The sequence below is a fragment of the Bubalus bubalis genome, chromosome 23 (genome assembly GCF_019923935.1).
Source record: "Bubalus bubalis isolate 160015118507 breed Murrah chromosome 23, NDDB_SH_1, whole genome shotgun sequence".
Lineage (NCBI taxonomy): Eukaryota > Metazoa > Chordata > Mammalia > Artiodactyla > Bovidae > Bubalus > Bubalus bubalis.
Genome location: NC_059179.1, coordinates 24,853,366 through 25,106,248, shown reverse-complemented (window position 1 = coordinate 25,106,248; position 252,883 = coordinate 24,853,366). Strand labels below are relative to the sequence as shown.

The 252,883-nt window shown below is 41.6% G+C and overlaps 6 protein-coding genes and 1 long non-coding RNA gene across 16 annotated transcripts; 3 read left to right on the top strand and 4 right to left on the bottom strand.

The window, feature by feature from the left end:
- Positions 1-11,273: 11,273 nt before the first annotated feature.
- On the top strand, positions 11,274-36,193 carry LOC102413961 (inositol 1,4,5-trisphosphate receptor interacting protein). 3 transcript variants are annotated; one of them, XM_006050098.4, is made up of 2 exons: positions 11,274-11,877; positions 32,373-36,193. In XM_006050098.4, exon 2 carries the CDS (start codon positions 32,386-32,388, stop codon positions 34,054-34,056), a length of 1,671 nt encoding a protein of 556 aa, XP_006050160.1. In that variant the 5' UTR covers positions 11,274-11,877; positions 32,373-32,385; the 3' UTR covers positions 34,057-36,193. The 3 variants fall into 3 exon arrangements, with proteins under 3 accessions (XP_006050160.1, XP_025130214.1, XP_006050161.1); XM_025274429.3 differs by lacking the exon at positions 11,274-11,877 and adding an exon at positions 11,912-13,481; XM_006050099.4 differs by lacking the exon at positions 11,274-11,877 and adding an exon at positions 27,346-27,947.
- A 10,898-nt stretch (positions 36,194-47,091) lies between these two features.
- On the bottom strand, positions 47,092-65,930 carry GSTO2 (glutathione S-transferase omega 2). Of its 2 annotated transcripts, none has more exons than XM_006050096.4 (7): positions 65,842-65,930; positions 61,472-61,693; positions 61,086-61,194; positions 59,031-59,253; positions 57,987-58,088; positions 48,794-48,900; positions 47,092-47,391 (listed from the first exon to the last, which is right to left on the bottom strand). In XM_006050096.4, exons 2-7 carry the CDS (start codon positions 61,503-61,505, stop codon positions 47,232-47,234), a joined length of 735 nt encoding a protein of 244 aa, XP_006050158.1. In that variant the 5' UTR covers positions 61,506-61,693; positions 65,842-65,930; the 3' UTR covers positions 47,092-47,231. The 2 variants fall into 2 exon arrangements, with proteins under 2 accessions (XP_006050158.1, XP_044791249.1); XM_044935314.2 differs by lacking the exon at positions 65,842-65,930 and adding an exon at positions 61,785-61,923.
- A 1,400-nt stretch (positions 65,931-67,330) lies between these two features.
- On the bottom strand, positions 67,331-75,963 carry LOC102412874 (glutathione S-transferase omega-1). 2 transcript variants are annotated; one of them, XM_044935315.2, is made up of 6 exons: positions 75,671-75,963; positions 75,155-75,263; positions 71,721-71,943; positions 71,017-71,115; positions 68,343-68,449; positions 67,331-67,559 (listed from the first exon to the last, which is right to left on the bottom strand). In XM_044935315.2, the coding sequence occupies exons 2-6, from the start codon at positions 75,211-75,213 to the stop codon at positions 67,406-67,408; spliced, it is 642 nt and encodes a 213-aa protein (XP_044791250.1). In that variant the 5' UTR covers positions 75,214-75,263; positions 75,671-75,963; the 3' UTR covers positions 67,331-67,405. The 2 variants fall into 2 exon arrangements, with proteins under 2 accessions (XP_044791250.1, XP_006050156.1); XM_006050094.4 differs by having other exon boundaries at positions 75,425-75,962.
- A 4,093-nt stretch (positions 75,964-80,056) lies between these two features.
- On the top strand, positions 80,057-94,243 carry LOC123331436. The gene is made up of 3 exons (XR_006548079.2): positions 80,057-80,315; positions 87,181-87,272; positions 93,901-94,243. It is a non-coding gene; the product is annotated as an uncharacterized LOC123331436 (long non-coding RNA).
- Positions 90,163-103,812, bottom strand: LOC102412117 (glutathione S-transferase omega-1). Of its 2 annotated transcripts, none has more exons than XM_006050093.3 (6): positions 103,630-103,812; positions 103,289-103,397; positions 99,268-99,490; positions 96,479-96,577; positions 91,165-91,271; positions 90,163-90,393 (listed from the first exon to the last, which is right to left on the bottom strand). In XM_006050093.3, the coding sequence occupies exons 2-6, from the start codon at positions 103,345-103,347 to the stop codon at positions 90,240-90,242; spliced, it is 642 nt and encodes a 213-aa protein (XP_006050155.1). In that variant the 5' UTR covers positions 103,348-103,397; positions 103,630-103,812; the 3' UTR covers positions 90,163-90,239. The 2 variants fall into 2 exon arrangements, with proteins under 2 accessions (XP_006050155.1, XP_006050153.2); XM_006050091.3 differs by having other exon boundaries at positions 103,611-103,811.
- A 4,227-nt stretch (positions 103,813-108,039) lies between these two features.
- Positions 108,040-222,597, top strand: CFAP43 (cilia and flagella associated protein 43). Of its 4 annotated transcripts, XM_025273785.2 has the most exons (39): positions 108,040-108,279; positions 109,796-110,049; positions 119,493-119,589; positions 125,882-126,049; positions 135,806-135,956; positions 145,068-145,227; positions 149,682-149,749; positions 151,342-151,473; positions 154,617-154,706; positions 155,843-155,959; positions 159,061-159,141; positions 163,601-163,749; positions 167,200-167,303; positions 172,107-172,247; positions 175,254-175,426; positions 176,579-176,728; positions 178,558-178,688; positions 180,326-180,473; positions 182,534-182,635; positions 183,372-183,449; positions 192,366-192,491; positions 194,781-194,885; positions 195,941-196,057; positions 196,957-197,184; positions 200,315-200,521; positions 201,447-201,536; positions 201,830-201,910; positions 202,750-202,875; positions 205,003-205,122; positions 208,398-208,505; positions 209,932-210,018; positions 210,938-211,026; positions 212,575-212,788; positions 213,919-214,031; positions 215,295-215,454; positions 218,368-218,532; positions 220,293-220,373; positions 222,040-222,193; positions 222,378-222,597. In XM_025273785.2, exons 1-39 carry the CDS (start codon positions 108,215-108,217, stop codon positions 222,542-222,544), a joined length of 5,097 nt encoding a protein of 1,698 aa, XP_025129570.2. In that variant the 5' UTR covers positions 108,040-108,214; the 3' UTR covers positions 222,545-222,597. The 4 variants fall into 4 exon arrangements, with proteins under 4 accessions (XP_025129570.2, XP_025129571.2, XP_025129576.2 ...); XM_025273786.2 differs by lacking the exon at positions 154,617-154,706 and having other exon boundaries at positions 222,378-222,596; XM_025273791.2 differs by lacking the exons at positions 154,617-154,706; positions 155,843-155,959.
- A 3,930-nt stretch (positions 222,598-226,527) lies between these two features.
- Positions 226,528-230,543, bottom strand: SFR1 (SWI5 dependent homologous recombination repair protein 1). 2 transcript variants are annotated; one of them, XM_006050088.4, is made up of 4 exons: positions 230,386-230,543; positions 229,154-229,269; positions 228,160-228,567; positions 226,528-227,216 (listed from the first exon to the last, which is right to left on the bottom strand). In XM_006050088.4, exons 1-4 carry the CDS (start codon positions 230,396-230,398, stop codon positions 227,025-227,027), a joined length of 729 nt encoding a protein of 242 aa, XP_006050150.1. In that variant the 5' UTR covers positions 230,399-230,543; the 3' UTR covers positions 226,528-227,024. The 2 variants fall into 2 exon arrangements, with proteins under 2 accessions (XP_006050150.1, XP_006050151.1); XM_006050089.3 differs by having other exon boundaries at positions 230,390-230,540.
- Between the last annotated feature and the right edge of the window lie 22,340 nt (positions 230,544-252,883).

Here is a 252,883-nt window from a genome sequence, read left to right as displayed (position 1 = left end):
AACTCTTTTGTAACCCCATGGACTGCAGCCCTCCAGGCTCTTCTGTCCTCCATCGTCTCCTGGAGTTTGCTCAAATTCATGTCCATTGAGTTGGTAATACTATCTAACCATCTCATCTCTCTGCCACCCCCTTCTCCTTTTGCCTTCAATCTTTCCCAGCATCAGGGTCTTCTCCAGTGAGTCAGCTCTTCTCATCAAGTGGCCAAAGTATTGGAGCTTCAGCATCAGACCTTCCAATGTGTATTTAGGGTTGATTTCCTTTAGGATTGACAGGTTTGATCTCCTTACAGCCCAAGGGATTCTCAAGAGTCTTCTTTAGCACTATAATTTGAAAGCATCAGTTCTTTGCACTCAGCCTTCTTTATGGTCCAACTCTCACATCTGTACATGACTATGGGAAACCATAGCTTTGAGATCTGAATATAGCGCCCCTTGTTTAGCTTCCTTGGGACTTGCTGTGTGCTGTGACTCAGTAATAAAAGCAGCATTTTCCGTACACAGTGCTCACCTTTTCAACAGCATTCCATAAGGCTATGAAGTGAAACTCCAGAAAAGCAGAAAGAAACATGGATATGCGCCTCCACATGGAAATTCCAGCTTGCAATACAAAATGACTGTGTCCTAAAAGAAACCTACTCCTCCAATGGATCAGAGAGCTCCTAGAAGCAATTTGGGGGGAGTCTGTGGAGCCTAGAATCCCCATCCAGAAATATATTCCTCCCACCTCCCTGCTCCACCTCTGGCCATAGCTGAAAGGGTCAGGAGTGGAGACTTAACCCACGTGACCCATTATCTTTCCTGGGAATTTATAATTAGGACCAAAAGTTGCAAGTCGCTCATTCTGGAGCCTGGAACTGAGTACGTGCCACCCAAAAGAGGCAGAGAAGGCAGGCTGCATAAAGGGAAGAATAAATGAACAAGAAGGGGATTCCACAGGCTCAAGAGAGGAAGGAAGAATTGGGGGAGGGGCTCCCTTGGTTGTTGATGCCATTTCAGATGCTGGGTGCAGTCCCTGAGGGGGCCCAGCACACCTGCTCTCTTGGCTTCTGCCAGATATTTTGCATCCTCCTAACAAATTCACCTTATTTGTTTAAGCAGCAAGTTTCCACTATTTATCTGCCCACCCAACCCCACCAAAAGAAAAAGACAAAATAGGACCAACACAGGTCCTGTTTGCACAGGCATTGTGATGTCGCTGGATTTAATGTCCATGAGATCTAAACACTGCATTTGGGGCTGCAAACAACATGGGAAAAACTGCTCCAGTCATCAGAGCTAACACTTTTCCTCCAGGCTTTTGGGACGATTAAAAGCCCACGTGTTACAGAAAATTGTTATCATTTATCAGATGACCCCATGCTCACCTTAAATGACAAAACAGAGTCCCAGCTGGCTAGTACTCTCCGAAACTGTTTGGGCCATATTTTATTCCTTTAATCTGCTTCTTTTCCACACTGCTGCAGACCTAACTTAACAGAACATTTGCTGAGCAATTTTGACATCGATTCCCAAAGGGTCTTCATACAAATGCCTCTCTTGATACCCTAGGAGGCAGCAAAGCTCAGGCAGATTTATTAGGAAGATTGAAAGGTCGGGCACAAGGTGGAAGCAGCGTGCAATCTCCACTGCCTGGGCTCATTTTTACAAGGAGACTGTCACAACCCAGTCATCTTAACTGCCCCTCTCCCACTGGGTCAAGTTCCTTCTGGATGTGACTGGATAGGTAAGCTAGCTCACTCAGGGGGTGCTTCTTGCCCAAGAGGCCAGTCCAAGGTTGCAGTTTGATGTCCTACCTAAAACTAGTGAAGATTTACATAGACCAACCAGCTAACCTAACCGACTTGCTGAAAAAGACCGAATCGATCCACACAACCTGTTCCCACTACAAATAACCAAATACACTAAATGAATGAAGAAGTAAATAAGTAAATAAACAGAATTTTTTAAATCACCTTAAGAGAGAAAACTGTAAGCAAAAAAAAAAAAAAAAAATCAAGGCACAAATCCCTTTGATGATGGGCCACTGCTCTTGTTTTCTACTATCCCCTGAAAACATCGTATTTTCAACATACATCTAGTCTTAACGTGTGCTGGTGCCTTGTCTAGAATATCCTATGTCTCCTTTGTCCAGTGAGTTTTTTCAAGAGTCAGCTCTGTGCCACCTCCCCAAGGAAGTCTTCCCCTGTTTGGCACACCTTCTCTGTATTACTAGAAAATCTGAGCATCCCTCCATCAATGTACTGTATTGTAATCATGTGTTTATATCTATGTCTGGAAAGACCAGTCTTTTCTAATACATCTATGGTGCTGACCCATAAGAGACATTCAAAACAGAAAGTTTGTTAAAGGAAGGAAAAATGGAAAGAAGGATGGAATGGAGAGAGGGAGAGAGAGGAAGGAAGAAAAGAAAAATAGAATCAGCTTCTGCACTCAGGCACACAGCAATCACTCTTGGGAGTGATTAGTGACTAGCTAAAAGCTATTGGAACATAAACATTTAAGATTCTAAGGTAATTAAATAAAATCATCTCCAAGTATACACTAGGCCCTCAAATAGAAATATTAAGGATCTCATTTCTCTTCCCATCTCTGATGCAAGTGTCAAAGAACCAAGGCTTTTCTTTTTATCCACAGGGTTCCATGCACAGTAGGCACTCAACAAAAGTTACAATTTGCTTCTCTGAGCGAAGATAAGCATCTGTAAAGTGAAACTCTTTGCTATCTTAGAGGAATAAATTCTTTCCACCCTGTAGATAGGTTGCTTTATTTCCAATATCTGCTGCCAAATCTATCTAACAGTTTCACTAATGAAAAATGCCTGCTGAGCATCTACTGTGAGCAGGTGTTCTCTGAGGCAGTGCAAGGGAGGCAAAAAACCTCCACACTCCCCCTCCAATGCTACCAAAGGAACTTGAAACACAGCATAAGCTAAACAGGACAATGCAAACATGCAGGATGGTAGAGACCAGCCTAGAATACCATTGTGTTCTAGAATCTAGCACATAATCTGCAAACTAGGTCTATAAAGAACCAGATTAAGAAATCTTCACCAGGCCACACATTTTCTGTAGCAGCTATTTTCATTCTGCCATAAGCACAGAAGCAGCCCAATATATAAATGAATGGGCTTGGTTGTGATCCAAGAAAACCTTATTTACAGAAACAGGTGGCACTCTGGAGTTGGCCTGCCAGCCAGAGTTTGCCAACTCCTGATTTAGCACAATGCCTGGCATATAGTAGGTGCCCACATGTTGAATGAACGAATGGATGAGGGAATGAAGATTTTTCTACGGTAATGGCACGGTGATTTGTCTTAAAGCATTCATGTCCCATCATCAGACATTAACTACAAGGAGAGCAATGAATACCTCCTGACCAGAAATACACTCGATAGAAATTATCTGACAGTCTTTCCCACTCCAAGTGGTGTGTATGGATGGAAACTTAACAAGTAAAACCACTAACAGCTTTAGAGATATGAACCAGAAGATCAGTTTAAAGAGGTATTTTTTCCAAACCATGGATCATGACTCTTGAGTGAGTTGTAGCCTGTGTTTTTTTTTTTTTTTTTTTTTTTCTCTTTTCAAAAAACGATAAGAGATGCAAGGAGAAACAGAAGAGGGAATACACCAGAGTCTATTACATGTAGTAAGCATAAGGATTGTTTCTAAGGTGACTGTTTTTCACTTGTAAAGTACTTGTATGTGAGAGTATTCACATTTTGGGGTAGAATGTATTTTCAAAAAAGGTTGGGAAAATGTTCTATTATAATCTCATTCTACTATAATCCCATTCTTGAGGAAATTCAGTGTATTTGTACATTTGAAGGGGATTTACTTCTTCATAGCAAAGTAGTTGAAGGCAAGATTCTGGAGCAAATTTCCTGACTCTCACTTGTTAGCTGTGTGATCTTGGATAAGTTAATTAACTTCTCTGGGCCTCTGTTTCTTTACCTGTGAAATGGGAATGCAAAGGATACCTATTATTGTTGTTTAGATGCTAAGTCATATCTGACTCTTTTGTGACACCTAGAGCCCACCAGGCTTCTCTGTCCTTGGGATTTCCCAGGCAAGGATACTGGAGTAGATTGCCATTTCCCTCTCCACGGGATCTTCTCAACCCAGGGATCAAACCTGAGTCTCCTGTGTTGCAGGTGGATTCTTTATCGCTGAACCACCAAGGCTTTCCAACAATACCTATTACGGTTATTAGGAGAATTAAACAAGTTATCATATGTGAAGTGTTTAGAGCAACATCTAACACAGAGTATAAATTTTAGCTATTATTATGCAGCCTTCCCAGGTGGCCCTAGTGGTAAAGAACCTTCCTTCCAATGCAGGAGACATAAGAGACGCGGGTTCGATCCCTGGGTTGGGAAGATCCCCTGGAGGAGGAAAATGGCAACCTACTCCAGTATTCTTGCCTGGAGAATCCCATGGACTGAAGAGCCTGGAGGGCTACAGTGCACAGCATCGCCAAGAGTCGGACACAGCTGAGGCGACTTAATACGTACACGGGCATGCCGTCACCAGCCAATAGTGAGACCTTGAGTACGTGACCTAAATTCTCTTGGTTTCACTTTTGTTGGTAAAAAGATCTCCAAAGGCCTTGCTGGCAGCAACTTTCCAAGAAGGGATGGGAAGTGGTTTCCCAACACAAACCTTGAGGAAAGCAAGTGCAAATCATCTCTCCTGTTCAACGACACTTTTGAGGTCTCAGCAAAGCAGCCTGTTTCAGAGAAAAAACCAATGTAAGCCAATTTGTTATTATCTCTCAAAACTGCATGCACAGATGAATCAGGATGGTGAGAGACTGACCAAATCAAGGGAAAAGCTCTTCTTTCCGTCCATGCGACCCTGCAGGACCAGCATTGGCCTCCTGTCTCTTCCACTGTCATGTATTATTCCATACACTGGGATAACCACAGCTGGGGGTGAACGGGAAACCTGTCCCCGTTTGTTTGGCTTTTTTGTTTCCAACATTTCTGACTGTGAAGTATAGTGTGAGGCTGCCCTGCAGTTGTTCTGGGGTTGATCACAAGTCACCTTTCACTGTGGAATTTGAAGCCCCATTTAGCACCAAAGATCATTAAAAAAAAAAAAAAATCCATTTACTTTCACACACACAAAAGAAGTCAACAGAAAAACAGGTAAAGTTATTACTGATTGCTCACAAACAAAATGGTCAGTAATAATGTTCTGTTTAGCCCCATTTGTAATTAAAGAAATGCACAGCAAGACACGGATCTTTTTTACCTATAAAAGAGGCAAACTAATTAAAATCAAAAAATAGTCAATGCAGAAAAAGATGCAGGGACACAAACATTCTCACGCTTTTATGAGAGTCTAAATTGGTGAAACTTCTTTGGAGGACAATTTTGCAATAAATAGCAAAACAGTAAATATGCATAACCTTCGACCAGCCCCAAAACTGGGAAGGTATTGAACAAAAGCAGCCTATATACAGACTTCTCCTTTGAGAAAAATAAAGCCCTATTTGTTTAATTTCTTGTCTTAGACACACATAAAATTATAGTCAGGTAATCTATCAGAGATCAAATTGCCAACATGCTCTGGATCATGGAAAAAGCAAGAGAGTTCCAGAAAAACATCTATTTCTGCTTTATTGACTACGCCAAAGCCTTTGACTGTGTGGATCACAATAAACTGTGGGAAATTCTGAAAGAGATGGGAATACCAGACCACCTGACCTGCCTCTTGAGAAATCTGTATGCAGGTCAGGAAGCAACAGTTAGAACTGGACATGGAACAACAGACTGGTTCCAAATAGGAAAAGGAGTACGTCAAGGCTGTATATTGTCACCCTGCTTATTTAACTTCTATGCAGACTACATCATGAGAAACGCTGGACTGGAAGAAACACAAGCTGGAATCAAGATTGCCGGGAGAAATATCAATAACCTCAGATATGCAGAGGACACCACCCTTATGGCAGAAAGTGAAGAGGAACTAAAAAGCCTCTTGATGAAAGTGAAAGAGGAGAGTGAAAAAGTTGGCTTCAAGCTCAACATTCAGAAAACAAAGATCATGGCATCCGGTCCCATCACTTCATGGGAAATAGATGGGGAAACAGTGGAAACAGTGTCAGACTTTATTTTTCTGGGCTCCAAAATCACTGCAGATGGTAACTGCAGCCGTGAAATTAAAAGACGCTTAGTCCTTGGAAGGAAAGTTATGTCCAACCTAGATAGCATATTCAAAAGCAGAGACATTACTTTGCCAACAAAGGTCCATCTAGTCAAGGCTATGGTTTTTCCTGTGGTCATGTATGGATGTGAGAGTTGGAGTATAAAGAAAGCTGAGCGCCGAAGAGTGGATGCTTTTGAACTGTGGTGTTGGAGAAGACTCTCAAGAGTCCCTTGGACTGCAAGGAGATCCAACCAGTCCATTCTGAAGGAGATCAGCCCTGGGATTTCTTTGGAAGGAATGATGCTAAAGCTGAAACTCTAGTACTTTGGCCACCTCATGGGAAGAGTTGACTCATTGGAAAAGACTCTGATGCTGGGAGGGATTGGGGGCAGGAGGAGAAGGGGACGGCAGAGGATGAGATGGCTGGATGGCATCACTGACTCAATGGACATGTCTGAGTGAACTCCGGGAGTTGGTGATGGACAGGGAGGCCTGGTGTGCTGCGATTCATGGGGTTGCAAAGAGTCGGACACAACTGAGCGATTGAACTGAACTGAACTGAATCTAGTCCTTGTAACTTAACACATCCCTAATTGACAAATCTAAAAAAGTGGAGGGGGGTGCTGAGAGGACATTCTCATCTTGCACTAATTTTAACATTTCCCATTAAGCATAATATTGGCTTTGGAGAAGAATTTCACTCTCTACTTTTATCATACTACAGAAATGTTTATCTGTGTTTGGATGATGAATTTTTTCAAATGGCTTTTCAGATCTTAGTGATGGTCTTTCAGTTTTTCATTTTTGATCTATTTGTGATGTAATATTCTTTTGATGTGCTACGGAATTCTGTGTTAATATTTTATTAAGAATTTATAAAACAGTATTCACAAGTGAAATTTGTGTGTTACTTTTATTTTCCCCTTTTTAATGAGTTATTTTCATTGGATTTTTGCTGGATATATTACCATTGACTTAAGAAAAAAAAAAGAATTCTGCCCTTGAGGGCTTTTAAAATGTAAATGACTAAAATTTTTCTAAATATTATATTTATACTTTTCCAAATCTGCCCTATTTTTTCATAGTGGTATGTTCTATCCTTCTGTCTCTGTAATTATGTTGAACATAACTATTTTAGTCTTTTTCAAGTTGTTCTACTGCCTCAAGTTCTTAAGGAGCTAACTCTCCTGCTTATCACGGATCCAGGCCCTCATGTGGTTCATTTCCTAGTTGAGTTTATAATTTCTTATTATAAACTCATCTCGAATGGGAGTTTTTTATCTGTCAGAGATCAAGAAAAAAAAAATTGTGTTTTGCATTCGCTTCTGACAGGACTGGGGGGATTCATCACTTTGGAATCAGCTTCTATATTCTTTCTGGACTCCAGGGTTCTCTCAACACATGGGTAATATTGAGACCTCACAACTAATCATGGCAAAGGCAGGCTAGTGGTTTCAGTCTCTATAGCACATATTTTAAAATTCATCCAGAGGCCCCACACAAACGACAAACTTCTTTGGTGTGGCCCTGGATGAGTGGGAGACTTTTTTCTCCTAAGATCCTTCCCAGGGTGTCAGCTTTAGGCAGGAGTCTCAAGTCCAGATCTCTGCTTTTCTAGAACCCAAGGTTTGTGTGGGTACCAACCCCAGTCCTTAGCCATTTGTGCTTATATTCATGTCAAATAACCCTATTTGCCTTTGAGTTCCTTCTTCCTGTCTCACACCTAGTGATCCCCCTTTCTTTTTTTCAATTGTTGATTTTTGACCCAGCATTTCTGTATTCAGCAGAGGTTCGCTGAATTCTTGGCCCTTAAATTCCCAGAAGATGAATCTTTGCACAGTCCTGTCTTTTTAAAATATGTCTTTTTAAAACTTTACTTACTTGGCTGTGCCAGGTCTTAGTTGCAGTGCCGGGGTCCAGCCCCAGCTGATCCAGGGTATTCGAAGGAGAGACGGCATAGGCGAGGGTCAGGGAACAACTGCTTAATTACACGTTAATTAAGGATATAAAGAGTAATAGAATAAGGATAGCTCAGTAGGAAAATTCAGTGGAGAAAAGAGGCTGAGTAGCTTGGTTTACGCGGGGGACCAATAAAACTTCAAGACAAGAAGCTTGCACCACTTGCGTAGGCCGCAGGCGTCCTTCCGTTCTCCCGAAGGAGAGGAGACACTGAGGCCTCCCCGGTCAGATCTTAGAAGCCCAGGCATAATTAGTAAGCATGGTGGGTTCCGCGCTCCAGATGGAGACTCAACCAGAGTGAGAGAGAGACATGGGGAGACCAGTCTTTCGAGGAACTGATCCCAATTCTTTATTTTCCATGGTCTACTTTTATACACTGAGATGTTATGCAAAAGTCACGCGGGGTCAGCAGTCCTGACTTTTATCAAAGTCAGGTGCTTCATACAAATGTATACAGAGGTCTTAGGGGTGTTACATCATCTTCTGGCCAGGGGGCCTGCTGACAATTTACGACCCTCTCCTTGTGACAGCAGTCAGTCAACCAGGACACTTATTTCTCCAGGGGTGATTATTCTTAAAACAGACGCCACCCAAATAAAGTTACATTCCTATAGGGTGAGGGTGTAGTGGGTTTTAGTTAAGGAAAGAATTTACTTAGCCTAAGGTCTAACGTGATTTATATCAAAGGTTAATACTTATTTCTTTTATATATTCATTAATGTGTGTAAGGGCAGGGGATATGGAGACTTAGCAACAAACATTGGCTCAACAAATGAAAAAACCCTTCACCAATACAATTTCTAATCAGCCCATTATACTTATACTAATGGTTTTCTAACTTCTCTAAGGAACCTGTTTTTAGAAGGTTTAAAGCATCTCGTGCCTCTCACGGTTGGGAGGCTGTGAGCAATCACATGTGGCCCGACAAGCCTGTCAGGCAGGCTAGAGAACCTTCAGAGGAGTTTGTAGGTTAAAACACTCCTATCACGCCCAGGAATTATTATTAACTGGAGCTCTAAGTTAACTCCTTCTCCGAAAGAGGTGGTGGGGGACAGCCCCCCGTAAAGTCAGAGGTGTAGGTGAGAGCACAAAGTAGTAAAGTAGGCAGGCTCTGGTTATGGGGGTAGATGCTCGAGGATTTCCAGGGGGACTCCTGAGGCTCGATCCCGCCTTTGCGTATGTCAAGCCTCCTTCCTCATGACCTTTGCCATGGGCGGAGTGCCTCACGCCGGCCCCCAACATTGCAGCACGCAGGAATCTTCATTGCGACGTGCAGGATCTTTTTCTTTTTTAACCTGTAGGATCTTTTTTTTTTTTTTTAATTTGGGCTTTCCTGGTGGCTCAGTGGTAAAGAATCTGCCAGGCAATGCAGGAGACACGGGTTTGATCCCTGGGGTTGGGAAGATCCCCTGGAGAAGGAAATGGCCACCCACCCCATTCTTGCCTGGGAAATCCCATGGACTGAGGGGCCTAGCAGCAGTCCATGGGAGGAGTAGCAAAAGAGTTGGACCAATTTAGCAACTAAACAACAACTCAGGATCTTTAGTTGTGGCATGCAAACTATTAGCTGTGGCATGTGGGATCTAGTTCCCTGAGGAGGGATCCAACCAGGGCCCCCTGCACCGGGAGCTTGGAGTCTTAGCCACTGGACCACCAGGGAAATCCCTGTACCTTCCTGTCTTTTAAAAAACCTTTCTAGAATAAGCACAATGTGCTGTGGAAACTACATGGGGGAGGGGAGTGTCTAACCCAGGTGTCAGGGTTCAAGGAAGACTTCCTAGAGAAGAAATCACCTATTCGGAGACCTTAAGACTAAGCACACATTAGCCATGCAAAAAAAAAAAAGTGTGTGTACATCAGGGATGATAGGTTGGAGGAAAAGGTGGCGTGAAGGTTGCAGACAGAAGATAGAGCCCATGTGAACATCCAAGGGGGGAAAACAAACCTCAGATCACATTCGGAGAAGCACAAGTTCCAAGAACTACAAGAATTTTGGTGTGGAAAATGGAACGAGATATGTGCTTGGTGAGGTAAGTATTAAGAGAGGCCAGTTCATGAACGACTCATGTGCCTAGATTGGAAAGTGGACTTAACGCTGAGAACAGAGGGGTGCTGAAGGTGACCATGAGGTCGCGGAGAGTGAAATCAACAGGTCTGAAAGGAAAACAAATGTAACAGATTTGTTGCCCCATCAGGAAATAGAAACCACCATTAGAAAACGCTGAAACAACTTTGCTTATAGGACGATCCCAGAGGGCATTCAAGCACTGTTCTCGGCATTCTACCGTACATGATATAACCCTGATTTCTACCCCAAGGATTACAAGGCAAGGTAGTGGTGCTCAGTCCAGGGTCCCCACCTCCCAGTAATTTCCCCCCCCTACTCGGGGGATGGGTGGTGGGTGAATACCTCACCCATCCAACTGGCAGACATTTTCAAAATCACCACCCTTTCAGGAAGGTTTCCACAGATCACCCCATTCCTCACCTCTCCCCAACAGCCCTCCAAAACTCTACTATAACTGTCTCTGATATAAGGAAAGAACTGTGAGCAGCAGCAGAAGCTTGAAAACAAGAGTAACCTGGGCCAAGGGCCAGGGGATCTATTTTTAGAACTTGTTCTCATTGCCTGTTTATCTTTCAGACTCAGCCTAATGTCTTCCAGGCGACTGTGAAAGCTATTTGGCTGGCTTGCGGAGGAGAGGAAGAAGGTGATCTAAAACCAAACAGCAGTGGCAATGGTGATAATCATTCAGCCAGTGTGTTCTCATAATTTCCCCCAATGTACCCTCAGTGGCCTTTAATTCCTGCAAAGCCACTTACCTAGGATTTATTCAAGCCCTTCCCAGCCACTTCTAATAGCTGTGGAATTTAGGGAAGTCACAAAGTGAAGACAATAGGCTGTGGATTTCATAACCCATCAAGTCTGACCAGGGTACTACAGTCCGTCCTGGCCTCAGTTCCTCCTTCTAAAATAGTGATCTAACATCCCTACTGTAAACATGCTTTGGACACTAAAGCGCCCTCTACAGATGAAAGTATTTAGTAATGATGTTCCTTTGTGCCTACTCAGGAAAAGGCAAAGATGCATTCAATTATCATAGAATTTGGTGAGCAATTTTAATCCACTTAGAAGTCGAAAAAAAGGACCGGCGTTGTGTCTCGACTTATATTTCCCTCCAAAGGACAAAATAAGTGGCCCCTGGAATTCCACCGCTTGTAAAACGCGCTGCTGAAAACCCAGTGTAGGCGTGCGGGGACTTAACTCCTTCCTTTCCGCCCGCCCAAACAGACTTTTAAGGGCGTCCTCTCCTGACTCCCTGTCCATTCGCTCCAGTTTAAATCCAGCAGCCAGATTCCGTCTTGCCCGATCACCCTCCAGTTCTGCTGGCCCCTATGGAGTTTCTGGGGTGGTCGATGCGCAGATTTCCGCGGCGGACCCTGGATCAGCCGCCCCCTAACCCTCACGGTCCACCTTAAGGAGCCTCCGAGGCAGGGAGGAGAGGCGGGTGTTTTGTTCTTATTTGGCGGAAAAGTTTCTTTGACATCTAGGAAATGAGTAACTCTGAAGTTCTCTAGAGCCCGGCGAATGGGGGCCAGAAGGCGGGAGCCGGCCGAGGTATCGCCGCCCCCGTCCCTCTAATTGTCTGGCGGGAAGCTCAGCCGCAGCGGCGGCCAGACAGCGGATTCCGGGGCCCCCGGGACCCGCGAGCGCAGCCGGGACTCCTGCAATACCTCCCGCCTCGGGGAGCGGAAACCGAAGCCGAAGGTAAGTACCGGGCCCGCGGTCGCGAGGCTTTGCGTCCTCCCGGAGCATTTCGTGGGTTGGAAGGAAGAAGAGGGACCAGGCGGAGCTGCGCCGGAGATGGAGGCGGATTGGAGCGGCGCGCCCACTCGGCCCCCCGGGTTGGGACTGACTTGGGGGACTGGGGTACGGCGCCCGAGCACAGGCGCGGGTGGGGGAGAGGCTGCCCTCTCCCTCTTCGCGCCGTGCGGGGTCCTGCATCCCAGCCTCTCCTCTCTGGCTTCTTCCCGGCCGCGGAGACCTCAGTGAGCGCTGCCCGTTGCAGCCCCGCGCAGCGGCAGCCCCTCCTCCCGGCTCCCCGCACCGCGATGCCGGAAGCGGGACCAGGTTGTTGTTTCTACCGCCCCAAAGATCCGTTACTTTGGACCGTGTGAGCGGAGCTCTGGAGCTGAAAGAGTAGTTGAGTCGCCCTGCTTCTTAACTAGCTCCCTTCCATACTTCCTTTCCCCTCCTGGAAAGAGAGAGTAGGTATGAAGTCTTTGTTTTCTAGGTTTAACGTAGTGAAGCCATGAGGTTGCTGGAGGCGGGATAAAGCCCCCGCCGCTTCCTCTTTCTGGGCTATTAGTGAAGGAGACCCCACGCCGAGCAGAACTTTCTCTTGGGGCTGCTGCTAGTCTCCACCTGACCTCTAGTAGCATCCCAGACCCTTTCCCAGAGTTTCCAACTTCCTGGCTGCGATTTGGAGGAACTCGGATGCCCCAGGACTGGGCTTCACATCCAGAACGCTCCTTTTCTTTAAAAACAAAAGTGCTGTGTCCCAGGAAGGGCAAGTATTTTACTGAACCCCTCAGGGACCACATTTTGCCTTTTGCTCCTCTGAAAGCTGTGAGAACCATCCCTCCTTATACTCCCCCCACCCCCAGCTCCCCAAAACTAGAAGAGTACCAAGTACTGGTGGATCCTGGACCCTGTCCTTTTGAATGTAAATCAGTTCAGAGTCCTATTTTGGTGGGGAGGAGGGAGTGGGGAGGTTCTTCTTTTGGATTTGACCCAGGGTTCTTCCCTTTCATAAACTAGTTCTACTGCTGAGTGGCTGCCAGGTAAAGCAAACCTGAGCAGGGTGCAGTCCCAGGTCCAAGCCAGCCTTGCAAAAAGGCCTGGTGCACAGGTAGAATTGCTGCCATTCACCTCTCCTTTATAGCATAATGGGCTGTGCTTTTGAGTCCTCCCTCCAGCCTACGTGCCTGAAGTGGCTCTCACTGTTTGCTAATTCCCTGTGTGCTGCTGCTGCCGCTCCAGGCCGTCCTGCCCTCACATTTTCCACTTGTGGGTAACCGTAAAGTGGTTAGGCTGACTCTCCAATGTAAAGCATTTTGTGCAAGTGCCATCCTCCAGCTCGGTAATTTTCAAAGATGCAGCAGTTTCAAGCTCCAACTTTCGGGTGGCAAGGATCTGAACTTTTAACCTCATGCCATCAGCCCAGAAGTTGTCACCAAGAAAGCCTCCCAGCTCCTGCAGCACGCATGACAGGAACAAAGATGAGGGTTTGTGGGTGAACTTTTTATCTGAGGACAAAAAGTGGAGGAACTTCTGGTAGAGGCTTCTAGCAAAATTGCCCACCTGAGAAGGTATTGTCTGGGAGGAACCTGGTCTTGTGTTTTTTTCTTCTTGGACCCCCTTGGGATCAATAAAGGGAAAAAGATGGAGGATTCTGTCTGGAGGAGACATATCTCTGGGTGGAGGGCTGGAGTGCACAGCCCTGTTCTCACTTGTCCACAGGGGAGAGGTGGAATGCCATGGGAGTTGGGAAAGTGTTTCTTGTCAGGGAGAAGGGAATGACTGGCAGTATTTCCTCCAGAGACGAGAAACCTAGGGGAAGGTGGCTCTGGCCTTCAGGAATTTCCAACTTTGTCACTCGAGAGAAGGAGGAGACTTGCTCTGTCTGGCCTTAGAGATTCACAGGGTGGGAGAAGCAGGAGATGGATTTTACTTACTCAGAAATAAGGAGGAACTTGCTGACAGTAACTGGAGCACCTCAGTAGTTAAGGCGTTGCCATCACTGGCAGGAGACAGGTGGCCATCAACAGTTACGAGGGAGAGGGTCCCTCCAGAGTCCAAGACTCTGTGGCTCCATGTTTGGGGTGCAGAGTCCCCTCAATTGGAGGGCAGCCCTGGGGGGCCCTTGGGGAAAGCTTTATCCCACGAGCCTGCTAAGGGAGGGGTAAGTGCTCCAGATGTGCTGGACACCTGAGGAGCAGGACCTTACTTGTGGCTGGGACTAATCTTGTCTTGCTGGGGAAAGGGATGTACCCAAGAGAGTGCCAAGAGCTGACAATAATAACCTCCAAGACTGCTCCTAGCCTGTTCCATCATCTGCATGAATTAGAATAAGGTACTTCCTTTTAACAAGAAGATGGCACCTTGGTATCATTTAGAAAACAGGGGCCTCCTCTGGGTGGACAGAGCCAAGGCACATAACTGTGCAAGCTGGCATGTGAGCTTGATTAATCCTTTCCACTCTCCCAGCCAGGTGTTCTTGAGCAGTATACCACCCATACAACTGTACACAGCAGCCTGATAACCAATTTTCGAGGGCTTAACATTTGCCGGGCTTTTTTTTCCCCAAAATCACTTTGCCTGTATTAACTCATTTAATCTTCTCAGTAGCCCGGTGACATAGGTATTGGTATCCCCATTCTATAGTTGAGGAAACTCAGTCACAGAGAGGTATGGTGTTCAGAAGCCTGAAAGTCACTGAGCATTCACAGAGCAAGAAGCAGGTGAAGTTTCAAAAGCTAGTTTAGTTGGGGCCCCTCATGAGAAAAAGATAAGAGCGATTGCTCTTTTCTTTGTCAGAGGAAGGAAACTCACTGTCAGCTCAGATGGAGGAAGATGGCAAACTTACCTGGCAGCTGAAGGAAAGGAAAGAGAGGCAGGGCTGGCCCAAGCCTCAGATGTCCTTCCTTTTTAATCACTGGGCAGTGTGACATCGCACATCCAGTCTGGGGCCTGTCCTGAGGCTGATGAGTAAGTGCTGCCTGGGTGTGGTGCAGAGGAAAGGGGCCATGCAGGGTCCCTGACCTGGGCAGAGAATGCCTGAGGGAATGGAGGATGGAAAAAGCATCTGAACACGCTGTCCTGACACTTGCAAGCTCTACAGCCCCTATCCCTGTCCAGTGCTGCTCTTCTGCAAACGCCCTTCCCAACTCATCCAGAAAGACTTTCCAAAACTGCATTTCACAGCTCCGTATATATGGTCACTTATTTTTCACCCTATACATTACAGCACTTAATTAGCTGGAACAGAGCATTTTACTATCTACTATCTGTAGACAGTACTTTAAACAAAATAGACTTCTCAGCTAATGGGAAATTCATCATGGCCTTGGAAAGGGACGACTGGTGCCTAGCCGATTTCCCATGTCGTGTGACCTGCCCCAGAATCTGGCTCTTAGTTGCACATGTTCAGAAACCCTGTCTCCACGATTTTCAGGGCAGTTTGGACTTGAGCTACTGAGTCATCTACAGAGAGCTCTTGTACACTACAAAGTGTACAGATAAAATTGCTAGCATATTAATTTGCAAGAAGACTTTGTAACCATTGTAGAGCCAGTGATACTGGCTTCTTGAGTCCTGGGCAAGCCACATGGGAAACTAAAAATCAGAAGGCAACTTGTGCTTGGCAAAACTGGATTCAGGTCAGGGGAGGCAGAGGGCAGGGGCAGCAGTGGTCCAATAGCATGGACTCTGTTTGCTTCTGTGGCCCCATCACCCATGGAGAGATGCCTGCCGGGTAGATCAGCAGTCCTATATGTTATGTATATCTCCTTAGCCAGTCCCTCAAGGGCAGTGTTTGCCAGTAGGATGTCTCCCTGTCCTCTTTCATAATTTAGCATTTTTTATTTTATTTACTTATCTCATTTAGTGCTTTCTAAATAGTAGCTCCCAGCTACATTAAGTTGTATTTGCATAAGTTAAATAACTACTATAAAATTTCAGGGTTGTAGGTTCAGGCCACAGGGGTAAATGCAAACCAAGGAGATGGTCAGGTGGCCTGGATGGGTCAACAAGAAGTCAAGTACAGAGCAAAGAAACATGGTCCTTAGTCAACACAGATACTCAACGAACTGGAAGAGCCAGGACTGACCACTTACTGCAGCCCCAGTGTGAACATGAGGGTGATACAGTCCTAAGTCCTTGCTTTGGCTGTCTGAACCACCTGGCCTGCCCAGCTGGCCTCTTTGGATTTAAAGGGTTCTCCCTGGTCTCTGTCCAGGCCCCCTCATGGCTCTTCTTTAAAGCCATAAGCCTCCAGGTGCCCCAGAGCCAAGGAGGTATGACTCACATTGACCTTGACTTAGGGCAGGCTTGGGTTGAGTCCTGGCTCCAGAGCTCAGGAGTTGGGCAAGTGCTTTGACTGTTCCAAGCCTCGGCTCTGTCATTAGTAAAATGTGGACAACCCCGCACAGGGTCTGCTTATAAGCCAATGTGATGGTGCCTGGTGCACACCAGTCTCTGGCTGGTATGAGCACTTAAAGACAGGGGAGGTCAATGGAAGATCATCATTCTCTGCCAGAGTGGGACCTCGCTTCCCCACTGCTTCCTCCTCTTAGCTCTGGGCAAAGGGCAAGGCCACAGGGACCCAGACTCTCCCAGATGGTGAAAAGGAGATTGGTGCCCTGGTGTGGGGTTCATTCAGAGTTGAGGGTAAAGCTACCCATCCAGACCTTTCCACCAACACTAGGAGAGGGAAATGAGGCATGGCCTGAACAGGCACCCAGAGGGGAGAGAGGGAGAGGTTTTTCTGGGACAGGAAGAGGATCATTTGGATGTGCCCAGGAGGTATACAGGGTCCACCTGGGCAGTTTGAAACCTGGGATGTCTTCCTGTAGGAAGCTTAAGCCCCTTCATCCTCATGGCCCACCCCGTGACATCAGCAGAATGGAAGCACCTCACCAGTGACATCACTGTTGCCCAAGGCAACAGACACCTCCACCTTAAGTTATACTGGGAGGAACGAGAACCACCCAACTGTAAGACACATGTTGAAGGGAAGGAGTGCCGCAAGTGCTACATCCGCAGGTGTGTTCCTCAGGATGGGCTAGGGGAAGAGGGCAAGGCTGCAAGTCCGAGGTCTGGGCTATGAGCCTTTTGGTGGAGGGTCTTTGGGCCTTGGGTTTGCTCCAGGCCCGAAGTACTGACAGCTGCCTTCTTGTTTGGGTCTCTGAGCTGCAACTCAGAACAAGAAGGATGCCTCCTGAGGGGCTTCTTGTGGCTTCCATGGCTCTGAGCCTCCCTTCTACAACCTGAATCAGTCCACAAAGGGAGTAGGGCGAGAGCAGACAGGAGTAGTGATGGGGAGGTCAGAAGAGGGGCTTTCCCTTCTTCTTCACCTCCTACCCCTAAAGGAAAGTAAGAAACATGGCCTCCTTCCTGGGGAGGCTGACCTAAGAGAGAACCTTCATTCATTGATGGAACAAGTTATGTTCTTACTGTGCACCTACAAAGTGCCCGACACTGTGCTGGGGCTTCAGTAGCCTCATGGGGCCTTGTGATCAGATGCACAGAGAGGAAGATTGTGCAGAATCCACTGCCCCACGGGTGGCTACCAACTGGAAATAGAAACAAGGTCTCTGAGTCTGCCTCTCACCCAGCTCTGGCATGCCCCGTGGAATTCTAAGTGGGTTACATGAGACCTGTGGAATGCTTTCCTCCCCAGCAGTTTATGTAGGAATCTGAGGGTGTCTGAGATATACTGGAGATTTGGTGAGTGGTGTTAGCGAGGACAGCCATGGGTGTCCATGGTGTCCTGCCTAAGGACAGAATCTGACAAAGTCTGAGTGTCAGTGGTGAGAGGACAACAGGCAGACCGCCAACCCCAGGTCCTCTCTTGCTCTGTGATATTGACACACAGGACTCAGTTTCTCTGTCTGTTTAATGGGGACAGTAACAATCAGAAGCAGATAATACTCAGTACACTTGAGATCCTCTGATGGAACTCCTAAGGAGAAAATTGAAAACCCACAGTGTTTAACAGACTCACTTCCAGGTGAAAAGCACAGCAGGACCATTGCTATGCCCAGGAGGAGGGGCTCCCCTTTGTAGCTCTCCTGGGCTTCCTCCCTCCAGGTCACTTCCCTGCAGCACGGATGCAGGAGGGTCTCCTACCCCTGCCTCAAACCACAGGGAAGGCGTTGTCCTCATAATTGCCCAGCCGGTTGATGCAAAACCACGTGCTCATAACAAACAGTTCTCCTGGGAGCTTGTTTCAATAGCCTTCTTAGTAGCAGTCTGGGAACCCGCCTGGAGTTCCTGAAAAGGTCCTTTGTTTGCTGACTTTGTTTCAGAGTCACTGAGGAGGTAGGCATGCCTGGGCCGGAGGGGAAGAGAGCGGGGATGCCTGGGCTCCACCCTTGTGTGCCTCCTCTGAATGCCCCCATGCATCCATGCCTTTTCCTCCTACTGCCTCACCCCTAAATGCACTGCCCAGGGTCTCAAGAGACCTCAGTCCTCTTTCCCCATGCACTGTGGAGGAGGCTTCCCCATCCTTTGAACTGAAAAGCCATCTCAGATATCCGGGGTCACACACCCAGAATCTCTGGATGGAAGGAGCATCATAGCTTCATTAAGTCTGTCTCCTTGCATCATGCCCACATTTCACCTAAATTGTCACCTGTTTTTCCAACGGACAGAAGAGCCTGGTGGGCTACAGTCCATGGGGTCGCAAAGAGTCAGACACGACTGAGCACATTGAGCAAGAGAGTTTCCCTAAATGGTACAGGGAAGGAAAGCCCATAGATGCATGTCTGATGTTTCACAGGTCACTGAGCAGCACGGTATCACAGAAGGACCAGGGGCTTGAAAGATGGACAGTCCTGGGTTCAAATCCCAGCTCCGTGATGTTGGTGTGGGTGGCCGCCCCTCTCTGTGCCTCCTTTTGAGGTTTATTGTGAGGATGATATAGCAAAGTAAAGTGTTTTGCATCATGCTTGAATCTCAATAAATGGAGCGTATCAGTTGCTGTTTACTAAGCCCTCCCCTGGGTGTCAGGGCCCTGCAGCTTGTCTGGTGTCCTCCAGAGAGACCAAGCTGCTTGTCACTCTACCGAGGATTGCTCTTCTGCTTCTTCCCTTGCCTGATTTGCATCTCACCCTGTCATCCTTCATTTGTCTTCCTTTTCTCCAAGGCCCTCAAGCGAGGAGGTGGGTGTCAAGGGGAGAGGTAGCTGAGGGTCAGATAACTTGTGTCGGAGTTCATTCTTGGGACGTCATTGTGGTCGGTGGTGGTGGTTAGCCAGCCTGCAGTTAGCAGAAGGCTGTACAGACCTAAAGTGGCTGTGGTCTGTCCTAAGGGGTGTGCTCACATTTCCCAAGGCACTGACCACTGTTAGGGCTTTACTTTGCTTTTCAGATGGCAGGGTGCCTCCCAGGGGGAAAAAAACTTAGAATTTACTTTATCCAGGATGCCCCACTCCACTCCCATTTCAAATTCCTCCTCCAGGGAATGCAGTGAGGTTCTTTTCCTAGTCCTGACTTCATTCATTCATTCAGCAAGCAATCCATGCAGCACCTTTAATGCCAGATATCAGAGACCAGCACTGGTTTCTCCTTCTAGGTGCTCAGAAATGGTGGAGGAGCTCTCATTGTTGCTGCCAGATGGGCAGGGCAGGGAGCTGTGAACTTCCCAGGTGCCAAACTTCCTGCTGTCCCTTGGTGGCAGCCCCTGGGGCCTTTAGAAGAAAACAGGAGGTAGAGGTGACAACTTTCCCCTGTCCCCAGGCTTCTGGGGTTGCTGCAGGAATGTAGGCCATCTTACCTCTGCCCAGAGGAGTCTCTAAGATGCACCCAGCAGGATTTAACAGATCAAAATGGAGACCTGGCCTCCTCACCAATACCAATGCCAGTAACAATGTCCTTTACGGAGCACGACCATGTGACTGCCATGCCATGAAGTAGGTGCTATTGGTATAGCAAGTGGGAGAGCCAGGATTCAAATCCAGGCCTCTGATTCCAGAGTCTGGCCCTTCTCTAGGAAGCCTCTACAAAGTGTTAAGCCCTCCTGAGCTGAACATCTTTGGGCTGTTTCTTTCTGGGTGGCCTTGGGGCTGCAGGATGTCCGGTGAGCTTGGCAGTATCAGTGACAGTTTGCAGCGTATCCCAGCCAGACCCGTGTGCACCTGAATTGGTTCTGGGACACCTACTGTGTGCCAGGTGTAGCCTGGGGTAGAAGCTAGGACAGAGAGCGTGGGCATCCTCACAACAATGTCATCGCTCCAACCCTGTGGCTGGAAAACCGTGTGGTTGTAGATGGTGGTTTTGTGTAATTCACAGGGAGGGTGACTGTGTTCCTGGGTGATTCTGGGGGCTGTTTTTCTCACAGTTCTTAGGTCCCCCTGGAGGAGGAGGACTGGTTTGCTCTGACTGGTTTGGCCCTAGTGAGGGAGGTCCCTGCAGCGGAGAGCCCAGCCAAGAGGGCCAACCGCAGCTCTTATGTTTTTTACAGCTGGGTTGGCCTCCTTCTTGCCTTTGAGTCTCTTACTGTTCCCCTTTATTAAGATGAAAGGGGTCTTTAGATCTTTGCAGTCACGGAGCAGCGTGACTGTGTGTGTGTGTGTGTGTGTGTGTGTAGGAGGCCCAGAGCGCTTCCTTTCCTCCCCACCTCTCTCCCCCTCTCCCAGCCCAGCTGGGGCCCGGACCTTGTGTCAGGTACGCCCAAGCCTCAGGGGACCAGGGTGGGAACACCGCCTGAGATTTCACTGTGGTGGGGGCCAGTACCCCTCTAAGCCTGAAGTCAGAGGCAGTGGGGAGGGTGGGGAGAGGGAAGAGGCGGGGAGTAGGGGAACTGGCTGTTCTGTGGCCACAGAAAAGCCCCTGGGGCCCATCTCTTGTGGGTCCTGAGCTGGGCTCTTTGTTCCAACCCAGAGAAGGTGGGCCACTGACAATCTGCTTAATCCTCCATCCCCTACGCAGCTGTGAGAGGGGCCAGTGGGTGGGTGGGAGGGCCTTCCCTTCCCTTCCCTTTGTTGTCCTTTGTATTTACTCTCAGCTTCCTGCTCCACCCCCTTGAGTCCCTCCCCTAAGCCTGTGTGTTTGCTGTGGTCTGGAGCCTGCTTCCCACCCCCTGCTGCTGACTGCCCTCCGTGTCCCAAAAGCGGGGTCTGCCCTGAGCATTTGCTGCTGTGCTTGGAGGCCTGGGGTGTAGAAAACACAGGATGCAGGGAGAGACAGCAGACAGTCTGGGGAGCCCTGGTGTGGCCACCCTAAAGTGAGTGTTCATGTTCCCTCCGGGCAGCTGCTCTTGGGAGTGAGATGGGGCCCAGGGGCAGAGGAGACTTCCCAGAAACTGCAGTTTAAGCCAAGCCAGTGTCTGACAGTCAGAAGGACTGCTTCGCTGTGGGACACGGTTAGTACTGCACTTCTGTTGTTAAAACAAACCCTGTAACTTCAAGTCTAGAAACCTGGTGTGGGAACTGGGTTTCAAGGGAAGCCCTTGGGTACACACCTGCTGTAGGAAATGCATGGAGGGTGTTTATAGACACCTTTAGAAAGCAGTGTCTCCATATGCAGGGTGTAAGTCAGTGGGTCCCCAGGGTCGCCATGTCCTTGGCACAGTGAGCAGACGGCCCTGCATATGGTCTCTGCCAGGTGCTCTGCAGAGTGTCAAGGCACACAGGCTCGCCTTGACCCCAGAGGAGCCCAACCACGGAAGGCAGTGAGATACGACCAGAGCTCAGGCCAACAGCTCCTTGTGATGAAGCAGCAGCCTGGGTCCACTGGGAAGACAGCAGGGTCCAGAACCGCAGGCCTGGCACAGGCCTCTGGCTCCTCTGCTCTCTTCCTACTTGTGTGACCTTGAGCAATTGCTCAACCTCTCGTTGCCTTGGGCTCCTGCCTGGGAAATGGAGCTGCTGCACAGGCAGATGAGCCAAGAACAAAGCCTTGAGGAGCAGGTCTCTGTTGGGTCCCCACTTGGGTCACATTTCTGGAGACACCATCTACACTGGTGCCAGATGCCCGCCTACACTTGAGAGGATTAGTAAATAGGCTGTCTCTTCCCCTTGTTCATCTGTCCCCTTCAAGAAAAGGATTTGTCTCAAGTTGGGGGTAGAGATGATCCCTAAGACTTTGGCAAGTGGTTTCTGAAATGAGCTGACTGTGAGCACTGTACGATGGGGCTGGGTGTGGACGTTGTAGGGAATGGTGGGGAAGTAAGTCTAGGAGGTGTTGAGAGGACAGTAGATAATTTGAAGTGGCCCTCGCAGGAGGGAGGGGAACAAAGGGGGTCCCCTGACTGAACTAGAGCTCAGACCTGTGTCTCATGGACACAGGATCTCCCTGAAGTGGGGCAGGGAGACCTCCAGGGCCTGGGCTACCTGAGGTGGCTGGGAATTAGGGGAGAGCTCAGAGGAGCTGATTCCAAAGGACGATACCTGGCCAGGAGGGAGAGTGTGGCATGCCCAATAGTGTGGCATCCTACACTTGGAATCCCAGGTGATAGCTGGTTTGCTGCTGGTGACCAGCAGAAATGGGAAGCTGGGTGGCCAAGCTGGGATGCGCTGTGAGATTGCATTGGCTGCCTAAGGGCTGTTGTAACTAAAGATCACAAACGTGGTGGCTTGAAACAACAGGATTCTGCTCTCTCATAGCTGTGGAGGCCAAAAGTCAAATCAAGGTACTCCAAAGACCACGCTCCCTCCAAATGCCCTAAGGCAGAATCCTCTCTTGCCTCTTCCAGCTTCTCATGGCTCCAGACGTTTGTGGGCTATGGAGCATCACTCCAACCTCTGTCTCCATCTTCCACCTTCTCCTCTTGGTCTGTTTTCTCCTTTTCTGTCTCTTTAGAAGGACAGTTGTCTTTGCATTCAGGGTGATCGAGAAGTGTCTCATCTCAAGATGCTTAATTAAATTACACGTGTAAAGACCTTTTGTGCAAATACAGCCCATTCACAGGGTCTGGGTATGAGCACATGGACTTGTCCTGTTGAGGTGTACCATTCAACAGCAGTAACTTGTATTCCAGGAGCCTTGGGAAGGATGAATGAGAGAGGAGGGTGTGGGCCCCAACTCAGGGCTGCCAGGGGAGCCCTTCCTTGTCTCTGTGACTGCAGCCTCCTTGTTATCCCTTAGCCTCTGAGACCCCAGGCCTTTGTCTGTCTGTCTCTCCATCCCAAGAATTTTGCTGTGATTTTCCATGATGCCCTGTGGTTCAGGGCCTCGGTGGTGGGGAAGTCAGGCAGCATGGCTGGACAGAAGGAGGCCCTGTCCTTCTTGGGAGACTGATGGCTTCCCTGCCTTGTCCATCCCTTGCTGGCCGAGGGACGTGCATAGGATGTGGTGGAGGAGCAGGAACAGGAGGGATGTGGGCTGTCCCATCCATCTGGGCAGAGTCCAGGCCACTGCACCTGGACTTGCTGCACCCAGGCTGGCCGGCTGCTTGACCCCAGTCCAGAGGATGCGGTTGGCATCCTGGTGGCATTGTGGAAGCGCCTCCCTTTTATGAGAGTGGGCCTGGTGGAAACTCCACATTCTGGCGGATGTGAGTGGCCTCCCTCAAGGAGTCTGGCCAGTGTAGCCACGTGCGGCCACAGCAGAGCTCCCATCAGTGGAAAGGCTGCTCCCCGCCAGTGTCCAGTTCCCACGGGCCCGTCCGTAGGTAGTCCACCTCCCCAGGCATTGGGGTGGAGGCTCTGCTCTCTCCCTTGTTCTGCCCTGCTCCCCCATCCCCACCAGGGCCAGGGCCAGTCTTGACCCCTGGCGTTTCCCTGGGTTAGGAAGGGATGGTGAGGGTGCAGCTCTCGGTCCTGGGAACCACAGGCCTTGGACTGAAATCTGAGTGCTGCTCAGTGCCCGCCCATTAGACCACACGGTCACTCTCTTTCCTTTTCGTCCCTGGAGAGGCCGTGGGGAAGGCGCATGCAAGCCCCAGGCACCGGCTGGTTAGGATTAACTGAGGGTGGCTGCTGGGGCGGATGGGAAGACACTGGAATGGGGTCAGCACTGGACTAGGAGTGAAAAGTTGAGCGGGGGTGAGCGGTGGGGGGAGGTATTTCAGGGAGTCCCAGATGCAAAGGCTCTAGCTAGCAGGTGGCGGTGTGGCTGAGGGGGAAAAGTGAGGAGAGTCCTGGGATCACAGGCAGCCTTGAGTGGAATGCTGGGTGGGGAGTTGGGGGTGGCAGTGGGCAGGGAGAGGAGGCATGTGAGGGGCAGCAGACTGGGTGGCCCGCTGATACAGTTTACTTGGCTCACATGGATTTCAAAGAATTTTTGAAAGAGTGGACAGCAGAGTAAAATTGAGATGTTGGTCAAATGCAGATTCTGGCTTCTCTTGGAGGAAACAGAAAAGATCATGCCATTTTGGGTGCATAGAACATGCAGTGTGGTGGCTTCCCCAGAGAAGGCCTGAGTGGCCCAACTGTCCAGCACCTGCACTGAGCCATTTACAGTGGGGAAGTGTCCCCTCCCCACTCCAGCCCCACATCACCACCACTCCTGCCCCCAAGAAGGCGAAAAAGAGATAAAGGAAGGAGCCCAGTGGCCACAAAAGTGGCAGGTCTGAGGAAGTGGCAGGCTGGGGCCAAGAAGGAGATCCTGCCCACCATTGGGAGGAGTTAAAGGTGATGCAGTGGAAGGTAGGGGTGTTGCAAAGACACTGAAAAGAGGAAGCCCTGGGGACCCAAAACTGTACCCTTTCTACCCACTTTCTCAACTAATTTTGGTCTCTTCCTTCCTCTTTCCTTGCCCGCCCCCTCCCTCTCTGCCAGCACCCAGTTCCCACCCCTAGAACTGTTCACCCTCTCCCTGAAGTTCCCCTCCCCCATCCGGTTGCGGGGTGCAGGTGAAGAGACCCCAGCCTGAAATGCAGTGATGGAGGCTGTCTGTCTTGCCTGGGTGGGACCTCTCCTCTCCAGCAGGGGTCCCGTCCTGAAAGGCAGCAGCCAGCGCCTGCAGCGCTGCCCTTATGGCACCGTCTGTGCTGAGTCTGTCTGTCCCCTGGCCCAGAGTCAGGCGGCGAGGAAGGAATGTGTGGAGACCCATCACTCACACGACGGGCCATTCCTCCCAAGTAGGTGATAAGCCAACTCCCCCTGACACGTTGGGTGCCTGCAGGTGCCCAGCCCCGTGTGTGGTGCCTGGAGGAGGTAGGGGTGGGGATGCAGATGATGTTCAGCTTCGAGCCTTTGCTGGCACTGCAGGTAGGGACACAGCGTAAACCCACACAGTAAAGAGCAGGGATGTGGCCTGACCCACAGGGTTTGGAAAAGGGCAGGCTCCCCGGAGAGGGGACCCCTGAGCCGGCCCTGAATGGTGGGTGCTATTGAACAGCAGGGAAGCTGGTCAGACACCAGCATGGGACGTGGCCTCTGCCAAGAGAGAAGAGTGGAATCGGGCATGAGACAGACAGACCATACGTCTGCTGGAGACAGCCTGCTCCAGGGGCCCAAACTGCAAACCAAGACTCGGGGTCAAACTCGCACTCTGCATTCCACCTCTCTTTGCTTATAGTCCAGTTTCTCCAAGGCCTAGGAAGCTTGGGGTCAGCCAACCTGATGATTTTGGTGATCACCACTGGCAGGGAAGCCAGGGAGGGTCACCAGGCGGGGGAGGTTTCCTATCATCCCCTGGGGGGATGGAAGGAGTAAAGCAGAGAGAAGAAGGCAGGCTTCACCACAGACTGCAGTCCAGGAAATACTGAAGGCCACCCAGTGAAACTCCCTGACCACCAGTCTCTTCACAAGATAGGGATGCCACAACCACCTATCTGGTGTTCTGAAAATATAATGACAAAACACACGCAGAGTAATTAGCTTCCTGTTAGCTGTTAATGAAAACATCACCTTTCACTAATCCTCTTCTGCCTGCGAGGGTCCACAGTCCACCTGGACCACTTCCACCTTCACCCACTCTCCCAGTCAAGTGTGTCGCCTCATGATGCCTCAGTTTCCCCATCTGTAAAATGGGGCTTAGATGAGTACTGCTCTAAATTCTGACTTTCTTAAATTTGTGGGTTTATTTCCCCCTAACGACATGTATCTCATTGGCCAGGACTGTGAAACTCCAGCACAAGGCCAGGGACACAGGAGGGGTTCAGCCCAAACTTTGGACACTTTGGGTCTCCTTTAGCCACTTCTTTCTTGGGAGGCCCAGAACCTAAGCAACAGGAAAGGGACTCCAGTAACCCTACAGGACCTGGGCTGTCAGGGCGTTCCCCTGCCATCAGCCCACCTCCCTATTCCATTTTGTCAGGACACATAGGTTCTTTCAGCTCTGAAGATGACGCCGGGGCCTGAGCTACATCTGCCGTGGTAATTAGCAGAGCTAATTGCATCTGAGAGGCTAGGTGTGAGGCAAACCGTTGGCGAGTGCCAGGATCTGGGCTGCAGGGACGCTGTGGAGTCCCACCCTCCTCCTCCCTAGAAGCCTACCTGGCTTGGGAAGGGGTGGGTCTCAGACTGGAGTGGGCATTAGAACCGCCTAGAGGTGCTGGTCCCACCCCTGGAATTTCTGATCAGTAGGTCTGGAGCTGCACCTGAAATCTGCTTTTCTAACACATCTCCAAGTGATGTTAGGGATGCTGAGCCACAACCACATTGGAGCCACTGTCCCGGGGAGGCAAAGGGCCTGGCTGCTGGGCTGCTAAGAAAGACACCCCCACTGCTGAGGCCACAGTCAGCCAGCCCCAGGTGAGGGCAGGTGGGTGACAGAGCCAGGCCGGTGTTGATGAACACGTTTATAGGGCTGGACACAGGCTCCTGCTGTTCTCGATTTGTTGTTGGAATTCTGCCTGGAAGGAAAGGGGCGTGGTGGATATGGAACCAGGTCGATGGGCGCAGAGAAGATTTACAGATAAAGAAGTTCCCACAAAGAACAGCAATGAAACTCCCTCTGCAATGCTGTAGCGTACTGTTCATTCTGTCTGCCTCTTGCATGGATTGTAGTGTTTTCACTACTGAGGATCATGCCATCCTCATCTTTGTGGGCCCTGTAGCAACCCAACATGTTCCTTGCACACTATTAAGTGTGGGAAGATCCCCTGGAGGAGGGCATGGCACCATACTCCAGTATTCCTGCCGGGAGAATTCCAGCACTTTTACTTCACTTGGATGTGCTGGGCACTGCTCACAGCAACCCCTGTAACCTTCTAAGTGGTGGGTGTTACCCCTGTTTCACGGGTGGGTTAACCAAAGCCCAAGATGAGAAGTAATTTTCTAGCCACACAACTAGAAAAGGCACAGCTAGGCTGAGAAAGCTGCTCTGACTGCCTCCACCAAAGCCCAAGCTGCTTCCACTGTGTTAGGTTTGCACGTGAGGGCTAAGTTGCTTCAGTCATGTCCGAATCTTTACAACCCTATGGACTGCAGCCCTCCAGGCTCCTCTGTCCATTGAATTCTCCAGGCAAGAATACTGGAGAGAGTTACCATGCCCTCCTCCAGGGGATCCTTCCGACCCAGGGATCGAACCCAGGTCTCCTGCATTTCAGGCAGATTCTTTACCATCTGAGCCACCAGGGAAGCCCCACATCCTAGTGAGGACTGGATAAAATGAAGTGTATCACTATTTTTGGGGGGCCATGTGGCATGCAGAATCTTAGTTCCCTGACTAGGGATGGAACCTATGCCCCTGCATTGAGAGGGCAGAGTCTGAACCACTAGATCGCTAGGGAAGTCCCACTATTAACCAACTCGTAGTGGCATTTATTGGATTAAGCTGTGGTGGGCGTGCCTCGGGGGCCTGGGGGATGTGGAAGTGAGGGACCCACAGAAGGAAGGGGAGGTCTTAGATTTATCCCCCAGGGTCTGGAGCTTCCAGCCAGGCTCAGAGTAAGGGTTTGAGTAGACCATTGGTCCGGGCTGACCACACACAGCGCTCCGCCCCAGCCCCAGTGACCCTGGACATTTGCCAGGCTAAGTTTAGCCGTGACCTGCATGGGCTGCCACGCTCTGTGGGCAGGGGCGGGGGTGGAGAGGAACTCAGCAGGTTTCCTCCCTGCTTCCTGGCAAGCAGACCCACAAAAGCCCTCCAAGTGACCCAGGTTTATATTCAAAACTGAACCCAGCTGGATGTCTCAGACTACTTGTATGGGGCAGCCTTGCAGAGGTAAGAGATTTGGGCCAAGGCAGAGGTGGAATACTTAAATCTGGGGGAAAGGGACCCTTTGGTGAGGAGTGTGTGTGTGCGCGCGCGTGTGTGCATGCATATATCCACGGTTTTGTGAGAGGTTCTAGCTGCTGCCCTGCCCCTGTGGTGTCCAAAAGTCCCAATATCCAGATTCTCTCCCTCATTCTTCTGACCCCTGAGGACCCTGGGGCAGAGTTCTTGTGACTTGGCTTGGGGAGGGGAAGTAATGGAGGCTTCTAACCCAGCCCCACCTAGTGCGCACTCAGCAGCTCCGTCCTGTTCCCCATCACTTAGGCGCCACAGGCAAAGCCAGCCTGCACAAAGGGTATCAGGAGCAAGACAACAGCTGGGAGCCCATCCCATCCCCAGGAGGGCGGAGGTGGTTTAAACTAGAAGTGAGTCAGAGGGAACTCCACCTCCAGGAGGATCCAAGGCACGGAAGGCTTCGCCGCCCCACTGCCCCCACCCCCACCCGCCGTTACTGGGGGGCAGGGTGGATGGAGTGGTTTACCGAGGAACAGCAGGCTTAGGGAAGCATTTTGTGCTTTCAGAGCACTTTTGAGCGTGTGTTCCTCCACACCCCTGGGACTTGCGTAGGGTTGGTGTGCACGACAGGTAAGATAATAAGCCCCTAGAGGCCAAGGGGGAAGGAGCTGGTGTTGTAATGTGCTTACCCCATGCTGGGCACTGCTCAGCACCTGAATTGGATGGTCTTGCTTAACCTGAAGGAGGGCCTGCTGTTAGCTCCATTTCACAGGTAAAGCAGTGGAGCCCTAGAGAAGCCAAGTGACGCACCCACGACCCCTCGGCAAAGCACAGAGTCACGGTTCAAACCTGGGCCTCTCTCTACAGCCCAGGGTCCTTTGTGATTCCTGCTCCTTTTGAGTCTTGTTAACCTTACTATTGCTAGTGTTCTGTGGCTGCCTGCATCCCCTGCAGGGGCGTTTGTTCGTCCCACTGCATCTGCAGACCCCTGCAGGCAGGTTCATCTATTAGTCCCATCCCATCACAGCTAACCTTTCATAGGAAAATTTGCTCAGGGGCAAGCATTTTGGACTTTCCTAGTAGCTCAGATGTTAAACATCCACCTGCAATGCAGGAGACCTGGATTCGATCCCTGGGTTGGGAAGATCCCCTGGAGAAGGAAATGGCAACCCACTCCTATATCCTTGCCTGGAAAATTCCATGGACAGAGGAGCCTGGCGGGGCTGTAGTCCATGAGGTTACAAAGAGTTGGACACAACTGAGTGACTAACACACAAGCATTTTGCTGAGTGCTTTCTGTGCATTATTTCCTTTACAACAGCAGGTATTATTATTCCCATTTTACAGATGAAAAGACTGAGATTCTGAAAAGTTGAATGGTTTGTCAAGGTCACATATCTAGTAGTGCACATGCTGGTGCTAACCCAGTCCAGAGTCCATCCTCTTAGCCTCTCATCACAGTGTTGATTGCTCTAGCTGATTTGGAGTTTTGAAACTTGCCTGCCCTAGTTTAGCACATCATCTTGTAGCAGGCATGAGGACATACACAGGGAGCCCCTGTGGAAGCTGTTGGATAGAGAAGAGGAGGACTTCCCAGTTATGGGACTTAGTGATGGCACCCCACTCCCCAGCTGGTGGCATCCTACCCTGGAAACTGACCTCAAGAATCAGGTGTTGCCAAAGACTTTGGCTGTGACTTGTCAGGGCCTGCCTGTGCCCAAATGTGGCCGTCTGTAGTACAGGCCCTTTAGGGCCTCAAAATGCCCAAATTATCTCCTGACTGACTGCTGCCTGTATGTCTGTTGTATATGTTAGTCACCTGGTCGTGTCTCACTCTTTGCAACCCCATGGACTGTAGCCGGCCAAGCTCCTCTGTCCGTGGGATTTCTCAGGCAAGAATACTGGAGTGGGTTGTTATTTCTATTACTAGTACTCCACACCTTTATCCTAAAGTTCTGATCCATGTTTATCAGCCAGCCTTACAATTTTATCCTGGACCACCCTGGTCAAATTTTCCACTGATGTTTCTCTAATGTAGAAACCAGGGCTGGCCTGTTCATGCAATTATCCTGCACACTGCTCCTTGTCTTGGGGCAGAGAAACTGGCTGGCTGCCCCCTGCACTTTTTCCTCACCCTACCTCTCTCCCAGCCCAACTTCCTCCACTGTCTCCTGTCCTCCATTGACTTCTCAAGTGGAAATGCGTAAGTGTCTCAGAGTTCACCTCTTAGGCCTGAACGTAACTACGCTGAATTCTGCTGCTGCTGGACCTCCCCAACCCCAACACTTTTGGTTCCTGCTAATGAGGAGGGGTCACCTCTGAGCAGTAGGTTTTGCCCAAGTGTGAAAACTCAGGCTACCTACATCCTGGCACTGCCAGGTAGAACCTGCAGAGGTGTTGTTGTTCAGTCACCCAGTCGTGTCCAGCTCTTTGCAACCCCATGGACTATAGTATGCCAGGCCTCCCTGTCCCTCACCATCTCCTGGAGTTTGCCCAAGTTCAAATTCATTGCACCGGTGATGCCATCCAGAGGTGTTCTTAACCTACTGATAGATACTTGCTTCTTGGTACCATTAGGGTAAGAACCAGCACATGTGACTTTCAGGGTGCAAATTCAAGGTCAGGGAATGGGGCTCCTATCAGGTCTGTTGGCATGCACTGGGGCAGAGATGGGGGCTCTTGGTTCTCCAGCAATGACCTCCTTTTTCCATTTGCTTTCCTAGCTGAGGTCCCCAATGGGAAGTGGGTGGGGAAAATGCCAAAAAGGCCAATTGATACTTCCCAAGATTCCAGCCAGGGGAAAGAGAGGGTATAATATAAGGGTTATGATGTGAGATAGTCCTTCGAAGACTTTAATGTAGATGGTATTAAAATGCAGATTCTGGTTCAGTGGATCTGGGGTGGGGCCAAGATTCTACACTTCTAACAGACTCCCAGGGGATGTTGCAGCTGCACAGTCTGAATAGCAAGTATTATAAGGGGTTAGTCCTTACCCCAAAGTCACTTGAGACCTAAAAATCCTGGAGGAGTGTCACATCTCCTTTCACAATTAAGAAGTCAGGTTAGAAGTTCAGATGACTAGTGAGAGGAAAGTCAATGACTCAGTCACTCTGGTTGTTCCCTAGATTGTCCGGGGAAAGATCAGGATCAGCCAGGAGAACAGTGTCTGAATTTGGGGTGGAGTCTTCCGATCAGAGTGAGAGGTTTTCATTGGGGGTATATAAGGGCTCAAGACTGTTTCAGCTGCTGCTGAGTAAACATGCTGTTCACCGTGCTGTGTAGGCTTTGGAACCCAGCCCTTCTGTTCTTAACCACTAGGATATACTATACCGAGGAATCAGCCATTCACTGAGGGGGAAGAAAGGATGTCTTATACAGTATTATTTTGGTTTCAAGTGTTAGAAAAGAAACTTGACTTAAACAAAAGGAGAATATATTGAGAATTCCCTGGTTGCCTAGTGGTTAGGATTCTGGGCTTTCACTGCCAGGCCCAGTTTCAATTCCTATTGATCTCAGGGAACTGAGATCCTGCAAGCCATGCGGTGCAGCCAAAATAAAAAAGGAATGTATTGATTTATATGACTACAAAGTCCAGAGGTACTGGCTTCAGGCACTGCTGGGTCCATGTTGGCACCTCTCTCTGGCAGATCTCCCTTTGAGGTAGCTAGACAGCCAATCGGAGAAGGCAATGGCACCCCACTCCAGTACTTTTGCCTGGAAAATGCCATGGACGGAGGAGCCTGGTGGGCTGCAGTCCATGGAGTCCCTCGAGCCGGACACGACTGAGTTACTTCACTTTCACTTTTCACTTTCATGCATTGGAGAAGGAAATGGCAACCCACTCCAGTGTTCTTGCCTGGAGAATCCCAGGGACAGGGGAGTCTGGTGGGCTGCCGTCTATGGGGTCGCACAGAGTCGGACACAACTCAAGCGACTTAGCAGCAGCAGCAGAGAGCCAATAGCAGGTGTAACCCCTCAGGGTTCCCTGAGCTACCCTAGGCAACAGGGTGAGCCTTTCTCCCCATTGGTGGCCAGAGCAGGTCATAAACTCATCCAGAAACAACCACTGCCAGGGTGAGGAGGAGTATGAAGTAGTCAGGCCTGGGTTATATCCTCACCCCTTGACTGGGGGGTAGGTTCATCCCCTCCCAAATCATGAGTACTAGGAGTAGAAAAGATTCGGTTCCCAGAGGAAGTGGGTGCTGCTCCCAGAAAGAGGACTGTTTGGGCAGACAGAAACAGGTCCACCACTGTGGTAGTTTAGCCAGGATGCTGGGGTGGGACTTCAGGGTTCTTGTTCCCAACAAGGCTGGGCTGTGGGTTGGGTGGGGCGGAGCTCCGTGGGAGGGAACGACAAGGGAGTGAGCAGTGTTGAGGAAAGCTAGGTGTGACCATCCGTGTCTCTCTCTCTGTTCCCAGGAAAGCTGCCGCCATGGCTCTAGGGCTTTTCCGGGTGTGCCTCGTGGTGGTGACGGCCATCATCAACCACCCACTGCTATTCCCGCGAGAGAACACCACGGTCCCCGAAAACGAGGAGGAGATCATCCGTCAGATGCAAGCGCACCAGGAGAAGCTGCAGCTGGAACAGCTGCGCCTGGAGGAGGAGATGGCGCGGCTGGCAGCCGACAAGGAGGCCGAGAAAGAGGCATTGGAGCGGGTGGCGGAGGAGGGCCAGCAGCAGAATGAGAGCCGCACCGCCTGGGACCTGTGGAGCACTCTCTGCATGATCCTCTTCCTGGTGATCGAGGTGTGGCGGCAAGACCACCAGGACGCGCCCTCGCCCGAATGCCTGGGCTCGGATGAGGACGAGCTGCCCGACCTGGAGGGCGCCCCGCTCCGGGGCCTCACCCTGCCCAACAGGGCCACGCTCGACCACTTCTACGAGCGGTGCATCCGGGGGGCCACAGCTGATGCCGCCCGCACCCGGGAGTTTGTGGAAGGCTTCGTGGATGACTTACTGGAAGCCCTAAGGAGCCTGTGCAGCCGGGACTCGGACATGGAGGTGGAGGACTTCATCGGCGTGGACAGCATGTACGAGAACTGGCAGGTGAACAAGCCTCTGCTGTGCGACCTCTTCGTACCCTTCATGCCCCCGGAGCCCTACCACTTCCACCCAGAGCTCTGGTGCTCCAGCCGCTCCGTGCCTTTGGATCGCCAGGGCTATGGCCAGATCAAGGTGGTCCGGGCCGACGAGGACACGCTGGGCTGTATCTGCGGCAAGACCAAGCTTGGAGAAGACATGCTGTGTCTCCTCCACGGCAGGAACAACGTGGTGCACCACGGCAGCAAGGCAGCAGACCCGCTGTGCGCCCCCAACTCCCCGTACCTGGACACCATGCGCGTCATGAAGTGGTTCCAGACCGCCCTCACCAGAGCCTGGCACCGCATCGAGCACAAGTACGAGTTCGACCTGGCCTTTGGCCAGCTGGACACCCCAGGGTCCCTCAAGATCAGGTTCCGCTCGGGGAAGTTCATGCCCTTCAACCTGATTCCCGTGATCCAGTGTGACGACTCCGACCTGTACTTCGTCTCCCACCTTGCCCGGGAACCCGGTGGGGGAACCCGGGCATCCAGCACCGATTGGCTTCTGTCCTTCGCTGTCTATGAACGCCACTTCCTCAGGGTAACCTCGAAGGCGCTGCCCGAGGGCGCCTGCCACCTCAGCTGCTTGCAGATCGCCTCCTTCCTGCTCTCCAAGCAGAGCCGCCTGACTGGCCCCAGCGGGTTGGGCAACTACCACCTGAAGACCGCCCTTCTGCACCTCTTGCTCGCCAGGCGGCCTGCCGACTGGAAAGCCGAGCAGCTCGACGCTCGTCTCCATGAGCTGCTCTGCTTCCTGGAGAAGAGCCTGCTGGAGAAGAAGCTCCAGCACTTTTTCATCGGCAACCGGAAGGTGCCACAGGCCATGGGGCTCCCTGAGGCCGTGCGCAGGGCGGAGCCTCTCAACCTCTTCCGGCCCTTCGTCCTACAGCGAAGTCTCTACCGGAAGACAGTGGACTCCTTCTATGAGATGCTCAAGAATGCCCCAGCGCTCATTAGCGAGTACTCCCTCCATATCCCCTCAGACCATGCCAGCCTGCCCCCGAAAACTGTCATCTTGTAGAGCATCCACGACCCAGAGGGCCAGGACACAGGGCATCCTGTGCGTTCACACCCCTGGGGGCATCTGCAGGCCCTGTCCTGGGAAGATGGCAGGCTTTATAGGGTGCCATGGCTTAGCCTGCCGGGGAAGCCAGACCCTATAGCACAGAGGAAATGGAATTCCAAGCCAAAGCTGGTTTGCGTTCATGCCGTTGGGATTTGCCGGTTGACGCTATTGTCTGGGTTTAGGGACTGATCCTTTGCAGCTGACTTGTGGATCACTACCAATGACAAAGATGATGATAGAACTCAATGGATTCTGAGTTACGGGACAATGCAAACAGCGATTTGGGTGTGATTCTTTTTATATCCCAGGTCCAGTCTTTACTTGAATATCAACAAAGGATCTACAGGAATGCTAACAGGAACCCAAGTTAAGACCCTGCACCCTGATTTTCCGGTAACCCTTGGCCGCAGGCATCTGCAGCCAAACAGTGGGCATCAATATGGGTATTTGCAGCGTTCAATCCATAGCCTGCACTATAGGGATCCCCACTGTGGCTGCCATTTTTATACTGTTTGGAGAAAAGACAGATTCGCAGCCCAAGTGGCTAACGTCTCTGTTGTACAGAAGTGGGTACCTGGCAGAGAGAAGTTGAAGTTGGCCGTTGTTTCAGCTCCACATCTCGCTCAGGGTGCACCCATTTCTCTCTGCCCCTTCCCCTTGGATGCTGCGTTTTAGACCCAGTAGGGGCCACATACCATGTGGGTACAAGCTCAGTGGCTCCTCACTCTCATTTGTCTCCACAGCTGGTCTCTCCAGCCACCAGTATGTTGGGAGGTAGAGGCACTGAAGGCGAAAGATGAGAGAGAAAGAAGGCACTCACAGGGTGACTGGGGTGAAGGACAGAGCCTGGTACCTGGGGTGCTGGAGTCTGGCCTGAAGTCTGGCCTTCAGAGAAGATGCCCAGTTCAGAGAAGATCATAGAGATGAGGGATGCCATTGCCCTGGGTTTCCCTCAGGGTTCCATTCTTAGGGCAAGGGTGCCTGCAAGCAAGATCTGTTGTGGAATCCCAGCTCCACATGCAGACCCCCACATTCCCTTGGTTGTTCATTCCAGTGGGGTTCCCTCACTGCACAGAACCCCCCTTTCTGGATGGGCTTTGCTGGCCACACAGATGACCAACACCCGAAGAGCATGACAGAGCCTTGGCTGACTGGGACACATGAAGACAGACTATAGGCACAGCCCACAAGCCTCAGGGAGGGCGCCTTGGCACTACTGGGCCACGGCCCCAGGGCAAGCACAGAGCCTGTGGTCAGCGTTGGCCTCCGCCTCCAGGCCTGGCTTGGGGGGCTTGAAGCTGCTCCCTCCTCCGTTTGTGGCTTCACTGGCCCTTTGGGAGCTCCTCTCTTGGCATCGCTTCAGTCACCCTGCAGAGGGCCAAGCAGAAAGCAAGGATGAGTGCTCCTTCCCCAGAACTCTCCCTCCAGGGCTGAAGCTGCCCATACCTCCCAGACTCATGCCTGATTCCTTGGGGGTGTCGGGCTTACCATGAACGAAGAAAAGATCCTGTCTCTGCCCCAGGAGTGCTCTCACCTAGCCTTGGAAATTTCCAGAAGATGGACAGTTTGCCTGACAGGGTTAATTCGCAATGGTTGGCTCAGCTGTGATGAGGCATTACAGACTGTAGGAAGCTGCAGGAAGCTTTCCATGTGAGCTGGGGTTAGACTGAGCAGCACCTGGGCTTGCCCCTCCCCAGGCCCACATGGTCTCCAGCAATAACCCTAAGCATCCATTCTGTGGGGATTCATTACCAGAGTTGGGGTGAATTTCCTTATTTATTGTCACCCATGCCTTTACTTTCTGATCTTCATCCTCATCTGATGTACTTTGAAGAGACCCCAGTGACCAAAAACCAGTCTCCTTAAGCCAAGATCAAGCCTCAGTCTCCCCCAGCTTCCCCTTTGCTTCCAGAAGAAAATTCACCGAAAAATTACCTTCTGGCCTCTTGTTTATACAGAGACAACAACTCAGCGGGGAAATGGGGATCTTTTATGCACCAAAGCTGCTTCTGAAGCAGGAAGCAGCAGGACTCTTGGTGTTTCATGCTGCCTTATTTATATTAAAGGAAGAATTAAATTCTTGCAAGGAGTAGAAACTGGTCACAGTATTTGTTTTTAACTTCAGGAAATCTGTGAGCTTCCCAGGGCAGAGCTGGGGAGAGGGTGGATTTCCTATTGACAAGAGGAAGCTTTCACTCCCTTTTTTATTCTTATGCTTTTGGAAAACTTTTAAAAATTGCAAAATAGAGTATTTCTGGCCCATCTCTGAGGCAGCCTGTAGAGTTTCAGAAAGGGCCTTTGAAAGCCAGCTATAGGGTGGATTTCAACACAAAACCATGTTTCATACAGCTGATTGTGTGCAGACAGTGTGGGGGCCTGGGAGTAACATGAAGCTTTTGGCTTGAAGAAAACAGATTGCCTTCTAAACAGAAGAGTTCTAGGCCTGTAGGGCACTTAGGCCTTTTCACTAAGGACAACTTTCTCCAAGGAATCTCTTTTCTTCCCAAGGATGCTAGACTGTACCCAGTGTCTGCTCACTCGCTATGCCAAATGCCCGGGAATTTTTCTGTGCATCTTGGCAAGTGAAATGAGTAGGGCTGGCCTGAAGCCACAAGGTTGGTTAGGTTGAAGGAGAACCCCTCCTCCCTCCTCAAAACCCCAGCCCCTCTCTCTACCTTGTCAAATCACAGCTTAAGTTGAGAACCTGTTTTGTAATCAAACCAGCACTGGTTTGTAATCAAGGCTGTCATCAGAATAACATGAAGAGCTAGGTCAAATGCCCAGACACCAACTTGAACCTACAGGGCACCCAGGTAAGGCTCCTAAAGCGCCCTCGAGTGACCGATGATACCCCCTAGTTGACTGAGCATGGCTTTTCACTTCCTTTCCAAAACGGTTAGAACACAGACCTGGTAGAAGCCAAGGAGCCTGCTTGGGATCTGTGGTCCAAGGGGAATCTGGCACGCCACAGGCTTCTGAGAATACACTAGTATGAGAAGCAGAGAGGATGCGGAAGGCAAAGCTGGTGAGCACTCCTTTCTGGCAGGTCAGGTCTGGTTATCACTGGCGGGCGATTTCCTGGGCCACACAGCAGACTTCAGTGGAGTCTCTAAGAGTTCAGTGCAGGAATCTGCCTTCTGCCAAGTTCCCCAGGTGATGCTGGAAGTCCAAGAACCCCTGATAACTGGAGGATTAGGGAAGGCCTCACGGTCAGGCACTGCCGGAGACTGTTTCTCAAAGCTGGGCAGGACTGACCAGGAAAAGCATTTCAGCCAGAACCATGGAGTGAGAGCAGGAAAGCACCATGTGTGTGAGTGTGTGTGTGAGAGAGAGAGAGAGAGTTGCTCAGTCATATCCAACTCTGCCTGCCAGGCTTGCCTGTCCATGGAATTCACCAAGCAAGAATACTGGAGTAGGTTGTCATTTCCTCCTCTCGGGGATCTTGCTGACCCAGGGATTGAACCTGGGTCTCCTGCATTGCAGGCAGTTTCTTTACTTTGTGAGCCCCCAGGAAAGCCCTCAGGAAAGCACCATGGACACAGGCAACATTTAAGCTGCCCCTCCTGTGCACCAAGCACCCTTCCAGAGTGGGTTTGGTGGCAGCAGTCAGCAAATGTCCCGGAAGTTCTAACTGAAGTCATTCTGCAGACTGTGATTCAGAGCGTTCTCATGCCCTGTCTGGTCTCTGCCCATGGGATAGAGCCGGAAGATTGTTTGGTTTGGCCAGTGGATGACAAGCAGAGAGAGCCAAGAACTAGTGACAGAGTATGGGCCTTCAGTTCACCTCCCCTGTCCCCTCCCCTGCCTCACTGCCTCACCCTCTCCCACTACCCTGGAGGGACATCTTTCAGAGTTAACATTTTTCCTTGCCATCCAAAGATAGCTTGTTTTTCTAACTCATGGTTTGTTTTTTTAAACAAAAACAATGTAGTCATTATTAAAAAATCCAGCCACTGACCAAAAAATTAAATAACAGATAAAAGCCCCCACTCTTGACTTCTCAACCCATTTCTCCCAGTGTTAATGAATAGGAAGTGACTTGTGTATCCTTCCAACATCTTTCCGTGTGGGTGCGTGCATGCGTGTTAAGTCACTTCAGTTGTGTCTGACTCTGTGCAACCCTTTGGACTATAGCCGTCCCCAGACTCCTCTGTCCATGGGATTCTCCAGGCAAGAATACTGGAGTGGGTTGCCATGCCCTCCTCCAGGGGAGCTTCCCCACCCAGAGATCGAACTTCTCTTACGTCTCCTGCATTGGCAGGCAGATTCTTTACCACTAGCGCCACTTGGGAAGCACATTTTTCTGTGTATGTGTCACATGTATCGATACATCCCTTTTGTTCTTTTTTTTTCTTGGCCACATTCTTCTGCATGCAGCGCCCAGCTCCCCCCAACCAGGGATCACATCCATGCCCCCTGCATTCAGAGTGTGAAATCTTAACCACTGGACCACAGGGGAAGTCTGCCTTTTGTTCTTTTTCACGTAAATTGTACCACAGCATCTTAACTTTTCTTGGACATCTTTTTTGACTGTTTGATCTACCTTCGTCTTTAAAATAGCTGTTGGCTATCACCCTGTGTGATAGATGTACCCTAATTTACCCACCCTCCCCTGAGAAACACTTAAATATCCTCACTTTTTTTTTTTTTCCTGCTGTTTAAACAACACTGCAGTGAACATCTCTGTATTAAACCTGCTTTGAGGTGAACCTCTGCTAATAATTGCTATAATCTGTACTCACCAACTTGTTGCATATGGATTTACCACCAAGCATCTTAAGAATAACCCCTTTATTCTGGGATTGATTTAATCATCATGACTCTGGAGTGAGGAAAGAGCATATTTTTTAACCAAGGACTGAGTAACAGCTTGTGTTCCACCCTGGGTCAGATGATCTGTAGGGAACAGAAATATAAAACAAGGGGAGGGCTCTTTCCCCAAGGAACTGGGTCTTTTAGGAAGGTAAGAACAACGTCCACAAAGTAAGCCAGAGAAAAATGAAGGCTGGTAAGTAATTGAAAGTGAAACAATATGGCTCTGAGGCCTGTGCAGGGAGACAGGAATATGAGCAGCTGGATCAGCTTAGGGTTTGAGCTGTTAAGACAAACACATCTCTTCATCATTCATCCAGTCACGTGTTCATGTATTTGGCTCTTCATAAAACACCAAGTGGCTATCACTGGTATACGCCAGGCCCTGTGCCAGCTGCCAGGAAAACAAAGTGCAAGTGAGACCCTTTGTCCTTTTACACAGGAAAATGTGAAGAGCCTCCCCAAAGAAAATCAAATCCATGCGATTGTCGGTCCAGCACCAAATGCCTGTGCTAAATTCATCTAAGCCCCGGGGCGGGTTTATTTCCTCCTGCACAATGAGGAACCCTGCTTTAGAGATGACAGTGGTGTTTTCTATCCCTTTGGTGTTTCTCTACAGCCCCACAAAGAGAGCAGAAGATAACTGTCAACAACAAATTCTCTCCCACCAAGATGGAACCACATAAATCTCAGTGATGTTCAAAGATACTTCTTTTTTCCTAGATCAGAACAGGTAGGTCTTAGAAGTTACAAGGTGAGATTTTTCAGGCCGGGGGTGGGGTGGGGATAGGGAGTCAGGAAGAATTCAGTCACATCTGTCTCTTTAAAACCCACCAATCAGTAATATTTAAGATTTCTCTTAGGGTCAGTTTATTTGAAATAGAAATAGAAAGCAGAGACCCACTTCCTGCCACTTCTTAAAAGTTTCCCTTGGGCCTGTCTTCCCGGAGATGACTCACACAGCCCCCAAGCCTCATTTCTCACCTATTGCTGGAGACGACTGAGCTATGTTAGACCAAAGGTCTCTTGGGACATTGGTTGGACCTCCAAAGGCTAAAAATGGCCTTGGATCTCTCCCAAAAGGCATGGCTGGTGCTGAATCATCCCCCAGGAGTTGAACCACAGGTCCAAGAGCCCCTTGTCAGAGACCAGGAGTTAACCCATACATGCCCCCAATTCCTGATACCCCCAGAATCAGGGCCAGCAGAGGCAACAGCAAAAACTTTAGTGGAGCCAGATTCAAGGCCAGAGAGGTGGGTGGCGTCCAGCCCTCTTGACGACACAGCTCCCACCAGAAGAATTCCTGAGATGCTCTCTCCACACATCTGTCTCCTCACAGTATTTTGTAATCCTTCAGACAGGGAAGCTACTGAAGCCACACCCCTCCAGGACAGAACAAGACCTCAAGCAGTAAGATTGCTTAGCTGAGTGTTCAAGGAACCAGAGAGACAGGAAGGGAGGTCCCCCTGGCCCCTTTCCATGTGTCTGCTCAAACTGGAGGACCACTGTGAGGTTCTGCCCCTGGGAGACCCAGATTTCTGTGACAAAGCCGTGCAAGAACCAATAGGACTGAGCTTCCAGACAGTGCAGATGGCACAGGGGCTAAGAGCTTGGGCTCTGTGGTCAAGTCCCAGCAGTGCCACGTCCTGCTCAGCAAGTCAACTAATTTCTATGAAGCATGGTTTTGCCTCCATCTCTTCTGCAAATTGGGAATAATGCTGCCCATCTCGTGGAGTCATTGAGAAGGCTGAGTGAACAGGCCACATGGGAAGCACTTAGCCTAGGGCTTGATGAGTAATAAACAACAAAAACAGCAGCGGTTATTACCCTTGCCCTTAGGAGGGCTCCTTACAGCCAAATTCCTACTTCGTGTTTCCCCCACTGATGATGAGGCTGTCCCTAAGTACCCACTCTCCCCACATGAGTCTGTCTTCCCTGGGTTCCCTCAGCACACAACGCGGGACCTGCAGGACCTGTTTCCTTCACACCTACCTGAGGGCCAGGCGCATGCTCAGAAATTGCACTTGCCCGTAGTGTCGGGGCACTGTGCTTGGCTTCTCTGCCTCCTCTGCTTTCTTGGTCCCTTTGCAGAACAACCAGAGCTTAGACCAGCAGTTGCATAGAAACAGTAGAGCCAGAGAGAGGGTCCCAGGCAGAGCATCCCTGTTTCTCGGGAGATCAGGTGCTCTTCTGGACAGCAAAGAGGGGAATCAGCTATGACAGCTTCCTGGAAGCAGCCCCTGGAAGCGGGTGCAGGCTTCTATGTCGTCCATACACCCCTTCATTCTGTCATCCATCCAATCACATCTGCCCTTTTACAAAACACTGAGTGGCTATCACTACTACATGCCGGGCACTGTACTAGCTGCTAGGAAGTAAAAATTTAAGTGAGGCACTATTCCTACCTTCAGAGAGCTCCCAGTGTAGAGAGGTAAGCAGAAGGAGAAGTTAGAGGAGGGCAGGAGGCAAGTGGGTATGGGTGAAGGGGGAGCAGAGAAGTGCAGAGGTTAAGAGCATGGCATCTGGAGTCCACTTCTTGCATTCAAACCTGGACTTCGCCTGTTATTGGCCATGTGACATCTGGACATGTTACTTCATCTCAGGCCTCAGTTTACCCATCTGTAAAATGGGGGTAATTAGCAGTTACCTCAAAGACTGTGAGGTATCACTAGGATATGTAAAGTGCCTGACATATGGCAGGCAAGCACTCAGTAAATGGAAGATTTTCTGTTGTCTAACTCTACCCTGAGCTCCCTCCTCCATACACCCAAAGCCAGTCTTAGATGAGAGCTTCCTCCCCAGAGCCTCAGCTAACTCTTCCCCTGGCTTCAGGCTCAGCAGTGCCCCTATCGCTGCACCTGGGAAGACTGTGTGTACCCCACCCCCTGCTGCCAGCAGATTACCAGGACAGTGTCCCAGATAAAGACCCAAGGGGGCCTTTCTATTTAGCACATGAATGGCCAATACTTATTTCAGGATAGAATTTCTTAACTATCTCCTGCTCTGATCATTTATAAGTTTCCTCAGTATTCATCCTGGTACTTTGCTCCTTTGACAGAAATACCCAGAAACACACACACATACTTTGAGAGATTTTCCTAAACCCGTGAAGTATAAATGAAATATTCCACAGCTTTGGAAGTATAAACCCAGATTTAGCAAAGTCTGGGGGCTTCCTGGTGGCACTAGTGGTAAAGAATGCCCCTGCCAATGCAAGAGATTCAGGAGACATGGGTTCAATCCGCAGGTTGAGAAGATCCCCTTGGGGAGGACATAGCAATGCACTCCAAGGGGAGCCTTGCAGATGGGGGTCGCAGAAGAGTTGTACCCAACCAAGTGACTTAGTACACACACCCCTGCTAGCAGACATCTACCCTCCTTGCTTCCCAGCCCTCAGTCCTGCGCTGCTGGCAGAGGGGTGCCGCACTCAGCCTCCCCAGGGCAGGCAGCACAGAGCCTGCCTCAGTTGCTTGTCCTGAGTGGCCGACAGATGGGCCTGTGAATGGCTCCTTCCCACTGGCTCCAAGCCAGTGAGCTGACTGCTGCTCTCCAACCACGCCCTTTGGGAGGCTGTCTGCTACTAACAAAATAGGCTGGGGGTCGCTTGCTGTCTGTGAAGGCATTCTTGGTTGTGATGGATCCTTGGGAGGAAATGACACGGCAGAGTAGCCCACAGTTGTTGCCTGGAGCACGTAGTAATCATCCTTTCCATTAACAGCACGGTCCCAGCTGCTTTTGTGTTCCATGCAACATCCAAGCTGTCTGGTAGCTGGGCAGGCCATGCAAACCCCTAACCCTCTCACCCGTGTAAGGTGGTAACATGTTCCAAGAGGGTAGAGAAGCAGGATTCTGAGTACTCCTCCATAACATGGGAGAGAGTATTTATTTTACCATCATCAGCAACATGGAAAGATTCCAAGAGGCACGATATTAAAACCAGGCTTTGGATGCACTGAATGGGAATGGGGGAAGGGAGCATTTGAGATTAAACCTACACACCCAAGTGAAAGTCGCTCAGTTGTGTCCGACTCTTTTCAACCACATGTACTGTATAGTCCATGGAATTCTCCAGGCCAGAATACTGGAGTGGGTAGTCTTTCCCTTCTCCAGGGATCTTCTCAACCCAGGGATTGAACCTAGGTCTCCCACACTGCAGGTGGATTCTTTACCAGCTGAGCCACATGGGAAGCCCAAGGATACTTAAGTGGGTAGCCTATCCCTTCTCCAGGGGATCTTCTCAACCCAGGAATCGAACCGCGGTCTCCTGCATTGCTGGCGGATTCTTTACCAACTGAGCTATGAGGTAAGCCTCAAAGCCACCCGAAAACAACTCTAAACCATGGATCAAGCTGTGTGCAATCCTGTTCGGCGAAGTGTTGGGAGAATGAACTCAGAGTTCATGACTGACCATCCGCAGAAGCCTCGCTCGCCATGGTGTTAGGGTTGTTGTCCATTCACTGAGCATTTCCCTGGCAGATGCTAAGTCCTGACATGGATGATCCCATCATTCTTCAACAGCCCTATGGAACAGGTCCTTAGTGGTCCCATGTTACAGACAAGAAACTAAAGCTCAGAAAGCTGGAGCAACTTGCCCATGGAATTTAGTGAATGGCAGAGTGAGAATCTGAACACATTCATCTGACCACACAGGCCTTTTCTTATCCTCTATGGTATACCACCTCTTTGCCCAAAGAATTCTTATCTGAACTTTGCAAGAGAAAATCTAGTTGCTGAAGGCTAATCAGTGAGAAGCCCCTCGGGCTGGATGGTTGACTGTTTGTATAACTTTTGATAACAAACAGAACCAAGCTGACATAAACCACAGAGGAGCCTAAGGCAGAGCGGTGATGTCCCCTTCCATGAAGACCATTGACTCTGACAGAGGAGATGTGGACCAGGTGGTACAACGAGGTGAGAACTTAAGGGAGAGAAACACCCCACCCCAACCCCGACCACCAAAGCTCTAACGTGGAGAAATGTGGAGGTACCTGAGGGGAGTCCCTGTGACAGTGAAGATGCTCCACCTTGGACTTGACCGTTTAGATTTAATCCACTCTAACCCAGCCACTCTGCTTGCTGTCCTCCATCAGAAAGGTTTAGAGCTAGAAGGAATCTCAAGCAACCCTTACTCACCATCCCCACCGCCCACCCACCACCATAACCATGGCCAGCTATCCTGACCACTCCCCCTACACTGTGTCAGGATGTAACTGGACTCAGCCCAGATGGGCTTCTGTCCAGAACCACGAAGAAAAGAAGTCCACATGACTCCTCTGATCATAAGCTCTGATATTAACATCATCTATGACAATGAGTCTCTTTCAGTGTGGTGGTTTAAACTACTTTTTTCTAATTTGCTGGACATAGAGAACAAATTTCACCTTAAATCCACAGTTCAACATGCTTTTATAAGATATTCTTCAATTGTCAAAAGTGGTTCTCTCTGGGACATGGGATGATGCACAACCTCGTTTCTCTTTCACTGAAGTTTAACCCTGATGTATTATTTCTACCTCCCCTACCCCACCAATAAAATAAGTGGTTATTTTGAAAGCTCCTCATGGAGCCTTATTTTAATTGTCTATTTTCTCCAGGCTAAATGTGCCTAGTTTCATCCAGAGGTCGATAATTCAGATCCCTCTGTGGTCAGACAGATGACATAAAGGATTGAGAAGGAAGTCGTGGAAGGCCCAACCTGCACACTTCCCCATGGGCACTCTCCTCCATCCTTTATTTCCTGGTTCTCTAAGCTTTCTAAATTAGCACGTGGAGCCTCAGAAGAGAATATCTTTGGTTTTAGCCATCCAGCAACAGGCCTTTATTTGTTGTCTCAACAGCAGTCTCAGTCCCGTGCCAAATGCTGGCCAGCACACAGGATTTACACCTGCAAAGATGATCAGTCCCTGAGTCCCAGGAGAGCCACGGAAGCCGAGCAAGCATCCCAAGGAAATGTGACTCGCAGACCTCACTCTGCGTTGGCTCGGGTGCCATGGCAACAGAGCACCCCATCCTGAGCAGATGGCACAGCAGACTGCCCGGTCACGTGGTGCCTGCTCTGGCAGACTGGCTACCTCCCCGAGCTGGCTCACTCTGTCCAGCTGGCACGGAGTCACACTGGTAACTATTTACATGAGTCAAAATCCACCCAGCGGCAGCAGATGGCCAGGTCAGGATGAGACATGGAGAGTAATGGGTGGGTTTGGGCTGAGTCAGAGGCAGAAGTAGCAGACAGCTCCTCCGTGGGCACTAACAAGTCTGAACATTGCTCCACATCACTCCTGCCACTGCCTGGTCTCAGCGTGGCTAGAGGCTGGGAAAAGATCCCATGTGAACAAAGCAAATGATCACAGGCTGATCTTGAGACCCTGAGATAAAATGGTGTTGGCCAGGCCTGTTCCACTCCTAAGGCACCTGTCGTCACACCTGGCCATCCTCTGGGGCTCCTTATCATCTTTGGAGGAGGGCACATCTGGACAGAGCCCGCCGAGGTGCCATGCCTGCCCAATGGAAGCATTCCAATACATTGGTGTGGCTTCCCTGGAGAACAAATGAAAATTCCTTTAAAAACTAAAAATAGAGTTACCATATGATCCTGCAATCCCACTCCTGGGCATATATCTGGGAAAAATGAAAACTCTTAATTTGAAAAGACACATGCACCCCAATATTCATAGCAGCACTATTTACAATAGCCAAGACATAGAAGAAACTTAAGTGTGGACACTTAGAATAAAGAAGATGTGATATATATATATATATCACATGTTGTTTAGTTGCTAAGTGCTGTCTGACTCTTTGCAATGCCATGACTGTAGCCTGTCATGTTATTTTGTTATGTTAGATCTGTCCATGGGATTTCCAAGGTAAGAATACAGGAATGGGTTGCCATTTCCTTCTCCACGGGATCTTCCTGACCCAGGGATCGAACTCACGTCTCCAGCATTGGTAGATGGATTTTTTTACCACTGAGCCACCAAGGGAGAGTAATGAGTAATATTACTCAGCCATAAAAAGAATAAAATACTGCCATTTGCAGCACCATGAATGGACCTAGAGATTATCATACTAAGTGAAGTAAGTCAGACAGAGAAAGACAAATACTATATATCATTTATGTATAGAATTAAAAACGCAATACAAATGAACTTAGTTGCAAAAGAGAAACAGACTCAGAGACATAGAAAACAAGCATGGTTACCAAAGGGGAAATGCGGGAGGGATAAATGAGGAGTATGGCCTTAGCAGATACACACTGCTAAACATAAAATAGATAAACCATAAGGACCTACTATATAATACAGGGAACTGTGTTCAATATCTTGTAATAATCTATAATGGAAAAGAATCTGAAAAAGAATCTGTATATATAACTGAATCACGTTGTTGCATACCTAAAATGAACACAACATTGTAAATCAACTGTACTTCAGTTTAAACAACCTTTTTTAAAAAGAGAAGCCTTCCCACTACAAGGCAAGCAGCTCCAAAGCTCTACGTTTAAATCTCAACCAGGATAAGTGAAGAGATCAGGAGCTCTGGTGTCTTTGTCATCTTGGTCACTCACGTGGCCCAGGCTTGGTACACAACAGGCAGTCAGGGGCATGTGTTGGGGTGAATTGAAAGCATCTGTGACGCAAATCCAACAGAATGACCTTGGCCTGGGACCGGGTTTAGGGTATGTGTAATTTTTTAAGGCAGGATGTCGACTCTAGAACATTTTGTGAGCCATTCTGAGCACCGAGAGCACCGGTGATATTCTGACGTCGTTAGTCCAGGGTGATCTGGGTGTTTCGTTTCCTGCTTTGGAATTCTTTCCATCACAAGACCTCGGTGTCTCCCAGGCCCACAGCCAAAAAGTCGGAGCCAGAGAGAGACTCATACACGCCCACAAGGACTGCAGCTCTCATCTGCCAAATGGAGAGTATGTGGACTTGAAGTGCTTTCTTCCTTCTCCTCTCTCTCACCAGGAGGATATGCAGGGTACCAATCTGTAGTGACAGCATCAGCGATGGGGTGGCCTTGAACCTCAGCATCAGCATCAGCACCAATAACCTGGAGGTCAAACTGGGGCAAAGGTCATCAAGCTGGGAGGCACACGGTCTCCCTAAACATCTCTGGACATTAACACTGAGATTTCTAGAGAATGACTGGATGCTATGGGCTAGAGGAGTCATAAAATGATTATCAGAAATGATTCTGTCTCCACGTTTATTTGGAACCTTAAAGAAAATGAAGAGAGACTGACTGCCCCACCAAAAGAAGTGCAGAATCACGACAGGCTTGGGAATTCTGGGTGGTGAAGGGGTGGACTGCAAGGCTCAGCAACTTAGCCCATAGTCAAAGGCACCGGGGTTGTTCTGAAAATAGAGATTCAAGAAGCCCAGGAAGGTGTTCTTATCTGTGAGCAGAGAACAGACTGTGGGATCCTGCTTCATGGCTGCAATCCAGAGCCGGAGCGTGGGGGTGTGGTTCACACAGCTGCAGGACAGGAGAGAAGCGTTAGCCGGTCTGAAGGTGAAGGGGGACGCAAGTCACTTTTTAGACTACAAGCTACAAGGGATGAGTTTATTGGGGCAACAGAGCTATCTTAGTTACCTTCCTATCAACTGAGCACAGTCACTTACTGGAGGAAAATCTGACTTGAAATGGCTGTGTATCTTTAGAATCACCAAAGTTGTTGTTTTTAACCCTGCAGTTAAAATACTTGTGGACTGAGTGCTCTGGGGAAATAAGGTATCTGTTTCTCACTGTTTACCAACAAAAAGACACATTCTTCAGTCATTCTCAGATCTTACTTTTGGGGGATTGAAAAAAAAAAGTTTTCAAAAACACATTTTTAAAGAAATGAGTAAAACAATCATGAAACCTTGAAATAATGGAGTCCCTTTCAGGGACTGATCAGGACGTGTAGGTCTCGGATCTGTAGTGACTTGCCCAGACGGTAAACTTGTTAATGGAAAATCAAGGAGGAGAGGGTTCCTAATGTGTGGTTCAAGCTCTGTCCCCAGAGGAGACAGGTTTTGGCGAGGTTTATGTTCTGACATGGTTTAAAATATCCAAGTCTGTGACATCTGACCTGCCCTAAGTGAGGAGCTCATAAGATGAATCCTGGGTAAACTCAAGCATGTGCATTATAAATGTCCAGATGCAGTTCCACCTCGGCAGGACTGCATTCCCCAACACCAGAATAGTCCGGTACCCGCCATGTGACCGGCGGGTATGAGAGCAGAGCCAGCGCAAGTTCAAGTTCTCCTGTGAGTGTCGTGGGAACAAAGCACATGTCTGTCCGGGGCCCCTGTGTGGTCTCCCTGAGTCTACAGGGCAATTTCTTCTACTTTAAGCATCCCTACACTCTTGTGGTGTATATGGCTGGCCATTTTGTTTCTCTGATATCAAGCATATATTACTTTAAAATCATTTGTTTTGTAAGGGTATGCCTATCTGGGGAAAGATTCCTCCGGTAACTAAGGTGCCCTGTAAGGGATGTGAGGTCCACAGGGTGACACGGCAGGACCAGACAGAGGGCCACCAACGGAGCTGCAGACAAGCCACCAAAACCCTATGACTGAGACTGTCCACCTGCTTCTGCACTCACCCCCGGCTATGCTGGATGCATGGTGAGGACAGCCAGCGGCTCTGAAACACTAGGGAGGCTCTGGGATGCAGTCTTAGCAGCAGCAACATGGATAAAGTGTGTGTCCGCAGTTAGTGGCACAAGAGCACAGGTGCATTTTGAACAAGGAAGCACACAGTTTAAAACTCTACATTCCACATTCACGTGAAACATGTCCAGAGGAGGACAGATGGCACAAAGATCATTTGAAGCACTGCTACCCAGTGTGACCCTCGGAATCTATGACCATACAGCTTAATGTCTTACTCGGCTATTCCATATACTTCCAGCCGCTCAAACCAGGGCCAAAAGAGGTAATCAATCATGGATATACAATCTCCGCCAAAGAAGACGGTGTTCTGATAGCCAAGAATCTGGAAGTTTAAACAGAGCAAAAGCAAGTTAATTAATCCATCTGCTAATGTATTTATAGGCACTAAATACAAATATCAAATTAAGTCCCAAAGAAGGAGACCCAAGGCTTGGAGTCGTCTTCCATTTGGTTAGGTGAATGCTTCTACCCTTTTTCTGAGGTTTCTTTCATCTCCTTTAGGGTCTGTGCTCCAGGCTACACATAGCCCCGCCCTCCTTGCAACCCTGGAGTACCCCAGCGGCTCATCTGATTGGAGGATTTGGAAGAACAGCCCCGCCTCTCTCAGCCTAGAACAGGCTACTCCCTGTTCTAAGCTTTCTAGGGCTCAGCCCCTGGAGAGGGGGCCCTGCCTCTGACCAGCACTGCCCCATTACTGGGAGGGAGGGGCCACATAAGGAACCTCACTTGTTTTGGTCGTGCCCCCCCCCCATTCTCCAGGATCCAGTTTATCTGTAATAAAGGGGATACCATAGTCTCCACATGTCTTCCTCTTTAGCCTTATTTTTCAGCCAATTCAAAACTAAGGCAAGGAAGAGCAGAGCTCTCTGATGGGCTCTCTCAAATCCCAATACTGTCTTTCTATCATATTTTCCTTTTTTATTTGAGCTTTTTGAACTTCATGTGTTGGCCACTCAACATTATCAAATTTTTACATTAAAACAAAAGTTCTCATTCCCAAATAGGACAAATCAACACAGATATTGGATTCATCTAGCATAACTCCCCTTCCATTTTTCCATTTATTTATACCATGCTCACTAGACAAAGGATTGGAGGTGCAGTGTATAAAAATGTGTACACTAAAATATTAAATATGAAAAATCATAACATGCTAGGAAAGAGAAAAATAAAAGAACATAAGGTTAAAATAAGGAAGGAAAATGGTCTCGAGATATCAAGCCAAGGCTCCTGCAGAGTTCCTTAATAAATAAAGCTTTGAATTTGACTTGAGTTTCCTGGCAATTCAAGCAGAGAGGAAAGCATGCTAGTGAACTGATTCTTGTCTCCTGTGTGGAAGACACTCTTGCTTAGAGAGAAGGAAACTCCGTCCCAGGGAAGTAAGAGGGCTCTCTGGTTCGTGCCAGAGCCAAGACAAAGACACCATTCTCCTAAGTCCCAGACTACTGTCAACCCTGTGTCAACTTCAAATATGTATGTATGAGGACTGTAATCACAGAGGCTTTCCCAAGTCTCTTGTGAATTGTTTGTCTGTTCCTTAAATTTAAGTATCAGCAACAAGCTCAGAATCAGCAAACCCCGAAACCCTCTTTCCTTTTGCCAAGGACCGGCCCAGCTTTGAGAGTCCCTGTGAGGACTCCCCCCACCCCCGCCTCGCAATCTTCCTCTTTCTCATTCTCTTTCAGTCAGGCAACTAACTGATGGAGAGGTGAGATACAATCATGGCAAAAGAGCTTTTCAAAATTCTCTCCTTCCTGTCTCATTCCATGGATAAGACGGTCTTCAGGAAACTTGACTTAAAATAGTTCTTCCGTATTCTCAGTTTAAACTAAGTCCCTTTTGTTGTTGTTCTTCAGTCCCTCAGTCGTGTCCAGCTGTTTGCGACCCCGTGGACTACAGCACGCCAGGCTTCCCTGTACTTCACTATCTCCTGGAGTTTGTTCAAACTAATGTCCACTGAGTTGATGATGCCACCTTACCATCTCATCCTCTCGCCACCTTCTCCTCTTGCCCTCAATCTTTCCCAGCATCAGAGTCTTTTCCAATGAGTCGGCTCTTTGCATCAGGTAGCCGAAGTATTGGAGCTTCAGCATCAGTCCTTCCAATGGATATTCAGGGCTGATTTCCTTTAGGATTAACTGGTTTTATGTCTTGGGACTCTCAAGAGTCTTCAGCACCACAGTTCTAAAGCATCAATTCTTTGGCACTCAGTCTTCTTTATGGTCCAACTCCCACATCTTGACAAATTTAGGACAATCAGAAGTAAAATAATATGACAGTGTTAATTTCCTATGTCTTATCTTTCCTAAATGTTCTGTCATCAGAACACGAAGCTGCAGCTTTGCCTCCACCCACTGAGCAGTGGCTATGCTAATAGCCAATGTGTTAAAAAAAAAAAAAAAAACTGTTTTGCGGTATTTCTGTCACCTGCCTGTCACATATAGTGATATTAGTCATTCTTAATGTTGAATAACTTTTCTCACAATGGACTTTCTCATTCTCAGAAATACTGCCCTTCAAGATGGCCTTCTTAGAGAAGATACTTTCCACCAAGGCCCTAGGCATTCCCAGTAGGCCACACATGGCCTGGGGAAGAAACTGAGCCTCTAGCTTCAAGCCCTAGGATTTCCTTAATGTATTAACACATCTTCCATTCAGATTAAGACGTGAGCTATTTCAGGAAAAAGCCATTTGACGTTCTGGAATAGTAGAAAACGTTATTTTTACAATTTCTCTCTTCTCCAGTTCACTGAAAAATGACTACAGATCCTTCTCTTGCTTCTGGATGTGACTCGGAAAAAGGAATGAGCATGCAAATGAAGAGGGAGAGACTGGTTGGTGACACCTGAGTACGCTGTTTCCACCCTTGAACTTGAACCCTGGAAGGGCCGCTTATCTGCCTCGAAGGCCTCTCGGGCTCCCCCAGGCGGACAAAAAGAGGTTCCTGCTAGAGTGCACGTGGAAGGAAGAAGCGCTCTGGGCTCCCCCGCGTGGCCATCGTGGTGAGGCGCACTGGCCAAGGCTCTCCAGCTAGGATGTTCACCAAGGAGGAAAAGGAAATCTGCAAAATTTTTTGTGAGGGACAAGATTATTAAGAGAAGCCCAGACTTCCTCAAACCAGACATCCTAAGAATCATCAGTCTACAGTCTTGGGCGCTCAAGTGCAGCGTCAATAACTGCACTTGTGGCCTTAATGCACCACCTGCCCTGCACACAGAGACGTCTCCTGGCTCTAACCAGGACAGCATGCTGGCTCTGGCCTGGCTGGAGGAGGAAGGAAGCGGTTTTTCTTGATGGAAACAGTTCTTATGAAGCAGAACCAGTCCCCTCCTATAAAATACACAAAGCCACCTGCTGTTACATCAGCAATGCAGACCCTAACCAGAAGCAGAAATACCCAATCCACTCCAGGGCAGATATCTTTTGAGTCGGTACAAGATAAGGGAAGATTCTCAAGATTTCAAATTTCAGGTGTCTGCTCCACTGACATACTATAGCTGAGGCTGAGCTAATGAAGATTAACGGATTCCCTTTAAAACAAACCAAGGACACAGAACAAACTTAGAGTATACATAAACCCCACTTCTCTGGAAAGAAGCCTGAGAAGCAGGGTCTGTGCCAAACACGCCCCTCCTGCTGGTCACCACTTACAACCAGGAGTTTCCTGTGAAGATTCAGAATGCAACCTGTCAACATTTGGCAGGTGATCAAAGGATCACCCTGAAAATTCTATCCTGGAATCCCTTTCATAGGTTTAATTCTTTTTGTTGCAATATATTTGTAAGATAATAGTGGGGGAAAGCTAGTGGGGCAAGGCTTGACACGTCAAATATCTTTAAAGTGATGGGTGGTAGATGAAAATATAAAAGCATTTTATCAAATTTCTGAAGGGGGAAAGGATTTCCTATGTACAAAAGCAGTGGAAGAAATCACAACAGGAAAGATCACACAATATTTTTAATGTTAAATTTCTATATGTACAAAGATGACAAAAAGTTAAAACAATGTATCTTAAAAACAGGCCAATATCCTTTACATATAAAGAACTCTTAAAAAAATTAACAAGGAAAATCAGGAAGATCTTGACAAACAGATGGGTAGCAGACCATCTGCACAAATAAAACACAAAGAAATGGAATACTTTGGGGAAAACATACCATCTCACTATCAAAGAAATAACACATTAAAGCAACTATGAGAAACTACTGTTTCTCAAGACAGGCAAGTATCTTTTTAAATGAAATCTCCCAACAGTGAAAAGAGATTGGTTCAAAGGGCATTTTTGACACTCAGAGGGTGGGGGGTGTACAGCACAAGTCTTGGGGGAAGCAATTTAGCAACATCCAGCTCTAGCTTCTAAAATGGTCATACCCTTTGATCTGGTAATTCTGTTCCTGGAAGTCTGGCCTAAGGACATATTTTAAAACAGAGAAAGGGCTTTTTATGCAAAGGAGCTGCTGTTTCTGGGAGGCATCATTAATAATGATAAGCAACTGAAACAATCTAAATAACCCTAATGAGTGTGCTGGATACATAATTCTGGCTTATGCATATGGCAAATTATGCAGAATGAAAAGTTATTTTTTTCCATCTTAGTAATTACACATATAATAGAGAAAAATATTCTCATTATTAAAAAAAAAAAATTCAAACACAGAAAGCAGTATAGAAGGCAAAGGCTCTCCCTTCCTATCCTTGCTCTGAACCACTTTTCTTTCCCACCCCCAGGCTAATCCCCTTCCAGTAGGAGGCACCAGCAGAAGTCTGATTTGAGTCTCTGCAGACATTTTTCTAGGAGTTTATTTACATTTGTGCATATAACCTCAGATATGCAGATGATAACACCATCCTAATGGCAGAAAGTGAAGAGGAACTAAAGAGCCTCTTGATGAAAGTAAAAAAAGAGAGTGGAAAAGCTGGTTTAAAATTCAACATTAAAAAACTAAGATCATGGCATCCAGGCCCATAACTTCATGGCAAATAGATGGGGGGAAAATGGAAATGGTGACAGACTTTATTTTCTTGGGCCCCGAAATCACTGTGGATGGTGACTGAAGCCATGAACTTAAAAGATGTTTGCTACTTGGAGGAAACGTTATCACAAACCTAGATAGCATATTAAAAAGCAGAGACATCACTTTGGTGACAAAGGTCCATCTAGTCAAAGCTATGGCTTTTCCAGTATTCATGTACAGATGTGAGTTGGAACATAAAGAAGGCTGAGCACTGAAGAATTGATGCTTTAGAATTGTGGTGCTGGAGAAGACTCTGGAGAGTCCCTTGGACAGCAAGGAAATAAAACCAGTCAATCTTAAAAGAAATCAACCCTGAATATTCACTGGAAGGATGGTGCCAAAGCTCCAATACTTTGGTCACCTGATGCGAAGAGCCGACTCATTGGAAAAGACCCTGATGCTGGGAAAGATTGAAGGCAGGAGGAGAAGAGGGTGACAGAGAATGAGATGATTGGATGGCATCACTGATTTAATGGACATGAGTTTGAGCAAACTCAGGGAGATAGTGAAGGACAGCCTCTGCAGTCCATGGGGTCGCAAAGAGTCGGACACAACTAAGCAACTGAACAACAGAAAAATGTATCTCAAAGACCTATAAAAATAACATGGAAAAATGAGTTTATATAACAAGCACAAATAAACCTTCAATTTTGATGATACTTGTTTGAAAGAAAAATGTAAAAGTCAACCGGCATTTATTTAAAAAGAAGAAAACGTTAGAGTATAAGGTTGCCAACTTAAACTGACCTGTTTGCTTGTGGATAACATGGACCATTATACACTGGTCTCTTGAGTTGCTTATCACTCAAGATGATCCATAAGATATTTTCAACTCACAGAAAATCCTGATTGTACAAAACCATGGAGAAAAAATTGTACACATCATCTCTATTAATAGAGAGAAAACATCTCTATTAGAATTATTCTGACAAGTTTCAATTTCACTAGAATCTCCTAGAGTCAATATACTGGTATTGAGAGGAATGTATCAAATAATTCAAGCCTCAGTGGGCATCTTTCAGATTCTGATATTACCTATGTTGTACTTACAATTCCTACTAACATTCTCTGGGACAAAACCCAATTCAAATCTGGAACAATATTGCATACTCAGTGGTCCTTAATTAGCCCTGGCTAGCACCCCACTCCAATACTCTTGCCTGGAAAATCCCATGGACGGAGGAGCTTGGTAGGCTGCAGTCCATGGGGTCGCTAAGAGTCGGACACGACTGAGCGACTTCACTTTCACTTTTCACTTCCATGCACTGGAGAAGGAAATGGCAACCCACTCCAGTGTTCTTGCCTGGAGAATCCCAGGGACGGGGGAGCCTGGTGGGCTGCCGTCTATGGGGTCGCACAGGGTCAGACACGACTGAAGCAGCTTAGCAGCAGCAGCAGCCCTTAACTAGCCAGAATTTCACTGATGCTACTTATTACATCTGAGAGGGTCATTGGCAAGATTAAATAAGAGGAGTATGCAAAGCAACTTTAGCATCATGCCCAGCACAAAAATACAGGCTCACTTCCCTGGAAGAACCCAAACTAAGGAGCTGTGCCTCCATTGTAATATTATACATTTACTTAGCAATCTGTAATTTTCAAAGTTCATCCATCATTCAAATGCAGAGTAGGAAGGAGATAGGTCAACGTATGTTTTCAATTATCTTCGAATTTAAAAGATTTTGTTTCAAGGCTCCTTTCCCTGGCCGAGCATTTAACTTGTAAGAAGGTAACCAGACATGATAAAATCAGTTCAGCTAATCTTTGAAAATAAAGACCATAAAAATTCTCCATGGGCAAGAGCTATCAAACTTCTTTTTCAAAGCAAGGTCCCCCTCCCTCTTCAAATTCAAGCTTATTAGATGTCTTGTTAAACAGTGTCGAAAGCAGGGTTGGTCTGGCTGAAGCAGGCTCTAAAACCACTAGCAGACCTCCTCTCACTGGGCCGTCCCTCTGCAAAACTTGTGAACACACCTTTTATTTTTTTATTTATTTTTTTTTTTGAAGGGGAAAATTTTATTTTTCTGTGACATACAAAATTTTAAGATAATAACCAGAATTATGACTGACAACATACAGGACATATCTGAATTTTAGGAATTTCATTTAGCTTGTAGAATGTTTATATGAGTAAAATTTGTCCATACAGTATAACCTAGGAAAGTTTATCATTACGTATTTGACGATGTGTTCCACATTATTTAAAATATCAAATAAGCCTCATTAATATCTTTCTTTGAGATGTTTCAGGGGCCCTCTGAAACACCCCAAAGTTAGCTAGAGATCAAAAGGACTTCATTTAGAATTTGGGGAGGTTTGTCAAAGAGAACAAAAGGTTTTAAAACACTTGATCAACACCTTTTAAAAGACTCTTTCGTTCTATGAATGTGGAAACAAAGGCACAGAGAGGTCCAGAACCTTGATGAAGGTTCTGGAATCCCATAAAGCCAAGCCCAGGAGCCAAGACTCTTTCTACCTCACCCTACTTGCCTCCTCAGAGTTAAGACCGCAGTCTGAGTTCTCAGGACCAAAGGCTGACACTTCTTATACGTGATGCTGAATCCATAAATGGGGAAACTATATAAATTTAAGACAGGCAGCTGTAACTGTAAATAAATTTAACAGCTTCCACTTCACAAAGTCAGATGGAAGAATATAGTAATCAGCCTTCTTTTAAGGGGATAAAAATAGCATTCCCTGGCTGCCAAAGAATTACAACCCACCCATAGGGGAATTTATCAGTTTCTAGAACAAAGATAACGGAGAAGGCAATGGCACCCCACTCCAGTACTCTTGCCTGGAAAAAATCCCATGGACAGAGGAGCCTGGTAGACTGCAGTCCATGGGGTCGCTAAGAGTCGGACACAACTGAGCGACTTCACTTTCACTGTTCACTTTCATGCATTGGAGAAAGAAATGGCACCCCCACTCCAGTGTTCTTGCCTGGAGAACCCCAGGGACAGGGGAGCCTGGTGGGCTGCCGTCCATGGGGTTGCACAGAGTCAGACACGACTGAAGTGACTTAGCAGCAGCAGTAGAACAAAGATAAAGGAAGTCAAAGGACCACCTTCCAGACTATAAGAGAGGTACAGGGTAAGTAGCCCTATTACTGCTAGATACATGGAGGATCTGGTAACAAAGATTACCCATAGACACTTCCCCCTTCTTCCTCTTCTTCTTCTTTTTTTTTTTTTAACATTTATTTATTTGGCTGCTCAGGTCTTGGTTGTGGCATGTGAGCTATTTTTAGCTGTGGCATGTGGGATCTAGTTATCTGACCAGGGATAGAACCTGATCCCTCTGTATCAGGAGCATGGAGTTTTAGCCCCTGGACCACCAGGGCAGTTTCTCCCCCTTCTTTCTTAATTACAGAACTCTGATTTTATGCAAGGTGGTCCCAGCTAAGAGATTAAATTTCCCAACTTCCCCTGCAGATACTTGTAACTCAATGACTACGTTCTGGTCAATGAAACTTAAGTAATCATTGGACAGAACTTCTAGGAAAGCCTTTAAAGGTGTATGCCCCTTTGCCAGTTTTTTCCTTTCTGTTGTCCTTTCTATAACCTGGAACTTGGATGTGATAGCTGAAGTTCCAGCAGCTATTTTGTTATTTTGAGGATGTAAGCCTCACACTGAAAATGGCACAACAGGAAGAGAAAAATAAAACTTCAGTCCCTGCTAACTTCATAAAGAAGCCATCAAAACGGCCCTATACTACTGTACCTCTAGGTGTGTGCGTATGTGTGTGACAGAATAAATCCTTATAAGTTTTTAAATCAATGCTATGCTACGCTAAGTCACTTCAGTCGTGTCCGACTCTGTGCGACCCCATAGACGGCAGCCCACCAGGCTCCCCCGTCCCTGGGATTCTCCAGGCAAGAACACTGGAGTGGGTTGCCATTTCCTTCTCCAATGCATGAAAGTGAAAAGTGAAAATGAAGTTGCTAAGTCGTGTCCAACCCTCAGCGACCCCATGTACTGCAGCGCACCAGGCTCCTCCGTCCATGGGATTTCCCAGGCAAGAGTACTGGAGTGGGGTGCCATTGCCTTCAATATTAGAAGCCAAACACAATCCCTAACCAACATTGACCCTGGACTCCTAAGCAGAAGCTACAGAACCCATGCAGAGATAGGTCAGGAATGTGGTGATTCTGGGAAAGGAAGAAGTTCATCACATGCCCTCCCCTACCCCTAGGCAGATTTTCAAGAAAAATTCCAGAGGAGGTCAGTGGAGCGCAAGTACCTACAAGTCAGATGACCAGTAGTTGAACTTATCAAAGTCTGACAGGAGAAGTATATAAGTCTGTGAAAGCGGAGGGTGTCAGGGTGACCAGGGTATGGACCTGCGTCACTTTATCCACCACACCTGGCCAGGAGAGGGCCCCGTTTTTACCTCTTCCAGGTTGCAGAACTCCTGACGCAGGGCCAGCTTCAGATCAGCGCAGTCTCTCCCGCATCTCAATGCTACCAGACACTCCTTGGTCAAATGTGGGACCTGATCGGAGGACACAGGTTCTGAGCAGAGAAGTCCGAGGGCACTCTGTGCTCCTGCTCTGCCTGACAACGCAGCCAGAGCTCGGTCACTCTGTCAACAGTGCCACCTGATGGCCATCTCTGCGGTTTCAGGAATCCACTTGTCACAGCACTCTGGTAAACAAGGTGCTTTAAAGGGGGCTCTCTGGTACGCCTTACTTGTTCAGCTATTTCCATACTTTACAATCTTAGGTGGGGCATTTTCCTTCTTTAAGCCTCAGTGTTCTCATCTGAAGAATGGACACAAGAATAGTACCCACCTTAAAGGGTGGGACCTGATGAGGGCAGTGATGGGGATTAAATAGATTAACCTTTATAAAATAGTTAGAACAATGCTTGGCACATCGCTAGTGCTCAGTAGACATCAGTCACTAATATCATTGAGTCATTTTTGTTTCTTTAAAAAAAAAGCTATCATAAAATTTCTCCATCACATTCTCTCCCAATATCAACAGCTGTCCCCTTTTCTCTCTTCTTCACATTTCCTGGGCAGTTGACACTCTTGTTCCCCATAAAGGGCAATCTCCTTCTGTGCATTGCCTTTTTCACACCCCAATATTTTTTCACCTGAGACCTTGGAAATAGCGCCTTCAAAGTATCACTAGTTTTCCACTCTTTCAATATTCCTTGTCTCAAGTTACACAGTCATAACTATGCCATAATCATAACTCTTGAGACTGCTCATTCTGGAAAAGTAGTTATTGGCAAAGACTTTAACCTTTAATATCAGAGGTCACAGCTTTACTATAATTCCACACGAGTTATCCTCCTAAGGCACACACAGGTATTAAAACAAATCAATTTCACCAATGATTTGACTTTTAAAATGGACTGGAGTTTGAGAAAGACATACAAAGTAAAATAGAGTGTTAAGTGTTTTTGTTTTTTTTTAAAATGGATATACCTTATAGAACAGCTCCAATAACATCTTTTGGCGAGCTCGCTCGTAAGGGTCATATGGGTACAGCTTCCTTCCAGGATAAGCGTCATCCAGGTACTCACAAGCGATGACAGATTCATAGATCAGTTGACATTTGCTGTTCTCCAGGACAGGAATTTGGCCAAAAGGATGCTTTGTAAAATACCATTCAGGCTTGTTTCTCAGGTTAATGTTGATAACTTCATGTCTTATAAAGCAAAGGGAAAACAGGACAGAACAAAAATGAGAGGATTAGGCAGACACCTATCTTTTTTTTTTCCCCCCAAAGTGCGCAAAGACCCCCTGTGAGATCTTAGTGTCTAGACCAGGGATCAAACCTGTGCCCCATGCAGCGCAAGTACAGAGTCTTAACCATTGGATTGCCAGGGAAATCCCCAGACACTCACCTTGAAAGCAGAAACAATCAATCTATAAAATTAAAATTTGCAACAAGTTTTTTAAATTGAGGTTTGTACAAAGAAAAGTACATAACAACATCATTCTTCAACAGTAGGATGTGTTCAGTGTTTTCTATGCCTTATCCCATTCGCTCTCCATGATTCCCATGAGATAAACTAGGGAATCATGATGAGGTGCAAACAAAGGAAGGCAAAGAAATCATTTAACACATCCCTTCTGAGAGATAAGGCTCCTTGTGGTTCAATCTCTTGCCTAATATTACCCACCAGGAAGTAGCAGAGCCAAGATGGAAGGCCAGGCACTCTGACTCAGAGCTCACAAGCTTAACCACGGCACCACAGATTTTACTACATTTTCAAGTTTGAAAGTACAAATCTGATATCTGGAGACATTTTTTGTTCGCCACAACTGGAGGGAGGGGGATTTTACTGGCACCTAATTGGCAGAGGCCAGGGACGCTGCAAGATATCCAACAACACACAGAACAGCTCCTCCCCCCTCACCAAACACACAAAGCCAGGAATCATCTGCCCCAAATGTGAGCAGTGCCGAGGGTGAGAAACTCTGCCCTAAAGAAGGACTTCCATCAATTCTCAAGCTGCCACTTCATCACTGTGGGTAAAACATCAATCTATTGTTATTTTTCTTTTTTATTTAAAAAAGTAAACTTTGGGCCAACTAGAATTGAGCAAGAGGGAATAACCTGGAAAAAAGCCATAGACACTCCACAGAGCAGAATTATATAATTTTTTTTTAAAGTCTCTGTAATAGTCTCTGCATCTCTATAACACAAAACTCCAAAGTCATCCCCTAATGATACACACTGGAGGCTGAAGTAACACTTTAGCTTTGAGCTGGCTCCCTGCAGCCTCCCCCATTCCAGTAAAGTTGCTCTGCCTTCAAAATCCAGACCTCCTTTGCAGGAGCTCGTCTTGCAAAATTACTTCTATGACCAGTGTGCACCCATTTTTCAGGTGTGTGGGAAACCTCTTGATAGCAGTCCTTCCTATTTCTTTGTTTGGAACTATTTGTTCATTCATTCAAAACGTAGTTTTAAGTGCCTATTATTGGCCAGGTTCTCTTCTAGCCCATGAATAAGAAAAAGTCCCTGCCTTCAAGAACATACATTTGTGTGTGTGTGAGAGAGAGAGAGAGAGAGAGACAGTGTGTGTGAGAGTGTGTGTGTGTGAGTGTGGGTGTGTGGGTGTTGGGGGAGGGGCAATGGAAGTGAGGCTGGGGAGTGTGGAGGAAAAACAGATAAGTAAGGAAACGTTGTTAGTGCAATAAAGGGAACAGAACTGACCTGAATATAGCTGGGGTGGGGTCTGGGCTGCATTTCACAGAGCTGTCAGAGAAGGCCTCGGTAGCCTCCGCGGTCCGCTCTTTCACAAACTTTAGGGAAAAAACCCAGCTCACCAGAGCATCATTCAGTTTACTCCTAGTGGTCCTAACAGTTTCCTGCAGAGACCTGATTCTGCATTTCAGGATGGCCCACTCAAGAACCCACCTGCCCTCTGCTAACCGTTTATTGACTTCGTCTCAGAAGAAAGTGACAGACAGCCTGTGACACCTAAGCGGGGACCCCCAGATGGTGAACCTATGGGGCCTCCCTCCGCTCACCTGATGCCTTTGGCCCGGAGGACCAGGCGCGTCCTGTGCGCGTACGGACAGAACCTCATGCTGTAGAGGCGGATTACGCCTTCAGGGACCGGCCCTGGGGGGATGCTCCCTGCGGGTGGAGGGGGGACGGGGAGGCGGATTAGCTCTGTGTGGAGAGGGGCTCACTCGCCTTCCCAGGACCCCCACGAGGGCCGCGGTCCTCCGCCTCCCGGGCCCCAGAGAGGACACCTTTTTTTTTTTTGCACGTGTCTTTTTTGCGGAGGAACCGCGATCCTCCTCGCCGCTGCGCTGATCTGCGAGCCAAGGACCGGCAACCGCCCCTCCAGAGCCAACATCCAGCCAGCCGGCACCCCCAGCCCGCGGACAACTGTCAAGAGGACTCTCACCTTTCCCCAAGGTCCTGGTCGCGTCGTCAGTCATGCTATCCCGGCGTCTGCGCAACGACCAACGCTCACAGCCTTTGCCGTGAGGCTTGCTGCCTCCGGCGCAGGGTCCAAGGACAGCAAGGTTCCGGCGAGCCCCGCTGGCTCCAAATGCAACTTTGGAGCAACAGGGCCGTGTCGGGGTCGTAGGGAAGTGATCCAGGACGGCAGCTAAGATAATTCAACCTGAGGAGACAGAGCCCCAGATTCAGAAGCCAGTGTAGCAGGAGTGGGAAAAACAAACAAACCTGAAAAGTACCCCTTGCTTTGAACTCACAACATCCTGCGAGGTCTTTTCTCTGCATCAAGAATCGGTGAAGAACAGGCATGTGAATTTCACTTATTCCAAGGGAGTTTAATACAAACTGACCAGGGTGACACTAACGTTTTCTTTCTCATTCTAAGCCCTCCCTCCTGTCCATACTCTGTACATGAGTGTACTTTATCTTAAAATAAGGCCAAGGATTTCCCTGCTGGCTCAGTGGGACAGGACTTGGATCTCTGACCAGGGAAGATCCCGTATGCCCAGAAGCAACTGAGCTCATGTGCCACAACTATTAAGCCTGTGCCATAGAGCCTGGGAACCACAACTACTGAGTCCATGTGTCCTAGAGCCTGTGCTTGGCAAGGAGAGCCCGCATCGATGAGAAGCCCAGGTACAGCAAATAAAGAGTAACCCCCTGATTGCCATCTATGCAGCAATGAAGACCCAGCCTAAATAAATTATAAAATAAGGCCAAACTTTTTCATCATCTAGCAGATAAGAAGAAAAACTTAGTGTTAAGATCTTGCATGACCCTAAAGTGTCTCCTTTAATTTTATGTCCTCACTACTCTAGTTCCAGCCTTATTTATGAGATTTTACTCAAGTTGTGAAAAACTGGTAATGAATAGGAAACCAGACATCTAGAGGCAGAGACAAATCTGTGCACTCTCTTCAACTCCCAGTATACATTTCAGAGCAGACCCTTTTTAATTACTGAGGACATACTGCCAACAGCCCAGCAATACAGAGGTCACTTGGATAGCTCTTCCATCTACATGAGATAAAGGGGTTAACTAGCCTTTGCTCTGACCCTGAATCACTGCAGATGGTGATTGGAGCCATGAAATTAAAAGACGCTTACTCCTTGGAAGGAAAGTTATGACCAACCTAGACAGCATATTAAAAAGCAGGGACATTACTTTGTCAACAAAGGTCCGTCTAATCAAGGCTATGGATTTTCCGGTAGTCATGTATGCATGTGAAAGTTGGACTATAAAGAGAGCTGAGCACCGAAGAATTGATGCTTTTGAATTGTGGTGTTGGAGAAGACTCTTGAGAGCACCTTGGATTGCAAGGAGATCAAAATAGTCAATCCTAAAGGAAGTCAGTCCTGAATATTCATTGGAAGGACTGATGCTAAACTGCAACTCCAACACTTTGGCCACCTGATGGGAAGAGCTGACTCATTTGAAAAGACCCTGATGCTGGGAAAGATTGAGGGCAGGAGGAGAAGGAGACGACAGAGGATGAGATGGTTGGATGGCATCACCGACTTAATGGACATAAGTCTGAGTAAACTCTGGGAGTTGGTGATGGACAGGGAGGCCTGGCATGCTGCAGTTCATGGAGTCGTAAAGAGTTGAGCGACTGAACTAAAATGAACTGACCGGTACATAAAAAAGAAACAGTCAACATACCCATGTCATGTGAGAGCTTCTGGTAGACAAGGAAATTACTCCTGATCAGGTAAATGTGACACTCACATAAAGGAAGTATAGTATTTCAAATAGTTGACTTCATATAAACAGATTCTAAAGGGAAAGGCCATATGAGGAATGTGAAACTCTCTAAACTCAAAGTAGATTATACTAACATGTATTTAATGCTTTACGTGTATTAACTCACTAAATCCTTAAAATAATCTTACAAGGATTCTCTTCTTACCTCATTTTAAAAGATAAGTAAACTGAGACTAGCAAGGTTAAGTCACTTGATCAAAGCCTGATAACTAGTAAGAGGTGGGAGGAGGTTTATGAAGCCTGAAAGTTTGATTTCCAGGGCAAGTCACTCCATCTAGAATCTTAATCTATATCAGAGATGGGCAAACTTTTTCTGTTACGGTCAAGACAGTAAACATTTTAAGGCTTCTCAAGCCATCTTGTCTCAGCTACTCAACTGTACCCTCGTAAGGTGAAAATAGCCATAGATAATATGTAAATAAATGGGCATGGCTGTGTTCCAGTAAACCACTATTTATGAATAGTAAGTTTGAATTTCATATACAGGTATATTTTAACAGACTACTTTTTAGAGCAGGTTCACAGAAAAATTTAGCAGAATATAGAGAAGTTTCCTACCAACCTATCGCCACACATGCATAGCCTCCCCATCAACATCCTGGATCAAGGTGGTACACTTCTTACAATCAATGGATCTATATTGAAACATCATTATCACCCAAAGTCTAGTTTGCATTAGGACTCACTCTTGGTGAATTTCACGTAGTTTTCACATGTTATAAATTATACTTCTTCACTGAAATGTTTTCCCCTAACTATTCTTAGCTCTTGAACTGCAAAGAAATGAGCAGTGGGCTTGGCTTGACCCACTGGCTTTAGTTTGCCCATCCCTGGTATACACTGATGATGACTGGATTAGCAACCAAACTGAGGATTCCATTTGAAAAGTAAAAGGTTCCTGGGTCCATCTTTCTACTACACTAGAAGAGAATGTATTTTCATGTTGTGTCTCCTTATTCCCACCTTTTCAATAAAACCAACTCTAAGAGCTGGTAAATATTGTTTATTAAAAATACAGCTGACCCTTGAACAACTAGAGATTTCAGGGCACTGGTCCACCACTGTCAGCCCTTCACATCTGTGCTTCTACACCTGCAGATTCAACCAACTGCAAACCATGTAGTACTGTAGCATATATTCAGTGAAAAAAACCCAGGTATCCATGGACCCTTGCAAATCAAACCCATGTTGTTCAAGGGTCAACCGTATACTTGTATTAATATATGGGAAGTCATGGGGTGAAGGTCTATTTGATGTGGTCAGGGGAGAATGGACAAAGGAGTGGAATGTTTTTCCTCTGAAGGGAAGGAATATTATGTCAAGGTTCTCACTTGGCACTATATTCAAACCCTGACCGTGGCACTTAGGCAAGCTATCTAACCTCTATGATCTTCATCTTCCTCACCTGTTAAATGAGAACACTAAGTACCTACTCGATGGGCCTTGAGTATCAAATGCAATTGTTCAGGTGGCTATCCTCAGTATAGTAAGAGTTTAGTCTACTTCAAAATTAATGATTAATCCTAGTGAATAAGGACACATTTTTGATAGTATAGTACATTCTGATTTTATATCCAAAAAGATAAAATGCACTGCGATTGAGCTTTGCCTTGCACATCAGAATTAAAGTTCAACTCAGAACGCTTATTTCACCAGTTACCTATTTAACAACAATTAAATGGGCTGAATGCTGCAGGTTACATTTCAGTTTTTAATCTTACCACTGAACAATATGGTTACCCTAGAAAGGTTTTAATTGTGACATTTAAGTTTAATCCTATTTTCTCATTGAGACTCAGTAAGTACCGCTTGGAAATCCTTTTGTAAATTTCCCTTGTTTGTTATTATATCATGTTTACACCTCTATTATACTGAGTCACTCAAGCAAGGAATAAATGGTAATTAGGCTACATTAAACCTACTCCAAATTGGTTTCCAGAGACCTGAAATATGATGGAATCTGTTTTGAAAATGTGGAGATCTTCAGTCCTGGGTGAAGATGTCTTAAGCTTTCTAGGAAAAAAAGTGCCACCACAGAAATAATCTTTTCACTCTATTTACATGAGTCTCTGTTTTGAGGAGAGGAAATGGGCTTTGCATTTTGCAATTTTTCAAAGTTGTTTTGTCATACTAATCTCGGATAGTGGAAGAACTTGGAAGACATTCCTCTTAATATTTCAGAAGCTTGATTTACATGACAGATTATGTTACTGAGAGTTCCACTATTGTTCACCAAGTTCAAAGAGTTAGACAAGTGAGGAAAAAGGCTCTTTTTCAAATGGGCCTAGATTTAGGACTTTTCCCCCCTTTAAGTTAAAGGTATTCGCTTTAAAGACCTGTTTCTTATTCTCAGAGTAGCTTTTTTTTTTTTATGTTAAAATCTTTGATGAAACTTTCGTGAAGACAGTTGGGCTTTCGTCTAAAAGTGTTACGCAAAATTAAAAATCGGCAATCCCATTCTGGGTCCCCAAATTCATGAAAAATCTCAAGTTTCAGAATTGACCTCAAACCCCTCTCCCCTTCAATGCCACGCAGGCCCAAGCAACCCACCCGGTGCAGGCAAAATGACAGACGCCCCCGAGGCACCTCCCGGCGCGCGGCAAACGGAACCTAATATGGAGCTGGGGGCGGGGGGGGGGGGGGGGGGGGGCGTCGGGGGGAGGGGTCGGGGTGGGGGGTGGTCGGAGAGAGAGGCGGGGCACCGGCGGAACCCGCCCCTTAGAACGCGACTCTATCCGCCAATTGGCCGCGGCGCCCGGAGCTTCACCAATCCGCCAAGCCTTTGGAAGCGCTCCGGTGGAAAGCTGAGCTAATGGGCGGCCGCGTTACAGGCTCCTGGGTACCGGAATCTTGGATCCCAACGGGTATGTGGCTGGCCAAAGTGGAAGCCGAATAGCGGCTGGTCGTGGCACCTCAGCGCCCGGGTCTACATCCGACTGAAGTCCGCCCGCAGCGGACCCGGGCTTGTTGGGTGGGGCAGGCGGACGGCAGCAGAGATGGGTCAGCTCGGAGCGTGGGCATTGGTGGCGGCGGAGGTGGACGGCTGGAGACCTTTTGTGAAGTCAATCAGTTCGCTGCTGCCTCCTAGGGTGCGGCCCCCAGGTCGCCTGCATCACCATAGGACGAAAGACCCATTTCATATGTGTACTTCTGGGCCCACCCGGACCTACCGAATCGAAATCCAGGGGTGAGCCTTAGGGGATTGCTAGGCGCTCTTTTAAAAGAGTATGAGGGCAGGTCGAAAGCCCGCTCCCTAGTTCTGATCTAAGAGCCCTGTACTGGGTATGTGCTCCAGCGCTTTGCTCCAGCATCTTAAGACTTCAGTTAACCTCAGGACCTTAATTGAATCATCTGTAGAATGAAATGATGCTCTCCGGACCTACTTTCTCATGGAGGTGATGTGATGATAGAAAGTGAATGGTGAGAAGCCCAATGAGCTATGGAAGTGTATAAAGACATTAGTATTTCTGAATTACTCATCCAGCTTTAGAATGGATGTGGCCTTCTCAGCATTTAGTTATATACAATGGAACACCTTTTGTGCTGGGCAGCATAGGATTTGGTAGGAAGGATTTTGAAAGGGTTAGTGACTGAAGCCTGAGAGAGTCAATAGGAGACCACCTAGTCACTTGGCTTTGAAGTTAATGTGGGTCTGGACTTCAGTGGCAACAGCAGTTATTACTGTTGTATAAAAGGCATGAAACTGAGTCAGACATGGAAATGAAAGAATGAGGAATTGAGAAGTTCTTAACTCAGAACCTAGAATACAAACTTTGAAGGGCATCTCTTGAAATGACAACACAGTATCCATGTGGAAATGTCCTATGGGCAGTTAAAAATCCAGATTGACTTCCAGCTCTCACTAGAGGTGACTTAGAAATTTTCAGCATGGAGTGTGATAGAATCCTTAGAGTCATATGAACACCCTGAGACAGGAAATGTGTTTATATTGCTGCAGGAGGGCCTTGAGGAAAGCCCACAGTATGGCCAAATTTGGTGTCAAATCAGAGGTGATTCAATAAGACATGAGAGCATGTGGTAAAATAAAACCATGGTATTATTTGTATTAGTGAAGGAAAGTATCAGCTATGTCTTCATTGCTGACTCGTCCCCATCAGAGTCCATAGTCACAAGCCTCAGGGCTGTTCTGCAAGTAGAGGTTGAAGAAACCTTGAAAGGTCTTCACATCAGTGAGGAGAGATGATACTGTGGGATCCTTCTTCATGGCTGCCATCCACAGCTTAAGAGTTGGAGCGTGGTCTACACACCTGTGGGAGATGGAAATAATGAAGGGATGAACTAGGCTAAGTAGGAAGGCATTGCAAAGGCCCCTATAACTCTGCAGTTTCATATCATTTCCCTCTAATCTTTTCAAAGCATTCTTTAGAAATACTTCTTTAAGATGTGCATAATCATAAAATATGAGATTTGGAAGACATTGTAGAGGTCCTTGTTTTGTGGAAGAGGAATCTAAGACTAGAGTGAAGTGACTTGCTCAGTTAACCTGAGAACTTGTCCAAACTAAGAGACTGATAGCTTTTTAAAATGAGAATGTGAAAGACAATCAAGAACATGACATATTTATTACTCTGTGGTCAGTCCGTGACTAATAGGAACTGAGCAGTTCTCAGCTCTAGGAAATGGGAGTAAGCCAAGGTGGCTGCTAAACTTCAAAACATGGAGTTCGGGAAACAGTGTGGCACTCTTGCTGGTAAATGGAAGGTGGCATTGGTCACACAATCCTGCCTGACGTCCTTACGAAAATGTGCATCCTTATGGGTTTTTAACCAGGAGGGGAGAAGTAAATCACTTTTCAAACATTTTACTACCTGTTACAGAATTCCCCACCCCTGCCCAGCCCAGAGATGGGAGAAAATGGAGAGTGTAGGTATAGGACATGCTCTGCAAAGTCCAACTCTCCTCCTGTCTCCTTGTTCCCATTCATGTCAATTGAATGAGATACATTAATTTTTGTCTATATGAAAGGTTAGTATATATTATTCTGGTTATCATTGTCCTAAATTATGCAAAAAAATATTCAAATGTCTTACTCATTCAACTCCAGAGCTTCCAGCCGTTCAAACCAGGGCCAGATGAGGTAATCAATCATAGAAAGAGAACTGCCACCAAAGAAGGTTGTCTTCTTATCAGTCAGAACCTGAATATTAAACAGCATAAGAATACTGTCCATCAGGACTAAAATGGATAAACTGTGCAGTAGTCATATGCTGGAACACTATACAAAGAATGGGAATGAACTATACACAACACACACAACCTCAGAAACTTGACCCTGTATGAAAGAAGTCAGGCCCCAAAATGTATATTATATGATTCCATTTGTACAAAGTACAGAAATCATCCAAAACTAATATTCTGTTTCTTGATATGGATGCCAATTTCATGGCTGTGTTCACTTTGCAAATTCAAGCTGGACTCTTATGGTTTGGGTAAGTCTCTGCATATGATACATCAATAAAAACTTTACTGAAAATAAACTGGACATAACTAGATTAACTATTAAACAATGCCACGTAAAATTCTTTGAAAACCAAGTACAAAAGTATATGTCTGAAATTTAAGGAGGTGAATTAAAATTATGGTTTTGCAAACAGAAGATTGAGAATATTATCTGGCTAATAAACACCAAAGCATTTTATAAAACATCCATGATTTTTCTCAGGGCCCTTATAACATCCTGCATTGTAGATAGATTATTTATATCTACCTGAGTATTTATTTTTGGTCTACTATCAAGCCAATCATCTGAACGGTATGGACTGCCTCTCACTTTCTACCTCCCATACTGTTCAGCAGAGTGCCTTGCAGTTACTAGGCACTCAGAATTGTACAATGAACCAATATTGTCTAGGTCTGTCCTTAAATTGTAGGGCCTGGTAATTCTATTATGCATAAGTAAAATTAAGTATGATAGTTTCAGTCAGAAGGAAATACTCTCTCAGCAGCCTGAAACATGGAAATAGTGCCACTCACTTTAACGTATGAGTCCTTAACCTGGAGTCTGAAATTAGATGGGAAGAAAATTATATGTCCCCCAACTAACCCCAAATTTAGTAGGTAGTATGTGGATTTTCTACTGCTTGGGGACTTGGCACCTTAAACCTGTACCTTGTTCAAGAGTCAGCTGTAGTTGTACATAGAAATTTTTTTAAATCAGGAAACATGATTCTCTTTCTGTCTGTATATATGAGAATATGAAATATGTAACTTTAAAGAAAAATATAAATTACAAAACTGATTAATTACAAATGAATTACAATTCATTACAGTCCAATTACAAAACTGGAATACAAAAATCCTGAAAATCAATTAACATTAAGGAAACTGAACTACTGATAAAAACTCTACCCCTATAAAATACACCGGACTCAAATGTTTTACACAAATTGCCAAACCCTATCAAATGGTTTCAGAACTTAGAAAACCAGAGAAAGTAACGGGACTCATTTTATGCGTTGAGAAAATCCCTGATATAAAAACCAACTAGTGAATTCCCTGGGGGTCCAGTGGTTAGGACTCTGTGCTTTCATTGCCCGGGGCCTCCTGGCATGGCCAAAATAACAAACAACCACAACAACAACAAAAAAAACACACAAAGATATGATAAGAACAAAGTAGTCTCTTTTATGAACAAATATGCAATAATCAAATATCAACTAGTTTTAAAATATATATGAAAATCCATTGAAAGCAAGTGGATTTTACACAGTAATACTGGTACGGTTCAACACCAGAAAAATCTGTCAGTGCTACCATACCTATTCACCAGATTAAAGGGAAAATATTCAGTGAACATTTCAGCAGATGTAATAGATGAAGACAAAACACTCCAACACTCTCATGACTTTTTAAAAAATATTCGCAAACTAGTAATAGAACTTTCTAAATGGGAAAAAAAGCTTTGAAAAAATCTACAGTAAATGGCAACCCACTCCAGTATTCTTGCCTGGAAAATCCCATGGACAGAGGAGTCTGGTGGTTTATAGTCCATGGGGTCACAAAGAGTTGGACACGACTGAGTGATAAACGTCACACTTACTGATAAAAGGTTAGGATGCATTTCCATATGAGACGAGAACTGTGTCCTCCCTCAGTAAAAACCTAAGGCTGAGTGTGAATGGAAGAGAATCCCATATAAAGGTCCAAATAGCATCTCTCCCACAAAGGAGGAAAAAACACACCTGGGTTTCCCCAAGCGTGTCTAATGGCAGACTCTTGTGGGAAATGTTCATTATATAATAAACATTTTTATATAATTTTAAGTTTTAATGTATAAAATAACTTTATTTCCATAAAGTTTATTGTATAATATTAAGTGGAAAAAACCACAATGACTTATGTTCAGACTATAGTTATGTTAACGTTTTAAATATATGTTCAAGGACTGAAAACAAGCATGGAAAAACATAAACAGGTGTAAAGCTATGGAAATTTGGTTGAAATTTTTCCTTAATATTTTGTGTCAGTGCAATAAAAAGTTTTAAAAGCAGGCCCATGACAAAACATTTTTAGGTATTTTGGTTTGTATCTTAAATACAGCAGCTTAGAGCTGCTATCTGTTGTAAACTAAAATTTCCTATTTGATGTTATTTCTAATTACCTTAAAGTCATTTTGGAGATGGGAGATGAAGAAAAGAGGAGAAATGAGTGTGGGTATAATATAGCACTTAATCCAATAAGAATCAAGGAGAAGGGATTGATTACCTCCTCTAGCTTGGTGATTTCTTTATGCAATTCTTCTTTTAGGCCAGAGCAGTCTTCCTTATTTTGTGTTCTAAGAATCCTCGATATCAAAAGTGGTACCTAGACAGAGAATAATGTCTTAGTTTATCAGGGTGAGACTAACCATACTGACCCTGTCACATAAAGGCAGGATAGAACCCTCACAGTCCGTGTCAGAGTATTCTATACACTTGATATGTGCACGAGTTCCTCTTCACAGAGGTTATATACTGATCCTACAAACAGTTTTGTCACCAAAGTTGCTATACTGTTCAGGATTTTATAAGCTGCAAATAAGCCATTTTGGTGAGTCTGAATCAAATATATCTTAAAAGGACACTGAATGGCATGTACTGTACATGAAAGAGACTTGAAGACAATTTGGAAAAGTGAGAAGGAGAAAGAGTCTTTTCGCAAGAATAGAGAAGAAGGTGGCAAGTTTGGGAAAAATAAAAATATTCAGCATGACGTGAATATAAAGTATTAGGAGAAGAGTGAAGAGATGTAACTTTGAAAAGTAAACAGGGTCCAGATTATTAAAGAGCTCATAGGACATGTCAGAGCCGGCAAGAGCATAATCCTGTTTGTCTTTCCCTCCCAAATCACTGAACCTAGAGTGACAGCGCTGATTCAGCTTTAAAAACAAAGATATTTTCAATAGGAGCTGAAATTGCTTAAACACGCACCTTAGAAAAGGACTCCAAGACCATCTTTTGGCAAGCTTTCTCATAGGGGTCACCTGGCAACAGCTTCTTCTCTGGATATGCTTCATCCAGGTACTCACAAGTGATGGCAGATTCACAGATCAATTGACCCTGACTGGTTTCCAGAACCGGCACCAGGCCTGAGGGATTCTTCTTGAAGAACCACTCAGGCTTATTTTTCAGGTTGATGTTGATGACTTCATGCCTGAAAAACATAGAAGACAGGGAAGACAGTAACATTTTTCTTGTATTCCTAAATAAAATGTCATTGGCCCCATCACCCCCTTAGCTGATCAGACCCCAAATTTTGGAGTCAGCGTGGCCTTTATTCCTTCCCCCTGCCCCCTCTTCCTCAAATCACCTGGATCAGCAAGACCTGTCAGCTAGACCTTCACATCAGTCTGACTTCATCTGCTTCTCAGCTTTAACACTTGCCACCTCGTCCAAGACATCATCTGCCACCTGAATCTCTACAGCAGTCCCACTGGCCCCTGTGCTTCCCCTGTGACCTCCCTATAGTTCCTTCTCCACATCCATTTACAAAAATAAATTGGAAGAGGCCACCCTCCTGCTTGCTTACAGCCCTCAAGTGCTCCTCACTGCAGTGAGGATAAACTCTAAATCCCTTCCCATGGCATGTGATCTGGCCCCTGCTTACCTGTCACATGTTTCCTATGACTTCTGGTTTGGTCATTATGATCTGGCCACAATTACCTTTTTCAATATTTCTTGAATGACTTTCTCCATTGTACTGATGATATGTAACAAATAACTTTGCTCACTTAATTACATGTTTGTTATGTCACCTCCCTAGAATATAAGCTCCAGGAAAGCAGTGATCTTGTGTGTCTTGGTCATATTCATAAACAAACATGTAAGTCAGCAAAGTTTTAAATAGATGTATATGCTATGAAAAAATATATAAACATTTTCAGATTGGTACTCAGTACATACTGGTTGAATAAATAAGTAGAAATGCTTCAAGACTGTCAATTAGATATTCCATTTGGGGCTAAGATGTATCTTAATCGCAAAAATAAATCAGCCAACTAATTGAGTTTGTCCACACCCACTATATAAAATCAATATGATAAAATTAAATTCCTTTTGCTAATTTGAATAGAAAGCTAGTCATTTTTTATAAGAATATTAGAGAATCCAAAAAATTCAACCACAAAATAAGCTCTCAGATTAAATCTCCATGCATTGATATTTTTTAAAACTGCCACATGGGTAAATCACACTAAGTAAACCCATAAAGAAGAAACAGGTGAAGTCCAGACTATACTAAGATTGTTTTTAGATCTAACTTCTCTCTTGTCTGAGAGATTTTGGGGGAAATAAGCGGAAGGGAAGTTTCATATAATTGCTACAGCCAGATCAATATCATTTCAAAGCTGGATGAGTGTTCAATAGAACAGATTAGTTACTCAGAAATAATACACCCTAACATCTTTTGTTTCCTTTCTCCCCATCCACCTCAGAAGCTACAATAGCATTTAGCTTGAGGTACTATTAAATACACAACCCCACCCTCTCCCCCATGGAAACAAAGGAATAGCCAGATTGAATACTGGCATCTGTGTGTATGCATTACAGGGTTCGTCTGCTGACAGATTACTGTACACTCAGATACAAGCCACTGCAAGAACAATGAGGCTCCCTGCCAATCAAGATTTCTGCAATTTCATACTGTGAAAAGAAAGGGTAAATCCTGGGCTTTTGTAATAAAGAAGGCTCTCAGAATACATATGCATTTTGGTATCTTGGTAATGATGAGCCAACAGGGCGACATACCTGCTGCAACAAGTTGGAAGATGAGAGAAAACCGTGCTTTAGTAGATTCTATCATGTGGTAAAGTCTACCACCTCTCTAATCAAAGTCTCCTGGGACTTAAAACTAACCCATGAACATAGTATGTTAGTTGCTCAGTCATGTCCGACTCTGCAAGCCCATGGACTGTGGTCCACCAGGCTCCTCTGTTGTTTGCACTGTTCGGCAACAGTTACCACCCTTCACTCTCCGTACATGCACTTTTATGATAAGATCACTTTAATTTTCCTTTGGAAAACTGTCCCAGAAAGATAAACTTCTCAATCTAGAGTTCCAGAGGGGCACTAACCCAGAACTCTGTGCCTCCAAATTCAGCTGTCTTGATCCTGAACTTTTCAGTTGTATGAGCACAAGATATGTCATTTTTCAATCCAATTGAATTGGATATCTGCTATATATTGATAAATGTTACTAAATGTGAAATATTTTGCTATGTATTTAGAATCAGTTTCATCTAAAGACACAAGAGTTACTGAAGTGATTAATCCAAAAATAATTTGTTTTTTTTCTTTAGAATATATAGCTTACTTTTTTAGGGAAAAGTATTGCCTGCTTAATTCTCCCTCTAGCAGGCTAAAGTTAATTTTAAAACTCTAAGCATATAGATGGAAAGCTTCTTTGGAATGGGGGCTATGTTTTAAACTCCCACATCACAGGTATTTGATGTCTGTTCAACAGATCCCAAAGGTCACTGGAAGAGAGGCAGTTCCAATGGCTGTTCAAGTCAGAGAAAAGTCAATGACTTGGATATTTCCTGTAGATAACTAGTTTCTGTGGGGCTTCCCCAAAATCTGAATCTTAAGACAGAGACACTTTATTTTATTCAAAAACTCAAGCTATAAGAAAATGCACCATATAGTTAATTCAGCACTCTACCAGTAGGATAGTCAAGGTCTGGACTCTGTAGTAGGGTAAATTACCCACTGTTCAGGAAAGGGCTATATCCTCAGAATAAATGCAAACAATAATATAGATAAATAGGACGTGAATGAAATGGGATGAAGGAGAAGGCAGTACAGAAGGATTTAGGGATGTGCCAGTGCTAAAAGAGCCGCTGCCTGTGATTCCCATTCCAGTGATCTCTGCATACCACCAACTTTACTGGAGCCCCAGCTTTGCTGACCCATAAAACCGTTAGGTTAATCTAAATGAGATGTCCTCAACTGGTGCAGTCTGTGACATTCCTTCCACTCCCCACCAGGGGAACAGAGTTCATAGCTTTCTATGCATGTCGCTTCAGTCCTGTATGACTCTTTGCAACCCCATGGACTGTAGCCCGCCAGGCTCCTCTGTCCATGGGATTCTCCAGGCAAGAATACTGGAGTGGGTTGTCATGCCCGCCTCCAGGGGATCCTCCCAACCCAGGGATCCAACTCGAGTCTCATGTCTCCTGCACTGGCAGGCGAGTTCTTTACCACTAGGCCTTTATCACCCCGCAGAAGGCTGAGAATAGTGTATTTGGCAGTAAAGAAAGCTGTGGGGACCCTATCAGAGATTCTCATACCCCGCCCCTGGGCTACCCAAGCCTCCCCAAGCAGCTGGTTCCGGGCAGGCTGGGAGCGGCCCCTGCCTTGGTCCTCACCGGATACCCTTGGCCGTCAGGACCAGGCGAGTCCTCTGGGCATACGGGCAGAACCTCATGCTGTAGACACGGATCAGGCCCTCGGGGACGGGCCCCGGGGGGTCGCTTCCTGCGGAGAGAAGCGGACGCGGTTACAGCAAGGACCGCAGTGCGGACATCCAGCATCCGGCCGGTTTCCCGCGAATGTGAAGTCTCCTAGGCCGCTCGGCTCCGGAGCAGAACCACTCCCCACCCCCCAGCACGCGTCGGATCACGGTCGGCAGGTCTCACCCTTGCCCAGGCTCCTAGCTGATCCTCCGGACATCTCGCCGCCGCACAGATAAAGCTGGCACCGGGGTTCGCAGGGGTTTGCAGGCCAATTAAAAAGTCGATCGCCCCGCCTTCCCTCTTTCCCTCCCTCCCTTCCTACCAGAAGTAAACCAAACCCGCGCGCAGAAGCCCTCCGGGGCGGCCCTGCCCCGCACTCTGCTGCATTCCCCACCCTCTGCAAGAAGGAACACGCCGCAGCCCGCTCGCCTGGTGGGCGATCACGGCCGGACGCCACCCCGTAAGCCCTGAGGCAGCGCCGGCCTTCCGGGTTTGGTGGGGGTTAAGTCTTAATTAAAACATCTCAGGTGGCGATTGTGCCAGAGTTCGTCGTGCTGGCCAAGAGGTGCTGACATATCGAGATGCACAAATGACGCTCAAAATCCTCAGAGCCCTTTCCTGACCCCGAAGGATGGTGGCCTTCACTCTGTAAGGGAGTGGATCCACGCTCCACCCAGACCCTGACCTCCCACGCCCGGCGCCCCGGCGGCGGAAGGCGAGCTCTGGCCGCAGTCACGTGGCTCTGACTTAGTTGCAGCCCTTCCCACCCCAAGGCTTCCAATACTTCAGAGCCTGTGGCCTGGACTCCAGTGCTTGCTCAAGATTCCAGAACATGCTCTCCCAAGGTTCCTTTCCATAGCCCAGGGCCAGTCGTGAAGCCACCTGGAGAGCCTTTTCCCTTTTTCTGTCTGGACTAACTTAATATGACTACTGGGAGGGTTGCTGTCCCTACTGTCACTCTTAGGACACATCCTTTTAATTTTAACCCAAAGGAAACAGTACAAATTTGGATATTACTAATATCTGAAGGATGATGCTGCTTTCAAAAATCTATTAACTATGGGGATTTTGAAGCCCTAGAAGGGGTACATGCTCAGAGTCAAGTAGGTTAGTGGATTTAGTCTATAGGTCTATGAAAATTGTCTGGCCAGGTCATCCACTCATTCAGCCCCCTCTTAATTAGGAAAGAGGGGCTTCCAGAGCACATAATAAATATACTGGAAAAGAGTGCATGCTCAATCGCTCAGTCGTGTCTGACTCTTTGTGACCCCATGGACTGTAGCCTGCCAAGCTCCTCTGTTCATGGAATTTTTCAAGCAAGAATGCTGGAGTGGATTGCTATTTCCTACTCTCTTTGGAAAAGAGTAGTCAATGTTTTATTTGACTACTGTGCCATTTATTTATTATTATATAAAAAGCTGAGCGCCGAAGAATTGATGCTTTTGAACTGTGGTATTAGAGAAGACTCTTGAGAGTCCCTTGGACGCAAGGAGATCCAACCAGTCAATCCTAAAAGAAATCAGTCCTGAATATTCATTGGAAGGACTGATGCTGAAGTTGAAACTCCGATACTTTGGCCACCTGATACGAAAAACAGACTCATTGGAAAAGACCCTGATGCTGGGAAAGATTGAAGGCAGGAGGAGAAGGGGACGACAGAGGATGAGATGGTTGGATGGCATCACCAACTTGATGGACCGAGTTTGAGCAAACTTAGGGATTTGGGGATGGACAGGGAGGCCTGGCGTGCTGCAGTCCATGGGGTTGCAAAGAGTCGGACCCAACTAAGCGACTGAAATGAACTGAACTGTTCCATTTATTTGGGAAGGGAGAGGCAGGGTGCGTTTTTATTTTTTATTAGCTCTATTACTGGAGCAGCAGACTGTGGTAATTAATAAACACATCCATCTTGGAGCCTTCCTGCCTGAGTTTGATTATGATTCCATGCCTGTCTTAGTTTGCTAGGGCTGCCATTATCAAAATACCCCAAACTGAGTGACTTAAACACCAGAAATTTATTCTAATTCTGGAGGCTAGATGTCCCATATCAAGGTGTGAGCAGGGTTGGTTGTCTGATGGAACACAATTCAAGTGCTTACTGAATCTGTCTCCCAGCCTTTCATCCTCTGTGGCTTTTAAAAAACCTCTTCTATTCCTAGAATAGATTGGTTTATTGAGTACTTCCCTCTACAGTTCCAACTGACTAGCAGAATGCACAGGAGAAACTCAATAAACATTTCTCAACGGAATGAAGGTAAGAATTTGGCAAGACAGGAAGATGAGCCCTAAAGAAGGGAAGAGGGGAGGATTGGAGGAGAGGGAAGAAAGAAGGGAAGAAAGGGCAAGTAACGGTCTGAGAGGGAAGGTTAGAAGTAAGGCAAGTTGCGAACCTGTCTTATCAGTTACTTCCAGAAGCTGTCTGTCCTTGAAATAGCTGAGCGTACACCACAAAGTGTACATTAATTGAAGGTTTTGCATATCAGACTTGGCTTTAAAGTCTTTTAAATTAGCTTTGTAATTTGTAAATTACTCAGCTTTGTAATCTTGGGGAAATTGTCTTATCCTCCCTTTCTTTTCCTGTAAAACGGGGCTAATTGGGGATTTGAATAGTGAATGAAATTATGCCTGCACCGGCGCTTGGACGGTCAGCACTCAACGTTAAAGTCGACTGTCGTTATTTACTAATATTGTAACTATTTGCCCTAGGCTGGGCCACTGCCGTACCCACTGGAGGCCCGCCCCCCTGCTTCACTCGCCGCTCTCCCGTTGGTTGAGACAGCTTAGCGCTGCCACCAATCGGCTTGGTTCGAGGGGGAGCCGCCGAGAGGGCGGAACCAATGGGCGCAGGGGTCATGGGAACCTAAACAGAGAAGGCTTCCCGTCTGCAAGCTGGGGGCAATCCCGGGCCTCCGAGTATCAGTTAGACTCACGGCCCCTGGCCGGGGTGAGAGACACAGGGCCCTTGGGGCAAGGCCTGGAGAGAGGCGAGGCCTACAGCGTCACGTCTTTGAAGGGCGGCGTCCCCGGCCTCGCTGCTCAGTTTGGTCTTGAGAAAATTCTTCTCTCAGACTACATCCTCTCCCTTCCCTCCTCTTCTTAGACCTGCTCACTTTCAAATTCCACCTCTTCCCGGTCAACCCCCAATGCCTTCCTGCACACTTCCTTTCTCTGTAACTTTTCTCCCGCCCCTCCCCACTCCCATCCCCAGCGCGTCCAGTTATTCAGTGTTATTCACTTTAATAACAGCTGTTTCCCGCCTTTGGTGATTTTCCCCGTACTTAGGGCCATCAGTCCCTTCTGTCTCCTATCCACTGACTCTGGATTTGTTTGCACTTACAGTGCATGTGAAAAACATAAAACGCTGCACAGGTGTAAGTTGGCATTGCTTTCCTTCCACATTCTAGAGTGTTACTTGCACTGTGTTCCAAACAGCATCCACCACGGGTCCTGATTGTACTATTCCCTTGAAGTTTATCTCCAAACCAGTGTCCTTCTCTTGTCCTCTCCACCATCTTTAAGCTTATCTTTAACATTTAAATAGAGGTAGACTCTCCCCTCCTCTCAGACTCTACTTTCTCTAGCTTACACTCATCACGCACTCCTTACTTTAAAATATATTCCCTTTGTGTTCTCACCTTTTTCATCCATGTCCTATGATTATTCCTTTTACTTTCTGCATTTATTTCTGAGTTTTAAATCTAAAATATGGCCACACGCGCTCCTTTTTTGTAAAGAATCAAAATTTCCTACTGGGCTTACAACCATAAAGCAGGCTGTCCTATTCGAAGTTGCTTTTTAAAGTTTATTTTTAAAATTAAAACTAATTTTAAAGGTAAGGCCCAGAATGCACCCTGTTTTCTTTGAGAATTAAGCTCTTTTCTCTGTTGTTTTCACATTTTCTTTTCCATGTATACAGGACTTAAGAAATCCTTCCAAAATTTTCTTAGGTCTGAACAGAGGTTGTGCTTCACTGGAAAAGCTCTCTGAAGAAGGCTTTTGAGACCTAGAGAATTTTCAGTCTGCATTTAAGTTTCTATAGTGCCTGGACTGTAACTGTCCAGTTCAGAACACACAGCAATCTCTTGTGTTCTTTTATCTGAGAGATTGTTTTGGGCAGAAATGGGGTGAAAAGGGACTAGATGAGTTTCAAAGATGTTAATGATCTATTGCTTGTGTTAGGCAGTTAGAATAGGGAAAAGGAGTCCAAAATGGCGGTGGCTAAAAGACGAGGAAGGGAAAAACCTGTGAAAATAGAACAAAGGAAGGTACGAGGACCGGAGTGAAGACCTTAGGTAGAACAAACGGCACTCCTGGCTAAGCCCAATTTGCATAGGGCAGGCCCAGGGGGAGGAAAAATATATAAAAGGAGGAGCCAAAGCGCTTTCTCTCCCTCTCCCTCTCTCTCTCTCCCTCTCTCCCTCTCTCCCTCTCTCCCCTCAGCGTGGGTATGCTCTTCATCTTTCTCTCTCTCTCTTTCTCCACCCGCCCTCCCCCACCCCCCACCACCACCACCGCAGCACTGGCACACTCCTGCACTCTCTTGTCTTTGGGTTGGCATGCCCTCACGCTTTGAGGATGGATTCTCCTGCTAACTTCTAAATAAAATAGAGCTGTAACACTGATTTGTCTAAGAGCTATAACACTGTCTGTCCAAGACCCGAGAGCTGTGACCCGCTGAGGGCTTTAATGTCCGTCACTGCAAATCTTTGTTGTGACTAACCGAGGAGCATACACTCGCCTGACACTTGCATTATTAAAAAAAAAAAATGAAAAAGTATTTAAAATGTATTTTATTCATGGCGATTGTATCTTTTCCTAGGTAGGTGCAAGTACTCCCCGAGAAGAATGTTCATTTTGTCAAGAACAGCACCATTTGCCACCCTTGTGGGAATTTCATAGTACTTACTAATATTGGAATCAAGAAAAAGACTGTACTCCAGTGTATGAATGGAATTGTGGGCATCCTGGCAACTAGTGTTCCTTATGAAGTTGTGGCTTTTTCTGACCAGCAGCTCTGTTCCCTCATCTACATATACAACTTCCTCTGAAATGACCAGAAAGATCAAATTAAAAGGTATCTTGCAAAACTCTTCCTTTACCATGACCAAAGGATTGTATTAAAGATGTGACCAAATCTAGTTCTTATAAATGTAGGGTTTTGGGGGGTTTTTGACTGGTTGGGTTTTTGTTTTTGTTTTTGTTTTGTAATAAGCATTTTTAAGGACCAAATCAGGCTGATCACATAGGATTTAATTAAGTAGGCTAGAGCCTTGCTACTCAAAGTGTGGTCTGCTTACAGTCAACATTGCATCACCTAGGATGGCCGAAACTCTGCTCCCATCACAGACCTATGCATCAGAATCTGCATTTTAACAATATTTCCCCAGTTGATTCATATGCACTTTAAACTTGAGAAGCACTGGACTAGAACACTACTAGAGCACTAACTGCTGTTTAAAACTCTTTTTTAGAACAGTTTTTTTTTTCTTTCCTGATGATTTATTGAAATCTGGCTGAAGAGATGTGTATAACTTCTAAAGATAAGTCTCTGAGCCTCAATTTCCTTTTCTCTGATAAAGATAATGGTATCTACTGTCAAGACTGTGCTGAGAAAATTGAAATTATATATATAACATATAACCTTATGTATTATGTATAATTAACATATATGTTAACACATATAAATGACATGTATGATATGTCACTTATACAATATGTTAATCAGTGTTGTTGTGCAGTCACTTAGTTGTGCTGCGGGGAGGAAGAGACTTTAATCAGAAAGCCAGCTGACAGAGAATATGGCAGGCTGCTGCTGCTGCTGTTGCTAAGTCGCTTCAGTCGTGTCCGACTCTGTGCGACCCCATAGACGGCAGCCCACCAGGCTCCCTGTCCCTGGAATTCTCCAGGCAAGAACACTGGAGTGGGTTGCCATTTCCTTCTCCAATGCATGAAAGTGAAAAGTGAAAGTGAAGTTGCTCAGTCGTGTCCAACTCTTCGAGACCCCATGGACTGCAGCCTACCAGGCTCCTCCATCCATGGGATTTTCCAGGCAAGAGTACTGGAGTGGGGTGCCATATAGCAGGCTAGAGCCTCACAATAACCATCTTATTGGGGTCTGGATGCCAGGTTCTTTTATAGATCAGAGAGAAAGAAGCAATGAGGAACTAAAGTCAAAAGGCAGAATACAGAGGGTGATGCAGTGGGGAAGTAAAGTTGAAAGGGAGTTCAGTCTTGCAAAACATCTCCAAGGGAATGGCCTGCCTTTGGAAGGGGTGTGTTAATCTCTCCTTTCACAGGTAGAAAAGGACAAACTTTCTCTCCATGAGCTGAACCAAGGCACTTTAGTTTACAGTCAAGCAGAGGAGCAGGGTCGTCCAGGCACGCCATTAAGTATGATTATAATAATAAAAGCAATGAAAAAGCAAGTCAAAGAGACACTTTCCAACATGGAGTCAGAATTGGCTTCCTCCCTGCAGCAATACAAGGTATGTCTACAGGCAGACCTTGTTTTATTGTTTGCAAATATTGCATTTTTAATTTTTTTGTGGCAACCCTGCACTGAACAAATCTATTGGCACCATTTGCTCAATTCGTGACTCTGTCCCATTTGGTAATTCTTATAATATTTCAAACTTTTTATTATTATATTTGTTATGGTGATGACTGATATTCGATGTTACCATTGTATTCATTTTGGGAGGCAATGAACTATACTCATATAAGAGGGCAAACTTAATTTCTAAATTTTTTTGTATGTTCTGACTGTTCCATCAAACAGCCATTATCCTGTCTCTCTTTCTTCATGTCTCCCTATTCCTTGGGACCCAACATTATTGAAATTAGGCCCATTAATAACCTGACAGTGGCCTCTAAGTGTTCAGGTGAAAGGAAGTGTTGCATGTGTCTCACTTTAAATCAAAAGCTAGAAGTAATTAAGCTTAGTGAGGAAGGCATGTCAAAAGCTGAGACAGACTGGAAGCTAGGCCTCTTATACCAAATAGTTAGGCAGGAATGAATGCAAAAGAAAAATTCTTGAAAGAAATTCAAAGTGTTACTCCAGTGGACACACAAATGATACAAAAGTGAAAAGGTGTCATTACTGATATAAGTAAGTAAGTGAAGTCGCTCAGTCGTGTCCAACTCTTTGCGACCCCAGGAGTCTTCCAGGCTCCTCCATCCATGCGATTCTCCAGGAAAGAATACTTGAGTGGGTTGCCATTTCCTTCTCCAGCAGAACTTCCTGACCCAAGGATCAAACCAGGGTCTCCCACTTTGCAGGCAGACTCTTTACCATCTGAGCCACCAGAGAAGCCTACATTGCTAATATAAAGAAACTTTATATTTCTTCTGGATAGAAGATCAGACCAGCCTTAACATTCTCTTAAGCCAAAACCCGATACAGAGCAAGTCCCTAACTGTCTTTAATTCTGTGAAGGCTGAGAGAGGTGAGGAAGTTGCAAAAGAGAAGTTTGAAGTTACCAGAGGTTGGCTCAAGAGGTTCAAAGAAAGATGCTATCTCCATAACATAAAAGTACAAGGTGAAACAAGAAGTGCTGATATAGAAGCTGCAGCAAGTTATCGATAAGATCTAACTAAGTGGCTACACTAAAAAGATTTTAGGTGTAAACAAAACAGCCTTATATTGGAAGAAGACGTCATCTAGGACTTTCCTAGCTAGATAGGAAAAGTCAATTCCTGGCTTCAAAGCTTCAAAGGACAGACTGACTCTCTTGTTAGAGGCTAATGCAGCTCATGACTTGAAGTTGAAGTCAGTGCTCATTTAACATTCTGAAAGTTCAGGGGCCTTTATAATTATAATACATCTCCACCTGTGCTCTATACATGGAACGACATAGCCTGGATGACAACACATCTGTTGACAGCATAGTTTACTGAGTATTTAAAGCTCACTATTGAAACCTACTGCTCAGAAAAGAAGATTCCTTGCAAAATACTACTCATTGACAATGCACCTGGTCACTCAAGAGCTCTGATGGAGATGTACAATGGGATTGATGCTGTTTTCATGTCCTAACACAACATCCTTTCTGCAGCCCATAGATCAAAGAGTAATTTCAATTTTAAAGTCTTATAATTTAGGACGTGTGTGTTGTGAGACAATAGCTGCCATAAGTAGTGACTCTTCTACTAGATCTGGGTAAAGTAGATTGGAAATCTCTGGAAAGGGTTCACTGCTCTAGATGTCATTGAGAACATTCATTACTCACTGGAAGAGGTCAAAATATCAGTATTAACAGGGGTTTGGAAGAAGTTGATTCTAACCTTGATGGATGACTTTGAGGGGTTCCAGATTTAGTGGAGAAAGTTACAGTACACGTAGTGGAAATAGCAAGAGAACTAAAACTAGAAGTTTAGCCTGAAGATGTGACTGAATTGCTGCAATCTCATGATAAAACTTGAATGGATGCAGAGTTGTTTTTTAATTGCTGAGCATAGGAAGTGCTTTCTTGAGAAGGAAACTACTCCTGGAAAGAACGCTATAACAATTGTTGAAATGGTAACACAAGGTTTAGAACATTATATAAGCTTAGTTGACAAAGCAGTGACAGGGTTTAAAAGGATTGACTCCAGTTTTGAAAGAGGTTTTATTGTTGCTAAATGCTGACAAACAGAATTGCATGCTACAGAGAAATCATTCATGAATGGGTGAGTAAATCAAGCAAACTTCATTGTGGTCCTGTTTTAATAAATTGCCACAGCCACCCCAAGCGTTAGCAGTCACCAACCCCAGTCAACAGCCATGAACAAGAAGGCAAGACCCTCCATCAGCCAAAAGCTTATGACTCTAAAGGCTCAGCTGATGGTTATTATTTTTAGAGATAAAGTATTTTTTTAATTAGGTTGTATAAATGATTTCTTTAAACATAATATTATTAACACATTTAAACTATATTATAGTGTAGACATAACTTTTATATGTATTGGGAAACCAAAAAATTTGTGTGATTTACTTTATAGCAATATTTACTTTATTCCTGTGGTCTGGAGCCAAACCTCTAATATCTCTGAGATATGCTTCTATATGGACTGTATCTACTCTTCATCTTTAAAATACTCCCAGTTTGGTTACTTGGTATAGTCTTATCAAAGGAATTGATAGTTAATTCAAACTAGTAGCCAACATTCATGTTGAATCATTAAATGCTAAAGGAATCCATGATAAAATTAGGATTAAATCATCAAGGATACACAATGTTACTACTGTTATTTAATATCAACTTGGAAGTTCTAGTCAATGCAACAAAATATGAACATATAAAACTTATAGCTAGGAGAAAAGAGATAATGGATAATACAATAATCTTCTAGGACTGATAAAAGAATGCTCAGTAAGATGCTGGTTTCAAAATAAATATCCTTGCAATTAGAAGATTTGAATACTTAGGAGTGACTCTAATGAAGAAAATTACAAGAATCACTGACATAATATTTAAACATATAGAGACATACTCCTGCATGGAAAGTCTGGTTATCATACATGTAGTTCTGATATTCTTTACAGAAAGAAATTCATAATTTTATCAAATGTTTTAGAGACCAGGAATACTTAAATGAATGATTTCAAGGTTCATCTAGAAGAACAGAAAGTAGAGAATGGGGATAATTTGAAAGAGAATATGACAAGGTAGAGGGCCCTCCTTAGCATTATGGTGCCGTCATCATATAGGGTGTGGGATTGGTTCAGGAGTCACTTAATCAGTGAAAGAATTGAAGAGTGAGGACAGGCTCTGGAATACATGAAGCTAAGTATATGAAGAAGACACTCCCAGAATGATACCCATACACAGTAGATGATATGAATTATTAAACAATGGTGTTAAGAAAAATATTAGAACAAAAGTATCAAGTTAAATCCTTATGTTATACTGTGTATCAAAACATAAATCAAACAAAAGCAAGAGAGAATATAAACAACAAACCTATTGAAAAATGGATGAAACTGTGGTAGAAAATTGAAATAATTTAAGGTTGAAGAAGGACTTTTTGCACAAAGGAAAAAAGTGGAAATAGAAAGATTGACATATTTCATTATATACAAATTTTACACCTATGAATATTGAAAATACCATGAAAAGTTAAAAGGCAAATAATAAACTGAAGAAAGTATTTGGGACAAATAAGGCAAAATATTTTCAGACCATTTATGAAATAATAAAAAAGATACCTCATTAGAACAATGGATAAGGAACTCACCCAAACCACAAAACTACTAATGACCAAAAACATAAAAAATGTTTCATTTGAATATTCATTTTATAAAGTGTCATTTAAACAAAGGTGAGGTTTTTCTACTTATCAAAGTCACAATTCTTTTAAGTTCATATTTGCTAGCACAGGGTGCAGTGAAACTGGGAGCGCTCCTTTCCTAATGGTGGGCGTATGAATTCATACAGGCTTCCCGAGAAATAAATATCTACTCTATATCCACTTCAAGAACTATTCAGTTTAAAGGAAATAATCAGAAATAGGGCCACACATTTGTGTGCAAACGAATTAAAAGCACTGTCATAATAGCAGAAGATTGGAAGCAACCTAAATTTCCAGTAATCTGTGTGTGGTTAAATAAGTTTAAGATCCCATAAAGAGGTACTATGCGAATGTTAAAATTCACATTTTTGAATAATTATTAATGATAAAATGCTCAAGGTAAACAAGCAAAAAAAAAAAACTCAATAGAAGTCATGGAATATATGATCCAAGTTCCATTTCTAAAATGAATTATTATGTAGGTTATTTATTTAGTCCATGATTATTATAGCTATAAAAAGCAAAGTTATATTTAACAAAAAAAATGTATTTTTGTAAGTAAAAACACAAGAAAACAAAAACAAATTTATCAGATTTTGTAGTATAAATAAGGAGCATTTGTTTTTCTTCTCTGGATGGCTAGTGTGTGTGTGTGTGTGTGTGTGTGTGTGTGTTTTCTTCAAAAGTCTTGTGTTTTGTAAAATAAATGTAAAGAAAATATAAAATTAATAATCTTCAATTACGGGAGGAAGTGTCTGTCTAGTAAGGATAGAAAATTATTCCATTAAAGCCTCTGTCCAACAAGAAATTATATTTATTTTTGCATTGGATGCTCAGAAAATACAAGCTGTTTTTATTGATCAGACTATGCTACATAAACCCAATAAATGATAAAGTTTAGTGGAATAGTACGTTCAGTTAAAGTGAAAAGTGTAAAAATGCAGAGAACAGGGCCGTTAAAATGCAGAATGAGCAATAGAGAATTGAATGTAAAGACAGACATAGGAGAAGGCAAAAGTTGTGTCTATGGAACCACAGTGAAGAACAGCAGCTAAAGGAGGGGAAACCAAAGCCTCACACACAAGGAAGCAGAAGCAGACACCTCCCTGCATTAGCATCCTCACTGTGTAGATTTTAAACACATTGTTGCTAAGACTTTAAAGTCAAGTTTCATTTGTTCAACTGTAGGTACAAACGAGAAAATAACTTTTTATAGTTGTTCTAAGGACTGGAAGATATTAAGCTAAGGGCCAGATATGGCCTAAGGGACAGAGACATCCAATTAAGCTAGAATTATTGCAACTGCCCAGTGTATTTCAAGTTGTTGAATAACTTCTCTAATTACCGTGTTTCATATATTTATGGAATATTTTATGGTTCTTGGGCCATTTCAAGGCATACAAGGACGTACATAGTGCAGTGTGCTTAATTCTGCACTGAAGTCATGAGACAGTGACCTCATGGCCTTAGTTGACTCAAAAATCTTTTAAACACAGATCTTAACTTTGCTCATAGCTTTCTGTTAATAGTGTAAGAAACCAGCCTAGACATTGCACAAGGCAAATATGTTTGAATCATGTGAAAATTATTAAATAAAAGAAATTAAACTATAAGGCTATAGTTAACCTGAACATAATGATTAAATCCTTGCATTGTATTTTATATTATAGGCAATGTTCTCCTGGACTATACTTTTCTTCAGTTACTGTGGCACCTACCTGCCTAGTTACTCCTCCCTCCCAGAATTTGAACTGGCCCTCTGGTAAGTTGCAGCCTCCTGCAGAATTCCTTTCATTGGGTCAAATTTTAATTTATCCTTCTGGATTTTAATCAAAGCACGTCTACATGAGAAATTGGAACAAGGAAAAATGGAAGGAATAAAAGTCCTAATCATAAGGCTTCATATAATCAGTACTTTCAGGCAGCAAATTGGCAGGGCAAAAGCTAACAGATTAATTACTGTCTTTCTCTTCTTATCAGTGTGTTATAATATTTCCTTTGTCAAGTAAAGAATACATGAATAAGTACATAAAGTTTCATCTTTTCCTAAAAGGGTATCTATGAATTATTTTCATTATTTCCACTAATGCTGAAATTAAGATAGTCTTCATATTAGAGCTCAGTTTGAAGTAACTGTTTTTAGGGACATTAGAACAATTAAATGTTCAGAGAGTGGAACATTATACCGCATTTCCCAGCTGTATAGGAAATAACTTGTGAATAAGACACACGTCTGGTCTTTGCTGGATCACTTCATGTGGTCACCTTTGAAGATGCATTCACTGTTCTATCCATAATATAAACTCCTTTGGGGGGAATTTGTCTTATTGAGGGGAAATATTTAATATTCTCAATCCAAGAATGATTGTGAATACTTACATACCAGCATTTTTCATGGAAATATGTAACAATCTTGATTTATAGAATAACATTTAGTTTATGCAGAATTTCTTTACTGTTTGTGCAGAAAAATTTTACTGTTTACTGGTGGTCTAGTTGTTAAGACTCCATGTTCCCACTGTAGTGGATACAGGTTTGATCCCTGTTGCGCAACTATGATCCCTCAATCGGTCAAAAAAAAAAAACACAACAACTTTCAGTTCAGTACAGTTCAGTTCAGTCGCTCACTCGTGTCCGACTCTTTGCGATCTGGTGAATGGCAGCACGCCAGGCCTCCCTGTCCATCACCAACTCATGGAGTTTACTCAAACTCATGTCCATCGAGTTGGTGATGCCATGTAGCCATCTCATCCTCTGTCATCCCCTTCTCCTCCTGCCCCCAATCCCTCCCAGCATCAGAGTCTTTTCCCATGAGTGTATGAGGTGCACTTTGCATGAGGTGGCCAAAGTACTGGAGTTTCAGCTTTAGCATCAGTCCTTCCAATGAACACCCAGGACTGATCTCCTTTAGAATGGACTGGTGGATCTCCTTGCAGCCCAAGGGACTCTCAAGAGTCTTCTCCAACACCACAGTTCAAAAGCATCAATTCTTCGGCGCTCAGCTTTCTTCACAGTCCAGCTCTCACATCCATACATGACCACAGGAAAAACCATAGCCTTGACTAGACGGACCTTTGTTGGCAAAGTAACGTCTCTGCTTTTGAATATGCTATCTAGGTTGGTCATAACTTTCCTTCCAAGGAGTAAGCGTCTTTTAATTTCATGGCTCCAATCACCATCTGCAGTGATTTTGGAGCCCAGAAAAATAAAGTCTGACACTGTTTCCACTGTTTCCCCATCTATTTCCCATGAAGTGATGGAACCAGATGCCATGATCTTCGTTTTCTGAATGTTGAGCTTTAAGCCAACTTTTTCACTCTTCTCTTTCACTTTCATCAACAGGCTCTTTAGTTCCTCTCCCCTTTCTGCCATAAGAGTGGTGTCATCTGCATATCTAAGGTTATTTATATTTCTCCCGGCAATCTTGATTCCAGCTTGTGCTTCTTCCAGCCCTTTACTGAGATATAATTGATGCATAATTCACTGCATGAATATATATATATACAAACAACTTTATATGTATATAAACAACTTGATAACTTTTGACTTACCCATAAAAGCATCACTATAATCGAGATAATGAATATATCCATCATCTCCAGAAGTTTTTCCGTGCTCCATCAGGTTCTTCCTTATTGGCTCTCACCACACATACCCGTACACCACTAAGCCCTGCCCCTCACTCCCAGGGAATCACTGATGTGCTTATTCACATTCTGGGTTAGTTTGCATTTTTAAGAATTAAACATACATTATATACTCTATTTTGGGGTCTTCCATGCAGCACAGTTATTTTCTAATTCTCCCATGCTGCTGTGTTTTACTTGTTGATTCCTTTCTATTCCATGGTATGGATAAATATCACAGTTTATTTACCTACTCACCTTTTGATGGCTGTATTAGTTTGCTAGGGTTGCCTTAACAAAGTACCACAAACTGAGTGGCTTAAACACAGAAATTTATTGTCTCAGTTCTGGAGGCCAGAAGTATGAGATCAAGTGTCAGCAGGGTTGATTCCTGCTGAGCTATGACGGAGAATCTGTTCCTGATTGTGAATAACTGTCCTCGTGTGCACATGGTGTTCTCCTTCTGTGTGTATCTGTCTCTTAATTTCCCTTTTTATAAGGATACTAATCATACTGGAGTAGGTCCACATTAAATTACTTCATTTCATTTCATAAAGACCCTACTTCCAAATACAGTCACATTCTGAGATACTGAGAGTGAGGACATCAATCTACAAATTTTGAGGGACAAAATTCAATTCATAGCAATACTTAAAGGATGAACTTTGTGATGAGGAAAAGGAAGAGGATTCCAAGTAGAGGAAAGGCATATGCAGAAGCCATGAGGTCAGAAAAATTTGAAGATCTAATTAAGCAATCATAATGATGTGAACAAGAGATCAGCTATGAGAGGCAAGCACAGGAACAGTCTGAGGCCAGCTCATGATCAGCCCTAAGAATAAGTGCACTGCAGTTTATCATCCAGTCTATCAGCATGGACTGTGATAGCCCTTAGAGTCATTTGAGCATTCTGAGACAGGAAATATGTTTATATTTCTGCAGGAGGGTCTTAAGGAAAGCCCACAGTATAGCCAGATTTGATGTCAAATCAGAGAAGGTGATCCAATAAGACATGAGAACACTTGGTAAAATAAAAGCATGGTATTATTCATATTAGTGAAGCAAAGTATCAGCTATGTCTTCATTGCTGACTCTTGTCTCCATCAGAGACCATAGTCACAGGCCTCGGGGCTGTTCTGCAAGTAGAGGTTGAAGAAACCTTGAAGGGTCTTCACATCGGTGGGGAGGGATGATACTATGGGATCATTCTTCATGGATGCCATCCAGAGCTTTAGATTTGGAGTGTGCTCTACATACCTGCAGGAGATGGAAAGAATGGAGGGATGAACAAGGCTAAGTAGGAAGGCATTGCAAATGCTCCTGTAACTTGCCAGTTTCATATTGTTTTCCTCTAATCTTTTCAAGTAGTCCTTTAGAAATATTTCTTTAAGATATGCATAACCATAAAATATGAGATTTGGAAGATATTGCAGAGGTCCTTGTTTTGTGGAAGAGGAATCTAAAACTAGAGTGAAGTGAATTGCTCAGTTAACCTAAGAACTTGTCCAAACTGAGAGACTGATATTTTTTTTAAATGAGAAAGTGAAAGACGACCAAGAACATTACATATTCATTACTCTCTGGTCAGATTGTGACTAATGGTAACTGTAAGCTCTAGGAAGTAGGAGTACGCTAAGGTGGCTGCTAAACTTCAAAACATGGAGTTTGGATAACAGTGTGGGACTCTTGCTGGTAAATGGGAGGTGGCATTAGTCACACAATCCTGCCTGACATAGTTATGAAAATGTATATCCTTATGGATTTTTAACCAAGAGGGAAGGAGTAAATCATTTTTCAAATATTTTACTACCTGTCACAGAACTCCCCACCCTTGCCCACCCCCAGAGATGGGAGAAAATCGTGAGTATAGGTATAGGACATGCCCTGGAAAGTCAAAGTATCCTTCTTTTGGCTGCTCCCATTAATCTACTTGATGAGATACATTAATTTTGTCCATAAAAAGGTTAGTATATACAATTCCAGTTATCATTATCTTAAATTATGCAAAAAAATATTCAAATGTCTTACTCATTTAACTCCAAGGCTTCTAGCCATTCAAACCAGGGCCAGATGAGGTAATCAATCATAGAAAGAGAATTGCCACCAAAGAAGGTTGTCTTCTTATTAGTCAGAACCTGAACATTAAACAGCATAAGAATACTTCTTATTTCTGCATCTGGTAAGGCAAGTCAAGTAAGTGACAGTAGCAACTTTTGCCCTGACATCATCAAGTTGGGGTTTGTCTGATTAGTTTAAGCTTTAGAATCTCTTGGTTTGGGATAATGCAAAACAGTCTATTTTACTGGAAAGGGGAAAAAAGTAAAACAAGCCACAGAATACAAGAACTTTGCAATACACGTACCCAACAAAGGACTGGTATTCAGAATATAGAAAGAACTCCTGGGAATCAATAAGAAAGAGGCAAACAATTCATCGGAAATTTGGGCAAGACTTGAATTTCACAAATGAGAAGTTCCAAATGGCCAATAATCATTTGAAAAAGTGCTCAGCTACATGAGTCATTCAGGAAATGCAAATTAAAATGAAAATGTCATACCACTTCACATCCATCAGAATGGCTAAAAGGAACAAGATGAAATTAGTAACTCTGTGGACCTACTGCTGACAGGAGTATAAATTGGTTTAGCCATTTTTTTAACATTGTCTACTAAAGCTTAGTGCATGCATACTCTATAACCCAGTTATTCTACTTTTTGAAAATGTGAACATATAGTCACTAAAACATAGGTATAAGAATGTTCATCACAGCACTATTTTATAACCCCAAAGTGGAAATGTTTACTGTCCATTAGGACTAAAATGAATAAATTGTGCAGTAGTCATACATTGCCTGGAGAATCCCAGGGACAGAGGAGGCTGTCTATGGGGTTGCACAGAGTTGGACATGACTGAAGCGACTTAGCAGCAGCAGCAGCAGCAGCATACATTGGAACACTATACAAAGTATAGGAATGAACTAACTACATACAATATAGATGAACTTCAGAAACTTGATATTATATGAAAGACGTCAGACCCCAAAGAGTGAATATTATGATTCCATTTGTATGAAGTACAAAAATCATTCAAAACTAATATTCTCTTTCTTGATACGGGTGCCAGTTTCATGGTTGTGTTTACTTTGTAAATTCATCAAGCTATACTCTTACGCTTTGGGTAAATCTCTGCATATAATACTTCAGTAGAAAAGTTTACTTAAAATATATTGGAAATAACTAGATTAATTATTAAACAGATGCCAAGTAAAATTCTTTGAAAACAAAGCACAAAAGTGTATGCCTGAAATTTAAGAAGGTGAATTGTTATTATGGTTTTACAAAGATAAGAACTGAGATTATTATCTAGCTATTTAACACCAAACCATTTTGCCATTTATAAGATATAGTTTTTTTCAGGGCCCTTATAATATTCTGCATTGTAAATAGGTTGTTTATACCTACCTGAGTATGTTTTTGGTCTACCACAAAATTAACCATCTGCATAGTATGAACTGCCTCTCACTTTCTACCTCCCATACTGTTCAGCAGAGTACCTTGAATTATTACTCAGAATGGTACAATGAATCAATATTGTTTGGAGCTGTCCTTAAAACTGTAGTGACTGGTAATTATATTGTGCATAATAAAGTAAGTATTATAGCTTCAGTCAGAAGGAAATAACCTCTCAGCAGCCTGAAACATGGAAATGTATTCGTCCTTAACTGGGAGTCTATAAGCACAGATGGGAAGAAACTTATATGCCTCCCAACTAACCCCAAATTTAGCAGGAAGTGTATGGATTTTCTACTGCTCAAAGGGTCAGCACCCTCAGCCTCCATATTGTTCAGGGCCAACTATAGTTGTACACAGAGATTTTTTGAAATCAGGAAACATGATCATCTTCATGTCCATATATACGAAAACTTAGATGAAATGGACAATTTTCAGTAAAAATAGAAATTACCAAAATTGATTTAAGAAAAAATACAACACCCCCCCAAATTAATTACCATTAAAAATTGAACTCTACCCACATAAAAGACACCAGACTCAAATATTTTACAGAAATAGCCAAAACATATCAAATGGTTTCAGAGCTTAGACATCCAGAGAAAGTAACAACTCATTTTATGAGGTGAGAATATCCTTGATATATAAAACCAAATAAAGATACTATTAGAACAAAGTAATCTACTATATAAACAAATACGCAAATATTCTTTAAATATTAACTAATTTTAGAATATATATGAAAACCATTTAAAACAATTAGGTTTTATCCCAGTAATGCTAGCATAGTTCAACACCAGAAAAATCTGTTAGTTATACTATACTCTTCAGTTTAAAGGGAAAAATTTTTTATGAACATTTGAAAAGATGTAATAGAAACAGACAAAGCATTCAATAAAATTGAGCACTCATTCATGGCTTGAAAAAAAAAAAAACAAACAGCAAACTTCAAGACTCAGTTGGTAAAGAATCTGCCTGCAGTGCAGGAGACCCAGGTTTGATCCCTGGGTTGGGAAGATCCCCTGGAGAAGGAAATGGCAACCCACTCGAGTAGTCTTGCCTGGAGAATCCCATGGACAGAGGAGCCTGGCAGGCTACAGTCCATGGGGTCGCAAGAGTTGGACACAACTTAGTGACTAAAGAGAGAGAGAGAGTAATAGAACTTTCTTAATGGGAAAAAAAAAAGGGGTTTCTGAAATAATCTACAGCAAAATTCATACTTACTGATAAAAGCCTGCATTTCCATATGAAACAGGAACTGTGTCTTCCCTCAGTAAAAACCTAACGCTCAGTGTGAATGGAAGAGGAATTCTCGTGTAAAGGTCCAAATGGCAGTTCTTCTGCAAAGCAGGTAAACCATATCTGGGCTTCCCCAAGTGTCTGTCTAATTCATGGCATCTCTTTGTGGCGGGGAATGTTTATTATATAATATTAAGTAGAAAAAAGAACACGAATGATTTATGCTCTGATTATGGTTAGGATCTGATAGAGTGCCTGATGAACTATGGAATGAGGTTCGTGACATTGTACAGGAGACAGGGATCAAGACCATCTCCATGGAAAAGAAATGCAAAAAAGCAAAATGGCTGTATGGGGAGGCCTTACAAATAGCTGTGAAAAGAAGAGAGGTGAAAAGCAAAGGAGAAAAGGAAAGATATAAGCATCTGAATGCAGAGTTCCAAAGAATAGCAAGAAGAGATAAGAAAGCCTTCTTCAGCGATCAATGCAAAGAAATAGAGGAAAACAACAGAATGGGAAAGACTAGAGATCTCTTCAAGAAAACTAGAGATCTCTTCAAGAAAACTAGAGATACCAAGGGAACATTTCATGCAAAGATGGGCTTGATAAAGGACAGAAATGGTATGGACCTAACAGAAGCAGAAGATATTAAGAAGAGATGGCAAGAATACACAGAAGAACTGTACAAAAAAGATCTTCATGACCCAGATAATCACAATGCTATGATCACTGACCTAGAGCCAAACATCCTGGAATGTGAAGTCAAGTGGGCCTTAGAAAGCATCACTATGAACAAAGCTAGTGGAGGTGATAGAATTCCAGTTGAGCTATTCCAAATCCTGAAAGATGATGCTGTGAAAGTGCTGCACTCAACATGCCAGCAAATTTGGAAAACTCAGCAGTGGCCACAGGACTGGAAAAGGTCAGCTTTCATTCCAATCCCAAAGAAAGGCAATGCCAAAGAATGCTCAAACTACCGCACAATTGCACTCATCTCACATGCTAGTAAAGTAATGCTCAAAATTCTCCAAGCCAGGCTTCAGCAATATGTGAACCGTGAACTTCCTGATGTTCAAGCTGGTTTTAGAAAAGGCAGAGGAACCAGAGATCAAATTGCCAACATCCGCTGGATCATGGAAAAAGCAAGAGAGTTCCAGAAAAACATCTATTTCTGCTTTATTGACTATGCCAAAGCCTTTGACTGTGTGGATCACAATAAACAGTGGAAAATTCTGAAAGAGATGGGAATACCAGACCACCTGATCTGCCTCTTGAGAAATTTGTATGCAGGTCAGGAAGCAACAGTTAGAACTGGACATGGAACAACAGACTGATTCCAAATAGGAAAAGGAGTACATCAAGGCTGTATACTGTCACCCTGCTTATTTAACTTCTATGTAGAGTACATCATGAGAAACGCTGGACTGGAAGAAACACAAGCTGGAATCAAGGTTGCTGGGAAAAATATCAATAACCTCAGATATGCAGATGACACCACCTTACGGCAGAAAGTGAAGAGGAACTAAAAAGCTTCTTGATGAAAGTGAAAGAGGAGAGTGAAAAAGTTGGCTTAAAGCTCAACATTCAGAAAACGAAGATCATGGCATCTGGTCCCATCACTTCATGGCAAATAGATGGGGAAACAGTGGAAACAGTGTCAGACTTTATTTTTCTGGGCTCCAAAATCACTGCAGATGGTGACTGCAGCCATGAAATTAAGAGACACTTACTCCTTGGAAGGAAAGTTATGACCAACCTAGATAGCATATTCAAAAGCAGAGACATTACTTTGCCAACAAAGGTCCGTCTAGTCAAGGCTATGGTTTTTCCTGTGGTCATGTATGGATATGAGAGTTGGACTGTGAAAAAGGCTGAGCGCCGAAGAATTGATGCTTTTGAACTGTGGTGTTGGAGAAGACTCTTGAGAGTCCCTTGGGCTGCAAGGAGATCCAACCCATCCATTCTGAAGGAGATCAGCCCTGGGATTTCTTTGGAAGGAATGATGCTAAATCTGAAACTCCAGTACTTTGGCCACCTCATACGAAGAGTTGACTCATTGGAAAAGATTCTAATTCTGGGAGGGATTGGGGGCAGGAGGAGAAGGGGACGACAGAGGATGAGATGGCTGGATGGCATCACTGACTCAATGGACGTGAGTCTGAGTGAACTCCAGGAGTTGGTGATGGACAGGGAGGCCTGGCGTGCTGCAATTCATGGGGTCGCAAAGAGTCGGACACAACTGAGTGACTGATCTGATCTGATCTGAATGTTTAAAAATATACATAGAACAAGCATAGAAAAATTAAAACAGGTGACAAACTGTGGAAATGTGGGTGACATTTTTCCTTGATATTTTAATGTCAATGCAATAAAATGTTCTAAAAGCAAGTCCATAACAAAACATTTTTAGGTGTTTTCATTTATATCCTAAACACAACGGCTTATAGCTATCTGTTGTAAACTAAAATTTCCTTTTTGGTGTTATTGCTAATTACCTTAAAGTGATTTTGGAGATGGGAATATTAAAAAAAAGAATAGAAGAAAAAGATGGATACCATGTATTACTCCCATAAAATCAAGAAGGGGTTGATTACCTCCTCCAGCTTGCTGAATTCTTTATGCAGTTCTTCTTCTAGGCCAGAGCAATCTTCCTTATTTTGCTTTCTAAGAAAGCTTACCATCAAAGATGGTACCTAGACAGAGAAAAATTTCTTAGTTTATCAGTGTGAAGCTAACGATATCAGCCCCTTCATATAAAAGCACCACAGAACCCTTATAGTCCCCGAGTCAGGGTGTTCTGGAAACTTTAGTTTCTGTACTCACAGAGGTCGGGTACTGATCTTAAAAACACTTTTGTGGCCTAAGATGCTGTAAGAGTCAAGATTTTATAAGGAGTTATTAGGAGAAGCCATCTTGTTGAGTTTGAGTCAAACATACCTTGAAAGGACACTGATAGAATTGTTGCTCATTGAATTGTTGAGAGGCGGAACAAACAGGTCTGGAACTGAACTGGACCATTCCAAAATCATGCTGGAAATGGACCTGATGGGAAGCATTCTTTGCCACCAGTGAACTGAGTACTCAGTGCTACAGTTTGTGCCCCTGCCAGATGCTGGACTATAAAGTTAGTGATGCCAGGCTGGAATTGAATCTTGCAATCACTCCAGCTCCTGAAAGCCAGGAGCTCTGCCACCAGTCACTCTCATCAGCAGAACTGGTGCCCCACCCCATGCCTACTTCTCCACATGTCTCATTTCTGAACTGAACCCTAGCATGTGTGCATGTGAGAGGAAGAGCCTAGGTCCCAGGCCTTGGCACCAGCTGCAAAGAGAGCTGGGAAGGAGATTTTCCTGATCTCTACCTTGGGACAAGCATGAGAAGACAGCTCAAAGTGGTTGACAACCTGAAGACTTGACAGGTGTAGCTGCAGATGCTTTAATGCTTATGGTGGAGGTGTTTGTGTTTTAATGCTCAGTCTTTGGTATTGTCTCACTGCAAGAGACAGAAATCCACTTGTCCCAGTGTAAGTAAACAAGCCCTTGTAAAAGTACAGGAGAATGTCCAGAAAGCCTATCCATGTTGGTACAGCTTGCCTTCATTGGAACTGAAGGTTTGCAGGCAGCCGTTCCTTCTACATTTCCATCTGGGTCTGGATGGTCTTTCATCTCTGCTTCTCCTTGAATGTCTGTTTCATATTATTTGCCAAATGTCAATTCCCTTTGCAATGTTCTTAACCTCTGCTTCCCTAAAAATTCTTTTTGTGTGTGTCTTTGGTTTGTTAGGTCTCCAGTGATATAAACATACAGATCCAAAATCTCAACACCTTTATTGTCTTAGTTTGTGTCTCATTCCCAAGTTCTCAGGAAAATAATTATTGGTCTGGGGTATAGCTGGGGGCATTTCTGGCTTGCTGAGCTGTGGTCAGGGGGATGGGGTCATGTGGTACTTAAGCCCACCTCTTCTCTGGGTGTGAGCAGGGAAGAAACGGTGGGCGTCTCCAGCTGTTAGCGCCTTTTCTTTCTAGACAGTACAAGGAATCTCAGTATTATGATTCTTTAATTCTCCAATATCTTTCTTGTAAACACCATATTCCCTATCATCTTCAACAGTGGAAATCTCTAGCATTCTTTCACTTTCATTCTGCTAAGCCAGCCAATTCCCTCTTCCTTCTCCACTGGTTTTTCCATTTTCAGTGTTTTCTTAAACAATATGTTCTCCCTACAAGTCTCACTTTCTAGATATTTTTTTTTTTACCATTTCTTTCCCTAGAGACAAGATGTTTCCTATTATGCTGACATATATCCTAATGAACTAACAGAATTATACAGACATTATATAGATATAACCTGATGTGGTTATTCACATTGTCTGCTGTTGGTCATTTCTTTTTTAATACTAATTGTTTGACCTAATCTAATTGAATTAATACTAATGCTAATTCAAACACAGAAAGTTCTTCTACGGGAATGCCATTACTCAGCCCATAAGGAGCTGTTGCCAACACACAGGAGATGCTCATAGATAAACACTGTGCTAGAAGAACAAGAGCTAACACTGAGTATTTACCATGTATCGGACTTCAGGTGTTTCATATTAACTGATTTTTTTTCAGTGACACAGGAACCCTTATTATACTCATTTTATACATGAGCTGAGGTACAGAGGTAAATAATAAGTAACTTGCTTAGAGTCACACAGCTAAGAAGTGGCAGGGCTGGTGACAAGCCTAGGCAGTGAGCCAGCAGTAATGGAAACACGGCCCTCCTCCTCAGAAGCTCACAGCCCTGATACAACACACAGGCATACAACTTACATATAAGAAGGCAGCAGTCCCCACAGAGGAAAGTTAGCACATGTGGGAACACAGAGCTGGGCACTAACAAGCTTCTGGAAGACAGCAGTCTCCGGACAGGTACAGTGGTTCCTTAGTGTTTGCTGGGGGTGGCAGGGTAGGGGTGGAGGTGGGGTTGGGTTCCAGGACACCCTGCCCCCAGATAGGAAAATCTGAATGCTCAACCCCCTTATATAAATTGGCACAGTATAGTCAGCCCTCAGCCTCTATGGTTCCACTCATACAGGAGTGCAGACTGCACAAAAGAGAACCTGAGACAACCAGGCAAAGTGAGAAGGGGGAAGAGTCTTCTAGAAAGACTAGAGCAGAAGGTAGCAAGTCTGGGAAAAATTTCAGCATGACAAGAATATAAAGTGTTAGGAAAGTAAAAAGGATTCAGATCATGAAAGGGTGCACGGGACATGTCAGAGCTGGCAAGAGCATAATCCTGTTTCTTTCCCTTCCAAATCACTGAACCTAGAGTGACAGCGCTGATTCAGCTTTAAAAACAAAGACATTTTCAATAGGAGCTGAAATTGCTTAAACATGCACCTTAGAAAAGGACTCAAAGACCATCTTTTGGCAAGCTTTCTCATAGGGGTCGCCTGGCAACAGCTTCTTCCCTGGATATGCTTCATCCAGGTACTCACAAGTGATGGCAGATTCATAGATCAACTGACCCAGACTGGTTTCCAGAACCGGCACTAGGCCTAAGGGATTCTTCTTGAAAAACCACTCAGGCTTATTTTTCAGGTTGATGTTGATGACTTCATGCCTGAAAAACACATAAAAGACAGTGAAGACAGTAACATTTTTCTTGTATTCCTGAATAAAATGTCAACAGTCTCATCACCCACTTAGCTGATCAGACCCCAAAATTTGGAGTCAGCGTGGCCTTGATTCCTTCCCCCTGCCCCCTCTTCCCCAAATCGCACGGATCACCAAGAGCTGTCAGCTAGACCTTCAGATCACAGTCTGGCTTCATCTGCTTCTCAGCTTTAACACTGCCACCTCGTCCAAGACATCATCTGCCACCTGGACCTCTACGGTAGTCCCACTGGCCCGTCTGCTTCCACTATGGCCTCCCTACAGTCAGTCACTCTACTCGTGCCTGTGTACTCAGCTGCTAAGTCGTGTCAGAATCTTTGCAACCCCATGGCCATGGACCTGTCCATGGGATTTCCCAGGTAAGAATACTGGAGTGGGTTACCTTTTCCTTTTCCAGGGGATCTTCCAGACACAGGGATTGAGCCAGTATCTCCTACATTGGCAGGTGAATTCTTTACCACTGAGCCACCTGAGCAGTCCCCACTCTCCATATACAAAGGTAAGTTGAATGAGGCCACCCTCCTGCTTATTTACAATTGCTCCTCACTGCAATGCGGATAAACTCTGAACCCCTTTTTATGCCATGTGATCTGGCCCTAGGTTACCTGTCACATCTGTTTCCTATGACTTTTGCGTTGGTCATTATGATCTGACCACACTGGCCTTTTTTATATCTCTTGAATTACTTTCTTCATTGAACATAAGATATGCATCTGAAATTACTTTGCTAACTTAATTACATATTTGTTATGTCACCTCCTTAGAATGTAAGCTCCATGAAAGCAGTGATGTGCTTGTGTGTCTTGGTCATATTCATAAACAAACATGTAAATGAGCAAAGTTTTAAATAGATTCAAATGGTATGAGGATATATAAACATTTTTGGATAGGTACTCAACACACATTGGTTGAATAAATAAGTGGAAATTCTTCAAGATTGTCAATTAGATATTCCATTTGGGACTAAAAATATCTGAGCCAACTAATTGAGTTTGTTCAGGTCTCACTACATAAGAATCAACATGGTATTAATAAAATTCAGTTTCTTTTGCTAATCTGAATAGAAAGTTCATCAATTTTTACAAGAATATTAAGGAATCCAAAAAATTCATCCACAAAATAAGCTTTCAGATTAAATTTCCATGCATTGATTTTTTTTAAATGGCATATGAGTAAATTACACTAAATAAACCCATAAAGAAGAAACAGGTGAAGTCTGAGCTATATTGATCATTTTTAGATCTGATTTCTGTCCTGCCTGAAAGATTTAGGGGAAACAAGAGGAAGGGAAAGTTCATATAATTGTTAAAGTCAGGTCTCAGGTCCATATCATTGTCAAAGCTGGAAAAGTGTTCAATAGAACCGATTAGTTACTCAGAAATAATACACCCCAACGTCTTTTGTTCCTTTATCCCCATCCACCTGAGTAGCTACAAAATCATTTAGCTTGAGGATTAAATACACAATCCTACCCTCTCTCCCATAGAAAGAAAGGAATAGCCAGAATGAACAGTGGCATTTGTGTGTATGTATTAAAGGGTTTGTCTGCTGACAGATTACTGTACACTCATATACAAGCCACTGCAAGAATAATGAGGCTCTCTGCCAAGGAATTATCAAGATTTCTGAAATTTCATACTATGAAAAGAAAAGGTAAATTCTGGGTTTTTGTAATAAACAAGGTTCTCAGAACACATATGCATTTTGGTAATCTGGCATGATGAGCCAACAGGGTAACATACCTGCTGCAACAAGTTGGAAGATGTGCCTTTCAGAGAAAACCAGGCTTTAGTAGATTCTATAATGATCCAACCAGTCAATCCTAAAGGAAATCAGTCCTAAATATTCATTGGAAGGACTGATGGTGAAGCTGAAACTCCAGTACTTTGGCCACCTGATGCGAAGAACTGACTCATTGGGAAAGACCCTGATACTGGGAAAAATTCAAGGCAGGAGAAGGGGACGACAGTGGATGAGATGGTTGGATGGTATCACTGATGCAACGGACATGAGTTTGAGTAGGGTCTGGGAGTTGGTAATGGATAGGGAAGCCTAGCATGCTGCAGTCCATGGGGTCGCAAAGTTGGACACAACTGAGTGACTGAACTGAACTGATAATGCTGTACAGTCAGCGTGCATGCATGCTAAGTCGCTTCAGTCATGTCTGACTCTTTGCAAGCCTAAGGACTGTAGCCCTCCAGGCTTCTCTGTCCATAGGGATTCTCCAGGCAAGAATATGGAGTGGGTTGCCATGCCCTCCTCCAGAGGATCTTCCTGACTAAGGGATCGAATCCGCATCTCTAAGTTTCCTACACTGGCAGGCAGTTTCTTTACCACTAGTGCCACCTGAGAAGCCCCATAGTAAAGTCAGCTACCTCTCTAATCAAAGTCCCCTGGGACTAAAAACTAATCCATGAACATAGTAGACCTCTGTTGTCTGCACTGCCCAGCAGCTGTTACCACCCTTCACCCACTATACACACATTTTTATAGTAAATCAATCCCGTTTCCCTTTGGAAAACTGTGCCAGTAAGATAGGGTTGTTTTCAACCTAGAAGTCCAGAGGGGCACTCACCCAGGACTTGGTGCCCTCAAATCCAGCTGTGTCTTAATGCTGAATTTTTCTTTTTAAAAAAATTAATTTAATTTTTGGTTGCACTGAGCCTTTGTTGCTGTGAAAAGGCTTTCTCTAGTTGTAGAGAGTGGGAGTTACACTCTAGTTTTGGAGTTACACTCTAGATTCTTCAATTGTATAAGCACAAGATATGTCTTTTTTCAATCCAACTGAATTGGATATCTGTTAATTGCAACAAGAGATTCTGACTAATACAGTAAATATTATGATATTTAGATAAGACAATGTTTTGATAAGTGTTACTAAATGTTGAATATTTTGCTATGTGTTCAGAATCAGTTTCACCCAGAATATGATGGAAATCTTACTGAAGTGATGACTAATTGATAAATAATGTTTTTTTTTTACCCTTTGGAATATATCTTACCTTTTTTAGGGAAAAGGAATTGCCTGCTTAATTCTCCCCCTAGAAGACTAAAAGTAGTTTATACATTCTAAGCATATAGATAGAAAATTTCTTTGGAATGGAAACTATCTCTTAAAACTTCCACACCACATATATCTAATGTTTGTTCAACAGATTCCAAAGGTCACTCTAAGGGAGAAGGTTCCAGTGGCTCTTCAGTGTCAGAGAAAAGCCAATGACTTGCAGATTTCTTGTGGAAAATGCCTATGTCAATAACCTTGCTGTGTGGCTTCCCCAAAGCATGAATTTTTAGGCATAGACACTTTATTTGCTTCAACCAATAACCCAAACTATAGAAATATGCTCAGTACAATTAACTCAGCACTCTACCCAGAGTCAAGGGCGGGACTCTGGACTGGGATATAGGGCAATATAGCACGACTCAGGGATCTGCCAGACCTCAAAGAGCTACTGCTTGTGAGTACAATTGCTGTGATCTCTGCGCACCACGAGCTTTACTGGAGGTCTAGCTTTTCTGATCCATAAAATGGATAATCTAAAGGCAATGTCCCAGACTGGTGGAGTCTGTGGCATTGGCCCCCCGCCCCCACCTCGGGGATAGGATCCCTAAGTTGCTCTATCTCGGAAAGGCTGAAAATAGTTTATTTTGCAGTAAAGGGGTCCTGCCAGAGTTTCCCACTGAGGCCTTCCTCAGCAGCTGGTTCATGGCCAAATCGGGGAGCAGCCCCCTCCTTGGTCCTCACCGGATTCCCTTGGCCCTCAGGACCAGGAGCGTCCTCTTGGCGTAAGGACAGAACCTCATGCTGTAGACACGGATCAGGCCCTCGGGGACGGGCCCCGGGGGCGCGCTTCCTGCGGGGAGAAGCGGACGCAGTTACAACCCAGAGAGGGGCAGGGACCCCCAGCCTCCAGCTGTTCCCCGGACCCAGCGGTGGAGAGGTCCCGTGCGCTGCGGCCCCGGCCTCTTTCCCCGGACGGGTGCCTTCCCAGGAGGTTCAGCCGCACCCCGACCCGCGGCCGAGGGTCGCCCAGATCCCCGCTGCAGATCGCGGAGGGCAGCCTCACCCTTCCCCAGGCTTCTGACCGTTCCGCCGGACATTGCAGCGCAGCACAGGCCGAGCTCCCAATGGAGTTCAAAGTTCAACCAGGAAGTCGGTCGCTCCTCCCCTATTTTTCTCAGAAATGCCAGGCTGGGGCAGCCGTCAGCCCGCCCTGGGCTGTGTGCACAGGGACCCGCGCTGCCCGGGCGCTGAAAGGAAACCTGAGCGCAGAAGCCCTTGGGCGACCCGACCCAGCGCGCAGGCGGATTCCCCACCCTCTCCAAGAAGGAAGACCCAACTACCGCAGCCTGGGCGCCTGGAGGGAGATCACAGCCAATATTCCCACTGCAGGCGCCTTTGCAGTACATGTGAAAACTGTAGTCTTAAACTCACCCTCTCTGAGCCTGTTTCTTCTGCAGTATGGTTGTTGGAAGGATTCAATTTTTACTAAGTTCTTAATACATAGTAGGAACTCAATAAATTGAGGTTTATTATGACTACTATAAGACGGATCAATTACAGGAAAATAAGTAGATACTCTCTGTTGCAACTGCTTACCTTTACTGTAAAAACTTTCATTATTTACATCTTTCTATCCAGAGAAATGATGCTCATATGTTGCTTTCTCAATTTTCTTGTACACATTGCCTTTCACAAAAAGCAAATACTTGTCTAATATACAGGTCATTGATACGTTTACTTAATAAATGGAGTAATTTCCAATATGCTGTATAATCTTTTTCCATGTTTAAAGATCCTAGAAAACCTACTTCATGGGTGAACATTTTAGCGAGATGAGAAAAGTCATCTTTCAGATATCACAGAGCTTGGCTACAACCCAAGAAAAGCTGAGAAGCTGGGAGTGAGATGAACTCTTTTTGGAAAATAAATGTCCTTTGTTGTTTTGTTTTCCTGTGGATGGTTCTGGACAGGTTTTGGGTTTTAGAGCTCCATAAACTCGAATAGACCTTTGCTCTTTTGACCTTTAAGACAAGCTGAGATCTACAAAGGGATAAAACCTCAAGGTGAGGATTAGGCTTAATCTGTCCAGGACTGGTCTAGTGATGATGGGATGGAGATTTGCAAGGAAAGAAAGTTGAAAGAGCTAAAGTGGGTTTAGGAGGATTGCACGCTTCCTAAAAATGGTGAAACACACTTCTTATCATCTTTGGAAGCTCAGGGCTGCTCCTTGCATCACTGATTAGATTAAAAATTATGGGTCTTAGATTTTATTTCTAATATAAAAAATCATTCACAGTGAGAACTCACCCATTTTCCTCAATTGTCCCTCCAAGTCCATTTTCTGGGATAGTCTGTCTTTCACCTTCCAGACTAAGAAAGAAAGAGCACTCCTCTTCCTGTGATCTGCATGGTGTAGAGGTCACGGCATCTCCACCTGAATACCAGCCACAGATATTCCCCAGAAACCCAGTTAGAGACCTCCATTTTCATCTAAAACCCAGTCAGATTGCAGCGATAAGACATGCTTTTCCACTGCTTTTTCAATTTGATTTTGTTCAGTTTCTCCTTTGCTCTAGCAAAGGGCAGGTTCGACTTCCCAGGTCATGGCTGATTCCAGCCCAGATCAGTATCTCTTTCCTAGAGTTCACACTTCTTCTCACCTTCTGCCTCACCTACCTGCCATTTACTCTGGGAGCAGTAGCAAGATTTGCCTCTTCACCTTCTTTTCTAGTGATGACTTTAAAATGTTCAAGTTGTAGTTAAATGAATATTGTGTTTTCTGTGGGTGGGGTGGGGGTGTAGGGAGGGCTTGATGGAACACAAATGAGTCAACTAGTGAGGGAGTGGCAACAGAAACTATCCCGAGCCTAAGAAGTACTTAAGAAGAAAGTTTGACTGTTGTCCAAGCCACTTCTCTCAGTGGCTCAGCAATGTGGGATTTTGTCAGCCAATCAGTGCAGACCCTTAACACCAAGAACCACCTGTGTTTGGCACTCACATTTCAGCAAAGAAATTCTTCAGAGCAGAAACACATAGCTCCACTCCTTCCTCATCCCATGTCAGCAAAGTGCATCACCATCTCTGATTGTGATAATCAGACTCCCAGGAGCATCCTGGATTCTTCCTTCTCTCTTACCCGTCTTTATCAATCCATCACCAAAGCCCATAGCTGTTGTTGTTATTGTTTTTCATATTTATGTATTTGGCTGTGCCAGGTCTCAGTTGCAACATGCGGGATCTTTGATCTTCACTGTGGCATGTGGGGTCTTCAGTTGTGGCTTACAAACTCTGAGATGCAGCATGTGGGGTTAGTTCCCTGACTAGGGACCAAACCCAGGCCCCCTGCACTAGGAACAGAGTCTTCTTCACTGGACCACCAGGGAAGTCCTGACATAGGTTTTTACCTTTAAAATATTTTTAACACATTGCCTCCTCAATGTGTTAAAAATATTTTAAACACGCAGGCTTTCAACTGGGGGTGATTTTGCCCCGCCCCCCTCCACAATGGAACATTTGACAATATCCAAAGACATTTTAAAAAATTATCTTACTTACTTATTTTTGGCTGTGCTGGATCTTTGTTGCTGCGCAGGCTTTTCTCTAGTTGCAACAAGTGGGGGATGCTCTCTAGTTTCAGTACACAGGTTTCTCATTGCGGTGGCTTCTGTTGCAGAGCTTGTACTCCAAGGTGTCGAGGCTTCAGTAGTTGTCACACATGGGCTCAGTAGTTGCTGCTCCCTGGCTTAGTTGCTCTGAAGCATGTGCAATCTTCCCTGATAAGGGATCAAGCCCATTTCTCTTGCATTGGCAAGCGGATTCTTTACCATTGAGTCACCAGGGAAGTCCCCATAGACATTTTTGATTGTCACAACAGTAGAGGTGCTACTAACAGGGATGCTGCTAAACATCCTGCAATGAGACTTACCCCCATATCCAGTCCCAGATGCCAGTAGTGCTCAGCTTGACAACCCTGCTTTGCTTCCCTTGTTAGAATCATGAAATCAACTCCTAACAGACCTTCCTATTTCTATTCTCCTCACTCTCCTACCCAATTGATAATCCTCCAGCCAGAATGATCTTTTATAAACATAAATCTTATCTTGTCATTCCTCTAAACCGTTTAATGTCTTCCCCGGAGAAGGCAATGGCACTCCACTCCAGTACTCTTGCCTGGAAAATCCCATGGACGGAGGAGCCTGGTAGGCTGCAGTCCATGAGGTCACGAAGAGTCGGATACAACTGAGCGACTTCCCTTTCACTTTTCACTTTCATGCATTGGAGAAGGAAATGGCAACCCACTCTAGTGTTCTTGCCTGGAGAATCCCAGGGACAGGGGAGCCTGGTGGGCTGCCATCTATGGGGTCACACAGAGTCGGACACGACTGAAGTGATTTAGCAGCAGCAGCAATGTCTTCCCCTGGCTCTTAGGATAAAGACCAGCATTCACAACTTGGCCTTTACCTGTCCCTTGCTCCTTCTCCAGCCTTCAGTGTTTTCTACTGACCTTCCTCTATTTCAATAACACTGCCCTTCCCAGTTCTTACCATCTGTTGTCCTGCCTTGATACTTTTTAAAAAACTGTCCTCTATTCCTTCCCCATCCCCTGCCCCTCAGCCATCACTCTTTATCCTTTAAATCTCAATGAAAACAGCACATGCACACAGCAATCAGCTCTGACACTGCCCATGCAACCAGGAGAGAATTATACCATAAGCCCTCATAATATCGTTTTTCTTTTCTTCTTAATTCAATCTACCATTCTACCTTTATGTAATGAAATGGATGTCTATTCCTAACTCGCTGGGCCCCACTAAGAAGGAAGTTCTTCTAAGTTCCACAAAGAAAGGAACTGTATCTGGTTTGCTCACTATTTTGTTCCAAGCGACTAGCACAATGCACAGTAATACTCAGTAAATATTAATGTTTGCGAATGAAATGAAGACAAGAAGGTGGCAAGATGAGAAGGAGAGACGTAAAGGGAAGAAAGAGGACCAGAAGGGAGGGAAGGAGTGCAGAAGTAAAGGGGAGGAGGGCAAAAGAGGGAAGGGAGGAAGCAAGAACAAACTGCGAATCTTTTGATCCGTTACTTCCAGAAGCTGTATGCCTCCTTGAAATAGTGGAGGGTATATTAGAGTATGTAATTAGTAATCAAAGGTTTGAAACTCTAGACTTAGACTCGATCTGGCTTTAGGTCCCTCTCAGTTTTGTAGACTTGGGCAATTACTTCTCTTACTCTGCTTTCCTTTTCTACAAAATAAGTCTGATAGAGGATTTGAATATTAAATGAAATAATATTTGAACCTCCCTTGGAATAACATCTGGCACGGTCAGCACTCAGTATTAAAGCCTGCTATTGCTATTTATTATTTGTGTAATTACTTGTCCGACGCTGGATCACTCCAGCACCCACCCTGGGGCCAGCCCCTTGTTTCGCCCTCCTCTCTCCCATTGGTTGAGACAGCTCAGCGCTTTCACCAATCCACTTGGCCCAAGAGAGAGAAGCTGAAAGGGCAGAACCAATGGGCGCAGGAGTTACGGTATCCCGGATACGGTGTAAACAGTGGCGGCTCTGCCAGCCCGGCAGCCAGGGACCTTAGGGTAACCGTTGCAGACCCTGGCCTGGGCCAGGTGTTGGCTGCCCCCGGCCGGCTGAGAAATATCTGGGCCATGGCGCAAGGCCGGGAGCGAGATGACGTCCACAACGTCGCCCTTGGCGCGTCTCTGTCCGTGAGGTGCGGCGTCCCTGCGACTGACTCCTCTCGCGGAAATTCTTCCCTCAGAACTACAACCTCTCCTTACCCTTTGCTTCCTCTTGTCCTGTAGACCTGCCGTCCCACAAATTCGACCTCTTCTTCAGCCACCAACGCCTTCCTTCAGACTTCCTTTCTCTGTGACTTCGCTCCCCTCATTTCCTTATTCAATGACAACAGTTTCATCTCTTTCTACTCCTCCCTGCCCCTCCCCCAGACTCACCCCCCACCCCCGACCCCGCCGCTGTCTTACCCAGTACTGCTCTCCTACACTCTTCGTTTCTGCCTCCTCTTTCTGGCTATTACCTTCAATAATCTTTTCCTTTCATGTATGTTCCCCACCGCCCACACCCATCCCGGTGACAGCCCTCTTTCCATCCTAATGGTCTTTGGTGATTTTCTCCGTACTTAGGGCCATCGGTCCCTTCCTTCTCTCTCCTATCCACCGACTCTGGATTTGTTTGCACTTGTAGTGGCCTTTGAAAAACATAAAACGCTGCGCAGGTGTAAATTGGTATTGCTTTCCTTCCACATTCTAGAGTGTTACTTGCACTGTGTTCCACACAGCATCCTTCCCCGGTCCTGTCTGTACTCCCTATTCCCTTGAAGTTTCTGTCCGAACCAGTGTCCTCCTCTGGTCCTCTCCATCATCTTTAAGCTTATCTTTAACATTTAAATAGAGGTAGACTCTCCCCTCATGTCAGACTCTCATCTTTGTCTTCTTCCTCTAGCTTAACACTTCACCACACACTCCTTATTTAAAAGTATATTACTTTTGTGTTCTAACCTTTTCATTCATGTCTACTTACTTCTTTTACTTTATGCATTTATCTCTAGTTTTAGATCTAAAATATAGCTGCACATACTCCATCTTAGTAAAGAAGCAATTTTCCTATTTGGCTCAGAACCACTAAGCAGGCTCTCTCTCTCTCTTTTTTAACTTTTCATTTTATATTGAAATATAGCTGATCAACAACCTTGTGATAGTTTCAGGTGGATCCAGGCTATCTTATTTAAAGCTTTTTTAAACATTTATTTTTAAAATCAAAACTAGTTTTAAAGGTAAGGCCGAGGATGCACCTGTTTTCTATTAGGATCAAGCTCTTTTTGCTCTCTCTTGTTTTTACTTTTTCTTTTCCATGCATACAAGACCTCAGAAATCCTTCTGAGATTTTCTCAGAAGGAAGATTTTCTTTGAGGTTTGAACAGAGGTTGTGCTTCACTAGAAAACTCTCTGAAGAAGATTCTCAAGACCTGTGGAACTTTAGGTCTTCACTTAAGTTTCTTTATTGCCTGAACTGGAACTGGTCTCACAGCAATCTTGTGTGTTCTTTTATCTGAGAGATGGTTTGGGGCAGAAAGGGGGTGAAAAGAGAATAGATGAGTTTCAAAAATGTTCATGATCTATTGTTTGCTTTGTTTAAAAGAGAAAGAAAGAAAAAGTATTTGAAATGTATTCTATTCTACTGATGTGACCTATTTTTTTTTTTCCCCAAAGATGGGTGCAAGGATTCCCCAAGCAGAATGTTCATTTTGTCAACGACAGCACCATTTGCTACCCTTCTGGGAATTTTGTAATATTTATCAATATTGAAACCAGGAAAAGAACTGTACTCCAGTGTATGAATGGAATTGTGGGTGTCGTGGCAACTAACATTCCTTATGAAGTTGTGGCTTTTTCTGATCGACGGCTAAGACCACTCATATACATATACAACTTTCCTGGATTAACCAGAAGGACCAAATTAAAAGGTATCTTACAAGACCCTTCCTCTGACATGATGGAAAGATTTTGTTTTAAGAGTGACCAGATCTAGCTCTTATACATGAAGGTTTTCTTTTTTTTTTGAAAGGTTTTTTCAGTTTTGGTGGTTTTTGTTTTGGTTTTTTTTGAATACACATTTATAAGGAAGGAAACAGGGTGATCACTGAGAATTTAATTAAGTAGGCTAGAGCCTTGCTACTCAATATGTGTTCTTACAATCAACATTGCATCACCTCGGATGCTTGTTGTAAATGCAGAAACTCTGCTCTCATCCCATACCTACTGAATTGTAATCTACATTTTAACCAGATTCCCTAGGTGATTCATATGTACATTAAACTTGAAAGGTGCTGGATTAGAATACTCTATTAGAACAGTAAATGCTGTTTGTAAACCTTTTTCAGAACAATATTTTCTTTCCTTATGATTTATTGAAAATATAACTGAATGGATATCATATAACTTCTAAAGGATAAGTCTCTGAGCCTCAATTTCCTTATGCACAAAATGAAGATAATAGTATCTACTGTTAACAAATTAAATTATATATAACATATATAATTGTATAATATATAATGTATATGAAAATATGTGTATATATAATGTTGTTTAGTCATGTCTGACTCCTGCAACCCCATGGACAGTACACTGGGCTCCTCTGTCCATGCAGTTTCCCAGGCAAGAATACTGGAGTGGGTTGCCTCTTCTTTCTCCGTATGCCATATATACAATGTCAATCAATGTTTCGTACCATTTAAGTTATTATTAACTCATTCATAGACACAACTGTCCCAGACTGGCCTACTGCACATCTACTGAAGCCCCAGTGTAACCATTCCCTCATGTAACATATCTTGGGCAGAAAGCTCAGGAAGGCTTGAGGCTGTAGCATCTTAATTCAGTAACTTTTGGTGAAAGAAGTGTTTGGATAATGCCAAGAAATTCATCATTTAATATTTTATTTGTGGGAAATCTGTGTTTTCAACAAAGTAAAACAACATTTAAAACATAACCCTGACTCATGCACTGGGAACTATCTACAGTCATATCTTGTTCTATTATGCTTTGCTTTATTGTGCTTTATAGATACTGTATTTTTTAAAGATTGAAGGTTCATTGCAGCCCTGCATTGAGCCAGTCTACTGGCACCATTTTAACAATTAGTATTTGCTCACTTCGTGTCTCTGTGTCACATTTTAGTAGTTATTACAATTTTTCAAGCTTTCTCATTATTATATTTGTTATAGTGATCAGTGCCCTATTCAATAGAATACAGTTACTGTTGTATTTGTTTTGGGGTGCCACAAACTACACCCATATAAGATGGCAGACTTAATCTCTAAATCTTTTGTTCTGTGCTGACTGTTCCACTAAACAACCATTCCCCTGTCTCTCTCTCCCTCTTCAAGCCTCTCTATTTCTTGAGACACAGCAATATTGAAATTAAGCCCATTAATAACCCTACAATATTGAAGTTAGGCCATTAATAACTTCCCTGGTAGCTTGGTGGTAAAGAATCTGTTTGCAATGCAGGAGGCACTGGAGATGCGGGTCGATCCCTGGGTAGCAAAGATCCCCTGGGAGAGGAAACGGCAACCCACTCCAGTATTCTTGCCTGGAGAATCCCATGGACAGAGGAGTCTGGCAGGCTACAGTTCATAGTGTCTCAAAGAGTCAAACGCGACTGAAATGACTGAGCATGTAGCACAATAACCCTACAAAGGCCTCTAAGTGTTCAAGTGAAAGGAAGAGTCACACACCTCTCCCTTTAAATCAAAAGCTAGAAATAATTAAGCTCAGTGAAGAAGACATGTCAAAAGCCAAGAGGGGTCAAAAGCTAGGCCTCTGGCACCAAATAGTTAACTAAGTCATGAATGCAAAGGAAAAGTTCTTAAAGGAAATTCAAAGTGCTGCTCCAGTGAACACAGATATAAGAAAGCAAAATAGCATCATTGCTGATATGGAGAAAGTTTTAATGATCTGTATAATCAAATAGCCTTAAATTCCCTTAAGCCAAAACCTATTCAAAAGCCAGGCCCTAACGCTTCAGTTCTATGAAGACTGAGAGAGCTGAGGAAGCTGCAAAAGAAAAATTCAAAGCTATCAGTCTTTGGTTCATGAGGTTTAAAGAAAGAAGCCATCTCCATAATATAGAAGTGTAAGGTGAAGCAACAAGTGCTGATATTGAAGCTGTAGGAAGTCATCCGAAAGATCTTGCTAATAAAGGTGGCTAGACTATGGAACAGATCTTCAGTGTATTTAGATGAATCAGCTTTGTACTGCAAGAAGATGCTTTCTAGGACTTTAATACAGAGAGAAGAGGTCAGTTCAGTTCAGTTCAGTTGCTGTCATGTCCGACTCTTTGCAACCCCATGAACTGCAGCATGCCAGGCCTCCCTGTCCATCACCAACTCCTGGAGTCACCCAAACCCATGTCCATTGAATCGGTGGTGCCATCCTACCATCTCACCCTCTGTCGTCCCCTTCTCCTCCTGCCCTCAATCTTTCCCAGCATCAGGGTCTTTTCCAATGAGTCAGCTCTTCACATCAGGTGACCAAAGTATTGGAGTTTCAGCTTCAGCATCAGTCCTACCAATGAACACCCAGGACTGACCTCCTTTAGGATGGACTGTTTGGATTTCCTTGCAGTCCAAGGGACTCTCAAGACTCTTCTCCAACACCACAGTTCAAAAGCATCAATTCTTCAGTGCTCATCTTTCTTTATAGTCCAACTCTCACATCCATATATGACTACTGGAAAAACCATAGCCTTGACTAGATGGACCTTTGTGGACAAAGTAATGTCTCTGCTTTTTAATATGTTGTCTAGGTTGGTCATAACTTTCCTTCCAAGAAGTAAGTGTCTTTTAATTTCATGGCTGCAATAACCATCTGCAGTGATTTTGGAGCCCAGAAAAATAAAGTCTGACACTGTTTCCACTCTTTCCCCATCTATTTGCCATGAAGTGATGGGACCAGATGCTATGATCTTTGTTTTCTGAATATTGAGCTTTAAGCCAACTTTTTCACTCTCCTCTTTCACTTTCATCAAGAGGCTTTTTAGTTCCTCTTCACTTTCTGCCATAAGGGTGGTGTCATCTGCATATCTGAGGTTATTGATATTTCTCCCAGCAATCTTGATTCCAGCTGTGCTTCCTCCAACCCAGCGTTTCTCATGATGTACTCTGCATATAAGTTAAATAAGCAAGGTGACAATATACAGCCTTGACATACTCCTTTTCCTATTTGGAACCAGTCTGTTGTTCCATGTCCAGTTCTAACTGTTGCTTCCTGACCAGCAAACAGGTTTCTCAAGAGGCAGGTCAGGTGGTCTGATATTACCTTCTCCTTCAGAATTTTCCAGTTTATTGTGGTTCACACAGTCAAAGGCTTTGGCATAGTCAATAAAGCAGAAATAGATGTTTTTCTGGAACTCTCTTGCTTTTTCAATGATCCAGCAGATGTTGGCAATTTGATCTCTGGTTCCTCTGCCTTTTCTAAAACCAGCTTGAACATCTGGAAGTTCACGGTTCATGTGTTGCTGAAGCCTGGCTTGGAGAATTTTAAGCATTACTTTATTAGCATGTGCTGCTGCTGCTAAGTTGCTTCAGTCGTGTCTGACTCTGTGCGACCCCATAGATGGCAGCCCACCAGTTGATGAGTGCAATTGTGCGGTAGTTTGAGCATTCCTTGGCATTGCTTTTCTTTGGGATTGGAATGAAAACTGACCTTTTCCAGTCCTGTGGCCACTGCTGAGTTTTCCAAATTTGCTGGCATATTGAGTGCAGCACTTTAACAGCATCATCTTTCAGGATTTGAAATAGCTCAACTGGAATTCCTTCACCTCCACTAGCTTTGTTTGTAGTGATGCCTCTTAAGGCCTACTTGACTTCACATTCCAGGATGTCTGGCTCTAGGTGAGTGATCACAACATCATGATTATCTGGGTCATGAAGATCTTTTTTGTACAGTTCTCCTGTGTATCCTTGCCACCTCTTCTTAGTATCTTCTGCTTCAATTAGGTCCCTACCATTTCTGTCCTGACACAATGTGGTCCACTGGAGAAGGGAATGGCAAACCAGTTCAGTATTCTTGCCTTGAGAACCCCATGAATAGTATGAAAAGGCAAAAAGATAGGACACTGAAAGATGAACTCCCCAGGTCGGTAGGTACCCAATATGCTATTGGAGATCAGTGGAGAAATAACTCCAGAGAGAATGAAGGGATGGAGCCAAAGCAAAAACAACACCCAGTTGTGGATGGGACTGGTGATAGAAGCAAGGTTTGATGCTATAAACAGCAATATTGCATAGAAACCTGGAATGTTAAGTCCATGAATCAAGGCAAATTGGAAGTAGTCAAACAGGAGATGGCAAGAGAGAACATCAACATTCTAGAAATCAGCGAGCTAAAATGGACTGGAATGGGTGAATTTAACTCAGATGACCATTATATCTACTACTGTGGGCAGGAATCCCTTAGAAGAAATGGAGTAACCATCATAGTCAACAAAAGAGTCTGAAATGCAGTACTTGGATGCAATCTCAAAAATGACAGAATGATCTCCGTTGGTTTCCAAGGCAAACCATTCAATATCACAGTAATCCAAGTCTATGCCCCAACCAGTAATGCTGAAGAAGCTGAAGTTGAATGGTTCTATGAAGACCTACAAGACATTTTAGAACTAACACCCAAAAAAGATGTCCTTTTCATTATAGGGGACTGGAATGCAAAAGTAGGAAGTCAAACACCTGGAGTAACAGGCAAATTTGGCCTTGGAATACAGAATGAAGCAGGGCAAAGGCTAATCGATTTCTGCCAAGAGAACGCACTGGTCATAACAAACACCCTCTTTCAACAACACAAGAGAAGACTCTACACATGGACATCACCAGATGGTCGACACCAAAATCAGATTGATTATATTCTTTACAGCCAAAGATGGAGAAGCTCTATACAGTCAGCAAAAACAAGATCGGGAGCTGACTGTGTCTCAGATCATGAACTCGTTATTGCCAATTCAGACTGAAATTGAAGAAAGTGGAGAAAACCACTGGACCATTCAGGTATGACTTAAATCAAATCCCTTATGACTATACAGTGGAAGTGAGAAATAGATTTAAGGGCCTAGATCTGATAGACAGAGTGCCTGATGAACTATGGATGGAAGTTCATGACATTGTACAGGAGACAGGAATCAAGACCATCCCCAAGAAAAAGAAATGCAAAAAAGCAAAATGGCTGTCTGAGGAGGCCTTACAAATAGCTGTGAAGAGACGGGAAGTGAAAAGCAAAGGAGAAAAGGGAAGATATACCCATTTGAATGCAGAGTTCCAAAGAATAGCAAGGAGAGATAAGAAAGCCTTCCTCAGTGATCAATGCAAAGAAATAGAGGAAAAAGTCAGTACCTGGTTTCAAAACTTGAAAGGCAGGCTGACTCTTATTAGGGTTAAATGCAGCTTGTGACTTGAAGTTGAAGCCAATTCTCATTTACCATTTTGAAAATCTAGAGCTCTTAAAAGTTATGGTAAATCTACTCTGTGTAGTACTGTTTGTACTCTACAAATCCTGTTATCTCTACTCTACACATCCTGGATGAGAGCATATCTATTTACAGCATGTTTTACTAAATATTTTAATATTCAGTAAAATATTTAATGTTTAATAATTTAATATTTCATTATTGAGACCTACTGCTCAGAAAAGAAATTCCTTTCAAAATATTACTGCTTGTTGACAGTGCAGCTGGTCACCCAAGGGTTCTGATGAAGATGTACAATGAGATTAGTGTTGTTTCATGCCTGATAACACAACATCCCTTCTGCAGCCTGTGGATCAAGGAGTAACTTCTCCTGTCAAGTCCTATTGTTCAAGAAATATATTTTTTAAGACTGTAGGTGCCATAGGGAGTGACTCCTTTAGTAGGTCTGGGCAAAGTATTAATAGATTGAAAACCTCTAAAAAATATTCACCATTCTAGATGCAGTTAAGAACATTTGTAATTCATTGAAAGAGGTCAAAATATCAATACTAATAGGAGTTTGAAAGGAGTGGATTCCCACCCTGATGGATGACTGAGCGGTGCAAGACTTTAGTGTAGGAAGTCATTGCAGATGTGGTGGAAATAGCAGGAGAACTAGAATGAGAAGTGGAGCCTGAAGACGTGACTGAATTGCTGCACTCTCATTGTAAAACTTAAACAGATGAGGAGTTTCTTTTCATGGATGAGCTAAGAAAGTAGTTTATTGAGTTGGAATCTATTTCTGGTGACAATGCTATGAGGTTGTTGAAATGACAAGAAAGGGCTTAGAATATTACATAAACTTGGTTGATAAAGTGATGGTAGAGTTTGAGAAGACTGACTTCAGTTTTGAAAGGAGTTCTACACTGGGTCAAATGCTATCAAACAGCATTGTATGCTACAGAGATCTCGTTCATGAAAGGAAGAGACTTTGACGTGGCAGACTTCATTGTTGTCTTACTCTAATTGCCACGGCCACCCAGCCTTCAGCAATCACTTCCCCAGTCAGTCAGCAGCCACCAACATCGAGGCAAGTGCCTCCACCAGCAAAGAGATTGTTATTTACTAAAGGCTCAAATGATGCTTAGCATCTTTTGGTAATCTCTTTTCCAGGGGATCTTCCCAACCCAGGGATTTAACCCAGGTCTCCCGCATTGCAGGCAGATTCTTTACAGTCTGAGTCACCAGAAAAGTCCAATAATACTGGAGTGGGTAACCTATACCTTCTCCAGCAGATCTTCCTGACCTAGGAATCAAACCAGAGTCTCCTGAATTGCAGGTAGACTCTTTACCAGCTGAGCTATCAGGGAAGCCCTATCTTTTGGTAATAAAATATTTTAAAATTAAGAAACGTACATTTTAAAAACATAATTCTATTGCACACTTACTAGACTACAATATAGTTTAAATATAACTTTTATATGTACTAGGAAACCAAAAAAATCTTGTGACTTTCTTTATGCAATATTTGCTTTATTGCACTGGTCTGAAGCCAAACCCAGAATCTCCAAAGTATGCCAGTACATGAATGTAACTACTCTTCTTCTTTAAAATTTCCCCAAGCTTTATTATTTGTCTGTTGCCCTGTTCAAGCAATGAAAGTTAATTCAAACCAATAGCCAGCATTCATGTTAAATAATGAAACGCTAAAAGCATTTACAGTTAAGTTAGGACTAAGTCACTGAGGATACCTGTTGTTACCACTAATATTAAAACCAACTTGGAGTTTCCAGCCAATGCAACAAAATATGAAACTGAAAAATTATGGAAAAGGAGTTAATAGATAATAGTATACTAAGACTAATAAAATAATGCCAGTAAGATGCTGATATCAAAATAAATATCCATGCAATTGGAAGATTTAGACACTTAGGAATGCTTCAAGGAAGAAATGTGACTGACCTCAATGAAGAAAAACATAAAAGTCACTGATATAAAATATTTAAACATCAGATTAGATCAGATCAGATCAGTCGCTCAGTCGTGTCCAACTCTTTGCGACTCCATGAATCGCAGCACGCCAGGCCTCCCTGTCCATCACCAACTCCCGGAGTTCACTGAGACTCACGTCCATCGAGTCAGTGATGCCATCCAGCCATCTCATCCTCTGTCTTCCCCTTCTCCTCCTGCCCCCAATCCCTCCCAGCATCAGAGTCTTTTCCAATGAGTCAACTCTTCGCATGAGGTGGCCAAAGTACTGGAGTTTCAGCTTTAGCATCATTCCTTCCAAAGAAATCCCAGGGCTGATCTCCTTCAGAATAGACTGGTTGGTTATGTTTATTTAAACATAAAGAGGCATATTTCTGCATGAAATTATAGTTATTATAACTATATTTCTCATATTCTTCATAGAATGTAAATCATAGGTTTATCATGTTTTGGAGAGCCAGGAGTACTTAAATAAATGTTCTTCCAGAACAAAAAGTAGAGAATGAGAATAATTTGAAAGACCCTGATGCCAAGGCCAAGGGCCCTCTTAGCATAATGGTGCTGTAGACAGGTAGATTGTGGCATTGGTGTAGGAATCACTCCATCAGTGGAAGAGTTGAAGGCTGGGGCCAGGCTCTAGGATCTATAAAGCTAAGTATATGATGAAGATGCTCCCAGACATGTACACACACACACACACAATAGATGATCTGGATTATTCAATGATGGTGTTAAAAAAACTTATTAGAACAAAAGTATCAAGTTACGTACTCGTTGTTATATACTGTGCACCAGAACTTATATCAAACAAAAATAAGAGCTCATGATAAACAACAAACCCATCGAAAAGTAGAAAATATGTGGTGGAAAATTGAAATAATTTGAGGATGGAGAAGAACTTTTCACATAAAGAATGCAACTTAAACATATTTTTGATTACATACAAATTTAAAACTTGTGAACATCTAAAATACCATAAAAATTAAAAAGCAGATAACAAACTGAGGGAAATATTTGAACAAATATGACCAAGTATTTTCAGATATTCTGATAGAGCAGTGGAAAAAGAACTTGTCAAAACCACAAGACTAGCAATGTCCCAAAGCATTAAGTCTTCCGTCTCAATATTCATTTTATTTATTTTTCAACATTCATTTAAAAGAGTTTCTTAAACTGAGATGAAGTTTTTCTGAGTATCAAGGTCACAATTTTTTAAAAGCTTATAATTGCTAAGCAGAGTGTTAAATTGATAACATTTTTGTTATTGTTGTTGAAGGTAGAGTTAAAAAGTGATACAAAGACATGAATGTGAAGAAGACAAACATAGAAGGCAAAGCTTGCATCTGTGGGGCCACACTGAGGAGCAGCAGCTAAAGGAGGGGAGACCAGAGCCCCACATATAAGGAAGGCAGAAGCACATACTTCCCTGTATTAGCATCCTCACTGTGCACATTTTAAACATGTTGCTAAGACTTTTAAAGTCATGTTTCATTTCTTCAGCTGCAGGTACAAATGAGAAAAGAACTTTTTTAGTTGTTCTAACGACGGAAAGATATTAAGCTAAGGGCCAGATATGACCTACAGGGCAAAGACATGGAAGCAAACTAGAATTATTGCAGCTCTTCAAGGTTTTTCAAGTTCTTTGAATGAATAACTTTTCTAATTACCATGTTTCGTGTATTTATTCTTGGGCCATTTCCAGTCACATGGGGACGTGCATGGTGCAGTGTACTCAGTTTTGCGCTGAAGTCACAAGACAGTGACCTCATGGCTTAATTCACTCTAAAATCTTTTAAAAATGGATCTTAACTTTGCTCATAACTTTCTATTAATAGTGTTAGATGTCAGTCAAGACATCTCTTATTCTAAGGGCCAAAGCTTTTGAATTATGTAAAAATTATTAAATAAGGGAAATTAAAGTATAAGACTATAGTTAATCTGAATATGATTACATCCTTATAATGGGTTTTTATATTATAGGTAACGTTCTCCTAGACTACACTTTACTTTCCTTCAGTTACTGTGGCACCTACCTGGCTAGTTACTCCTCCCTTCCAGAATTTGAACTGGCCCTCTGGTAAGTTGCAGCCTCCTGCAGAATTCTTTTCATTGGGTCACATTTTAATCGTATCCTTCTAGATTGTATCAAAGGACATCTACATGAAAAATCTGGAACAAGGAAAAGTGAAAAAAATAAAAGTCCTAATCATTGGCTTAATCACCACTTTCAGGCAGCAAATTGGCAGGGCAAAAGCTAACAGATTAACTACTGTCTTTCTCTTCTTATTAATGTGTTATAATATTCCTTTGTCAGGTAAAGAATACATGGATAATTACATAAAGTTTTATCTTTTCTTAAATCATATGATACCTTTGAATTATTTTATATTTTCCACTAATGTTGAAATTAAGATGTCTCTATATTAGAGCTCAGTTTGAAGTAATTATTTTTAGGGACATTAGAACAATTATATGTACAGAGAGTAGAACATCATACCCCATTTTCCAGCTGTAAAGAAAATACTTGTTAATAAGACTCATGTCTGGTCTTTACTGGGTCACTTCATGTGGCCACCTTCAAAGATGCACTCACTGTTCTATCCATAACATAGACTCCTTCTGGGGGAAATTTGTCTTATTAAGGTGAAATATGAAATGTTCCAACGATGATTGAGAATACCCCTTACATACCAGCTTTTCTCGGGGCTTCTGTGGTGACTCAGCTGTTAAAGAAGCCACCTGCCAATGCAGGAGAAGCAAGAAACTTGGATTCAGTCCCTGGGTAGGGAAGATCCCCTGGAGAAGTAAATGGCAACCCACTCCAGTATTCTTGCCTGGAAAGTTCCATGGAAAGGTTCCAAGGAGCCTGGTGGGTGTCAGTCCATGGGGTTGCAAAGAGTTAGACATCACTGAGTGCTCTCTCACACACACACACAGACACACACACATCAGCATTTCTCATGGGAGAATGTAATATTCTAGATTCAGAGAACATTTAATTTATATAGAGTAACTTAAAAAAAATAAAACAACTTTACTGAGATATAATTGATGTATAATAAACTATATATATTGGAGAAGGCAATGGCACCCCACTCCAGTACTCTTGCCTGGAAAATCCCATGGACGAAGGAGCCTGGTAGGCTGCAGTCCATGGGGTCACTAGAGTTGGACACAACTGAGCGACTTCACTTTCACTTTTCACTTTCATGCATTGGAGAAGGAAATGGCAACCCACTCCAGTGTTCTTGCCTGGAGAATCCCAGGGACAGGGAAGCCTGGTGGGCTGCCGTCTCTGGGGTCGCGCAGAGTCGGACACGACTGAAGCGACTTAGCAGCAGCAGTAGCAAACTATATATATACAACTTGATGACTTTTGACTTATTCATGAAACCATCACCATGACCAGGATGATGAATATATCCATCATCTCCAAAAGTTTTCCTGTGCTCCTTCAGATCCTTCCTTCAGATCCAGGTATGCCACACATACATGTGGCTTCCCAGGGTAAAGCACCCACCTGACAATGCAGGGGACGCAAGAGACTCAAGGTTGATCCCTGTGTTGGAGAGATCCCCTGGAGAAGGAAACAGCAACCCACTCCAATATTCTTGCCTGGGAAATCCCATGGACAGAGAAGCCTGGTGGGCTACAGTCCATGGGGCCTCATCGAGTCGGCCGTGACGGTGTGATTGGGCACACATGCATGTACACCATTGCTTCCCTGCCTTCACCCCTGGGGAACCAGTGGTGTATTTTCTCTCACTCTGAGTTAGTTTGCGTCTTATAGAACTGCATATACATTATATACTATTTTTTTTAATCTGACTTCTTCCATGCTGCACAGTTATTTTTAAATTCTCCCACTCTGCTGTGTCTTTCGATAGTTCATTCCTTTGTATTCCATGGTATATAGCACAATCTGTTTACTCACTCACCTGTTAATGATTGTTTTAGTTCGCTAGGGCTGCCATTAACAAAGTACCACAAACTGAGTGGTTTAACCACAGAAATGTATTGTCTCAGTTCTGGAGGGCAGAAATCTGAGATCAAGTGTCAGCAGGATTGATTCCTGCTGAGCTGTGACGGAGAATCTGTTCCCGATTGTGAATAACTGTCCTCGTGTTCACATGGTGTTCTCCTTGTCTGTATATCTGTCTCTTAATTTCCCCCTTTCTAAGGTCACTAATCATATTGGAGTTGGGCTACACTAAATGACTTCATTTCATTTAGGAAAGACCCTCCTTCCAAATAAGGTCACACTCTGAGATACTGAGGGTGAGGACCTTAACCTATGAATTGTGGGAGACACAAATCCATCCATAACAATGCTTAAAAGATGAGGAGGAATGAGATTTGTGAAGAGGAGAAGGAAGAAGATTCTAAGCAGAGAAAAAGCATGCGCAAAGGTCATGAGGTCAGAAAATATGGCAAATTTGAAGATTTAATGAAGAGGTCGTAATAATGTAAACAAGAGACCAGCCATGAGAGGCAAGACCAAAGGGACAGTGTGTGGCCAGTGTGTGATCAGCCTTGTAAATATGTGACCGTGGAGTTTATCGTCCAAATCTGGACACTTGTGAGAATGAAAGGGGTATGTTATTAATAATTAATGCAAAAGGATACTCATCCTCAGTATAAGTCATGCAAGTTGGCACATCCTTTATCATAGAAGCAATGGGAGTCTATTAAGGACTTTTACCAGGGATGTGAAAATGACATGATCAGTCTGCATATAAAGATCTTCTGGTCACATCAAGGAGAGAACATCAATTAGGAGGCTTTGGTGGTCCAGATGAGAGATAGTCGTGGCATGGACTAGAATAGTAAGCATAGGATGCAGGAAAGTGGAGATATTTGGGAGGTGTTTAGGAGACAGCACCATTGGGCTTGGTGACTGACTGAATGTTGGGCATGATGCTGAGAGAGAGGGACAGTTGAGGGTTTTACCCAGAGATGTGACTTGGGAAACCTGGGGACATGATGATGCTTTTCAGAAAGATATAGAAGGCCTGGGTGGAGGGAGGTTGGAAGAGGCGATTGGGGAAGATGAGTTGGGACAAGCTGAGTTGAGGGTGCCTGAGATAAAGAAATGGTGATGTCTAGTTGGCAGTTGATATATCAGTTAGGATTAAGGTTCAGTTGCTGCTACAGAAACCCAAATCACCCTAAAGAGATGGCGTGAACAAAACAGGAGTTTTTTTTCTCCCATGTAGCAGTTTGGGTATGAGCAGCCTGTGGCTGATCTGGGGGCTTACCGGTGTCTGGGATCTGTCTCCCCTATTCTGTTGTTCTCACACTCCTAGGGTGTTACCCTCATCTCTGGTCTAAAGTGGGGCACCAGCCATATATTTTGGGGAGCCACATGGAAGGGAAAAGCATAATGGGGAGAGCACAAACCTTTGTTGGACTCGTAGCATGGGAACTGCATGCATCACTACCACTTAGAGCCCACTGGCCAGCTTGGTCACAAGCCACAGGGAGCTACAAAGCATGCTGGGAAATATGGTCCTCACTGTGGGTGACCATGTACCTGGTTAAAAACTAGGGGATTCTGTTACTAGCAAGGAGAAATGGAGAATAGATTTTGAGAGACGCAGTTTGCCTCTATCCTAGATAGCTAGGACCAGAGCTCAGGAGGAGGTTAACACTTGGGAGTTGTTAGATTAGTAGTCAGAGTGCTGAAAGTGGATAGAGCACCTACAAGAGAACCTTGAACAGAACCTAGAGGAACACCAATAAAAGGGGCTGAAAGGGGAAAAGGGCCGCATAGGACATTCAGAAGGAGCAGTCATGGAGCGAGGACGGACAGGGGCATGGAGGCTCCAGAACGCACCTGAGCCTGAATTCTGAAGAAAGCAGAGCCTGAGGCAGAAACTCACATGCCCCTTCTTTAGGAGAGAGTACAGTTTCAGGAAGGAGGCAAGCTAGAAAGGGGGAGGGAGGGAAGGAAGAGAGCCAATGTCAGCGCACATTAATTTACTGGGCACCACTTAGCTGCTCTGTCCCACAGGTGGTCTTTTGAGAGGCCGTGTGGAATACTGTGAACATGGACAGTCCCTGGGCCGTGACACAAGGGGCTGGGAAGGGGAGAGGAAGATACGGGAACTTGCCCACCACTCCTGTTACCCCATCAATCAAAAGTCCCCTGCACAGGATATTAACTCCGCTCCACTTTCAGACTTAGTGCAACCTGAGGCTCTGGGTGTGTAGAGCAGGCATGAGATGAGGTGCAAGCAAAGTGGGCCCATGAAGTCAGTTGAAGCCTATGCAGTTAGACAGCCACCAAGTCAGCTAGGCAGAACAGGTGATCCAGGGCCCAGAAACAGCATGGGGCTGACAGTTAGGGGTTTCACATAAGAGCTTTGTTGACAGAGAGTCCAAGAGTCATCCCAGAAGGTAGTTGTGGTGAGCGGAGTCCAGTCCTGTAGAAGTTAAGTTAGACAAGGACTGAAAAGAACCTGCCAGGTTTGGGATGAAGGTAGATGTCAGTGGATCTTGGAGACAGACAGATGGGAGACAGATATCTATGTCAGTGGAATGGTGGCAATGGGGTGCAGATATCCTGTGATGAGGGGAGAACAGGAGTAAGGAAGACGATGCAGTGAGTTTAAACAACTCACTCAGGGAGATTGGCTCCAAGGGAAGAGAGACATTAAAATGTGAGATTAGGGGAGGGATTTTTTTAAAAGATGGTACAGATGAGCACTTCAGGGTTGACAGAGAGGAGTCAGGAGAGAGGAAGAGCCCAAAGGTGCAAAAGAGAAGGAATAATGGGTAAACTAAAGTTCTTAAGAAGTCAAGACCTGTAGGGTCCAGAACACAGGTGGTAAAACTGGCCTTAAGCAAAAGGGAGGATATGTCTTCCATTGTAACAGAAGAGAATAAGGAAAGAATGATACAGAACTTGGCAGGTTGTCACACTCGATCTCAGAAATTTGGAGGAATTGTCAGCTGATAACCTCTGTTTTCTTCATCGAAGTCAAGCCCATTTACTGAGAGTAAGAAGGAACTGGAGGAGTTAGAGCCTTAAGGAAAATGGAGAATATTAAAAATCAGCACTTTAGAGAATAGGAAAGAGAACCAACCAGAGAAACAAAGGAGGGTTGGAGGTTGTATTGAGGGTCCTCGTTGGTGGTAAACATGAATTCATAATATCACCGACACACATAGTCCTGTAATATTTGTTCTTTTGTTTCAGCAGCTCAGGTTTTCAGCCATATCCATCCAGGGTTGATGTGTTTTCCCAGGCATCTGAGGCAGAAAGTAAAAACAATCCAGGGAATCAGTGATACCAGCAAGAGATTAGTTAATGTGATGGATGGGACCTCTGTGATGGGGATGGAAGGAGGTGGAAGCAGGAGGGAGCCAAGAGACAGGGTGAACTCCACACGATTTAGTTCTAGTTTGCAATTCACAACCCTGAGTGAGTTCTGGCTCCTTGTGAGGGGGCAGCTCACATGAATTTTTCTTCTGTTTATTTTATCTAGCAAAGGACCTTGCTCATGATAGGCATTCAAGATATTCTCTCAAGTGGGTAAATGAATTAATCTGTTTTAAAGTACTAGTATTATGATTTTTGTTTGTTGTTAAAGGGGCAAAAACCAAACAATGTAACCGAGCATAACCCTATGGGCTCTTCCAGGGACAGGTGGTAGTGGTTTAGTCCCTAAGTCGTGTCTGACTCTTTGAGACCCCGTGGACTGTAGCCTGCTAGGCTGCTCTGTCCATGGGATTTCCCAGGCAAGAATACTGGAGTGGGTTGCCATTTCCTTCTCCAGGGGATCTTCCCCACCCAGGGACTGAACCCGCATCTCCTTCATTGGCAAGTAGATTCTTTAGTGCTGAGCCACCTGGGAAGCCTACTGTGATTTTTAAAACTCAGTAAATGATCAGCTGGCATCAGTGCATACAGGGCATCTCAACTTAAAAGGAGTACTCATCTGTAGTACTAAGTGATTTAGGCACTTACACTTTTCAGCACATGTGATGGTACTTTCCACTTTCTAGATTTATATCTAGAAATGGGTCAAATCCAAATTTGATAAGGAGCATGAAACAGCCTTAGTGTAGCACATTGCAAAGTAATATTTTAAAATAATTGTCTTGCTTTCCTAGGAGGGTACACTATAATTATAAGCATAATTATTTTAATCTTGATATTAAGATAATAGATTAATAAATAATAAATTCTCAAGTTATGTAAGTTGTTTTCAAGTTTTGGGAATAGCCAAAAATTCATTCAGGTTTTCATTCTCTCTTATGGAAAAGCCTGAATGAACTTTATGGCCAACCCAATAATTAGATATATGTTCTCAAGACATGAAATTCAAATGAATTATTTTTCACCAAACTCAATTTTGTCTCAGGAACTGGGAATCAGGTGTCATTTTGTGCAGGAAGTCACAACCCGGTATAGATGTGAGCCAGATGACTTTTAACCCCATGAATTGGCACCAGCTGTGCTTGTCAAGTCCAAGTGCAGTAACTGTGTGGACCATCGAAAGAAGTAACCAGGAACATTATCTCAAAGCAAAGTAAGAGACTTCATTACAACACAGCAAAGTGGGGATTTTTGTTTGCATTCATGTAACGGGATTGGGTCGATTTGGTGAATTAAATGGCTTTATACACACATCTTAAAACATCTTTTCCCATACTTTGGAGTTGTTGGTTGCATTTTGAAGGGACTCTCTTTAACTTGATTTCCCATTGAGTTTAAATATCAACCTTATTACAACATGGTTTAATTTTCCAAAATTGTATTTACTCTTGCCATTTCAAAATATGCCTATTGTATTAAATATACATGTATTTCTAAAAGATCATGTTTTTTGTACCTATTATTTTGATACCCAATTGAAATCTCAAAACTAAGAACATTTTAGATATGGGAAATGTATAGATCATATCTTCAGCCACATTGTCTATAAACAAGAGGGTCGTTGCATGTAGTGAAGTCATGGAATTGCCTATTTCGATAGGACTGGGTCAAAGAGAAGTTAAAAGACCAACGTCCTGGTGATAGTTGATGATCATGGTACCTTTGTTGAAAAGAGTTCAAAGACTTAAGGTGGTCCTGAGCCTACCATTCTCTCCACACTCCCCAAAGTCAAAGACTAAGGAGACATTGGACATGCACATTCTTGAAGTTGCAGATTTTGAAAACCTGCCTTCTTAAAGAGAAATGTAAACCTAGTTAATAAAGTTTTCAAGCTGGAGAACCCTAAGAGAGGCACTTCTTTCTCCTCAGTATTCTTTATGTCTCAGTTTCATTTTTTTTTTTTTGTTTTTTTTTTTTAAAAAATAAAAAAAAATTATATCAAAATGAATCCGCCACAGGTTTACATGTGTTCCCCATCCTGAACCCTCCTCCCTCCTCCCTCCCCATTCCATCCCTCTGGGTCGTCCCAGTGCACCAGCCCCAAGCATCCAGTATCGTGCATCGAACCTGGACTGGCAACTCATTTCATACATGATATTTTACATGTTTCAATGCCATTCTCCCAAATCTTCCCACCCTCTCCCTCTCCCACAGAGTCCATAAGACTGTTCTATACATCAGTGTCTCTTTTGCTGTCTTGTACACAGGGTTATTGTTACCATCTTTCTAAATTCCATATATATGCGTTAGTATACTGTATTGGTGTTTTTCTTTCTGGCTTACTTCACTCTGTATAATAGGCTCCAGTTTCATCCACCTCATTAGAACTGATTCAAATGTATTCTTTTTAATGGCTGAATAATACTCCATTGTGTATATGTACCACAGCTCTCTTATCCATTCATCTGCTGATGGACATCTAGGTTGCTTCCATGTCCTGGCTATTATAAACAGTGCTGCGATGAACATTGGGGTACTCATGTCTCTTTCCCTTCTGGTTTCCTCAGTGTGTATGCCCAGCAGTGGGATTGCTGGATCATAAGGCATGTCTATTTCCAGTTTTTTAAGGAATCTCCACACTGTTCTCCATAGTGGCTGTACTAGTTTGCATTCCCACCAACAGTGTAAGAGGGTTCCCTTTTGTCCACACCCTCTCCAGCATTTATTACTTGTAGACTTTTGGATTGCAGCCATTCTGACTGGTGTGAAATGGTATCTCATAGTGGTTTTGATTTGCATTTCTCTGATAATGAGTGATGTTGAGCATCTTTTCATGTGTTTGTTAGCCATCTGTATGTCTTCTTTGGAGAAATGTCTATTTAGTTCTTTGGCCCATTTTTTGATTGGGTCATTTATTTTTCTGGAGTTGAGCTGTAGGAGTTGCTTGTATATTCTCGAGATTAGTTGTTTGTCAGTTGCTTCATTTGCTATTATCTTCTCCCATTCTGAAGGCTGTCTTTTCACCTTGCTAATAGTTTCCTTTGATGTGCAGAGGCTTTTAAGGTTAATTAGGTCCCATTTGTTTATTTTTGCTTTTATTTCCAATATTCTGGGAGGTGGGTCATAGAGGATCCTGCTGTGATGTATGTCAGAGAGTGTTTTGCCTATGTTCTCCTCTAGGAGTTTTATAGTTTCTGGTCTTACGTTTAGATCTTTAATCCATTTTGAGTTTATTTTTGTGTATGGTGTTAGAAAGTGTTCTAGTTTCATTCTTTTTTTTTTTTTTTTAATTTTATTTTATTTTTAAACTTTACGTAACTGTATTAGATTTGCCAAATATCAAAATGAATCCGCCACAGGTATACATGTGTTCCCCATCCTGAGCCCTCCTCCCTCCTCCCTCCCCATTCCATCCCTCTGGGTCGTCCCAGTGCACCAGCCCCAAGCATCCAGTATCGTGCATCGAACCTGGACTGGCATCTCATTTCATACATGATATTTTACATGTTTCAATGCCATTCTCCCAAATCTTCCCACCCTCTCCCTCTCCCACAGAGTCCATAAGACTGTTCTATACATCAGTGTCTCTTTTGCTGTCTCGTACACAGGGTTATTGTTACCATCTTTCTAAAGTCCATATATATGCGTTAGTATACTGTATTGGTGTTTTTCTTTCTGGCTTACTTCACTCTGTATAATAGGCTCCAGTTTCATCCACCTCATTAGAACTGATTCAAATGTATTCTTTTTAATGGCTGAATAATACTCCATTGTGTATATGTACCACAGCTTTCTTATCCATTCATCTGCTGATGGACATCTAGGTTGCTTCCATGTCCTGGCTATTATAAACAGTGCTGCGATGAACATTGGGGTACTCGTGTCTCTTTCCCTTCTGGTTTCCTCAGTGTGTATGCCCAGCAGTGGGATTGCTGGATCATAAGGCATGTCTATTTCCAGTTTTTTAAGGAATCTCCACACTGTTCTCCATAGTGGCTGTACTAGTTTGCATTCCCACCAACAGTGTAAGAGGGTTCCCTTTTGTCCACACCCTCTCCAGCATTTATTACTTGTAGACTTTTGGATTGCAGCCATTCTGACTGGTGTGAAATGGTATCTCATAGTGGTTTTGATTTGCATTTCTCTGATAATGAGTGATGTTGAGCATCTTTTCATGTGTTTGTTAGCCATCTGTATGTCTTCTTTGGAGAAATGTCTATTTAGTTCTTTGGCCCATTTTTTGATTGGGTCATTTATTTTTCTGGAGTTGAGCTGTAGGAGTTGCTTGTATATTCTCGAGATTAGTTGTTTGTCAGTTGCTTCATTTGCTATTATCTTCTCCCATTCTGAAGGCTGTCTTTTCACCTTGCTAATAGTTTCCTTTGATGTGCAGAGGCTTTTAAGGTTAATTAGGTCCCATTTGTTTATTTTTGCTTTTATTTCCAATATTCTGGGAGGTGGGTCATAGAGGATCCTGCTGTGATGTATGTCAGACAGTGTTTTGCCTATGTTCTCCTCTAGGAGTTTTATAGTTTCTGGTCTTACGTTTAGATCTTTAATCCATTTTGAGTTTATTTTTGTGTATGGTGTTAGAAAGTGTTCTAGTTTCATTCTTTTACAAGTGGTTGACCAGAGTTCCCAGCACCACTTGTTAAAGAGATTGTCTTTAATCCATTGTATATTCTTGCCTCCTTTGTCGAAGATAAGGTGTCCATATGTGCGTGGATTTATCTCTGGGCTTTCTATTTTGTTCCATTGATCTATATTTCTGTCTTTGTGCCAGTACCATACTGTCTTGATAACTGTGGCTTTGTAGTAGAGCCTGAAGTCAGGTAGGTTGATTCCTCCAGTTCCATTCTTCTTTCTCAAGATCGCTTTGGCTATTCGAGGTTTTTTGTATTTCCATACAAATTGTGAAATTATTTGTTCTAGCTCTGTGAAGAATGCTGTTGGTAGCTTGATAGGGATTGCATTGAATCTATAGATTGCTTTGGGTAGTATACTCATTTTCACTACATTGATTCTTCCAACCCATGAACATGGTTTATTTCTCCATCTGTTAGTGTCCTCTTTGATTTCTTTCACCAGTGTTTTATAGTTTTCTATATATAGGTCTTTAGTTTCTTTAGGTAGATATATTCCTAAGTATTTTATTCTTTCCGTTGCAATGGTGAATGGAATTGTTTCCTTAATTTCTCTTTCTGTTTTCTCATTATTAGTGTATAGGAATGCAAGGGATTTCTGTGTGTTGATTTTATATCCTGCAACTTTACTATAGTCATTGATTAGTTCTAGTAATTTTCTGGTGGAGTCTTTAGGGTTTTCTATGTAGAGGATCATGTCATCTGCAAACAGTGAGAGCTTTACTTCTTCTTTTCCAATTTGGATTCCTTTTATTTCTTTTTCTGCTCTGATTGCTGTGGCCAAAACTTCCAAAACTATGTTGAATAGTAATGGTGAAAGTGGGCACCCTTGTCTTGTTCCTGACTTTAGAGGAAATGCTTTCAATTTTTCACCATTGAGGATAATGTTTGCTGTGGGTTTGTCATATATAGCTTTGATTATGTTGAGGTATGTTCCTTCTATTCCTGCTTTCTGGAGAGTTTTTATCATAAATGGATGTTGAATTTTGTCAAAGGCTTTCTCTGCATCTATTGAGAAAATCATATGGTTTTTATTTTTCAATTTGTTAATGTGGTGTATTACATTGATTGATTTGCGGATATTGAAGAATCCTTGCATCCCTGGGGTAAAGCCCACTTGGTCATGGTGTATGATCTTTTTAATGTGTTGTTGGATTCTGATTGCTAGAATTTTGTTAAGGATTTTTGCATCTATGTTCATCAGTGATATTGGCCTGTAGTTTTCTTTTTTTGTGGGATCTTTGTCAGGTTTTGGTATTAGGCTGATGGTGGCCTCATAGAATGAGTTTGGAAGTTTACCATCCTCTGCAATTTTCTGGAAGAGTTTGAGCAGGATAGGTGTTAGCTCTTCTCTAAATTTTTGGTAGAATTCAGCTGTGAAGCCGTCTGGACCTGGGCTTTTGTTTGCTGGAAGATTTTTGATTACAGTTTCAATTTCCGTGCTTGTGATGGGTCTGTTAAGATTTTCTATTTCTTCCTGGTCGAGTTTTGGAAAGTTGTACTTTTCTAAGAATTTGTCCATTTCTTCCTCGTTGTCCATTTTATTGGCATATAATTGTTGATAGTAGTCTCTTATGATCCTTTGTATTTCTGTGTTGTCTGTTGTGATCTCTCCATTTTCATTTCTAATTTTATTGATTTGATTTTTCTCCCTTTGTTTCTTGATGAGTCTGGCTAATGGTTTGTCAATTTTATTTATCTTTTCAAAGAACCAGCTTTTGGTTTTGTTGATTTTTGCTATGGTCTCTTTTGTTTCTTTTGCATTTATTTCTGCTCTAATTTTTAAGATTTCTTTCCTTCTACTAACCCTGGGGTTCTTCATTTCTTCCTTTTCTAGTTGCTTTAGGTGTAGAGTTAGGTTATTTATTTGACTTTTTTCTTGTTTCTTGAGGTGTGCCTGTATTGCTATGAACTTTCCCCTTAGGACTGCTTTTACCGTGTCCCACAGGTTTTGGGTTGTTGTGTTTTCATTTTCATTCGTTTCTATGCAAATTTTGATTTCTTTTTTGATTTCTTCTGTGATTTGTTGGTTATTCAGCAGCGTGTTGTTCAGCCTCCATATGTTGGATTTTTTAATAGTTTTTCTCCTGTAATTGAGATCTAATCTTACTGCATTGTGGTCAGAAAAGATGCTTGGAATGATTTCTATTTTTTTGAATTTACCAAGGCTAGCTTTATGGCCCAGGATGTGATCTATCCTGGAGAAGGTTCCATGTGCGCTTGAGAAGAAGGTGAAATTCATTGTTTTGGGATGAAATGTCCTATAGATATCAGTTAGGTCTAACTGGTCTATTGTATCTTTTAAAGTTTGTGTTTCCTTGTTAATTTTCTGTTTAGTTGATCTATCCATAGGTGTGAGTGGGGTATTAAAGTCTCCCACTATTATTGTGTTATTGTTAATTTCTCCTTTCATACTTGTTAGCATTTGTCTTACATACTGCGGTGCTCCCGTGTTGGGTGCATATATATTTATAATTGTTATATCTTCTTCTTGGATTGATCCTTTGATCATTATGTAGTGACCATCTTTGTCTCTTTTCACAGTCTTTGTTTTAAAGTCTATTTTATCTGATATGAGTATTGCTACTCCTGCTTTCTTTTGGTCCCTATTCGCATGGAAAATCTTTTTCCAGCCCTTCACTTTCAGTCTGTATGTGTCCCCTGTTTTGAGGTGGGTCTCTTGTAGACAACATATGCAGGGGTCTTGTTTTTGTATCCATTCAGCCAGTCTTTGTCTTTTGGTTGGGGCATTCAACCCATTTACGTTTAAGGTAATTACTGATAAGTATGACCCCGTTGCCATTTACTTTATTGTTTTGGGTTCGAATTTATACACAATTTTTGTGTTTCCTGTCTAGAGAATATCCTTTAGTATTTGTTGGAGAGCTGGTTTGGTGGTGCAGAATTCTCTCAGCTTTTGCTTGTCTGAAAAGCTTTTGATTTCTCCTTCATACTTGAATGAGATCCTTGCTGGGTACAATAATCTGGGCTGTAGGTTATTTTCTTTCATCATTTTAAGTATGTCTTGCCATTCCCTCCTGGCTTGAAGAGTTTCTATTGAAAGATCAGCTGTTATCCTTATGGGAATTCCCTTGTGTGTTATTTGTTGTTTTTCCCTTGCTGCTTTTAATATTTGTTCTTTGTGTTTGATCTTTGTTAATTTGATTACTATGTGTCTTGGGGTGTTTCGCCTTGGGTTTATCCTGTTTGGGACTCTCTGGGTTTCTTGGACTTGGGTGATTATTTCCTTCCCCATTTTAGGGAAGTTTTCAACTATTATCTCCTCAAGTATTTTCTCATGGTCTTTCTTTTTGTCTTCTTCTTCTGGGACCCCTATGATTCGAATGTTGTAGCGTTTAATATTGTCCTGGAGGTCTCTGAGATTGTCCTCATTTCTTTTAATTCGTTTTTCTTTTATCCTCTCTGATTCATTTATTTCTACCATTCTATCTTCTAATTCACTAATCCTATCTTCTGCCTCTGTTATTCTACTATTTGTTGCCTCCAGAGTGTTTTTAATTTCACTTATTGCATTATTCATTATATATTGACTCTTTTTTATTTCTTCTAAGTCCTTGTTAAACCTTTCTTGCATCTTCTCAATCCTTGCCTCCAGGCTATTTATCTGTGATTCCATTTTAATTTCAAGATTTTGGATCAATTTCACTATCATTATTCGGAATTCTTTATCAGGTAGATTCCCTATCTCTTCCTCTTTTGTTTGGTTTGGTGGGCATTTATCCTGTTCCTTTATCTGCTGGCTATTCCTCTGTCTCTTCATCTTGTTTAAATTGCTGAGTTTGGGGTGTCCTTTCTGTATTCTGGCCGTTTGTGGAGTTCTCTTTATTGTGGCGTTTCCTCGCTGTGTGTGGGTTTGTACAGGTGGCTTGTCAAGGTTTCCTGGTTAGGGAAGCTTGTGTCGATGTTCTAGTGGATGGAGCTGTATTTCTTCTCTCTCCTTTCGAAGAGTTGGGCTGCTTTTCTGGGTGCCTGATGTCCTCTGCCAGCATTCAGAAGTTGTTTTGTGGAATTTACTCGACGTTTAAATGCTCTTTTGATGAATTTGTGGGGGAGAAAGTGTTCTCCCCGTCCTACTCCTCCGCCATCTTGGCTCCTCCTCTTCGCCGGGCTGCACACTCACTGGGGCATTAAAGTGTTCTGTTTCGGCCAAAAGCCAGGTCTGCGTAGGATCTGTTGTCTCTGCCCTGCTTTCCACAAGTGCCGTAAAATCCTTCAGAGAGGTCGAAGCGAGAGAACACCTCCTTCCAGCGTGGTCTGGGGGCCAGCAATACCCTCAGTTTCATTTTTAAGAGAATCCATTGAATAGCCAAATCTGTCTCAGGGCAGAGTTGACAACACTGTACCTTTTCATAAAGTGGATAATGCCTCTATCAGATCTTTGCCAGGGCAGGCAAGTAATTTATCGCATTTTCTTTTGTTTCTCTTGAATTTTCTTCTCTAGTTCTGAATGTTGAGTTGTGATTTTTCTATAAGAAAATAAAATGAGAGGCCAAGTAAGTGGATTGTCCTGGATCAGAAAACAAGCAGGATTTGAAAATACTTAGTTAAGCCTTACATTTGAGTGGTAAATACTATTTTTGCATGATGGTTTTTCAAAATTATTCATCATTCATAAAACAGAACCAAGGATGTTTTAAACTTAACACATAAAGCCATGAGTTCTCTAAACTCATCTTTATAACCATGTTATAGTTTAAAAGTAAATATATGGTAAATCTGAAAATAAATTCCTGATACCAGAGGTTGTAAAGGTAGCTGAGTTTAATCTACATATATGTTAATTTTGGTCCACGTGTTTTTATTTGAGTTAGTTACCAATATTTAAAATTTGAGAAATTTCTCATCAATTCCAAATTATGATATTCTCTTAAAATTTTGAAATCAAAATTCTCACAATTCAGCAAACCCTCTTGGTTAGAACTGAGTGGCACCTGCCAGCTTTAGGAGGTGTGTACAGAGAAAAAATTCTTAGATTTTCTGTTTCTTTGTCAGAAAAAGCCTGCTTCTTCCCTGCTGTGTTTTTCTTCCTCATGAGTCTCCTTTACTCTCACAATGAATGTCACATTTCTGACATTTGTGGAGTTAGTTTTCCCCCCAACACCAAACAGTTCTCCGTGATACCAGCTGGGTGTTTATGATTTGACTCAATTCTGACACTCTACCCAGAGATAGAACCAGATTCTACAGGCTAAGGGTTCGGTCCTACAAGACTGCCCTCCCCCGTCCACTTCAGATGCTAACTTCAGACTAGGTTGTTACCTGTACTTCCAACTAACCAGCTACAGATTAGAGATTTCAATGACCCACTCCTGGGGTTACATTAATCTGCGAGAACAACTCACAGAACTCAGGACAGCACTTACTGACGTTTACTAGTTTACTGAAGGATATGATGAAGGATGCAGATGAGCAGCCAGATGGTGATACATGCGGTAAGGGCTTGGAGGGTCTTGAATGAAGGAATTTCTGTCCCATTTCTGGGAGTTGGTTAGACTGCATCACCCTCCCAGTGTATGTGTTCACCAACCTGGAAGCTCTCCAGACTCCCTACCATTACATGATCAATTATTTGCTCCATTTCTAGCTCCTCTGCTCTCTCTGGAAGATGGGAGTAGAAGCTGAAACTTCCAAGCCTCTAGTCATGGCTTGGTCTTTCTGGTGAGCAGTACCCATTCAGGAGCCTTTCAGGAGCCCGCCCAGAATTGCCTCAATAGAACAAAAGAAGCTCCTAATGCACTTAGGAACTTATAAGAGTTTCAGGAACTCTGTGCCCGGAAACTAGGCAGAGACCCTATATATATATATTTTTTTTTCTACTGTTTCACAGGAGAGAAAATACTTTCCCATCTGCCACAGTCCCACCTGATCACACAGCACTAGCCTAACCCCTGGCAGCATTCAAGTTTCCAATTTCTGCTTTGGATACTAACTTTTAACTTTTTGAAAAATCCCTATGTACTTGATTCATGACTGTGTATTACCTGTTCTTTTATGATAAAGTGAAAGTGAAGTCGCTCAGTGGTGTCCGACTCTTCGCGACCCCATGGACTGCAGCCTACCAGGCTCCTCCATCCATGGGATTTTCCAGGCAAGAGTACTGGAGTGGGGTGCCATTGCCTTCTCCGGTTCTTTTATGATAAATAGTTTTAAATCTACTCTTTTACTTTTATCTGGTTTCTGTTAGTTTTTTTTTTTTTTAATAAGATGTAACACTTCCCACTTTGTTTACCACTTATATGAAGCAGTTCTATCAGTAACTAGTTTCTGTTAATCTGATTATTCTGATGTCTTTTTTGCCCCTACAGGTCAGTAAAACTGCCTTTGGAAGATGGATCATTTTTTAATGAGACAGATGTCATTTTTCCCCAGTCGTTGCCCAAGGATCCTGTCTATGGACCTGTGCTCCCTGTGTCAGCCATTGCCGGACTCGTGGGTGAAGAGGCAGAAACTTTCAGGGTAATGACCTGGCCCCTCTCCTTGTCCCTGTTGGCTTTCATGACCATCCCATGAGATAGGCAAGATAGAGAGGATCTTCCTGGTTTTTATTACAGATTAATCCTGGAGACCATGAGAGATAAAGGCCCCAGAGTTCTGAGTTTGAGTTTGAGTGACTAGGAAGATGATGGCCCTTGCTAACTGAAGCAGGGGGCCCAGCTGTGATTTCAGAGTTGGACATACTGACTTTGGAGTGCTGGATGGCATCCAGGTGGAGACGCCAGGTGGATGCGGGCAACGTGGACCTAGTGTCAGAGAGAAGGCAGGGCTGGAGATGAAATAAGTTACAGTCATTACTGCAGAGAGGATAGTGGGAGCATGGGGCATGGGGTGGAGGAATGGGTAGGGGGTGAGGGAAAGAGAGAGAGGGTGTCAGGGAAGAGAGCCAGAGAGGAAAATGTCTGCAAAAGACAGGAGGAAGAAGTGGAGTCTGAGGAGGCGCAGTCACAGAAATAGGAGAAAATCCAGGAGAGAATGAGGCCCTGGAAAACAGTGGAAGAAAGTTTCATAAGGGAGTTTGCCAACAGTTACTCATTTTTTTTTTCATTCAACAGATACTTATCAAGCTCCTTGTGTATAACAGTCACAGTTTTAGACAACAGGGTCATGTGGTGACCAACCAGGCATAGGCCTACCTCTTGGAGCATCCATTCCATTAGGGAGACAGAGACAGCGACATCAGTACCAAAAGTAAAGAGATAGAGTAAATCGTTACAAAACGTGGCAAATGTTATAACAGGATAAATGGGAGATGGGGGTGGAAGGGAGGGAGAGATCAACAGGTTGCTCAAGGACGGCCTCTGGAGGGATGACTGAAGGACTAGGGGGCATTCCTCCTGCTATAAGCAGGGTGAAGAGTGTTCAGGCAGAGGGCACTGCATGTGCGAAGGCCCTGGGGCGAGAAGAGAATTCAGTATTCTTGAGGCGCTGAGAAGAGAATCCTGTGGCTGAAGCACAGTGAACAGGGAGCTGGGGAGTAAGGCACAGTGATGGTCAAGAAGGAGGCCCGGGGCAGAGAGTGACACCTGCAGGGTCTTTGGGGTGAAAGTAAGAAGCTGGATTCTGCTGCGGCTCTGGAACCTGCGTTGTGTGAACACTTGTGTGAAAGCTCCAAGCCAAGGAGAACGGAAGTAGAGGTTCCCAAATGCTTCTGACCACTGCAGAGTGTTTCAAATAGTTCGTCTGATAATTGGTTTATGAAAAAGTCTCTGGCAAGCAAAATTTGTATGCTTATAGTATTTCTTCTAAAGGATGACAATTACTCACTTTTCCTGATTACAGAAGGTAACTAATTCCTGTTAATAGTACAAGTCTTAGCCTTGGAGAAGGCAGTGGCACCCCACTCCAGTACTCTTGCTTGGAAAATCCCATGGATGGAGGAGCCTGGTAGGCTGCAGTCCATGGGGTCGCTAAGACTTAGACACGACTGAGCGACTTCACTTTCACTTTTCACTTTCATGCATTGGAGAAGGAAATGGCAACCCACTTCAGTGTTCTTTTTTTTTTTTTTAGTATCATCATTCCACTTAACTGAACTATCATGTTTTAATAAAATTATTGATGTCTTAAAGTTTCTGAAAAAAGTTTGAAAAATATCGTTATTGCAGAAGAAAGAGCATAGGGACAAACCAGGCTAGCTAAGCACATGCAGCTACAAGAAGTTATTATCATCAAGTCTGCGGTCAATGTTGTAGTCAGGAGATATGGTATTGGGGAGAGTGGGAGGGAGGCTCAGGAGAGCGGGAATACATGTATTCTTATGGCTGATTCACTTTTTTTTTTTTAACTTTAAAAATGCTGTTTATTTCACCTGTGAGTCATAGGATTTTGTTAGAACCCAGTAAGTTGGCCAGACCTTCAAGGGCTCAAGAATTCCAAGACCCATTCCCTTTCTTTTTTTTTTTTTTTTTTAATTTTATTTTATTTTTAAACTTTACATAACTGTATTAGTTTTGCCAAATATCAAAATGAATCCGCCACAGGTATACATGTGTTCCCTATCCTGAACCCTCCTCCCTCCTCCCTTCCCATTCCATCCCTCTGGGTCGTCCCAGTGCACCAGCCCCAAGCATCCAGTATCGTGCATCGAACCTGGACTGGCAACTCGTTTCATACATGATATTTTACATGTTTCACTGCCATTCTCCCAAATCTCCCCACCCTCTCCCTCTCTCACAGAGTCCATAAGACTGTTCTATACATCAGTGTCTCTTTTGCTGTCTCGTACACAGGGTTATTGTTACCATCTTTCTAAATTCCATATATATGCGTTAGTATACTGTATTGGTGTTTTTCTTTCTGGCTTACTTCACTCTGTATAATAGGCTCCAGTATCATCCACCTCATTAGAACTGATTCAAATGTATTCTTTTTAATGGCTAAGTAATACTCCATTGTGTATATGTACCACAGCTCTCTTATCCATTCATCTGCTGATGGACATCTAGGTTGCTTCCATGTCCTGGCTATTATAAACAGTGCTGCGATGAACATTGGGGTACACATGTCTCTTTCCCTTCTGGTTTCCTCAGTGTGTATGCCCAGCAGTGGGATTGCTGGATCATAAGGCAGTTCTATTTCCAGTTTTTTAAGGCATCTCCACACTGTTCTCCATAGTGGCTGTACTAGTTTGCATTCCCACCAACAGTGTAAGAGGGTTCCCTTTTCTCCACACCCTCTCCAACATTTATTACTTGTAGACTTTTGGATCGCAGCCATTCTGACTGGTGTGAAATGGTATCTCATAGTGGTTTTGATTTGCATTTCTCTGATAATGAGTGATGTTGAGCATCTTTTCATGTGTTTGTTAGCCATCTGTATGTCTTCTTTGGAGAAATGTCTGTTTAGTTCTTTGGCCCATTTTTTGATTGGGTCATTTATTTTTCTGGAGTTGAGCTGTAGGAGTTGCTTGTATATTCTCAAGATTAGTTGTTTGTCAGTTGCTTCATTTGCTATTATCTTCTCCCATTCTGAAGGCTGTCTTTTCACCTTGCTAATAGTTTCCTTTGATGTGCAGAAGCTTTTAAGGTTAATTAGGTCCCATTTGTTTATTTTTGCTTTTATTTCCAATATTCTGGGAGGTGGGTCATAGAGGATCCTGCTGTGATGTATGTCAGAGAGTGTTTTGCCTATGTTCTCCTCTAGGAGTTTTATAGTTTCTGGTCTTACGTTTAGATCTTTAATCCATTTTGAGTTTATTTTTGTGTATGGTGTTAGAAAGTGTTCTAGTTTCATTCTTTTACAAGTGGTTGACCAGATTTCCCAGCACCACTTGTTAAAGAGATTGTCTTTAATCCATTGTATATTCTTGCCTCCTTTGTCAAAGATAAGGTGTCCATATGTGCGTGGATTTATCTCTGGGCTTTCTATTTTGTTCCATTGATCTATATTTCTGTCTTTGTGCCAGTACCATACTGTCTTGATAACTGTGGCTTTGTAGTAGAGCCTGAAGTCAGGCAGGTTGATTCCTCCAGTTCCATTCTTCTTTCTCAAGATCGCTTTGGCTATTCGAGGTTTTTGTATTTCCATACAAATTGTGAAATTATTTGTTCTAGCTCTGTGAAGAATGCTGTTGGTAGCTTGATAGGGATTGCATTGAATCTATAGATTGCTTTGGGTAGTATACTCATTTTCACTATATTGATTCTTCCAATCCATGAACATGGTATATTTCTCCATCTGTTAGTGTCCTCTTTGATTTCTTTCACCAGTGTTTTATAGTTTTCTATATATAGGTCTTTAGTTTCTTTAGGTAGATATATTCCTAAGTATTTTATTCTTTCCATTGCAATGGTGAATGGGATTGTTTCCTTAATTTCTCTTTCTGTTTTCTCATTATTAGTGTATAGGAATGCAAGGGATTTCTGTGTGTTGATTTTATATCCTGCAACTTTACTATAGTCATTGATTAGTTCTAGTAATTTTCTGGTGGAGTCTTTAGGGTGTTCTATGTAGAGGATCATGTCATCTGCAAACAGTGAGAGCTTTACTTCTTCTTTTCCAATTTGGATTCCTTTTATTTCTTTTTCTGCTCTGATTGCTGTGGCCAAAACTTCCAAAACTATGTTGAATAGTAATGGTGAAAGTGGGCACCCTTGTCTTGTTCCTGACTTTAGAGGAAATGCTTTCAATTTTTCCCCATTGAGGATAATGTTTGCTGTGGGTTTGTCATATATAGCTTTGATTATGTTGAGGTATGTTCCTTCTATTCCTGCTTTCTGGAGAGTTTTGATCATAAATGGATGTTGAATTTTGTCAAAGGCTTTCTCTGCATCTATTGAGATAATCATATGGTTTTTATTTTTCAATTTGTTAATGTGGTGTATTACATTGATTGATTTGCAGATATTGAAGAATCCTTGCATCCCTGGGATAAAGCCCACTTGGTCATGGTGTATGATCTTTTTAATGTGTTGTTGGATTCTGATTGCTAGAATTTTGTTAAGGATTTTTGCATCTATGTTCATCAGTGATATTGGCCTGTAGTTTTCTTTTTTTGTGGGATCTTTGTCAGGTTTTGGTATTAGGGTGATAGTGGCCTCATAGAATGAGTTTGGAAGTTTACCATCCTCTGCAGTTTTCTGGAAGAGTTTGAGCAGGATAGGTGTTAGCTCTTCTCTAAATTTTTGGTAGAATTCAGCTGTGAAGCCGTCTGGACCTGGGCTTTTGTTTGCTGGAAGATTTTTGATTACAGTTTCAATTTCCGTGCTTGTGATGGGTCTGTTAAGATTTTCTATTTCTTCCTGGTCGAGTTTTGGAAAGTTGTACTTTTCTAAGAATTTGTCCATTTCTTCCACGTTGTCCATTTTATTGGCATATAATTGTTGATAGTAGTCTCTTATGATCCTTTGTATTTCTGTGTTGTCTGTTGTGATCTCTCCATTTTCATTTCTAATTTTATTGATTTGATTTTTCTCCCTTTGTTTCTTGTTGAGTCTGGCTAATGGTTTGTCAATTTTATTTATCCTTTCAAAAAACCAGCTTTTGGTTTTGTTGATTTTTGCTATGATCTCTTTTGTTTCTTTTGCATTTATTTCTGCTCTAAGTTTTAAGATTTCTTTCCTTCTACTAACCCTGGGGTTCTTCACTTCAGTGTTCTTGCCTGGAGAATCCCAGGGATGGGGGAGCCTGGTGGGCTGTGTCTGTGGAGTCACACAGAGTCGGACACGACTAAAGTGACTTAGCAGCAGTAGCCTTGGAAATGCAACCACACTCAGCCACAGTGGGGCAGCAGAGTAAAAACAAACATGTCAGCCTTCAAGATTTACAACTGGAAAATATGTTTCTATGTTTAGTTTTTGATACCAAAGAAGCCATATTTTCAACTATTGCAACCCCATCATTCACCCTGTGTACCAACTTCATGGATCCTACATAGAGCATTTAAAACTCAGGCAATTGTTCTTATCATTTAAAAAATGTCAAGTAAGAGAAAAGATTGTATGCTCTTAGTATTTCCTCTAAAGGATGACAATTATTCACTTTTTCAAATTATAGAAAATAGCTAATTCTTTTAATAGTACAGGAAATGCCTATACTTTTAATAATACAGAAATGCCTTCTTTAAATACTTAAATATGGAGTTACTGGTTTTTTTTTTTAATGCTTATAGTAAACAGACATATTTCTTTCCTAGGACTTTTGTAACTCAGTACATTTCAATTTTTTCCTGAAAACAGAAATTTAATATTAAAGTTTGACATCTCTAAATTATACAGAGACTGTTACTAAAGCCATTTATTTTACATTTAAATTAGAAGTCAATTTTGCCACTATGTAATTCTTTCATCTTAAATAAGGTGAAAAAAAATTGCTAACACATTGAGTAATATCTATACGAGTGAAAGTGTAACTAAACTTAGATCTCAGATATCTTGATTCTATTCCTTTGAATGAAATTTCTTGTGGCCCAGTACCAATGGCAAAGAAATAAGTAAGGATTTGACCTATTTAAAGTCTTAAAAATGGACAAATGTGGATTTTTATAAAATTACAAATATTAAATAGTCCCCTTATCTCTCTTGTAGCTAATGGTAGAAAAGCACATAATAGGTCTTTAAATGGGCAGGCATCACATTACACAACTTATCTGGGGCATTAGAAATGGTATCCAGTAATAGCATGGGGGAAATCAAAGGCAGATGTTATCTGGGCAGAAATTGTATCCAACATAGTAAATTTGATCTGAAGTTTCCAGTTTTCTTTTTCCATCAACCTTGAAAAAAAAATTGCTAAATAGAAATTCCTCTTAAAGCCCAAGTATTGTGACACATATTCAGATGCTTACATTTTCTAAAGCAATATTAAGTTGGGCTTGAGTATTTCATGTTTGGTCTTCAAGTGATCAAAATGTTTGATTCCAGAGGACTGAGCAAGGATATGGTGTTAGCAACAAATACTTTTAAACACTGTCGGCACCTTTTCTTTTAAAATTTTCAATTTCCATAATTGAAAATTATTCTTTCTGCTTATACAATGTAATATCACATTCATTTTTAAATGGCACAGAACATATTTATTGATGAAAGAAAATAATAGGAAGACAAGCCCAGGTTTATCTTAAACAAAACTGTACACAGTACTATTTAATATACTAAGGCAAGAAAATTCCAAGTTTTAATCCTCACCCTCTGAGGCATATATGTTCACTAACATTATGAGAACCAGATATGTGTGGTTTTTAAAAAAATTTCAAGTTCATTGCCATACTAGGAAAGAATCTTTCTTTTTGTGATTTATAGTCAAATGTGATCAAGACAACCAGGGAACTTTTAAATTATGAAGATTAAATAATGATAGTCTTACTAACTCTTTTCCCTCTGGGTCAAATCTCAGTTAGATACCACAAAAATGTCATTGATCAGCAACAGTTTAATCCTTTTGAGTGATTTTGTCCATTTTTTATGCCCACTGGGTGGCCAAATTGTGGCTCAAGTTTTATTTCCTAAGGATTCAAGGCTGTGAGGACATGAACTAGACCAGCCATACATTAAAGATGACAAGATGACCTGGTCTTTAAAAACTTATAATGAGAAGCGCTTCTATACATGAAGGACTTATGCTTTAATAGTTCATGGTCCATCTCAGATGACAGTTCTCTGTGCATTTCCTTCACTCCATCAGGAAGAACAAAGTGCTTTCTTGTAGGTTCTCTTGTAATATTTAAATACTCTTCTGCTATAAACTACCATGTTTTCTGATTCTGATGTTTGTTGATACCACTTCTCCCTCAATAGGTGATTGTCCTATTGAGAAGAGGATAATCTTAGCAATACAAGAGACCTCTCTGGTACCATACATGGTATATAATCAACACCCAGTAAATGTTTGTGGAAATACTAATATGCAAAAATTTGTATCAGTTGGGAATCCAGTAGAATAATTACTTTGGCAGAGCTACAACTGCTTTACCTTTCCTAAATTAAAGAGCAGTATATGCTATTTAAATAATTGAGTATTTATTACAATGGTGGCCTGCATTGTCAAGTTTTGAATGGACAAAATGGCTATTTATATGGGTTTACCATATTCCCCAACCATGAGACCTATTCCAACTTCCCCAGCTTTATTTTTCTCTCACAGCACTTTCAACACATAATATTTTATTTATGTATGTATATATAATTCTTTTTCCTTAATTTCTTTTTGCTCTGTTTTCCCTCACCAAGATTAAGTCCCATGAGGGTATATATATATATATTTTTTTTTTTTGGTTTGTTTTGTTCATTGCTACATCCCTATGCTTAGAACAGTACATGATATGTAAATATTTGGTAGATGGATGAATAAATGAATGAAATAAATATGGATCTCTCAAAGAATTCTATTAACTTGGCCGTTAGCTTATTAAAAATGTTTTCTGTTCCTATGGCTATAAGGATGCCTAAAGAAAACAAAGACGTTATATTGTAGCTAATGCAATTCTAAATAATAGTATAGCATTAAAAAAAACCCCTCAGATAGTACTAAATGTTTTGTTATAAACAAATATGTAAATAGATAAATAAAAGTAAAGTGTAGTATGTTTGACTTGTTTAAATAGAAAGGAAAGAATGCCATGCTATGTTACTTTATTGTACCCTGAATTCAGAATCTTAATCAGTGCTCTGGGGGCAGAGGTGAGGGCACGTGTCCAAAATATTTTACCTCTGGGAAGATAACCAGGTGGTCCAGGACTTACAAGGAGGCCTGCTCTGTGTGGACAGAAAGGGGGAGTGTCCTCTCCCCGGCTGGACAGAGTGTTTAAAGCTACAGGGGGCATAACACTGAGATATTATCATCTAAGGCAGAGATCAGCAAGCTATCACCTGCCTTTATGTGACTTCAAGCAAGCTAAGACTGTTCTTTTACATTTTTTTAAGTGTTTAAAAAAAAAAAAAAGGGATATAACAGAGACCTATGTGGTTCACAAAGCTTATTTTTTACCTAGTCCTTTACAGGAAAAAATTGCCATAGACCCTTAGTTTTAGTTCCCAAGGCCAGTTTTTCTTCTAGGTACATCCCATAGATTTTGTGCATTTCTCTCTGAGTTTTCCATGGAATCAAAGTCAGGTAGGATGTTTCATGAACGAGAGAGGCATTGAGAACCAGACCAGGGGTCCTCTTCTCATTCTCCGTTACAGAGAACTAAGCAGAGGGTTGAGGCCAACCACTCCATAGAAAACTCACATTCATGCCCCCTGCCATGAACCAGGAGAGAAAAGGTTGACCCAAATCTTCGTCAAATGGGGTGACTTTCGCTAAACAATGGCTTTCTTAGATCCAAGATATCAAAAAGTCCACCAAGAAACAGCATACAAATTATTACTCAAGACTTCTGCAAAAAACCTATGACACTAGAACTCTCAATGTGTTGGCAAAAACCCCTAATATTTTTCCTAGGGTATTAAAATGTAGAGAAAGAAATGGAGCAGGAAGAAGTTCATTTAGCTCTGGGCAAAGGGCAGGACCAATAAATGCATGTAGACACATATTAATTTGTTTTCATCTTGGAAATTGTTTTTGTTGAGTATTTCTCTGGCTCTTAAGCCATGACTGTTGTCTTAACACAAGGTTTTAAATCTTCCCTTGAAGCCTAAAGATGATCTGTATTCTTTGCTTCACCCGACTATGCACTGCTGGACTCCAACAAGTGACCTGTACATTGGCTGTGAAGAGGGTCACCTTTTAATGGTTAATGGAGAAACCCTGAAGGTAACTGTGCTTAATAAGATAGAAGACGGACCACCAAGGGGTAAGAAACTGCTTTGTTTCATCTTCCCAGAAGTGTAGCCATTGGTGATGGTTTTCCACTCGACAATGGATGTTTTGTTCCATATTTTTCTCTTTTTAGAGACGTCTTTGATTCCTCCTCCTTCTTCTTTATCCTCTAGTTAGTTACCAAGTCCTCTGGATGTTTCTTTTAGCTACCTATATTAAGTGTTCTATGCTCTAGACTTTCTACTCTCACTCTATATACATATTTCACATAATCCTTAAAACAAGTTCATAAGGAAATACATTTTTATTTTCATGATATAGAGGAAGAAATGGAGGCATTAAGAACTTAAGAAACATGACCAAATTCACATAACTAGTAAACTATAGAGCTGACACCTGAACCCAGACAATAAGACTTCAGAGTCCAAGTTCTTACTATGCTGTATCCTTCTGCATACATAGGTGCTCAGTTGCTCAGTTCTGTACGACTCTTTGTGACCCCGTGGACTGTAGTCCACCAGGCTCCTCAGCCCATAAAATTTTCCAGGCAAGAATACTGGAGTGGGCTGCCATTTCTTACTTCAGAGTGTCTTCCCCATCCAGGGATCAGACCTGCATCTCTTGCATCTCTTGCATCTCCTGCATTCACAGGCAGATTCTTTACCACTAGTGCTGCCTGGGAAGCCCTCCTCATAATATGCCTGTTTAATCAGCTAATATGCCCTTCCTTGCCTTCCACAGTAACTCTTCTCCACGAGACCTTCCTTTAGGACCAACCGCCATCTTGAAAATTACTTTCCGTGGGCTCACTAGCATTTCTGAGAGAATCTGATCTGTTCTCCTTAGATCAAATGTCCACTCCTGGTCCCATCAGAGTTGGCCTGGGTCAGAGAAGCCAATATCACCTTGTGTGAAGCTGCATGTAGACACTTTGAGAAGGGAGTCACCAGGGCAAGTTCTCCAACCTGACCAATGCACTTTCCACTCTAATTCGTCTTATTCTTTCACACCTTGATTTCTGCAGCAACCATAGAGCTGATTTCATTGAGCTCAATCCATAGTTGACCCAAACCAGGCATCCCATCCCTGCCAAACTGCCCTTCTTGAAGACCATTTTCCACATTTAACTCAAGGATGACTATGGCTTAATTTCAAGCCCTCTCTGATCTTTTCTTACCTGCACCATTAATATTATTTCTGACTACTCCCCAGTATAAGTTTTCTGATCTAGCCAGTCATTTCTTCCCATCATTTCACAGACATTTCACAGCCAGCTCATTCCCTTGTCACCTTTCACTCTGAATCCTCCAGTTTGCAGCTCAAACACCACATCCTACAGCAAGTCTTCCCCATCTACACGTCTTCATATACTCCCTCTCCTGTTCCCTGACTCACACTCCACTGTGAAAGTAGAGCCATTAGGTTCAGCTTTCCTACCACAGCCCACCACACTCCCCTCACCTCACTCTTCCCATTACTCTCATCTGTACTCTCCAGGCCTGGGCCACCCTCTGATCTTATGTTCACAATGCCATCCTTCAGCTCTCTAAAAAATAAGTCTCTCTTCTGGCCTGTCATTCCAGTTTCAGCTCTCCCACTTGAGCCTCATAGAAGTTCTCATCATTTCTGTACTCTCTCTAAATTCTGCCTCCTGGCATTGGGAGTTACCTTTGTCTAGGATGCCATGTCTTCCTCTCTACCTAGTGGAATTATCCATTGTAGAGCCTCTGTGTCCTCACTCCAACCTACAAGCAAACTCAGGTGCCCCATCTGGGGTTCCATCAGACTCACATCTTTGTTATAGCCTCATCCTCTATCAAAATATAATGCCTCCTGTGCCTGATGGTCCTTCCCAGTCAGTCAGTTGATTTGCTCAGTTGTGTCTGATTCTTTGCGACCCCATGAACTGCACCACACCGGGCCTCCTTGTCCATCACCAACTCCCAGAGCTTGCTCAAACTCATATCCATCCAGTTGGTGATGCCATCCAAACATCTCATCCTCTGTCATCCCCTTCTCCTCCTGCCTTCAATCTTTCCCAGCATCAGGGTCTTTTCAAATGAGTCAGCTCTTTGCAACAGGTAGCCAAAGTATTGGAGTTTCAGCTTCAGCATCAGTCCTTCCAATGAATATTCAGGACTGATCTCCTTTAGGATGGACTGGTTGGATCTCCTTGCAGTCCAAGGAACTCTCAAGAGTCTTCTCCAACACCACAGTTCAAAAGCATCAGTTCTTCAGCACTCAGCTTTCTTTATAGTCCAACTCTCACGTCCATACAACACTACTGGGAAAACCATAGCTTTGACTAGATGGACCTTTGTTGGCAAAGTAATGTCTCTGCTTTTTAATATGCTGTCTAGGTTGGTCATAGCTTTTCTTCCAAGGAGCAAGCATCTTTTAATTTAACTGGGTACCAGTCACCATCTGCAGTGATTTTGGAGCCCCCCAAAATAAAGTGTGTCACTGTTTCCATTGTTTCCCCATCTATTTCCCATGAAGTGATGGGACTGGATGCTATGATCTTAGTTTTCTGAATGTTGATTTTTAAGCCAGCTCTTTCACTCTCCTCTTTCACTTTCATCAAGAGGCTTTTTAGTTCTTCTTCACTTTCTGCCATAAGGGTGGTGTCATCTGCAAATCTGAGGTTACTGATATTTCTCCCGGCAATCTTGATTCCAGCTTGTGCTTTATCTAGCCCAGCATTTTGCATGATATACTCTGCATATAAGTTAAATAAGACTGTCTTTCCCACTAGTCATCAACTCTAAAGTTAGGAACAATGACTTCAACTTTGGCTCTATAGTTTAATCCCAGAGATTGCTAGAGGGTAAATTGGCACCTCTTTGTGTTTGTAAAGTGAATTATAAAACAATATTTCTCATTTCCAAATTCCTATTTTGCGATGTTTTATACAATTTAGGACTTAGTTGTATATAGTCTTTTTTTTAGCTATACTGCACAGCATATGGGATCTTAGTTCCCCAATCAAAGATCGAACCTGCACCCCTTGCAGTGAAAGTTGAGAGTCTTAACTACTGGACCTCCAGGGAAGTCCCTGTACATAGTCTTTTATTGCTCACTAATTCCATCCTATATACTATTTCTTATCATTTTCATGATACATTTATTAAAATACTTACAAACAAATGTTTTCTATCTTCTATCTTCAGTGTCCTTCAATGTGGAGGACACTGGTGCCTTTGAGTTGATATAGGTGGCAAATATATAATCTCATAATCAACAGCCTCAAGGTATTTATATTTTATTAAAGAGAATAAGACAAGTTGACACATAATTGCAGCCAGAAAAATCAAGGTGTGAGGAAAGTGTCATAAAGCTCTGTGGGAATTCAGATGAGGGGAAAATGCCAAATTAAGTCGTGTTGTAGGTGGCATTTGAAATAGCCCTTAAAGGATAGGTTCACAGGCAGAGATGAGGGTAGGTGAAATTTTGGACAATGGTGTCTGTGTAAACAAGAAAACATAGGGAAGGTTGAGAAACAAGAAGTTGTCCAGTTGGTCTGGAGCATCAAGTGTTATGCAGAAATAGTGGGAATAAAGGGACATCTAAGTGATACCACATCTGACCTTGAATGTCTGACTAAGGTGTTTATACCTAATCCCTCTGACAGTGGAATGACATCAACTCCTGAGTGGAGATGTACCCCAATTGGAACTGTGCTTGCAGACATAAATTATCCATAGTTTAGGAAAGGAGTAGCTATAAGCAGCAGGCATCTAGACTAGGCCGGAGTCATAGCAACAGACTTTGGTGGCAGTTGGATTAAAGAGAAGAAGCTACTGGGAGGTGAACAGTCTTTGGAGGAAAGGGCACTATGCGTCTTAGCATCTGGCAAAATGCTGAGCAGGTAGTATGTGATAAATAAAAGTCTGGCAGGTGTCTCTGAGCCTTTGATCTTGTAGTTCTTGCAGTTTATCTACATAAAAGCTAGTGTGCTTTTTGTGACGTTCCCCCAGGACAATATTTTATTAATAACAAAGATCTTATAAATCTTGTTTTATTTTTACTTTTAAAAATCCACTATGTTTTATTTATTGAGGTACAAATTTACATGCTATAAAATATGCAAATCTTAAGTATAAAGCTTAATAATGATATAATTTTTGTCTTTTTTCCCCCCCGGCCTCTTAAAATCTCTGATAATTTGTTTCCTTAAAAAAGGAAATATATTTACTATATAATTCCACAGTGTTACTCCCATAGATCTGATGATACAGAACATAAAAAAAACTTGTGTGATTTATCATTAATCATTAATTAATCATTATCATCAGTAACCATTGCAAAGCAGCTTTTATTCTTTATTGTTTGAGAGGCATCATAGCGTATATTCTGATAGAAAGTTGATCTGTAGAAAAAGGAATTACAAAGAAATGAGTAGTCCTAGTAAAGCAAGTGAGACTAATTACTCTGTATGGTACTTTTAATTATGTGTCACCTGTTTTACTTTGTTTTTCTTTCCCAAAGTTGAAAGAAATCTTATCAGTCCAGTCACCATGGCGTATCAGAAGGGAGGCGTGCTTGCTTCTGGAATTGTAATGTATTTTTTTTTTCAAAATTAATTGCTTTCAAGAAAATATATAAACACCTGAAGCTAACACAATGTTGTAAATTAACTATACTTCAATTAAAAATGGTTAAAAAAATATGTCAAATGGAAAAAGAAAATATACAAAATTTCTATTTGCTGCCATTTACTATGATAAGCCATAATATGTGATACCAAGTTCTGTCAGTTTATTAATTAAAATTCTTTTGTCAGGGGTGCTATTATAAAACTTTTTATTGCAAATAATATATATATATGTACAAAATTATAGAAAACATTATAGTGAACTATCATATGTCTGTCTTATTGCAAATAAACAAAAATAAAATTTTAAAAATCCACCACCCCAAAACATACACACACACACACTCAAAGGAGTCAAGTCTTCCAGAGTTCACCCACCAGTAAGTGGAGAAGCTGGAAGTGGAACCCAAGCGTGGTAACCTCCAAAGTCCTTCCTCTCATTTTCTAGGGCACACAGCTTCAGTAAGAAAAGGGGCCAGACCATATTACTTTTCCATGTGGTTGTAATCAATGCTGAGGTTTGAAGCCAACCTACAGTAAAATCTCTGGTCTACTGGTAGCTGTCCCAAAACACTGTTAGCTTCATTTCTTCTTTTGCCACAGATCACACCTCTAGGAACCTAAGGGCAGCTGCGAAATGCTGTCAGAATGAAAGCTCCACCAACAGGAAGCAGTCTGCAGCTCATAAACCTGCATTTAGCTCATAATCTCCTCTCCCCAACCTTGCAATGGACTACCTTTACATTTAGTCTGCATTTGTCCTTCTTAAGTCATCCTTGGTGGGTTGTTTTTTTTTTAATCTAGTTTAAAGGGAAGCCTGGAGCGTCTGCTCTGGTGAGGGATGGAGAGTGATAATGAGCTTGGAAGCACCTTGCATGTTTTTCCCCAGGTCCCAAGTTTGAACCAAGCCATCTCACAAATACCTCTTAGTCATTAGGGGGTCTAATCTAGAAATGATGGCAAGTTTGCCCCAAATTTTTTCATTACTGTAAAAATAACTTAAGTTGTTCTTGAAAGTAGTTAAATTAACCTAAAACTGTTTACAATTTACTGATCAACATTTAACCAACCCATTTTTACTGGATACTTGCCCTGTTTCTAGCACTGTGTGAAAACTAGAAAGGAGAATACAAAGGAAATAAACAGCACACTCCCTACCTTTGAGTCATTTAGAGATTTAAGAATGCACACAATAATAATTAAAGAACATACATGAAGGCTAAGTTCCTTTGAAGTCAGGAGACTGCTGAATACCAGCCACACGGTAAACTCTGCCTCATCTACCCCACGCCCTTTATCATGAAGAATGTGGTAAGGTGATAAATACTAAAGAAGTTCAAAGAAAGAGGAGATTAGTAAAATTTTAGGTAATTGAAAATGTGTCAGAAAAAAAGATAAAATTAAAAATTGACCAGGAAACATGTAAACATAGATGTTTCCAAAAATGAACAGTAGATGCTAATCAATAAATCTTAGCTGATTTGATGAGGAAAGTATACTATGCATGGACTGAGACTAATTTCCTTCATTTTTCTCATTGTTTTTGGTTTCTAGGATGGCTTTGTGTATTCTTTACTTATTAAAGATACAAATTACAAAGTAGAGGATTTTCTTGAGGTTGAAAGGCCGGTGGAACATTTGATGTTTTCTCCTAGTTACAGAATGTTGCTGATTCAGACAGACAAGGTATGCTAGATGGTGATTTCTTGATAAGTTTTCAGATATTATTATTATCATCATTGCATGACAGGAATGAAGGGCAGAATGTACTGCATAATGATCCATTGCTAGTCAGGACTCTTTAGCTTGCAAATGAAAAATCAGCCAATTTAAAAGTCCAGGCAACATTTGAGTGTTTGTTTCTTCTTTTTGTGCATATATAACTGAAAGCAAACAGGGAATTGATATAAATCTGGGCGCTCCCATGTTGCTACTAGCCTTGTTTTTCTGCCATATCTTAGCTCTGTTTCCTCTCTACTTCCTCCCTTTCTATGAAGATGGTGTCAAAAGAACCTCCTGAAACTCCAGTTTTATATTTTTATCCTCTTGGTGACCGTAGTAAAAAGATACCAGCTGGAAAAAAAGGTCCTGTAACCTGAACTTATTGTACTAACTTGGGTCACCTTTCTACCCCTGGGTCAATTACTATGTCCAGAGGGATTCTAAACTCTCATTGACCAGGCCTAGGTCACATGTCTAACCTTGGAGCCTAGGTAGAGTCATCTTGGTTTAGTTCAGTTCAGTCACTCAGTCATGTCCAGCTCTTTGCGACCCCATGGACTGCAGCACACCAGGCTTCCCTGTTCATCACCAACTCCCAGAGTTTACTCAAACTCATGTCCATTGAGTCGGTGATGCCATCCAACCATCTCATCCTCTGTCATCTACTCAAACATAAACTGAGATTGTGGTAATGGGTGGTTCTCTAAGGAGAGTATAGGTTCTGTAAGAGAAGAAGGGAGGGAAATAAATGCAGGATAAAATCAAATGCCCGCATGAATTATGCTGTTAGGAAGAATCCTAAGTCAGGAATAGCAGTTTATATTATTGGGTAATGATTTTAGATAAATTACAAGTAAAATTGAATGATTTTTTTGCCTGAAAGAAATTGAAACTGAAATATGGAAAGACTTAAGTTTCTGTAATTACCAGAAGTTAACACAACTGTGTTAATGATGTTTTAATAAATGAAAAACTTGAAGTATCTAAGGAGGACAGAAAACAATAAAAAATGTAACCTAAGAGAAGGGAGAAAGACACAAATAGAAATCATACAAAAGAAAAATATACTTACAAAGTAAAAATTAAATGAATATGTCTGACAGAAGACTGGACGCAGCCAAAGAGAGAATAGATGAACTTGAAGATAGATTGGAAGAAGTTATTCAGAATGTACCCAAGAGACGAAAGTATACAAAATATAGAAGGGAGGGTAAGAGAAATGAATGATATAGTGAAAAGCTCTAACATGTATTTGATTGGAATTCCAAAGAGGAGAGTCAGACAGAAGCAATATTTAAGGAGATATTTTCCAGAACTGATTAAAGACATGAATTTACAGCTTCAGGAGGCGCAGTGAATCCCAAGCAGGATACATAAAAAGATATGTATTTACACCTAGACTTACCAGTGTGAAATTGTTGAAAACTAAAGACGAAGAGAAAATCTTAAAAGTAGTCAGAGAGAAAACCAGATTATTTCAAGGGACTTTCAATTAGGCTAACAGCTGACTTCTTTGGCAATAATATAAGTAAGAAAGAATAGAATGATATCTTCCATGTAGCTCAGGGGTCAGCAAACTGTGGACCCTTGGGTCAAAACCAGCCTCCTGCTTGTTTCTGTAAATAAAGTTTTACTGGAACACAGTCAGACCCATGTGTTTATGTATTGTCTATGGCTGCTTTCACACTGCAATGATAGTATTAAGTAGTTGTGAGAGACCACACGGCCTACAAAGCCTAAAGTATTTATTGGTTGTCCCTTTATAGAAAAAGTTTGCTGACCCCTGATTTAGTGAAATAAGGTTGATATTACTGAATTTTATACCCAGGGAAAATACTTTTCAGTATAGGGATGAAAAATGACATTTTTAGAAATGAGCATTTGTTAGTATGTCATCACTAGAGAAAATTCTAAAGAATGTACTTCAGGCAGAAGGAAAATGATCCCAGATGGAAAGACTGTGATGCAAAAAGAATGAAGAGCAGTAGTAAATGTGTGGAGAAATGTAAGTGAAGACTGACTGTGTAAAACAACAAAAATAGTGTGAAGTTGAAGGGAAAGGAGTGTGCTGGGTGCTTAGTCACTCAGCTGTGTCTGCCTCTTTGCAACCCTTTGGACTGCAGCTCACCAGTCTCCTCTGTCCATGGGATTTTTCAGACAAGAATACTAGAGCAGGTTGCCATTTCCTTCTCCAGGGGATCATCCAGACTCAGGGATCAAAACTGAGTCTCCTGCATTGGCAGGTAGATTCTTTCACCATCTGAGAGAGTAAAGGTTTTAAGTTCTTCTGATGTTTATAAATTAAGTATACATGTTCTGACCTGTAAGGTAACCATAAAAGAACTGAAACATCAGATGAAATTTCCACATAATAGAGGGGCAAAGTGGAAGTGTTAAAGAAAGCAACCCAAAAGAAGGTAAGAAAAGAGAAGGAAAGATACACCAACAACTGAGAAGAAAATAGGAAGCATAAATTAAAGTGTAATGTTTAATCTCAAATATACTAGTAATTACAATTAAAACAAAACAGAATAGTTGATCTAGTTAAAAGGCAAATATTATTATATTTGATTTAAAAAAAGCCAAACCTAACTATGCACTGTTTTCAAGTGACGTATCTAAAGCAGAAGATTGAAAGTAAATTTTTAAAAATATAGTAACATTGAAAGCAAATTAAAAATTGAAAGTAAATAAAAAGATAGGAAAAGATATATCATTCAAATATTGACCAAAAGAAAGCCTTTGGAGATATATTAATATTAGACAAAAGACTTTTGGGCAAAAATCATTCCTAAGGATAAATGAGTTTATTAATATTTTAGAATAGTAAAATGTTAAATTCACTAGAAGTCTATAAACTTTTAAGATATATACATACCAAATAAAATAGCTTCAAAATATATAAAGCAAAACATGACAAAATGACCAGGAAAAGCAAAGTCATGATCTCAACAGATTTTAATATACTTTCTCAGTACTTAATAGAATAAATGTGTGTACTTAACACAGTAGCCAAGGTGAGAAAAGCATCTCTACTACTCAGAGCCCTCCAGTGATTGCCTGTGTTATTCTGAGTAAAAGCCAAAATCTTCACTATGCTTTTCAAGGTTCTTCATGATGTGGACTCCACTCCCCAGCCTGGCCTTATCTCCCACGGGTCTTCTTGTTCACCCTGCTTCAGTCATGCTGGCCATCATGTAAGCTTTTTGTACTCACCAGGCTTCTCCTCCCTCAGAGTGCATTGGCTGCTCCTTCTGTCTGGAATGCATTCCCCAGAGTCCACGTGAATACCTTCCTCATTTCCTTCAAGTCTTTTCCCTAAACTCACCTTCTCAGTAAAGTGTTTCTTGGACACTCAGGTTTGAATTCTACCCTCTTATTTTGCCATGTCATATGCTGTTTCCCTGCTTTATCTTGTTTTCTTTCTACAATTATTGCTCTTTAACTTATAATACATATTATTTAGATATGTTATGTATTGACTGAATCCCCCAGTAGAATGTGAGCTCCGTGAAGACAGGGAATTTTTGCCTGTCCCGTCCTCTGATGTAGTCCCCGCATCCAGACCTGTGTCTGGCACAGTGTATCCACTCTGTATTTGTTGAAGGAATGAATGAAAGGTAAAATCAGTAAATACCTACCTAAGTTTAGACTTTACAGAGTTGTGTTTTTTTACATAAACAAGAATAAAAACATTAATGTTTAACTCAAGTAAATGTGAAGAACTTGTGATCAGTTTAAAGCAGACTTCTTATTGCTAGTAACCATACCATAGTATAGTTAGTTACTTGGCAGAGATGTATAAGGTACAGGATAGATTTTTTTTTTTTTTTTTTGGAGAGGTGAATTTGGAACCTGAGAATGATAAACAAGTTTTAAAGTAACAGCTTCAGACACACCTCTACAAGTTTCACAAAAGTTTATTTAAAAGTTTCATTAGTACCCATCATGGTCTAGTATGTGATAGAATTTAGTTCATCTTAACAACTTTTTTGGTTTTCTACATTCTTCAAACTTTCTGCATAAATAAACATAGTTTTTGAAGTCAAGAAAAAGTGCTTCATTATGTTTTGTAATCTAAAAAGTAAATGCCTGGAAATGGAGAAAAGAAGTCTTACTTATTGACTATTTTAATTGATGAGTGAACGCAAGAATCAATAAAACAAGTGTTTAGATTTTAAACTCCTCAAGGTCAGGGCCTTACTGAGTTTGTCTCTACTTTCCCATCACATTTTCCCACACAGTGTCTTGTTTACAGTGAACATGTAATAACTATTTGTTCAACAGAACACACAACAATGCATTATTTTTTTCTTTTTTGGTATATTGACAGGGGTCTATTTTTATTTATACTTTTGGTGAGGAGCCAACCTTTGAGAAAGTCCTAGAGGCTTGTGATGGGAAATTTCAGGCAACAGACTTTATCACACCTGGAAATGAATTCTGCATGGTAAGGAATATTGTCTTTGTTCCACAATAGGATTTAAGGATGAGATTTGGAAATTCATGTGCAACCTGTTGGAAACAGGAAGCAGAGTGTACTCTTGAAGATGCAGTAGAAATGCCAGCCACTTCCATCATTAGATCTACTCCCCAGTTAAAATGACATCATCACATTGTGACTTCATAATATTAAGTCTCTGAACATGACCAAAGCAATTAAAATCTTAAGAGCCATCCTGTTTGTATTCACCATCCAAGCTTTCCAAGCCATATCTTTAAACACATCCGTTGCTAGTGAGTTGTCAACACTCATTAAACTATTAGTGTTTACCCTTTTTCAGAGTGATCCAGCCCCATCTGAAAATGAAAATGAAATAGTTGCCATGCATAAAACATGTATTCAATCTACTTAAAAAAAAAAGCCACCTTATACATTTAGAAAAGAAAAAAATTTTCTGATGATTAACTGCTTACCTTTAGTTGATCTCAAGAAATATAATTCACTTTCCATATGATTCATCAACAAATCCACTAAGATTTTGGGAGTTCTACCAAATATTAATAAAAAGATACATAAACTATGGAATACGTAACACTTAAGAGTTCTTCCAGGCTTCCCTGGTGGCTCAGATGGTAAAAGCACCTGTTTGCAATGCAGGAGACCCAGGTTCGATCCCTGGGTCGGGAAGATCCCCTGAGAAGGAAATGGCAACCCACTCCAGTACTCTTGCCTGGAAAATTCCATGGATGGAGGAACCTCGTAGGCTACAGTCCATGGGGTCACAAAGAGTCGGACATGACTGAGCAACTTCACTTTCAAGAGTTCTTCCAGTTGTCAGATTCTGATTATATGCTTTTTCTTCCAGATATTCTCTGATAAGAATTAAATTTAAAAATTTAATACAAGATTTTCATGTTTAGAATTTAGATACTTGATCCACAACATCATGTACTCACTCCCTCTTATTCAAGAAACAGAATTTAAACTGTATCACATTGCAGTTACTTTAAAATGCTTTCAGTCTTGATCCTGTGAAAGAAGAAAAATGAACAAGATGAACTTTGGATTTCCAGTCTAGCATGTAAAGAACCTTACAACAGGGGGAAAGAAAAGCTGAATAAACTTAAAATCAACCATTCCTCTCAGACCCATCAGAGAATTGGGGTCATAGGGGAAACCACTGCCCCCAAAATTATAGAGACAGACAGGCAGATGCAAAGAATCATAGCTTACTGGAGCAGATACCCAGAAGTAGAAACCAGCCCTGGAGCCAGCACCCAGGGGGATTACAATGGGAGAATCTGCACATCTCAGACCAAAAATGAGGACCCTAGAGGCAGTTTTAGTTTCTGACACATTCAGCTACAGCAGACAATAAACACAGTCTAACTCCTAGCCAGATAAACATAAAACCCCATATTACAGCCTACTTAATTCATATACTTTTACGCAGTACATCATGTCCAGCTTTTAACAAAAATTATAAGGCATACTAAAAGACAGTAACAGTTAGAAGATACAGAGAAAGCATCAGAACCAGACTCAGATATTGTTGTATCTGCAAATAATTACAAAGATGTTGTAATTTATCAGGCCAGAAATTTAAAACAACTATGATTAATATACTAAGGGGTCTTATGAAAACAGTGAGCAACATGAAAGAATGATTGGAAAATATAAGTAGAGATATGGAAACACTAAGAAAGAAAATAAGAAATATTAGAAATATAAAACATTGTAACAGAAATGAAGAATGCCTTTGGTGGGCTCATCAATAGACTGAATATTGCAGAGGAAAGAATCAATAAGCTTGAAGAAATGTCAGTAGAACCTTCAACACTGAAATTCAAAAAAAAAAAAAAGAATCAAAAAGAATAGAATATCCAAGAACATGGGACAATTGTAAAAGGTATAACATACACGTAACAGGAATACCAGAAGGAGAAGAAAGGAACGAACAGAGGAAATGTTTGAAGTAATGATGGCTGAGAATTTTTCAAAATTAATGTCAGACACCAAACTACAGATCTGGGAAGCTCAGAGAACACTAGAAGGATAAATACCAAAAAAATTTATACCAACCCATATTAAGCGAAGAAAAACTAAAGAGTCTCTTGAAAGTGGAAGAGGAGAGTGAAAAAGTTGGCTTAAAACTCAACATTCAGAAAACGAAGATCATGGCAGCAGGCCCCATCACTTCATGGCAAGTAGATGGGGAAACAATGGAAACAGTGACAGACTTTATTTTCTTGGGCTCCAAAATTGCTGCAGATGGTGACTGCAGCCATGAAATTAAAAGACACTTACTCCTTGGAAGAAAAGTTATGACCAACTTAGACAGCATATTAAAAAGCAGAGACACTACTTTACATATTAAATACATATTTAATATGTATTTAATACATATTAAATACACATTTACATATTAATTTACATATTTAAAAGCAGAGACATTACAACAAAGGTCTGTGTAGTTAAAGCTATGGTTTTTCCAGTAGTCATGTATGAATGTGAGAGTTGGACTATAAAGAAAGCTGAGCGCTGAAGAACTGATGCTTTTGAACTGTGGTGTTGGAGAAGACTCTTGAGAGTCCCCTGGACTGCAAGGAGATCCAATCAGTCACTCCTGAAGGAAATCAGTCCTGAATATTCATTGGAAGGACTGATGTTGAAGCTGAAACTCCAATACTTTGGCCACCTGATGTGAAGAATGGACTCATTTGAAAAGATCCTGATGCTAGGAAAGATTGAAGGTGGGAGGAGAAGGGGACAACAGAGGATGAGATGTTTGGATGGCATTACCGACTCAATGGACATAAGTTTGAGTAAACTCTGGGAGTTGGTGATGGACAGGGAGACCTGGCAGGCTGCAGTCCATGGGGTCACTGAGTCAGACATGACTGAGCAACTGAACTGAACTGAAAGGTAATAGTTAATATTTGTTTAAATCAGAGGTATTAACATTGAGATTGTAAAGTAATTTTAATCCACATAAATAAAATGAAATTTTATTTTAAATCATCAGTGATTGACATACTAGAAAGAAATTTAGAACATGCTCCTGTAGCAGTGTTGTTTTCCATTTGAGTTTTTTCTTTCTTTTACAGACACTCACACAGTCAGGGGAAGTTTGTGTTTGGGGTATAGAGGATGGTGCTTGTGTCAGCAGGATTTATCTGAATATCCAAGTAAGTGTGCCTTATAAATGGATTTTTAAAAAATATTTAATTCTAATCCAACTTACCTTTTTGTGTTCACATGTCAACAGTCTGTGGAAATACTTGGTACAGAGACATTAATGTATTTTACCTTATGTTTAGAGTAATTCTTGTGTATAAAGTATGTTCCACAGCCCAGAGGGTAGAACATAAGGTATTGCATTGGTATATAGGAAAGAACAAACTTTTCCTTGGTGGCAATTATTTCTGAAACCTACTGATTTATATCTCACTCATGCTGCAAATTCACTGTGGATTGACAGGATCTCTTTTCCCCCATGGTCTTTCAGGGAACAAAGCCGAAAGAGGCTCCACCAATTAAAAGCTCCTCAGTACCACAGTATGGGCTTCCCACGTGGCTCAGTGGTAAAGAATCTGCCTGACAATGCAGAAGATGCAGGAGATGAGGGTTCAGTCTCTAGGTTGGGAAGATCCCCTGGAGGAGGAAATGTTAACCCACTCCAGTATTCTTGCCTTAAAAATTCCATGCATAAAGGAGCCTGGCAGGCTACAGTCCATGGGGTCACAAAGAGTCAGACACAACTGAGTGACCGATCATGCACGTACACCATGAGATGAGAAGAGTTCTGGAGAGTCTTGAACTAGCAATTAAGTGTTTTTAATAAAAAACGAAACATTCCTTGGCCGTAACTAGTTAAGTGGCCCCATCTAACCTCAAGAAGATCAGTTAGAAATGAAAGAAAGGTGCCTCTCTAACCAGCTTGAGCCAAAAATGAAAAAGTGTGGGCTATCGGCTCAATTAACTGTAAAGTATAGAGCTTCTCTGGGCTCAGCTGTGGCTTTATCCAGCAACTCAAATGATATTACCAAGGATCTCGTCTTTCTGTCTGTCTGTGTCCTACGTCTTAATTTCATCTAAGACTTCGTGTGATACCCAAATGCCACGCATACCAACCTCACATCAGATCATCAGGGAAGAAAACCTCCTACAATAGGAGGAGGAAGAGAAAAGTTTCTCCTTTTCAGAAGGCTTAGTAGATATATGCTAATATCTTAATAACACCCCTGAACTAATCACTGTGGACAGGGGCATGAGAAATGCTAGTTGGCTTAAAATCAGCCTTGGAAATGAGACTTAGATCTATTCCACTCAACTGAAAATAGAAGAGAGATGGTTTCTTAAAAGATATTCAAGAAATTTTCCAGAAGGAAGGTGTATGTATGCTGGGTGGCAAACTACATTTGCTCACCTAAACCTAAGCATAACCTACCATAAGGTGATACCATTCTTTCCACCATGGTCATGGTGCACATAAAATAATGTTTTAAAAGTATAAAAAGACCAAGAAACAAAGGTAAGGCTATTTTTTCTTAAATTATCATTTTTTTCTATATTTCATAATTCTTGATGAGATATGGATCTAGATAGTAGGGAGAAAAGTTACAGTCCTTCTCTATTGTAAATTAAAATCTCAATAATGCAAGATGAAGCATCATACTTCATATAAGAGGATACAAGATGCAAAAGATATATAATTCAATGAGATAAGTAAACTCATCCTAAAAAGTAAAGATAAAAATTCTTACCTAAAAGAGTATGTATGGACTCCATAATCAGTGTGGCAAAGGTTTATATGTATTCATTTCTGTTAGAATTACTAGAACTAGAAAAATCTTAAAGTTCATCTGATCACACCTCTTTTTACAGATGAGAGACATATAAACCTAAGGGTTTGTATAATCAGAACTTACCTTGCACTTCCTGGCTAAGGAGGGATAGGAAAGTCGCTCAGTCGTGTCCAACTCTTTGTGAGCCCCTATTAATTGGTGGAGCCTCTGTCAGCTTTGTTCCCTGAAAGACCATGGGGGAAAAGAGATCCTGTCAATCCACAATGAATTTGCAGCATGAGTGAGATATTAATCACTAGGGTTTCAGAAATAATTGCCACCAAGGAAAAGTTTGTTCTTTCCCATATACCAATACAATACCTTGGGCTATACAGTCCTTGGAATTCTCCAGGCCAAAATACTGGAGTGGGTAGGCTTTCCCTTCTCCAGAGGATCTTCCCAACCCAGGGATCGAACCCAGGTCTCCCACATTGCAGGCAGATTCTTTACCAACTGAGCCACAAGGGAAGCCCAGTAATACTGGACTGTGTAGACTATCCCTTCTCCAGTGGATCTTCCTGACCCAGGAATCAAACCAGGGTCTCTTGCATTGCAGGTGGATTCTTTACCAACTGAGCTGCCAGGGAAACCCAAGGAGGGATATAGTTAGCATCAAAAGACCCTTTTTCTGCTTCAAATATCTTCCTTTCCCCTGACCAGAAGGGAGAGATTTGGGCAACTGTCACAGTTAAGCAGACATCCCTTCATTGAGCTCAAAACCAAGCATGTACATTCATGTAGATCAGCCTTTGTTGGGCACAATCAGTAATTTTTCCTTACTGAAGATTACTGCTCCCCTCTGGAGAATTGATAAGCGGGTTGATCCAGCAGTACAGAGGCTAGATCGCCCTGCCTATGCCCAGGACTGTATTCTCCATGAACATTTTAGGTAGTGGTCCTCAGAGAACCCTGCTTAGCATCATGATGGCAGGATGCCCAAACACTAATACCTTTGCTTGATGTTACCTGCCAGGGTAACTAAGATCCCTCTAAATATTGCTGTCTATTTTTAGCCTAGTCAACTATTGCCCTGGAATGGAGGGTAATTTCAACTGATTGTGTTGAGGAAACACAGATACACACACACACACTAAGAGCTCCCATAAAGGTTTTCAGCTAAAAAACCCCCAAACCCTCACCACTTTGTTCCCAGTTTCATACTGAGATACCAATAGACTCAACCTGGTTAAGCCTCAGAAAATTCACTTTAAAAAACAAAATGAAAACCTGCTCAATGGAGAAACTGCATTCTAATGAGGCAGGACACCTGAGTTTTCCTCTGAGCGTTGTTATCAGCTTTGGGATCCTGGGGGCAAATTGCTACATTTTCCTTTGCCTCTGCTTTCTAATCTGCAAAAGGATGACCTTAAGACCTTTTCCATTTCTAACATTCTGTTAGTTTATTCAAAACAGCCTCCAAAATGTAGTTATGTTACCTACAGGGGTCCCCCTCTCTGGTGTTTCTTGTGCCAATAGAGCAATACTGAGTTCGGTTCAACAGCAAAGGAAAATCTTATTTTTTGATCAGAGGGTGGAGAGGTGGGAGCTCTCCTTCTAGAGCACATACTTTTGTCACAGGGAGTGGCTGAGGCTGCTCTATAGAGTTCTCCTTGGGGGAGCGCAGAGTTGTCATGGGGCCGGTCCAGCCATGCTGCTCCCCTCAAGATCCAAATTCTGGGTGCAGCATCTCTGTGCACAGCCACCCCTGCAGCCATCTTAAGTCTTGAATTGAGGTGTTACTGGCAGTACGTCTCTACACAGCCACGGAATTGAGGCGTTGCAGCGGTCTCACACTAAGAACTCTTGTCTGAAGTGCTGGGTACAAGACTGCTGCACACGTACCCTGTGAGCAGGAGAAATTAGACTAAAGCACAAATGTTTTCATCTGACTTTTCTGGGGGACCCCAGTGGGCTTTGTCAGTGAAAACTATAGAGAAATGAATCTGATTCCTTAAGTATCATGACCACAAATTTGTTCTCTTAGATATCATCTTCTGTAAATGACTGTTGGATAAGCAGGAATCTGTGATGCGTCTCTTTGGTGACAGGCCATGTGCTCCATGATATGGTTATTTTTTGAAGTCTTCCTCAGTTATAGCAGCATCCCAGGATCTACTATTATCCAGCAGATGAATGCTGATTTAAAAAAATCACTAACACTCAATAAAGATGTCCAAAAGATGCTAGGAATATATTTTAAATTTCTTATTTTATTTTTCATTATTATCAGGTATAATCATTTTCTAATCAATTAAGGATAAAAATGAAGCCATGGTTTAAAGTTCAGGCAATTTTCTCATATTTTTATCATTCCAATTTTAGGATAAAAGAGTATGATATATAGATTCCTATGACTTCTTATGTGATTGATTAGCTGAAGAATGTTGAGTGTATAATTTGTAATACCACATGACACTTGCCACTCTTCTCGTTTTTCGGGTTTTTCAAATAAACTGGAGAACTCAAGTGTAGGAAAGCAGGCTTCCTTTTCTGGTGCAGTGAAGCTGGGGTTTATTTTATTTTATTTTTTATTGAAGCTAATTGATTTACAGTATTGTGTTAATTTTTCAGGTGAACAGCATAGTGTTTCAGTATTTTTGTGGAGTATACTCAATTACAGCTTATTATAAGACTAGTGGGTGTAATTCCCTGTGCTATACAGTGTGCCCTTTTGCTAATGTGTTTTATATCTAGTAGTTTATGTCTGTTAATCCCATACCCCTATTTTGCCCTGCCCCCTCTCTCTCTCCTTGGTTTTCCATCTGTGAGTCTATTTCTGTTTTGCATCTGTCTTAAACAGGCAACAGTTCTGGCTTGCTCTCCATCGTCCCTGTCTGCGGCCGTGGGGACTGAGGACGGCCGTGTCCACTTCCTCGATGTCCGGGATGTCGAATCCCCTCATGAAGTTCATAAGGCCTTTCTCTCTGAATCACCTGTGCAGCACCTCCTGTAAGGACCACCTGTTTCTGGCAGCAACTTTGTCAGGCCTGTCTGTTGAGAATTCCACTGAAGTTTTAAGTTTTTTTTAGATTTTACATGTGTTGTTTTGAAAATTAGTATATTGACTCAGTTCTACATTCAAGAAATACAGAGGTGTATATAGTACAATACAGTTTCCCACTGTTATCCGCAAATACCCAGTTCTCCTCCTTGGAGACAGCTTGTTACTAGTTTCTTGTGTCTTTTTATTGGACATATTTTATTCACAAACAAGCAGAAAAATAAGTACTTTCTTTTAATTGCATGAATGTGTATCTAGCACTTAGAGTGTACCAGGAACTTCAGTTGTATTAACCTCGTGAGATAGGTATTCTTATTGTCTCCATTTTAAAGATAAGGAAAATGATACACAAAGAATTTAAATAACAATTAATATCACACATGTTGTAAATGGCAAATGTTGAGATTTGAACCCAGGCAATTGGGCTCCAGAGTCATTGCTTTTGCTCTTATAGGGTCAGTTCAGTTCAGTTCAGTCGCTCAGTCGTGTCTGACTCTTTGTGACACCATGAATCCCAGCACTCCAGGCCTCCCTGTCCATCACCAACTCCTGGAGTTCACTCAAACTCACGTCCATCAAGTCGGTGATGCCATCTAGCCATGTTATCCTCTGTCGTCCCCTTCTCCTCCTGCCCACAATCCCTCCCAGCATCAGAGTCTTTTCCAATGAGTCAACTCTTTGCATGAGGTGGCCAAAGTACTGCAGTTTCAGCTTTAGCATCAGTCCTTCCAAAGAACACCCAGGACTGATCTCCTTCAGAATGGACTGGTTGGATCTCCTTTCAGTCCAAAGGACTCCCAAGAGTCTTCTCCAACACCACAGTTCAAAAGCATCAATTCTTCAGCGCTCAGCTTTCTTCACAGTCCAACTCTCACATCCATATATGACCACTGGAAAAACCATAGCCTTGACTAGACGGACCTTTGTTGGCAAAGTAATGTTTCTGCTTTTGAATATGCTATCTAGGTTGGTCATAACTTTCCTTCCAAGGAGTAAGCGTCTTTTAATTTCATGGCTGCAATCACCATCTGCAATGATTTTGGAGCCCAAAAAAATAAAGTCTGACACTGTTTCCACTGTTTCCCCATCTATTTCCCATGAAGTGATGGGACCAGATGCCATGATCTTCGTTTTCTGAATGTTGAGCTTTAAGCCAACTTTTTCACTCTCCTCTTTCACTTTCATCAAGAGGCTTTTGAGTTCCTCTTTACTTTCTGCCATAAGGGTGGTGTCATCTGCATATCTGAGGTTATTGATATTTCTCCCGGCAATCTTGATTCCAGCTTGTGCTTCTTCCAGCCCAGTGTTTCCCATGATGTACTTTGCATATAAGTTAAATAAGCAGGGTGACAATATACAGGCTTGATGTGCTCCTTTTCCTATTTGGAACCAGTCTGTTGTCCCATGTCCAGTTCTAACTGTTGCTTCCTGACCTGCATACAGATATCTCAAGAGGCAGGTCAGGTCTTCTGGTGTTCCCATCTCGTTCAGAATTTTCCACTGTTTATTGTGGTCCACACAGTCAAAGGCTTTGGCATAGTCAATAAAGCAGAAATAGATGTTTTTCTGGAACTCTCTTGCTTTTTCCATGATCCAGTGAATGTTGGCAATTTGATCTCTGGTTCCTCTGCCTTTTCTAAAACCAGCTTGAACATCTGGAAGCTCATGGTTCACGTATTGCTGAAGCCTGGCTTGGAGAATTTTGAGCATTACTTTACTAGCGTGGGAGATGAGTGCAATTGTGCAATAGTTTGAGCATTCTTTGGCATTGTCTTTCTTTGGGATTGGAATGAAAACTGACCTTTTCCAGTCCTGTGGCCACTGCTGAGTTTTCCAAATTTTCTGGCAATATTGAGTGCAGCACTTTCACAACATCATCTTTCAGGAGCAAACCATATATAATGTTCTGCACCACAATTTTTTTCACTTAGTGGTATATCTTAGAGAAAGTCTTCTATCCACACATGAAGACCTTCATTCTTTTTTACAGCTACATAGTATTCCATCACATGGAATACATTCCATAATTTTTAAGACAGTATATTGATAGACATTTAGATGATTTCAAATTTTTTGAAACTGTACTCTTTAGAAGACAGCATAGAACCACTGAGTTTAGACTTATTATATTGTTATTATTATATCTTTGATTAATTTATCATAATACTAAGTATTAACAAGAAATGACATTTTTGCCCTGCTTTACAGCTTGATGCGCTGTCACACATTGTAGTTTATTGAATGTGACACTTGTCAAACATTCAGAAAAGTATTATGCTTGTCCCTGTTTCACAAGTGAGATAACTTAGGTTCAGAAAGAAGCATTTGCCAAGATTAGTCAGCTAGCACTGCAAGGAGCTGGGTTTCCACCATCTGTGCTGTTCCTACGAGCTCTGCTGCTTCTGTAGGGAAGGATCTATAATCTCTCTCCATTTACATTCCACTCCTCTGTATCATTTTTTTGGCACATCTCCTTTCTCAGATGTTTCTCTCTTATCCTAATTTGCATTTCCCACTTTTTCTAATTTGATCAAAGTATAGAAACATTTTGCTACATTCTTCTTCTTTCTGCCAGAACTGGTACTGAGGGGCATTGGAATGCTCCACTCATATCTAATTTGAGAATTGCTTATGACCACCTGAAATATCAGAAAGCTTTACTGTCATATTTTGTTCACTTACGATGACATAGTTGCCCGTTTTTAGTGAATCTTCTTGACCATATACTTATAAGTTACAATTTAGAAACAATATTAGCCTAAAATGTAATGATTACATTTTGTATAATCACTTACCTTTTCAGTTCAGTTCAGTCGCTCAGTCATGTCCGACTCTGCAACCCCGTGAATCGCAGCATGCCAGGCCTCCCTGTCCATCACCAACTCCCAGAGTTCACTGAGACTCACGTCCATCGAGTCAGTGATGCCATCCAGCCATCTCATCCTCTGTCGTCCCCTTCTCCTCCTGCCCCCAATCCCTCCCGGCATCAGAGTCTTTTCCAATGAGTCAGCTCTTCTCATGAGGTGGCCAAAGTACTGCAGTTTCGGCTTTAGCATCATTCCTTCCAAAGAAATCCCAGGGCTGATCTCCTTCAGAATGGACTGGTTGGATCTCCTTTCAGTCCAAGGGACTCTCAAGAGTCTTCTCCAACACCACAGTTCAAAAGCATCAATTCTTCGGTGCTCAGCCTTCTTAAAGTCTGATAATATTAAAAATCATAAACCATAAGAATAATTGGTTTTGGATATATCTCCAAAACCAATTTGGAGATATATCCAATTTCAATTAGTTGGATATATAAATAAATAAATTTGTTTTAATAAATTTCTCAATAAATTTGTTTACCATCTTATTAGTGAAACAAGTAGAATCTGATAATCAGATTTCTTCTTTTCTAGGTATGACCAGAGAGGAATGTATATATTAGTTGGAACATCAGAAGGACACATCTTTGTTATCAATGCCAAACCCTCAAGTTTATTTGAGATTCTTGGATTCATAGGTACTTACACTGAATTCTTTTTTTCCCCAATCTGGGCAGCATGTGGGATCTTAGTTCCTTGACCAGGGATCAAACCCAGGCCCCCTACCCTGGGAGCATGGAGTCTTAACCACCGGATCGCCAGGAAAGTTGCCATAGAATGCTTATTAACTTAAGATATTGGTCAATTTATTCTAAAGAATTTAAAGTTGTGGAAATGGGGCCATCGTGAAGCAATTACTTGTAGCATGTTTTCTAAAACAGGAACATTTAAATAGCTATTCAGAGTTACTAAGGAGAATTCCTGTATCATATTTAGAGGTTTTGGTACATCTACTTGGTATACAGTTGATATTAAATAACTCTTCTTGAATCAGTTGATGAATTAATGAAATGGCTAAATGTTTCTAATGTTACTGCAAACAGAAGGTGAGTTGGTTTATCCCTGAAATACTTTTTAAAAAATATTTATTTATGTATTTGGCTGCGCTGGGTCTTAGTTGCCACGCCAGAATCTTTAGTTGTGGCGTGCAGGATCCGTAGTTGCAGCATGTGGAATCTAGTTCCCCGGACAGAGATTGAACCAGGCTCCCCGCATTGGGAGTGTGGAGTCTTGGCCACTGAACCACCAGGGAAGTCCCGAAATAACTTTTTAAATAATATTTGATCTCTATTTAATTAATATATCTAAAGAAAGTTTTGTTACATACATCTTTACTCTGTGCTTTCACAACCGAGGGCTCAGGTTCAATCCCTGGTTGGGGAACTAAGATCCCACAAGCCATGTGGTGTGGCCAAAAATAAATAAATGAATAAAATTTTTTAAAAAATGACATTAAGCTTTTTCAGTAATGTGTCTCCAAATGCCCAGGTAAACCACAGAACTGAAAGGTGAGATAGCACTTTGGTGATAAATAATAAGAACTAATACTTTTATCTCTGGCTTTATATACCAAATATAAATGTAAATTTTCAAATCTATGTACTGATTTTTAAAAATTGAGTGCCTACTAAGTGTAAAATGCTGAACCTAGGCCCTGTGGAAGCATGAAAATGTCAAGGAAGAAATTTAGTGGAGGAGAAATAGCAGAGTGCTGTGTAGGCTCAGGAAAAGAAGTAATTAACTCTCAGGTGTGAAGAAAGGAGTGGAGGTGAAGAGGAGGCACAGAGAATACGGAACAGGAGAATTTTCCAAGGATTTAAAGTAGTGGAGGATGGGGCTTGTTGGCATTCTAGCTCAGGACAAAAGTTTGAGCAATGGCACTTGGAATGGTAAGAAGTCTGGCATAAAAAGTATATGAGTTTACCAGATTATGATCATGACGACAAGGTTTGAAACAAAGTGGAGGGTCTTCAACATCATCCCAAGGAGTCTGGACTCTGTTCTGTAGTTAATGACACATCATCAGACGTTTTCAAGATGGGACTAGTGTGATTTGATTTGGTTTTTAGAGGAGGACTCTGGCATCAGTGTGAAGGCTGGAGAAGAAAGGCAAGAGAACAGAATAAAAAAAATTCAGAAAAACATTATAGTAACTTACACAAGAAATGCTGTTAGTCATAACAAAAGCTAACATTTATTGAAGGAGTCCTTGTCATGTAATATCCAGTATTCTAAGTACTTGGCGTGTGTTAATTCATTTAATTCTTGTAGGCAGCTTTTGTGAGGTAGAGACCACTGTTATGCCCAGTTTAAAGATAAGGCAATTGAGGCACAATGAGGTTAAGTATTTGTCCAAAGCCACGCAGGTAGCCAGGACTCAAGCTCAGGAAGTCTGGCTTCAGAGCTTGTGCTCTTATCCACAGTGTACAAGATCATGCAGCAGTCATGGAAGGGCGAAGGAGTGGACAGCTATGAATGATGGAATTGGTAGAACTTGATAATTGATTGTATGTGAAAGGAAGGGATCAGCAACGACTCTGAAGTTTCTAACCCAGATGGTGGAAGTTTGTGCTGTCATCAGTTGAAGTAAAAACTCAAGGGAAAAGAAGGTTACGGAGGCTGAGGGATAGGGTGAGCTGACAAGCTCTGTAGAGTTGAAGCCAATAGATCTTCATTTGGAGACATTTACTGCCGGGGTCCAGCCCCGGCTGATCCAGGGTATTCGAAGCAGGGACGGCGTCGGCGACCTATTTAATTATTTGATTCATCAAAGATATAAAGAGTAATAGAATGAGGATAGCTCAGTAGGAAAATTCAGTGGAGAAAAGAGGCTGAGTAGCTTAGTTTACGCGGGGGACCAATAAAACTTCAAGACAAGAAGTTTGCACCACTTACGTAGGCCACAGGCGTCCTTCCGTTCTCCTGAAGGAGAGGAGACACTGAGGCCTCCCTGGTCGGATCTTAGAAGCCCAGGCGTAATTAGTAAGCATGGTGGGTTCCGCGCTCCAGATGGAGACTCAGCCAGAGTGAGAGAGAGAGCGACATGGGGAGACCAGTCTTTCGAGGAACTGATCCCAATTCTTTATTTTCCATGGTCTACTTTTATACACTGAGATGTTATGCAAAAGTCACGTGGGGTCAGCAGTCCTGACTTTTATCAAAGTCAGGTGCTTCATACAAGTGTATACAGAGGTCTTAGGGATGTTACATCATCTTCTGGCCAGGGGAGCCTGCTGACAATTTATGACCCTCTCCTTGTGACAGCAGTCAGTCAACCAGGACACTTATTTCTCCAGGGGTGATTATTCTTAAAACAGACGCCACCCAAATAAAGTTACATTCCTATAGGGTGAGGGTATAGTGGGTTTTAGTTAAGGAAAGAATTTACTTAGCCTAAGGTCTAACGTGATTTATATCAAAGGTTAATGCTTATTTCTTCTATATATTTATTGATGTGTGTAAGGGCAGGGGATATGGAGACTTAGCAACAAACATTGGCTCAACAAATGAAAAAAACCCTTCACCAATACAATTTCTAATCAGCCCATTATACTTATACTAATAGCTTTCTCACTTTTCTAAGGAACCTGTTTTTAGAAGGTTTAAAGCATCTCGTGCCTCTCACAGTTGGGAGGCTGTGAGCAATCACATGTGGCCGGACAAGCCTGTCAGGCAGGCTAGAGAACCTTCAGAGGAGTTTGTAGGTTAAAACACTCTTGTCACGCCCGAGTTTTTATTAACTGGAGCTCTAGGTTAACTCCTTCTCCGAAAGAGGTGGTGGGGGACAGCCCCCCGTAAAGTCAGAGGTGTAGGTGAGAGCACAAAGTAGTAAAGTAGGCAGGCTCTGGTTATGGGGGTAGATGCTCGAGGATTTCCAGGGGGACTCCTGAGGCTCGATCCCGCCTTTGCGTATGTCGAGCCTCCTTCCTCATGACCTTTGCCATGGGCGGAGTGCCTCACGCCGGCCCCCAACAATTTACCATTAATTCAGAAATGAAGATTTGTAGTTCAAAGTTTAATGATGGAATTCTGATCTTGAAATCATGGAAGCTCATGATATGGTTTAAGACAGAGTTGAAGCAAACCCAACTGTGTAATGAGGTCAAACAGGTAACCTAGATATGTAAATTAGATAGCATGGAGTGTGATGAGGACTGATGGCTGACCTCAGAATGGGTACCAGTCCTGCCTAAATGTTCCATTTTTTAACATATCTTGTCATTCAGAGTATAGGATGGGAAAAGCTACTTACTCTGAAGTTGTAGACAGAGAAGACAAGGCAGTGAAGAAAACTAAAGATGGGCGAGAGAACTGGGAGTCACCCGTACCTGGAAGAGCTTGAAGAAGGAAGGCTGTATGAATGGTGGACTGTGGCAGAAGTGTCAGGGGCATGAGGGCTAGGATGAGGCAGTCACCATGTGAGCCCAGGGAGAGCTACTCCTTTGGGACAGAGAGACAGAGTTTCAGGTGGGAATGGCAGTCAGAAAAGGAAGTTGGTAACCAGCAATTTCTGCTCTCAGATGTTTGCAGTGGAGAAAAGAGAATTAGTAATTAGTGGGGAAACAGGGTTGAAGGAACATTCTAATCTGAAGATAGGGGAGTCTTGAGGCCTCAATAGGAGAAGACCTAAAAGACCCAAGGAAATCAAAAGAGGTAATTAATAGCACATGGTGTAATGATATATTGGAGGTGTAGGCTCAAAATCACAGATGGAAAGGGTTACATTTTATTACTAAAAATGTCAAGAAATGAAGAGGGAAGATAAGAACACAAAATGTGAGATTCAGGATAAGAAAGTTGAAGTCAAGTTTATGTCAGATGTTCTCTGTCGGAATTCCTGTTCAGTAAGAGGAAAGGCTACCCTATATAACACCTGAGGGAGGGGCTGAGATGGGGCCCGAGACGGTGGACACACACAGAGCAGTAGCTGTGTGGAGTGGCAGTAGTGAAGCTGGAGAGAATCCAAGGTGGGCCCCAGGCAAGGCCCCTTGGTGGGATTCGCTGGCTTACTGTAGGACAAACTCATAAGAGCAAGTGTATTCCTACCACACCTGCAATACCTTGGCTGTGGCAAAAATGTTTATTCAGTACTGGGAATGGGCAGATGGCTGGAGTGGACATTCAAGATGCCAGAGCTTGTGGGCGCTGCTGGGTAGGGTAGAGCCGGCAGATTCTGGAGGCCCCTCTGGCTGGATGGAAGCTGAGTCCCACCCAGCTGGATTGAATCTGCCCACTTAGACATCTCATGAGGAGAATCCCCCATCTGTTCATCAAAAAATGTTTCTATCACTTAGGTTTAAAGATCACTTAAATATCCAATAAGTAGATTTGGATCAAAAGATTTGTTAAGATAGGTCTATAATGTGATATCTTGCCTAGAAATATGAAAGCTTCTATAAACATATCAACAATGACTTGTGTTGATTTCCATTTGCTTTCAGAGATGGGCAAAGGTATTTTACAAATATCCACTGTGTCTCCTTTGGAAACAGACATAGTAGAAGTGATGGTGCTTTCCCCACTTCCAGAAACAAGAAGAAGCAGGCTGGAAATATTTTCTCTGCCTAAAATACTACCAGAAGGTAAAGAAAAGTGAGCAAGCAATTCTGTCCTGGGCACCCAGTTGAATAGTTGCTATAGCTTTTTTTTTTTTCTTTTCCAGTGATAGCATTTTTTTTTCTTTTAACATGTGAAGAGGTTAAAATGGCCAAAACCTTTTCTGTGTCTTACAAAGTAAAGCTGATGTGACTGCTAAATTATGTGAAATGTGGACTTTCCTCTCAGTTCAGTTCAGTCACTCAGTTGTGTCCAACTTTTTGCGATCCCATGGACTGCAGCATGCCACGTTTCCCTCTCCATCACCAACTCCCGGAGCTTGCTCAAACTCATGTCCATTGAGTCAGTGATGTTATCCAACTATCTGATCCTCTGTCGTCCCCTTCTCCTCCTGCCTTAAATCTTTCCCAGCATCGGGGTCTTTTCCAAGGAGTCAGTTCTTCGCATCAGGTGGCCAAAGTATTGGAGTTTCAGCTTCAGCATTAGTCCTTCCAATGAACATTCAAGACTGATTTCCTTTAGGATGGACTGATTGGATCTCTTTGCAGTCCAAGGGACTCTCAGGAGTCTTCTCCAACACTGAAGTTCAAAAGCATCAATTCTTCGGAACTCAGCTTTCTTTATAGTCCAACTCTCACATCCATACATGACTACTGGAAAAACCATGGCTTTGACTAGATGGACCTTGGCAAAGTAATGTCTCTGCTTTTTAATATGCTGTCTAGATTGGTCATAGCTTTTCTTCCAAGGAGTAAGTGTCTTTTAATTTCATGGCTACAGTCTCCATTTGCAGTGATTTTGGAGCCCCCCAAAATAAAGTCTGTCACTGTTTCCACTGTTTCCCCATCTATTTGCCATAATGTAATGGGACCAGATGCCATGATCTTAGTGTTTTGAATGTTGAGTTTTAAGCCAACTTTTTCACTCTCCTCTTACACTTTCATTAAGAGGCTCTTTAGTTCTTCCCTTTCTGCCATTAGTGTGGTATCATCTGCATATATGAGGTTACTGATACTTCTCCCGGCAATCTTGATTCCAGCTTGTACTTCATCCAGTCCAGCGTTTCTCATGATGTACTCTGCATATAAGTTAAATAAGCAGGGTGACAATGTACAGCCTTGACATACTCCTTTCCCAATTTGGAACCAGTCTGTTGTTCCATGTCCAGTTCTAACTGTTGCTTCTTGACCTGCATACAAATTTCTTAGGAGGCAGGTAAGGTGGTCTGGTATTCCCATCTCTTTCAGAATTTTCCACAGTTTGTGATGATCCATACCATCAAAGGCTTTGGCATAGTCAGTAAAGCAGAAGTAGATGTTTTTCTGGAACCCTCTCACATTTTCGATGATTCAGTGGATGTTGGCAATTTGATCTCTGGTTCCTCTGCCTTTTCTAAATCCGGCTTGAACAGCTGAATAGTTCATGTACTATTGAATAGTTCATGTACTATTGAAGCCTGGCTTGGAGAATTTTAAGCATTACTTTACTAGCGTGTGAGATGAGTGCAATTGTGCGGTCGTTTGAGCATTCTTTGGCATTGCCTTTCTTTGGGATTGGAATGAAAACTGACCTTCTCCAGTCCTGTGGCCACTGCTGAGTTTTCCAAATTTGCTGGCATGTTGAGTGCAGCACTTTCACAACATCATCTTTCAGGATTTGAAATAGCTCAACTGGAATTCCATCACCTCCACTAGCTTTGTTCATAGTGATGCTTCCTAAGGCCCACTTGACTTCACATTCCAGGATGTCTGGCTCTAGGTGAGTGATCACACTATCGTGATTATCTGGGTCATGAAGATCTTTTTTGTATAGTTCTTCTGTGTATTCTTGCCACCTCTTCTTAGTATCTTCTGCTTCTGTTAGGTCCATACCATTTCTGTCCTTTACTATGCCCATCTTTGCATGAATGTTCCCCTGGTATCTCTAATTTTCTTGAAAAGATCTCTAGTCTTTACCATTCTGTTGTTTTCCTCTATTTCTTTGCATTGATCACTGAGGAAGGCTTTATCTCTCTTTGCTATTTTTTGGAACTCTGCATTCATATGGGTATATCTTTCCTTTTCTCCTTTGCCTTTCACTTCTCCTCTTTTCACAACTATTTGTAAGGCCTCCTGAGACAACCATTTTGCCTTTTTGCATTTCTTTTTCTTGGGGATGGTCTTGATCACTGCCTCCTATACAATGTTACAAGCCACCGTTCATAATTCTTCAGGCACTCTATCAGATCTAATCCCTTGATCCTGTCATTCATACAAATCTTATTATCAGAGGAAAAAAAGGATCAACTGTCACTTTTGTAAGTTGATTTCTCACTTTGTGATGTCTCTTTTTGTTGTTGTTGTGTCCGACTCTTGTGACCCCATGGACTGAGTCCACCAGGCTCCTCTGTCCATGGGATTTCCCAGACAAAAATACTAGAGTGGCTTGCTATTTCCTTCTCCACTCTTTTTTGTAGCTTTAAATATACAGAGTCAGATTCATATATGTTACTATGTAGTTACTTTCATTGATAAAATCATAAAGAAAGCTTTCTGGATAAAAAGGTCTGATAAAATAGACACTTTGTTTTAAATAACAAATATATCTGGGTAGCTATTTTGCAAATATTTAATTATAGAGTATAAGAAAGTAAAAAACCTCAAGGTACTTTTATGTCTTAATTAAGACTGTATAGGAGTTGGTGATAGACAGGGAGGCCTGGCATGCTGCGATTCATGGGTCGCAAAGAGTTGGACATGACTGAGCGACTGAACTGAACTGAACTGAGACCATAATGAGTTTCATCATGTCTCTACTTAACTGATAAAATTAACAAAAGTCTTATAAAATATAATTTACTTACTGTTAGTCATTTAATACTCAAGTATTTCTAATGGAGCCAAGTTGTTTTCCAATCATTTTTATCCCCTAATAGTCTCTATATTAACTGAGCATTTAATTTTTTATTTTGCTTTTCATAGTTGTCATAATAATTAAAAAAATAAAATCAATAAATGGTACAAATTATCTATCTTCTTCCCCAAATATTACAGTTTCTGCAAGCTTTGCTGATGAACGAGGGAGGCTGAGAGATGAATTCATTCATAAGTTTGTGTATGAGACAGAGCACACTCTGTCCTCTGCAGTCCTGAACTTGCATAGTAACCGAATATATGGCTTCTGTAACCAAGTGCCATACATCTGCAGCTATCTTCTTCCTGAAAAAGTATGCCAAACTTAAGCATTCTGTCATTTTTCTTAGCACTCAAGATTGGTACATTGTATTCATTAGACATGATCCACCCTTTAACACTCTAGTCCAGTTAACGAATGTCTTTATTATAGTAAAATAACTTCTTTAAATTAGATACATTAGCATGATTTGTTAATTCACCATAAAATACATTTGAGCAACTTCATACTTGTGGCACATGCATCATACTTGTCAGATAAACACGCGGATGACACAATATTAGTTTAGTGACTTTCAAAACTATTTTTTAAAAATCTGTCATTAGAAAATCCATTCTACAGGGGTCAGGAGCTACAGCATTGATGATTTTCAATGGAACTTTATACCTGAGTCTTAAAGAAAGTTGCAAACAAAATGCCTCTATGTTTCTAGTATCCTTTCATCATACTCTTCAAACTTCTTCCATATTGCATCATTTCCTGCTACACACACTGACCCAGATTATATCACCCGTCTTTTTCTAAATCCTTAAATCAAAAGCCTTCTCACTTAGAGTAGCCAATTATCAGCAAGGTCTGAAACAAAGACATTCAAAGAAGGAAGGAATGGTTTGTAGTAAGGAGGATTTAAGAAAAGCTTCCTGGTAGAAGTAACAGTTGAACTGGACTGTGAAGAATAGTTCAGATTTAGACATGAGAAATATTGTGTATAATCTTGGCAGGGAGGTGGGGTTCCTGAAGTAGGGAGGGAAGCCAGATTGGTGGGCATGGGATGGGGAAGCGCATTCCACATAAAAGTCACAACACATGCAGAGGTTTGAAGGTGGGAATATGTGAGAAATGTGGTGGGCTGGGGGCGGTGATGGTGGTGGAAATTGACTCATTTATTTTGAGTTGAGGATAGGAGTATTTGAAAAGGATTAGTAAAAAAATCAAGATAGTTGTAGGCTGGGATTTTTAATGGTAGCTGATATACAGAGGAGACTTTTCTTAGTTGGCTGAAATGAACATTTATTTGCAATCAGAGATTTTAAAATGTGGTGCAAATACAGGTGTCCACTTTATCATGTATCAGTTTATTTCCAATGACAATGTTTTTGGATTTGAATCTGACTATATATGCATAACTGCAAGGTGCCACTCCCCTGATCTTTTCTATAATGTGGTCATTTTCTTTGATTGGCAGGAACATAGTGGTGTTCACATTCTTAAGCCATACCAAAAAATACAAAGCAAACAATATGGACCTGGAATGCTCTCTCTGTCTCCACATGGATTGTGGCTCATAACAATAGCTAAATGTGGAATTCTATGTATCCGAGATGTTCATACTTTGGTAAACTCCTTTTTTTATCCCCCAGTCATGGGATTTGCATCTTGATCTCATATAAGGAGCAAAAGCTCTTAGGAAAGGAATTGGAACTGTTAAGTAAATTGACTCATAACTTATTTACCACTGATGGTGTTATTGACTTCATTCAACGTTAGCTGTATTTATGTGCCAAGGTTTGAGTCTCTAAGGGAGGAAATGCAGTCTCTAAAGGAGATCTGCAAAGAAGGAACATGGGGCAGTAGGTGAGCTCCAGCCCATCTCCATCACCACTTATTGCGTGGGGAGAAAATTCACTGAACTGCTCCTTTGCGATATTAGGAAGGCCTTGCTTATTCTCACCCTGTGAGATTCTGGTAAGAGCCAAGGAAAGGGTATATGCAGAACTTCTTTGGAAACAGTGAACTGCTGTGCAAGTCTGGGACGATTGCTGCTAGCTCCCTTGCCTGGAGGGCCTCTGGCCTGGTTGCTGCCACCCTCCCCCACGCCCAGCCTGCTTCTTCCTGTGGTGTGGAAGAACACACAGGGCGTGGCCCGGAAGAGCCCTCCCCCACCGCTGCGGACTTCAGGGTCACCCCTCCTACCACCACTTCTGATTTCCATTGTTCTCAGATCTCTGATTAAATGAAAATAGTTTCTTCTTCCCAGGTGGAAGACCCTTTTCTAGGTTTTGAGATCAAGTTGTACTGGTTATCAGTACAATTTAAGTCTTTCATATTATATAGGGGAAGACCTTAAATGTCTTACAAATCATTTTTCAATGAACAGTTTGCAAACTGGTACATTTTCTCATATTCAAATGGTTTGTAAATGTGTGCTACAACTGACAGTAGCATGACAGCAAGATGTCAGAGTTTTTCTGGATGATTCTGTGCAACGTGCCTCATATGGGAGGTTATTCATGGCAGTACTGCTTGTAAAAGCAACCTAATGTCCATCAACAGAGGACTGGATAAATAAATAATCATGCATAAATAAAGTATGGAATATTATGCTGTAATACAGCATGAGGAAATCTTTATGCAATGATATGGAAAGAATCCCAAGACATATTATTATAATAAGTAAGAAAGGCAAAGTGTGTAATACACATATTTTACTTCATATTAAAAATTGTATAAAAATTTATTTATATACATTAAAATCCTCTGAAAGGATATTTAAGGTATAATTATATTGATTGCCTTTGGGAGGTATCGGGGAAGGGGAAGGAAGGAGATTTCATTGCATACTCTTTTATAGTTTTTTTAAAATTTTGAAACATTTGAATGTATTCCCTATTCAAAAATTAAAAAAAATTTTTTTTAACTATCATGGTTGATAACTAGTGTGACAAAGAAATCCGTTTTTGGTCAAATAATTTAAACCATTGCACTGTGTACCAACTAATGATGTGTTTGGGTTCTAATTAAACTGATTTAATTGGCCTCCTCCATCATTCTTCACTCAGTGCCCATCGCCTCCTCTCATCACACTCAGCCTCTTTGCACATCGAGGGGACTTGCTTAATCCTTGAAGACATCTGAATTTGCCTGCAGTGTCCATTCTCAGCAAGTCTATTCTCCTTTCCATATCTGATTTCCCTACTGGTGACAATAATTCCTCTTTTTCCATATTACCTAGAAAGGAGATCAAATCAATACTGATGAATGGATTTTGTGTTAGTAATTTTCAGTTCTATGTATTACTAAGAGGCTACTCCATACCAACTAAAATGCTGTTAACAAACAGGAAAAGGTTTATCCATAAGCAAAAGTGCATGTAACCCCCTTAGAAAAAATCCCTGTGGTAAAGTTGCACTTGTAATTTCTGCACTTTGTTCTAAAACTATTAAGGAAACATTTACTCGGTGTCGGAGTCATTCTCACCAGGGGCACGGGATTCAATCGGTGAGAATTTCAATGGATGGACAAAGCATTCTGGTGAATGGGAGAGATGACAACACACTGGTTAACCTAAGATGGAGGTAAGTACAGGTTGCAGTAAGCAACCTCACATAATATGGTGTTTTAAAACTCAGATGTTATTATTTAGGTAATAGCAGGGCCAGCATAACTGGAGACAACTGCCATTGAAACAACTGTTGTACTAATGATCCCAAGACCGGGGAAGATGCCATGCTATGCGAGGGCCATGTAGGGAGGAACCAGGGAGGGGTTAGGAGACAGAGGGAGCAGGGAAAACATGGGCAAGAGTCTTCATTTTGGTTTCCATGGTGAGGAGCAGCCAGGCTTAGGATTGGCTAGTTTGGATAACTTCAGTGGGTTCTGGGCCATAGGAGCTGCTGCTAGTTGTCCACTACTTGACCCAGGGATTACTAGGAGAGGAAAATAGTGGCCCCAAGTTTGAAAGACCAATAGAGGATTTGCTTGGGGTCGTGGGCTTGTGGGTCTGCATTTGAAAGGTGAGCTCCAGGTAAGTTGTTTACTATCTCTATGACTTGCTGGTCCTGGAAGGGACAAGACCCCGGATGTCAAGGCATCAAAATACAAAAAATAAAAAGACACAGTTAAGACCTATGAAGTGATCAGTCCTCCCTATCATAACATCTGTTGGAAGAACACAAGGAATGAGGACAACTCTGAACAGTAGATCATTTTTAAAAGTCCTATTTATCCCTAAAAAACCTGACATAGGTATGTGCGTTTCTGTACATGCATACAGATGTACTTTCCTAATTAGACTTTGCTTTCCTAATCAGACAATGTTAAATTAATTTAGACTTTGCTTAGACTAAAACTAAAATTCTAAATAAACAGATAATCACCAAGCATACAGATAATGGCCAGGGCATAGAGATCATGCAGGTAATGCCCTGGACTTGAAATGTCACCTTATTTGATCTGCCAGTCGATGCCACTTATCAATGTGCAATTTGTTTCCACAAAAATACTATTTCATAGTGCTTCCTGTAAGCAAAACAGTAATAAAACTTACTTAGGCACCTGACAACCCCTCTAAATCATCTACAACCATGTTATTCAAGGTGGGATCTGCAGCACCTGTGAGCTTATTAGAAATGCATATTCTTGGGCCTCATCGAATTTTTGAGTCAGAATCTTTATGGGTGGGGCCCTGAAATCTGTTTTAACAAGCCCTCCAGGCCATGCTGATATGCCTGAAGTTTGAGATGCTCTGGTGTACTGAGTGGAAGTAATAATGCTTCAGTGTGGGGCAGGGACTATGAGGACTGAACAGGGTAAGGTGATTATACACAGTGTGAGGCAGCACAGCACCTGGTATATTCTGAAGCTTCGACAAGAGCAGTAACTCTTCTGTGCAGTGGCCAGGCTGGGTGAGCAGAGAGGACCTGTAGGGTAAGGCATGGAGTCAGCCTGGGGAGAGCTGGCCCCAGGGAGATCAAGAAACTTGTTGTGTCCTGCAGCCCATGAGAGTGCTGTCCTCTAAGAAGCAGGGTCCTAATAGCTTCAGAGCACTGTGGAGAATTGACCACACATTTCTCTGTGTAGAAATGGATAGGTACCTGTAAGTAACACTGCTAAATGTGTCTTTTTCAAATTGGGGTCGCACAGAGTCGGAAATGACTGAAGTGACTTAGCAGCAGCAGCAGCAGCCTATGTGTTTTCCTTTTTATTAATATAGGCGGTTTGGAGGAATCTTAGCCAATGATATTCTTGAATATAGCCAGCAACTTACAACTTACCTGAAGACCATCATGGATGAGGAGAATGATTATTTAAGTATAGCAAGAAGAGAATCCTTGGATTTGGAATCAGAATCTGAACATGCAGTTGAGTTTCAATATAGTTTTGTTTCTCCTTCCTCCCTCCCTCCTTTCTTTCCTTCCTTCCTAAATTGGTATGTTTTCAGATTATAGTTTTGTTTTAGCAGATATTTTAGTAATATTCCTCTTTATCCAGATATCCCATGATTTTCAAAAACAGCATGCACTACATTTAAGAGAAAAATATTCTACATTTTCTCAAAGCAAAATCACAAATATTACATTTCAGACCTAATTTAAAACCATAGTACAAAGTCTTTCTGGAAAAAGAAATCTATTACAATTCTGGTGCTTGTTCAACCTAGTCTCTCTGTACTTTTGGATCATGTGCATTATTTAGAATGTGTCTACCCAGAGGACATTTATTCACTCAGTCATTTAATAAATGTTTATTGAGGGCCTACAGAGTGCTAAGCTATGGTGATATAGCCATAAACAGTTGGGAAAATTTCTGCTTTCATGGAGCCTACATTCCAGTTGGGGTTTGGGGGTGAGCAGAGAAAGATAAATGAATAATCAAATACATAAGAAAAATTAGGTAGTAACAAGATCTATTTACTGAATAAAAAGGAGTTGGTGTGATAGTACTGGCTGGGATAGCCCCTGCAAGGAGAAGGTCTGTGACTTGACTTAAAAAAAAAGTACAGATGTGTGGGGGAGGGCAAGTACTCAGGGCAGAGGGAGAAAGAGCTTAGTACATTTGAAGACCTAAAAATAAAAAAGGCCTGTGCAGTTGAAGTGAGCGAGGGAGAGTGGTAGGAACTGAGGTCCTTGAAATGGGAAAAAGAACAGGCAAAGAAGGGCTTTGTAAACCAGGTAGCATTTGGACATAATTTTACATGTAGTGAGAACCTATTAAAGTGCTCTGAGCAAAGGATTTACAGGTTCTGATTTACACTTTTTTTAAAAATGATTGCTTCTGCTGTGTGGAATATGATTCCACCTGCTTCGATAGGCAGCTGATAGGCATAGGAGTGGAAGCAGACAGAGCAAGGAGTTAGAAAGCTCAGGTAACAGCAATAGAGGTGGAAGAGTATTGTGGAGAAGGGGTAGATTTCAGGCAGGTTGTAGAGGTAGAGGGGACGGAACTCCTGATGAGTTGGACCTAGAGGGAAAGGGAAAGAAAGGACTCAAGGATGAAGCCTAGATCTTTTACTTGTAGGTACCACTCATGGAAAAGGGAAAGACTATGGTGGGGGAGCCACTGTAGGGAGAAAGAAGAAAATCCAAAATCAGTTCCCTGGACTGAGCATGAGAACACTGTTAGAACACTGTTAGCATGAGAACATATCCAAGCGAGATACCAAGTAGGCCACGGTATAGATGTTCTGGGCAGAGTCCAGGATGCGAGCTGTTGATCTGACAGTCGAGGGTATATGAATGGAATTTAAAGCCATAAAACTAGGTGAGATCATCATGGAAGAGTGGATGGTGAGAAGTACAAGGGGCACTAAGACAGAGCAACTTCTAGAGACCAGGAGAAGAGTTCAGGGAGGCAAAGGAGATTGAGAAGAACCAGTGAGGAGTGGCCAGTGAGGAGAACCAACAGAGTGTGACATCCCAAACTCTCTCAAGACTTTTTGCCGCAAAGGGGAAGACAGAAATAGTGTGGCAGCTAAAAGGGAATGTGGTGGTCAGTGAAGAGCAGCTTTCCTGGGACAGGAGGTTCCAGAGCATGTTTAGATACTGTTGGGAAAGATTCAGTAGAAGGCAGAAATGGATGATACAGAAGGGTGATGCAGAGGCCTTGAAAAGGAAGAAAAGATTAAGATCCTAGGCACAAATGGTGGGGCAGGCCTTAACAGGCCATAGCATCTGGTCTACAGGAACAGGAAGAAGGCCAAGAGTGATTTGATGATCATTGTTGCTTTCTCAGTAAGAGGCATGGCTGATATAAGGACAGATTTGAAGGAATAAAATTAAGCATTACATCTTGAGCAGGCAAAATGCTTATTAGCATTTTTTTTAATGCAACAAGTGCAGAGGGATTCAAGCAATGAAATGAAGTAGGGTAGGAGGAGAACTTGATGAATTTTTAATTTAAGAAATATCTGTCTTCTTCTAAGGTAACTGAGAATATGCAGTTAAGCACTGATTCATCACAAGAGGAATTAGTCAAAGTTGGTAATATAGAAGAAATTCCGTGGATACAACAGAAAAGCCAAGAGGTATTCATAAAACATAAAAGAGGTTTGAAATAATGCTTTGTAGGTGTGTCAAGTAGATTCATTTCCTATGAAAACCCATTGGAAAGTTAGAAAGTGGAGATACTGCTTGGCAGAGCATTCCATTGTATAAGTGTAACTTTCCTAAAAGTAAGCAAGCACACCAAACACAGCTCAGTCTTTCTAGATTAAGTTATATGAGCTTTAAGCACCATACCTAGGCTAATGTGAAACCAGAGAAAAGTGTCCAGGTGTGCCAAAGCAAAGAATGAACTGTGACACCTCATGTTGCAGTACATTTGAGAGGACGCTGCAAGGTTGGCTTACATGGAAGGGGTGGATCGGGAACAGAGGAAGAGACACTGTGGCTTCAGATGTGCAGAAGGGTGACAAAGGTGGCAGCTGTGTCCGGATTTAGTCTGCTCTCGCTCAATACCCAAGGAAACAGCAGACTAGTTTTCCTTTATCAACTATTCTGTTTAATTTTTCACTGTTTTCTTACTGTTGGCCTTATCATTGACCTCAGTTCCAAGTTGCTTCAATGGTCACTTACATAGCAACAGTTTAGACTTAAGCAAAGTATTGCAGTGGTATCATTACTACTTCATGTACACTTTATATTATTAGTCTTTAATTTTTTTCCTTATTTTTCTAGAGAAGTGCTATCTGTGTATCTATATACATACACATGTATCTCTGATCTCTTACTTATCTAAATGATGTACTTGTTTCGTTCCAGGCCATCAAAAATGAGGTTAAATTGTTTTCCAACAAAAGGAAAGAGATAAAAAGAGGAATCAAAGCACTCGCTAAAACTGTAAGTGTTGTGATATCACAGCTAAGCTGTGACGACAAACTCCAAAAACATAATGGCATAGGGATGAAAAGTTCCTTTCTTTCCCTATATCATGGTTCTGGGTGGGTGTTCAGGCCGGCGGCTACTCTGTTCCATGCAGAGCCCCAGGCTGACAGAGACTCTGCTATTTCTAGCACATGGCTTCTAAGGTTGCCTTGCTTGATTTCATCCCACTCAACTGGAAGAGGGAAAGAGCATGGAGGCACGCATTGGGCAAATCTAGAGGTGGCCCTTATTGTTAGATTGAACCACAGAGATTGCTATTTTATGTGGTTCAGCCAAATATACTCCAAATATTTTTCTGTTTTGTCTAAGGCATAGATCTAACTTTTTTTTTAAAATAAACATTGCCTTTTACCAATTCATTTTATTGAATGTGGCCATCCTTTTCCTGCTGATTTGCAGTGCCTCCCCGGATTCCCATGAATATGGAATTGTTTCTAGATACTCTGTATTCTGAAATTGAGCACTCATCTTTTCCTTAGCCAATTCCAAACTATTGTGATTACTATAGATTTATAAAATGTGGTTATATCTTGAAAGTAATTCTCCTTTTGCTCTTCATTTTCAGAAAATGTTGGCCTCTTTATGCACAATTTTTTATTTGAATTTTAAAATCACTTTGTCAAGCGCTGTAAAAAACTCTGATTTATTTTATTTTTATTTTTTAATATAAATTTATTTATTTTAATTGGAGGCTAATTACAATATTGTAGTGGTTTTGCCATACATTGACATGAATCCGCCACGGGTGTACATGTGTTCCCCATCTTAATTGAGAATAACTGCTTACAGATTTGGAGAATTTCTTTGCCATCTCTGAAATGTTATACATATGTTTATATATATTATTTAACATTTATGTTATAAATGTTATAAATCTTTTATATAATATATAACATATCAATAAGTATATATATTTTTTTTCAAATTTTTAACAAGTTATTTAGTGAAGTTTCATAGTCTAAAAGTGACTTTGTGTATGTTTCTTATTAGATCCTTTGTGGGTGGAATATTTTCTATTACATTTTCTAACTGGATACTACTGGGTATGAATGTTACTAATTTTGTATATGACCACCTTTCTGAATTCTCTTTTTAGTTCTGTTGCTTTGTCAGTTGAATCTCTTGGATTGTGTAAGTGGACTATCAATATCTGCTGAAAGTCATGTGTCTCTATCAATCTTTATATTACTTTATTTCTTTTTCTTATCTTATGGTAAGGGCTTCTAATGTAATAGTGGTCAGAACATGCTTGTCTACTAACCTTAATGGGAACATTTCTAACTTTTAAGTGCAATGCCTACTATTTTTCTGTTAGATATCCTTGTTTTATAGGAGGCTTTATTGTTAATTTTATTGTGAAATTTATCAGATGTTTTGTATTCTTTGTATTCCTCAGATAGACTTTGGTCATTTTAAGTAGTACTCCAGATTCAACTTGCTAATGTTTTATTAGTATTTTTGTATTTCTAGTCATAAATAATATTGGTCTATTTTTCATATACTTTCTTGGTCTAATTATGATATTGGAGTTAGAACAGCATTATCAAGTGATTTGAGTAGCTTTCTACTTTTTTTCCCATTCTCTGGAATAGTTTGTATAAAATGGAAATTCTCCATTTCTTTAAAAAGGATTTGATAAACAACCCCCTCCTCCCCTCCCCCACATACATATAAAACTATCTGGGTCTGATGTCTGTAGCAGAGTTGATTCTTTCCTATTGTTTCAAGTTCTTCTATGGTTATCAGTCTTACCAGGTTTTCTATTTCTTTTCAGGTATAGATTTAGTAAATTATATTTTCTTAGAAAACTGTTTGTCTAAATGTATAATATAAAATTATGTAATATTCAACTTTTTAAGTCTCTTCTGATTTTTGCATTATAGTTCTATTTTATTCCTAATGCTGTATGTTTGTGACTTTTATCTTTTTTCCTGATCACCCTATCCAACAGAATTTCTATTTTATTAACATTTCCAAAGAATCAGGTATGGTTTTATTGGTTTGACTCTGTTATTTTGAGATAACGTTATACTTAATTTTATACCTATACATTTTGTAAATTTAGGATTTGATCAATTTAGAATTTTATTCATTCTTCCTTCATTCAGTTTTATTTTTCCTCTTTTACTTTTTTAAGTTGGAAGTGTGGTTTATTTCCTAGTTTTTTCCCTTATACTGTGCATGTGACCGTAAATATTCCACTGTGTACCACTTTGACTACGTTGCATTGATTTTGATATACAACTTTCTCATTATTGCTTAGTTGTAAATATTTCTAATTCCATTTTGAACATATCAACCAAAGGGTTTTCTACAAGAATGTATGTATTTTTCTGTTTTTTATTTCCAGATTGTTTTGTCTTTTATTTATTTATAGATTGTTTTGCATATCTTTCTGTTGCTAACTTTGAACTTTATTTCACTATGCTCAGTAAATAAAGCTTGTTGAGATTATCTCTGTGACCTTGTACCTGGTCACTTTTTGTGAGTGTTTCATGTGTTAGTAAAGAATATTTTGTTTTCTGGGTTTTGGGGGCAAGGTGGGTAAAATGTTCTTTAAATTCCTATTAGATCAATCTAATGGTGTTAGTGAAGTTTATGTTTTTGCTATTTAAACTGATTTCTAGGATGTGATAAGCAGTTTGTCAATTTATCCCTGTATTTCTATCATATTTATGTTAGATGAAAAAATGTGCATGACAGATTGCCTTGATAGATTGCTCCTTTTATCTTTGTGAAATATTTATCTTTGCCTCTTTGGATGTTTTTAACTGTACACTTTAATTTTTATATTAATATTTTTGCTCTATTTCCTTTTGTTAGCTCTTATTTATATATCTTTTTCAACTGCTTTATTTACAACTTTATTATGTCCCCTAATTAGTATAGAGCTGGACTACTTTCTTTAAATCCTATCTAAGAGTTTTAATGGGTGAGTTTAGCCACATTTACTATAATTATTGATATGTTTAAACTTGATCCCTGCCATTTTACTTTGGGTTTTCTGTTAATTTCCAAGTTTTTTTTTATTTCTCCTTCCCTATCTGTTTGGATTGCTTGTGAATTTTTTGTTATTATTGTTATTTTCTTTCTTTCTTCTTCTTCTTTTTTTCTTTTTTTTTTTTTACCATTTTGGGCCTATTTTTTTTCATATTTTTTTCATAATTCTATTTTTTTTTTCATTTCTATGGGACTTCCCTGGTGGTCTAGTGGTTAAAGACTCCTTGCTTCCAATGCAGAGGACAAGGGTTCAATCCCTGGTTGGGGAACTAAGATCCCACGTGCTGCATTGTGTGGCCAAAAAAAAAAATCAAATTCTAACCCACGTGCTTGACTTACTATTTTTTTTTTTTTTAACATTACCTGGTGACTTCCTGCTTAATGGTATAGAGCACAGAGGCATTGACATTGCCTAGAATCTCAACCCTATCCCAGATATCCTGAATAAGAATCTATTTTGACACGATCCCCAGGTGATTCAGAGGCACATTAAGTTGGAGAAACTCTGGTTTAGTGTGTGTCATACTATATGCATGCTCAGTCATTGCAATCGTGTCCAACTCTGTGACCCTGTGAACTGTAGCCCGCCAGGCTCCACTGACCATGGGATTCTGCATGAAAGAATACTGGAGTGGGTTGCCGTGCCATCCTCCAGTCAAATCCATGTCTCTTACATCTCCTGCATTGGCAGGCGGGTCCTTTACCACTAGCACCACCCAGGAAGCCCATGTCATATCATATCTACCCTCCAGATTACAGTCCAGTGTGCTTACTTTGTTCTTACTTTTTACTTTCTCATCTTCTGCTTCTCCCACTTTGTCTCACTGGTATCAGTTAGAATTATAGCTTAAATTGGTATTTTTTTAACTCTTAAAAATGTGTAAATCTTGTTTAGACTTTAGTAAGAATTTCCTCTGACTTCAGTATATCCTTAATAATCCTTTCAGAGGGGTAGGTATTAGTGAACTTTCTGGGTCCCTGAATTTTTACAAATGACTCTATTTTGACTTCACACTTGAATGATAGTTTTTTGACTATAGAATTAGAGATTCAAAGTTTTTCTTCCACTTCAAACTTTGATCCAAAGCTATTGATCCGTTGTATTCTTGAATTCAGTGTCACTGATATGGGTTCGTCTCTTGGTCTTATTCTTCTATTTTTGTGATACTCTTTTCCTCTTTGGAAATGTTTAGGATTTATTTCTTGTTCCATACAGTCTGTTTCTAGTCCTGGGTTATTCATTAAATCTCGAGTTTTCATGCTTTATTGTGTCTTTAAAAAATTCTCCCTATTGTTTCTTTAAACACTGTGGCCCCAGTTCTCTTATTCTCTTCTTCTTAAAGTCATATTAGTAACAGGTTCTTCTAGATATGTCACACACAGTTATTGATTTTCCTTTTACACTTTCATCTTTTTATCCTTTGTTATACACAGGGAGGATTCTTAACTGATTTTTACCGATCAATATCTTCAACTGTGTCCATTTCACTATTCAGCCCATCTACTGAATTTTCTGTTTGTTTTGAAGATTAAACTTTTCAGTTCCATGATCTCTTAATTGTTTTGATGATACAATATTTTGCATCCCTAGTTACTGTGAAATTCTACTCTTCTTGCTTGATTAACTCTTTTTCTCTGCATAACAAGTTTTCTGCTTATTAAATTTATTGTCTCTCTTCAGTGGTTTTGTTATACACCAAATATTTGGAGATCTATTTTTTTGATTATTGCATGCTCATCTTTATAATTGAAATTCCCTATTGTAATTTCACCACAACAGTGCAGCAAGCTTCAGAAGAAGATGTGTAGGAGATCTAACTTCAGCCGATAATCCCAGTCTACCTTTTGCTGGAATACTGTCCCATGGACCCTTGGGCTATGCTGCATCATTCAGATCCAACTGATTTTCATATTTCAGAACCAATTTCCATGCTGTGAAGGATTCTTTCTTCCTCTTTTGATTGCAATATTGGATTTATTGATTTATTATACACTTCTTTCTCTTGATTTTATGGATTGGGGCAAGAAAGGAAGATTGCAAAGCCCATTCTCAGTCCATTTTGAAACTGAAGTCATTTTTTTCTATTATATTGTCTTTGTTGTTTTGGTTGATTTGTAAGGGCTCTTTATATCTTGAAGATATTAATACTTTGTCATATATGTTGTAATATGTGTCCCCAAGAAAAAGAAATGCAAAAAAGCAAAATGGCTGTCTGAGGAAGCCTTACAAATAGCTGTGAAAAGAGGGGAAGAGAAAAGCAAAGGAGAAAAGGAAAGATATACCCATTTGAATGCAGAGTTCCAAAGAAGAGCAAGGAGAGATAAGAAAGCCTTCCTCAGAGATCAATGCAAAGAAATAGAGAAAAACAACAGAATGGGAAAGACTAGAGATCTCTTCAAGAAAATTAGAGATACCAAGGGAACATTTCATGCAAAGATGGGCTCAATAAAGGACAGAAATGGTATGGACATAACAGAAGCAGAAGACATTAAGAAGAGGTGGCAAGAATACACAGAAAAGATCTTCATGACCCAGATAATCACGATGGTGTGATCACTCACCTAGAGCCAGAAATCCTGGAATGTGAAGTCAAGTGGGCCTTAGGAAGCATCACTACAAACAAAGCTAGTGGAGGTGATGGAATTCCAATTGAGCTGTTTCAAATCCTGAAAGATGATGATATGAAAGTGCTGCATCCAACATGCCAGCAAATTTGGAAAACTCAGCAGTGGCCACAGGACTGGAGAAGGTCAGTTTTCATTCCAATCCCAAAGAAAGGCAATGCCAAAGAATGCTCAAACTACTGCACAATTGCACTCATCTCACATGCTAGTAAAGTGATGCTTAAAATTCTCCAAGCCAGGCTTCAGCAATACGTGAACCGTGAACTCCCAGATGTTCAAGCTGGTTTTAAAAAAGGCAGAGGAACCAGAGATCAAATTGCCAACATCGAAAAAGCAAGAGAGTTCCAGACAAACATCTATTTCTGCTTTATTGACTATGCCAAAGCCTTTGACTGTGTGGATCACAATAAACTGTGGAAAATTCTGAAAGAGATGGGCATACCAGACCACCTGACCTGCCTCTTGAGAAACCTGTATGCAGGTCAGGAAGCAACAATTATAACTGGGCATGGAACAACAGACTGGTTCCAAATAGGAAAAGGAGTACAACAAGGCTGTATATTGTCACCCTGCTTATTGAACTTATATGCAGCGTACATCATGAGAAATGCTGGGCTGGAAGAAGCACAAGCTGGAATCAAGATTGCCAGGAGAAATATCAATAACCTCAGATATGCAGATGACACCACCCTTATGGCAGAAAGTGAAGAGGAACTAAAAAGCCTCTTGATGAAGGTGAAAGAGGAGAGTGAAAAAGTTGGCTTAAAGTTCAACATCCAGAAAACTATGATCATGGCATCTGGTCCCATTCAGATCAGATCAGTCACTCGGTTTTGTCTGACTCTTTGCGACCCCATGAATCACAGCACGCCAGGCCTCCCTGTCCATCACCAACTCCTGGAGTTCACTCAGACTCATGTCCATCGAGTCACTGATGCCATCCAGCCATCTCATCCTCTGTCGTCCCCTTCTCCTTTTGCCCCCAATCCCTCCCAGCATCAGAGCGTTTTCCAATGAGTCAACTTTTTGCATGAGGTGGCCAAAGTACTGGAGTTTCAGCTTTAGCATCATTCCTTCCAAAGAAATCCCAGGGCTGATCTCCTTCAGAATGGACTGGTTGGGTCTCCTTGCAGTCCAAGGGACTCTCAAGAGTCTTCTCCAACACCGCAGTTCAAAAGCATCAATTCTTCGGTGCTCAGCCTTCTTCACAGTCCAACTCTCACATCCATACATGACCACAGGAAAAACCATAGCCTTGACTAGACGAACCTTTGTTGGCAAAGTAATGTCTCTGCTTTTGAATATGCTATCTAGGTTGGTCATAACTTTCCTTCCAAGGAGTAAGCGCCTTTTAATTTCATGGCTGCAGTCACCATCGGCAGTGATTTTGGAGCCCAGAAAAGTAAAGTCTGACACTGTTTCCACTGTTTCCCCATCTATTTGCCATGAAGTGATGGGACCGGATGCCATGATCTTCATTTTCTGAATGTTGAGCTTTAAGCCAACTTTTTCACTCTCCTCTTTCACTTTCATCAAGAGGCTTTTGAGTTCCTCTTCACTTTCTGCCGTAAGGATGGTGTCATCTGAGGTTATTGATATTTCTCCCGGAAATCTTGATTTCAGTTTGTGTTTCTTCCAGTCCAGTGTTTCTCATGATGTACTCTGCATATAAGTTAAATAAACAGAGTGACAATATACAGACTTGACGTACTCCTTTTCCTGTTTGGAACCAGTCTGTTGTTCCATGTCCAGTTCTAACTGTTGCTTCCTGACCTGCATACAAATTTCTCAAGAGGCAGATCAGGTGGTCTGGTATTCCCATCTCTTTCAGAATTTTCCACAGTTTATTGTGATCCACACAGTCCCATTACTTCATGGCAAATAGATGGGGAAACAGTGGCTTACTTTATTTTTCTGGGCTCCAAAATCACTGCAGATGGTTATTGCAGCCATGAAATTAAAAGACGCTTACTCCTTGGAAGGAATGTTATGACCAACCTAGACAACATATTAAAAAGCAGAGACATTACTTTGCCAAAAAAGGTCCATCTAGTCAAGGCTATGGTTTTTCCAGTGGTCATGTATGGATGTGAGAGTTGGACTATAAAGAAAGCTGAGCACCAAAGAATCAATTCTTTTGAACTATGGTGTTGGAGAAGACTCTTGAGAGTCCCCTGGACTGCAAGGAAATCCAACCAGTTCATCCTAAAGGAGATCAGTCCTGGGTGTTCATTGGAAGGACTGATTTTGAAGATGAAACGCCAATACTTTGACTACCTGATGTGAAGAGCTGACTCATTTGAAAAGACCCTGATGCTGGGAAAGATTGAAGGCAGGAAGAGAAGGGGACAACAGAGGATGAGATGGTTGGATGACATCACCGACTCAATGGACATGGGTTTGGGTGGACTCCAGGAGTTGGTGATGGACAGGGAGGCCTGGCATGCTGCAGTTCATGGAGTCACAAAGAGTTGGACATGACTGAGCGACTGAACTGAACTGAATTGATGTGTCCTTTGTCTCTGAATCTTTTGAAGCTATTAACTTTTAAAGATATTTTTATTATAGAAATATTCAAATATACATATAAATAGAAGGAATAATAATTAATAAATCTAATCACTAATAATGTTTCCTATACACCATCCACTAGAGCTTGCCAGGTGGCTCAGTGGTAAAGAATTCACCTGCCAATGCTGGAGATCAAACTTGGGTTTGATCCCTGAGTCGGGAAGATCCTCTGGAGAAGGGAATGGCAACCCACTCCAGTATTCTTCCCTGGAGAATCCCATGGACAGAGGAGTCAGGGGGTTGCACAGAGTTAGACATGACTGAGTGACTGAGCATGCACATATACCCCATCCTCTCCCATGCACCTCTCGCCATGCACATATACAATATCCTCCAGGATATTTTTTTGAAAACTATCCTGGATTTCATATCATTTCACCTTTAATTATTTAAGTATATGTATCTAAAAGATAAGAACTCTGAAAATACTTAAGAAGAATACCATTAGCATACCTAAATATCTGTAATTTCTTAATATCATTACATATTTTTGTTGTTTTTAGATAAGTAAGCTTTTATGAATTAACCCTCTAACCTACTTCTTTGCTTGACAGTTACGTTTAGATAAACAGAAAATCTATTTTTTATTGGTTGCTGTATGAAGAGACTCAAGGAAACATCTCTTTAAAGTTTAACTGTTTACTCATCTCCAACCTTTCCTACTTGAAAATTCAGGTTCTTGACATGATGGAAGAAAATGAAGCAGTAGATGATATTGCAAAATTAGAGCAACAAGAATTTGGCCTGGATCTTGAAGAACTGGAAAGGCTGCGTAATGAAAATGAGCAAGAAGTGGAAAAGGTAGGGAAAAACTTTATTTAAGCACCATAAAGATTTAATAAAGAAAGTAAAAAGAAAATGAGAAGGAGAACTTTACCAGAATAATGCAAATAAAATAAAACTTTTCTACCATAATGTGAATAAAGCAAACTTAGTGTATATAATGGAATGAGTCAGAGAAGTTATGGGGAAGAAGAGCATCTAGACCAGCCAGACACCTGTTGTCTCTTCACCATGACATTATGCCAACCATCTTCTGCCATATATTTGAACATTTTTGAAAGTCTCCTCAGCCACCTGAAACCAGCTTCAAACATTTTTTGTTTAGTAAGCCCTTTCTTAATTAGAGTTGAAATCATTCTTCCTGTACTCACTGATTCTTCTAATCTTTGAGCACCATCTACACTATAGCCATTGTGAAAGTGGTTGGAGAAGACTAGCAATGTATCCCCTTTTCTTATTATAACAGATAGGAACCAAGCTAGGGCCTTTTTGAATGTTATTTGATTGTGGTAACAACCCAAAAAGGTAGGTTATTGTTTTCCTCACTTAAGGGAACCAAGTCATAGACACTCAGTCACTTGGTTAAGAGAATACAACTTGAGTCAGAGTCAGGAAGCAGTCCTGGTCTTGCCCACCGTGCGTCTGGCTCATCCTCCTTGGCCCTGGCCTCACTCAGGCCTGGGATACCACCAGCTTCTCCCAGCCCATTCATCTTGACCACCCTAAAATGAGTTGGCTTAGATGCCTGCTCCCATCCTCATCCTCTCATTGCTTCTTTCTTTAAGCTCATGTCTGACCGCTCGACCCCATGAACCTGCCCCTGTGGACGCCTGACCACTGATGCAGCCACTGTGCTCACTCGACTCCAACCCATGCCTCTGCCCCGGAGGCCCCACTCCTTGTTTCTTATCAAATTCCTGGGCATCCCTGGAGGAGCTTCCTTGATCCTCTGACTCAGACTTTGGTACAGAGATAGGCTCTTCACATGCTCATTTCTCTCATGTTGTTTATTTTTCCTGAACTCTGGGCTTTTGAGGAGATATCAGCCCTACACTGGATGTGATAGTAGAACCCGACAGTCCAGGACAGAACACTGTTAGCAGATGGCACCATGAATCCACCTGGGAGCAGAATATTTGTCCCTGGGAAGAGCAAGGGAGCCCTGTCCTAAAGAGACCAGGCTACTAGCCAGCTCTGGCCAGGATCCCACCAACAAGGAAAAGACCAAAGCCCAATAATGGCCACATGGACATTAATTAATATTAATTAATGCATAATAGTAATACTGTCCAACAGTATTAATATTTTTCTGAAAGGGTTGATCAAGTAGCCTCAGAAATAGTAAAGGAAGGGCCTGGAAGGAAATCAGATTCTGACAACTGATATGCCAAAAGAGCTGTTTATTTAAGAAAAAGTAATTTTAAACTGTTTTAGCCATTAACTCAATGGACAAAATCAAAAACAAAATGCAAATTAAACATGGTATTTGTTCAGACAATGAATAAAATAAAAATAAATAAATGAGTGAATGAATGAATCTGGGAGACACTATTCTCAGCTAGTTTTCTAATAATTCTTCCAACAAAGTGAAATTAAAAAAAAAAAAAGGTCTGCACAACATTGTAAATCAACTACACTTCAGTAAAAAAAATTATTTTGAAAAAAGATTCTGAAGAGGACCCTAACAACTAAAGATTGTTGGGTGTCACTTTCAGGCTAGCTCTTTTGGTAAATTTTATTAAAATAAGAATACTTCATCACTTAAATATTAGGTAATAGAGTCAATTAAGGAGATAAAAGCTAATTAAGGTAACGTATGTTTCTAAATGGGAAAAAGTGTATTGTACTATCCCCAGGAGTAGTAGAACGTCCATTTCAAGGTGGATGCAAATAAAAGAATTTAGTACAGTAAAGACCCCAAGACAGAGGTCACAAACTGGCCCTTCAGATATGCATTGACAAGAATTAAGCCAACATTTTTAGCTATTTCAAACTTTCTAATAAAACAAGAATACTTGGCACAGTGGGTTTGCTTCACCGCCTTGCACCAGCCAGCCAGCTCTGCGAAGTGTGTATGGCTATCTAGCTAACACAGCTGTGCAATGGCCCGTACACCTGCCTTGGCTCCTGTGTAGGATCTGCCTGCCCTTAGTGGTGTTGAGGAATCCTGAGCCTCCAGACTAAACCTTAGGTTCTCAAAGATAGGGAATACCCCCTCCAGGTGCATCTGGTTAAGGAATTTACAGTCAAGCTATTTTCCTTGAGGCCACATTTTCAACATTGTTTTTCCCTTCTATGTTCTTTAAGATAAGAAAGGATGTTGAGATGCAAAACCTAGCCAAGAGATATTTGGCTGAAATCATCAAAGAAGAATGCTGGAATTCAATGGCTGTGAAAGGCCGAGCTCTTAAGGTAACAGATGTAACTTCAAGTACATCTTAGCCAATGAAAATTTTCATTGAAAGTCTCATGGCAGAAACTTTTAAAAAGAAAAAGTGCAGGAAAGTCCATACATAGGAAAACAAACCATGCCTTGCCCCTTCCCGTGCTGAATCCGCCTCCGTGTGTCACTTTCTCTGGGTCTTATTCTTCCCTCTCTGCTCGGTCCCCATGTGCTTCTAAACCAGCATCTCTTAAGATTTGTCTTACACCTCTTTCTCTCTTTCCTCTATGACACCACCTGCATCCAAGTCTCAATATCTGTCTATTCCGAAAAAGCCACCTCACTCACATTCCACACAGATTGAAAACTAGATCTAATAATGTTCACATTTCTACCTGTGTCTAGCTTCACATTTTCTAAAGGGCTGTTTTTGTGCCTTTTTATTAAGATTCCTCCCAACGCAGTTTCCCTCTTTGTCTAGGGTAACCTAAAGTCCCAATTTATGCCTATGATCCTGGAGTAGCTATTAACAGCACCTTTTTCACTTTCAAATATGCCATCTGTTTAGATCATGAAGTATTGGTCACCCTACATTTATGAGCTTGAGTATTGCTCTAAAACAGGGTTTCTTGAGAACGGCACATTTGGGGCCGGATAATTCTTTGTTATGGGTGCAGTCCTATGAATTGGAGGGTCTTTGCAGCATTCCTAGCCTCTGTCTACTAGGCCCCAGTAGTGTCTACCACGCCCATTAGTGACAGTCAAAACCGTCTCCAGACTTTGCCAAACGTCCCTGGGGGCCTGAAGAGGATGGGGACAGGAGCAGGCAAAATCACTTCCAGTTGAGAAGCACTGCTCTAGAAATAGGTCTTGCACGAAAGCACAGTATTTTCTTACACAGGTTACACCAGTACTGATGGCATGCGTTGCTCTTCTTTAAGAACTTCCATCAGCCACTTTGCTCATGCACGATGGTAACCTATGCACTAGTTTTAATCAGAGAACACATCTCCCACAGTGCCCCAGATACACATAATTGTACTGAAAATGTATTTTTCTTCATTTTGCTTTTTTCACCCCCAAGTGCTTTCACATCCCCTATGTGGTTGAGAACTTCCCAATGAAAGAACGCACAGATGAGGAGATGAAAGAATTGAAGAGAGTTTTGCAGCAAAAGAAGATTGAAACAGAGTGTCTTAAAGTACAATTTTAAATATATATGTGTGTTTATATACGATGTTTTCTATTTCAGTATTTCCTTCATACAGATTTGAGTTGGAATACTACTTAAGTCTAGATATTGTTTAAGTTTGTATTTGTAGTCCTTGTTTATATGTACACCATATTCTAATGAATACAGGAGCCTATATCTAAATAGTAAGTCTAGAACCTATATCCTAACAACTTTGACCATCCCTCAAATATGATGATATACTTATAAAAATTATATCTGGGAGTTTGTTCTTGTTCTGGTCATGAGTTCTTCATCCACTCATAACTCATTTTTATCATCTCTTATCACTGGGGATTATATTTTAAGATAGTTGGCCAGGGATGAAGTAGAATCTGTTTTGATGGGATTTATGGTTTTCCTAAAGTAGTCCTAGCATTTCCCTCCCAACAATCTCTGTCAAACCACTTAAAAATGCTGTCCAATTGGTATAGTTTCATTTCGGCCAGAACTTTGCATTCGTTCTTTTTCTGAAACATAAATTGAAGGCATGCTTAATTCTTCTTGCCTACACATAACAGTCCTATGGGAATATGTTCCTGTAAAACATGAAGAGAAGGTATATTTTTTAATGCTTAAGTACCAAGAAAGACTCAAAATATTTACAAGCAGCTGTCATCCTGACAGAAGAATATGAATATTACACACTATCAAGAACATTTTTTAGTTTCATGATTTATCCACAGTTTATCAGTTTCTGAAGCTTTCTCTTCAGCAGGTTCAGGAACTATCCATCACTTTAAATTCAGTTGCTGGCAAAACAATTAACATTTTAAAATACTTGTTGAAATAATTAAGTTGTCTCAAACTTGCTCTGTAGAGAATTCTTATTATTGCATAACTCTCATTTCATCTTTTTCTATATTTAGCTACGGAAAGAAATTGTAGAGGTTCAGTCTGCAATTACATTGGTTAAAAAGCATCATGAAGAGGAGGATGAAGAAGAGGAAGAAGATAGCACAGTAAAAGATAACAGCTTGCCCAATTACATGCTTGGCAGTCTGAGTACTGATTTTAGGGTACATACCTCTTTATTGTCAAGCCAATTGGAACTTCATTCCAGAGAGGAGAAAATCAACCAAATTATATTGCTGAAAGTGGGTGAATTTTTTCTTTATCTTTGAAAACCTCAAACTTTCCATGAAATGTCCTGCAAAGGCTCAAACTGAAATCTAATGCCAATCAAATGATGTCCTTAAAGTACACAGAGAAACATGCAGATGGCTAGCTCCATTTTCTTTAAACAGAGCTTATGGACAAGAGTTGTTTTCATCAATGTGGAGTGGGTTCTGTGACACCAGGTTTTGTAAAGAGCACCCTCCACTGGCTAACATCACAAACCATCTTTTTTTTTTAATTTTTTTTATTTTTAAACTTGACAATATTATATTAGTTTTGCCAAATATCGAAATGAATCCACCGCAGGTATACATGTGTTCCCCATCCTGAACCCTCCTCCCTCCTCCCTCCCCATACCCTCCCTCTGGGTCTTCCCAGTGCACCAGCCCCAAGCATCCAGTATTGTGCATCGAACCTGGACTGGCGACTCATTTCATACATGATATTATACATGTTTCAATGCCATTCTCCCAAATCTCCCCACCCTCTCCCTCTCCCACAGAGTCCATAAGACTGATCTATACATCAGTGTCTCTTTTGCTGTCTTGTACACAGGGTTATTGTTACCATCTTTCTAAATTCCATATATATGCGTTAGTATACTGTATTGGTGTTTTTCTTTCTGGCTTACTTCACTCTGTATAATAGGCTCCAGTTTCATCCACCTCATTAGAACTGATTCAAATGTATTCTTTTTAATGGCTGAGTAATACTCCATTGTGTATATGTACCACAGCTTTCTTATCCATTCATCTGCTGATGGACATCTAGGTTGCTTCCATGTCCTGGCTATTATAAACAGTGCTGCGATGAACATTGGGGTACACGTGTCTCTTTCCCTACTGGTTTCCTCAGTGTGTATGCCCAGCAGTGGGACTGCTGGATCATAAGGCAGGTCTATTTCCAGTTTTTTAAGGAATCTCCACACTGTTCTCCATAGTGGCTGTACTAGTTTGCATTCCCACCAACAGTGTAAGAGGGTTCCCTTTTGTCCACACCCTCTCCAACATTTATTACTTGTAGACTTTTGGATCGCAGCCATTCTGACTGGCGTGAAATGGTACCTCATAGTGGTTTGATTTGCATTTCTCTGATAATGAGTGATGTTGAGCATCTTTTCATGTGTTTGTTAGCCATCTGTATGTCTTCTTTGGAGAAATGTCTGTTTAGTTCTTTGGCCCATTTTTTGATTGGGTCATTTATTTTTCTGGAATTGAGCTGTAGGAGTTGCTTGTATATTTTTGAGATTAGTTGTTTGTCAGTTGCTTCATTTGCTATTATTTTCTCCCATTCTGAAGGCTGCCTTTTCACCTTGCTAATAGTTTCCTTTGTTGTGCAGAAGCTTTTAAGTTTAATTAGGTCCCATTTGTTTATTTTTGCTTTTATTTCCAATATTCTAGGAGGTGGGTCATAGAGGATCCTGCTGTGATGTATGTTGGAGAGTGTTTTGCCTATGTTCTCCTCTAGGAGTTTTATAGTTTCTGGTCTTATGTTGAGATCTTTAATCCATTTTGAGTTTATTTTTGTGTATGGTGTTCACAAACCATCTTTCTACAAAGATCTTTGGGAAGCTCAAAGATAAAAGAAATCCTTGAATGACACCTTCTAGGTAACCCAGATGTCAGTTAGGAACTCCTTGTAGGATCAAGATGTGATTGCTTATCTATCTCCTTAACCTGGGGAAATACCATTTCCTTTCTAAGATTTCTATAAGTTCTGGGGCTCAGGGATAAGGTATGGTGTCCTTCAGGCTCTAAGCTCCTCCTCGCTTTCAACCCGACAAGTCAGCTTCAGAACACACCACCTGTACATGTCAACTGAAGGCTTTTGAAAACCCAGTAACTTGAGATTGCACCAATGCAGATGGTTTGATATTTAATGTTTGGTCATCCCTGTTCCTGAAAATCTTTCAGCCCTGTCTGCAATTTGAGTTCTAACTTCCTACTATGTTATTCTGCTGTCTCTTCCTATTTTTTCTCTTCTTCATCTCCCCCAATACCTGAAATTCCTATGTATTTATTCTGAGAACTGTTTAGTTATCTCTTTGGTTGCTTAGCTTCTGCTGACTTATGCCCTCAGTGTCCCACCTTCCTGCCACTTTATTAAAACCTCTTCTCTACAGAAAGTATTTTCAGGCTAGGAGAAATTCTGGTGCCAGCTGTTAAGACCATTTTCCACCCCGCTTTACTGGTTTCATCTTCAGTAGAATAGATATGTAGACTGAACTCTGATGATAAAATAAAGTCTACTTTTAGTTTGACCCATCATTCTACTCATCAGTAGAGCTAGGGGCAAAGCAGTTGCCAAACCAGAGATACCTTAGTAATTGGCTGATCCAACTAGCTAGCTTGGGTTCCCTTTCTAGTTAAAAATGACCTGTCCATACAGAGGAAGAATATTGTACGTGGTTGTGCTTCTTTGGGAGCTTCTCCAAACAACCTCTACAACCCATCTTCTCTTCACCTTGTCTACCCAAACACGATTCCAAAAAAAAGACATTTCCCAACTTAAATACTGAATGAGAGTGTTAGTCGCTCAATCATGTCTGGCTCTTTGCAACCCCATGGACCGTAGCCCACCAGGCTCCTCTGTCCATGGAATTCTCCAGGCAAGAATACTGAAGTGGGTAGCTATTCCCATCTCCAGTTGATCTTCCTGACCCAGAGATCAAACCCCAGTTTCCTGCATTGAAGGCAGATTCTTTACCATCTGAGCCACCAGGGAAGCCCAAATACTGAATGTTGCTTTTTAAATGTTCTTATGATGGATTAAAAAAAAAAGCATACACAAAAGTAGAGAAAATAGTCCAAAGAGCCTCCACATATCCATTATCCACTTCAGCATTTGTTAATATACCTGCACACTGAATTACAATATACATTTCTGGATATACACTGTGGTGTAACAGTTATTCTGTTGCCTTAATCCTGCTCATGGTCAGATGCCACTATAGATTACTGAACCAAGAAATGACTTAATGCAAACAGTATTTTAGATTAACTTGTGTATAATTTGTAAAATGATTTTGGATAAAAAGTAAAAATGTGGGCCCATGTTGCCAGTAAGGGTATAATACATGATGTGTTTATAATAACATTGATATTTCAGGATATTATTTACAAGGTAAAAACAGCTTTCAATAGTGAGTTTGATGCCGCATATAAACAAAAAGAGATTGAAATTGCACGTGTGAAGGAAAAAAATGTAAGGATTAAAGAAATTATTTTAGATCTGCAGTTGGAAGAATCAGTCTGGCAACCAGAATTCGAGGACTGTGAAAAGCCAGAGAGAACACTTGTTGTGGAAAGTAGTGAGGTATGATTATCTGTGTATCATCTCTCACCTTCTTTCTCACGACATTTTCCAGGCTCTTATTTATTCTTCTTGTTTTTGCTCCTACAAGCAACTGTATAAGGTAGAAATCTTGGTTACAAGTAACAAAATCAGCTAACATAGCCCCAGAAATAATGAGGATTTCTTTTATGAATCCCATGGAGTCCAGACAAGATTTGGACACCAAGCCTAGAAAGAAGCAGGAACCACATACCAGAGCCTTGTGAGGAGACCAGAAGTGCTCTTTCTTCATCTTTTGATTCACTTCGGTCTGCATTTCAGCGGCCTCTAGTAGTTTCTATGTTACATCTCCTATATTCTAGAGAGCATCTGGTCCAAACTATAATCTCTTAGTCATAGGTCCAGATTTGCCTGGAAAGGGGCTCCTTGGGCCAACTTGGGTCCAGCACCTGTAGCCATAGAGGTTGGGTCACATCATGGGAATGAGGCTGACGGAGCTCCAGTAGTTACGTAGCCATTGCAACAGTATGCGTTCCAGAGGAAGGGGCTCACTGCACAGCCTTCTTAAAACCTGTTTGGCACCGAGACCGTTACAATTAAATACCTAAAGAGAACATTTCAAATATGACCATATTTCATTTATAAGAAGTGATTCAAAGCGAATACCCTTGCTCACATGAAACGATCTTGATTATTTCAGGGCAAAAGATAAAAGTGTTGCTTAGAGGTAATAGTAGCACTAACAGTCCCTGTTGAAAGTAATCATCTATTTTTCTAACTCTCTCATTTTGGATCTCATCTTCATTCCAAAATAGGAAATTGGTGGCAAAACCTGGGTATTCCCTCTATCCCCCTAATTCCGTCTAACCTCCTCCCAGTGTGTAGAAGGAAACTTTGGTTTGAGTTTTGTAAGAATAACAGCAGGAAACTACATTTTCTCTTTCAGATTTCAGCTCAAAGACATATTAAACCGTGGCAAAAAGCCAAAACAGACTTGCTTGTGACCCGTGAAATGGAGCGATTGCTTCTGACACGGGTATGCAGTTTTTCTCTGGTTGTACCTAAGACCCTTTTTCCTTTTAGGGATACTTGTTCCTAACTTGATTGAATAGTCTTGTACTTGTACTCCACCAGAGAGATACATTAGGGCATTCGTTGTGGTCTGAGGTCACTGGAATCTCAGTGGCTTCTTCTCCCCTCCACGCATGCCACTGCTCACCCTCCCCAATCCTAAATACAGTCAATCTAACATTGGGGTGGGGCTGTCCCTAGTGCCACTGGAGTGCTCTCTGTCTCGGTGACCCTCTCTGACCCTGGCTGTTTCCCAAGGGCCCTGACTCAAGACGCCGAGCCCTCATGGACATGATGGGAGGAGTTCTGGAAGTCAAGAAGGAAGACATTTTGAGAATGGTGAGATTCCTGGCCATCCTTATGGAAGGTGGAATGGGATGGAGTGAGCTACTTAAACATGACCATTTTTTCTATGTGAACCTAAATTTTAGAAATTCTACAGCAATAAGTACACCACCCCCAGTGCCTCATAAGGGCTTCCCTGGTGGTTCAGACAGTAAAGAATCTGCCTGCAATGCAGGATACCCAGATTCAATTCCTAAGTCAGGAAGATCCCCTGGAGAAGGGAATGCAACCCATTCCAGTACTCTTGCCTGGAGAATTCTATGGACAGAGGAGCCTGGCAGGCTGTAGTCCATGGGGCAGCATAGAGTTGGACATGACAGAGTGACTAACACTTTCACTTCACTCAGTACCTTATAAACATGTACCAGGCAAATAAGAAGTTTGAAACCACAGGCTTGTCCTCCAATCTGAAAAAAAGCCAACAAATGAACAACTGAAAAAGCAACTACAGTGGTTTTGGTCTCTACAGAAAGCAGGGATAAAATTTCACCTGTAATTCTCCAGATACACCAAGGAACATGCCCTTTGATACCTGATATAGGTATCCCTGGAGCTCGGACATAGCTCTAGCTATGAGGATATCAACTTGCAAGTCTGCACTTGTCAGCTCAGAATCAGGGTTCATCCCAAACTATTCACCCTGGCTTAAGTCACAGAAAAACAGTTGTAATATTTTTTCATATCCTTTGGTCAAAGCGTTAGGTCATTGTCTCACCAATGTGAAGAACTATACCCTTTTAAAGGGCTCTTTTTTAAAACTGTAACAGTAACTCTGAATTTTACTGTATTGCTACATTTATATCTAACCTAGATGCTTTCCTTTATTTCTTCAGGTGATTCCTCAGCCTCCGTTCATGGTAAAACCTGATGCTTTGTGGTCTGAAGAGGAAAGGAAGCTCTACAAAGAGTATGAGAAAAAAGTCAAGGAGTTAAATGAAGAAAGAGATAAGTATAGAAAGGTCAGAAGAGTAGAGAATATGGCCTACGTTACCAAGGGTTTTGTTTCAGTATCTTTTCAAATGACATTTCAAAAGGCATTTTCTCAGTGCCTTTAGTAACCTCAGGATGTTGTTTCAGCTTAAACTCTCAAGAGAATTTGAGGAAGTGAATGCAGATAAATTTAAAGACTTAGAACAATTTTAAACAATAAGAACACACAGCAAAATTGAAGGTTCTTATTGATTTCCCATTTTACATCATTTCAATTCATTTGATCCTTCATTCATTCTTCAGATGTTTAATGAACTCCTATGACAGTGTGTTCAAGGCACCGTAAGGTACTTCTGTCTCTTGCCTCCATCAATTTAAGCCGAAGGCTCTTGCTGTATTTGCTCTCAATTTCCAGGAAAAGACTTGAAAGAAGAATGACGCAATCAATAGAATTCTAATTTGAGATGTTTGAAATACAGGTTTCCTACTTTTCTCTTTCCATCATAAAGAAACATTCCAACATTGAAATTGTTTACAATTCTAATAGAGATGTAAAAAGTGATGGTATACAACCAAGTTAATATTTATCCTTCTGTGAAGAAGGTAAAATCATACCATCATTCAAGGCAGGACAGTTTGTCAGCTTTATAGAGGCTGTATTTTATGAACAACTTTGAACCTATTGTTAACTGGTCCCTGTTTTTATTCACTGCAGTCCTCTAACAGTGCCCTAGCGTTTTATCCAAAATAAGTAGTTCTGAGTGCAGTAAAGATGTCAAGAAGTTAACGGAATTCAGATGCCTAAAGTGGTGGCATTTACTCCATGGTCTTTCACTGTAAAATAGTCTCTTGCCTACACCTTCACCCCCTGCCCCTTGACCATGCTCACCTGGTAAAAAGTCAGCCTTGATTAAACCAGCACTCAACTTCTCTGCATTCACACCATACAATGGGTGAAGAAATATAACAAAGTGACTATAAGTTTTGCTTTTGGAGTTGGACAGTTTGCGTCCAATGTGGCTCATGGAAATGTTATTATCTCTCAAAACCTGTCTCCTCATCTGTAAAATGGCCATTCTGGAACCTTCCTTCTGTACTATTGTGGGAATGCAAGAAGGCAATACCTATAGTTTTCTTAGCATTGCCTCCAAACTCAGGAAATGACCCCATGTTAGCTATTTTAAATAAAAATAATAGTTCACACTCATAGTATTAAGAAAAATTTAAAAATTAAATCACTGTGAGATCATTAAAAAAAAGAAAAGAAAAAATGCTCCATGGTTTCACTCTGATGACCTTAATCTTTATTGGGTTCTTAAAGCTGCTCAACGATGCTATCCCCCCCAGCTTGCAATTTCCCCCTGGTTTAACCTGGTGGATCTTTTTTAAAATTCAGATTCAGATTTTTTTCATTCTGAGGACAGAGAAGCCCCCTGAGATTCTCCATTTCTATTGAGCAACCACATGGTTCAGCTGCTGCTGCTGGTCGGTAGTCTACACTTTAAGTGGCAAGATCCTAGAGGACCATGCCGTGTGCTCTCCTCTGTCCTCGGACTTCCGACACCTGACCCTCAACTCTCCCCTTGGTTTCGCTCAGAGAAGAGGAGCAACTAGAAGAGATTTTCCTTACCCTTCTCCCACCACATCTCCCACCCACCCGCCTTGAATCCATATATCCTTCTTCCTTTTCTGTTCCTTGTGGGTAAAATGGCCTTGTAGCCACCCACGCCTCCTGTTCCTCTCCATGCACTGGGTCCCGTCCCATCCATCTGCTTAATGCTGTCGCTCTAGCCATCTGCCCCATTGCCCTGCAGCACCAGTTTGCCCCTCTCTACTGGATTTTCCCGTAGATGCACGCTGTAGTCTTACGTGTTGTATACATCTCTTATATTTACAAAAGAAAAAAGACTCCTTTGAAGGTTTATTAAAAAAAAAAAACACAAAACCTTTGTATTATGGAAAATGTCAAACATATGTAAAAGTAGATAGACAATATAACAGACCCAGGAGTAACATCTGTGGCTGAAGGGGAAGCCCAGAACACCTCACAAGGCCTGCCCTCCACCTGCCCCTTCCTTTTGGCAAAATGTAAACAATCACTCCCTAGGAACATCTGATGTTCCAACATGTTAACTTTGCTGCTGATTTCCTTTTAGTCTTTAGAAACAGAAATGAAGAAACTTCAAAATTCTATTCAAGAAGGCACACAGAATTTTGATGAACATTTGAAAAGACTCTTTGAAAGGAGAGTGAAGGCAGAGATGGTTGTCAACCAGGTAAATAAAAGCTTCACTTATATGACATTCTTTTAAGGAGCCTCCAAGGCCTTTCAGTCTTCTTAGGATAAAGACCAGCACCCTGTCTGGCAGGAAGGCCCTGACTTGCTGGCCCTGCATCCTGTTCCAGCCTCATCTGTGCCACCCACCCCCTCACTTGCCATGCTCCACTCTCTGCCACCTGGTTCACACCACCTCCTTGCTCCCAACTCTGCCAATAATACTGTCTTCCAACCTCTTTGCTTCCTGCACTATATTTACCCATCTGTCAGCTCCCAACTAGGTTAGATCTTCCTGTTATATATTCTGTTCTTTTACTTTCTATCACTTAGTACAACTGAATTTTAATTTATTGAGTTACTTTTTAATGCTCCCAAGACTAAGCTCCATGAGGGTAGGGACTGAGTCTCTCTTGTTCATCCTTATATTTCCAGCAACTGGCAAAGGGTTGGGCTCATCCTATATGTGGAATGACCCAAAAAATCAGATGAAAAATCTGACTGACTTTGATTCAGCAATAAGAATGTAAATGAAGTATACAATAACTTAAAAACAAGAAGACGAAGAATGAAGCCTTTAAATTCTGAGGGAAAATTATTCCTAACAGATTCTATGTCAGACCAAACTATTAATTGAATGTAAAAAGAGAGTAATGATATTTTGAGAAATGCAAGGTCTCAAAAATTTTTGAGCACCCATTCTCTGCAAGTTAATGGAAGATGAATCTCACCAAAGCAAAGGGGATCAACCAAGAAAGATGAGAGGAGTTAAGGAAGCTCCTGGACGGTATCTGTATTGTCAGGGTCCCAACAGGAAAAATACCCTGAAAGGGTTACATTTAAGAGAGGGAATGCAGGGACTCCTAACTGAGGTATGGGCAGGGTTAAGGGAAACAGCAAAGAGTGGTGAAACTCCCAGAGACTAGAGGTAATGGGAAGCCAGTATCATGACTAGAGCTAAAGAGGCAAGGGAAGGGCACTATTCCCAGGACCCAGTAAGACCTGTAGCCATGGGAGACGGGCTGTTCCTCAGGAGTTGTGGCCACAGAGAGAAGAACATGGTCACAGGCCCAGGAGGGAGGGAATGTGTGCATATAGTAGTTGGTGGGGGAGATTGAGAATGAGTGCTCCAGCATTAGTCATAGGAGTACATTAATCATAAGGGCCCCGAAGTGGAGATAACCCAAATGTCCAACTGTGAAATGAATAAATAAAATGTTGTTTATTCATGTAATGGCATATTATTCAACAATAAAAAGTACTAATACATTCTACCACATGAATGAACCTGGAAAGCATGCTAAGTGAAAGAAGCCAGACACTCTGGGCCACATGTTGAGTGAGTCTATTTATATGAAATGTCCAGAAGAGGCAAATCCATAGAGACAAAGTTAATTAGCAGTTGCCTTGGGGTGGAGGCAGGAAGACCTCTGGAAGGTGTGGGGAGAAATGCGAAATGACTGCTAACGGATTTTTTTTTAGAAGTGCTGAAATACACTAAAATTGTGGTGTTGGTTGCACAACTGAGAATATAAGTTTAAAAACCATTGAACTACAGACTTTAAAGAACCGAATTGTATGGATTGTGAAAGACATCTTAATAAAGCTGTTATTTTTAAAAGACATATTTAAAACATCCTTTCATATAAGTGAAGTCACTCAGTCGTGTCCGACCCTTTGTGACCCCATGGACTATAGCCTATCAGGCTCCTCCATCCATGGGTTTTTCCAGGCAAAAATACTGGAGTGGGGTGCCATTTCCTTCTCCAGGAGATCTTCCCGACCCAGGGATTGAACCCGGGTCTCCCGCATTCTAGGCAGATGCTTTACCATCTGAGCCACCAGGGAAGATTTTCATACAAGACAATGAGGAAATTATTAAAGGCTACTATCAAAAGGAGTCCACTTTAGAAGATCCCCTTAATGGGACAATTTAAGATTCAACAATGATAACAATTGCAATTAATTTAAGCCTATCAAATTTATTAGGTTAATGAATTTGTGATTTTTAAAAATGCCTTCAAAGGATAACAACCAGTTTATTATCTGCTGCTGCTTCTGCTAAGTCGCTTCAGTCGTGGCCGACTCTGTGTGACCCCATAGACGGCAGCCCACCAGGCTCCTCCGTCCTTGGTACTCTCCAGGCAAAAATACTGGAGTGGGTTGCCATTTCCTTCTCCAATGCATGAAAGTGAAAGTGAAATCGCTCAGTTGTGTCCGACTCTTAGCAACCCCATGGACTGCAGCCTACCGGGCTCCCCCGTCCATGGGATTTTCCGGCAAGAGTACTGGAGTGGGTTGCTATTGCCTTCTCCAGTTTATTATCTAAAAACTAATAAAGAGAAAGTGTCAAGAATTTACTCTGCTTTTCTGTATGAACTACACTGCCAGGTAACCAAATAGCAGATAGGGAGAAGCATGCCTTTATGAAAGGATTTCAATTAATAAGTGAAGAAGGAATGCTAGAAATACAGTATCACCATTTTGCAGCTCTCAAAGGATTAATGAACCTAAGCACTGAGATCTACAGCTGCTAACGTCTCAGAAAGAAAGACAATTTGACACTACCTGTTTCCTGATCAAAAAACACCATGTCCCCTATGGTCTTTTAAGACACAGGTCTGATCTGTCCCCTGACCCAGCTGCAAATTTTCAAGAAACACATGGGGTAAAGGACTCTGTTGAACTCACCATAAGTGAGCAGTGAGCAAAACTCAGACTAGGTGAAACTACAGATAACTACAAATAAATGTGAGGGAAAGAAAGGGCTGAAAGAGAACCTGTGGATAATAATAGGCTTTCAAAATGTGACAGTTTTTCCAACAGACAAGTTATACGGTAGTGCCCAGAAGATGCATATTTGGGTAATAATACTGTAAAGAAACACAAGGAAGTGATTACTGTTAAAGTCAAAACAATGGTTATTATTGGAGTTGAGATGAGGATGGGGGCACATGGAAGGGCTATGGCTAAGCTCCAGTTCTTGAATTGAGTGGTGATTACAGTGGTGTTTTGTCTTAATAATAACTCATTAAACTGTACATTTGTTTTATGTGTTTTCCTATGTATATGTTTTATCTTGCGATGAAAATTGAAAAAAGGTAAAAACAACTGAGTAGTTATTGCAAGTTTATATTCCCTTTTTCTCGAAAAGAATTTCTCTTTCTCGTGTGTCATAAACTTGCTTAGTGACTGCCAAGTCTGTGACCCTCAATAGAAAATCCTTTCCCAGGTGGGCACATTGATCATTTTTCCCCTTTTAAAATATTTCTACAGGAGGAATTGAAAATAAACAACCTTATTTTCTCTTTGCTGTTGGATGAAGAAATAAGCTCTAGAGAAACATTCCTGAACAACTACCTTGCAAGGAAGCAGGAGGAGAGGGTAAATACAGTGTCTGATATCTGAGTATCAGCAGTTTCTGACCAATTGCTCCCACTTGACAAGAGTCCATACTCCTGCCTGGCCCCTTCTTTCTTTCTACATTCCTTCTCAAATGTGTGTGTGTTCCTTGGCTCCCTGTCTGGGACTTTTAACCACTGACTGGCTATGGGACCTTGGACAAGACATAACCATTAAAGCTATTTTCAAGCTCTTCTCTAGGGTGTATTGTTCTTTCTGGACCATTTGGCACTCTGTTTCACTAAATATGTAAGTAATGGGTTAGCTTATAGAATGAAAAGCTGTAATATTTTTTAAAATGCTAATAGATATGTTTCATGAAAGAGACAGTGAATACAAAATGCTTGTCACATAATTTTCAAAAGATGTCAGGTTTTATTAATAGTATTAATAAATGATATTTATGAATGAATGATTTAAAGTATCATATGACATTCACTTGTGTTTTCCAGACACTCAAAGGCAGGCAGGGGGATGAGAAAGCCATTTAATGAAAATAAGAAAGGGCTTCAGCTGTATCCTGATTAAGAGTTGTTGGCATGGGGAAGCCTGGAGCAAGTTAATTAGAACCTGGGCTACCTATGTGTTTGGTTTGGGAAGCAGATTTGGCTTTCCCTGGTTGGTCCTCAGTTGAAAGTGATGGCAAAAATTAGGAAAGCCGAAAGTTATTGACCAAGTTCTGACAGTTTGGGGAACAATTACTGCAGAGGTTGTGGTTTCAATTCCTGGCTGGTTGCAGACTGTGAGTCAAGTTCTTTTTTATATATGGCCTGGCCATCCTCCATTTACTAATATGTATCCAGTCTCTCAGAACCCAGGCCCACATGACTCCCAAGCCTGTGCAATTTCATCACCCACACTGCTCTGCCAAGGGTGTAGTATGCTCCCTGGTCACTTACACACTCATGTACAGAGCTGGCTACACTTTGAAACAGGTGATTGGATGTTTGTCCTTTCAAAGCCTCCAGTGGGTTTACTTTCTTCTATGAATGTTATCTGTAATTGATACTTCAATTCACATTAATCTTGTACTAGGGAATTCCCTGGAGAAGGCAATGGCACCCCACTCCAGTACTCTTGCCTGAAAATCCCATGGATGGAGGAGCCTGGTGGGCTGTAGTCCATGGGGTCTCGAAGAGTCGGACACGACTGAGCGACTTCACTTTCACTTTTCACTTGCATGCATTGGAGAGGGAAATGGCATCCCACTCCAGTGTTCTTGGCTGGAGAATCCCAGGGACGGGGGAGCCTGGTGGGCTGCCGTCTGTGGGGTCGCACAGAGTCGGACACAACTGAAGCGACTTAGCAGCAGCAGCAGGGAATTCCTTGTTCTTTTTAGTATGCTCAATATTTGTATTTATCCTGAAAACTCTCCAGTTCCAATCTTCTATTCCTGATGTTATTCTAGAACCAGACCACAGAGGCCATCCGGAAGTCTAGAGAAGACCTGGATACGTATAAGGAACACTATGACAACTTACTGGCGGAAGACAAAGTGAGAGCTGCTGCCTCAGTCACTTCCCAATGTGCTAGCATTGCTGCTGCCTGGATTTGGGGAAGATTAAAAGGGATACAATCTAATCTTCTCATAGAATTTTCTCCTACTGTAATTCTCAGTTATGGGTAAACTCCATTCTAGGCCATTGTGTATTTCTAAAAATCACTGTGTAAAATAAATGTTTGTAAACTTTCCTCTGGTTTAAACTTTCTCTTGCACAAAAAAAGAGAGAGCTCATCTAGACTTTAGAGCCTTTCAAACTTCAGGTTGCAATCCCCCTTAGCTGGTTATGAAATCAGTTAAGTAGGCTATGACCAGCAGATTTATAAATGGAAAAGACTAGGATAGAAAAGCAAACAGAAGAATAGAATGGAATGTAACAAAATAGAGGTACCTTGTCTGTTTTATGAATATTATTTTGTGAAACTTCAGTTCTAAATAAAACCCTAGTGGTTCAGACAGTAAAGAATCTGCCTGCAATGCAGGAGACCTGGGTTCAAACCCTGGGTCAGGAAGATTTCCTAGAGAAGGGAATGGCAACCCACACCGGTATTCTTGCCTGGAGAATCCCAAGGACAGAGGAGCCTGGAAGGCTACAGTCTATAGGGCTGCAAAGAGTTGGACACTACTGAGTGACTAACACTTCACTTTTACTTTACTTCAGTTCTAAGTGATTTCTAAGACCTCTTATATGAAATAATATTTTTAGTTTACTGAGGTGCTTCTTCTGCAAGGTAAATCTTTGTGAAATCCTTGCACAGTGAGTGGTCACCCTTTAACAAGTCTATGTTATAAACCAAATATTCATGGATTTTTAAAAATCAAAGTGATACAATTGATATTTTAACGAGTATTTTCACAGATAAAAGCCTTCTGAACAAAGTTGCAATCCTGGGAATGATATGTTTTTCTTTAGGTTCTGGATCGCAGCTTTAAAAAGGAATTTTCTGAAATTCCCAGTCATCAGGTGGATATACTCTACAAACTTTTTAAACGCCGACCAAGGTTTGTTTCTCCTTTGCTATCATGTTTCTGAGAAAAAAAAATTGGTATTAGATTTTAGCTTTTTCTCCAAATTATTTCATAATATTCAGTGTAACATCATTTACATGAAAATGTCCAAGTATTTTTATCTTAACTCAGTTTTTTAAAGATTATTATATCTTAGCAGTACAATGAAGACTGATGACTTCATTATTTAGAAATTAAGTGTCTAGGTAATCATAGTGCTATTATAGGTCCTGTTTTATACATGAAAGTAGTTCCTGACAAGATATAGATGGCAGACAGATTTATAAACTGTTTTTCCCAAGATGTGTTCTAACACGTATGCATCCCTTGCGGTGTGAATTGGAATTACACATAAAAGGCTTCCAGGACAAAATAAGTTTAAGGAAATACAGGGTTGAAAAAGATATATAATTTTCTTTGCTGAAGAACATTTCAGAACTTTCTGTAGCCTTTGCATCCCATGTGAGAAATAGAGTAGGAAGTGTTTTCCAGACCCTTTCCTCAGAGCATCTCATGTGATTGTGTTCAAGACAAAGTTTGAAAAATGCCAGTATGAATGACTGACAATAACCATTATCAACATAGTTCTGAAATATCTGATTTTGATACTTGAGAGTACCAAACAATTAATTTCACAAATTTCCAAATTTTTACCTATACAGATTTCCATAATTTTTAATCAAACATAATGTAGGAATCACGGAGTTTGTCACAAAGGCTTATCTGTGTCTAAGATACAGACTGATTCTCTCACTTTTGACAGATTATATGCAACCTGAGAAATTCAGCCTAGAACAAACCTTGTATCTTGGTTTCCCTGTTTTTAAAGGAGTGAGTTATATATGCCTATGAAGAAAGAAGTGAGACCTATCGAAAGGCAGTAGTGGAAAAAGTATAAGCTGTATTGTCCAGCAGCATTAGCTTTAAATACTAACTCCACACCTTTCAGACCTGTGGCCTTGGTCAGTCACTTCTCTCAGAGACTCACTTCCTTCTAGAAAAGGAGGGTAACTATAGTAACTTCACAGCACACTGTGAGGCACCTTGAGGGTGAGTGCTGGCACAAATCTCAGTACCCTTCCCTTCCCAGCTGCAGCTCGGGAAACAAAACCAGTCCATAATGTAGATAAAAAAGAGGCACTTCTCCAGGTGCGCGCATAGCTGAACATATTCCAGGCTATCCACCTGCAAAAAGGCATCAGCAGAGGACACGTGGGCCGGAACCAGGGAACATCCGCACTTCTCTCAGGCATTTACTTGCCTGCTTAAAATGCCCAGAAGGGAGACATTTTCTTGTGCCGTTAAAGCTTCCAGTGCTGATTGCAGTTGGGGGACATCTGTCGTCCACTTACGGTCATGTCTGAGGATCCCAGAGATGTCGAAAGGCCCCAGCAGGTGCTTTTCTCTTTGGAGTAATCCACCCACTAACCACAGGGAAGTGCCATGCAGTGTCACACCTCTGCTAAAGGTTATATTATTTAACAGTGATTGTTTTGTATGTGAAAATATGAAACGTTGATGGGCTTTTATTGATAATACCAGGATTCACAAACACAAAATACATGCAGAAACGACCAGTCTTGTGCCTTTTGGAGAGCGACCAGGATCTGGGAAATTGAATAAGGATGCCTTTGACCAGTTAATGAAAGCCATGGATGACTTGGACAGTACTAATAATATGCCAGAAGGCTTGGACACCTCTGTCTGGGAACATTTCTGCATGACCAGAAGAGCAAAAGTGGAAAATGAACAGAAAGTATATAACATTTTATCATTCTATTTTATTTCATTTCACTTAGTATGCTAGTATCAAATATATAGTTTATGGTGGTCAGTCCTTCTAGAAAAGCTAATTATTTAGGTTTCCCATTAGGGTAGCAGTTAGTAATATTAATAATAATTATAAAGAAATAAAATATTAACCTTAGTCCGATTGAGGGCTAAGTACAGGCCTACTTGTAGACCCACTATCCAAAATGATGGCCATTAGCCACACATGGTTATTTTTTATGCGAAATAAATGTGGACAGTTCTAATTGAGATATGCTGTTATTGGAAAATATGGGCAGAGTTAGAAGATTTAGTATGAAAAAAAGAATGGAAAATGTCCCAATATTTTTTATATTCTTTACAGGTTGAAATGATAATGTTTTGGATATATTGTGTTAAATAAAAGAGTAAAGTTAATTTCACCTGTTTCATTTCACTTTTGTAATGTGGCTCCTACAAAATTTAAAATTATCTGTGAGCTGGCATTGATGGCTCACATGACATTTCTCTAGGACAACACTGTTATAGACACAACTTCTGTCTGCTCTGGTCTTGAGTAGTGTTCATCTCTTTTTGCATAGACTAGAATTATATTTCACCAGAACCAACCAGAACAAACTTTATAGTTTTGCTAGAATGTTTTGTTAATGTAAAAAAACAGTAGCAATTTGAGAGTGTGTTTAATTGGGAAAAGACTCCTTCCTCTTGTTGCTTCTTGACCACACCCTGCCTCCACTGCCCCAGATTCCCTAAATTGGGTGCCACATGTGCGAGGCTGTCATATTTTTGTTGAAGTATCTATGACTGTAAAATTTTGTCTAAGATGATAAGATATAAGAAAATCCTAGCTGCATGCCTGTTGTCTTTCAGTGAGAAGCAATTTTGACACTTTTGGGGGATACTTTTCTAATTATTCATGGGATGTGCCATGTAAGTTTCAAGTTTCTTGTATTACATAATGGCAGGGATTTAAATTTTTACTAATTTATTAGAAAGTTGGACTTAAGTTTTGTAATAAAGTTAAAAGATGTATATTTCTCAAGTTCTTTAAAATTAGTTTGCTTTTATTTCTAAAGCTCCATATGTTCTGAGATGTTTGTGGTTTGATTTCTTCAGGTAAAGCAGAAAGCTGCTGGCTTAATAGAAATGGTGGCTTTCCTCCGGAGAAGAACTGAGGATGATGAGAAGGTGCAACATGAAATTGAAAAAGTGTTCCATGAGCTCATCCTGTAATTTGAACCTTTCATTCACGTTCATGTTTTCAAAATCTAAGCTAGGGCTAAATTAAGTTGTGTTATCATGGGGGGAGCGTGCTGACTCACTGGTTTACAGCTGGCACTGACTTTACCTATTCATGCTTTATAGCTTCTCTTGGAGAAAGTGCATTTTGTTATGTAAGACCTTATTTCAGAATGAAATTTACCTTCATGCTCCCTGTTCTTACTGCAAACCATCAAGTTTTTTTTGTTTTGTTTTACTTTTCAATGTTTTTCCTTTTTAGAATTTGAAGTATGATTTACTTATATGAGTTTCAGATGCACCAATAGTGATCTGATATTGCTATACATTACTCAGTGATCTCCATGATAAGCCTCATTAGCATTTGTCATCCTAAAAAATTCTGATAATATTATTGACTATATTTATATTCCCTATGGTATACCTTATATCCCTGTGACTTACTTAACAAACATGTAAGTTTGGGGAAAGGCTTTTATTTTAATCTCCTTCCACATAAAAATACAAAGAATATGTTTCTGCTAGTAAGTACTTTTAGGCTCAAGCCACACAAGCAAACAGTGTGGGAATTTAGGCAGATATCCAAGAAATTTCCATCTATATGCCTCATAAGCTAATATTTTTCTTCAGGGGAGCTTGTTGTATTTTCCTGAGTGACTAAGATACTGTCTTCTGTCCTTGCTTCACTTTTGGCCATATTTAAAGCCACATTGATAAATACTTCTCTGATGTCTCCAAATTCATCATTAAGCATCATTTTCAGATCTAGGTGATAAGCAAGAATATGGATTACCTAAAAATAGATTTGATAAGTAGCATGCAGATTAAACATTGTTAATATAATATCAGAGATCAATACATGAAGTCAGAACAAATCTACCTAAAGTAGATTTGTTTTTTGGTAGTGTCTCTGATTTTTTCCACTTATGTTCAAAAGCATATCAATCTTTTCTTAATCATGAAGTAAAACTTTATGAATGTGTTTCTGTGCATACCATTCTGTAAGCAGCCCAAGTGTAATTCCATATCCTCAAGAAAAGAAGTATCACAGAGATCTCTAGGACAGCTTGTCATTGGAAAAATATTTTCCACATTAATCTCCAGTGTGTTTCCTTTCAGCTTAAGGAAAATTAATTTTGAATTTTATACTCAATTTTTATATCATATTTTATTGAATGTATATATCAAATGATAGGTGAAATTTGGAATATAAATATTCACAACTACTTATTTTGAAGTCTTTTTCAATTTAGATTACAGGAAGAGAAAGTGAAATTCCAGTTGAATTTGACGATCCAAATCCTCCTTAAACAAGGACAGGTAGAACTGGAGAATTTCCAGTTAATGCTGGATTATTCTGATGCAATCCTCATCAACAAGATCATAATTGAAGACTTGAATTCTGTGATTCGGGTAATTAGCATTTTTTAAAAAGAAAAAACATGTCACCTGCTTTGCCAAATATTTTTCATGTTCCCCCATTTCTATGGGAAATCATTCAGTTGAGTCAATAAGTGATTCCTACCCTGAATAAGTTTACACATGTGTCCAGGCCCCACCTCTAGACATGGATATATTTTCTAAAAGCTTCCCAGATAATTTTAAGGTAAAAAGAAGTTCAAGACCATGGAGTTAAATGTTCATTCTAGTATACCATCATTTTGTTAGAGTCAATTTCCTCACCTAATGATAAGTTTGATAAGCTTAGATAATTAATTTCAGATCTTGCTTGTTTTTTAATATAAACATCTAATGTTAAAAATTTCCTTCTAAGCACTATTTTAACTACACTGTACAAATTTTGATAGTTTGTATTTTTATTTTCTTTCCACTTAAAATATTATCTAATTCCCCATGTAACTTTCTATTAGAAGTTACTATGGGTTATTTAGAAGTATGTTATTTAATTTTCAAATATTTGGGAATTTTGGGCTATTTGGAAATTATGTGCTAATGTTGTTACACGTATTACTTGCTCGTAACCCATATTGCATTACTATTGTTCCTTTAGGCAGTCAGTTGTCTTTTAGAGTGATTAAAAATAAAGAAAAAATGATTTTCTATTTCCCTTCAATTTCACCATTTCAAGAGATCTTTCTTTGTGTGGATTGAAGTTTCTGTTTTGTATTATATACCTTCTGCTTAAAGAACTTTTAGCTGAATTGTCTGCTAGTAATGAAATCTGTTTTCCTTTGTCTGAAATTGTCTTTGGTTCACCTCTATTATTGAAAGATATTTTACTGGTTTCCCTGGATTGACAGACTCTCTCTCTCTCTGTCTTTTCACTTTAAAGTTGTTCATCTCCTTCTGGCTTACAGAACTTCTGACAAGATGCCTACTGTATCTTTTTAATCTTTGTACCTCTTAATGTAGTGTGTCTGCCTTTGAGATTTTCTCTTTGATTTTTAGCAGTCTGAACATATGTCTAGGGGTGTGTGTGTGTGTGTGTGTGTGCATGATCCTTTTAATGTATTCTTGACTTTGGCTTGCTAATATATTTTGTCCAGGATTCTTGCATCCATATTCATCAAGGATATCAACCTACAATTTTCTCTTATTGTGGTGTCTTTTTCTGGAGTTGGTAACAGGGAAATATTGCCCTCATAAAATGTTTGGATGTATTCCCTTCTTTTCAATTTTTTTCTTAAGTGTTTGTGAAGGATTTATATAAGTTCCGGTATGTTCTATTTTCACTTACATTCATTTCAAAGTATTTTCTAATACTGCTTATGATTTCTTCTTTGATCCCATTGAATATTTAATAATATATGATTGAATCTCCACATATTTGCAAATATTCAGGTTTTCTTTCTGTTATTGATTTCTAGTTTCATTCCCTTGTAGTCAGATCAGACACTTTGTATGGTTTTCATCTTTTAAAATGTATTTGGATTCATTTTATGGCTAAACATATGGTCTGTATTTGAGAATACAGAATAGTGTATATTCTGCTGGTACTGAGTGAGGCATTCTGTGTATGTCTCTTAGATCTTGTTCAAACCCTTTATTTCCATATTGATCTTCTATATACTTAAAAACCTTGAAATAAACAGTTCCACGGAAGAGGGAACCATGCACTATATCAATTACTTGACAAGAGCATGGTTCTCAACACTCAGAGTGTTGGTTCAGGAGCTCAAATGGCAATGGCTGAAGAAATAATATGAAGTGAGGAAGTTGAGACCAGGACTATTAATAAATCTTATGAAAAAACTGACTGAAAGGAAAGCAGAGAGGAGATGTAGTAGTTTGACAGAAGTGTTTCTCAACCTCAGCACTATTGACTTTTGAGCTGGATGGTTATTTGTTGGAGAGAGCTCATGTGCTGTGTATTGTGTGGAGGTTTAAAAGCACCCCTGGCCTCCACCTACTAGATGCTCATAGCAATGCCTCCCCTTCCAGTTGTGTCAGCCAAAAGGCCTCCCAATGTAGTTGAATGTCTGCTGGTGGGGCAATGTTTTGCCCATTTGAGAGATACTGCTGCAGAGAAATGTTTGACCTTAAGATTTGGGATCTGGTGTTGACAAGATCAAGGGTATGTTCATGGGAGCTGGGTGGCTGAGCAAACAGAGAAAATATCATTGAAAGTGAGAAATTCGAGGACTTGAGGCCAAGCAGTGATCAAAAGATAAAAATAATTTTTAAAAAGAGTAGTAGTCTTTTTAAAGACTACTCCTTTTTAAGAACAGTAGTAGTCCATAGTCTAATGATCTTGAAAAAGCTAAGTTCTCTAAGGAGAAGAGAGGAAAAATATAAAATGTTAACTGATGAAACTCACATACAAATTTATTTTAGAATCTTAGTAGTTTCACTGTGGCAATCTGGGGGAACATGAAAATATGAAAATATTACTGAACTTCATGTAGTCCATTTGAAATGAAGTATAGAACATCCAAATGATTAAATATTATACTTAACCCATTCGATTTTCTTGTTTTCTCACTAGCTACCAACCAGATACTGTTGTGCCTAGTGTGTTAAACTACAGTCCTTTATCTTTAGTGTCAAGAAGCATGGGAGAATAGGCGTACAAACACGTACAGATTGATGATGGCAGAAGGAATTCCTGCCTAATCATTGACATAAAAGTAAATTGGCTATGCCATTCAAATTATCTTATAATCCTTTCTGTTTAGTAACTATCTTGTTTTATATCATGATCAGATTGTGCCCATGAAGTAATTTTTAATGTCTGCTACATTTTTAAAAGAAGATAGAATTATCTCTGCATTCCAAGTGTTTTCTAAGAAAAGCATTCAGCTTCAACTATTCTGAATGCAGAATGTTATACGAATGCCAGTTGTGTGTGTGATTTTTTTTTTTAAGACTCAAGGAAAAAAGAAAGTTGCTAGCATGATGGAAAGTAAAGAAGTCCATAAAGGAATATTTCAGATTGAGTGGGAACATAAGAAGATGGAGATGGAAATGGAAGATCTAAATCAGAAGGCTTGGGATATTCAGATGCTGTTTTTTTCAAGAGATCGTCAAAAGGTAAGTTCTCCCTGTGCCCCACTATATAATTTTAATTTCAGTCATTAAAGTATTCACTCATTCAACCAATATTTAATAAGATGCTCTGTGATGTCAAGCATGTCCTATGCATAGTATTTCATAATGTGACTGTGGATTCTGTTTCTTCTTCTGTAGTTTACATTTGCTGCTTCTGGTTCTTTGTGACCCAGTCAGTAGTATAGTTCTATCTTGCAATTCACCAGGAATTTCCTAAATGTCAAATCGAGTGATCCCTTTCCCAGTCATCACCATCCCTGTAGTATTTGACCATTGACCATCTTCATTCTCTTTCTCTCCCTCTTTTTTTTTTCTTTCTGGCCAGGAGCATGTGCGATCTTAATTCCCCAACCAGGGGTCATACGTACATTTCCCCACAAACTCCCCCACCCCCCACAGTGGAAGCAGAGTTTTAACCACTGGACCTCCTGGGAGGTCCATCTTCATTTTTAACATTGCCTGTTGTTTTGGCTTTGATCATCCCTCCTTTCTCCTGTATTTCTTCCAACATGTCAAATCACTCTGCCTCTTTTCCTGATTTCTCTTTTGTTTCTACCTCTTAAGTATAGTGATTAAGCTCTGTGTTTCTTTCCATGTCCTCTCCTTTGATGACTTCTCTTTTTCTAACTTCCATGATCACTCCTAAGACTCATCCAAGCTTTCTGGATTCCAATTCAATTCCAATCTCACTTCTCTGAACCTGACCTTTCTCAAGCATTATTTCTGTGATCTCCCAACAGCACCTCTTCTTATTTTGCTTATTTCTGTTCTTTCAGCCATTTACTTGGGGTTAAAGTTGCTGTCCTCTGATTCCTCTCCTTCCCTTTTCTTCCAAGCCTTGCCTAGTGTATCCATTTATTCCCTCATTCTTTGGGCCCCTAGCCTTTACCTTGCTTCAGTTCTTTCTTTTCAATGGTTTCTAGTATTTTATAACAATCTTCTAACAAGTCTCTTGACTTTGGGTTTTTCTCTCTCTCATCTATAGATTCACATTCCTATTCAGCTCTAATAACATTCCTACTCTGTTCTATTTTAAACTTCCTCTTCTTACCTGGCCAATGAATTTTCAAGTTCTTAAGTGGTGTTGAGTGTCCTTCAATCTTTCTCAAATTCATTCCCCCTGTTAGTCTTTTACACACCAGTATTTTCAAACCAAACTGATTATATTTTCTAGGATTCTACCTCTGTGCCTTTGCAATACTGGTTCTTCTACCTGGAATATTTTTCCTCAATTTTTTTCACATCCCGAATCTACTTTTGAATGTCTGGTTTAAATGCCACCTAATCCATAAAGGCTTTTGATTTCCCAAGCTCAGAGAAATCATAGCCCATCTCAAACCACCTTTTAATTTGCATATCACTTATGTATCTTCTGGCAGTGTATCATATTACTTATTCTCTTCTTGATGTCTAGGTCATGTTATCTATCTTTGTTATCTCCCTCAGTATCTTTAACTATTAGTAGGATATTGTTAATATGGAACTCATGAGACACTGTCAAATAAAACACAGTAAATATCTGGTGAGTTGAATAAATGAATGGATGAGAAAATAAACTAGGCATTGGTAGTTATTAGTATATAGGTGAATGCATCAATAACTAAACATGAGTAAAGATTATGGCACAAAGTTTTTTATGAGAAACAGAACTTCCAAAACTAAGATAATCTTTATAAAAGTATCTCTTGGAAGAAATAGAGAAAAATAAACTTACTTTGTGGTTTCTTTTTTTCCTCTCAAAGTACCTAAATGAACCAAACTATGAGACTCTGATTGCCATTCAGATTGGAATAATGGAGCAGACTATTGCTGTTTTAGATAAGGTAGGAATCAAAGATATTGATCATTATATTTCCAGTATTTGTGAATGATATGAACAAAGTAATAGTTTTCAAACCATGAATCCAAATAGAACCTATAAAAACTTGGTCTTTTATAATGATATTCAGGATGTAATTCAGTTCAGTTGCTCATTCATGTCTGACTCTTTGCAACCCCATGGACTGCAGCACGCCAGACCTCACTATCCATCACCAACTCCCAGAGTTTACTCAAACTCATGTCCATTGAGTCGGTGATGCCATCCAACCATCTCTTCCTCTGTCGTCCCCTTCTCCTCCTGCCTTCAAACTTTCCCAGCATCGGGGTCTTTTCAAATGAGTCAGTTCTTCGCATCAGGTGGCCAAAGTATTGGAGTTTCAGCTTCAACATCGGTTCTTCCAGTGAACATTCAGGACTGATTTCCTTTAGGATGGATGTAATTAGAGGTCCCTAAATAGTGTCTTTGCAACCATAACCATTGTGATAGCCTGAAGGACTTTAAAAAATATTTTAATTTTATATTGGAGTATTGTTGATGAATAATTAGTTTCAGGTGTACAGCAAAGTGATTCAGTTATACATATACATGTATTCATTCTTTTTCAAGTTCTTTTCCCATTTAGGTTATTACAGAATACTAAGTGAAGTTTCTTGTGCTATACAGTAGGTCCTTGTTGGTTATTCTCTTGCTTTCCTTGGTGGCTCAGATGGTAAAGAGTCTGCCTGCAATGCAGAAGACCTGGGTTCGATCCCTGGGTTGGGAAGATCCCCTGGAGAAGAAAATGGCAACCCACTCCATTATTCTAGCCTGGAAAATTCCAAGGACGAAGGAGCCTGGCAGGCTACAGTCCATAGGGTGGCAAAGAGTTGGACACAACTGAGCGACTTCACTTGTTGGTTATCTATTTTCAATATAGAACTGTGTATATCTCAATCCCAACCTTCCATTCTGTTTTTCCCCCCTCACTGTTCCCCAGCTCTGTAACCATAAGTTTGTCCTCTAAACCTGTATGTTTCTGTTTTGTAAATAAGTCCATTTGTATCATTTTCTTTAGATTCCAGGTGTAAACAAGATCATATGATATGTCTTTGTCTGACTTACTTCACTTAGTATGATAATCTCCAGGTCTGTTCATATTACTGCAAATGTCATTATTTCATTCTTTTTAATGACTGAGTAATATTCCATTATATATATGTACCACATCTTCATCCATTCATCTGTTAATGGACATTTATCCTTTGGGGCTATTGGAGTGTAGGTCAGTTTCCTGTTTCACATTCGGTTATGATTTTATGTAGTAGAAGTGTTGATAGTTTTTCCTTGCCATTGTAAAGGCTCTGTTTTACCCTAACTGCCCGAGCACTCAGTTTTGAGTGTTTAACATATATAAGATGGAAACAAAGTACTCTCCAGGCTGTGCTCTTAAAATCTCTCATTTCTAAGAATATATAAAGTTTCTTCTAAAATGTGTATTAACAGACCATTCTATCTTTCAACAAATAATTTAAGTACCTACTGTGTGTGGGCATTATGCTAAGCACTAGGGGTATGGTGGTAAGATATCTTAATGATGACAATGTATTTAAATTTTAAGAATAATATATTTATAAAATATTTTCTTTCAAAATTATTTTTGTGGGATGTCCTGGGAACAAAAATTTCAGACCCACAAAAAGAATGTGGAGAACTGCAAAAAGCTGCTTAAAAAACTGAGAAGGTACAGCAATCAAAAAGATATAGCAAATTATACCCTAAGTTGCAATTTACGAGAAGAGCTGGTGGCTGTCTCAGAGAGAAAAGACATCTGTAATGCAATGGGTAAGATTTTTTTTCTTTAATTAACTGTCTGTTTGTTTAAAAGTAATCAGAATTCCTAAAATCTGTACAGTGGTTATAAAACTACCAGTATTTGTTCCATATGTTTAACTATTTCAGAGTGCTGTTTCTGTATTTTAAAATGTAGATAATAATTCAACTAATTCCTTCTTCATTTTGGGGATAGGGTCTAAACTGACCTGTGAAAAGATTGCCAAAGAACGATACGAAAACATGATGCGACAACAAAAGTTAACAAAAATTTCAAAACAACAAGCTGATCAGATTTCAATACTACAGGCTGAAGTTGAAAGATTAAGAATGAAAACATTTCCTGCTCTTGTTCAAATGTAAAAATACTGTGGAAAATGTAAGACCAAATCAATCATTTTAAAAATAATTTCATTTGGTTAAAATGATTTCTCTTATATCAGAAAATTTAAGTAGAATCTTCTCTTAGTGTCATATTTTTGATAGCAAATTGTTTGATTTTAGTCTTAATCATAAAAATGTTTGTCCTGCATGAATAAATGTCTAAAATAACATGAATTATTTTTATTCAAGAATGAACAAGATTTTATCTCAGAATATATTCAAGATCTATTTTATTCTTAATTTAATCAAAAATATTTTCACAGTAGTAGTATGGACAGTCTTAAAGACAAAAAATTATTCTGAGCCACTACTGCCATTTCTAGTTTTCTAAAATTACCAGAAACATTATGAGATTATGATTTTTATCTTTTATATTTTTCTGTATTTCCCATTTTCTTCATTAAGCATTTCTCTATAATTGGAAAAAAATTCATAGAATGTTAAAGATTATTCCCTCTGCTGTCAATGTGAACAAAGTGGTTTACTTTTACCAAGCCCTAAATCATTTGTAAATTACAAGATATTTTCTACGTAAGCATTCTAGACATAATCATCTTTATCTCATATTTATTACAACAGAACTTAACTTTGTGTCCCACCCAACAGAGTTTAGTAAACAGAAAAAACACATTTTCTCATTTTGTGATATTGTGATTTATAAGAAATATATATTTGGTCTTCGACCCCATTTCTGGCACAGAGATCCTAAAACACTCGGAATTTTCTAAGTGATGAGAGAGGTACAGGTATCTTGTTAATGAGGTGACTTTTGGACTGCACGTAAGGATGGGGGCTGGTTGCCCGAACCAACGCTGTGTCCCAACCTCCAATCCACCTACCCACCCTCCCACCCTCCCACCCACCTCCAGGGAAGGTAAAGGAACTGGAAATTGATCACCAATGACCAGTGATTTAATTGATCATGCCTATGTAATGGAGGTCTCCATAAAATCCCACAAGGACAGGGTTTGGAGAGAGTGCTGAGAGCAAGTAAGCTCTGAGTCTTTTCCCATACCTTGCCTTATGCATTTCTTCCATCTGGAGGTTCCTGAGTCAGATCCTTTTATATGGTAATTTGGTAAATGTTTCTCTGAGTTTTGTGAGCCATTCTAGCAAATTAGTTGAACCCAAGGAAGGAGTCTCAGGAACCTATTTATTGCCAGTGGGTCAGAAGCAGAGTTGACAATCTGGGCTTTCAGTTGACATCTAAAGTGGAGGGCAGTCTTATGGGACTGAGACCTTATCTTGTGGAATCTGATGCTATCTCCAGATGTGTCAGAATTGAGTTGAACTGTATTATAGGACATCCACATGGTGTTTGAGAATTGTTTGGTGTAGAGAAACACAGCCACAAGCGAAGGAATTTGGTGATAGGAATTCTTACATTTCCATGAAATAGTTTATCGCTTTATTCATGTAGATGATGATAAGTAATGAGATTAACTGTTCAGAAAATTGCTTTGCCTTTCCATAGCCTATGGACTGACTGCATTCCAAGGTGATAATCAGCGGGATCATTGACCAAAATCTCCAGATGGTATCAATGTCTCATTGTTCTGCAATTCGTAAATTAATTGTTAAGTTTAATCTGCAATACCATATCCAGTGTACACTGGTGTAGGTAAAGCCAAGAGAGCAATTATAAAATATTACATTTAGAAAAAAAATTTTTTAGAAGTTTTAAAAACTGCCAGGATTACCATAATTGATCACCTGTTCAGTGATCGCCTGTTTAGTGGCAATAGTAAGAAAAATAAGAGTCAGCATCATTTTGACAACTCCCCTTCTTAGCCCTAGAATGAGTCCTAGTCAGTTTGGCTGATTAAGCATGGTAGTGTCCATTAGTAACATTTCCATGTCACCTAAATTAACTGTTGGAGCCTCCATTTGCTACTAGTCAAGGCCACAAATATCACTGGACAGTGCTCCGTGGATTGCTGGGTCTTAAACAACCTGTGTGGTTTCTGTTTCTTAATGTCCACCCTGAGTGATCTTGCAATGCTCCTTGCTTAAATGCCTCATCTTTGTGGCATAGATAGAATGGAAATTAGCATGAGTCTCTTGCCCCCAAGATGAATTCTAGTAGCATAGCAGCACTTTCAACAGGAGGCATCTTCTGGTTTGAGGCTGTTGGTAGGTGCTTTGGAAAGTCACATGGGTCATGCAACCCAATCCCCTCTGATTCTTCTCAGCTTCTGCTGAACTAACAGCAGTTATATTCATATTTTTATAGCCCTTTAAAATATTATCTATTTTATCAAGTAGTAATATAATTAACTGGGTCAAACACAACATGGTATTGAGGATAGGACTTAAGAGTATGGGCTCTGTTGCTGGGTTGCTTGGGATAACCACTTGATCTTAAAATTTCCTTGTCTTTAAAACTGGAGTGTTTGGTAATTATAATACTCAAATGAGTTAACATATTTTTAGAAATATGGTCAAAGCAAGTGCTAAGCGTTAGTTTTCATCTTAATGGATAAAAATAGTTCTTATTCACTAGTTCTTTAAAAATATATATCCTATTAAATGGAGGTGAAATTAACAAATTATTTAAAAGGGGACTGCTTCAAGGGCATCCCTAGGCCCCAAACTCTCCCATTACCCCCATCCATACTCCATGATCTCCCTCCACTTGTAGAAATGCCCACTGAGCTGCTGGAGCCCTCAGCCAATGCCTTAGAAATCCCCCTTACTGTACCCCCACCTCCTCCCCAACTCTCCCAAACCAGAGTCTCACCGATGCTGTACTTCTTCTAAGTGGACATCTGAGGGTGACTCCAGATGTGCTAATCAGCAGTGGGGCAGCTGCAGTCAAATGCCAGTACCATCACCAGGGAAGCCACTTCCCCAGCCCCACTTAGGACCTCAGGCTGAGCAGTAAGAAGCAGTGGAGGCTGGTCAACATAGCTTCCCAGGGATGCCCATCTGGGAAAACTAGAGCCAGGGAAGGCCCACGTGAGGACTAGGCCAGTCCTCTTGGATTCACAGAAGCCAGTGACAATGGCAATGTCTAGAAGGTAAGAATTGGGGTGGGGGGGGAGGGTGAGTTACATGGGCACTAACAGAATGCATACAAGAGCAGAGTCCTGATATGCCAACATTAATAGTTTGTTGGCTCATGGGGAAGGACTGGATTGAAAAAAAGGAGCACTTGGGAGTGGAGGGGGAAGCTTAGGGTAATAGCTATTTACCAAGTAGTAGGGAAGCACTTTTTTTTTTAAGATTTTTTTTTTTTTTTTTGGTTGGGGGTAGAGGGAAATTAAAACAAAAAAACCCAAGCAAAGCTGTGTTAGCCCTTAAAACGGCCCCAAAACCCCAGAAAGTCCTCAGGAAGACTGAACCAAGAAACCACTGACTCACAGAGTTCTCTCTCTGCCTTTCCCTGTAAGGGCACACTTAAACACACAAGCTTTTCTGCTTCCAAGTTCACATACAACCGCTCCGGTCACAAAGAGACGGGCTTTCTTTTCTTTAGTTTCAGATTCTCAAGGACTGGGCCAGATTGGGTCATATGTCTGTCTATGGCCAGGATAACAGATTAGGTACCACCCCCAGTGAAGGTGGGTTTCTGGCTGAGTCACTGTTAATGGAGTGAAAGTGAAAGTCACTCAGTAGTGCCTGACTCTTTGCGACCCTATGGACTATACAGTCCCTGGAATTCTCTAGGCCAGAATACTGGAGTGGGTAGCCGTTCCCTTCTCCAGGGAATCTTCCCAACCCAGGGATGAAACCCAGGTCTCCAGCATTGCAGGCAGATTCTTTACCAGCTGGGCCACCAGGGAAGCCTATTAATGGAATAGATATGCTAACTTTAACCTTTTTCACAGGTATGATTGTAAAGGCAGATGAATGTAAAAGACGCTGTATACCATGCCTTGAAGTGGGAAAATGAGCATATGTGGTTTTATAAAAAATAGATGACCATTTCACGAAATGAGATACAGAATACAAGTGACAAATTTGAAGAGACAGAAATTAATATAATTTTGAACATGAGTTTAAATACCTGCTATACCATCCAGATAAACATGTAATAAATGGGTGAAAACAAGGCAGAGGCATAAACCTACGGGAGGAATTTATTTTTAGACAAGTTTACGTTTAGACGTTCACTAGATGGACTAGTGAACATTTAAAATAAAACATCTTACCACAATAAATAAAATAATGTATTAAAACTCGCTTCCACAATTCTCTAAATTATCTTAACATGATTTAATTAAAAAAAATTTTTTTTTCACCTTTAACTGGCAAGTTTTCTTTGGGAAATTTATTCAAAACACTAAATTTTCATTTTTGAACCTTGTTTATATATAACAGAGGCCCTAAATTGATCCAGGTTCACCAGGATACCTTTCTCCAAGCCCTAATGGTTTATATCTTCCCTTTAAAATGTATAAGTATCTTTTAATTAAGTTGTCATTCACAAAGATATTCTGGAGAAAAAAATTATGAATTAAACACCTATAAATTCTTCTTCATTTCTGTTATAGTGTAGCAATTTATCATCTAACCCATAATGGTCTATCAGCTGAGTAAGGCTTAATTTCTTGTTCTCCTCAGACATAGCTGACTGCAACTCATAAAGCAACTGCTGGCTACAGCTTCTCCACTTCTCTATTAACAATTGTAACTGAGACAGGTCATTCTGAAACAGAAACAAAAAAAAGGCACAAATGTATGTCATCCTATTTTAACTTACTTAATGAAAGTTGTTAAATCAGTCAATGAATAGTAGGTTAAGGATAACACATTTGGACATGAATGGGATGTCTACCCAGGAAAAAAGAAAAATGGTTTTAAGTAAAAACCTTACCCTCAGAGAAAAAAATAAGGCAAAACTATGTAAAGAAGTAACAATATAGGTTAAAAAATATCTACTTTTTCTACTACAGCTATACTTTAAAAATTACATTCAAATTAATATTTTTCAGTGTCACAATCTCATAAAACTCAAGTAGTTGTATTTAGAGAAATCCTAAAAATTCAAAAGAGCAAATAAGATATAGCATTCCATCATTGATTACACACTGGAAAAGAGCCATTACAGTAAATGAATAATCTGGATAAATAAGGGTCATCTTCCAAGTGCCCAAATTCTATTCACTTCAGCCCACCTGGGTCGAGATCTAAAATTTATTATATTTTTGTTGTTTTCTATTTTAATAATTTGCTGGTAATAATTTAATAACACAAAATCATTACTAAAAATACTTTTTATTGTACTCTGTGGCCCAGTTTTAGCCTTTTTCTCTTCACTGTCACTGTTGCCTCTGTTCTCATTGCAATTTGCAGCTAACATTTGAAACTTCTAATACTGCTGTGGGATGGAAACTAGAGAGAAAAGCTTCAGCTGCATATTAAATGTGGGCCGGAGCTTTCAAAAATGTATACCTGGTGTTTAAGGCCTCTTCTCTAAATCTATGACTTATATTTGAGTTAAAGTTGTTGGAAGCCAGGTCTCTTGGTAATTGGCTTATTTCTCAGTATTGTAAAATAAAGTTGTATTTTCTTTTTGAAATACTTTCCTACCATTTATGTAAAAACAAACAAAAAAAATTATTAGGCAATGGCTCTGAAATTCTTCTCACCTTTGATCTATACATTTTGACTAGCTTCAGCCTCCGAAGAAGGTCTTCTTTCTCTTGAATCTGCTTCATCAATTTTGCTTTTTCTTTGTTTAGTTCATGTTTGGCAAGATTCTCATTTATAAAGTCATTTTGGAGATCACTGCATGACTCAGTATCAAGTGATTTAGATTCACAAACATTGATATTCTTGAAGGTATCTTTCAAATATGTACTTTCTTCAAATTCACTATCTATGTGTTTAAAATTTTCGTGAAATTCCAAACAGCTTTCTTCTGTTGAAGGTGATTTCTCTGAAAAAGTCTGATCATTTTCCTCACTCTCTACTTTAAGCCGTTTTACCACACTGTAACAGGAATTAAATGAAGATCTGGTTTTCTTTAATCGTTCTCTAAGGGTTGCACTCATAGGCTGAAAAAATGCATCAAACGTTAATAATGTCAATCAAGAAAAACATTTTTGATATAAATAAATCTACTAGGAATCAAGACTACATTTCTGTGGCAGACACCACTAGATGGCTTTCTGTCTCCATATATCTAAAGTAACCATCACAAAATATCTTTCAATTTCTGGAAGCACCACTAAGTTTTATTCTCTTTTTAAGCCAGCACCCTTCTAAAATATCATTGAGACACTTATCTCAGTAATCACAAACATTTGTTCAGCAATTAGTCCAAGCCTGATATGGTTAGGTGCTTAGTTACAAATTAAGGAAAAAGATCTTTCCACCAAAGACCTCCATGACATCAAACTTTTTGTTTGGAATGCTGTAATAACCTGAACTGAAAATAAATGAAAATAATTGAGTCAGGATGAAAATCTAAGGGGAAGGTCCAATACATTTTCTAAAAGGAAACACCTAAAATGATTTGTTAATAAAAATTGTACTTATTAAACTACACACTGTTAATTAACAATGTTCAGTAGACTTAAAACCACCATTACTGCAATACTTAGAAATATACATCCAGTGAAAGAACTAAGATTTTCATACTTGTCTTCTTGAACTACTTGAATGGGGAGATGGTGGATTGGCACCAGCTTGTGGAGTGCTAGGTAACATCAAAGCCGAGTTTGATGGACTTTCCATCTTGAAATCTTGCTTTACTTCTAAAAAACAAAAAATAATCACAAAACAGAAATCAAATTCGCCCACACCTCTATATATTCAATTTTAAACAAATTATTGTATATAACAAGCCAGGTAACTTCCTTCTTTCACTTGGCTGTGATTCATTCTTGCTTTTTTGTGTGCAATTTTCTGTTTACTTCTCTAGATTGTTGGTCATTATGGTGACTACTAGTTTTTTCATGACAAGTTACCCAGCTAGCATCTCATATAAAGAACTCTCCATTTGTTTTTACTGACTGATAAAATAATGATAAAAGTCTCAAAACCTGCCATATGGGGGTAGGGGGAGGAGAATAACAGTCAGGAATTCTTTAATCTCATTAAGCCGGTTTCACAATGAGGGAAAATGTAATTGAAATCTTTTAGTGCTCTAAGTGAAAATCGCTCAGTCGCGTCCGACTCTTTGCGACCCCATGGACTATACAGTCTATGGCATTCTCCAGGCCGGAATACTGGAGCGGGTAGCCGGTCCCTTCTCCAGGTGATCTTCCCAACCCAGGGATTGAACCCAGGTCTCCCGCATTGCAGGCGATTCTTTACCAGCTGAGCCACAAGGGAAGCCCAATATTTTCTTTAAAAAATTTTTTTAAAATATTTATAACTTCTTTAAAGTGCTTGTCGTTTAGTTTTTAAATTGAGTTCATCTTATGCCTTTATCTATTGATTACTCTTCCTCTTGATTATGGATCACATTCTATTTCCCACTATTATCCCACTTAAATAAACATAATCAGACCTGTTACATTACCCTAATTCCTAGAAGCTGTGTGCCTAAAACTAACGACCCCTGGGGATGAGGAATAAGGAGCACAAGCACAGGTAAGTTTACTCCTGTCTGCATCATTTTCAACTAAATAGCGAAGAGACCGTGAAAAGGAATGACAAGTTTCTCAAAGGCTACAGGGTAAAATACCAGAGGAGCCCTTCCTCCCCTCCCGCCACTACAGAGGGCCCACACGAGCCCTCGAGACACCCAAAACCTGAGGTGGAGCTGAGAGGTGCCTTGACAGCGGAAAGGGAGCAGTATTCAAATCCCCATCCGATCCTCGAAAAAGTTCAACTGTCAGACACCCACTCCACACCCCGCACGGTACCTCCCTCAGCCATCCCCAGACAGCACAGACAGCGCGCTAGCCGCGGCGGCGTCTCAGAGGCCGGGCCGCGCGGGAAGAGGAAGAGACGCGCGATTGGCCAGATTGATTGACACACAGCTCCTCTTCGCCCAGCGCCCGGAGAGGCGGGACTGCGCGCGCGCGCGGCCTCGAGACTCCGCAAGGGGGCGGGACGAAACGGAAGGGCCGAGACGCGTGATTGGCCGAGTTGACCGAGACGCGCGGCTCTGAGCTGTCCAGCGCCCGAGAGTTGGGGCACTGCGCGCGCGGCCGTTTGCTGGGAAGAGCTTTAAAGCAGCTAACGGTTCCCATGAGGGGCGCGCTTTTTTTCGCGGCTTCTCCTCGCTTTTTTTTTAATACCGCCTTCCTTTGCTGCTTCCTGGTTTTTGTGTTTCTAAAGGACGCCTGAGAATGCCCCTCCTGTTCTCCTGGCTCCCGTCAGTCTCTTCGCGCTCCCCACAGCAAAGGCCTTTTTTCAGACTCCACGGGACCCAGAGAGTCCGGGCCCGCTGTGTGTTATATTTACAGCTTGTAAACTCCAAAGGCAAAGACTACAAAAAGAAGGGTCAATAGCCCGTTGATAGACACATTAGAAATCTAAGAACCCCAGCGGATGCAGTAGAGCTTCTTTTAGACTGCTGCCTCAAAGTCCGCTGTCCCGCCACGGGCGGTTTTTTTTGTTTGTTTGTTTGTTTTCCTTCTTTTGGCGAATCTACCTGAAAATTTAGATTTCTTAGCTTGGCTCCGAATCTTTTCGTCAAATCTGAAAGAAAATGTAGCCCAAGGAAAGTCGTTGGGGTGCAATACAGGAAGCAGAACAATGACTAAGATTAGGTTGGTCCAAACCCTGGCTGAATACTGGGCAGCGGCATCCTCGGTCTAACCTTCCTCGTTTCCTGTGTAGCGAGGTTCCGTTGCTGTGCAACAACAAAGTGAACTAATTGGGTGGAGCACTGAGTTTGGGAAAAGACAGTTGAGTAATTTCTGAGTCACGTGGAAGTTGGGAATTTTAGCGGGGCAGTGTTTTGAATTCTAAGGAATAGCCATTTTAAACGTTGACACTGTCTTTTTACTAATATCTGATATAAATGGCTTAGAAGTAGCAAGGACCCAGAAGGAATAACTGAGTGCTAAACAGTGGAATGTATCTACAGAACTTGAAGACCACCTAATGCAGTGATTAAGAACATAAATGTTGGAGTCAAATTACTTAGGTTCAGATCCCAGCGCCTTTATTTTGTGTTGTTTGTAATGGAGTGTGTCTGTGTCTCAGCTTCCTCATCCATAAAGAGGGGATAATAGTATCAATCCTAGGATTTGAAGAATTAAATGAGAATTCAGGACAGGCAGTGAAAAGCGGCAATAGGTATCTAGGAAGCACTCAAAAGTTGTTATATACGGAACCACAATATAGTTATTCTCTAATTGATCTAAAGGAATGCATCATATAATCCTTTCATCCATCCCTTATCTCCCCTCAAAAGGCCACAGATTTTTAAAAGATGCAATGATTTGTAGGACGTAAGCCATAAATAGCAGAAAACTTGGAGCTGCCACATATAGTTAAATAATGTATTATGATTCTTCTAAAATTTTCAAAAATTATATAAATCTCAAGGAATTTACAAAATGAAAGTGAGAAGTTGTGATTTTGGCTTGCTAAGCCACAGATCCAAGTCTGTACATTTATTTCTCCCTTTATGCATCCATTGGCATCAGTTACACTGAAAAAAGCAGAGTGATTTGTCCTGACACTAGAAGCACAATGCACACTCTGCATATTCTTTACACCTTGGGGCATAACATTGGGTTGTTTTTATGATTCCCTAAAATCAGCTGCTCCAAAACCCTTTTATCATTATAACCTAAGCTTAGAACTGTGTTTTTGCTGGCTCCATAAATGAAAACATCTTGCCTAGCAAATGTTCTGACTTGCTTAGTATATGAACCTGTATATTAAATGGATTGTTTTGGCCAGATTTTCAAAGAACTTCAGAAGGAGTACTCAGAAGAACCTGTATTTCAGAAATGTGCATTTGTTGACCTACATCTCTGATTTCCAGTGTTGTTAGAACTGAACGATTTTCCCATGCACAAGTTTGCATTTTACTTACTCCCATTACATACCAAAGTGTAAATAGACCTTTCACTCTCAATTTACTGTAAGAGATCTGGACTATAGCTTCTATAGTTTTCATTGTATCTTTAGATAAGGCCTAGCAATCATTTCCATGTCTTTCAGAGCCTGAAGTTTACTGGCCTGTAAGTAGTTGTTTCCCACACATGACATTGTATGTTTCATAGTATGTTTCAAACATAGTATGTTTCATTGTATTAAAACTTCAGGCAAGGAAAAATCCTGCCCTAGAGAACCAGAAGGCAAGGATCCTACTCCACCATAAATAACAATTTGAGCAATAGAATTCAGTGATGATAGTAATTAATATTAACCTAAGGCAGGCTTTCTCTGTGTGTTTTTAAATTTCATACCCAAGGCTACTGTTCACCACTTTGTTATTCATCAGGGTGTGGTAAAATGCTTCTGTCCATTCTTGTCTATGATTATTGTTGGTGAGATAATAACATAAACCTAAAAACCTTTATGTGGGTTTTTTCTTTTTTAATAGCAAAAAGAGAATAGTGAATAGTCTCTCTGTCTCTCTGTACAGCAAAGCACACATACATACACATACACTCTTTTAAGCTACAATTTAAAATTTTATTATACTAATTTTTTTTAATTTTTAACATTACTTTAATAATCTTAAAAGTCACCTCTGATGACCTAGATTCCATTCCATTGACTTTTCTTATTGACAACAAAGTTCATATCATGTAGACACAGTATCCATAGGTATTTTTTAACAATTAAAATATAAATACACACTTTTAAAACCAGAATTCAAATTCACTTGGGTGAAGAAATGTATATAATCCACATGATTAAGTTGATTTATAAAGTGCATTAGAACAAGTTAAACTGTATAACACTCACAAGAGGGTCTACTAAATTCTCTCAACTAGCGTTCAATATTTCTTACGACACTGGTATATAAGTTGAAAGACTCTCCTCTAGGGACTGTCATACAGAGTGAAGTAAGTCAGAAAGAGAAAAACAGATATCGTACAATGTCGCTTATATGTGGAATCTAGAAAAATGATAGAGATGAACTTATTTACAAAGCAGAACTAGAGACACAGACATAGAAAACAGACATGGCTACAAGAGGGGAGGTGAGAGTGAGAAGAACTGGAAGATTGGAATTGACCTATGTACACTACTATGTATAAAATAGATAACTAATGAGAACCTACTGTATAGCACAGGGAGCTCTACCCCTCTACCCAGTGCTCTGTGGTGACCCAAGTGGGAAGGAAATCCAAAAAAGAGGGAATATATGTATACATATAGCTGATTCACTTTGCTGTATAGCAGAAACTAATACAACATTGCAAAGCAACTATACTCCAATAAAAATTGATTTAAAAAAACTCTAGGTTTCTCCTGCCATGAATTCAAGTCTCATCCTATAGACCTATCCGTGATGAAGATGTGTTTTAGTGTGCTGTTATCTCATAAATTTCCCTTTGAATAATTGACAAACTAATTATTTCTTTTTTGAAACTAATTCTATTTCTTTTCGCTATTGCTTAGATATCTTAAATGGAATTCTGTAATGTTTAATTGATTTACTTATAGAGACCGTTGAAGACTGTTATCAAAGGGTGTTCTTTGAGAGTAAACTCTTTAACATTTTTTCATCAGGTTAAAAAGAGAGGATTTTATTTTCAACTTCAAGAAGGAAGAGCCCTTGAATTAGATATTAGGCATGCCTGAATGGTTGCCTCACCAAGTAGAATGACTACTTCAAGCAAACAGATGTGTGGAGGGTCAATGATAAAAACCTGTTCACCACCAGGCAACCATAAAATTCATCTGGTAACTAATGTTGAGGGTAGTATACTGAACAAGAACCTAAAGAGATGCTTTCACATGAAGTTCCTGTCCTTTTATTCTATTAGATCTGGCATTTTGTCAAGTGCATTAGAGACTGGAGAAGTAAGAGTGTCTATGATTCACTGCTATTAGTGGGGTGTGTTCTCTTGGAGAAGAATAGAGTGATTCAGGTTAGATGAATAACTGAGGAAGGGGGTAGGGTGTGGGTGAGTGGGAGGGTCGTGGCAGAGGAGCTAGATTGTGGAAAAGTAATGGTAATAAAAGTATTGCTCAAGGCCACATCTTTCTCAGACCCTTTATTAACTCAGAAATGTCACTGCTACATCTATTCAGAGGGGAAAAAAAGGCAATAGATGTCAGCAAATCCTCAAGCAACAAAACATGTCTTATAATCATCTTCAACCACCTGAAGTTTGAGAGATAACAACTCCCAAGATAATTTCACAGTATTGAAATCTGGTTGAAGTGCCGACAAAGAAGTCAACTCAGTTTTCTACTCTCACCTCTTATTACTGTTTTAGTCTTGAAAATATAAAAGATTTCTTTTTGGTGGTGCTTTTTTAAGATGGAGGAGTAAGAATGTCCGTTGCTCAGTCGCTAAGTTGTATCCAACTCTTTGGGACCCCATGAACTGTAGCCCACCAGATTCCTCTGTCCACAGGATTTTCCAGGTAAGAACACTGGAGTGGGTTGCCATTTCCTCCTACAGGGGATCTTCTTGACCCAGGGATTGAATCGTATTTTCTGTATCTCCTGCATTGGCAGGTGGATTCTTTACCACTGAGTCTCCTGGGATGCCTTAAGAATGTGTATTAGTACCAGGAAAATAAGGAGTTAAGAGACGATTCTACCATGTTCTAGGACACTGTCGACCTTTTTGGCTTCTGCTCTTCCACATCGTGGCAAACTTTGATGGTAATTATGCATGGTAAGTTGCTTCAGCTGTGTCTGACTCTTTGTGACCCTGTGGACTGTAGCCCACTAGGCTCCTCTGTCCATGGGATTCTCCAGGCAAGAATACTGGAATGGGTTGCCATGCCCTCCTCCAGGGGATCTTCCCGACCCAGGGATGGAACCTCTGTCTCCAGCATTGGTAGGCGGGTTCTTTACCACTAGCACCATCTATAGCAGTAGAGTAAATCTGTGGATTATTGTATAACCAGGAATTTTCTGGTCCAGCTCAGGATCTAAGGGCTTCCCTGGTGGCTCAGACAGTAAATAATCTGCCTGCAATGCAGGAGACCCAGGTTCGATCCCTGGGTCAGTAAGATCCCCTGGAGAAGGATATGGCAATCCACTCCAGTTTTTTGCCTGGAGAACTCCATGGACAGAGGAGCCTGGTGGGCTGCGGTCCATGGGGTCACAAAGAGTCAGACATGACTGAGTGAGTAACACTTTCACTTTCTTTCAGGATCTAAGAGCTAGACCAAAACTTGATCCCTTTGCCACCACTCCCAAAGGCAACATAAGATGTCCTATATTTTCATCATGGACATTTATGAGCAATACAAAACCCATTGAATGCCAGAACCTCTGACCATGAGTTCTGACTCCCCAGGGAGGATCCCCTGGAGAAGCATGGTCAAAGGTGAGGAAGACAACTTGACAAAAGCATCTCTTCCTTTCCTTGATCCTCTCCCTTCCACCTCCAAAATCATGGCTAGTGCTCACTAACCCCACACTGTGTCTAAATTACACTGCTTGCCAGTGATATCAACATTAGCCAGCTCTCCACCTCTATCACACTTCTGTGGCTCTCCAAAAAATAATGTATGAAGTTTAATGATGATATTGATGACCCACATTTGGCAAATGATATCACTATATTTTGTAGTCAAAATATATCCCTCCCATAGATAGGATCTTGGAAAAAGAACATAGAATACAGCCTATATTCACCCTCACACGGTTCTCCAAGACTTCATTCAGCTATTTAAACTTTATTAACAGAAGATTAAGACAGGTAATACTTTTCATTCAACAATGTACACTTTTAGCTCAAACTCTTCCCAACTTTCCACCTCCCAAAACTTCCCCATATGTCACTATGGTTATTATTATAGCCGCTATCAAGTATATATATCATCTCAGTTATTTTTCACTTTTTGTAAGTTACGAATTCTGAGTCAAATTATCCTTTCTTTGTAGCCACTTTCCAACTTTTATCTTCTTTTTAAATCATCAAGAAAGTTACTTAATTTCTTGTCAGTACTCCACAGTACTCTATTGTACTGTTTTTACTCTCTTCCACATACTTGTTTATAACTTGTGAATCTGTGCCTTTTTAATAAATGCTGGATATTGATAACTCAACCTTTATGCTGCCAAAGATGTGCTGAGAGTGAAATTCATACCAAGTGCAGGAATAACACTCACCAGCAAAGATGGTTTTCTTGACTTTTGAAAGCCTGTCATTTGGCAGGAAACATCCCTTGATACCAAAGAACATGGAGCTGGGTTTTGGAGGGCAAGCAACTAATCACATACATATCTGTTAAGCAACTTCCTAAGAAATTATAAATTATAAACTGCACAGTTTTAAAGGAAAAAAAAAAACAAACATTACTATGGGTTGGCATTCTCTGAAATGCTTTCCTAGCCTGACTCTGGGCCATTGAAACAGGGTATTTTGAACGTGCATGTACAAGTTTAAGATTTTTGTTAAGCTGCCAAATATTTTAATATAACAATAATTAGCATAAAGCTTGTGCAATTAAGCTACCCCAAAAGTAATGAGTTTGAATCTTTGGCAAGATGCTCCTCTTTAAAAAAAAAAAAAAAAAAGGCAGTTTCCCAGTGCATATTATTTTCACTCAAATCTATTTTCCTGAAGTTTTGAAGGTATGTAAACCTGACTTTATTTCATTTCAATAACTGTCTACAAGGATAGCAGTTTATTTTCAGTCACTAAATTTTAGGATGAATCAATCAACCAGTTTTACCCACCAATACAACCCTATAAATACTTTCCATTTTTATAGTTTGAAAGAATCAGGTTTACTGTTCCCCTCAATCTAGGTAGATTCTTCTGCACTCAGAATGGGATTAAGTCCCCAAAGTAAGCTCTAGGAAGAGAATCCATTTCAGAAAAAGAAGTTCATGGATATTAATGATATGAAAGATGTGGTGAGCCAGTACCTGGAGTCACTCGATTTTAAGGAGTGAAAGTAGCATGTTACCACAGATTTGAAAGACTACTGGTAAGAATTACATGTGGACTATTGAGAATACCTATGAGACTCAAATTGGACATTTACAAATACTAATTAGCAGTTCTCAAGGCACACCTTCCAAATGCATCACCTTTCAATCAATACTCAAGCTAATATTACAGGAAGCTCTTCTGGACCACTATGCTGGTAACTGAAGCTGTCCTCAAGAGCTCAAAATTGACTGCCAAGAATTATGTAGGAGGAGAGGGAAGGAGAAAGGGAAGGGAGTGAGATATTTTTACTATGTGTTTCTTGCCCTTAAAAAAAAAAGCAAAACAAAACTTCTGTATTTTAAAACACAATTTTTATAACAGATTACCGATTACTAGGCTTGTTTACCCGAGAAGGCAATGGCACCCCACTCCAGTACTCTTGCCTGGAAAATCCCACGGGCGGAGGAGCCTGCTAGGCTGCAGGAGTGACTTCACTTTCACTTTCCACTTTCATGCATTGGAGAAGGAAATGGCAACCCACTCCAGTGTTCTTGCCTGGAGAATCCCAGGGGCCGCGGAGCCTGGTGGGCTGCCATCTATGGGGTCTCACAGAGTCGGACATGACTGAATTGACTTAGCAGCAGCAGCAGCAGGCTTGTTTACTCCATACTACAAATTATTCTGCAGATTTAACCTGGGTTTTGAGATCCAAATAGCAGATCAAACACCATGAGACCTGAGCCCACTTAATTAGGGCGAAATTCTGAGAAAATCATGATTTCCTCCTTAACAAGAAATGCATACTTCGTGTTCTTAAGAGCCTTTGATATAACTGACTAAAAAGGATATGGAAGTTCATGATTTTATGATTAACGTTTTATGATGTAAACATGAATTTAGTAGATTTGCGTTTACTTTCTTAGGGCTGATATAGTATTCTAATAATCATTAGATTGTACAAACTTGATTGTATCTTATAAGCGAGATAAGCCACATTTTACCATAGGTGAAGTTTTAAATTAGTAAAGCTCTTAAGCCACAGACCTCACCTACTTGAGTTTTCTTTGGCCTTCCAAATCTTTTCTTTGCTGATTTTGTTGCTGTATGCAGTGAATTGCAAGTGAAATGGGCTGTGGTCACAAACTGAAGGAGAGGTTGCTTGCATCTGTACTAAACATGATATAATCTTGGGTTGTCAGTTTAAATTGGGGAAAATGGGGAAGCATTTGGGATTTTTGTTTGAACACAAGTTTTAGTGAATACAAATAACATACATTGATGTTTACAACTCTTTTCCTCTTATAGGTTTCTCAAGAGGCAGGACAGGTGGTCTGGTATTCCCATCTCTTTCAGAATTTTCCACAGTTTATTGTGATCCTCTTGAGAAACCTATATGCAGGTCAGGAAGCAACAGTTAGAACTGGACATGGAACCACAGACTGGTTCCAAATAGGAAAAGGAGTACGTCAAGGCTGTATATTGTCACCCTGCTTATTTAACTTCTATGCAGAGTTCAGTTCAGTTCAGTTCAGTCACTCAGCCGTGTCCAACTCTTTGCGACCCCATGAATTGCAGCACGCCAGGCCTCCCTGGAGTTCAGGAACTCCCCTGGAGTTCACTCAAACTCACATCCATCGAGTCGGTGATGCCATCCACCCATCTCATCCTCTGTCGTCCCCTTCTCCTCCTGCCCCCGATCCCTCCCAGCATCAGAGTCTTTTCCAATGATCAACTCTTTGCATGAGGTGGCCAAAGTACTGGAGTTTCACCTTTAGCATCATTCCTTCCAAAGAACACCCAAGACTGATCTCCTCTAGGATGAACTGATTGGATCTCCTTGCAGTCCAAAGGACTCTCAAGAGTCTTCTCCAACACCACAGTTCAAAAGCATTAATTCTTCGGTGCTCAGCTTTCTTCACAGTCCAACTCTCACATCCATACATGACTACTGTAAAAACCATAGCCTTGACTAGACAGACCTTTGTTGGCAAAGTAATGTCTCTGCTTTTGAATATGCTATCTAGGTTGGTCATAACTTTCTTTCCAAGGAGTAAGCGTCTTTTAATTTCATGGCTGCAATCACCATCTGCAGTGATTTTGGAACCCAGAAAAATAAAGTCTGACACTGTTTCCACTGTTTCCCCATCTATTTGCCATGAAGTGATGGGACCAGATGCCATGATCTTCGTTTTCTGAATGTTGAGCTTTAAGCCAACTTTTTCACTCTCCTCTTTCACTTTCATCAAGAAGCTTTTTAGTTCCTCTTCACTTTCTGCCGTAAGGGTGGTGTCATCTGCATATCTGAGGTTATTGAACATCATGAGAAACACTGGGCTGGAAGAAGCACAAGCTAGAATCAAGAGTGCCGGGAGAAATATCAATAACCTCAGATATGCAGATGACACCACCCTTACGGCAGAAAGTGAAGAGGAACTAAAAAGCTTCTTGATGAAAGTGAAAGAGGAGAGTGAAAAGTTGACTTAAAGCTCAACATTCAGAAAACGAAGATCATGGCATCCGGTCCCATCACTTCATGGCAAATAGATGGGGAAACAGTGGAAACAGTGTCAGACTTTATTTTTCTGGGCTCCAAAATCACTGCAGATGGTGACTGCAGCCATGAAATTAAAAGACGCTTACTCCTTGGAAGGAAAGTTATGACCAACCTAGATAGCATATTCAAAAGCAGAGACATTACTTTGCCAACAAAGGTCTGTCTAGTCAAGGCTATGGTTTTTCCTGTGGTCACGTATGGATGTGAGAGCTGGACTGTGAATAAAGCTGAGCGCCGAAGAATTGATGCTTTTGAACTGTGGTGTTGGAGAAGACTCTTGAGAGTCCCTTGGACTGCAAGGAGATCCAACCAGTCCATTCTAAAGGAGATCAGTCCTGGGTGTTCTTTGGAAGGAATGATGCTAAAGGTGAAACTCCAATACTTTGTCTACCTTGTGCGAAGAGTTGACTCATTGGAAAAGACTCTGATGCTGGGAGGGATCAGGGGCAGGAGGAGAAGGGGACGACAGAGGATGAGATGGGTGGATGGCATCACTGACTCAATGCACATGAGTCTGGGTGAACTCCGGAAGTTGGTGATGGACAGGGAGGCCTGGCCTGCTGCAATTCATGGGGTCACAAAGAGTCGGACACGATTGAATGAATTGAAATGACACAGTCAAAGGCTTTGGCATAGTCAATAAAGCAGAAATAGATGTTTTTCTGGAACTCTCTTGCTTTTTTGATCTAGCGGATGTTGGTAATTTGATCTATGGTTCCTCTGCCTTTTCTAAAACCAGCTTGAACATCTGGAAGTTCACGGTTCATGTATTGCTGGAGCGTGGCTTGGATATGTGTTGGGCTGCTTCAAAGAACACTAATTCTATTCATTCTGCTAACTGTGCTTTTTACCAATAGTACAACCTCTGGAAAAAGTAGAAAAATGTGAGTTGTTTCAGGGACAACAGAAGAAGGTAAGTAAATTTTATTTATCTGAAAAACTGAGATTGCTTTTATTTTGTCCCATTTATTCATTTTATTTGCCTAAATATATTTTGTCTCTCACTCCTCTTCAGCATCAATAGCACTGCCCAAGTTCTAGCCTGGGTGCCTGCACATCCCCTGGCTCCTAGACTTGCACCCTGCTTTCTCTGTGCATCTCACTTACTGGGTCCATCTGTTCTATACATTACTGCCAGCACGATTGTTCCAAAGGTTTAAGTTTTCCAGTGACACTCAAACCTCTTCTGGATAAAAATCCAAATTCCTCACTAAATCACTCAAACATACCTTTCCAATTTGAGCTGGTACCATTTCTCAGCACACACCCTGTACACAAGCCTTCTTGAATCATGTGCTTGCAGTTCCCAAAACAGACCAGGCTCCTCTCCTGCTTGACATCTAACTTGGTTCTTCTGCCTGGAAAACACAGGCACGTGTGTATGCTTGCACACAAGCATGCCTATGAACACATGTGCACCTCCTTCTGTTTGATTTCTCCTCACACCTCACTAGGATCAGAGTTGAAATCTCCTTTCTGTCTCACTTCCCATTAACCCACGTTCTCCTCTGCCCAAGTCATCTAGCTAAAGTTAAATGCTTTTCCTCTTTTACTGCACCCAGTAGGTTTCATAATACATATATCATCATGAGAATTTGAGATCAGGGACTGTGTCTTTGATCTCTGTATCCCCAGCACCTGCAAAGACTTAGCAGACTTTGGGAGGTTTAATTGGGAGATAAAATGCTAAGGGTACAGGGAATGTGTTTAAGGAGTTCCCAGAAGGTTGAGTCAAGGAAGGCTTCATGGGAAAAAAATGATATTTGAGCTATATGTTATTGTCTTCACAACAATCCAGATAGAATCTTCCTTCCTACTTTTCAATCAACATCTTTTTTTTGTAACTAATTCTGTTAAATATATTCTGTAAGTATATAAACCCAATTACAGGACACAGAGACACCTTGGGTAATAATATAGTGATAGACTGTGACTGAGAAACTTTTGAACACCTGACGTAAGGGCTTATTGACAGGCTTATAAATACAATGGATTGTTGTTTTCCACCCTTGTTGCTGTATATTGAGTCATGAAGGAAGCATAGGTAGCAGTTAAAAAGAGAATGGATAGTAGAGTCAGACATACCAGGGTTTAAATCTCAACTCTGCCTTTATAATCCATGTTAACTCATGCTCTCAGTAAAAGTGTTTCCTCATACTATATAAAATGGGGTAATAATAACTTTTCCATTAAATCTAGTGAGGCAGATGAAGTGCTTAGTATGGAATGTGGCGGACAGTAACCCTGAACACAAGGATGGAGGTGGTAGTGCTGGCAGTGGAGGTAGTGATTACCTGAAGCCTCCACTTGAAAGCTGAGGACGGAAGCAGGTGGCAGGGGCAGCACAAGAGAGATGCTTGATAAGGGAACTTTTCTCATCGGTTTCATTTAGCCAAAATTTCTCAAATTGTGCTCCAATAGAACATTAGTGTTCTATGAGCTGGTCTGCGGTGTTTCACAGGTAAAATCAAAATTAGGGTGATCATTTTTAAATATGTAGGAAAAATTAAAATAAGGAATTGAATGCTTCCAGGTTTGTTTTTTTTTTTTTCTGTATACTCATCTTAAAACTTCAGCATCTGTTAATGGATGACAGATAACAGGATGGATAGGTAGAAAATTCATATTAAGAAGAAACATCAGTAAATTGATTTGTTTTACATGTTCCTTCAATATTTAACAAATGATTGTTTCATAAGTTTTTTAAAGACTTGTAAACATGTATTTGGTCACTTTCTTGCTGATATTATTGCTCCTAGTGCCAAAATTAAATGTGATTTTATTTCATGCTATTCTGCAAAAAGCATGAAATCCCCAAATCACCATGGCATCCCCCTGCTCCACCACTTGCAGAAGCACATGGTCTGTTATTGCCAGCATCCCCTTGTCTGAAGCTCTAGAGTCCTGGTTTTTAGGGCACAATTTAGACTTTACTAAAGTATCCAAGGAGAACCCAACCCTTCATCTCCTAACTCTCTTTTATATTAGAGAAACACTGCCTTACAAATACAGAATTTAAAAGAAAAAGATCTGTTACACATTTCTGTTACTTACGGTAAAGGCTGTGAATGAATAAGTACATCTCTACCTCCTGGAGTCACTGTATAGGAGGATATCCCAAGGATAGGGATTAGGAAACGGGAAATGTCAAAGAAGCATGTCCTGTTTTAGCCTGTGCTCTTCACCAGCCATCCTCAAGAGGAGAGAACAGTCAGGCTCACAGTTAATGATTGAATAGGTGGGTGCTCAAATTTGGAAAACACAGTGATTAAATCTTGACTCATCTTCCTCTCAGAACTCCTCTGAGTCTCAGAGTAACTTGTCTGTTGCTTACTCTTGACAAGTAGGTGAGTCTAGCACATTTCTAGGCATTGACTGGCATGACTGATTGCTGAGAACTGCAGGAAACCAGTCTGCTGAGTAGCCTTGAACAGCCCTCATCTTTTGGTGGGGCTGCAGGGTTACTTCTTGCACGTTTATCCTGCTAAGCCTACCATGTATATCCAGAGGCATAGAAGAAAAGTATTTGAAAATCTCATTATTCAAAGATAAAATGGCTCAAAGAACATGGCGTGAATTTTGGGACCCAAGTTTAGGTTTCTCCACATAGACTCATACTACTGAAGCAAGCCCTGGATAAACACTTCAGTTCAAGTCCAGTTGCATTTTGCAAGTAATGCTTCACATTCAAGGATGTGTCATGATTATAATTTTAATTATTTGTATTTTTGCTAACTGCTTATCTCAAGGGTTGACTTCATTGCTGTGAAGTGGAATCTGAAATGCTAAGAAAAAAATAAGGAATACCAATCTCTCTTACCAAGGTTTCTGTAACCCAGACCTCAGTTGGATTTATAAGAAAAGCTTAAGTTTTAAGGTAACAAGCACTTCTATGTCTTAGCTACATTTTATATAATATATATATATATATATATATATATATAATTTTTTTTAAATCCTTAGTTTTAAGGTAACAAGCACTTCTATACCTTAGCTACATTTTATATACTACATGTGTGTGATAGTCGCTCAGTCATGTTTGACTCTTGGCAACCCATGAACTGTAGCCTGCCAGGCTCATCTGTTCATGGGATTTTCCAGGCCAAAATACTGGAGTGGGTTGCCATTTCCTTCTCCAAGGGATCTTCCTGACTCAGGGATTGTACCTGGGTCCCCAGCATTGCAAGCAGATTCTTTACCATCTGAGCCACCAGGGAAGGTATAATACTATATATATTTAATTTGTTTAAATACTTGTATGAATAGACTTTATTTTTAGAGCACTTTTAGGTTTACAGAGATACTGCGCAATAATTACAAAGAGATCTCAGATACCTGCTCACTTCCTCTTCCCACCAACAACATAATTTCCTCTACTATTAGTAGCTAATGTCATTGGTGTGGTGCATTTGTTACAATTGGTGAAAGAGTATTAAAACATTATTATTAAAGTTGCAGTTTACATGAGGGTTCATTCTTTGGGGTGTACATGCCATGAGCTTTGACAAATGTGTAATAAAGTATATCCACCACTACAGTTGAATGGATTTTAAATTTAATTTTAGTTTAAGTTGGTATTTGGTTTCTTAGCTTCATGTAGTTTCTGTAATAATTATTCTTTCTCCTTGCTGACTGATTTTGTCTTCTATATTAATTACAGCTGTTTCCCTGATAGGATGTAAATTTCTTTTTATGCCATTAGCCATTGGTTTGAATTGGGTGATATCAAGTATAGGCTTTAGGGTTAAGAACTTGAGCAAAAGAAGTTGCTTCCCAGGCCCACAATTTTAGGGATAGCCTACCTTCCACTTGTCCTTGGCAGTTAGATGTGTCAACATTCTGGTGAAAGATTCTATTAGAGTGTTTTCAAGGAAGACTTGCCATAGGCCATTCTATCCTCAGTCCCCACAGTGAGGTTCACTGAGTCACGCTCTGAATCAACACAAGACTTGGGACAGGATGTGTATGCTCTTGCTCCTGGCACAGTCATCTCAAAAAGCTTAGTACATGTTACCATATGAATATAAATCATACTCACCTGGAGAGGATCTGGACAGCAGATTTCTTCTCCCTCTACATTCCCCAAGGCAGAGCCTCAGAAATGACTAACATTATGCCAGGAAGGGAAAAGAACTGTTCTTTCCTGCCTTAGTTTACTAAGGATAAGCAGTATTGTGGTAGCTTCTAGCAGGTATGCAGGACAATGGGGAAATCTAAAGACTGCATTTTGGCCTTAGAGTGAACTTTGTTGGATATATAATTATGGATACTGGATTAGAGAAACATCCACTTCTTTAGTCATTGAAAAGAACAACATACTGGGAGTGTTGATTATTTCCTGAAAGAAGAGAAATCAGATATACTCACAGGTGTTCAGAAACAACCAAAAAACTTGTCACATAAACACAATCCCCAGATAGAAATGAAACCCAAATAGAAATAATGAAAGTCAAAGATCACATCCAAGGCAACTCATTGTTGTCATGAGATGGATGGGTTCACTAACATTTTAAATCAGATAATACCAAAATTACACTGGTACAGTCTCATTATAATACTAATTTTTCTAAATTAGAACTTCAGAAAGGACTGGATTGATATGCAATGACCTGAGGTTTAATGAAATTTTTCTTCATGGGAAATATTAAAATGAGAGAATTATGGGGAATTATTTAGAATTCCCCATAATTTTATTTTTCAATTTATTGAAAAATAAAACCATTTTTCAACACTTTTTTACCTACTTGTATATCTACAAACATGATGATAATTACCTATTCAATAATATAGTGTCTTCAACCACTATGACCAAGCAGTGTGTTACCGAAATTTGAGGTGCGGCAAAGCAAGGGTGAACTTTTTACATTCGTTCATTTGGATTGTCTCCTATATTATACTTGTTTCCTTGAAGCTTATGTGAGTTCTCAAAATATCATGAATTATATGTTTTTCCTCTATTACTCATCTTTGTCGTTTCTATCCACCGGATCATAAATCTTATTTAGAAACAGCAAATATATAGACATCTCTTTCTTTACTGACAAAATTCTTACCTAGTGATACATCATGACCTGTTGGTTCAGGTATGGCTGAGAAAGTCACTGAGATACCAGTAGGCTTCCCCATTCTGAGGTCAAATCTGTCCTCTAGTGAATGCCATTAGCTGCTTTCGGAACAGCAAGGTTCTCAGATGTGTTTCAGTTCAGTCACTTAGTTGTGTCCAACTCATTGTGACCCCATGGACTGCAGCACACCAGGATTCCCTGTCCATCACCAACTCCCAGAACCTGCTCAAACTCAAGTCCATTGAGTCGGTGATGCCATCCAACCATCTCATCCTCTATCTTCCCCTTCTCCTCCTGCCTTCGATTTTTCCCAGCATCAGGGTCTTTTCCAATGAGTCAGTTCATCACAGCAGGTGGCCAAAGTATTGGAGTTTCAGCTTCAGCATCAGTCCTTCCAATGAATATTCAGGACTGATTTCCTTCAGGAGTGACTGGTTGGATCTCCTTGCAGTCCAAGGGACTCTCAAGAGTCATCTCCAACACCACAGTTCAAAAACATCAGTTCTTTGGCACTCAGCTTTCTTTATAGTCCAACTCTCACATCCATACATAGCTTTGACTAGATGGACCTTTGTTGGCAAAGTAATGTCTCTGCTTCTTAATATGCTGTCTAGGTTGATCATAGCTTTTCTTCCAAGGAATGTCTTTTAATTGCATGGCTGCAGTCACCATCTACAGTGATTTTGGAGCCCTAAAAAATAAAGTGTGTCACTGTTTCCCCATCTATTTGCCATGAATTGGTGGGACCAGATGCCATGATCTTAATTTTCGGAATGTTGAGTTTTAAGCCAACTTTTTCACTCTCTTCTTTCACTTACATCAAGAAGCTCTTTAGTTCTTCACTTTCTGCCATAAGGGTGGTGTCATCTGCATATCTGAAGTTATTGATATTTCTCCCAGCAATCTTGATTCTAGCTTGTGCTTCATCCAGCCCAGCATTTTGCATGATGTACTCTGCATGTAAGTTAAATAAGCACAGTGACAATATACAGCCTTGACATACTCCTTTCCCAGTTTGGAACCAGTCCATTGTTCCATGTCCAGTTATAACTGTTGCTTCTTGACCTGCATACAAATTTCTCAGGAGACAGGTCAGGTGGTCTGGTATTCCCATCTCTTTCAGAATTTTCCACAGTTTGTTGGAATCCACACAGTCAAATGCTTTGGTATAGTCAATAAAGCAGAAGTAGATGTTTTTCTGGAACTCTTTTACTTTTTTGATGATCCAACAGATGTTGGCAATTTGATCTCTGGTTCCTCTGCCTTTTACAAATCCAGCTTGAACATCTGGAAGTTCATGGCTCACATACTGTTGAAGCCTCACTTGGAGAATTTTGAGCATTACTTTGCTAGCATGTGAGATGAATGCAACTGTGCAGTAGTTTGAACATTCTTTGGCATTTCCTTTCTTTGGGATTGGAATGAAAACTGACATTTTCCAGTCCTGTGGCCACTGCTGAGTTTTCCAAATTTGCTGGCATATTGAGTGCAGCACTTTCACAGCATCATCTTTTAGGATTTGAAATAGCTCAACTAGAATTCCATCACCTCCACTAGCATTGCTTGTAAGGCCCACTTTACTTCACATTCCAGGATGTCTGGCTGAAGGTAAGTGATCACATCATCATGGTTATCTGTGTCCTGAAGATCTTTTTGTATAGTTCTTCTGTGTATTCTTGCCTCCTCTTCTTAATATCTTCTGCTTCTGTTAGGTCCATACCATTTCTGTCCTTTATTGTGCCCATCTTTGCATGATATGTTCCCTTGGTATCTCTGATTTTCTTGAAAAGATCTCTAGTCTTTCCCATTCTATTGTTTTCCTCTATTTCTTTGCACTGGTCACTGAGGGAGACTTTCTTATCTCTCCTTGCTATTCTTTGGAACTCTGCATGCAAATGGGAATATCTTTCCATGTTGTCTTTAGTCTGTCTTCGTGCAGACTAAAACTGCACGAAGGTAAATATGGTCCATCCACAGAGTTAATGATCTCTGGAATATCACATTCATCTAAAACTAAATTGTGTGTTCATTTCATTTACTGTGTGGTGGATGTCATCTGCCTTAAGAATGAATGTACTGTTCTTCTCACATGAAAATAACTCTTGGCTCTGAACTCTAAATTTTTAGGACAACTTTTTGAGTTGTATGGGGAGGTACTGAGCCCTAATCAATAATGTTGCCTAATGCCTTGTGAGCAACATACCTGGAGGCAATAAGCGGAATTGTGTTTTTAGTATTCACTGATGTTAGAAACCTACAGAAAATTCTTAATACAGTCTATAGCATGTAAATAAGCAACTCTGAGTGCTCATACTGTTTTGTTTAAAAGATTGCAAAAAAGAATATGCTTCAAGTTTCTGGGCCAGGGTCTCACCTGAAAGGGACCACCTTTGATTTTCACATCCTGCTTCATTGCTGACTGAGGGTGTTAGTTCACAACATCTTACCCATTCATATTTTAGTGAAATTCTCTATTCCAATAGAAAAACCTCTGCCAGGGATGCCAAAAATCTGGGGTGTACAGATTGAAACTCAGCATGTAAAGGCAGCTGCCTTAGAAATGTTGTTCAGTTGTCCAATTTCCAACTCTTTGTGTCCCTGTGGACTGCAGCATGCCAGGCTTCCCTGTCCCTCACCATCTCCTGAAGTTCATGTCCATTGCTTTGGTGATGCCGTCCAGCCATCTCATTCTCTAATGCCCTCTTCTCCTTCTGCCCTCAATCTTTCCCAGCATCAGGGACTTTTCCAATGAATCAGTTGTTTGCATAAAATAACCAAAATACTGGAGTTTCAGCTTCAGCATCAATCTTTCCAATGAGTATTCAGGGTTGATTTCCCTTAAGATTGACTGGTTTGATCCTCTTGCTGTCCAAAGGACTCTAAGGAGTCTTCTGCAGCACACAGTTCAAAGACATCAATTCTTCAGCGCTCCACCTTTTTTACCAGCTCTCACAACCATACGTGACCGCTGGGAAGACCATAGCCTTGACTACATGGACCTTTGTTGGCAGAGTAATGTCTCTGCTTTTCAACACACTGTCTAGATTTGTCATGGCTTTCCTGCCAAGAAAGCTATGACAGGTGCTTTCACTGGTCTAAAAAAAAAGAAAAATCACAGATGTCCTTTAAGCCTCTTTTTGGAACAACATTGAAAACAAATAATTTTTCTGGAAAATGCTCTTTTCATAGCTGTAAGCACCCTTCAAAACTACCTGATGTCAGCATGATTTTACCAAGCCCCTTACAATGACGGAATATTTCTTACACATTTCCCTGTAGGCTAGAACGTACCTCCCACAAATAAAATCAAGGAGTGCCTGCATCTTGCCTTTACCTGAAAATGTCTTGGGGTTACAGTTATGACATGCCATCATTCAAAGAGATTAGAACATCAGACTTAAAATAAGCTGGCAACAGAACCCAAAAAGAAAACACACAAAAAGTTACAAGATTGTAAAAACTCCAGGACCAGAGAGCAAGCAAGATCTTGTCCCTTTACCTACTTAAGGGAAAATAGGGAAGCATTCCCCATAGGAAAAACAAATGAACCTCAACCCCAGAGCTTCATTTCAGAGCTTCATCTTGAGAACTAGGAGGTTAGAAACAAGCTCCTTTTCTATTTTTGTCAGCTGGTATACAGAATCATGCTCCATAGTGGAAAATGGCCCGACCACTCCTATTATCTGCATGTACAGGAATGGCTAAAAGATGGAAACATGCCCCTCCGTCACTTCTCTCATCACGCTCAGAGTGTGTCTCAGAGTCTAACCCAAATTGGAAGCTGTTAATACAGCATTGGAAGGGAAGAGGACTAAGCTGGAAAAGTGTTCTGACTTTTCCGTGGAGGGCTCTAGATGCATCCAATCTCTTCCAATTTGAGGAAAAACAATCTAAAATATACTTATCATCATCCCATCCACTGTCCTCCTCTCCTCTTCCCTCTTTCGTTTTCTTTCTAACTTCATGAACCCCATCTTTATTTTACTACTTTTCCCTCATACTTGTTTTCTGTTCTCTTTTTCCTTGTTTCATTCCTCATTCCATTGTAAATATTTTCTGAATAGTCACAGGGGGCCTGATACAGACCCTGCCCTGTAAACCATCACGACTATGACTGAGGAGAGAGCAGGGGAAGTAACAAGTCTGGCTTTTAACATGGTGAGTTTAAATGCAGCAGGGCATCTGTGGAGGTAAGTAGGAGTCATTGTGAATACTAATCGGGAGCAAGAGAGGGAGAGAGAGAGAAAGGAGTTTTATTCAATGCCCCTTATACTACAGGCACTGTGTTCAATATTAGGAATACAGTGAAAAGATAAAACTCGGCCCATTTCTCCAAGGACTTTATAAAAAAAAACAAAGTATTTTAAGAAAATTCAACTGTTACGAGACACAGAGAGAAAAAAAAAAGGGCAGATGCTGAAGACACACACAGGACAAGTGGCCAGAGATACCCCCCGCAGGGGAACAGGGTCAAGTCAGACTCAGTTTCATTAAGCAGAACAGCCAGAATGGTGTTCATAGACATTAAACTTGAGGTTGGCCCTTGAGGCTCAATCGATATCAAATTGTTTTCCCCAGTCTCACCCATGGGATGTTAGCTTTTCTGATTTGTGTTCTTCTTTCTCTAACTGGGTACTGATCTCTGAGTAGCAGAACAGTTTCCACCTTTATACGGGGAGAGGAAATCCATGGCTACCTGTAAGATCTTCTCTCCAAGTAGTTTAAAGAAGCTTAGGTTCTTTAGCTTTATTGTCAGGCTTAACACTATACTGATTTTGCAAAATAGCCAATGATATCTTTACATCTCTTCCCATGAGTTTTCTGGGCCCTAGAACAAGCCTGAGGGTATTCTGGGATGATAAAGCTGGCAATCTGATGGGCTGTAAGAACTATGAGTACAAGTAGATCATTACTGTGGAGCTTTTGTGTGGTATGAGATCAAATGAAATTAACTTTCTGTTTGAGACTTTCCAGCTTTTGTGATAAAACCCCCTTTGAGTATTAACTTATCAGATCTTGAAACTAATGCAAGTTCCCTCCCACCCTGAACCACCCCCAGCCCCATTTGTCTGAGCATCAGAGAAAACTCTCCTCTTTCTTCCGTCTTCCATTCATGTCTCTCTCCTCACCTAAAAAATCTTCATAGGTAGATTGAATAAGTTAAGTTTCATGTAAACAACTTAACTCACTCAGTCCTTTCTCAGATGCCTGAGTTAACCCAGACAAACCAAAAATGGAAACTCAAAGGTCACATACCTGCTACATTTTTATCCCTTTAAAGGAAAAGTCCCCTTTTGTGCTTTTCCTGTGCCAAGAACCTTACTCTCTACCCATGAGTTATCCCTAAGAAAGCAGACAGCCTTGAATATTGGCAAGGCTTCTATATATAGTAAATTGATATGGCAAGCCATCAACTGGGATATTTCTTTTCAGTCTGGGTTTGTTTTCCCAGGTTTTCAGTTTAGATTGGTGACTTCCTTTCAAAACTACCTATTAAAATGTTATTTTTAAAAAATGTTGTTTAAGTTATGGTAATATATTGTTAATTGATTACTTCTTGAACCTCATAATACTCTTGAAAGTTACATAGGATTATTATGAAATACTTATATTGAAGTTAAAGTTGCTTCTTGTTGCTTCTAGGGAAAAAGAAGGACCGCTTCTTGGATCTTTACCTTTTTGCCATTGAAAAGTTTAATTAAGTTCTTTAGCTATTCCAGAGAGGTGGAGTATTTGAGATAATCAGAAATTATTAAATTTTAGTACCCCATTTCAGGTACTCTTCCTGATGCAGTTATTTTAGTATAGATGAAATGCATACAGTCTGATAAATGTAAGTGGCAAAAACATTACCTTATACAACATATTTGACTTTATGCCACACTAATTATCCTGCCATTTCAAATAACCTGTTAGTATGAAGGAGATCTGAACCCATTTCTTCCAAGAGAAAATAGTGGGTGGAAAAAGTCAGCAAAAGCAGGATTATTCTGTTTAACCTCATAACTGAGAATTGTTAAAACTTTCACAGGATTTTAATAACATAGATTTGGGCCACAAATTTGGGCGTGATTCTTGAAGTTCCTCAGTATTTAGGATAGGTAAAAGCATCTTAAACAACTTTCTCAAATGCCACAGCATGAACAAGCAAACAAAAGATCTGTATCCTAGTCCTGACTCTACCATTAATTACCTTCAGCAATTTATTCAGTCTATTTGATTATCAGTTTTCTCACTTGCATCATTGTTGGTTGATCTCTAAGACCTCTTTGAGCTCCAAGATTTTATGATATTAATATTAGAACCATGCCCATTTTAAACCAAAATTAATCTCAGAGTCTAGTGTTCTTCTGAGAATGTTTAATCTCTTCATGGTACTTGTGAAAACTAGGTGTCTGTGTGGTCTTCACAATGAGGGAGGTACATTTGAGCCTTTACATTTGTGTGAGTCACTCTCAACTCTTGGAGATATAAATATCTCTTCTGAAGGTCAAAATATTTTGTAGAGTTTTATATCATGATACTTGTACTTTTGGAATCAACTGGTTGGAAAATTAGGCCATGCCAGAGGGCTATGTTGACTCTGATAATGTTAAAAATGAATTTGTATTTTATTATTCACAATAGCATTTACATATATGTAGAGAATACTATTACTTATTATGTATCTATATATGAAGAAAACTATTATTTATTTTTAGGTATCAGTGAGGATGCTTTCAACACCAATAACCATAATGGCTTAAATGATAAGGAAG

Bases quoted from the DNA above. Each gene is read 5' to 3' on its own strand.
- GSTO2 (XM_006050096.4), bottom strand. From the start codon at position 61,505: ATGACTGACGACGCGACCAGGACCTTGGGGAAAG. The intron at 59,254-61,085 runs GTGAGCGGAGGG...TTGCTTTATAAG, and splicing joins CTCCGGGCCAAAGGCATCAG to ACATGAAGTTATCAACATTA. The intron at 47,392-48,793 runs GTAAGACATTAA...CCTGTCCTGCAG, and splicing joins GAAGTATATGGAATAGCCGA to CTGTGTGAACCACACCCCCA.
- LOC102412874 (XM_006050094.4), bottom strand. From the start codon at position 75,458: ATGTCCGGAGGATCAGCTAGGAGCCTGGGCAAGG. The intron at 71,116-71,720 runs GTGCGTGTTTAA...TTCTCTGTCTAG, and splicing joins TCTTGGAGTCCTTTTCTAAG to GTACCACTTTTGATATCGAG. The intron at 68,450-71,016 runs GTAATCAATCCC...TTTAATATTCAG, and splicing joins AAATCACCAAGCTAGAGGAG to GTTCTGACTGATAAGAAGAC.
- LOC102412117 (XM_006050091.3), bottom strand. From the start codon at position 103,644: ATGTCCGGCGGAACGGTCAGAAGCCTGGGGAAGG. The intron at 96,578-99,267 runs GTGCATGTTTAA...TTCTCTGTCTAG, and splicing joins TCTTTGAGTCCTTTTCTAAG to GTACCATCTTTGATGGTAAG. The intron at 90,394-91,164 runs GTAAGACATTTG...CATCTCCTGCAG, and splicing joins GAAGCCTTGGAGTTAAATGA to GTATGTAGAGCACACTCCAA.
- CFAP43 (XM_025273785.2), top strand. From the start codon at position 108,215: ATGGCGCAAGGCCGGGAGCGAGATGACGTCCACAACGTCGCCCTTGGC. The intron at 135,957-145,067 runs GTAATGACCTGG...CTTCCCTTGAAG, and splicing joins AAGAGGCAGAAACTTTCAGG to CCTAAAGATGATCTGTATTC. The intron at 149,750-151,341 runs GTAATGTATTTT...TTTGGTTTCTAG, and splicing joins GCGTGCTTGCTTCTGGAATT to GATGGCTTTGTGTATTCTTT.
- SFR1 (XM_006050088.4), bottom strand. The intron at 228,568-229,153 runs GTATGAAAATCT...GCATTTTTTCAG, and splicing joins CAAGTAGTTCAAGAAGACAA to CCTATGAGTGCAACCCTTAG. The intron at 227,217-228,159 runs GTGAGAAGAATT...TTTCTGTTTCAG, and splicing joins TCAAAATGTATAGATCAAAG to AATGACCTGTCTCAGTTACA.
- LOC102413961 (XM_006050098.4), top strand. From the start codon at position 32,386: ATGGCTCTAGGGCTTTTCCGGGTGTGCCTCGTGGTGGTGACGGCCATC.